At 34.8% G+C, this 286,839-nt stretch overlaps 12 protein-coding genes and 3 long non-coding RNA genes across 28 annotated transcripts; 6 read left to right on the forward strand and 9 right to left on the reverse strand.

Moving 5' to 3' along the window:
* Window positions 1-2,649: 2,649 nt before the first annotated feature.
* On the reverse strand, window positions 2,650-15,636 carry LOC139772131 (uncharacterized). The gene is made up of 16 exons (XM_071705543.1): window positions 15,294-15,636; window positions 14,723-14,971; window positions 14,235-14,380; window positions 14,018-14,127; window positions 13,355-13,547; window positions 11,810-12,046; window positions 11,236-11,412; window positions 11,058-11,138; window positions 10,486-10,570; window positions 9,580-9,840; window positions 8,508-8,756; window positions 7,480-7,928; window positions 7,122-7,364; window positions 6,550-6,726; window positions 6,381-6,461; window positions 2,650-3,267 (listed from the first exon to the last, which is right to left on the reverse strand). The coding sequence occupies exons 1-16, from the start codon at window positions 15,498-15,500 to the stop codon at window positions 3,150-3,152; spliced, it is 3,063 nt and encodes a 1,020-aa protein (XP_071561644.1). The 5' UTR covers window positions 15,501-15,636; the 3' UTR covers window positions 2,650-3,149.
* Window positions 15,637-17,049: 1,413 nt separating this feature from the next.
* Window positions 17,050-23,947, forward strand: LOC139772234 (dynein axonemal intermediate chain 7 homolog). The gene is made up of 15 exons (XM_071705743.1): window positions 17,050-17,283; window positions 17,832-18,007; window positions 18,399-18,585; window positions 18,838-18,978; window positions 19,182-19,256; window positions 19,338-19,537; window positions 19,712-19,890; window positions 20,307-20,576; window positions 20,965-21,126; window positions 21,218-21,371; window positions 21,682-21,967; window positions 22,293-22,388; window positions 22,548-22,769; window positions 23,060-23,167; window positions 23,560-23,947. Exons 2-15 carry the CDS (start codon window positions 17,934-17,936, stop codon window positions 23,698-23,700), a joined length of 2,295 nt encoding a protein of 764 aa, XP_071561844.1. The 5' UTR covers window positions 17,050-17,283; window positions 17,832-17,933; the 3' UTR covers window positions 23,701-23,947.
* Window positions 22,292-25,145, reverse strand: LOC139772237 (uncharacterized). Its single transcript, XR_011718089.1, has 3 exons — window positions 24,261-25,145; window positions 22,533-24,133; window positions 22,292-22,429 (listed from the first exon to the last, which is right to left on the reverse strand). It is a non-coding gene; the product is annotated as an uncharacterized lncRNA (long non-coding RNA).
* Window positions 25,146-26,921: 1,776 nt separating this feature from the next.
* On the reverse strand, window positions 26,922-42,914 carry LOC139772132 (uncharacterized). Its single transcript, XM_071705544.1, has 19 exons — window positions 42,661-42,914; window positions 41,105-42,568; window positions 40,520-40,768; window positions 40,034-40,179; window positions 39,672-39,781; window positions 38,964-39,156; window positions 38,057-38,299; window positions 37,495-37,671; window positions 37,330-37,410; window positions 36,750-36,840; window positions 31,548-31,611; window positions 30,930-31,147; window positions 30,350-30,598; window positions 29,878-30,023; window positions 29,624-29,733; window positions 28,939-29,131; window positions 28,163-28,402; window positions 27,575-27,751; window positions 26,922-27,477 (listed from the first exon to the last, which is right to left on the reverse strand). Exons 2-19 carry the CDS (start codon window positions 41,306-41,308, stop codon window positions 27,255-27,257), a joined length of 3,114 nt encoding a protein of 1,037 aa, XP_071561645.1. The 5' UTR covers window positions 41,309-42,568; window positions 42,661-42,914; the 3' UTR covers window positions 26,922-27,254.
* A 575-nt stretch (window positions 42,915-43,489) lies between these two features.
* On the reverse strand, window positions 43,490-49,193 carry LOC139772236 (fatty acyl-CoA reductase 1-like). The gene is made up of 9 exons (XM_071705745.1): window positions 48,873-49,193; window positions 48,367-48,615; window positions 47,907-48,052; window positions 47,626-47,735; window positions 46,955-47,147; window positions 46,169-46,411; window positions 45,633-45,809; window positions 45,467-45,547; window positions 43,490-44,981 (listed from the first exon to the last, which is right to left on the reverse strand). The coding sequence occupies exons 1-9, from the start codon at window positions 49,074-49,076 to the stop codon at window positions 44,891-44,893; spliced, it is 1,494 nt and encodes a 497-aa protein (XP_071561846.1). The 5' UTR covers window positions 49,077-49,193; the 3' UTR covers window positions 43,490-44,890.
* Window positions 49,194-50,570: 1,377 nt separating this feature from the next.
* On the reverse strand, window positions 50,571-55,083 carry LOC139772235 (fatty acyl-CoA reductase 1-like). The gene is made up of 9 exons (XM_071705744.1): window positions 54,880-55,083; window positions 54,274-54,522; window positions 53,791-53,936; window positions 53,454-53,563; window positions 52,771-52,963; window positions 52,262-52,507; window positions 51,714-51,890; window positions 51,549-51,629; window positions 50,571-51,037 (listed from the first exon to the last, which is right to left on the reverse strand). Exons 1-9 carry the CDS (start codon window positions 55,081-55,083, stop codon window positions 50,947-50,949), a joined length of 1,497 nt encoding a protein of 498 aa, XP_071561845.1. The 3' UTR covers window positions 50,571-50,946.
* Window position 55,084: 1 nt separating this feature from the next.
* Window positions 55,085-71,031, reverse strand: LOC139772133 (uncharacterized). The gene is made up of 18 exons (XM_071705545.1): window positions 70,709-71,031; window positions 70,145-70,393; window positions 69,760-69,905; window positions 69,496-69,605; window positions 68,373-68,565; window positions 66,795-67,037; window positions 66,217-66,393; window positions 66,054-66,134; window positions 65,451-65,535; window positions 61,213-61,434; window positions 60,632-60,880; window positions 60,141-60,286; window positions 59,882-59,991; window positions 59,188-59,380; window positions 58,097-58,339; window positions 57,533-57,709; window positions 57,367-57,447; window positions 55,085-56,860 (listed from the first exon to the last, which is right to left on the reverse strand). The coding sequence occupies exons 1-18, from the start codon at window positions 70,910-70,912 to the stop codon at window positions 56,770-56,772; spliced, it is 3,000 nt and encodes a 999-aa protein (XP_071561646.1). The 5' UTR covers window positions 70,913-71,031; the 3' UTR covers window positions 55,085-56,769.
* Window positions 71,032-73,571: 2,540 nt separating this feature from the next.
* Syt7 (Synaptotagmin 7) lies at window positions 73,572-240,899 on the reverse strand. 9 transcript variants are annotated; one of them, XM_071705766.1, is made up of 12 exons: window positions 240,283-240,899; window positions 232,905-233,028; window positions 215,720-215,759; window positions 182,908-183,152; window positions 95,683-95,694; window positions 91,299-91,482; window positions 90,172-90,312; window positions 86,088-86,235; window positions 85,466-85,575; window positions 83,648-83,816; window positions 83,139-83,351; window positions 73,572-82,570 (listed from the first exon to the last, which is right to left on the reverse strand). In XM_071705766.1, exons 4-12 carry the CDS (start codon window positions 183,144-183,146, stop codon window positions 82,470-82,472), a joined length of 1,317 nt encoding a protein of 438 aa, XP_071561867.1. In that variant the 5' UTR covers window positions 183,147-183,152; window positions 215,720-215,759; window positions 232,905-233,028; window positions 240,283-240,899; the 3' UTR covers window positions 73,572-82,469. The 9 variants fall into 9 exon arrangements, with proteins under 9 accessions (XP_071561867.1, XP_071561869.1, XP_071561868.1 ...); XM_071705768.1 differs by lacking the exon at window positions 215,720-215,759; XM_071705767.1 differs by lacking the exons at window positions 232,905-233,028; window positions 240,283-240,899 and adding an exon at window positions 216,304-216,662.
* Window positions 83,812-186,345, forward strand: LOC139772247 (uncharacterized). Its single transcript, XR_011718090.1, has 5 exons — window positions 83,812-83,950; window positions 113,675-113,810; window positions 185,237-185,384; window positions 185,515-185,623; window positions 185,920-186,345. It is a non-coding gene; the product is annotated as an uncharacterized lncRNA (long non-coding RNA).
* A 7,483-nt stretch (window positions 240,900-248,382) lies between the features above and the next one.
* Window positions 248,383-253,780, forward strand: LOC139772241 (vanin-like protein 1). Of its 3 annotated transcripts, none has more exons than XM_071705755.1 (8): window positions 248,383-248,596; window positions 251,045-251,131; window positions 251,268-251,402; window positions 251,520-251,666; window positions 251,738-251,901; window positions 251,975-252,189; window positions 252,266-252,370; window positions 252,460-253,780. In XM_071705755.1, the coding sequence occupies exons 2-8, from the start codon at window positions 251,072-251,074 to the stop codon at window positions 253,224-253,226; spliced, it is 1,593 nt and encodes a 530-aa protein (XP_071561856.1). In that variant the 5' UTR covers window positions 248,383-248,596; window positions 251,045-251,071; the 3' UTR covers window positions 253,227-253,780. The 3 variants fall into 3 exon arrangements, with proteins under 3 accessions (XP_071561856.1, XP_071561855.1, XP_071561857.1); XM_071705754.1 differs by lacking the exon at window positions 248,383-248,596 and adding an exon at window positions 250,340-250,537; XM_071705756.1 differs by lacking the exon at window positions 248,383-248,596 and adding an exon at window positions 250,474-250,626.
* Window positions 253,781-254,574: 794 nt separating this feature from the next.
* On the forward strand, window positions 254,575-258,818 carry LOC139772245 (cytochrome b-c1 complex subunit Rieske, mitochondrial). The gene is made up of 3 exons (XM_071705773.1): window positions 254,575-255,064; window positions 255,588-255,765; window positions 256,317-258,818. The coding sequence occupies exons 1-3, from the start codon at window positions 254,839-254,841 to the stop codon at window positions 256,606-256,608; spliced, it is 696 nt and encodes a 231-aa protein (XP_071561874.1). The 5' UTR covers window positions 254,575-254,838; the 3' UTR covers window positions 256,609-258,818.
* A 13-nt stretch (window positions 258,819-258,831) lies between these two features.
* Window positions 258,832-270,732, forward strand: LOC139772242 (fatty acyl-CoA reductase 1-like). 3 transcript variants are annotated; one of them, XM_071705758.1, is made up of 10 exons: window positions 258,832-258,994; window positions 262,698-262,901; window positions 263,257-263,505; window positions 263,837-263,982; window positions 264,456-264,565; window positions 265,739-265,931; window positions 268,839-269,078; window positions 269,585-269,761; window positions 269,851-269,931; window positions 270,436-270,732. In XM_071705758.1, exons 2-10 carry the CDS (start codon window positions 262,698-262,700, stop codon window positions 270,524-270,526), a joined length of 1,491 nt encoding a protein of 496 aa, XP_071561859.1. In that variant the 5' UTR covers window positions 258,832-258,994; the 3' UTR covers window positions 270,527-270,732. The 3 variants fall into 3 exon arrangements, with proteins under 3 accessions (XP_071561859.1, XP_071561860.1, XP_071561858.1); XM_071705759.1 differs by lacking the exon at window positions 258,832-258,994 and adding an exon at window positions 260,090-260,107; XM_071705757.1 differs by lacking the exon at window positions 258,832-258,994 and adding an exon at window positions 260,378-260,484.
* LOC139772248 (uncharacterized) lies at window positions 261,101-261,740 on the reverse strand. The gene is made up of 2 exons (XR_011718091.1): window positions 261,620-261,740; window positions 261,101-261,258 (listed from the first exon to the last, which is right to left on the reverse strand). It is a non-coding gene; the product is annotated as an uncharacterized lncRNA (long non-coding RNA).
* Window positions 270,733-274,140: 3,408 nt separating the features above from the next.
* LOC139772243 (fatty acyl-CoA reductase 1-like) lies at window positions 274,141-280,481 on the forward strand. Of its 2 annotated transcripts, none has more exons than XM_071705762.1 (9): window positions 274,141-274,443; window positions 274,797-275,045; window positions 275,378-275,523; window positions 275,725-275,834; window positions 276,574-276,766; window positions 277,781-278,020; window positions 278,523-278,699; window positions 278,789-278,869; window positions 279,146-279,339. In XM_071705762.1, the coding sequence occupies exons 1-9, from the start codon at window positions 274,240-274,242 to the stop codon at window positions 279,225-279,227; spliced, it is 1,482 nt and encodes a 493-aa protein (XP_071561863.1). In that variant the 5' UTR covers window positions 274,141-274,239; the 3' UTR covers window positions 279,228-279,339. The 2 variants fall into 2 exon arrangements, with proteins under 2 accessions (XP_071561863.1, XP_071561862.1); XM_071705761.1 differs by lacking the exon at window positions 279,146-279,339 and adding an exon at window positions 279,375-280,481 and having other exon boundaries at window positions 274,142-274,443.
* A 1,044-nt stretch (window positions 280,482-281,525) lies between these two features.
* LOC139772246 (ras-related protein Rab-39B-like) lies at window positions 281,526-285,231 on the reverse strand. Its single transcript, XM_071705774.1, has 3 exons — window positions 284,502-285,231; window positions 283,280-283,389; window positions 281,526-283,146 (listed from the first exon to the last, which is right to left on the reverse strand). The coding sequence occupies exons 1-3, from the start codon at window positions 284,607-284,609 to the stop codon at window positions 282,708-282,710; spliced, it is 657 nt and encodes a 218-aa protein (XP_071561875.1). The 5' UTR covers window positions 284,610-285,231; the 3' UTR covers window positions 281,526-282,707.
* Between the last annotated feature and the right edge of the window lie 1,608 nt (window positions 285,232-286,839).

Raw genomic sequence — 286,839 nt, forward strand, 5'->3', positions numbered from 1 at the left:
TTGGAAAGCAAAAGGAGATATATAAAGATAAAAATAAAAGAGGAATTTTATTTTAATATATTCAGGTCGAAACGATTCAAAAGAATTGGAAATAAATTTTAGGCTTAAATTTAATCTAAAAATTAAATAGAGAATTTATTATCGAAAACATAGGCAAAAGATAAATTGTAAACAATATGATTATCAACGTACACAACATTTTAAAAAACATTCTTACGCATATCTTTTTCAATTATTTATATTATAAAGAAATAAATAATATCTCAATAGAGAGAGAGAGAGAGAGAGAGAGAGAATATTTTATCTTCCATGTGCAAAATATAATAAAGTGCTAAAGTGTAAAAGTCGTAATCAATAACAACAGATATTTCCACTATAGTGAAACAGAATCGTGATTTCACGAAAGTCAAACATTTTCGTGAATAATTGTTCTATCGATAAACACTTTTTCAAGTGAATCTTTTTTAAGTTATTTAACAACGATTTCGTAACTTGCCGGTTCTATTTTTGTTTCAAAAGTTTACAAGTGCGCGGAGAATTACATTGCGCATAACATTGCCTTTTGTCTATGCATTCTTACTTCGTAGAACAAAATAATGCACATTTCAATCGAACGTTGCGGTGTACAAAAACGTCGCGCGCATCTTCAATAAGGCATCTCATGTATTCTGAATTAATGAAATAGATCAAATGTTCAAGGCAACGAAAATAAAAAGAATATTATACCACAGTGTGAGGTATGAAGTAAAATAATATTAATATGTTATATTATATTAAAGTGTAAGCAATGTAAAATACAATAAAATATTAATCTTACATTATAATTTAAGACATCCAGCAAAATAAGTACAAATGCGGAATCGTTTCTCATATTCGGAACTGAATGTCGGATGTCGCTTTTGCAGAAGCGTTGGCACAAAAGAGAAGCATGCTTGAAAAGAAGCAAATCTCTCAGATTGGATTGATCTCTGTCATCTTTAATGTAAATGTACTATAATTTTTGTTAATCGGAACTATGTCTGAGTTGTCTCGATGGAGATTTTACAAAAATAATACGTTATATACTGTTGTTGAACGTTATATACTCGACTTATCCGCGTGCTGTTTAATCAATGTTCTCCGTTTATTTGACAGCGGAAAGCGAACATTCCGCAGATCAGTTTTGCACGTTTATATGTCATCGGCTTATTTTCTTTTAAATTCAGTCGGTGTACTGTTTATTAAAATATTATCACAATGCTAATAAATATACAGTATCTACTTATTTGTATGTTTCTTATAATTTTTACTTAGAAACGTAAATATATATTACAGATAATAAATATGCACTTTCAAAAATTCGATTATCCGAGCATCAATTTCGAATCAAAATTTTATTGCGTAACAATATATGTAGATTGACGCTCACTTTTTAAAAGATCAAAGCTTAGTGTCGATGCCAGTAATAGTTTTCAGTAAGCGAAGCATTCTTCATAAAATGATATGAATATTAAGGCGGATAAAAAAGAAAACAGTTTGCTGAAAAAACTGTGTGTTTCCGCGTTATTTTGCACGGTAAAATTCTCCTTTCCTTCCTCCTTCACATTTCGTAATTCTCGTTGTTGCCGTAAAGGCATGGCAGCAGTCGCAAGCTGTCGATTCGATCATGTAACAATTCTAATCGGAAATTTCGCGAATGCCGTCTTGCTTTCCCGCAATCTGTCAACTATAATTTCCATATTTATTCTCAGTCTCATCGTACGTATATCTTTTGTGTATGCAATACACGTAATATTTCGCTTTCGAAACGTGAAATCGCTGTCGGCTAAGAAGGAAGTTCGGTTTCTGCAATCGGTGCCATTCATTGCACGCGAAGAAACTATGTGTCATATATATCCGAGATACGGATCGGTAAAAAATATTAAAGACAAGCTAAGGATGACTTCGACTCTGATTAACTTGAGCTATTAATAAGTAATCGAGCAATACCTGCACTACTATAACAAATAGAGAGAATGATTTATTTTCCTGTTGTTTGACAAATAAAAAAATTAGAGACGATGAATTACATAGTTAGAAATTTTACACGCAATTCTGCCGGTTAAAATAATCATCGATTAAGTTAATCGGAATTTGGACGAAGTCGATTTAAGTTTCTCTTTTGGCAGCTTAGTAGAAGCTTTGTATATCAAATGGATCTAATGTCATGATGTACCCCGCCTTGTTACCAAGAAATGGATATCGGCGTTTTCCACCGGTTCCACAATGATCGGAGCAGACTTAGCAGTGACGTTTTTCCCTGAATCGTAAAACAGGTTTTCGCGATTCTCGAAGCGACGACGATTTTTCAAAGCACGTAGATGAGTGGTTACAATGTGACATGACTGCAAGTCAGAATTTTATCAAGTGTGTAAATACTAAAGTATTGTTTTTTATATACACGAAATGATAGCTAAAAAAACTCTTAGAATAGCGTGTATATAGTATATATTGGACGATGATATGAATTGCCGAAGGTAAACATAGACTTTTTAAATTAAAAAATTAAATAAATGTGGATATACGCATCGCGTCCTATGCAGAAATTAAACCTTAATTTCTTTCGGAAAAAATTAAATCTAATTTATCAATATCTTGCATAGAAAATACAATAAGGAACAATCTGTTAAGTAATAGCTATCAATAGATTGTGATATATTTCGTAAATAAAATAGTTACATTGTATTACAGCATACATTTTTTGATAAAAATGCTGAAAAGGTTACACCTTACTTATTTAATCACTACTTAAATATGTTATAGAGGAGGTTTTTCTAAGTAATTCTCCGCAAGAAAAAAGTAGGGGACGGCATTGGTTTAGGAAGATATAACAAATTAAAGTTTTACAACTTTAATGCTTTTTCTTTGGTATTATAAAGTAACATTTAGGAAGCGCGAATTTTTTGATAATTCGTTAACAGCTTCGTGACGGGGGCCATATCCATAAGAAAGAATTATTGTAGGAAAATTTTCTAGCTTATTGAATAAGCTCTTATATAGAATTTCTTAATTGCAATATATATATGTAATTTATTTTAGTTTTGATTTTAATTTATTTTAATTTTAATAAATTTTTGATTAGTGTTTTTTATTTATTTTTTAATTTTAACATATTCTTTATTAAATATTAATCAATGAATATGAGGCAAAAATATGTCCGTAATATAAGAGAATGTATTCATACGATAAAGTATCCATAGGATGATCACGAGAAATAGCGTTTTGACTATTGTATCAAGCCATTCCATTCTGAAACATTAAGGATATTCATGTGTTAAGTATTGTTTTAGTCTTGTAGTACTTAATGTACTTAATATACCTAATAGGACTTAGGCTGCGTTCGGGGAGCGTGCTATATTAGCGCTATTGCATCATTCTATCTTTATCGCTCATCAGTTGTAAAACAAGGATAGAATAAATAGCGCTAATAGCGCGCTCCTCGAACGCAGCCTTAAAATATTCATAAAATATTAATAAAATACTGAGAAGTAATCGAGTAGACTAGATATTGTAAAGTAAAGCAGAAAATCTCAGAAATGATCGTTACGTAACTGTATCTGATTCACTTATAACAGATCAATTTAATTGCGAGGCATTTCCACGAGGAATATTGACATGAATTCGACGAACTTCGGAAATCCAAATGTGAGGAAAGGTCAAGATAAGCGCTTCTCGAGACTGAGAATATCGATCACGCTGATTACGTTAATTATGATCGGTTGACGTAGATTCACGTCGTATTTTACAAGGAAAATTATCAGAATATTTAATAATGTCTGAGTCAGCGTCGAAGTATTATAACAAATAGGTAATGCTAAGCTAGTGATAAGAAGTGTCTAGCTCGTCGTGCATTATCACCGTTTTGTTTGAACTTTTTGGAAGCTATTTCTATGATGTAACATTTTAACAGTTTCTTTGCACCGGTATTTGCGAGCAGCTGGAAATAGAAGCTTTGTGTCTCCTTTACAGCTAATAAAACTTGATATTTTCGTTATTTACAACCTCTCAAGTTATAAATATGGAAAACAAGCGTGAAATGCAAATCTTGCGACCGGTGACTTACGTCTATGTCTATATGCAAATACCGCAGGTTGCGTAAATGCAATACAATTAAAATGCAAACGCATAATCATCAGTGAATGCTTCAAGAGTCTTAGCAATGTAAATGTACAATTACATAAAAAAAAGACATAAGTTAAAAACACTCAATAATATACGTGTGGTGGCGAGAACGTCAAGACAGAGCAACTGTGTGCAGAATTATCTCATTGTCAGCTATATTACTGATTGCTTCATATACGGTAATTATGATAGATGATGTAGCTTCATTGTTTTGTATTTAATGCAGTTGAAATATATCAAACTTGGTGATTGTCAGAGCTTTGTAGTACAGCGAATAATGACAGCTAAAAGATAGAACAATAGTTAACGGATTCAAAAAGAAAAGAATAAACGATACAGCTATCTTATAAGAACAAGCTAATTACACACAAATTGAAACAGGATTTACATAAAATTACTTTCTTGAAGAAAGTGATATTGAGTACTTGCAATTTTTACAAATAAATCAATATAGAATAAAATTGTTTTTGCGAAAAAAGCGATTTGATGCGTATATATCTTTATTTATTTTAGTTTTGTTTGTGTTATAGCAAATAACACCAGCGGGAAACAACTCACTGCAATGGGTGCTTTCTATTTAGTGACACAAGTGTCATTCTGTCTTTGTTATTCATTGAATGCCAAGAAAGATAGAACGATGTTTATGTCGACTTGTGTTCCTAAATGGAAAGCACCTACTATTTCCTACATTTATTTAATAATTTGCGTTGCTCTTTAAATGCATTCTTATATTTGTGCATTATTTTATCTATTATTTAAATTAATTATTGTTTTTGCAAAATACTTATCACTTATTTCTATAGGTAAAATGTAAAAATAGATATTGGCTGATTGTATAGCTCAGTGATATATCTTTTTGAAATAATAACTATTTGAATTTGTGCAATAATCAAAGCGCTTTTGAAAACTATTAAATACACTTTCTTAAATAACTGTAATTGTAACTTTGAAAAAATTTTTTTATTCTATTTATTTAGTAAATAATAGCCGTTTAATTTTAATAACTTCCCGATTGTCATTTTGTGTGAAAGTATTGATGTTTTTCGAAGTTGCTATATGCAGAATTCTTCGCGCCAGCCGTCATAATTCACGGGGTACGAGTGGGACCGAGTCTAATCTGATGCGTTTTCGTGGGTGAATTGCATAACAAACACGGTTATTCGTAATGGGACAACGTTTCAGAATATCTCGGAAATTGTACGATTTTACACATTTGTGTCTAAATTTACGTCGGCATCGTTTTAAATATATCATATAGATACAGGGTAGTCGGCAGTCTGAAGACTAACAGCTGAAGATTTTTGCGCATGCCAAATGAAATCCTCGCATTCTTTCAGTGTCACACACAACTGGCAATAGCACATTCGCGTGACGTTTAGAATACATACATCGATCTTACGCAAATTCGACCGAAGCAAAAATACGTAACGTACCGATCAGTTTTGTATCCTTTCTCTGCAAATCGGCTTGCCTACACGTGTAAAAATTTGTATTGTTTTTCAGGATAAAAAAAATGATTTGTTATAATTATTCAAACGAACGCAGCAATTGATAGACGAAAAGTCTAGCAAACATTTTGTTTTTCTGAGTAAAACTAAAATTAACGAGCTTCTAAATGTAGTTTGGATGACGCTACAAGTTGCGAAAGCTTCCATCGGTTGTCGAGTTATGAATGGCCGCGTTCAGCAGACACAACTGTTGAGTGTCGTCTTATCAACACTCTACGTTGATTTGTTGGGTCTAAAAGTAAGAGCCAATCACGTTCGATTGCTACTGAGCGGTTTGTTCTGCTGAACGCGCCCATTGTTTCTACATTACGACCTAATTTCCAGCTAGCAACCGTGATCGACCAAACAGCGCTACGTGTACGCAACTTCGCGACATCACGTAGTGATGTCTTTTAACTTTTCATCTGCTTATTAATTTTCCTATTGCTCCGAATTACCTTTATTAACACGCAGTGTAGCAGTCTTGCTGCTATTTTAATTTTATAACGTAATTTTCTCGCCCCGCGTGCAGTGCATTTAACATTATTATGTCTGATTCTTAAACTTGTTGTGTTTGTTTGGTGTGATTTAAACTTTATAATATATGTGACCAATCTTCTACTTTCAATCGTTTGCAAAGACTTAGTGCTTTGAATAACATTTTGCGACGCAAAAACAGACTCGAAAATAACCAAGGAATCTGCAATTATGCAGTAAGACTCTATTTTCTATTCCTTATAAGATGCACCTCACCTTTTATAGTGACGTTTCGCAGCTTCTAAGTCATCCATGTTTTCATTGAGTAAGTAAATTTTAGAGCCTATAATTCCATCCCTGAAAATAAAAATTGTGATGTTGATGATAAAATCGAATTTTATCACATCATAATGTATAATTATGTAAGTAAGTATATAGCACTCACTTAAAGAATGTTACTATATCGACGTCTTTATAAGGGTATTCAAAGTCTTTCTGATTACTACTGTTGACATCATCTAATAGAGTGAGAAGTTTTGCATTTTTGAATTTCCATTCGTTTAACAAAAAGTAAGAAAGTGCGCTGTTAGAGACGTATATTTTTCTTTGCAATCTGAGCAATCTGGTAATATTAAACTTTATTAATTATTTAATTCGTATCTAGAAGAAAACTTACATACTTTTTATTTTACATATATCAACTTAATTTTAGGGAATAAAATGTAATTCATAAACAATAAACATCTAAAGGATATCTTAATCCTTAAATATTTATTAATTATTTTTCTTGGAAAATATTTGATTCAATTAATGCCTATTGTTGCCAAAATTAAAGTGTTAGTATAGGTAAGTAACCGCTTTCGCTAAAAATCTCGTTAAGAAATAGTTGAATTACATCGTCAAAATATCCGCATTCAAAAAATGTAGAAATTATAGAACGTCTTACATAGTTTAATCAAATTTTTTATAATTTATATAAAAATAAAATAAATCTTTGTATATTTAAATAAATCTTACATTGGACGTCTACCGAACAATTTTATCATTGTATCCAAGAGAGCCGCTGGCATGATGTGCAATAGTAAAAACAAAATAAAATAAACAGAATTGCTTTTTGTTACTGTTGTATGCGGTTTCCAAACGATGTTATCCAAAGGGATGTCCTTCGTGATACGAAGACCTATGCGAATCATATTCTCTATGTCTATGGACTTCATTTGATTTGATGAGCAGTTATATACGTCAGTCGTTTTATCCTTACTGAAGCATAAAACACGCTATTTAGTATAAATCGAATGCACGTAATACTCCTACTAACATTTCAGAAAATCATACACTATAAAGTAATATTGTATTACGAAAGTCACAAATTTACGTTTTAATTCCACGTTTCCAAGCTATAGCTATCATTGCTATAACGGCTGCGTCGACAGGCATGTAGTCACACATGATGGAAGGATCAGCCATGAAAATACGCAATATACCTTTGCCTCCACCAATTAACATCCCGTTCGGGCCGTTCATATTGTCGATCCATCCTTTCACAGGTTCATGCAATGTCGATATAACTATTGACGGCCTAATTATTGCGCAAGGCAATGACTCGGAAAAATCGCTTATCACTTGTTCGGCCAGTCTTTTACTAAAAGTATATGTGTTTGGCATGGTTCCCAAATATTTCGTTGTTAATATTCTAAGAAGATGTTCGTCGATGGATTCGGCGACTTTAATCATTTTCTTCCAATCATATTCCGAGGGATACAAAATCTCTTCCACAACAGGCTTGTCAGTTTGTGTATATGTCGAACTAACGTGCAATAGAACCTTAAATCATTTATGCAGATAAAATATTAGGATATTATTTATTTTGAGAATTTATTTTAAAACAATAGGTCTTAATTTGTACGCTTCGCATTTGGCTGTTTTCACATAGCAAATTTTTATATTCCACAGTATTGAATGTTAAATTAAAATAAATTTTCTTTTTGTTATAAAGAGGGATTTTCTTATTTTACTGTCTTACGTTAACTAATTGGTTGATGATAAAAAATTGTATTTATCCTAATTATTTCTGTTTATCTTATTATCTTATAGATTATGCGTGTAAATTATACGAAATTTTCTCTTGGGCAGTAAAGCGTTTGAAGCCTTTAACAATTAAATTAAATTTGTGTCTGCAACGATATAGATTTCTCTTATAATTTGTACACACATACAAAACATTTTTTCAGTTAGTTGTTCAATTTTGTAAGCGTAAAGTTTCTTTACAACTTTCATTGAAATATATAGACAAACACATGGGATTATTAGTAAAGATTTTATTGTTTCAAAATATATTTTTATAATCACTTGCATAAAAATGTTACGAGAAATTTTATTTTAAACAAAATAGTAAAATCTTACCTTTAATTGTTTCATAGACTGTGCTAAGATGCAAACATCCCGCGTCGATCGAGTGTTGCTGAAAATCGCGTCTTTGAGCGGTTCATCAAATCTGACACTTGCTGCAACGTGGAAAATTATGGACACTCTCTCGACCAAAATTGTCCGGTCAGAGGGCAGCAATCCTAAGTTTTCAACAGCTACATTTCCAGGTATCGGAATAATCTTATCAAAAGCAGATGGTTGCTTGCTTCGTAGCAGGTCGAAAAGCTAAATTAATATCAATTATTAGAACGCATAATGTTATATTTATATTGCAACTTCACTCAATTTTAATTAAAAAAAATCCAATTACGTATTAGAAAAAAAATTTTTTAAATGAAGAGATTAACGTAGAAACATTGACCCAGTATAAAAAGAAAAAAAGATTTTTTGGTTAGATTTTTTATCTTGATATATTCATATCTTGATATTGAAAAAAGTTAATAACAACGTCTTTCTAAAAAGCTATTTTAAATTACTTCATTGCATTTTCCATAAATTATTAACATGGTGAATGGTGAATCTATTTCGTCTGTATTTCCGATAACGCCGAAGTAAAAATTTCACTACTAGATACACATCTCGATAAAATATTACATAATACAATATAATAGAATTGTAAAATGTGCATAATAATACATTAATTACTTTCGACTACTATTGCAATATTAAACATATTTACAGAACTATAAACGTTATTTTTTGTATTTTACTAGCGTCGGCCAGCGCTGGTCACCAGTGATCAGCATATATGGCATTAAATGTGATATTTAAGAAACTGTTTTGAGTGAAACTATTGAAAGACTTGTGCTTCTTATTTTTAAGTTAACTCTCGTTTCTATAGGAAAAGGTATCTACTAATTTTGAAGAAGAACATTATCTCTTAAAATATTTTTACTAATTATAACTAAACGAATTATGTATACGATTTAAGCTTTCGATTTGATTAAAGTTTCAAACATTTTGATAATTATAAGTTAACAAATTTTCTTTATCAATAATCATTTAATTATTGCGTAAACATATATGTGCACTCTTATGTTGATCTTACCTTGTTGTTTAACATTTTTTGTAATCTATCGTTGACACTCAATCCTTTCTTGGGGCGTATCAGCACAAATATTTCTGCCACGTCAGGACATGATCGCAAAAGTTTTTCAATAAGAGCTTTGCCTAAAAAGCCTGTTGCTCCGGTGATAAAGATTGAGCGACCCGCGTAAAAAGTCGGAATATGCACATCTGCCGCGTTCTTTTCCATGTTCGAACGTAACAAAAGTAAAATCAACAAAGCATGTAAAAATAATGTGTACAACTACAGCCGAGATGGCAAATACGAGGTAGTGAAAAAAGACGTAAATGTTATCTGAAAATCGGCTTAAATAAATTCAAATAAAATAAATTTAATTTTTATTTGCAAAGCAACGAAACGTAAAAGTCACAGCACTTCGTCTTCGATGGATGGCGGAAACGTGAATGAGTTTGACAGAAATTGAAGTCAGGAAATGACGTAGAACTTATCTTAATGATAATGACATTAAAGGTTGAAAGGGCAAGTTTCTCCATCCATATTAATACGGAATTGATCTGCATATGTTGTGAACTACGTCGTTTTATAAACGATTGGAACAACGTTATAGACGATACGCGTGACACGTATACGCATATAATTTCAAGTTTCTTCATGTATTATATATTAGAAATACATGAACAATATACTCTACTTCTACATGCAAATTATATTTTATTTAATACATTCTAACATATAAATATGCATAATATTTAACATTAAAACTTATACCTTTTATTTTGAAAATACATACAATAAGGTGTCTATTACAAAGAAAAATATCTTTGGCATAAAAAAATTATTTTCCTACTGTAGACTATAAATTATACGTTTAATTATCATATTATAAATTGTTACATATGCAATATGGACAAATCAGCGATTTTATTGTGTATAACAACAGATCCATTTATATATTATCCACAGTATACCGATAGAGACCATACTCTTCACTATTTTAACAAATAGATAGACTCTAAAACAATAAAATTAATATATTATACATATTCTAATTATTTCGATTATGCCTCATACACAATAAATTATGTTAATTCCATATCTTACACAATATGTATCAATACTATTATGTAAAATAACTTTTGCTTCTTCTATTTTCTAAATTATTTACGTCATACATATCAACAGCAGTATGTAATTTATGATTAATATATCTATAATTACTAAAAGCGTCTATTTTTCTGAGATAAAAAAAAAGATAAATCCTTAACTAAAGCTTCGAAGTTGTCAACATTTTCTAAAGTGTGATTATCAAAATTATAAATACAAGTTATACAGCTATTTCTTACATAATGGAATTGCATTATCTGTTAGTGTTCGAGAAAAGAAAACCAAACATTTTACCTCTAGTATTATTACACAACACTTGATAGCCAATTTCAATTGTCACATAAATGTAAATATCCATAAACGATACTAAATATAGTAATATATAATATTTATACCTTTCTCTGTGTGCTCTGGCTGTATCCAATCGATTCATGTCTTCGTGAAGAAGAAATTTTTTGGCACCAATTATACAATTTCTTTATATAGAATTGTAAAATAAACATTTATTGGTTGTAAATTACATCAATTTTAAATATATTTAGATATTTAGAATCAAAAATATAATGTACTTACTTGAAATACTCCTTAGAATTAAAATCGGAATAATCGAAAGAAAACATATCCCAGTCTTCAGGTGATATTGAGGACATCAGAGCCAAACTATTTGTATTGCTGAATTTCCAATCATTACATGTGAAATACCCCAAGAAATGACTGACCACATACAGATTTCTCTGCAGCCGTACTAGACTAATTTACACATTATTTATTAATCCAAAACAATTCAGTTATAACGATACATTGTCAACTATACTACTTAATCTGTAGATTCCAAATTCGCAACAAAAAAAACGTAATAAAACAATTCCGTATATAATTTTTACAAATATATAGTTATACATAAAAATTTTATTTTAAAAAGTAATTTTGTTCATCTATATGTAGAAAAAAAGAACTGGATAAACAAATAAAGAGAGAGACAGAGAAAGAATATAGACAAAGTATTAACGTTAATTTATGACAAAAAAATATATTTTTTCTAAAAGAAAGTATACTGTTTCAAGTTGCATCTAAATGTTATCGACTTTATCAAATGTATGAATAATTTGCATTTGCTAAACTAGTTAAGTATTTGATTTTGACTTACAAAGGTCGACGTCCAGAGAAGTTTAAAATCATATCTATTAACGTAGCTGGCAGGATATGCAATAATAGAATTAATATATAGTACAGAGTAAAATTATCAGTTGTTGTTTGGCTAGTAGTCCAGACAATTCCTTCAAAAGGCACCTCAATTGCTGTAGTATAGAACAACTCTATTACATTCTGATGTGTCATGGGTTTCTGGTCTGTACAATTTAAAACAAAAGTGGAACCTGTAAAGCTAAAAATAAAAATATAAATTAATTAATAAACTAAATATAATTAATAACATGTTTATAATTTACATAAAGTTTTGTAAGATCTGAATCAAGTTTCAGTATTAAGACAAAAATATGCGAAATTTTGAATTGTACGGTATACAAAATATTTATTAACAAATTTTAATTATTTAACATGTTTTGGCAAATTATTGAATTATGTTTTTTAAATATAAATATGCAATAAAATTCTTATTAAATTATTTAAAAAGTTCTTAATCTTAATTATAAATGAAATAGAATCGATATAATACCTATATATTCAACTTAGAGAAAAGGCCATTTACGGTCAAGACTGGATTTTGGTTGCCTAATAACATTATTCGCATAAATTTATGTACAATTTCTTTTTATGTAAAATAATGAACGAGATTGATTGTTGTAAAAAAAAAAACAGAAAAAGTTATTTTTATATTCAATTGCATTTTGTAGACGCATTCAATTTTGCAAAATTGCAAATGTAAAAATTAATATTATTATTCGATTCCTTTTAATATTCTATGTATAAAAGTATTAAGATAAAGTCATCGAAAAATGAATACATTACGAGATATTTTAAAATTAAAACATTTTAGAAAATTCTTAACGAAAGAAAGTTTTATTATAATGTTTTGAAAACGTCTCGACGATATCTACAACTATTATCTCAAGAAAAAATCAAGTTCTATTTAAGAAATTAGTCGCCTTTGAAATTTCTTGAAAACGATGACATCTACGACATGACTCACATCGGAATTATGTATCACCCCCCTTTCAAACCAAACAACTTTTGTTTGAAGCATCTTTTTCTATAATTAAAAATAAAAAAATTTTTGGATTGGGTAAATTAAAATAACTCACCTTGTACAGGACATATTCTTAATCTTATTTTACGAGTAAAACATATCATAGATAAATTTATTTCATATCATAAAAATAGGCATTTAAAATCTTTTAGATGTAATTATTTTAATGCACAGTAGAAAAAATGTATAGTTAAAAAGAATTGAAGTAGGTAGAAATTTTTACTAATATTGAGTAAATGTTATATCTTTGAATAATTTCCTAGTATGAATATTGCACAAGTTGCACCCATCTTATAGGCACTTATAGGCTCGTTAGCGCGCGACTAAGAATTCCTCTTTGAATTTAACAAAATAGATTGAGTAAGATTTATAGGATCATATTCTAAACATGAATTGTGATACAGTTCTAAATTAAAAAAAAAACTTATGTTCATAATGTGATAAAGTCATAAATGCATGCATATATGTGTACGTTGATGATCATACGTAGTCAATCCAATCTTCCACGATACAACTAATATAGCTTTGATGACAATGTCTACTGGAACTCCATCTTCATTCAGATATTTATTACAATAGCCTACTCGAAATATTCCTTTTCCGGCACCAATATAAAGACCTATTGGCCCATAAACGTTATCTATCCATCCTGGCATTGGTTCTTTTAGCGATGGATACACTAAAATATTTGTCTATTAGTGTTAAATTACTACTTAATTCTCCTAATATTGTTAAACTATTTCTTGCCAATATATTATTAACCAAAATAATGAAAGCCATCTCAAAGCCCTCTAAACATATTTTCAAATCTTGTTCAGTGTAATTTCTCATAATAAATATCAGCAAATTTATTTACCTATTACAAGCAATAATATGGTTTAACAATATATTTGACTAACTATATTACATAAATGCAAAAATTAAAGTAAATACGTTTCTAAAATATAGAGTAAAATTTAAAATATGTATATATTTATTCTTTGCTACATCTACTGTTCTCATTATTTTTACAAGAAATTATACTGTATCAAATACTTTATTTTGAGAAATTGTAACACAAAATAATAAACATACAAATATTCAGTAATACACAATAACATGTTAAAGCAAAAATTTTTAGTTCTGATACTTAGAAGAAAGGCTACGTACCCATGGACGGTCTTACAATCGCGCAAGGTAAGGAGGAAGAATATTCCTGTATTATACTCTCTGCTAGGTTTTTCGAAAAAGTATACGTGTTAGGAGCGTATTCCAAATATCTATACATAATAACAACGTAAATAAAAAAATAGTTTAAAGGAGACTAATTATTCTAGTATATTCAACTATTTGCAGTTTGTAATCACGATTTCCGTTTGCAACTTACTTAGCTGTAAAAATGTTCAAAGTATGCTCATCTAATGACTCGGCCACATCTATCGTCTTCTGCCAATCAGCTATAGGTGGGTACACTTTTTCTTCGATGAATGGATTGTTTACGTTTGTGTATGCTGTACTGACATATACTAATGCCTTTAATAGATATTAAAAATTTATTTGAAAATTATAAATATTTATAAAACATTTTCTTTAATATGTAAAGGTTTGTATAAAAAAAATCGATAATTAATTTATATAAGTACTCTAGTACTTTATGATATTTTAATCAGACTTACATGTACCCACATTCTTCTAAATTTATTTCCTTTAAATTATTATTAAACTTAAAGAATACACCATAATAAGTACTTGGAAAAAATGATTGAAATATGAATTGTTGCGCAGGACATTGCCTAAAGTATATCATGTGATACAATGCATTCATGAATATAAATCCACACTCTCTGTTATTCTTTTTGAGTAAAAATTACTTACTTTTAAATTCTTCATACTTTGAGCTAAAATGCAAATATCTCTCGTTGCTCTAGTATTGGCAAATATGGCGTATTTTAAAGTGTCATTAAATCTCACACTTGACGCTCCATGTATTATTATAGTCACTCTTTCAATCAACATTTGTCTGTCCGCATCCGACAAACCTAATCCTTTCTCACTAACATTGCCAGAAATCGGAATTAATTTTTCAAAATTAGAAGGTCGTTCTTCGCGCATTTTGTCAAATAACTAGAATAGAAGAACGTTATAATTTATAAAATCGATTTATTATAATAATTGCAATAATTTCTATGATATTATGATATTTTCAACAAATTTACACTAGAATGATAGAAAGTGTAATGGCATTTAAGAACATTTTATTTTAAATGCATTTCTATATTTTATTACATACTATTTACAAAGTGTTAATGTCAGAAACAACTTCCGTTAATAATGACTTAGAAAAATATTCGTTTTTATCATACGTTAAAATGTGATGTAATATATTAAAGATCTGAAAAATCTTAAAGAACCGAGTTATTACAAAAAGTTTTTATATCAAACTTACTGGCATGTTTAACATTTTTTCGAGTCTTTCGTTAATATTTAGTCCTTTTTTTGGACGTATTAACAGAAATATTTTACGAACATCTGGACAAGACCGCAATACTTTTTCGACAAACACTTTACCCAGAAATCCTGTCGCACCTGTCAAAAATATACTTTGTCCGGCGTAAAATGCAGGAATCGACTTGGCTGGATCCATTGTCATCATCTTCTTAAAGTCTTATTTTTAAAACAAAGCAAATATGAGCAATATTATAACAACTTAGCAACACAACGCAAAACAAAGGTATTGAAACATTTCAAATCGTTGTCGCTTTTATTACGTCTACAAAATTGCAGGTAACGTTGATATAAATGTCTATAACTATTTATGCACTATGCTAGAACCAGGAAATGATTTGCAATATAAGGTTGAAAGAGCAAACATATTATACGGAATAATATGCGTCTGCTTCATGATATAGCATAAAAGATATAATGCAATAACACATTGCATTATATTTTTATTATACATTACATTTAATTATATTTATTTAAGTATATGCCGCACAGATTGTTTATAAGAATTTAAATATAATAGAGTTACGCAAAAATAATGCAATAGTATTAGATATATAGATAAATAAATAGAGAGAGAGAGAGAGAGAGAGAGAGAGAGGAGAGAGAGAGAGAGAGAGAGAGAGAGAGAGAGAGAGAGAGAGAGAGAGAGAGAGAGAGAGAGAGAGAGAGAGAGAGAGAGAGAGAGAGAGAGAGAGAGAGAGAGAGAGAGAGAGAGAGAGAGAGAGAGAGAGAGAGAGAGAGAGAGAGAGAGAGAGAGAGAGAGAGAGAGAGAGAGAGAGAGAGAGAGAGAGAGAGAGAGAGAGAGAGAGAGAGAGAGAGAGAGAAGGTTCCACTACAACTAAAATTAATAAATTTTAAATTGATAATCAAACTATATAATATATTCACGAATAATTAAACGGAAATGATAGACAAAAGTGATAAACAATTCAAGCTATTTACGCAATGTTCAAAATATTAATTATATCAATTTTTATATGAATTTAATTTAGCTCAAGATAACATCTTAAGCGTTCTTTCAATATATATCGTCACCTAGTTAGCCCAAACCCCGTAGAATAATGATACGGAAAAATCAAAGTCAAAAAGTGCATTTGCAGAAAAATATCACATAGACGATATTGTTTATTTACAATGTGACAATAGTGACAATATGTACATATACAGGGTGTCCCATTTTAATCTTTCCACGTAATTATCTTCCGAACTATTTGCTCGAAAAAATATTTTAAATAAAACTTCTTTGTTTCAAGAGACATCTTATTATGGACATAAATCTTGTCTAAGTAGAGATGCCTCAGAGATTTCAAGATAACCTTTATTTTTTTTAATGGAACTCACTAGTTTTTATTTTATCATTTTTTCCTATTAATCAATTTAAACAACTTTTGTCTGAAACTTTTTTTTATTTGCCTAATATTTTTTTAAATATTTAAGAAAAATTCGGTGTAAATTGTTCAATATTTAGCTTACGATATCTTAATAATAATTGTTTGTCGGAGAGAAAAGTGGTATAGAACTTTTTGACTTGATTATTTGGTCTCAAGAATATGCCATGCTGTTATATAATAGTGCCCCAACTTTTGTAAACACTCATGTATGTTGTAACATAATTTATACAATAATATTCTATTTTCGGGCACTATTGTAACAGCATGTTTGCTGTTCTTACATTAATTTATTTAAATCAATCGAAATATGTTCTTTATAGAAATGAAAATTATATTCACACTTCTGTCTATTAATTTGTTTTAGTATGTCTTCTTCTCGTATTATAATTATTGATTACAGTTTTGACTACTGATCATCGAGAATGGACTATCAAACACTACCAAACGAATAATAATGGTTGTTACTAAATTTTTAGTAGTGGAGGGGGGCAGCTACACACAGCTTGTTTTAACTACGTGAATGGAGTGCGACACAGAGAGGTAATTCTGTTCTCATAACCTAGCTTATATATTTTTAAACGTCACCTAGAAACATTATTTTCTTTATTTTTATATTATTGTACTGTATTTTGTATTGCTATATAATGTATCTAAGATTTATTACCATGTAATATATCTAAGATTTATTATCGTATAATGTCTAAGATTTGGAATAATATTATTGTATATATAATCTTGTAATTTATTATCCATGTTATATAAATGTACTTTGTTGTTATTATATTGAAAAAAAGACATAAAAAAGATACATAGAAAGGTATTTAATTTTAATAGTACTTAATATTCTGTATTGTTTTACTATTATTATTTAGTTTCAGTCTTTTATAGAAATATCATTTAGATTAACGGCAGAAGCATGTCTTGTTATATTTCTATTCATCTTTTAATTAGACTCGTAAAATATAAAATTACATTTATTGTTGCTCTCTGATTTAATATTTTTCAATTTTTACACATACGTAGAACATTATAAATGCAATACAAAATATCGCAACTAATAATAAAATACTAGACGTTTTACTTTGCAGGTATCAGTTGTTGCACACGTTTTACATAAAAATTTTATTAAAATAAAGGATAATTATATCGTTCGATCGATTTAGCCTAAATAACCTTCAGAGATTGAAACAATGGCTAAAAAAGCACGCAAAGCGTTGGAGAAAGAGCAAGCGGCATCTGCGGCCGCTGAAGCTGAAAGACTTAGGTAAAGCTATTTACAATTAATTACAGAAAAAAATTAAATTAAGTTTGATCTTATTTAAATTACATAGTCCAATAAAATAATTAACACAGAAGTCAATAATCAATAATTATTTTTTAAATTTACACTTAATGTAATAGGGTAATATAATTGGTATGGTGGTAGCTTTTTAAATAACAAGAGAACAAAAACAATTTTTGATTGTTTGTTTTGTTAAATTTCTTTATATTAATACATAATACATTTAATACAAAATATCGATCAACTTATTTTTATTCATTAAGAGATTTATTTAAATTAATGATATCAATAATGTGTGTTGATACATGAAAATATTTACGTACATTATACTGTAAGCTTTTACTAACATATTAATAAAATGTTCTTAATAAAGGTTGCAGATGATTAAAGATATGCAAGAAGAGATTCGATTGGAAAAGTACAATACGGAGAGGCAAATATTGCTCGAAGAACAAGAAGCAGTGATGCGAAAAGTTCAATTGGAAGAGACATTGTGCGTGCTTCACGATTACAAAAATGCATTTAGAAAATATTTAGCTGCTGCCGAAGAAGAGGAAAATGTAAATATTACCTTCTTCTCTTTCGCATATTTATAATAAATAAATATATGAAGTATTTATGTGCTATAGATTTTTTTATGTCGTTAATATATACAGTGCATTTATTAATATTTTTGTAACCATTTATTAAATCACTTTTTGAACAACAAACATTGAATTAAGCCTAAATTATAAGATTTATTAAACAGGTTCTTGCACATAACTCACGCAAAGTCATAATACTTTCAATTACAAAGAAACAATTATTTTCAGTGGACTAGATATATGACTTGCGATGGATTGCCAGACCCTGGCAGTTTATCCGAAATGAATACCTTTATGTTTTTATGGTCAATGGAAGACGAGAAAGTTAATATGAACAAATTTATTACAAAATACAATATTATCATCTATGTACGTAAATTTTAAATAATTAAATCAATCAGTAATTCTGATATAATTAAATACAGACAATTGTTAATTTGTAAAAGTGTAATAAACAGGTGGATATTTTTACATTTGATACGTCATAATCAATTCAATAAATAGAGGTAGTATTTATAATGTCTTAATTTTTACCTATCATAAAAATAACAATTAAATATTTTCCTTCACAGTTGTTGACAAAACTCAACGAAATAATACGATTCTCTTTAACCAGCTCACCAGATTATATAATTGAATGTAAGATGGTAAGCAATAATATTCGATCATCTTACTATACATATACTATACTTACACACGTAAAAAGATTAAAGTTAAACATTTAACAGATCAGACAACGATTTCGTGATAAGCTTCAAGAATGGATAGACGCGGCGTGTTATTCACTTTTGCGTCAGATAGAAAGGGATATGGTCCGCGAGAGCATAAAAACGGCGAGATACACTAAAATTTCCGATCAAATCAGTTGTTGCATTTGGGCTTTAATAAAATTGCCTATTGCACTTAAACAAGTCACCGAAAAAGATCGGCACGTATTAACATTTAATGATTTTACATATATTATATGTCATATATATATATATATAACATATATAATATGAATGGATATGCTTCTTGTGACATATTATATATTACATATGCCATATTAACTTAATTCGATAGATGTTGACTTGTAACAATTGATAACATTGCATTTTGACAGAAAACCTATTGAAGTTCACTTTGAAGAAATAGAGTTGACTGTTAAAATGCCCATAGACATAGATTGCTATTGTATGGCGATACGTGCATTATGGGTAAAGTATGACCATTACTCTGATTCCGCGATCTCATACGTCATGCCAAAACTACCGGAGGAATATGAGAGCATGTATTCCATAGGTACAACCTACAATCTTTTTTATAAATTTTATTCATTTATTAGTTTGAATAAGAACTAAAATTATCTCTTACGCTAAGTTAAAAAGTGATATTGTAAAATTAATATAATAGTGAAATTATAAAATTTGAAAAACTTGTCAAAAGAAAATGGTCAACGAAGATAAAATTAACAAAAAATATAAGTTAACAAAAATAACAAATTATAATTTATAAAATATAACAATGAACAAGTGTTTTACCGGTTTTCTTGAATAATATCACATGTCCACATCATACATATGTAACGTGTAACATATGAAAACGTGTTCTATAAAAGTATTATACTATGTAGAAATGTATAAATATATTATAGACATTTACGTTTCTATGAAGAAATGCGAGTGTTTTAGAGTTCTTTCTTCTTGTGCATGCTTCAGATTTTTTTACCTATTGTCAAAACGAGTATAATACAAAATTGAAAATACGAGAGGAGCAGGTCGATGGCCGTCGTCTTCGAATGGAGGAAAAGAAAGCTATACTTGAGAGAATGGAGAATCCGCCAGTCCCACTCCCTACGAAGCCCGAAAGAAAAGGGAAACAGCCAAAGAAGCCGGGTATTCAAGGAGCGAAACGTCCGGAACCAGAACAGGAACCGGAAAAATTACCGTATCTACCTACACCAGATGAGATAATTCTACAAAGAGAAGGTATAAATTGCAATTGCAATAGGTGGTTGATATACTTATCGAAATTTTGAATTCTTAATTTCAATATACACATTGAGAAGACAGTAATTAAAAATATGTTAAAATAAATTACTTCCTATGTTATACTTAGTATGCCATAACATTGTCAATATAAATATAATAAGAACAGAAGGAATAAAAAGGAGAAACTAACACATTTTTAAGACAACTTTTTCTGTTGATATGGGTTGGAACATTTAGACGTTCAACTTTGTGACAATCAATTCTTTGCTGTACTAATTTATTTAATGTTATTGAATGCTTATTATATTTTATCTTAAAAAATTGAAATTATTGTAACAGTGAAGCTATATATCGTCGAGAATAATATTGTTTCCTATTCTTTCAGATGAAACGCGAAAGGAAATTAAAAAATTACTATTTATGCGCTGCGAAAAGACGGAAATAAATTTGCGAAAATACAGAATACTCGGTGGTGCATTACACATCGATTTAGTTTACCAACCGCCGCAACCCAAGGACATGAGAAGAGATATTACGCTCACCACTTGTGAGCAATAATTATTTTAACTACAGTAAAACTTATAATGACTTATATCATGTAATGTTGTCTTTGAATGTTAACATTACCTTCTTTGCAGTGCAAATTCCCAAAGAACTGAAATCCGTACCGTTTTTCAAGCCGTATAAGGCGCCGCCTCCGGCACCCGATTCTGAAAGAACACCGGAAGTAATCGAAGCTGAAATGAAAGCTTTGGAGGCCGCAATGGAGGCATTGGCTCTAGTAACTTTAAAGTACATTTTTTTTAAATAAGTTAATTACAATCAAAAATCGGATGCAATAATAGTGAAGTATAAGTCCAAAATTATCACTATATAACTTAAAATAAGAAAATTAAAAAATAAACAGTTTTAGCGAAGATATAACAAATACGACATAACCAAGATATAATGCAGTATAACGAGTTATGTATAATTTGGAATAGAATACGTGTTAAGTAATAAAAACTGTATACTATATTCCGTTATTATAATCAAATATTTTTTATCTCAGTTGTATCTCATACTTATGCCAAATGACGTTTCAATGATTACTTCTTTACAGGCTTCCCAGCTCTATTATTTGGTTTGAACCGCCATTAGTGGCACACTGGATACCTGAGAGGAAAATATGGTCTACACAGGATGTGCACGATATCAAGTACAACGAGGAGAAGCAAACTATGACGTTTAGAACCGGCAGATTAGGCGTCCACGGCCTCGCTACTTTTAAGTTTATTAACATTCCCTTTCAAAGTTGGGAACTTAAACCTGAAATTGGTAGAAATGCACGCGGTGGGATTGTGCTCAATGTGTCCGCTGCCATCGTTCAAGCAGAATTCGTAGTCAGGGTAGGTATTCTATTCTTTAGATTGCTGATAAAATTCACAAGTGGGTCGGCTAAATAATATAGATATGTAACATTTAAATTCGTGCGAATGACGGACGTATAAGAGACAAACAGTTTAAATATTGAATGATATAGAAGACAATGCGAAATATTAATGTTCTTTCATAAATGTAAAGAATATTGTTTCATGAAGGTGTACTTCTTTATTTAACTTATTTTATGAAATCTATGTAGAACATCATTGTTACTATTTCATCCGGTTCCGGTAAGGCATAAATTATGTCAATATGTTTGTCATTAGCGTATACATTCTTTTGTTTTCGTAGGAGGACTTGGTTTGCTTAAATTCGCTGGCTGGTGGTATGTCAACGGCGCTTAAAGAGATTATTGGAGAATACATGAAGCTGCATATTTTGATTGAGGTAAAAATTTTTCATTTTTCCCAAATGGTCTTGAATTGTTTCTACAATAATGCAAAAAGTTTCAACAAATGAATTACTGGCACCACTTTTATAAAATTAAGAGATATTTAAATAATAAATAGTGATTCTTTATTAAGATAATACCTTCTTTTCTCGCAGAAGATGCGCGACGCTGGATGCGACCTATTTCCAGAGCGAGATGCCTTCAGCTATGTGAAAGCTCTTCCGGTGAAGCATCCGGTAACTGAGAGACATCTACGAGAATGTATGGCTCTACTTTGTACAGCATATACATTCTCCTGGTCCCGCTGGAATGCTAGTCGAAATTCCAGAGAAATCGTGATACAATTTAAAGAACTCCATGGATGCGTCGCAAAAGAGGTAGAGCATTTAATTAGTTTTATTGAGAAATAATACAATAATGCGCTAGAAACTAGTTGCAACGTCACTTAAAATTAATAACAGCTCTAGTTTTGTTTTTTATTTACTTCTCGTTTTTTAACTGACATTAAAAAGAGAAAATATTGTCATATACAAGAGAATATGTACGTGCTTATTCAAAAAATTAAGTTTTAGTGCTAAATAGTGAAGTCTAAATGTAAAAATACTTTAAATTTTTTACTAAACTATTACATTTCTATGTACATATATAAATCTCAATATTCTTATAGCGAACAAATTTAACTCTTTTGATAACTCCCTTGCGAACGATGACAGTATCCTGCACCGAAGTGAGCTCGGAATTTTCCAATGTACCGTTAGATGGTGAGACCTCGAAGGTAACACAAGATTTTTAAAATATCAAAGAATAATCAATTATCAGTTATTAATAATTTACTTTATCAATTTAATAGATGTAAATATATGCATATAAAACAGCAGAAACTACTTTTTGAGCATAAATATATATATTACCTTATAAATATTTCCAAAAATTTTACAAGGAGACGATATAGAAAAATAGTTATTAATAAAAGTTAATGTAAATTTATTATTTAGCTGTATAGCATGTAAACTTTATAAGAAATATTACGATATAAAATATACAAGAATATAAAGTTTGTTAATATTCCTTGAAATAATAAACGAGAGAAATAAATGTAGGGATAATTAAATATATATATATATATATAGATATATAAAATGACTTGAAAATGTGTTTTTTTAATAGTTTTATGCTGATTTATATCAATTGGCACTACATAATGCCGGAATAAAAAGCCGTATATTGATGAAAAACGTCTCCTTCAAACTTGTCAATACTGTCGCAGAACTTCTAGGTCGTACTAATGTAATCAATATGTCATCCTAAGAATTAATTTCAAGAGAAACGAATAAATGATATCTTCCAGTATATGTGTTTATAGACTTGTATCAAATTTCATTAAATGTAATTTTACATTAAATCGACATCTATTCTTCGTTTGCTCGGAGATTGACCCTACGACTTGTAGACTTATAAGCTTTGCTGTTATTGAGCGTATGTGTTTGTCACTTTATTGTAAATATTACTATTTTCTATCATATATTATAATAAATTATATAATGTGCTTATGCTATGTATTGGATATATCTCTATCTGCCACGTTCTTTATCATGTTTCAACTCAACATATGTATGAAGACTGCAGATTTGTCTATAGGGACATCCTTCGTGATACTAAGGCCTATGCGAACAATATTCTGTGCGTCTACGATCTTCATTTGATTCGATAAGTAGTTATAACGTCAGTCGTTTTATCCTCACTGAAGCATAAATACGCTATGATTTTATTGTAAATATTACTATTTTCGAATGCACGTAATACTTCTACTAACATTTCAGAAAATCATACAATAAGAAGTAATATTTTATTACGAAAGTCAAACTTACATTTTAATTCCACGTTTCCAAGTTATATAGCTATCATTGCTTTAACCGGCTGCGTCGACGGGCATGTAATCAGAAATAATGTAAGGATCAGATATACCGCCAACTTACATCCTAACCGGGCCATTCATATTGTCGATCTTATCCTTTCACAGGTTTATGCGATGTCGATATAACTAGTGAGGGCCTAATTATTGCGCAAAGCAATGACTCGGAATAATCGCTATCACTTGTTCGGCCAGTTTTTTTTACTAAAAGTATAGATGTTTGGCATGGTTTCCAAATATTTCGCTGTTAATATTCGAAGAATAATCTAAGAAGATGTTCGTCGATGAACTCGACAACTTTAATTGTTTTGTTCCAATCATATATTTATTTATTTTTTATTCTAAGAGATATCAAATTCTCTTCCACAGCAGGGGTTTATCAGTTTGTGTATAAGTCAAATTAACGTGCAATAGAATCTTAAATTATTTATGCAACTCAAATATTAGGATATTATTTATTTTGAGAATTTATTTTAAAACAATAGGTCTTAATTAGTACGTTTCGCATTCGGCTGTTTTGGTGAATATGCAAAGTCCCGAAAAAAGTGCCAAAATTTGAAAAACTCGGGCATAGTAAAGAGTTTGAAACCTTTAACAATTAAATTAAATTCGTGTCTGCAACGATATATATTTCTATTATAATTTGTACACACATACAAAACATTTTTCCAGTTAATTGTTCAATTTTGTAAGTGTAAAGTTTTTTTACAACTTTTATTGAGAAATATCCAGACAAACATATAGAATTATTAGTAAAGATTTTATTGTTCAAAAATATATTTTTATAATTACTTGCATAAAAATATTACGAGAAACTATTATTTTAAACAAAATAGAGAAATCTTACCATTAATTATTTCATAGACTAAGCTAAGATGCAAACATCCCGCGTCAATCGAGTACTGTTGAAAATTGCGTCTTTTTTTGAGCGATTCATCAAATCTGACACTTGCTGCAACGTGGAAAATTATGGACACTCTCTCGATCAAAATTGTCCAGTCAGAGGGCAGTAATCCTAAGTTTTTAGCAGCTACATTTCCAGGTATAGGAATAATCTGATCAAAAGCAGATGGTTCCTTGCTTCGTAGTAGGTCGAAAAGCTAAATGAATATCAATTATTAGAATGCATAATGTTACATTTATTTTTCAACTTCATTCAATTTTAATTTAAAAAAAATCTAATTAGATAGAAAGGAAAATTTAAAAAATGAAAAGATTAATGTAAAAATATTGATCCAGTATAAAAAGAAAAAAAGATTTTTTGTTGAATTTTTTATCTTGATATATTTATATCTTGATATTGGAAAAAGTTAAATAAAAACAATGTTCTTTTTCCTAAAAAACTATTTTAAATTACTTTATTGCATTTTCCAGCGTCGATCAGCGCTGGTTACCCGTGATCGCATATTAAATGCGATATTCAAGAAACCGCTTTGAGTGAAACTTGATTGAAAGACTTGTGTTTCTTATTTTTAAGTTAACTCTCGTTTCTATAAGAAAAGGTTTCTACTAATTTTGAAGAAGAACTTTATCTCTTAAAATATTTCTACTAATCATAACTAAACGAATTATGTATACGATTCAAGCTTTCGATTTGATTAAAGTTTCAAATATTTTTATAATTATAAGTTAACAAATTTTCTTTATCAATAATAATTTAATTATTGCATAAACATATATGTGCACTCTTATGTTGATCTTACCTTGTTATTTAACATATTTTGTTAATCTATTGTTGACACTCAATCCTTTCTTGGACCGTATCAGCACAAAAAAATATTTCTGTCACGTCAGGACATAATCGCAAAAGCTTTTCAATAAGAGCTTTGCCTAAAAACCCTGTTGTGCTCTAGTGATAAATATTGAGCGACATGCACATGCACATCTGCCGCGTTCTTTTCCGTGTTTAAACGTAACGAAAGTAAAATCAAGAAAGCATAAAAAAATAATGTGTATAACTACATCCGAGATGGCAAATACGAGGTAATGAAAAATATTATCTGAAAATCGGCTTAAATAAATTCAAATAAAATTAATTTAATTTTTATTTGCAAGGTACAAAACATACAGGAAATGACATAGAACTTATGTTAATGATAATGACATTGAAGGTTGAAAGAGCAAGTTCCTCCATCCATATTAATACGGAATTGATCTGCATATATTGTGAACTACGTCTTTTTATAAACGATTGGAACAATGTTATAGACGATACGCGTGACACGTATACGCATATAATTTCTTTTTGCATTATATATTAGAAATACATGAACAATATACTCTACTTCTACATGCAAATTATATTTTATTTAATACATTCTAACATATAAATATGCATAATATTTAACATTAAAACGTATACCCTTTATTTTGAAAATACATACAATAAGGTGTCTACAAAGAAAAATATCTTTGGCATAAAAAAATTATTTCCCTACTGCAGACTATAAATTATACGTTTAATTATCATATTATAAATTGTTACATATGCAATATAAAAAAAATCAGCGATTTTATTGTGTATAACAACAGATCCATTTATATATTATCCACAGTATACCGATAGAAACCATACTCTTGATTATTTTAACAAATAGATAAACTCTAAAACAATAAAATTAATATATTATACATATTCTAATTATTTCAATTATGGCTCATACACAATAAATTATGTTAATTCCATATCTTACACAATATGTAGTAATACTATTATGTCAATAACTTTTGCTTCTTCTATTTTCTAAATTATTTACGTCATACATATCAACACAGCAGTATGTAATTTATGATTAATATATCTATAATTACTAAAAGCGTCTATTTTGCTGAGATAAAAAAGAAGATAAATCCTTAACTAAAGCTTCGAAGTTGTCAACATTTTCTAAAGTGTGATCACCAAAATTATAAATACAAGTTATACAGCTATTTCTTACATAATGGAATTGCTTTATCTGTTAGTGTTCGAGAAAAGAAAACCAAATATTTTACCTCTAGTATTATTACACAACACTTGATAGCCAATTTCAAATGTCACATAAATGTAAATATGCATAAACAATACCAAATACAGTAATATATAATATTTATACCTGTCCCTGTGTGCTCTGGCTGTATCCAATCGACTCATGTCTTCGTGAAGAAGAAATTTTTTGGCACCAATTATACAATTTCTTTATATAGAATTGTAAAATAAACATTTATTGGTTGTAAATTACATCAATTTTAAATATATTTAGATATTTAGAATCAAAAATATAATGTACTTACTTGAAATACTCCTTAGAATTAAAATCGGAATAATCGAAAGAAAACATATCCCAGTCATCAGGTGGTATTGAGGACATCAGAGCCAAACTATTTACATTGCTGAATTTCCATTCATTACATCCATAATATCCCAAGGCGCGATTGATCACATACAGTTTTCTCTGTAGCCGTATTACACTAATTTGCACAATTATTTATTAATTCAAAATAATTTAGTTATAAGAATACATTGTCAACTATACTACTAAATTTGTAGATTCAAAATTTGCAATAAGAAAAACGTAATAATACAAATTTTCTGGATATATTTTTTACAAAATATATAGTTATATATATAATTTTTTTCTAAAAAAGTAATTTTATTTATATGTAGAAAAAAAACTGGATAAACAAATAAAGAGAAAGTTAGATATAGAGAAAGAATATAGACATAATATTTAAGATTGATTTATGATTAAAGAAATATTTTTTTTTCTATACAGAAAGTATACTATTTCAATTTGCGGAGTATCTAAATCTTATCGATTGAATCAAATGTATGAATAATTTGCATTCTTTAAATTAGTTAATTATTTGATTTTGACTTACATAGGTCGACGTCCAGAGAAGTTTAAAATCATATCTATTAACATAGCTGGCAAGATATGCAATAATATAGTTAATATATAGTACAGAGTAAAATTATCAGTTGTTGTTTGGCTAATAGTCCAGACTATTCCTTCCACAGGCATCTCAGTTAATATAGGTCTACACAACTTTATAGCGTTTTCATATGTCATGTGTGTTTGGCTTGTACAGTTTAAAACAAATGTGAAACCTGCTGTAAAACTGAAAGCAAACAAAAATATAAATTAATTAATAAATTAAATATAATTAATAACATATTTATAATTTACATAAAGTTTTGTAAGATCTGAATCAAGTTTCAGAATTAAGACAAAATTTATGACATTTGAAATTGTACAATATATATAAAATATTATTAACAAATTTTTATCATTTAACATGTTTCGGCATTTTAATAATAAGTGAAATAGGATCGATATAATTAATTATTTTAATGCACAGTAGAGAAAATGTAATGACGATATATGTATAGTTAAAAAAAATTAATATTGAGTAAATGTTATATCTTTAAATAATTATTTAGTATGAATATCTGCATTTATCTTATAGGCACTTATAGGCTTGTTAGCACGCGACTAGGCATTTCTCTTTAAATTTAACAAAATAGATTGAATAAGATTCATAGGATCATATACTAAATATGAATTGTGATTTAGTGCAAATAAAAAAAAACTTTTATGTTCGTAATTTAATAAAATCATAAAAGCATGCATATATGTGTACGTTGACGGTTATACTTATTCAATCCAAGCTTCCAAGATACGACTAATATAGCTTTAGTGACGATGTCCACTGGTACTGTATCTTCAATAGTATGTTTATTAAAATAAGCTACTCGTATTATTCCTTTTCCGGCACCAATAGCAAGTCCTATTGGCCCATAAACGTTATCTATCCATCCTGGCATTGGTTCTTTTAGCGATGGATACACTAAAATATTTGTCTATTAGTGTTAGATTACTACTTATAATTCTCCTAATATTATTAAACTATATTCTGCCAATACATTATTAACCAAAATAATAAAAGGAAAAATCTTAAAGCCCTATAAATATATTTTCAACTCTTGTTCAGCGTAATTTCTCATAACAATTATCAGCAAATTTATTAATCTATTATAAGCAATAATAAGCAATAATTTAACAATATATTTGACTAACTATAGGTATTACATAAATGCAAAAATTAAAATAAATACGTTTCTAAAATATATAGTAAAATTTAAAATATGTATATATTTATTCTTTGCTACGTCTACTGTTCTCATCATTTTCACAAGAAATTATACTGTATCGAATACTTTATTTTGAGATACTGATGTAACACGAAATAACAATCATACAAGTATTTAGCATACGTACAATAACACGTTAAAGCAAAAATTTAGTTTTATATATAATACTTGGAAGAAAGACTACGTACCCATGGACGGTCTTACAATCGCGCAAGGTAAGGAGGAAGAATATTCCTGTATTACACTCTCTGCTAGGTTTTTCGAAAAACTATACGTGTTGGGAACGTAACCTAAACATCTGTGTACATAATTTTGTGTATACAGAATTAAGAATATAAATATTATTACAAGTACGAAGTCAATACAAAAATAGTTCAAAAGTAACTATCTAATATATTCAACAACTTGCACTTTGTAATCATGATTCCCGTTTGCAACTTACTTAGCTGTAAAAATGTTCAAAGTATGCTCATCTAATGACTCGGTCACATCTATCATCTTCTGCCAATCAGCTATAGGTGGGTACACTTTTTCTTCGATCAATAGATTGTTTACGTTTGTGTATGCTGTACTGACATATACTAATGCCTTTAATAGAAATTAAAAATTTATTTAAAAATTGTAAGTATATTTATAAAAAATTTTCTTTAATGTGTAAAGGTTTGTATAAAAAGAATAATTAATTTATATAAGTACCTCTAATCAGACTTACGTATACCCACATTCTCCTAAATTTATTTCATTTAAATTATTATATTAAACTTAAAGAATACGCCATAATAAGTACTTGGAAGAAATGATTAAAATATGAATTGTTGCGCAAGACATTATCTAAATTATACTATGTGATACAATGCATTACTCATAAATACAAATCCACACTCTGTTATTTTTTTTTAGTAAAAATTACTTACTCTTAAATTCTTCATACTTTGAGCTAAAATGCAAATATCTCTCGTTGCTCTAGTATTGGCAAATATGGCGTTTTTTAAAGTGTCATTAAATCTCACACTTGCCGCTCCATGTATTATTATAGACACTCTTTCAATCAACATTTGTCTGTCTGCTGTCGACAAACCTAATCCCTTCTCTCTGATATCGCCAGAAATCGGAACTAATTTTTCAAAATTAGAAGGTCGTTCTTCGCGCAATTTGTCAAATAACTAAAATAGAAGAACGTTATAATTTATAAAATCGATTTATTATGATATCTGCAATAATTTTCAAGATATTTTCAACAAATTACAATAGAATGATAGAAAGTGTAACGGCATTTAAGAACATTTTATTTTAAATGCATTTCTATACTTTATTACATACTATTTACAAAGTGTTAATGTCAAAAACAACTTCTGCTAATAATGACGTTACTACAGCGTTAAAAAAAAATATTCGTTTTATCATACGTTTAAATGTGACGTAATATATTAAAGATCTTAAAAATCTTAATTAATAAAATGCGTTATAAAGTTTCTCTTTTTATATCAAACTTACCGGCATGTTTAAAATCTTTTCGAGTCTTTCGTTTATATTTAATCCTTTTTTTGGACGTATTAACAGAAATATTTCGCGAACATTTGGACAAGACCGCAATACTTTTTCGACAAACACTTTACCCAGAAATCCTGTCGCACCTGTCAAAAATATACTTTGTCCGGCGTAAAATGCAGGAATCGACTTGGCTGGATCCATTGTCATCATCTTCTTAAAGTCTTATTTTTAAAACAAAGCAAATATGAGCAATATTATAACAACTTAGCAACACAACGCAAAACAAAGGTATTGAAACATTTCAAATCGTTGTCGCTTTTATTACGTCTACAAAATTGCAGGTAACGTTGATATAAATGTCTATAACTATTTATGCACTATGCTAGAACCAGGAAATGATTTGCAATATAAGGTTGAAAGAGCAAACATATTATACGGAACTTAGCAACACAACGAAAAACAAAAGTATTGAAATATTTCAAATCGTAATCGCTTTTATCACATCGATAAAAATGCAGATAATGTTGAAATAAATATATATTATGCACTATGCGGGGTGTAAGGAAAGGTGGAGATATACGAGGAAACAATAGCAGAGGTTACAATAAACGGAGTGAATACAGGCAGATTTTGGCAAAAGGAAGGAGTCCGTCAGGGCTGCCCGTTGAGCCCAATTTTGTTTGCACTATTTACGGCAGATCTGGAGGAGGAGCTGGAAGGGAGAGGAGTGGGAGGAATAGAGGTCGATAAGGAGAGAATATTTAGCCTGGCATACGCGGACGATGTGGTGATTATAGCGAAGAATAAAGAAGCTATGGAGGATATGATGGCCTCGCTAAAGAGGTATTTGAAACGAAAAGATCTAGTTTTGAACAGTGAAAAATAAAAAATCCTGGTGTTCGAGAGAGGGAGAGGAAAAATGAAACAAAGAACTTGGAGATGGGGCAATGCGGAAATAGAAGAGATCAAAGAGGTCAAATATTTAGGATATATGTTTAGAAAGAATGCGGAGCATAACAAACACATAGACGAATTGGTTAAGAAGGGAGGGTTCGCGATGCGTCAAATTTGGGGGTGTGGAGAGAGGAATTTTAGTAATAGTTTTAAGAAGAGAATGTTGGCTGTGTTTGAAAGGCTAGTCGAGAGTGTGATATCTTATGGTGCTGAAATTTGGGGTATAAAGGAATGGAAAGGTATAGAGAATTTACAAATTAGATATATTAAGTGGGTGTTAGGACTAGATATCTGGACGCCGAACTATATTATTTATGCGGAAACTATGAGAGACAAACTCCTTTTAAAGACCGTTCGTAGGGTTCTAAACTTTGAAGAGAAAATTGAGACCGGGTGCAATTAATACACTGTTAAAAGAATGCCTGAAAGAGAAAAACGATAAAGACTGTAGAATAAAGAGCGCGATCACGAGAGATAAATTATTGTTGGAAGCCAGGTACAGTCCAGCGGGAATAATTGAATTAGAAAGCAGAGGATTAAACGTGAGTGGGGAAATAGTTAGGAAGCTGCGAGATGTGACTGGTCAGAAAATATTCAATGATATCCAAAAGTCAAAATATAATGTAAGTTACAAATTGTTATGTAAATTTGAACTACCGAGATATCTCGGCGTGAGCGGAGAGAAGAGTGTGCAAAGGATGGTAGCGAGAGTAAGATGCGGGAACGCAGAGGAATGTAATAAATATTGGCTGAATGAGGAGGCGAGAAAGTGTGTTTTTTGTAAAGAAAAATTAGGGAACCTGGAACATTTTCTAAAAGACTGTACTAAATTTGAGAAATTAAACCTGGAAATTAGAGAAATAACGGATGGAACTTGTAAACCTGAAAGCGTAGATTGGTTAAATAGACTTGAGAAAGAAAAGAAAAGCGCTCTATTAAAGGAGAGTAAATGAAAATTTGGAACGGCGTGCGTGCCGGTAAACTGCGTTAAATCTGAGCTGCGTTATTGTTATTGATGTAGGTCCATTTCGTGGCCATATAAGCTGAAATAAAACTTATTTATCTATCTATCTATCTATCTATTATGCACTATGCTAGAACCAGGAAATAATGTGCAATATAAGGTGGAAAATGTCGAGAAACGGTGAAAGAGAGAGAGGGGAGCAGGAGGAGAGAGAGAGAAGTCTCTACGACTAAAATAAATAAATTTTAAATTGATAATCAACGGAAATGATAGAAAGAAGTGATAAACAATTTGCGCAATGTTCAAAGTATTAATTGCATGGATTTTTTCATAATTTTCGTAAATTTAATTACTCAAGATGACTATATAACATCTTAAGCGTTCTTTCAATATATATCGTCAATAAATAAACAATTTCGCCTATGTGACAATTAGTAAAGTTTTCAGAAGATACAAAGAACTATTCCAAAAATGAAATATGCAACAAATATCTATATGTAACTTATTTAATAAATATTAAAACTTATCTGTAAATAATATGTGGCCAAAAACCTAGTCAGCCCAAACCTTGTAGAATGGTGATACGGAAAAATCAAAGTCAAAAAGTGCATTTGCAGAAAAATATCACATATAGGCGATGTTGTTTATTCACTGACAATATGTACATATATACATATGTAGGGGGGGTGTCTCATTTTAATCTTCCCACGCAATTATCTTCCGAACTATTTGTTGCTCGAAAAAATATTTCAAATAGAACTTACTCTGTTTCATGGAAGACAAACTACAGCTGGAACAGGGCAAATAAAGAGCAATGCAAGAGACAACGGTTGAGAATTTACATCAATAAATCCAAATCAAATTAATTTAATTTTTATTATCACAATATACACAAGAAATTTTATTAACACAAGAAACACAACATAAAAGTCACAGTATCGTATAGCACAGTCTTCGATACATGGCGAAAACATAAAAACGTCTAACGGAAACTTTCTACGCGTACAGGAAATGACGTAAATCTAAATGACAATGACATTTTTGAAAGTTCAAAGAGCACATCCTTCCATATACATCGATCTATATATATTGCAAACTTAGTTCTTTCCATGAATGATTACAATAGTATTACAGACAACTTATTGCGAAAGCGCATAACTGTAAGTCTTATTTTGTGTTATACAGGGTGTCTTTAAAGTCTGACCCAGCTCCCTGGATCTCGGAATCGGCTTTAGATGTGGAAAAACGTTTTAGACAAAAGTTGTAGGTAGAATAATGAAAGAAATCGATTTTTGTAAAAAAAAATTTAGATTGTATTTTGTAGACAATATTTAATTTTGCAAAATTGTAAATGTAAAAATTAATATTATTATTCGTTTTTTAAAATTATTCTACGTATCAAAGTATTAAGATAAAAATCATCGAAATATTTTATATATTTTATATTAAAAGTATGGGAGACCGGGGCGAAGTCGGCCCCGGGGCGGAATCGTTTTTGCAATTATCTCGAAATCTGTATGTTGTGTGAACTTGCCATTAATACTGTAAGCGCGGCTTATGGTGCCCACGTGACCAATGGAGTTTAGTGAGATTACGTGCCATGTTGTAATTCTTATCAAAGCAAACGTGTTTTCGCAGGTCAAAAGTAAAATTTCTTCCGCGTCGAAAGTTTGTAATATCTTAAATATATTATTGTCTCTCCGAATCTCAAAGTAAGTGATTCTAAAGAGTAATGCATGCTGAACACGAATCCAGTGCAGTTTTTTTATTTTCATTGATTTCTATTATTTTATAAGCGACCAAACCTAAAACTTGTGTTCGGGGCAAAGTCGTGACCAAGCCAAAACGAAGTCAAGAAAGCTAAATAATATGTGCTGCGTATGTTCGGAGATAATAGAAAACAGAGCCGATGAAAAACAGTGCATTTCGTGCAGGCGTAAAAGGCACACAACGAGTGCGTGCGCTCGTCAGACTCTGTTTTTACATGCTTTAACTGTTAGCGAAAAAGAAAATTGATTTTCTTGAAATTATTTTCCGCTTTCCATTTTTCTACTAAAAAACAATGAATAAAGTGTATTCTATTATTTTTTTATGATCAAAATTATGTATCTTTATTTAAAATCCAGTCCGAGAATGAAGACACGACTCCGCCCCGGGAATTTTGACTTTTCGATTTTTGCACCTTTGTCGTTTTTACTCTATATACCGGTTGAACAAAGCGACGTAGACCAAAAATGTCTATATAAATTTTGTAGCCAAGGGTTCACTCTTTACAATGGTATAAAGGAAAGACCCCGATTATGAGATACCACATCTATTTTGTGTGATTGCCGGAAGTTTATGGGCAGAATTGAAAAATATAGTAGGTCATTATGAAGAGAATTTAATAAGCTTTAAAATGCTGAAATGTAAAATTTAATTTAAATATTGATTTTTCTAAAAATTAGAAAAATGTAAAAAATATGAGAGACCCCGGGAAATCGCTAATAAAGTGCAAAATACATCATATTGCAATTAAAAAACTTTATTTAAAGTTTTTGAAAGACAAATGTAATGGAGAAGCATATTTGCAACAATCGTAAACCCACTTATACTCAATATTGTACCTAATCTTCCCCCTCCACCCTTCCCCCTCAAATCAAGGTCAGCACAGTCTTATAAATTCGTATAAACCTTCCCTTAACGTTAATATAGTATTTTCTCTTCTTTTATTACTATACAATAACTTTCATACTCCAGCAACCCAGGAGTACCCTGAGTATCTCATGTTACGAGCACCACGCCTTGCGGTTTCGCGATCACCAAATCTAATCTCTACAATTGAGCAACTCAACACATATCCCGTATTTTCCTATTAATACGACCTTACTCTATCGCTGCATGCAGAACTTATTGCCAAATATTTATTAATTATATAATAAACAAGGTTTAAAGATCATATCCATGGCACTTGACAACATCCAATTTCACAATTTCTTTCTCTGCAACGACTACACGCACGATCAAACAATGAATTTTCCACTAAATAGGTTTTATCCCAAGGGTAATAAGTTCATGGTGGAACCAACAGATAGGGCCTATTAGTTTAGCAGAAACCTTGCTGTCGCATATTATATAGGAGCCTATCTCATAATAGGAGACTTTCCTCTACTATATTTCACTAAAATAATTTATTTTGTTATTAAAAATCGGCACCGAAAAAAAATAATGCGCTAATAATGTGCGGCCCATTAAAATACCCAGCTTTATTGCATTTAAGATGATGTTCAAATTACTACGATACCGGCCGTTACGTTTATGCCTCTCAGCAGCGTCGGCAGTGTCCTCGAATCGGCACCGAAAAAAAGGGCCGACTTCGCCCCTGTCTCCCCTATTATAACAAAATTTAAAATATCTCAGGAAATTTTTAATGAAAGAGAGCTTTATTATAGTGTTTTGAAAACGTCTCGACAAAGGGTGCAAGAATATGCAATAAAAAATGAGGGAATTCCATTTAAGAAAACATCACATTGACCTGGCCTTGAAAAGGTCAAGTCCATATTTTCATTATTTGTCTGCCTTAATATCCTACAACTTTTGTCTGAAACGTTTTTCCATATCTAAAGCCGTTTCCGAGATCCAGGGAGCTGTGTCAGACTTTAGATTCATCCTGTATACAAGAAACATACACGATTCCACTTCAATGCATATTGCACTTTATTTGATACCGTCTATACCTATATACATAAATATGCATAATATTTAACATTGAATAGTAAAATATCCCCGTTAATTTGAGTATACAATAAGTCTAACAAGAGAAATATTTCCCGATAAATATTAATTCCTTTCTACGCGATATATGTAATTAATTATTATAAATTATAGTTTATTCTACACGCAGTATGGATAAGTCAGCATTATTATACTGTATTAGTAGAATACATCCAATTATATAATGTCCACAGCACACCAATAGAGATGAAAATTTCCACTAATGTAACGAACAGATATACTCTAAAAATAGAATAAATGTGATTAATATATTGTTCATATTAAAATTATTTGAATTATTCTGTTTATAAACAGAAATTTGTATAAATTATATTTAATATGTACTGAAGATTTTATATTAATGCTTTTTCTCGCTTCTTTCTAAAATATTTAGATCACACAATATACATTCATAGTATACATATATAATTTATAATTAATATTAATATTAGTAATTATTACAAATATCTTACTTTATCGCTGAATTAATAAATAATATATTAAACTTGCAATAAAAGTCTTGAGGTTTCGACATATTTATCTAAAGTGTGATGCCATAATTATAACTATAAATCATATATACCTACTTTTTATACACTAGATTCGTTTTCGAGAAGATTTTTATTTTTTATTGCGATTACATGTTATCTAATAGGAGCCAAGCTTTTAAATGCCATGCATGATTATAAACATGTGTAAATAATAATAAATGCTGTTTATAATATATTTTACCTGTTCCTGTGTGCTTTGGCTGCATCCAATCGATTCATGTCTTCGTGAAGAAGAAACTTTTTGCCACCCATGTTACAAATCCTTCATATCGTAAGACAAATATTTATTAGCTCTAATTATTTTCAGTGTAAACGTTATTCAGAATGGAAAATATAATAAACTTACTTCATGTAATGTCTAATATCGTAATCGGAATAATTAATTAAAAACATATCCTGGTCATCAGGTGATATTGAGCACATCAGAGGTGACATATTCGTATTGCTGAATTTCCATTCGTGGAGCGAAAAGTAACTTACAGCACGATTGGCCACGTACAGATTTCTCATCAGTCGCATTAGTCTAATTTTAATATTACTCATTAATAATTTAGTTATAACTACACAGCTTTAATCATATTACATATCAGTTTTAAAGTCCGATTAAAATGAAATAAATGTATAAGAAACATGTTTAAAAAACATATTTAAAGAACATTTATATAGATATGTTGTTAAGTATAAAAATTTTATCTAAATATATGTAGAAAAGATAGATAGCTAGATAAAGAAAAACAATACGCAAAATAAATTTCCAGACTAATATTAAATAGGAATACTATTTTATTGGGAAAAAAACCATTATTTTAATTTGCGGAGCAAATCCGTCAATTAAATTAAATACATGCAGAAATTTAGTTATTATGAATTTACTAAGCTTATAGTTAAATATTTAATTCGAAACTTACAAAGGTTGACGTCCAAAAAATTTCGAAACGAAATCTATTAACATAGCTGGCAGAATATGCAATAATATCGTTAATATGTAAAACAGAATAAAATTATCGGTCAATATTGTATTAGGAATCCAGACAATTCCTTCCAAAGGTGTCTCATGTGTGACACTGAATAACGTTCTTATAACATTTTGATGAGTCATGTGTTTCTGAGTCGTACAGTTTAAAACAAAAGGCGTGGAACTCTCTGTAAATCTATATAATAATAAACAAAATTATACATTACTAAATAAAATAAATAATAATAAATTTACAACTTACAGAATTTCGTATAATCTGCAGTTTTTTATAATCTTGAGTTTCAGAAAAAACACTAATACTTACGAAATGTCAAATTGTGCTAACACATATAAATATTATTAAAAAGTAGTAATATTATAAAATGTTTCGGCGAAATAAACGCAAAAAGATAAAAACATACAAAAATAGTTATTAAATTATTTAAAAATTGTTAGTTTCTTTTAAAGATGTAAATAATTTTATCAAAGAATATGTTTTCAGTCTCTAAAGTGCAATCCTTTCAGTAAAAACTAAAAAATATAATAAACATAAGACTGAAAAGACACTAAATAGTCGAAATTCGCATTACAAATATGTAGTAAAAATCATATTTTTGAATAATTTCATACTTTAAATGCATAATATTGCACGATTCTAACTTCTGCAACCATAGGCCTAGTATTCCGCTAATAGCATTTCTCTTTAGACTTAATAAGGTAGATTAAATATATTTTAAACAAAATGTATATAACCATATTGTAAACATGTATTGATATAATTTCAAATAGAGAAAATAAGCTATCGTATTTATAATTTAATATAGTTAAAAATGCATGCGTATAAACGTTGATAATTATACCTGGTTAATCCTAGCTTCCAAGATACAGCAATTATAGCTTTAATGACAAAGTCTACTGGCACTGACATTTCAGTAACATGCTTATTACAACAGGCTACTCGTATTACTCCCTTTCCGCCACCAACATAAAGTCCTAGTGGACCATAAACGTTATCTATCCATCCCGGCATTGGCTCTTCCATCGATGGATACACTAAAATATGAGATACATTTGTCTATTAATGTTAGATTATTACTTGAAATATTACTTTGGAGTATTATTAAACTATTTCTTGCCCATACATTATCAACTGAAATGAGAAGAGAGAAGTTGTAGAATCTTATACATATATACTTATATATATTCAATTTCTGTTTATTTTAATTTCTGTAAGAAAGCTCAAGCATATTTATTCGTTAGCAAAAGCGTTTGTAAAAAACATATTTGCCATATTTGATTATATTATATAAAACACATAAAAATAGATCTTCTAAAATCTGTATTAACTTAAATTATTTTAACATGCGTTTTCTTTCTATTTATTTTCTATTTAATATTTAATATCGTTATCATCTCCTTCCCTGTTTACAAGAAATTATACTCTATCAGTACAACTATTTTACTTCAAGACGATATAAAACAAAATACTGGAGGTACAAATATTCAGCATACTTTATAATGATGTTTTAAACAAAAAATTTTTAAAAATTAAAAGAAAGGCTACGTACCCACGGAAGGTCTTACAATCGCGCAAGGTAAGGAAGAAGAGTATTTCTGTATTACACTCTCTGCTAGGTTTTTCGAAAAAATATACGTGTTGGGAAAGTAATCCAAGCATCTATACATAATTTTAAGTATATAAAAAATTAAAAATTTGAATATTATTAACAGTACAATGTAAAAAAAATAGTTTTAAAAAACAAATAAATAACTATATCTAATAATAAATAATATAATATAATAACAAATATATACAATAATATAGTAATAAAATAATAATTCTGAGAAAACATATTTAACTATAAAAAAATTTGTAATTACAATTTTCATTTACTTAGCTGTCATTCAATTTAACAACTTATAAACCTACTTAGCTGTAAAGATGTTTAAAGTTTGTTCATCCAACGATTCAGCTATTTCGATCATCTTCTGCCAATCAGCTATGGGTGGATATGCTTTTTCTTCAATAAATTGCTTATTCACATGTGCAAATGCTGTACTGACATATACTAATGCCTTTAACAGATAAATAGAATTCACTTGAAAATTATACTTTTGAAAAATTTTCTTCAACATACAAAAATTTGTAATATAACAATTGGTAATTAATCTATATTAATTAGATACTGATACATTATGATATCTTAATCAGGCCTCTACATTCTTCCAAATTTATTTCGTTTAAACTATTATTAACTTAAGAATGCGACATAATAAGTATTTGGGAGAAAATTTGTGGTTAAAATATGAGTTATCGCGCAAGGATATTACCTAAAATATGTCATATGATGAAATGGATTATTCATGAATACAAATGCACAATCTCTGTTAATCTGATTGAGTAAAAATTACTTACTTTTAAATTCTTCATACTTTGAGCTAAAATACAGATATCTCTCGTTGCTCTAGTATTGACAAATATGGAGTATTTTAAACTGTCATTAAATCTCACACTTGCCGCTCCATGTATTATTATAGACACTCTTTCAATCAACATTTGTCTGTCCGCATCCGACAAACCTAATCCTTTCTCACTAACATTGCCGGAAATCGGAATTAATTTCTCGAAATTTGAAGGTCGTTCTTCGCGCAGTCTTTCATATAACTGAAATAGAAGTATGTTATAAATTATAAAGATGTTTTTATTAAAATAATTACAGTAACTTCTAAGATAATTTGAATAAAACATTAGAAGGATATAAAACGTATATAGACGTTTACAACATTTTACTCTAAATGCATTCCAGTATTTTATTACATATCTATTTAGAAAGTGTTAATGTTAAAAGTAACTGTCTTTAATAATGACGTTATCATAGCGTTTAGAAAAGAAATTTATTTTACCATACGTTTAAATATGTGATACAATGATATTAAAGATCTCAATAATTTTAAAGAAATGCGTCGTTACAAAAAGTTTCTCTTTCCATATCAAACTTACCGGTAAATTCAACATTTGTTGGAGCCTTTCGTTAACATTTAGTCCTTTTTTTGAACGCATTAACAGAAATATTTCACGAACATCTGGGCACGATCGCAATATCTTTTCAATAAACACTTTACCCAGAAATCCTGTTGCACCTGTCACAAATACACTTTGTCCAGCGTAGAATGCAGGGATCGATTTGGCCGGATCAATTGTCATCTTATTTATTACTTTTAAAACAAAGCTAATATTAACAATGACAACTCAGCAACATGTAGGTACTGAAACACTTAGAATCATTGCCTTTTTTATTATATCGATAGAGAAATGTAGATAGAAATCGAATAAATCACTTGTAATTCGCCATTGTAATCAAACGCGAACGCATGAAGTATTGCGCAAGTAGTAGCTAAAATCAGCTACCACTTGCGCACGAACTGAATTATTTCTGTTTTATAGCCAATCAAATCAATGAAACTACTTGTGATTTAAGCAACAGGAAATGAAATGCAGTTTAAAGTTGAAAGGTTAAGCACACAATACATATAACAATATTCCAAATTCCAAGTAGCAGAATAATTAACGTCTAAAAACGTCTTGATTGAAGGCGTATTATTGACGTCAGAGACATCATGAGATCTTATTAATGCGTCATTTTATGTCACCTCTGCTACCTGGGATACATCTGTTTCATAATATGGCAGTAAAGATTAAGTATAAAATAAAATATATTTTATATTGTATTTTAAATTTTTATGTCGTTGCATTTTTATTTATAATTATTTGCAATGCATATTGTTCATATAGATTTAAATATAATATTATAGTGTTAGATAGAGAGAGAAATATATATAAGTATATATATAGCTCTTTATTCCATTTTCGTACACTGACGTGTGTTTTCATATTGAATTAGTTAGCGATCTTACTGACTCGTTTTTGACATTATTATTTAAACGTTTTATTTCGCATCGAGGAAAGTCAGATTCCATACATTCTGATAATGGTACTATTACCTACTTTTGTAGACTCTTCGCGTAAATTATTAGAATTTTATGAATTTTATAATTTGAAGAGCACACAGAGTGTCATAAAACAGTATTGCGGCGAATCAGGGATATCATGGCATTTTATTCCATCCAAATGCTCCACATTTCGGTGAACTTTGGGAATCCACGGTGAAATCGACTAAACATATCATTTTGAGAGTAGCAGGCAATGCTCATCTCACCTTTGAAGAGTTACACACTGTACTATGTGAAAATAGAGGCTGTACTAAATTTATGTCCGTTAACAGTATTGAGTTCCAATCCAAATGACTTGAGCTATCTTACACCGAGATATATCTTGATTGACGATGCACTGAATGATTCTCCTTATTGTCATGACCTTCAGGTCATTCATGACGTTGATCAGAATCGTCTCTTACATTGGCAAAAAGTGGAGCAGCTTCGTTAGCATTTCTGCAGCCGCTAGAATCTTGAATATTTGAACCATCAGTTACAGCAGCAACATAAATGGACTATGAATAAAAACAAACAATTGCAACCTGATGAGCAGCTAATACTGACCATGGTTAAACAATCTGGCCTTCCTCCACTTCATTGATGGATATTAGATCGACTAAGGACATTCATCCGGGATCAAACGGATTTGTAAGTTTTGCAACTTTAACTACACGTCTAAAGGATGTCAGGATGACATGTCAGGCCATTATCAAGACTGTCCATTTTACTACTTGACAAGATGAAAGATATAATGCAATGTATTTTACACATTCCATTAAATTAAATATATAATGCAATTATTTATTACTTTTAAACGAAATTAACGTAAATAGTAAAACTATACTTTAATAATCTATATAGAAATGCAAAACGTAGGTACTGAAACACTTGGAATCGTTACCTCCTTTGTTATATGTATTAATAAAGTAAATAGAGAAATGTAGAGACCGAATAAATTATTTAAAATCGACTACTACTTACGTAAAAATTGAATTATTATTGTCTTATAGTCAATAAAATCTATGGAACTATCTGCGCTTTGAAAGACACGAAATGATATGCAGAATAACGTTGAAAGCTCAAACATACAATACATGCTTCATAACATGGTAGTAGAGATATAATGTAATATAAATTATATTTAATATTTCCTTTTATATTTTTATGTCACTGCATTTCTTTATAACTATCTGCAACGCATACTGTTTATAAAGATTAAAATATAATATTATAATGTTATAGATAGAGAAAGACAGATAGGGGAGACCGGGGGTAAATAGCCCGCATATATTTCAGAATTTTGAAGTTGTAACTTCTCAGACAACTAATTTTGTGATTACCTGTACAAATATGATAGAGGCAACCTTCCTCTATGTGTTAATCCCGGCCATGATCCTGTTAATCGTATATTTTGTTTTGTATAATAACAAAAATACAAACATGCAGCAACGTGGTCATCTTGCCCTACCCTACCGGGATTTAGTTGCCCAGTAGCATAGGGTAACAAATATGTGTTTAATATATACAAATTTGATATTTGATACAGATCTTATCATCTTCTCCGTTACCGTTCCACATTTGCGGCATCAAATTCACGTATAAATTTTTAACGGAGCACATGAGAAATACACGAAAAGTTTAATTAGCGGTAAGGGGAATGCTTCCACATGCGTTTTCTTCAAATACGTATGGCTATTAACTCATGCTAGAACTGTGACAGACTGCACTAACTGTGCAGATTGTACAGACTGTGTGTCCGACAGCCACGGCGCTAGCCTTAATTATTGGCCAACCTTATCCTAATCGTTCATGTGCTCTATTTCAACCGTTTTATGAATGAACATTGCATTTATTACCCGAAATAGTATATCATACACTATATATGTGTATAGACTTGTATCAAATTTCATTAAATGTAAATTTACATTAAATCGACATCTATTCTTTGTTTGCTCGGAGATTGGCCGTATGACTTGTATACTTAGCTTTGCTGTTATTGGGCGTATATCACTTTATTGTAAATATTACTTTTTTCCTATCATTTATTTATAATGAATTATATAAAGTGCTTATGCTATATATTGGATATATCTGTATCTACCGCGTTTGTTATTATGTTTCAACTCAACATAAAATAAACAAAGTAAAATGAATAAAGCCTAAAGAAATAATTTGTTTAACTACAGTTGGAGTGAGGCAAATAAAGCAATAAAAAAAGACATAACGTTATTTAAGGCGGACTTAAATTAATATATATCAAAATTAAATTAATTTAATTTTTATCCACAAGAAACAAAATACAAGTCACAGTACAGCACAGTCTTCGGTACATAGCGGAAACATGAAAACGTCTAACAGATATACGTCTAACTGATATACCTAATACAGGAAATGACGTATCTAATGATAATGATATTCTTGACGGTTTAAAAAACAAATCCTTCCATATGCGTTAATCTGCATATATTACGAGCTTGGTTCTTTCCACAAACGATTACAATAGTGTTGCAGACAACTTGTTACAAAAGCGCATATAACTCCTTTTTGTATTATATACTAGAAACATATACGATTTTACTTCAACGCATATCGCACTTTATTTGGCCGTCCATATACATAAATATGCATAATACTTGGCATTAATAGTAATGTTCCCGATATTTTAAAAATACAATAAGTCTATCAAGGCAAAAATATCTTCCCCCATTAAAAATTACTTCCCTTCTATGCGTCACATGTGTTTAATTGTCATAAATTACAGTTTTTTACGGGCAATATGGATAAGTCATCAATTTTATAATGTATTAGAATACGCCCACTTATATAATGTCCACAGCACAGCAATAGAGATAAAAATTTCCACTATTGTGACGAACAGATATATTCTAAAAATAGAATAAATGCGATTAATATATTATACATATTATAATTATTTCGATTAGTCTTTTTAAACAGAAAATTGTATAAATTATATTTATTATGTACTGAAGTTCTTATATTGACTTTTTTTCTCTTTTCTTCTAAATTATTTACATCACACAATACACATTGATAATATATTCAATTTACAATTAATATTAATATAAGTAATTATTACAAATATCTTACTCTATCGCTGAATTAATAAATAATATATTAAACTTGCAATAAAAGTCTTGAGGTTTCGACATATTTATCTAAAGTGTGATCCCATAATTATAACTATATAAATCATATTATACCTACTTTTTATACACTAGATTCGTTTCCGAGAAGATTTTTATTTTTTATTGCGATTACATGTTATCTAATAGGAGCCAAGCTTTTAAATGCCATGCATAATTACAAACATGTGTAAATAATAATAAATGCTGTTTATAATATATTTTACCTGTTCCTGTGTGCTTTGGCTGCATCCAATCGATTCATGTCTTCGTGAAGGAGATACTTTTTGACACCAATCGTACTATTTCTTTATGTTGTAAGATAAAACATTTAATGACTTTAAATTGTCTTTATTCTAAACATTATTTAGAATAAAAATATAATACACTTACATCAAATAGCTTCTAATATCGTAGTCGGAATAATCCAATAAGAACTTATCCCGGTCATCAGGTGGTATTAAGGATATCAGAGATAACATATTCGTATTGCTGTATTTCCATTCGTGGAACGAAAAGTAACTTAAAGCACGATTGGCCACATACAGTTTTCTCATCAATCGTACCAGCCTAATTTGTATGTTATTCATAAATATGAAACAGCTTAGTTACAACAACACAGCTTTAACCATATTACTGCAGTGTTAGAATCCACAAGTACAATAAAATAGATGTACAAAAGACATAAACATTTTCATAGATATGTTGTTATATTTAAATTTTTTGAAATATGTAGAAAATAAATAGGTAAAGAGAAACAGTACGCAAATTAAAATTCCAGATTAATATCAAATAAATAAATTGCTTTACTTAAAAGAAAGCATTTTATTTCAATTTGCGTAAGTACCGCCGATTAAATTAAATACCTGCAGAAAGTTAGTTATTTTAAATTTGCTAAACTAGTATTAAATATTTAATTCAAAACTTACATAGGTCGACGTCCAAAGAATTTCAAAATAAAATCTATTAATATAGCTGGCAGAATATGCAGTAATATAGTTAATATATAAAACAGAATAAAATTGTCGGTTAATATTGTGTTAGGAATCCAGACAATTCCTTCAAGAGGAACTTCATTTGTGACACTACGTAACATTTTTGCGACACTTTGGTATGTCATGTTTTTCTCCATTGTACAGTTCAAAACAAAAGGTGTGGAACTCGCTGTAAAGCTATGTAATAATAATAAAAAAATTATATATTAATAAATAAAATAAATAAAATAAATAATAATTACAATTTACAGAATTTCGTATAATGTGCAATTTCGTATAACCTTATGTTTCAAAGATAAGACAAATATTTACAAAATGTACAAAAAGTTTTGGCGAATTAAAAATAAATACATAAACAACCGTTATTAAATTATTTAAAAATTGTCCAGTTTTATTTTACATGAGAAGAATGTTTAGATAGATCCATCAAATGATATATGCTTTCAAACTTTTAATGCAAACTAAAAATATATATATAATAAACATACGATTAAAAAGAATCTAAATATAAGTCGATATTCTTATTATTAGGAACATTCAGTAAAGATATATATTTGAACAATTGCATGCTGTAAATCTTGCATAATATTGCATAATACTGACATCTGCAACCATAGGCTTAGTATTTAACTAAAATCATTCCTCTTTAGATTTAATTTCGTATTTGTATATAACTTAATACAGTTAAAGATGCATGCATATAAACGTTGATGATCATACCTGGTTAATCCTAGGTTCCAAGATACAACAATTATAGCATTAATGACAAAGTCTACTGGCACTTCATTTTCAGTAACATGTTTATTACAATAGGCTACTCGTATTACTCCCTTCCCGCCACCAACGGAAAGTCCTATTGGACCATAAACGTTATCTATCCATCCCGGCATTGGCTCTTCTACCGATGACCCCACTAAAATATGAGATACATATTTGTCTATTAATGCTAGATTATTACTTAAATCCCGTAAGATTATTAAACTATTTCTTGCCCATATATTATCAATCAAAATGAGGATAGAGAAGTTGTAGAACCATATAAACATATATTAAATTTTTGTTTATTTTAATTTTGTTATAAAAACCGCCAAGCATGTTAATTTATTTAGTAATAAAAATTGTTGTAAAAGATATATTTGACGAACTATATTACATAAATGTAAACATAAAAGTAAATCTACTTTTAAAATATATTAGAACCTAAAATATACATGCAATTTTTTTTCTATTTACTTTCAATGCTTTATCTTTACAAGAAGTTATTATCTAACGGTATAAATATTATATTTAAAAACAATGTAACATAAAATAATGGAGAATACAAATATTCCGCATACTCCATAACAACTGGTTAAGATTTATTTCTAAAAATTGAAAGAAAGGTTACGTACCAATGGGAGGTCTTACGATCGCACAAGGCAAAGAAGAAGAATAATCCTGTATCACACTTTCCGCTAGGTTCTTCGAAAATATATACGTGTTGGGAGCGTAATCCAAATATCTATGTATAATTTCAAGTGTATACAGAATTAAATTAATATAATAAAATATTTCAGTATTAATAAAAGTGCGACGTAAATAAGAAAATAGTTCAAAGAAGACAAATTTTGTTTTATTATATTGTAATGACAATTACAAAAATTTGTAATGACAATTTCTATTTATAGCTTACTTAGCTGTAAAAATGTTTAAAGTATGCTCATCTAACGACTCGGCCATTTTGATCATTTTTTGCCAGTCAGCTATAGGTGGATAAGCCTTTTCTTCAATAAGTGGCTTATTTACATGTGCGAATATTGTACTGACATATACTAATGCCTTTAACAGAATTTATTTGAAACAAAAGTATTTTTTAAATTTTCTTCAGCATAAAAAAATGTGTATTATAGCAACAGATAATTGATTTATATTAATTGGATATTGATACATTTTATGATATCTCAATCAGGCCTAAATTCTTCCTAATTTATTTTGATTGAAACATTATTAAGTTTGAAAAATACGCCATAATAAGTGTTTGGGAGGAAATGTGTGATTGAAATGTGAGTTGCTGCGTAAAACATGACCGCGAAAATATATCACGTAACGTATATTATAAATGTGAATACAAGTGCACAATTTCAATTACTTACTTTTACATTCTTCATGCTTTGAGCTAAAATACAGATATCTCTCGTTGCTCTAGTATTGACAAATATGGCGTATTTTAAAGTGTCATTAAATCTCACACTTGCCGCTCCATGTATTATTATAGACACTCTTTCAATCAACATTTGTCTGTCCGCAGCCGACAAACCTAATCCCTTCTCACTAACATCGCCACAAATCGGAACTAGTTTCTCGAAATTCGAAGATCGTTCTTCGCGCAATTTGTCAAATAACTTAAATAGAAGTTATAAATTATAAAAACGTTTTTATTAAAATAATTACAGTAATTTCTAAGATAATTTGAATAAATTTACATTAGAAGGAACGTGTAATGACGTTTACAACATTTTACTCTAAATGCAATATTTTATTATGCATTATTAATAAAGTGTTAATGTCAAAAGTAACTTTCTTTAATAATGATGTTAACATAACGTTTTTGAAAAAAAAAACTTGTTTTATTATATATTTAAATGTGATATATACTTACTGGTAAGTTTAACATTTGTTCGAGCCTTTCGTTAATATTTAGTCCTTTTTTTGGACGCATTAATAAGAATATTTCACGAACATTTGGACAAGATCGCAATACTTTTTCGATAAACACTTTACCCAAAAATCCTGTTGTACCTGTCAAAAATACACTTTGTCCAGCGTAAAATGCAGGAATCGATTTGGCCGGATCAATTGTCATCTTATTTATCACTTTTAAAACAAAGCTAATATTAACAATAATAACTTAACAATGCAACAGGTATTTAGATACTGAAACACTTGAAACCGTTGTCACTTTATTTCTGTCGATATAAACATGCAAGAAAAGTTTGAATAAAATTTGAAAACTACTTATAAATTAAGAAATAGGAAATAATGTGCAGAAATATGTAATGAGGTTGAAAGAGCAAACAAACAATATATGCGATAATATGCGTGTGCAACAATTTAATATTCGTAATATGGCAGTCACGTAAATGTAGAAAAGATATAATGTAATATATTTTATATTGCATTATGTGTAAATGCCATTTATTATGAAGCGTAGATGCATATTATTGCATATATTGTGTGCTTCCTCTTTCAATCTTACATCATTTTCTGCACATCATTTCCTGTTTCCTACAGCACAGATAGTTCTAGAAATTTGATTGGCTATAAAACGATTATAATTCTATTCGTACGTAGGAAATAAGCGTGTATAATTTACAATTAGTTATAATTGTTTATTTGAACTCTACTTATCTCTTCCTATCGACATGATAAAAGTGAAAACGATTCCAAATGTTCAGTATCTACCTTCTGCATTGAGTAATTATTAATTGTTCATGTTAGCTTTGTTTTAAAAGTAATGAATAAGATGACAACTGATTTGGCCCAGTCGATTTCTATACATTTTACGCTACACTAACAATAAGTATATTTTCGACAAGATTTCTAGATAAAATATTATGGAAACGGCATTGAGATCGCGCGTGATGTTTGTGAAACTGAAATATTCCTGTTAATGCGTTCCTTCGAAAAAGGAATTAAATATTAACGAAAAACTATTAAACTTATTGGTAAATTAAATATAGAAAAACTCTTTGTAACAATGCATTTTGTAAGGAATTTTAAGTTCTTTAATATATTATATATTATTATATTACATGTAAATGTATATGACAAAACGAATTGTTTTCTAAACGCTATTGTAGGTATCAAGGATTCTGAAGGAAGTTATTTTTGACATTAAACCACATACATTACATCACTCAATGCAGAATTATAATTATAAACGTTTTATGGCCAATCAAAGCTCTAGAACTATTTGTGCTCTAGGAAACAGGAAATGATGTGCAGAAATGGATATGACAATAGATATATAAAGTCATGCAATGACGAGCGACGCGTGACACAACCGCGCGCCGAAAAACTATGGTCCACCTCTTGTTATTAGATAATGCTTATCACCTGTAAAGAATCTAACGAGTAAGCTATTTTACATGCCTACTGCTTCTCATGCGCTTATTTGCTCAGACATTTTAATTAATTATTCAATAACTATTGAGAATTTTGCAAAATGGCACATGACTTTTCTTTTTAGTTTGACCCAATCTACCTTCACCTTTTGATTGGTCATGACTTGCCGAACATCCTGTTTATACTCATAAATTGGTTATACTCATAAATTGAATATATAAGAAATAAAACGTAAAAATATCAATACTTTATTTTTATACGTTGATCTTCATATAATTCTTCTTATAAACACACAATGTATTGCAAACAATTATTACATATAATTACTTACAGCCAGTTGCTTATTACGTATGTGCATAACCGTAAGTTGTCGTTTATGTATTTTACTTCTATGCAAATTGCACTTTATTTGATTTTTTTCTAAGCATATACACATAATGTTTAACGATAAATAATCAAATATCCCCGTTATTTTTAATATATAATAAAGTATCTATAAAAAGAAAAATATTTTTTAGCTAAAAAATTATTTTTCTTCTGAAAGCTATGCATTATATGGATTTGATTATCATAAATTGTAGTTCACTAAACATGGGTAATCAGCAATTTTATAATGTATAAGAGTAGATCCACTTAAACATTATCCACAATATGCCAGTAGAGATAACAGTTTCCACGATTGTGACGAACAGATGCACTCTGAAAATAGAATAAATGCAATTAATATATTATACATGTTCAGTTACTTCGATTATGCATCTTAAATAAGAAATTATATAAAACTCTATTTTGCTATTTAAAATGTATCAGTGAATTTACAACGATACCTTTTCTCTTTCTTAGGCGTTTTCTGAATTATTTATGTCATACAATACACGTCGACAGCAAAATACGTATTTTTTGATCAATATTTTACTATATAATCTAATTATTTAAAATGTCTTATACTCTAACGCCAAGATAATAAATTAAACTTGTAATAAGAAGTTTGAAATTTCAAACATTTATCAAATATTTATCTAAAATGTAACTGCCAAAGTTATAGTTATTTTTTTATACACTAGATTCGTTTCATCCGTTAGTTTCCAAAAAGTAATCGATCGTTTAATTTCCATTGCTATTATATGTTATCTAATGAGAGCCGATTTTTTAAATACGCAAACATAAGTAAACGATAATTATAACTTATTCATAACCTATTAATATATACCTTTTACTATGTGCTCTGGCTGCATCCAATCGATTTAAGTCTTCGTGAAGAAGAAACTTTTTGCCACCAATGGCACTATTCCTTTATATTGTGAGATAAAACATTTAATGACTGGGTCTTTATTGTGAACATTGTTTAGAATATAAAAAAATATAATACACTTACTTGCAATATTCTCTAATATCAATGTAGGAATAATCAAAAGAAAACATATCCCTGTTATCAGGTGGTATTGAGGATATTAAAGATAAGCTATTTGTATTGCTGTATTTCCATTCATGGAACGAAAAATAACTCACAGCACGATTGACCACGTACAGTTTTCTCTGCAGTCGTATTAGCCTAATTTGCATGTTATTCATTAAAATAAAAATTTAATTATAATGATACGGAATCAACTATATTACTGAATCTGTAGATTCAAAATCCGCAAGTGCAATTAAATAGATAGAAAGAATATGTATGTTTTTATAGATATATTGCTATGTATAAAAGTTTCTTCTAAATATGTAAAAGAGATAAATAGATAAAGCAAAGAAATATAACATATGCAACATGATATTCCATATTAATTTATAATAGAAACATCTTTTTATTAAAAACGAAACATATTATTTGTATGCGGAATAGCTGAATCTCACTGATTAAATTAAATACATGCAGAAATAATTTGCATTTGCTAAACTAGATAAATATTTAATTTAAAAACTTACATAGGTCGACGTCCTGAGAAATATAAAATCAGATCTATTAATATAGCTGGCAGAATATGCAATAATATCGTTAATATATAGAACAGTATAAAATTATCGGTCAATATTGTATTAGGAATCCAGACAATTCCTTCCAAAGGCACCTCATCACGCGTGATACTGAATAATAATTTTATACCATCTTGATATGTCAGGTGTTTCTGATTTGTACAGTTTAAAATAAAAGGTGTGGAACCTGCTGTAAAGCTAATAATAAACATAATTATGTATTAATTAATAAACTAAAAAATAAATAATAATAGGTTTGCAATTTATGCAAAATTTTGTATAATTTGTATTAAGTATAGATAATAAGAAAGTAATTTCCGAAATTATGCAATTTCATGAAATATCATTAAAAAGTAGGTATATAGTAAAAATTGATATAATTTTAAATAGAGAAAAAAAGCTTTCGTATTTATAATTTAATATAGTTAAAGATGCATGCTTATATACGTTGATGGTCATACGTGGTTAATCCTAGCTTCCAAGTTACAACTATTATAGCTTTGATGACAATATCTACTGGTACTGCGTCTTCGTTAACGGATTTATTACAACAGCCTATTCGTATTAATCCTTTTCCGCCACCAATGAAAAGTCCTATTGGACCATAAATATTATCTATCCATCCTGGCATTGGTTCTTTTAGCGATGGCATCACTAAAATATGAAATACATTTGTTAAGCTAATATTAATACGTTATTGTTATATTCTAGTAATATTATCAAGTTTGCCCATACATTATCAACCGAAATGAAAAAAGAAGAGTTATAGAGTTATATAAACATATGTTGTAGAATCCTATGCATATGTTCAGTTTTTGGTTACTTTAATTTCTTGTAAGAAATGTCAAACATATTAATTTATTTAGTAATAAAAATAGTTGGAAAAGACATATTTGACGAACTACATAAATACAAACATAACAGTAAATGTATTTTTAAAATAATTAGAACTTAAAATATACATGAAATTTTCTTTCTTTTTATACTTTCAATGCCTTTATCATCTTTACAAGAAGTTATATTCTACCGTTATAAATATTATATTTAAAACTAATGTAATATAAAATGGAGATACAAATATTCCGCATACTCTATAACAACTTATTAAGATTTATTTTTAAAAATTAAAAAAAAGGCTATGTACCAATGGAAGGTCTTACGATCGCGCAAGGCAAAGAGGAAGAATAATCCTGTATCACACTTTCCGATAGGTTCTTCGAAAATATATACGTGTTGGGAGCGTAATCCAAACATCTATATATAATTTCAAGTGTGCACAAAATTAAAAATTTTAATATCATTAGAAGTACAATATGTGAATAAAAGAATAGTTCTAAAAAGAGTTCTAAATAGATAAATATATTATTTAATAACAAATATATAATTTAAAAATATAATAATATAATATAATAATAAATTAAAAGTTAAAAAAACATACCTAACTATATAAAATTTATAAACGCGATTAGTTTATAGCTTACTTAGCTGTAAAAATGTTTAAAGTATGCTCATCCAATGACTCGGCCATATCTATCATCTTCCGCCAATCAGCTATAGGCGGGTACACTTTTTCTTCAATAAATGGATTATTCACGTGTGCGAATGCTGTACCGACATACACTAATGCCTTTAATAAAAAAGAGGAATCTTTTTTTTAAATTTTTGTAGTACATAAAAGTTTGTATAATAACAAGATATATTTAATTTATACTATATAGATACTGATACATTATGATATTTCAATCATGTTTACATTCTTCCAAATTTATTCTGTTTAAACTGTTATTAAACTTAAAAATACGCCATAATAAGTATTTGGGAGAAAATTTATGATTGAGATATGTAACGTTGTGCGCAAAACATTATACATAAAATGTATCACGTAATGCAATGAATTACGTAAAATTATACATGAATACAAATTTACATTCTCTGTTATTTTTTTTTAAGTAAAAATTACTTACTTTTAAATTCTTCATACTTTGAGCTAAAATACAAATGTCTCTTGTTGCTCTAGTGTTGGAAAGTATAGCATATTTTAAACTGTTATTAAATCTTACACTCGCCGCTGCATGTATTATTATAGTCACTCTTTCAATCAACGTTTGCCTGTCCGCAGCCGACAAACCTAATCCTTTCTCACTAACATCGCCAAAAATCGGAATTAATTTCTCGAAATTAGAAGCTCGCTCATTGCGTAGTTTTTCATATAACTAAACAGATATATTATAATTTATAAAAACGTTTTCATTACAGTAATAATTCTAAACATATTTTTAATAAATGTACAATATTAGAGTAAAATGGTTAATAACATATTTGCAATAACATTTTACTTTAAATATATTCCAATATTTTATTATATATTATTTATTATATATTATGTTATTGTTATTGAAAACAACTTTCTTTAGTGATGACATTTGTGCAATTGCAATGACACTGACATTTACGAAAAAACATTATTTTCATTAAACATTTAAATATAATAAAATATGTATTTTAAAAATCTTACAAATACTGTGAAAATGCGTCGTTACAAAAAGTTTCACTTTCTACATATAACTTACCGGTAAATCTAATATTTTTTCCAGTCTTTGATTTATACTTAATTCTTTCTTCGGACGCATCAACAGAAATATTTCACGAACATCTGGACAAGATCGCAATACTTTTTCAATATACACTTTACCCAGAAATCCTGTCGAACCTGTCAAAAGTATACTTTGTCCGGCGTAAAATGCAGGAATCGATTTGGCTAAATCAACTGTCATCTTGTTCGTTACTGTATTATTTATTTTATTTTATTACTATTATAACAAAGTTAACATAAATAATAATGATCTAGCAGCTCAACACAAAACTAAGGTATAGAAACACTTGAAATCGTTGTCACTTTTCTTTTGTCGATGTAAGTAAAGAATAAATGTTTATAACTTCTTACACGGGCTTACGACTGCTGCTTACACACGAAATGAATTATAATCGTTTTATAACCGTCAATCAAACTTGTGGGATTATATATGTGCTTCGATAAACAGGATATGCAGATATGCTTGTATATATATCTGCAGTGTAAGGTTGAAAGTGCAAACATATGAAATATATGCAATAATATGCGTCTGCTTCACAATATATGGCAATAATGTGAAGATATAATACATTTATATAATAACAATTATAGTAATCATAACTATTTGCAGCGCAGATTGCTAGTAAATATTTAAATATAATACTATTAAATTAAATAAGAGAATTGAAAAAAAAGAGAGGAAAGAAGAGAAGGAGGAGATGGAAAGTTGAAAGGTAGAGAAGGAGAGAAGGAAGGAGAGAGAGAGAGAGAGAGAGAGAGAGAGAGAGAGAGAGAGAGAGAGAGAGAGAGAGAGAGAGAGAGAGAGAGAGAGAGAGAGAGAGAGAGAGGGAGGGAGGGAGGGAGGGAGGGAGGGAGGGAGGGAAAAAGCAGAGAGAGAGAGAGAGAGAGAGAGAGAGAGAGAGAGAGAGAGAGAGAGAGGGTGGGAAGGAGCGAGGGAGAGAAAGTGGGAGAAGGGGAGAGAGAGGGAGGTGAAAGGAAGCCCATCTCTTATATATAAAAGTATTTCCAATAGTCATCACTAAACGAATTGTGTGTGTAATAATTTAAACTTTCCTAGTAAAATTTTATGTATACATATGCGTTATACTTATAAGTTGACCCTTATTAATAACCATTTGCTTTTTACAAAAAACATATTGTATATGTTCGTTCCTTTTTAGTTTTATCTAGTCTCATCCAAAATAATTTTTAAACTTTTTTACCGTTGATGTTCAGTCTCCTCTTTGGTTGTGTTTATCATAGTAAAAATATTTCTGCTACATTATATATATATGGATTTACATATACACACACACACACACACACAAAATCGGATCCACTTTTTAATGAGCAGTTTGTTTGGTGAGGAAACCAATAATTTTTATCCATAAGATACAAATCGTAAAAATCACAGCACAGCATAATCATCTGTGACGGCGAAACTGTGAAAACGTCTAACAAGAACTGTAAACAGGAAATGACGTAGAATTATATAAATCCAATGATAATAATATTCTTAAAATTTTAGGGAGCAAGTCTTTTCATATTTATATATTAATCTGCATCCTATATCGTGAGCTTAGTTTCTTTTATAAATAATTACGATAGTGTTATAGACAAATGTGCATAATTGCAAGTTTCTGTCGTATAATTTAAAAACATATACGATTTCTATACATGCAAATCCGTGCACTTTATTTGAGACCTTCTAAATATACATATATATGACATAATGTTTAAATTCTAAAATAGTTCCGTTATAAAGATACAATAAGATACTATAAAGAGAAATATCTTTGATTAAATAATTATTTTCCTCTATAAGCTATTATATATATTTGACAGTCATAAACTTCAGTTTGTTATGCATACGGATAAATCACCTATTTTATAATGCGTAAGAGTAGATCCACTTAAACATTATCCACAGTATACCAATAGAGATGATGGTTTCCACCACTGTGACAAACAGATACACTCTGAAAGAATAAATGCAATTAATACATTATACATACTAATATCTCAATTACGTCAATTATGTTTCTTAAACAGGGAAATAAAAAAATTCTAATTAATCTTCTTAATTAATATGTATCGAAGTTCTTATATCGATAATCTCTTCTTATTCCTTGACATTATCTGAATTATTTACATTGTACATAATACATATCGTTAGCAACATGAAATTTATGATTAATAATTTTATAAGTAATTATTCACAATTCTATCACTTGTTCTATCACTGAGATAACAAATTAAATATAAAATTTGTAATCAAGGTTCGAAATTTCCAACATATTTATTTGAGATGTGATTGCCAAAATTGTAACTATAAATTATGTAGTTATTTTTTTTAACACTAAGTTTGTTTCATCCTCTAGTTTCAAAAAGTTTAAATTCTATTGTTATTACATGTTATTTAATAGTCGATTTTTAAATGTCACAATATACATAAATAATACCAAATACAGTAATATATTTATACCTTTTACTGTGTAATCTAGCTACATCCAATCGATTCAGGTCTTCATGAAGGATAAATCTTTTGACGCCAATTATACTATTCCTTCATATCGTAAAATAAACATTTATTAGCCTTAAATTATCTTTATTGTAAATATTATATAGAATAAAAAATATAATATATTTACTTGCAAAATTCTCTAATATCAACGTAGGAATCATCAAAAGAAAACATATCCCTGTTATCAGGTGGTATCGAGGACATCAGAGCCAACTTATTTGTATTACTGAATTTCCATTCATGGAACGAAAAGTAACTCACAGCACGATTGGCCACGTACAGTTTTTTCATCAGTCGTAATAACCTAATTTGCATGTTACTCATTAACACGAAATGGTTAAGATTTAGTTACAACGATATAGCTTTAACTGACTATATTTATAGATTCAAAATCCGAAAATATTATTTGAAAATAGATTTTTTAAAGAGTATGTATTTCTTTAAATTATATCTAAATTATATATTGTTATATAAAAATTATGTTATGATATAAATGCTCTTTTTAAATAAAATAAAAAGAAGAGCTAGATGAATAGATAGAAAAAGTGATAATTTTATAATAAAAAATATTTTTTAATAAAAAAGTAGTATATTATTGTAATTTGCGGAATATTCAAATCTTGCCGATTCTATCAAATATATATTTAGAATAATTTTCTTTTACTAGTTAAATATATTAATTAAGACTTACATTGGTGGACGTCCAGAGAATTTTAAAACCAGATCTATTAATATAGCTGGCAGTATATGCAATAATATCGTTAATATATAGAACACAATATAATTATCGGTCAATATTGTATTAGGAATCCAGACAGTATCTTCAAAAGGCACTTCATTTAGAACACCAAATAACATTTTTATATCATATTGGTATGTTGTATATTTTTCACTTATACAGTTTAAAACAAGTAAGTTGGAATCTGCAGAAAAGCTAATAATAAACAAAATTATAAATTTATCAATAAATAACATAAAGGATAATCAATTTGTTATTTAAACAAAGTATCGTAAAATTTGCATTAAGTTTCAAAAATTAGGTAACTATTTGCATTTTAAGTTGTGTGATATACAAAATATTATTAAAAAATATTAGTTATTTAACATCATGTTTCGAATTAAGCATATTTCGAAAGTATAAATAAATAAAAAAACTGATATTAAATTATTTAAAAATTGTTAGTATTATTTTATACAAAGAAAAGTCATAGATAAATGTATCCAAGAATAAGCATTTAATATAGGGGAGACCGGGGCGAAGTCGTCACTATTTTTTCGATGCCGATTTTTAACAACAAAATAAATAATTTTAGTAAAATGTGGTATACCGTTGTAAAGAGTGAACCCTTGATTACAAAATTTATAAAGACATTAGATTTCGAGATAATTGTAGTGACGACTCCGCCCCGGTCTCCCCTATGTATAAAGTGCAACTACTTTAATGCAAAGTAAAGAAAACATAGCAAATATTTGACTGAGAAAATTTTAAGTAAAAATCGAAGATTTTATTATAGAAATACTATAAAAGTTATATCATTAAACAATGTATTCAACTACCGAATATAGTATAATGTAGAAATCTGCTTAGACTCGACTAAGATCTGAAGAGCTGACTCCTCCTTAGATTTAATAAATAAATTGAAGAAAACGCCTACGACTATGTAGTAAACATGGATTGAGCTTTAAGTAATGATGAGTTAAGTAAAGAGAAAAAGCTTTCACATTTATAATTTAATAAGGAAAGTGTATTGAAAGCATGCGAAAGTATATCGATGGTCATACCTGGCCAATTCAAGCTTCCACGATACGACTAACATAGCTCTGACGACAATATCTACTGGTATTGCATTTTCACGAACGTATTTATTTAAACACCCTACTCGTATTATACCTTTTCCGCCACCAATATAAAGTCCCATTGGACCATAAATGTTATCTATCCATCCTGGCACTGGTTCTTTTATCGATGATGTCACTAAAGTTGATAATGAGATTTGATATCACATAAATTTTGTAGATTAAATTATTCTGGCTATTAATAAATTCTGGTAATATGTTCACATCTATATCTATATATACATATAGTAAAATGATTAAATTATTATTTGCCACGTATTTGACACATACATATCAACCGAAATGACGAAATCTCAGGCAGGCTCTATATGTATACTAGTATACATTTTCAACTTTTATTATAATCTTATTTTTCATAAAAAACTTTGAGCTATTTATTTGTTTATTACAAGTAAAAACTTGTTTGATGTTTGAAAAGACATATTTGATTAATTATATTACATAACATTACATAAACGAATATACATAATCATCTTCATAAAAAATTATATCTTATCCGTATAAATATTTTATAAAGTAGTATAAAATAAAATAAAAAATGTAAAAAATGTTGGGCATATTCGACAGTTACGCATTAAAGATAAAATTTATTTTTCACAATTAAAGAAAGGCCACATACCAATAGGAGGTCTCACAATCGCGCAAGGTAACAAGGAAGAATAATCTTGTATTACACTCTCTGCTAAATTTTTCGAAAAAATATACGTGTTGGGTGCGCAATCCAAACACCTATACGTAAATCCATGTTTATACAAAATTAAATACAAAATTGAATATCATTAAAAATGTAAATAAAAAGATAATACAAAAAATACAAATTATTCTAACATGCATTACTATAAAAAATTTATAACCACGATTTCTAATTTATAGCTTACTTGGCTGAAAAAATGTTTAAAGTATGCTCATCCAATGACTCTGCAATCTCTATCATCTTCCGCCAATCAGCTATAGGCGGGTACACTTTTTCTTCAATAAATGGATTATTCACGTGTGCGAATGCTGTACCGACATACACTAATGCCTTTGACAAAAAAGAGGATTTTTTTAAACTTTCTAGTATATGAAAGCAGTATATAACAGTTTGTATATTAACAATATATATTTAATTTATACTATAAATACTGGTAGGGGACATTTTATGATATTCCAATCATGTATATATTCTTTCAAACGTATTCTATTTAAATTGTTACTAAATTTTAGATATATTACGACATAATAAGTATTTGGGAAAAGATTTGTGATTAAGATATGAGTTTTTGCGCAAGGACATTATCTAAAATATATATCATGTAATGCAATGGATTATTTTCGAATACAAATGCACAATCTCTGTTACTCTTTTTAAATATAAGAAAATACTTACTTTTAAATTTTTCATACTTTGGGCTAAAATACAGATATCTCTCGTTGCTCTAGTATTGACAAATATGGCGTATTTTAAAGTGTCATTAAATCTCACACTCGCCGCTGCATGAATTACTATAGTCACTCTTTCAACTAGTATTTGTCTGTCCACAGTCGACAAACCTAGTCCCTTTTCACTAACATCGCCAGAAATCGGAACTAATTTCTCGAAATTAGAAGGTCGTTCTTTGCGCAATTTGTCAAATAACTGAAATAGAAGAATATTACAATTTACAAAAAGATCTTTTTTATAATAAAAAATTCAAAGATATTTTTAATAAGTTTATAATAACAGAATAAAATGTTTAGTGACATTTGCGACAACATTTTGCTTTACACCTGTATATCAATCTCTTATTATAAACTACTTATAAAATCGTATTGTTAAAAATAACTCTCTTTAGTAATTAGACACGTTGAAATAGTATTTACCAAAAAAAATTCTTTCTACTATACATTTAAATATGGTACACAGGTACAACATCGTAATTTTAGATATCTTCAAAGAATGCGTAATTGTAAGTTTCTCTTCTCACTTACCTGTAAATTTAATATTTTTTCGAGCCTTTCGTTAACACTTAATCCCTTTTTCGGACGCATCAACATAAATATTTCGCAAACATCTGGACAAGATCGTAACACTTTTTCGATAAACACCTTACCCAGAAATCCTGTTGCACCTGTTAGAAATATACTTTGTCCAGCGTAAAACGCAGGAATCGACTTGGCTGGATCAGTTGTCATCTTATTACTTTTAAAATAAAGTTAATATAAATAATAATAATCTAGCAACGGAACGTGCAAAAGGAAGATATTGAAACACTTGGAATCGTTGTTAGCTTTGTTATACCGATTAATGTAGGTGAATAAAATGTAAGCATAGTTCGAGGAAACTACTTATGAATAACTTCTATTATGCACTAATTGAATTGTAAAATCGTACGCCAATAAATTTGTGAAATTGCCTGTGTTTAAACAGGAAATGACTATTGTGCAGTGTAATGTTGAAAGAGCAAACAATGTACTACTGCTTCACTACACATGTAGCAGTTAAAAAAAATATAATGCAATGTACTTTATAATAACACTTATAATAATTATAATTATGAACAAAGCAGATTGTTTATAAAAATTTAAATATAACATTATAGAATTAAACAGGAAAAGAAATATAGAAAGAGAGAGAGAGAGAGAGAGAGAGAGAGAGAGAGAGAGAGAGAGAGAGAGAGAATAAAATTTCAGATTTCAATTGATAATAAAATTGTACAATATATGTATACATGAAATGATAAAAAAATTGTAAACAAGCTATATATTCTTGTAGAGCTGAAGGTAACAATCGCATTGGTTTTTTCTTGCGGCTCACGTTGATTTAAGGCGGATAAACATGTTTAGTGCTCGATATAAAATATAAAATAATATATAACAGTTTGTCATACTGGCGCGTATGATGTACATGTTTGATATAATCATGATATTACTATCACGAATATAAATTACGGAAATGTTGCGGCTGTTTTAGTATAAAGTATAATTAGCCAGAATAAAACAAATAATTTAATTGCAAAAAATTATTAAAGATTTAATATTCATAGAACTGTCCAGAATCTTTGCAACAAAGCAAAATGTTACAGATGATTCATGCAAATATGTTAATTCTCTTATTTCAAATTTCAGTTTGTCTTTAAGACGTCATATCTCCCGATTTGAGACATACGTGTTGTCTGGGTTTGCAGCAACTATAATATATTGATGGAAATGCTACGTAGAGAAAGGAGATACCCAATATACCCATAGAGAAGAAATGTCATATGTTTTGAAAAATGTTAAAGAAACTAATGACGAAAAAAGTGATTTGGTTCTGCGATGATGAGCGCTAGAAACCGAAGCACAAATCCATCTTCCTTTATTTAAAGCAGGAACAATACGGATATTAAATTTTAAAAGAAAACACTAGATTGTGTCAAAAAAAGAAATCAATTTGTAAATTGTTTGACAAAAACAAAGACAAAGAGTAATTACAAGTTGTATGCCAGGAATTTATAAGTTATACTATATGTCACTTACTTACGTAGAAGAATTTAAAGTATGTTCATCCAACAACTCGGTTATTTCGATCATCTTCTACCTATCACCTACAGATAGGGATGCTGTTTCCCTATAACTTTATTCACCTGTGTAAATACTGTATTAATATACATCTTTTAAATTAATGCCTTTAATAGATAAAGAATAATTTATTTTAAAAAATTACATCCTTTTTAAATTTTCTCTTGTTTAAAAAGTTTTTATAATAATAATACATAGTTCATAAAAGGACAAATACATATGCTTGATAAAAACAAAGCTAAATAATCAGGTCTAATTTTACGACCAATTTTTAATAGTGGAAATAACAATTTTGTTTACGCGTTTCGACTTACTTATAGTCTTCATCAGAACCTGTTTAGTCAAACTGATAAAATTACATTACAAAAAATATAAAATTCGAATACAGTCATATGTGTTTTTTTTTTCAATAATATGACTGCGAATGGAATCGTTGTCAGCTTTGTTATACCGATTAATGTAGGTGAATAAAATGTAAGCAGAGTTCGCGAGAAAATGTTTATATATCTGTCTACAAATAACTTCTTTTACGCACGAGTTGAATTGTGACCGTAAGCCAACCAAATCTGTTTTTGAATTTTAAACAGGAAATGATTATCATACGGTGTAAGGTTAAAAGAGCAAGGAATATATGTATGTGTAATAATATACGTCTATCTTACTATAAGTACAAAGTCTTTCGGGTCAGGTCAATGAAACTTCAGGGTCTTATAGGAAATTGAATTTGGAACAAAAAAGTTCCTAAAACATAGGTCGAAAAGCGCTTCGCTAGAAAATTATGGCACGATGCAATAAGTCAATATTGCGTAGATGCAAAAAATGCATTAGCAAACAGGGACATCATTTTGAACATATTTGATAATTTGGTTAAACATTATTTTTCTTTTACTTTTAGTAAAATTGTCTTTTTATTAAGCCTTCTGTGAAGGAGTACCTACCTGGGTACGCAAAGCGACTTAAATGTCACAAATTTTTGTTTTTAATTCGCAAATTGTTTTGTGACGCTTCAGATCCCCATTCTTGATGTAATAAGAAACAATTTTCAGTAGATTTTATCTTAATACCAATTTTACTTTTTTTGGACAATTTTACTTTTGTAGTCGCCGTGAATTCGAATAGTTCGCCATTCAATGTATGGGTACGGGGTATTTATTTTGACTTTTTGTTATTATGCAGACAACGTGTAAATAGTTAAATAACTATAACAATTCCTCGATAACTCTTCCATCTAAGCGTGAAAATTTGGATGACTAATAAAAAATTAATTAATAAAGAAGATATTAAATAATCTTAACTGCATAAAATACGTCCGTTCATATTCGCTGCTAACTCAATACTTATTATCAAATTCAATGCAATTGTAATTCGCCAGTACGAAATAATAACTAAAGACGTATGAATCGGCCGGACTGGCAATAATTTTATCAAATAAGTGTTCGATTTCGCTCGATAAAGCAATAGCTGAATAATAGAAACGGCCAAATTACGAGCAATTAATAGGTGTATATTTATTAAAACCAATTTCGCCTCAGTTGTCGAATTGGTACGACACCTTCACGGAATGAAGGAGGTTCCAGGTTCGAACCCTGGCTGAGGTAATATTTTTCGCAATAAATTTAATAATTTAATTTAAATTATTTAAAAATAAGATGCTTATATATATAAGTATCAAAGATTATAACCGTCTTGACGATTAATCGGGCCAAAATCAATGGTCGAATCGTCACGACGATAAAATTATTGCCAGTCAGGCCGATTCATACGTCTTTAGTCAATACTTATTGTTAGAGCGCGCGCAGACCGTACCTGTCGGAAGTGATTTTCTCCACTGAAAAAAACGAAACGCAAGGTAGTCGGAAAACCTCTAAATTCGATGCCCAGCAGCTGCTATAAAGAAATTGTCGCAGTGTGCGATGTCGAAAACACACAGTGGGTACCCATACATTGATGGAAAGGTGAAAAATTATGCATTGACAGAAGGGTTAATGTAATTTTTGTATTATCCCTTTTTTTTAAGTAAATTTTTTAAGGAAGCGTTTCCGGACCTATGTTTATAGGAACTTTTTTGTTCCAAACTCAATTTCCTATAAGACCCTGATGTTTTATTGACCTAACCTGGAACACTCTGTATAGTGAGAAAAAATATAATGCATCCTGCATATAATCTAAACTAATAAAGTTTCAGAAATTAGTAGGTATCTGTTTATACTCATAATTAATGAATTTATTTCTTAAAAATATTTACAATAGTATATCATAGCTAAACAAAATGTGTATGTAATAATTTAAACTTTTCTAGTAAAATTTCACGTATACATTTTTCCTATACTTAAAAGTTGATAAATTTTTAATAATTATTTTCTTTTTTTACACGAACATATATGTATATTTTCTCTTATTTCAATTTTATTATTCATTATCCTTGTATCTTATTTTCTTTTACACTTTTTTATCATTGATGTCCAGTCTTCTCTTTGATTGTATGTATCAGTAAAAATGTTTCTGCCTCATTATATACATGTACATATACATTATGTATTACATTATATAATCGCACCAACTTTTTAATAAGCACTTTTTTGCTGAGAAAATCAGTAATTATACTACAACCAGCACATAAAAAGCTAATATATATATATAATTATATGGATAAATCATCTATTTTATAATGCGAAAGAGTAGATCCACTTATATATCATTCGCAGTATACCAATAGAGACGATAGTTTCCACCACTGTGACGAATAGATACACCCTAAAAACAGAATAAATGCAATTAATACATTATACATACTTGTATCTCAATTATATCAATTATGTTTCTTAAACAGAGAATGAAATAAATTCTATTTAATCTTCTTAATTAATATCTTTCGAAGTACTTATATCGATAATCTCTTCTTATTCCTTGACATTATCTGAATTATTAACATTATACAATACATATTGACAGCAATACGAAATTTATGATTTATATTTTTATAAATAATTATTTACAATGGTTTACTTTATTACTGAGATATCAAATTAAATATAAAATTTGTATTGAGATTCGAAATTTCCGACATATTTATTTGAGATGTGATTGCCAAAATTGTAACTATAAATCATGTAGTTACTTTTTTAAACACTAGGTTTGTTTCATCCGCTAGTTTCAAAAAGTACGTTTAAATTCTATTGTTATTACATGTTATCTAATAGTCGATTTTTAAATGCCACATAAATATGTATAAATGATACAAGTACAGTAATAGCACAGTAATATATTTATACCTTTTACTGTGCGATCTAGCTGCATCCAATCGATTCATGTCTTCGTGAAGAAGAAATGTTTTGGCGCCAATTATACTATTCCTTCATATCGTAAAATAAACATTTATTAGCCTTAAATTATCTTTATTGTAAATATTATATAGAATAAAAAATATACATTTACTTTATGTACTCCCTCCAATCGCAATCAGAATAATCAAAAGAAAACATGTCCCTGTTATCGGGTGGTATCGAGGACATCAGAGCCAACTTATTTGTATTACTGAATTTCCATTCATTGCATGAAAAGTAACTCATAGCACAATTGGCTACATACAGTTTTCTTTGCAGTCGTACTAGCCTAATTTGGATGTTACTCATTAATACGAAACGGTTAAAGTTTAGTTACAACGACATATAGCTTTAATTAACTATATATTACTACTATAGAAAATCCGCAAATGTACTTTGAAAATAAATTTTTGCAACGAATATGTATTTTTATAGATGTATTATTATATAAAAATTATATTATTGTATGAATGTTTTCCTTAAATAAATACAAAGAAAAGCTAGATAAAGAGATATAAAGAAAGATACACACGCAAAGTGATAATAAATTTATGATAAAAAGTATTTTCTTACCAAAAAAGTATATTATTGTAATTTGAGGAATTAATTCAATCTTGCCGATTCTATCAAATATATATATATTCAGGAATAATTTGCGTTTGTTAGTTAAATATTTAATTTAAAACTCACATTGGTTGACGCCCAAAAAATTTTAAAACCAAATCTATTAATATAGCTGGCAGCATATGCAGGAATATCGTTAATATATAGAACAGAATCAGATTGTCGGTGAACAGCGTATTAGGAGTCCAGATATTTCCTTCCAAAGGCAATTCATACTTAAGACTGAATAATATATCTGTATCATATTGGAATGTTGTACGTTTCTCATTTATACAATTTAAAACAAATAAGGTGGAATCTGCAGAAAAACTAATAATAAACAAAATTACAAATTACAAGTGAATAACAAAGGATAATTAATTTATTATTTAACAATGTTTCGAGAAATTTGCAGTAAGTTTCAGAAATAAGGTAAATATTTGCCAAATTTTAAGTTGTGTGATATATAAAATATCATAAAAAAATATTAATTATTTAACATCATATTTCGAATTGAGCATATTACGGAAATTAGAGCAATCACGTACATTTTTTAAAACAAAAATCGGAAACTCGTTTTTTATTAGCAATTTTTCTAATTCTATTACATTCTTTAGTTCTTTCTACCCCTATTTCATATATAATTCTTTAAGATTCGGTCAATTATTTTCCGAAAAATTGGAAAAATTTCGGAACCGGTTTCCAAAAAGATCGGTAACGAAAAATTATACACATCATGGCAATCCCCGGAAAATTCTACCCCTACTTCATATACAATTCTTTGAGATTCGGTCCATTAACGAATGAGTAGTTCGCGGACAGACAAACAAACAGTCGGGTTTTATATTATAGTATGATAAAAGAAACTCTTATTAAATTATTTATATATTTTTAGTATTATTATACAAAGAAAGTCATAAATAAATTTATCCAAGAATAAGCATTTAATATATGTATAAAGTGCAACCTCTTTAATGCAAAGTAAAGAAAACATAGCAAAATTCGAAGTATATATGCTTCATTGGAAATCCACGAATATAGAAAACAGGCTAATTAAGAGCCAGGCGCGGTAAATATTGCGCGAAAGTTTTATTTAAAAATTTTCACATATTTTATTCGAACCCTGGCTGAGATAATATTTTTCGCAATGATTTCTTTAGTTATTTAAATTATTTAGATTGAAATGATTTAGGGGGGAGGGAGGGATTTTACTAATCGAACCGGAGCTGTGTTGCAAGTCTGACAATTTAGTCAGCGCGCAGTCAAAGTTGGAAAATACGTAAAATAAAAATATAAATAAAACCTTTGCGCATCATTTACCGCGCCTAGCTCTTAATTATCACGTTTTCTATATTCGTGGAAAACATGTAGCAAATATTTGACTGAGAAAGCTGTAAGTAAAAATCAAAGATTTTATTATAGATATACTATAAAAGTTATATCATTGAACAATTATATTCGACTACCGAATGTAGCGTAATGCAGGCATCTGCTTAGACTCGTCTAGGCACTCCTTAGATTTAATAAATAAATTGAAGAAAATGCATACGGCTATGTAGTAAACATGGATTGAGCTAGTTTTAAGTAAAGAAAGAAAGCTTTCGCATTTATAATTTAATAAGGAAAGTGTATTGAAAGCATGCAAAAGTATATTGATGGTCATACCTGGTCAATCCAAGTTTCCAAGATACGACTAGCGTAGCTTTCACGACAATATCTACTGGTATTACATTTTCATGAACGTATTTACTTAAACACCCTACTCGTATTATACCTTTTCCGCCACCAATATAAAGTCCTATTGGACCATAAATGTTATCTAGCCATCCTAGCACTGGTTCTTTTATCGATGATGTCACTAAAGTTGATAATGAGATTTGATATCACATAAATTTTGTAGATTAAATTATACTGGCTATTAATAAATTCTGGTAATATGTCTATATCTGTATATCTATATATCTATATCTACATATAGTAATTAAATTATTTCTTGCCTACATACATGCCAATCGAAATGATAAAGGAAAGCTCTATATAACATACATCTTCAATTTTTATTACATCTAATTTTTTATTTACTAACATTTACAAACTAACTTTTTATCAGAAAAATCGTCAATCTATTTATTTGTTTATTACAAGTAAAAACATGTTTGATGTTTGAAAAGATATGTTTGAACAATTATATTATATAAATACAAAAATAAATATTAATCATGTTTACAAAAAATTATATCTTATTTGTACAAATAATTTATAAAGCAGAATAAAATAAATCAAGTAAAGGGAAAGAGGCAATAAGAGCCGGCGTGGTAAATAGGGCGCAGTTGTACATATTCTTCTAACCGTCAATACATAAAAATGCTTGCCTGCATCGTAGCACACACACACACACCTGACTGACTGCAAAACTGATAGAAGGAGCGTGCGAGTATATATACAATGTAATTTAGCCTCATGACCGCGTTATAGTATATTTTTTAATGTTTAAATTTGTTCCTGTGACTACGTACACATTACGCTGAAGATGACCACAAAAAATGGTCGAAACGTTCGCGAATTTTTATGTATTGACGGTTAGAAGAATATATACAACTGCGCCCTATTTACCGCGCCGGCTCTTATTGCCTCTTTCCCTTTACTTGATTTAATCACGAGAGCCTTATATATTTTTTATTTTAGAATAAAATAAAATAATAAAAATAAAAAATAAATTGGGCATATTCGAGAGTAACGCACTGGAGCTAAAATTTATTTCTAACAATCAAAGAAAGGCTATACGTACCCATGGAAGGTCTTACAATCGCGCAAGGCAAAGAGGAAGAATATTCCTGTATTACGCTCTCTGCTAGATTTTTCGAAAAAATATAGGTGTTGGGTACATAATCCAAACATCTATACATAAATTCAAGAGTATACAAAATTTAGTACATAAATATTATTTAAAAAAAAATACGATATAAATAAAATAATAATGCCAAGAAAACAAATTATTCTAGTACATTTAACTATATAAAATTTATAAACACGATTATCATTTATAGCTTACTTAGCTGTAAAAATATTTAAAGTATGGTTATCCAATGACTCGGCCATATCTATCATTTTCTGCCAATCAGCTATAGGTGGATACGCTTTTTCTTCAATGAATGGATTATTCACGTGTGTGAATGCTGTACTGATATACACTAATGCCTTTATAAGAAGTAAGAGAAATTTATTTACAAATTATATGTATTTTTAAATTTATTCTGTTTAAATTATTATTATTAAACTCAAAAATATGCCATAATAAATATTTGAGAGAAAATTTATGATTTAAATATAAATTGTTGCGCAAGGACATCACCTAAAATATATCATGTAATGCAATGGATTATTTATGAATACAAATGCACAATCTCTGTTACTCTTTTTAAGTAAAAATTACTAACCTTTATATTCTTCATACTTTGAGCTAAAATACAGATGTCTCTCGTTGCTCTAGTATTGATAAATATAGCGTATTTTAAAGTGTCATTGAATCTCACACTTGCTGCTCCATGTATTATTATAGTCACTCTTTCAATCAACATTTGTCTGTCCGCAGCTGACAATCCTAGTCCCTTCTCACTAACATCGCCAGAAATCGGAACTAATTTTTCAAAATTCGAAGGTCGTTCTTCGCGTAATTTGTCAAATAACTGAAATAAAAGAACATTTATATAAAGGTTTTTCTTATAATAAAAATTTCTAGATATTTTTACTAAATTTATAATAACATAATGGAATAGCATTCATTTAATATGGCATTCGTGACAATATTCTGCTTTACTGCATTCCAATCTTTTATTATAAAAACTATTTATAAAATTTTATTGCGGAAATTAACTTTCTCTAGTTATAATGTTACAATAGTATATTTACAAATAAATTCTTTTTACTATACATTTAAATGAGTTACATCTATTAATTTAAAAAAATCCAAGAAATGTGTAAACGTTTCTTTTCTAACTTACCGGTAAATTTAATATTTTTTCGAGCCTTTCATTAACACTTAATCCCTTTTTCGGACGCATCAACAGAAATATTTCGCGAACAACTGGACAAGATCGTAACACTTTTTCGATAAACACCTTACCCAGAAATCCTGTTGCACCTGTTAAAAGTATACTTTGTCCAGCGTAAAATGCAGGAATCGACTTAGCTGGATCAGTCGTCATCTTATTACTTTTAAAATAAAGTTAATATAAATAATAATAATCTAGCAACGCAACGCGCAAATTAAAGGTATCGAAACACTTGCAATCGTTGTCAGCTTTATTGTGACGAATGATGTAAGTGGGTAAAATGTAGGTAGTTCGAGGAAACTACTTATGAATAACTTCTATTATGCACTAATTGAATTGTAAAATCGTACGCTAATCAAATTTGTGAAATTGCCTGTGTTTAAACAGGAAATAACTATTGTGCAGTGTAATGTTGAAAGAGCAAACAATGTACTACTGCTTCACTACACATGTAGCAGTTAAAAAAAATTATAATGCAATGTACTTTATAATAACACTTATAATAATTATAATTATGAACAAAGCAGATTGTTTATAAAAATTTAAATATAACATTATAGAATTAAACAGGAAAAGAAATATAGAAAGAAGAGAGAGAGAGAGAGAGAGAGAGAGAGAGAGAGAGAGAGAGAGAGAGAGAGAGAGAGAGAGAGAGAGAGAGAATAAAATTTCAGATTTCAATTGATAATAAAATTGTACAATATATGTATACATGAAATGATAAAAAAATTGTAAACAAGCTATATATTCTTGTAGAGCTGAAGGTAACAATCGCATTGGTTTTTTCTTGCGGCTCACGTTGATTTAAGGCGGATAAACATGTTTAGTGCTCGATATAAAATATAAAAATAATATATAACAGTTTGTCATACTGGCGCGTATGATGTACATGTTTGATATAATCATGATATTACTATCACGAATATAAATTACGGAAATGTTGCGGCTGTTTTAGTATAAAGTATAATTAGCCAGAATAAAACAAATAATTTAATTGCAAAAGATTATTAAAGATTTAATATTCATAGAAGTGTTCAGAATCTTTGCAACAAAGCAAAATGTTACAGATGATTCATGCAAATATGTTAATTCTCTTATTTCAAATTTCAGTTTGTCTTTAAGACGTCATATCTCCCGATTTGAGACATACGTGTTGTCTGGGTTTGCAGCAACTATAATATATTGATGGAAATGCTACGTAGAGAAAGGAGATACCCAATATACCCATAGAGAAGAAATGTCATATGTTTTGAAAAATGTTAAAGAAACTAATGACGAAAAAAGTGATTTGGTTCTGCGATGATGAGCGCTAGAAACCGAAGCACAAATCCATCTTCCTTTATTTAAAGCAGGAACAATACGGATATTAAATTTTAAAAGAAAACACTAGATTGTGTCAAAAAAAGAAATCAATTTGTAAATTGTTTGACAAAAACAAAGACAAAAAGTAATTACAAGTTGTATGCCAGGAATTTATAAGTTATACTATATGTCACTTACTTACGTAGAAGAATTTAAAGTATGTTCATCCAACAACTCGGTTATTTCGATCATCTTCTACCTATCACCTACAGATAGGGATGCTGTTTCCCTATAACTTTATTCACACCTGTGTAAATACTGTATTAATATACATCTTTTAAATTAATGCCTTTAATAGATAAAGAATAATTTATTTAAAAAAATTACACCTTTTTTTAAATTTTCTCTTGTTTAAAAAGTTTTTATAATAATAATACATAGTTCATAAAAGGACAAATACATATGCTTAATAAAAACAAAGCTAAATAATCAGGTCATACGACCAATTTTTAATAGTGGAAATAACAATTTTGTTTACGCGTTTCGACTTACTTATAGTCTTCATCAGAACCTGTTTATTCAAACTGATAAAATTACATTACAAAAAATATAAAATTCGAATACAGTCATATGTGTTTTTTTTTTCAATAATATGACTGCAAAGATATAATTCAATTTATTTTATATTTGAGATGTAGATTGTTTATAAAAATTTGAATATAACGTATATATAATAGCTCTGGAATTTAATAAACAAAGTTTTGATTGAAAATTGAAGTAAAGCGGATTCAAATTGGAAATCGAACTGAATGGTTCATTTATATTATGAATAGATAATTAGAGGAAATGATAGACATGAATGATAAACAGTTTAAGTAAGTTATGCAGCATAAATTGAAATAATTATTGAATGTTTAATTCTGTCAACTCACTTTGCTTCAACTAAAATGTCTCACGAGTCTATATTTTTCGATACATCACGTACATATTCACGAAAATCAGCACATCAAGAACAGACATTCCAATAATTATAATGTGACATCAATATTTCTTATTTAATAGTGAAAAAGTGAATGGGATCTTATGATTTCATTAATGATCGATGTAATTAATCGATTTACATCGATCGATGTCAACTACACATTTTATATTTAAAAAAATGCAGAAAGTGATAGAGTTACTTATAAAATCACGATAATTGTCAATGATGATCAATTGGGAAAATAGCAATACCAGTCCATATCAATATGCAGACAACTTTAAAACCGTGACTAAACACTGTATGCTGTTATTCACTGCAAATCAACATCAGGTATTTACTCAACTTTGCCGTTAACTATTTAATTTACAATCTAGTGTTGGCTATTAATTTTTAACAGCTATATGTATTGTATCAATAAAGTATTGCTGCTTATTTTATGATTCTCCTTTTGCAATATCAGTGCATGGGATGTGAATAAGTATACTTAGTTGTGCAGAAAGAAGAACTGTTGAAAGAACATGTACTATATACAGGTAAAGGCTTAGGTCTTTATTGTAGGGATATACAATTTGTTTCTTAGTATTGTGTTTAAGTTACCTCCAGTAATAATGTTACCGCGCTGACACGTATGCACGGTTTTAGGTAGCAATAAGGGGAAAAAAATAGTTAAAATGGTTTGTGTATACAACGAAACGAATTCGGGTTTAACATATCCTCCCGAGACTCAGCGTATCTTAATTGTACATCACATTTTTATCTTTGCACGGTTAACAAGACAATTTATTTCCCACGCTCTGACTGTATAAAAATTTAAACAATTTGCATCATGAAACTGTCACATTTTTCTTAGCAACAGAGATGACGGGTAAGTCAGTAAAGGTATGTAAACATAATTTTTGCAATTGACACATTAGAAATCGTAGATTTTACAAGTATTATGTAAGTATTCCTTTTATTCACTCTGTCCTTTTATTCTTTTTTCCTGTTTATCTTTCTCTCTCTCTCTCTCTCTCTCTCTCTCTCTCTCTCTCTCTCTCTCTCTCTCTCTCTCTCTCTCTCTCTCTCTCTCTCTCTCTCTCTCTCTCTCTCTCTCTCTCTCTCTCTCTCTCTCTCTCTCTCTCTCTCTCTCTCTCTCTCTTTCTCTCGTCAATGGGTAAAAGTATATAATAATATTTGACGAAATACATCTAAAAAATGTCTAAATATTTATATTTACACCATGTAACGTATGTAATATATAGGGATGATACATGCATTTTGGCGTAACTCTTATAAGAAAAGTATAATGCCTATTATATACTGTAAAAATAAGTAAGGCAAAACTTACAAGTACGCTAAATCATCACTACTTCTTGGAATCCTAAACTATGTATCGAAATGATATTAACATGCATGTCACTAAAATGTAGCGTCAGGTCTCAGGAGGATGTACACAAAACGCGACTCGGATTTCAAGAATAGAATCTTTATATCAGTATTCTCTCTTCAAACAATTCATTTGTGTTCATTCTTCTTTCTCTGCGGCGCTCGCTACTCGTATTACACGTTTTTAAAGCAACACAGACGGATCGGAAGCGATTAATTACAATATCGAATCTCCAGATTGATCCTGCTAAACCACCTTCCCAACATTTCGATAAGCTTATGATCCATACACGAAAAATTGATTGCATCCATCGGCGCTCGCTGATGTGCCTACATAATTGTGCATTGACTTAACACTTACGATATATATTATGTACATACACGTATGCAAAGATATGTTGCTGGTTCACTGTCGCAGAGCGTGTTATTTGACAGAGAATAAAAGGAGAATAGAGGAGCCAATGGAGTAGTGCTAATCCACATGTTTTTTTTTTTAAGTAACAGTGACATACTATGCATTATGTTTCGATCGTTGCTTGTCATCATGAGCAAATGATAGCAAAAGATTATGCAATTTTAGGCTAGTCCTCAAGATCAACAAAATTCTCGCCTGTCAATTAATAATTTTCTAAAATACAACTAGAGATATCAAATATTCAATTTACCGATATTTCGGAGGATAACAAAAATTAATTATTGAACGGAAAGATAATATATTCCGCCTACTAAAATTTAGCTTGAGCAGAATACTTCATTTATATATTTTACTGTGTAAAAATTCGTTAAGCACTCATGACTAGCGTAACAAAATTTATATTTGTGTTTAAAAGAGAAGCATTGTTGAACACTAAAAATTCACAGATATATAATTTAAGAATATTTCCAGAAAATTACAGAATTTGATAGGCACATAGCAGACAGAAGATTTAAAAAAAAAGCCAATGCAAACTGCTGTAAGAAGCTTATTTATCAAGATATAATTAATGTGGATAAGCACTTTCTTCCGGCATCACTCGAGATGATTACGTAGCCATTTTGCTTAGGCATTACAATCTTTTAAGGATGTGTCCTTCGTCAAACAACATTTGCGCTCGATGAGCTGTTCTAACAATCCGTTTCCTAGCAGAAATTAACCGCTTGTTCGATTTGTAGGTAAATTTATCTAAATTAAAATCAAAAGGTGTGTGAATTTTAATATACCACCTTTACTTTGCTCCGATATTATCCGAAAAGCAACATTTCAAGAAGCGAAAAACGGAACTATGTTCTTCCGCTAGTTTCATATCGATTCTAAATAAAATCTTACTTTTTGAAGTTTAACTAACAATAAGTTAAATATAAATGCCGAAAATTTTCAGAAAAATTGCGATACATAATAATCTTTCTCGAGTATTTTACTCGAGCAGAAAAAGATTCAAAAAAAAATTCGCTCTTTATCGATCTTATGTCTTCGCTTCTTCTCCTTCACTCGGATGATATCGGTACAGGTATATTAATGGTATAAAAATTGGTCAAATGCAAAAAGAGAATCGAAGACGTCCCTTATTTCAGGGCTCGATAGCACAATATGCGTATATGCACACCTCTCAGAAGGAATGTCGTACAACAGTGAACCATTATCGGAAGGTAAAATGGCTCCTTTATTAGTATCTAGTACGAATCACGGTACATTTTTCGTTTGAAATCATCAGTTTTGACATCATCACGTGCAAGAAATTGCATTTTTAAGCTGCTTACAATTGAGGTAATCCATGATATAAGGCCCACGTCACTTTCCACTTCGTACTATCGCATACACTATTCGCTAGTGATACTCTCGATACTTCTTCCCTCCTCCGTCACCCTAAAGTACTTAGAATTAATATATTTTGCAAGCCTGCGCAAACATAAGGTCGAACATCGAACGTCTCCGGCATGTCCGCTGCAATCACTTCACTTGTTTATCCATTATACCCTTTCAACTTGTCGTCAACTATGTTGTATACTATGACTACGCTTCGACATATATGTATCACGATACGGATTAGTATGCCTAACACACACGACATTTCGCTTTATACTATAAGTACTTAAACGTTACACAGTCAACCCAGTCTATAACAAACGTTAAAACCATGGTAATGTAAAGGTCAGACGATGAGAAAGGAACCGATATGACGGATTATCGAGATGTTGAAGAGGACGATGGGAAAGTTGCAAATGAGTCTTCGCAAAAATTAAACGAGTTATGATCTTACGGAAAAGCTCAAGAAACAAGAGACACTAATTGAGGGATGTAGAGAGTATAGGACTGACATATTTTTGCGTTAATAAGTTTTGGCGATTTCATAAATGATGTCTAACGAGTCTAGCAGCGGCTGCGTTTCCGAACTATTCGACTTGTAGATAGTCGGACAATCTGGAAAAACCGCGTTATTCAGAATACTAGTTAACGCGACGAATTTTTTTTCTATTTACGCAAGGCCGTTACGCGAACGACTTGTCACATGCGAAACCAATTAACTGAGAAATGCAACTTCCAATAAATCGATTCTGTTCCAAATCAAATTATTCGGAGCAAAACCTAAAAATATTGGCTATATTTAACATTCAAGCCAGACTGACCGCAGTTTATTGAATTATCCCATTTTAGAAGGATTAGGCAAATTTTTATCCATCCGCGTTCGCGCTTCGAGTATAATATATATCCATGTTGTAGCGCAAAAAATGTATACATCCAGAAAAAGAAAAATTGACCGGAGAGCAGTGTGTAAAAAATTCAAGTAGAAAATGCAAATTTATTTGAATAACGTCGAAATGGTCGTCGCCTTTCTACGTGCAGATCATTACTCTACTCTGCACATCGTGGGTTATTCGTGTACAAAACATCGAAATGCAAATACATCTTATTCCCTTAATTATCACTTTGCCTCTGTTAAAACGTATAAGCATGACGTGATTGAAGAGTGATCTTACGTGTTATATATTCTTTTGGCACCTTGTTATATTTTCACATATTATGATCGTTCAAGAAATGGCCAGGGAGATTGCTATTCTCAGGGACAATTGGACAAACGATACGAAAAGCGCTTTAATTAGGGTGGATTAGGATCGAATCCAAAAAAAAGAAGAAGCGAATAACGTGAAATATATGTGACGGCTAATCTATATTTTGCCATCGAATTCGCGTCGGCTGTGAAAAATCTAGCTGAAGCACAACGAAAGACATGAAGGGAACAACTTCGAAGCGCATGTACCGAACTCGAGGGCGACTGAGAGAAAGAGAATCGTATCTTTTAACACTTTTAACACCCTGTGTAACACGCGGAAATGCTAGGAACGATCCTACTATATACTTGACGGTATTTAACGGTAGAAGGGGGAAAGGTGAGACGCTCCGCTAAATTCTCACGGTAACGAACTTCGAAGTATCCATGCTTATATACCATCATTTTAACGTGATACGTAAACCGGGAAACACTCTGTATCTTATATACAATGTATACAGGCTACGACATACAAATATTAATCTAATCCTTGTGCTACTCGATACTTCCGTATAATAATATACCAGTATAACCATTTACTCACATGTTGCGTGTTCATATACATGTATATGTACATGCATATATGTATACATACACACACACACACATACATATACAGTAGACTATTTTATACTCGCTCCGTGTTTCGCTAAACTCTACGGTATCCCCTCTCTTCCGCGTGCGCGGTAGAAGACTATTGTAATTACGAAAAATCGGCAACACCTTCGATCCAAATGTAACGCTTAAAATGTAAAAATATTTCCGGGATATATCTGTTGCGATTGCAAAAGGAAGGTGCGGGAAATGGGGTACGGATGAGGGTTGGGCAGCGGGGCGGGATTGACCGGTGGGTACGTAGGTAAACTCTTTAATAGCGATACTTTTTTTCTCTCTCTCGCTCTCTTTCTCTCTCTCTCTCTCTCTCTCTCTCTCTCTCTCTCTCACTTTCTCTCTATCTCATCACGCCAAATGTACATATAAAAAAGAAACGTGCTGTCGGCTGTCGACCGCAATCTCGCGATATCCTGATATCCGCGGTATCCCGGCGATCGTTCATACGCGAAGGAATGTCACTAAAGCGTCGCTCGCGTTCAGGAAACTACTTCGAAGGAGAGTCTTCGTCGCGCTACGTCGATTGCGATATATATGTATGTACAATGTGCACGAGTTTATATGACCTAGCGTTAGCCAGGCGTAGGCGTCGTCGTCGCGACCGTGGAACTCGTGGAAAGTAAAGAACTAAAAAGGGCGAGTGTAATTAAGAGGAACAGATTGGGATAGATTGAGTTTTCCCTCGTCCATTCTTTTTTAAAGGAAGCTAGTTAAATCCTCGCTATTATATCGACCACTCGGCGCTCTTATTCCGGCGAGCCGGCAATTTCGTTCGGCTGACTCTCCTCCGCGCGGTAAGTCGCGCTAACGACGTACATCTTTCCGCCGACGAACTTCTCGGACGCGAGCGACGCTCAACGCTAAACGCTTGGTTTAAACACAACATGGATCGTTCGTCCTTTTGTATTTTTTCTTTTTCTTCTTTTTTTTTACATTAACGGCGCACACTCTGCGAGTGTGCCGAGCAAATTCGCGCGTGAATTTGACTCGTGTTTCTATATTATTGTTAACAACAGCAGACTATCAGGTATAACGTAACATTATTTTTTTCTTCCACTCCCCTCGATGTGTGAGGTACACCGATCGCACTTCGGCGCGTGAATACTTCCAAGGAATCGCCCTGACTTTATCAATACAAAAGTGCCGTCAAAAATATCTCTCCCTTACCGGGCTTTTTAGTAATAATCAGGAGTCGCGCGAACGGGAAATTCATGTGAAGTTACCCGGATAATCGCGAGTAACGCTAACCAAAAGCGTAACTAACAATGGGAGAGTAGGGACGGGCAAAACCGATCGATCATATCGACAAACTAATTTTTCACCTTTTTCCAATCAGTTGCTGACAGATTAATTATCTTTCTTAATTAGTCCATGCTACACGTTATAGGATTTTACTGGAATAATTCTCCAAATTTTACATACTGAATAAATTACCACAAAGTAAATAGTTGAACAGCAACTCAGAAGCGATCGAAGTTAATTCGTTGAATCTAGTGGTATGTACATACCAAACATGTTCAGTTGCTGCTCAACTATACTGTTCCAGCTGAGTAAAATTCTAAAATTCGTTAATACAAAGTGTTTACACAAAAATTGTAAACGTTTAATTGTCGTTTTATTCATTTATCTTATATATATTCATCTTTTTCGAGTATTTCTTTTAAAGATCTTTTTGGAATGCCTGTTAAATTTTTGCGTGTTTTAAAGATCACTTCATGATTAAAAAATGATTGGTTGTTCGGTAATCGGTCCGACAAATCGGTAGAACTGATTAGTCACTAGTTAATGCCCATCCCTACAAAGATATCGCTTGTCTCCTACGAACTATCTCGAAATGTTTCGCCTCTGTTGGGAGGGGCGCGCTTTGATAGTAACAGAGTTATTTTTTATTATTTCGCCCGTTTTTTCGCAGTATCGAAGCATCCTACATCACAAACATCAACGTTGGAAGCTACTGTAGTATCCTGTATTTTTTTGCCAGCATCCGTGTTCTTTGCGGATTTGGCGTTATTTTAACAATTGCATGTATTCGTAGAAACTTAATAGTCATACGTACCTCCGTAAAAGATAGCAAAAAAAATCGCAAAAGCCAAAGTAATCTGCAACCAAAGTTAACTTCTAAAATCCACTAAAATCGAATTGTCCCTAAAAGTGATCGGCTATACACAACTACAGCCTGTAAGCAAGGTTGTTCCAATAGGGGGTTGCGTTTAGTTTCAAAACTCTGTTAGCAAAGTAATTCTAAAAGCCACATTGGATATAGGTCTCGATGCAATTGTGAAGGCTACTTTATCGCTGCCATCTTTTTAGGTACAATCACAGCGAATGTATGTTCATTCAATGAACGACGATTCTTGAAATTATTTAGAAATAATTAAAAATAAAAGATGGAAAATTTGTTCAATGCTTTTAAAAGTCGTGGAAAAAATATAAAATTATTACATCTACATATGTGTAGCCTTCTAAACAGTCTGAATGATTAAACTAATGTTTTCGTTGAAAAATTACATATAATTTTTCTGCAACAGACGAAGATGCGGATTTAGAATTCCAAATGGCATTCAGATTCTTTAAAAGCTACAATCAGAAATATCAAAGCTAAAATATTCAGAATTTAGATTTGTTTTAGATAGCGCAGAAAAGGCTGTAAAATTTGCGCAATTTTTTACATTTATACAAATCAGTATGAGTGGCCATTTCAATGTTTCAAAATTTTATAAAATTTATATTGTCAAATTGAAGTCGTTTTAGTTGTCGACCACTTGTCCATGTCTAAAACAACCAGATTTAGAAAACGATTTAAAATCTTTTTAATTTATTTATGTGAACCGTGTAATTTTTTCTAAACCGCTGTATCTAAAAATGTAAATAAACCATCAGGAAATTTCGTTGGAGAGATGTTCCAGAAAAGGAGCAAACTTCCGACAATTTTTTCATAGGTGCAACAGGATGCAGATGCGAAAGTGCAAGCATATTATATTTAAATAAAGCAAATGCAGATTCGTTTGTCGTTTGTTATAGCATGTTTGTACGAAATTTTTGACTTCTATAACGAAGATTCGGTCATAACGATAAATCTCGCGGTAGATCCTGGTCACGCAATATATCTTAATACATAATAACGTTTAATAGAAATATAAACGTCTTGAATGCAAGTAACATCGTCATCACGCTAAAGTGTGGTATTCATTGTTCTAGAAAACTTGTCGATTTTGTAATTCAGGTTCCATCCTCATGATATGAGATAATTCTCTCCAGTTAGACAGTCCAAGGAACAAGTAAAAGAAAGCGTAACATGTCGATTATATCGTTTTATCATTTTTTAGTCAATCACTAGCAAAATTTTGTGTTGTAGCCAAATCCTCGATTTACGAGTTTCAACTAGAGCTGTCACACCGCAAAACTGATAAAGCTGCCGTAATAACGCGAATTTTTATTCATAAAAATATCACTCTTAGTTTGTAAAAGAACGCGACGCGTATCTCGTCTATCTACTTGCCCCTTTGATTTTAACATCCTCAGTTCCTACGTGATCTCAAGCGTGTATAGATTCAATCGATACAAAAGTCTCGCGAAACGTCTATGGGACGTTTAAACGCGACTGAACAAGTTAAATGTCCGTTAGATGTTCGCGTGAAATTGCCGAGCAAACGCTCGGATCGCTCGTCTTGGAGCGAACAACCGCGCGATTTTACCTGCAATATAATTTCGTAGATCCCGTGTCGTTAAACACCGCACCGGGCGACGGACGAGGCGGACACAGACAAGGAGAAGAGGAGGGAAGGAGAAGAGGAGGGTGAAAATAAGAGGAACGGCATCAGAGTGTGTGTGTGTGTGTGTGTGTGTGTCCGGAGAGGCTGCCCGATTTCGCTACGACGGAAGACTGAGTCTCCTCCGTAGCCGTTTGCTCCTCTTGCGGACGCGGACTGGCCGCCGTCGACTATTAATTTCTGCAAGATATCAGTGCATCTCGTCGCTCTTATCTAACGCCCGATCGTGTCAAACGACGCGTTTATAACGCTTGATCGCACGCTCAAAAACGCTTGACAGATTAAAGGTTTGTCATTATACCAGCGATAACGATGATTCGTCCTGATCGTTGCTCGTTAGCGCGCGACGATAGCTCAATAACGGGCGATAACGAGAATGCCTCGAATTCCTAATCGCGATTAACACGTAATCGGCACTGCTCCCCGACGACCAGCGTCGCTAAGAGTGCCCCGCGCGATGCGGAGGGGATATTGTACAGTCGTCGAAGGGTACGGTACTCTCGTCGAGATCGGTTGCGGGTGGAGGATATCGAGCAAACGAGGAAAAAAAAAGAGTTGTCTCGTTAACATAACTTTGAGGGGCGACGCGCCCCGAGGGGGGAAATCCGCCCGATAGAATATCATTTGTCGTCGATCAAGGTGAGCGAGGTTCTTTACTCGGGCTTCAAGCGATGCCACTGCACAATGGTCTGCCTCGGCTTTGTGATCATGTCCTGCCAATGTTTCGTTTCGCTCGCGCCACTTCCATTTTTTCCTGGAAAGGAAGTTACACCGTACACTATACACCGATCTCCAATTTCAAACTGCTATCTGTTTCTATGACGTTTGTTTACACCGGTTACTTGATTACGCGTTGAAACATTAGTTACTTTAGCGCAAAAACATTAAAGTTTCGAGTACAAGCTACGTCGTATAGCTCTTGAAATTCTGGACAGTTCGGGTAAATCTACACGTGTGATATATGTCTAATAGCTATGCAGAACGTTCTACGTAATTTGATAATCTTGACAATCTCTTTTAACAGATGGATGATAATTTTAAAAATTCCATAAAAGCAATGAAATATATCATGTTCAACTTTTAGCCTATTCTTAAATACGTATAGGTAGTATTATAAACTATATTCAAAAATAATAAAATCAAAACAGAAACAAAAAAATTCTCGATATTCTGAAAATAAGTGTATTTGTTAACTGCCTTCATCAATTGTAACTAAGAAATTTCAGAATTTTTTAACTCAGTAATTGATTACTTTAAATATAAATATATCGGTGGAATAGATTGTTATATTTAAAGATACATTATCGAAAAGTTTAAAATACCTGCGAGCTGAATCCGACCGATCAATTCGTTTCGTCCAATGTTGTCGAAATCCATCACCATTACATCCAAAGAGCATTCCCTGATCTTCTCCCAAGGTACATTAAAGGAGAATACCTCGTTAAATACTGGATTCAAGGTGCATTTGAAAATAGGAGTCTTGCGTTTTTCGATCCTTTTGTCGCCAAACTGTAGCCACACTTTGACGTACGGATCTGAAAATGTAAATGTTTAATTACCCACCCAGTTTAACATTCTCGTGACTGTAGAAAGGTATAATAACAAAACATTGTCATGCAATACGTAATGCTTTTTAACTCAAAATGCAATTTAATTCGAAAGAGGGTATTATTGCGTTCATATACGCAGCAAAGAATGTATTCTGCATGGATTTAAATAAAAGAGTGTGTATCTGTATCAAAATGTATAATTGTATAAGTTTCCAAATGCGTTTATTAAGTGCTATGGTTTACCGGAAGATGCGTGAACAATACGGTGAACGTAACATTACCTGATTTTCCGTTGATATCCTTAGCTTTGAGATTCCTCGCCTTCAAGAGAGTCAACGTCAATATGGAATTACTCGGATGATAGCACAGCGAGCATAAGAGTTCTCCGCACTTATCTTTAGCCGGCGGCTTAAGAGCTTTCCAAAACGATGGTTTCTCGGATAGATCGACCTATAACAAACAAACCCGCGAGATATCGCTGATAACTAAAGTTTCGTAACAGTTGTCAAACTAATTAACGAAGCAAAATACCAAAATATAGAACTTAACAAGGCAGGACGAGGGATCATCTTTCTCTATTATATGTGAGTATTGACTAATTTTCATAGATTATTAATTCCATAGCTAAACAACGTGCGGTATCACGAGCATATTCAGAAATAATGAAATCAAAACAGACACGAAAAGTTCCTCATGCACGTGTGCCCTTCTCTATCTATCTTTCTCACTCAGTCTCTCTCTGCACATCTTTATTAAAAATTATACGATCTTTTTGAGGCGAGGGGAGAACATTTGTTATAATACCATTAATACCTCCGTCACGTTTGTCTCTAATTAGGGTATATAGCGAACGCGAGATAATTAGTATTCTGTTGGAAGTGATCACGTGCGGACATAATAGTTAATTGATATCATATGTTGCAAATTACGAAATGCGAAATTTTTGCAGCATAAACACGCCCCGAATTGCACGAATACGTCACGCCTCGCGTGATACGAATCGGTCATTTGGAATTTAATCCACTGTCGAAACAATCGCGTTTGAACAAAAAAAATTATTTCAGATTATCACGTGTTTTATTACTATTATTATTATCATTAATAAATTGTTTTATTATGGCTGCTATAAATGTCCATATAATATTCTTGTGTATGATACTAATCTTTCCGTATATACATATTATATGAGATGGCGGTGCGTGAGATTCGCGCAACGGCCGATTCGCAATGCCGGCATGTATCACAAATTGCTCTTGGGAAATGAATGTGTGCATAGGATAGAATTATCACACGCGCGTGTCTCTCGGTGTTATTGTGCGCGCAGATTAATCCTTCGCTCGGTAATATTGATATCGAGCTGAAATTATGATGTTATGTGGTCCCCTGACACAATTAACAAATTAAAAATTTCCACATGTGAAAAATGTAATTACTAGAAATTCGATCGATCTCACAATATTCTTCAAAAATGTATTTCCAAAAGAATCTAGATCTATTTCAGACAAAATAATATTGTTTAGTAAGCTTCACGGAAGCAAGTTTATACATATAATTAAAGAAAGATTTTGTAATGTTTTGTATATCTAAAAGATACATACATCAATATCTCATATCCGAATAAATAATATACTTTTGTTACATTGTAGCACATAAATATAAAATATTGGAACAAAAGAATTGTTACATAAATGATGCATTAATTTATTTTAAAGTAAAATAATTGTTTTAATATCCTGATAATTATTAAAAATGCAAGGAGTAATTGCATTTTTCGGATCTTGTTGCAAGTTTCTGTTCGTTATTTCCCCGAAATAGTTAATGCAGTGGTCAACTCGTTCGTTGAGCGTTAATTCCACGATGGCGGATTTGTTTTTTAAACGGTAATTCCACGATAATAGTTACGAGATAATAGTTACGAGATAAGAGTCCGGAAGCCGACTCCGGGACGCAAGACGAGAGACGCGACACGTGCAACACGTCAGATTTCACATATCCGTCGCGAATCCTATCGCCGTGGCATGCGAATCCCTTAATCCGCATCTACCGCGTGTAATAATTGAACCGCGCAAATTGCAAGCAGGCACGTCTTGCTAAATTACCTGGCAAAGCGGCAGAAACATTTCCCCTATGGAGTCGTCCCTCGAGAATCGATCGTAGTCGAAGACGTGTAGATGTAGTACCCTACTCTGCAGCTTCTGTATAGGGAAACCTAGGCAGAGAATCGACACATAAATATATAATACTTCGTTACATTACGATCATTTCATTTAGGTACCGATCAAATTCCATCGCACTTTGTTCCTATAATAAACGTTTATAAATATAATTAATATAATTTGTAAACAGTCCGTCTTTTGTATCAATAAAATATTGCTCTTGCATTGAGTTAACACTTCAAAGCGTACTTTGACGTAAGTGACGTTCCTCGTTCACAAAGGAAAATTAGATACAGCAAATTTACGTGGTATTCCAATTTTTGTCTTGCTCCAATTTTAAGTAGAAGATTGTATCAGGTCGCGTTGTTATTTTCAGATTGTTACGGTTCGTTGCGGTTTCCTTAAACCGGCTTAACGCAATCAGATACAACGTCGTCCGTCTCTTATTCGCAACGCGAAACAAAATTGCTTTGCATTTATGTATTTCCGCGCGTTTACCTGTGGAAGAAGGTACGTTTTAGCGGGCCACGCAATGCGAGGAGCATTACCGAACACACGCGCTTACCTTCGAAATAGAACGTCTCGTTCCATCTCGGATTCAACGTGCGCCTTTTGATTTTTGTCTCGAGTCGGTGTTTCTTGTCCGGGAGCAGCGTCACACGTACGTACGGATCGGAAGTGCCTGACAAGTCCTTCGCCGGCAGGTCTTTACCCTGAAGCAAATCGGATATCGATATGAGAGTTGACAACGGAATTTTAAGGAACAACGAACTTTCTGTCGCCCCTTAAGCCTACGATTACATGGAATATATACTTTCGTGTACTTTCGCGTCAAGTCTCCTCACGGAGAGTGAAGTTTCATGTACATAAATCTCTCTAGACATACAACTCCACGCATAGCGCCTGCATAATGTGATAAACAAGGCTGGATTTTCCGCTCAATTATGCCGTATGTGTATGACAGCGGTAAATGTTCAAAATTTTTTTAGGCTTATACGAATAAACAGACTAAAAAGGAAGGGACACTACAGAATAGAGATAAGAAAAGGAGACAGCTAAAGAGTGACGACACTTGAGCCGCTTTAAGTGATACGACTCGCAATGTTTTGAAATATAAGAAAAGAACATTTTATTCCATATAATATATATGTCAGCGTACAGAATAAAAATGTGTATAAAAATCTATGAAAGTTGAAATCCAGCTTTATTCATATTTATATGCATACGTAAATAGCTGTTGTTTCGTCCAAAATGTTATAAAAACATGTGCATTTGTCTACCGAAGACTCGACGGAGATACACGTCTTTGTTTCTGTCGCATCTTACAAAGCCATCGTCTGAGTCCCTCAAGTCTATGTAAGAGAATTCAGTGTGCGCGCAACAGCCTCCGTGTGATATAGCTAACATCGTCCTGAGACAGATTGTGAACATGTGAGCGGGCCTTTGTGCGCGCAACATAGCCGATACTGTTAATGGGAGCTACGTGGTCGGCAAACAAAATCAATAACGGCCCTTAACGGCCTTGATGGCCGCCTGTGTTTTGAAAAATAAGTCCTGCCCGAAAGTGGCCCTCTTTCCAACTTTTCGCGATGGCTCGTCCGGTTTGAAAAGTCGCTCGTGGCCTTGAAGGCATTTACGTCGGAGGTGGACGGTCATTTTTCATTTGCCTGTCAGACCGTTTCTTGGAACTTCATAACGTCATTATGCCGACTCAAATTTCTCGCGAATGATTCCGTGCATTTAAAGTATCGCAAAACTTTATGAACAAACTTTGAGATTATATGGAGAGTTTAAAAAAAAAATGCGGAGTGCCCTATCTAATAAGTAAAAAAAATTCCCGCGAGATTGCGAAGGTACTCTCTTTTCTTTACTTATGAGCCATTAAAGATAAATTACATCCTGCCGATTAAACAAATCCTTCGTCATCATTTAATTCCAAGTTTGCTAAAACGCGGAATTCTGATACTTAAAATAGAATATTTGGCGTTGATGTTGAAAAGAAAATTAGAAGGTGCAAGGAGAAATAGCGCTTGGTCAAAATATCCGCTGAGGGAAAGTCGGTTTCCAAACTGACACAATTTCTAACTATTGCTAACTATAAACGTAATATCGTGACATGTGTGCACATTACACACAAATATTTCTATAGGAGAAATTTCTACCTTGGAGTTTACAAATTACAAAGATATTGGACGTGAATGGAATAAACGCGATGTCTTTGGTAAACGGTTGGTTTGGCATTTCGAGTTGTCGCGACAAATTTTCACACCACGAGAAACACGACGAGAACTCGCGAAAATAGGAATTTTTAAGGACGAAAGCATGTTTCCCCGCTTTCATCGGGGGTAGGTACATTCCGGGTCGTTTATGATGCGCGTTAGCTGCGAAAAACACATTTTACCCGAAATTAACCGAATAGTCCGAAAAACAGAAATACCTCGCGAGAATCATGTTGTGCACGCGTCAAATTTCACAGAAATTAAGATAACAAGATAACGAGATAATGTAAAAAGTAAAAACGGCTGTTTTTAATAATTTTGCAGATCTAACTCTTGACGCAGTATGAAAAATACATATAATAAAATACAAAGTTGCAATGCGTCAAAGCTCTCTATTAAATAATTCAACAACGAAACGATTAAATATTCGTCAAGGAAAAGAGGTCGGATGCAAATTGAGTGAGAAATGAAACTTTTACCGGCACATGCTTTTTCGATAAACTGCGCGATAATGCTACGCGTAATTCCATTATAATTTTTTCCCGGTAAAAGTGGCATATAGTTGTATCCTCGTGGCAAGAAGCAATTGATATTACATCATAATTTCATAATAATAATGCAATTTTATATGTCTGTACGGGATGAAAAATAACCCACGGACAACACGTTGTACAATGTAAAATTTGTGTGTACGTGTAACGATATTAATGTATGATGCATGTACTCAGAGGTTGCTCTCCACCCAGCGAGATCTTGGCACGATAATTTTCGCCGTGGAAAACAAAGAAAACTGCCCGAGTGTTTCGCTTAATGTCGGATTAAATCGCGCGAGGCGAACGCAGTTCAGCGTTTGGAAAGAATTTATGCGTTTGTTTACAACAAAAGTCCCCGTCCCGTTGAACGTTCCGCTTTTTCCCCGAGCTCGTCGAGCGACGAGTTTCCAAAACTACCCCCTTTCTCTCCATGCCCCTGCTGTAACAGGAAATAATGTATGACGTCCCAGTTTACCAGGATACGTATTTTCGCGCACGTATAGATATAGATACATTTTTCGGCGTGGTAACGCGTGTCCCGTCGACGATTTATGACGGTCCTTATCGACGTGGCCGTAATGTAGCGAGATAAAAATCAAGCTAATGCGCCCACCTACATCCCGGTTTTACGTTTCCGTAGCTTGTGTCGGAACACAGGCGTCGACAACGAGAGATATGCGCATATCAATCTTTTTACATAAGAGTAACAGGGTTGTATGCGAAATAGCTCAATAAAGCCAGTGTATATTTATTCCTAAATATTTTTGCTCCGTGCTTTTACCCAATGCGGACATCACTAATTGGTATAAACGATCAATTTACCCGCATCAGCGATAATGCTCTTTGAATTTTGATTCGATTAATTATTCTAGTAAAATCTTTAAGTAGTAAAATCGAAAATTTTTCGGCCAAGGAAATAAAAGAGGTGATAAAATAAAACAATTATTTTTACTTTTTAATATAATAATTCTTTATTTCAATATATTTTTTAGAATAAATTACTTTTTTTATATTAGTAAAAAAAATATTCTGAATTTTCGGCTTTAAAATGGTTTGACACTGTGGAAATTACTTCTTCATTGCTGGTAAATTTTTTCCGCGCAAAAATCGGATTTCAATTTTAAAAGTATCGTTTATTTTCAACATTGTGTTATATTTTCAAAATTAAAATCCAATTTGCGTAAAAAGGAAACTAGTAATGAAAAAATGGTGTCCAGTAATTTACCAGTAATTAAAAAATGGCAAAATAAACTATTTTGAGAACAAAAATTCAGAATATTTTTTTTAATGTATTGAAAAATTAATTCCTCATTATTCTAAAAAATATATTAAAATAAAGGATACACATTGAAAAATAAAAATGATTTATTTCATTTTATTACCTTTTATCTATTTTTGGACGAGAAACCTTTTGAGCATTACTATGTACATCACGCATTCTTATACACTGTTAAATATTAAAAGGTAAAATTGTAAACCAATACCTTGAATTAATAATATTTTGTTATTTTTAACTACCATGCGTGTCAAAATTTATTATTTTAACACAAAACAGTATCATTTTCACTCCATTGGTTTAGTTAAATTAATATTGTTTTAGTTAAATTAACGACATATTGAGTAGGAGTAACTTATAAGTAGAAATGGTTAAAAATGACTTAAATTGAGTATAATTTGACACTATGAATTTAACAGTGTACTTTATGAATGTAAATTGCGTCGGTGTCACGCATAATATATTATTACGATCCTAATATATGAACGCAGTGATATTCCAATTGCCTGCGATCGACACGTGCGTCACGCGCAAACAGCGAGCGATATCGAAATAAACGGCTTGCAGGCATGTTTCAAAGAGCCAAGTTCTAGCGCATCCATGTACGAAACTACGACTGACCTGTATGATGCGCAGAATGAGCGTGCTGTTCTGGAAGTCGTACTCGAGACTGAAGTGGATCTGGCCAACATTCTCGCTCGGTTCCGAATTATCGATGTACATGTCGACCAAGGAGATGGACCTGCTCTGTAGAAACGCTTTCTGCAACACACAGATCGCCAATGCGATCATTACTATTGTTTCCTTTCTATTTCGTGAGAGGCGATTCTTTCCACGGGATTCCTCCCAGAACGCATTTTGCTGAGAAGGATACAGTGAAAGAGAGAGAAAGAGAATTTGTACTAAAACGCAATCTTCTTAAAATCGTATTATAAGAAGCAGGTCTAGGACGGGAAGAATTAACTGTCGTTAAATTTCAAGTTTGTCTCCAACACACGAGAATTCACCGTATCTTTATCAGGATGCAGCGTGTGCGATATTAATTTAATTACATTACAACAGCGTAAATGCATTTTGTTGTAATTATAGATCAGTTTCTATATTAAACAAAATTGTCGCTTATACGCTATTGCGATTAATCTCAAGTTTACTTTTAGAATGCAACATCGGGGCAGTTTCTAATAATGTACAGAGGTAGTAGTAATTGCTTTTTGATGATTGCCGTTCTAGCTTTGAAAAATAATAGTCCTAAATTTTAGACAATCTAGTAAGATCCAAAAGTTTCTGGCTCAAGAATATAAAAAAGGTGGTAAAAATAAAACAACAGAAAAATTAATTCATTGTTCTAAAAAATATATTAAAATAAAGGATGATTATATTGAGAAAAATAAAAATAATTGTTTCATTTTATTACCTTTTTGTATTTGTATTGTTGAACTGGAAATTTTTTAACCTTACTATGTATAACCCGCGTTAAAAATCACGACATAATCTTATTTATAATTTTATGTACCTCATAATGTAAAATACATTTTTACAACAAAAAAAAATCAAAAATACACATGTACGTCATATATTAAGATACACGGTATATAAAGTTACAAATAGAATTCCATCCTGAAATCTGAGATGGCAAATTAGATTGTACGAGGTGGGCTTTGCGAAGGTCTTTGAAATTATCTCGTTAGCATAATTGATAGCCGCGACGTCGTCGCGTCAAAAATCACGATGAGCTTTAGAGGTTTTACCGAGGGGTGTTCTCCTTTGACATTCTGCAGCTGCTTGTTCTGCGGCCCAGTGGTTGGTGTACGGGGTTCCGCGCTTCCGGCATTGCTGGCGCCGCTTCCTGGTGCCGCTGTTGCTCCTGCCGCACCGCTCGCGGGACCGCCGCTACCACCTGCTGGAGATTTGCTAGAAGGACTACCGGTCGTCCTGGAAAAGAAAAAAAATGCAAAATTTATCACGTTACATCGTCCACGCCCCGCATTCATCCCCGATGTAACGTCTTTGTCTTTTCTCCTCCTTTCGTCTCCCTTCGTCTCCCTTCACTTTTCAAGCAGAGCGGCGTCATCGCAGAATCGTCTGTGGCAGCGTTGAGGAGATACCAAAGCAAAACTTGACAATGTTTATCAAACCCCAAAGTCTAATTATAATTATCACCAGGAAGTCTTGTAATTTTCAAAATGTAACGTACTTATCTTTACTATATCATTTTTTAATGTAATTACTAGAGAGAATAAGTTTCTTATGCTCGTCTTACATTATTTTTCGTTTGTAAAATTCCTTTTAAAATGTTGATCTATAGGTACAATTCTCTACAAACACATATTTCAGCTTTCACATATCCACAGCATGGTTTTTCCTATTACTGTATTATAATTTTATACACTTTGGGAATATTAAATATTCAATCAAATTAAATATCCAATTGATTAATCTAGAATCACGAATAGCGGTAATTGCGCGATTGTTCGATCTCGACCCAGGCGAGCTGCGCGCATTCGCACAATTAAATCTGTCGCCCACAATTATTTCTGACAATTGCCCGCCGCGTTTCATTTTACATGACGCTGAACGAATTAGCGTGAAAAGCCTAACGAGATAAATATTGCCATTGAACTGTACCGAAGATAACGCTTTAGAAACGCCCGATTGATTCGGAACTTGCTGACAGTCAGGGGAAATGGAGTCTTGCTCGCCCCGTGTGATGCATGCACAGGCTTATCAACGGTGGCGTACATCCCAACGATACGTTACTGTAACGTATGTTAGGCATAATAGGCGACCTAGGATCTAGATAAATCTTATCGCTCCGACTACTGTATCGCATCTACTGCGAACACACTATGCCGCTAATCGAGACAGCGTTCTCTCGCAGGCACACGCAAGCCGATACGCTTCCAGCATGTCGTCGGCTTATTAATAGTTGCTGTTTACTACCAGTCGCGACTGCAGAGCTTCCATAACTGTGTAGAACGGCTGAAGCCACGGCAGAAGAAAAATGAATTCACGGCATGTATACGTATATAAAAAAATAGGGAGGAAAAATCGTTGCGAGTATGCAGGCGAGGAAAATGCTCGATATGGAGAAACGCTAATGGTCTCGTCTGTTCTATAGAGTAAAAATGAATAATTGCAAGCCCTACAAAACGAAAAGAAAGGTGATTACGTCATCCAGTAACGTCAAGGTGCGCTTGTTAATATCGAAATGTAGAAATCGTATGTGTTCAAGCTCCATGATTGATGTATAAATCACGCAAGACATTGAAAGAATAGCTATTGATCTCTCTATGCAAATTAATATCGTATATGTATATCAAACTCCAACGAAACGAATAAACACTATTCTGCTAAACAGCCGAAGGTATAACGAACGCGTTGTACCTTCGTTAATGTTATACCAATTAAATTTGTTATACTCACAGCATTCGCATGCTTTTTTATATAAGCTCTAATTTGCAGGTACGCATTTAAATAATCTGCAAATCTATTACATCATTTAAAACGTCAATATCTATGTTGTTCGTATATAAAATGCAAAAAATGCAGTCTCGTGCTTTTTACGCATCTCGCAGAAATCAATCCCGTCGCTGAACCGTAACTCCCTCCCTCCCCGCCTCTCCCTGTAGATATACGAAAGGGAAAAATACACATTCGCATAAATTCCTTTTATCCGATTAACGGGAGCTCTCATGCATAACGGATATATTTTACCGGATCGACGAGCTTCCTTATTTACCGCGATTCTTTATTCATAACTCATAAATAAGAATGAGAAAAAAATCCGCGCGCACGGAGAGTACAGAAAAGTGCATCGCGAGATACCTGATGCGACAGCAGCCGGCATAAATTTAAAATTTTAGATGACCGTCGTTGTCGTGGCGTATCAAAACGATTGATTACAAAAATGCTTTCTCGCGAATGCAAAATGCTTTTTATGCTAAACGAAAAACTATAGCTGCGAAATAAGAACCACACGTAATACTCCGCGGGAGATACGTTTAGGCGAATCACGGAAAAGTTTATTAATATTGACGAAATGCGCGTTAATTCGTCCTACATTGTTGGCAATACCGCTGAGGGTTAATCAAATAGGTTTTTAAATAAAAATTAATGCTGCCGCGTCTCTGCGTTCCGATACAGAATGAATTCAGTATAAGATGATACATGTATTTCATGCATTTACAAGAAATTGAATAAAAGAGATATTGAATCACAATCTCCATAAAATAAAAAATTCTCTCATCTCGTTTTGTACATTTAATTAAAATATAAAATATATATTAACGATTTTATTTTGTCTCGTACGAGATAAAATAAAATCAAAATTATAAATTATAATTAAATTTGATAATTATTACTATCAGTTGTTATTTTCAATCTAATGGAGTATTTCAGAATGTCAAAAGGTCGAAAAGACGCACACCACCATTCTCCCCGACATTTCCCCAAATTGGTTTCAAAATGACTAAAAGAGTCTTTTAAAACATAATATAGCAGAAATGGAATAACGCTGTAAATGCGAAAATTAATATATATCTATATCGCGAATGTTCTCGTGTCTTAAAATACGACTTTCCGCGATGAAATTCCGATTTAATCACTAATTGCAAATTCCGATTTCTCACTAATTGCTCAATATTGTTCCAATATTACAGCCAATTCTCAGTAACTACGTCATGAACGATAATTACAATAAGACATTGTCCATTTTATTAATAAACCTCCGGGCAAACGGGAAATTTGCGGATTTCCCTTGATTCCGCAAACCGCCTGGACACTTGTGCCGGCGCACAAGAGAGCTTCGGACTTGTAATTCGAACTAACGCGACAAGCGAACGCGGCATTTAAGCGCATTTGCAAAAGGTTAAGAGCACACAATAGGTAAATCGTGCCGAGCGATAACGGAAACGTCTGCGACACGTTGTTTTCAGCCGTGGCTCGACAGCGCGTAACTAGAAACCGTATGTATACGGGATTCAACGGACTCGAGCGGATGCACAGCTGGAGAGGCTCATTATATTCAGCCTGATGAATGGCGGACCGCGCGCTCGCGGAACTAAGTTTTATGAGAATACTGTGGCAGAAGTTTCGCCGCGGCGTATATTCGTATTTATCAGCTCTTGCCACGTGTAAATAGCATAATGCACGGAGTCGCATTCAAAAATTCTGGGCCCACGAGAGGACGACGCGTAATTAGCAAATCGCGTCGGCGGAAATCAAATTTGGTCCTCTTTATCGTAATTAATTTTCGTTAATTAATTTTGATCGTAATTAATTTCGTCCCAGATTACTTGCTGAACCCATAATAAAAATACGGAATTATTACAACACGTGCGAACTCTTTTCAAGATTTTTTCATTTTATTTTCATTTTGAGATTTTATGCCATCAAGCGAGATTTTATACCATCTCATTTCGCTAACGATATTCGCGTACATGCAACATCTTTCATTTTTTTTTTCAGACTGTTGAGACACTGTTGATTGAATGATGTTGACCAGTAACTACTAAAAAATTGTATATTCATGTTCAGCGAACGTTTGTACTGTAAATGCTGTTAGTCGCTGGCCGTACAAACAAGATCTTCCATATCTATTCGATAGCAGGCGTGTATTTACGTATGTATCGTGGTGTGTATTTATGCAGGCGAACAATAACAGTGCGGTCCGAGAGTAAAGAGTGAGGTAAATCCAGTGGTGATCCGAGCACCGATCGATCTGGACATCCTCGAGCAGAAAGCGCTATCACTACTAATAGACTGTGAGAAACACTTGACAGTACGATAGCAGACAGGCAGACAGAAGATAGTAGTTCGAAAAGTGTAGAGGAGTGTAGAGGAGTTTGTCGTGAATACAAACGCCGACTACAGACAAAACAAACAGGCGTCGCGTCGCGTGTAGTCATCGATGCTCATCGACGGGCAAGACGGGGAAGCCGTACGAGCTTCCCCGACGAAGTGGGACTACTTACGCAGTTAAAGTAGCGCCGATCGGTGGACAGTGTAATCCGTTAGAGAAGAGAAATCGGAAGAGAAGATAGGAAGAGAAGAGTTAAATGAAGCGCAGCATAGAACAATGAATCGTTCGTTAAAAGTGTCGCTTTTTAACTCACACAAGTCGTTCATACTTACTCTAATTGCGCTCTGCGGTTCCGATCGTTACAGTGAAACGAGGCATGAAACAGAAAAAGATCAGTGATTAATTAATTAACTGGGCACACGTACATAGGCACACGCCGCACGACGATAGAGTTCGTGACATCGGGCAGGGATAAAAAGGAGCATCGCACCAACTCGGAGAGACACAACACACAACATTAAACGTCGCTTAAAAGACATCGCTTATTACAATCTCAAATTAGGAGCGAAGAGAGTCACAAAGAGGGAAAAAATACGTGCACTGACACGATCAAGGACGGTTCTTGACGTGTGGAATCCGTATTGCAAGTCTCGACAGCTTACAGATTATGCGATACTGAGAAATATCGTCGACCAAACGCTGCAGCAAATTGCAGTTAACGAAGACGCGATATCTTTCGACGCCAGCTAACTCGGGCACAAAGAAGTTTCAATATCCAGAATGTGTTTGCGGGTGCTCGGAATTAATTGCCGTCTTATTCGTTAAAAACGGAAATTCAGCAGAAAGGAAAAGTAATAATCGAAAAATCGTAATAATTTTATTAACGTTGGATACGGCTGTATTTTTATAACTGCGCGACGTAAAATTATTCCTCGCGTCGCTACCTCGTAAGAATTGTCAGTGTGTAATTTGTAAATAATAATGTCAACCATCGATAATAATTACATCACTTATTTCAGAATCCATTTTCATCTCAGTTCATCATTTTGAACTTTTCAGCTTAGAGAGTATAAAGTTTGATCAAACTTCTACGAGTGTGTAATACATAACTTTCCACGTGATGTGTAAAAGTCAATCAGAAACTGTCAAATTTGTAAGTAATGGGTAATCTAATGAGACAATCAGAATGGGATATCTCGTATTAATATCGTATTTACTTATTAATATAAATTATTATTACTTTTTTAGAAAGAGAACAACGTATCATATAGAGAATATTAATGAGTCTTTTATCAGCCGCTATTATTATATTATTGTAGCCAGTATATAATATTATTAATTTCAGATTTATTTAAATCTCTTGAAAATCGAGTAAAAATCTGTGCAATATATCACGCGCGCGGTGTATAATAATAATGCACCGCGCGATGTAACTGATAATTACAAATAGGCTGAAAAACATTAAAGTACAAAAGCTTCCTAATTTCTGAGCAAAAAAATATATTTTGTTTCTTTTTCATATTATACGTCCGTGAATCGATTATGCAGACCATTAACTCGTTTCTTAGGGTATATCCTTTATGACCACATAACCGCGGAACGCCCATCGATATTCAATAACCACATTTGACTTCGCATTATTGCGGAATTATACCATATGCGTATGTGTGCGCACGTGCGTGTATTTGTTAGGAATTCAGTAACTCTGAAACGAAAATAGATACATGTACTGATAAATGAACAACATACTACGGGATACAATATGCGATCTCACGGACGATACCGGGGAAGTTTTGATATTAAATCAGCCATACAACAACGTTTCGCTCGGGTTGCATTATATACGTTACCATGTTAAAGATAGAGATGCACGCATATACGGAAATCGATATATGCGCTTGGTATTGTTCTATTTGTTTTACCTAAAAAACTTTCGGGATTAAGCAGCCATTTTTATCCTAACGAATCGACGCCACGGTCGGTCCGATATCTTCAAGTTTTAAATTCATATATAGAAGGATTTATGAAATCCGCGAAATAATAGACTTTGCATCAAATATTTTGCAATTTAAAATCACAACCTAAGTCCGTTATTTTTTATTTAAAATTAAAATTTATGCAATATATGGGAAATAAATACGTTTCCTAAACAGAGTGAAGATTTCCGTTAAAAAATATTTTTACTATGATAAAACACCAGATGATATGTTTATTATATACCTAATTATCTATAATGATATATATATATATATAATGCTATAAACTAAGTATATTTGTAGAAATTTGCATACAGCAATATAATAATAAATATAATAAAACTGCCGATATTTCACTTTTACGCTTTAAAATTTATATCTTCTCACTTCTTGAAGTTTGGCCGGATATTTATTTAATTTTTCATCAATTTGAGTCTATAATATTTAAAAAACTATAGCTGTCAGATCAATTTTAGGGGGAAAAAAATATATGCGTAAAGAGAAAAGTTACACTGGGATCATCAAATCATCCGTCGGGACGTTTTTATCTCACGAAAAGCTACATTTTCTTGTAGTTTGGATTACAATCATTGTTTCAGCGTTCTATTACGCGATCATATTACGACCATAAAGAAACTTCTCCTATCTAAACTCTCCTAATCGATCCCTTCACGTTCATTCGCACATCGTTCGTTGCACATTGCACTTGTTGCGAGAAATTATAGCGCTATATATTGTTAATACAATAAACCTTTATCTTAAAAAGACTAATTCCCCATTTTAAATTTCAGAATATCTCCTTAATTTTTTTTTACTACAAAAAAGATGTTCCTTTCGCGCACGTTTTGTCTCGTCTGGAATGTACCAGAAATGTGACGATTCTAAAGAAACTAAATGATATATTTGAGTAAAATATAGAAATCTGTACAAAAAGATGAAAATAATAATGTACGTTCATATGAAACATTAAAGTGACTCATATTGTTTCGTTAGATACCCCAACATGGTGTTCCACAAATTAATAACGTGTGTATATAGTACACGTATTCTACACGTACACGTACACGTACTCTACAGGTTAATCGATAAAGTTACAAGTGGAGTACAATATAAGAACAAAAATGGCGCGCATATGCCGCCACTCTTTCGCAACACTCGATTTAACTCGATGTGAAGAGCGAGCAACGAATATACAATGTAAAACACACAAAAATAAATTAATGAAAAATGAATAATTAATTGGATATACGCTGATTGCTGCAATTTTATGTTCATTAAAGTAAAATTCCACTTTGCAATTGTTTTTATTTATCGTATATTATAACTCTTGCTAAAAAATATCTCCGGCGAGCTTCGTATACCAAAATTATTTCAGAAACTAATTGGGCTTAAATATTACAGAGATAAATTAAAACAGAAATTTTTGTGTTTGCAGACTCTACATCGAGTTCTATATCAGACATTTAAGTCGGGTAAAGTAATCTTAGAGAAATTTATTAAGTTGGAAATATTAAACCAACGATGATAAAGAGTACGTCGCAGAATAGAACTTTAATAAAATCATATCTAAGAGAAACTCGATCCCTCTATCGTAATAAAAAAAAAATGAAAAATAAAATCATTGATAATATTGTTATCGGTAGTATTACCTCCCTGCATATCTCATATCTTTCTTATATTAAAACTTGCGTGCATTTTTTAATTATAATCATCTCCTACATTACATTTTTTCTACAATTTAATATGATTAAATTTGATAAGGAAAGCAAATTAAATTTGGTTATCTCGTTTCCCATTTCATATAAAATACGTTTTTAACCGATGTAAAAAAAAGGATCAATTATAATAAATTATTATAAAATAAACAACCGTTTCGCTTTCGATTCATTATTATTTGATGTAATTTCGAGATGCCAATTTCGATTCACCGCGTCACCCGTTCGTTATTCCCTAACGTGTTTCGACGACAATACGTGATTAATTTAACGGCGTTATCATTCTAGTATGCGCGTGTGTACTCAATCTGTTGCTGAATCGTGAACCTACCGACGATGTTACCTTAACATTTCAGTTACATTATTGCAACGCTGCCACCGGAAACGTCATGCTGTTCCAAAAGCAGTCTGCAGATATTTCCCATTGTGATGTTAGAACGTAAAATAGAAACACCGTAAATTGCGTCTTATAATTGTTCATAACGACATGAATTTAATTAGGCTATATAATGTAGGAAGTTATTCTGTAACTCTCCAACTTGAACTATACTTAACTTAAAATTGTAAAAGACACTCACCTGAAGAAACATATTTTCTAATTACGACATTTGCATCTTTTTAAAGCAAACGAATTCTTCCCGGCGATACTATTATTTGTCATAAAAAAAATGAAGATATTTTATGTGATGAAAAATAAGTTGTATATAAAGTAAGTCACAGGTGTGTCTTATTTTATTAAAAAATCACACCAATCTTTCCTCGCCAACGATACTTTCGCGAAATATACGACGTTATTACGCCGATCGTTTCAATAAATAAAAAATATTGTGTCAGCTGAGTGTGCAAATGGCGCGGATTCGCCAGTTTTCTCACTCCTATTTTGTATTAGGTCGAGAACGTTACGACACTTGGCAAAAGAGCAGAAATTGCTCCTGTCGTCGCAAAAAGGCACTGAAAATACTGGAATCGGGAGCCGGGAGCGACGGCTTGCCATTTCACGATGCTTCTCCGGGTGTCACGAGAACGCTTCGGCTGCTAGTCTCGAATATTTTCAAATCGAGGACGGCCACCGAGAGAAAGATCCCGATGCATATTCCGAAATTGTTCGTGCTCGACGGGACGTCCTTGAGGACCATCGAAGTGCGGAGAACATTCTCACGCTGATACACCGCACTCCTGTGGCCCTTAACCCTATACCGCTGCGTTTTTCCAGAGCTCTAAAACTGTCACGGTGACGCGGGAAGCATGAAAGACGCTGAAAAGGCTTTTATGCATCTTTTCTGACACTATTTCGCCGTGTTTATGTCCGAGAAACCGTTCCGAGAGAAGGTCAACGTTTATGAAAGACAAACCGTCCGGCTCTGTACATTTTACTGGCCATGTCTATTAAGGAAAAGAATATAGCACTGCGTTTAAAAAGTGGCAAATATATTTCGTATATCGCTCGAAAAATATTAGTCCTGTGCCGCGTATACCGAATATCGCGGTATCAAAAATATTAATACCATACCAACGCGAAAAGTATAAAATATAAAATATAAAAAAATAACTATTACGTCACGTGTCAATATACACATTAATTATGATACTTAATGTATCTGTATAGGTAGTAATTGAGCTTTTTAATCTTTCAAAACAATCTCAAAAGCCATCCTATAATCTTTTCATTTCGAATATCATGTATCAGAAAAGTATGTAAAATTTAACGTAATTAAATTTGAGAAGAAAGGAATAAATGGTTTCCCGTTTCGTATAGAATCTCAAACACGTCAATATTGTACGTCATGTTTCGTGTAAAATTTTAATCAATATATGAGGCATTTAATTATAATGTCGCAATCGCAATTATAATGTCGCTTAATTATTTCTAATGTTCCTAATTCGAGCGCGCGCTGGAGGCTCTTCTATAGGTTTCTCATTCTGTAGAAATTTGTACTGCGCTGTCTATATGTCGCCTGTCTCTAAATGTGCACTTATATAGCCTCGCAGCTGAATGCTACTTGCTCGTCTTCATAGAAATACGTATAGCTGTGTACACGTAGACAGGAGTCTTACCTGGTGGTGTAGTATTCGAAGAAGGCAACGAGTATCTCCAACGATCTTGACACTGCGGCCCACATAATTTTCACGTTCCGACGAATCTCAATCAGCTAATCTAATCTCACTAGAGGTTGCTAGTACTTTCATGGAAATTCCAGTCCGCGTACCTGGGCGAGGTGAATTTAACACATATTTCGAGCGATTCTTGCATCGCTCTCGACGTTAATCCTCGTTAACGATACGTCATCCATTTGTACAAAATCGCAAAATTCGAAAGAAAACAAAGCGCGGTACGGGCGATCGACCGATATTGCTTTATTATTTACTGTACATGCAGGTGTAAATTTCATAGAAATATACATATTTAATCTCTCCCCTGGATCCCAAAGAGCAGATGTCAAATTCGAGAGTAAACGTGAATTACACGTCAAATATGTTCTCTATAAAATTTTTGTTGTATAAAATTCGCAGAGAGCACGTTTGCCGTATAATCCGATTAATGCAAAATTTGATATTAGCTCTTCTAATGACAAGACATCGTCAATTTTTCAGTTTATAAGTAGGTTTAAATGAAGCATTTTCGACGAAGTAAGTCTCGCAGCGGCGACTTGACGGTAAAGATAAAAAAGCCATTTTCTTCAGTTAACTTTATGTACTTCAGTTAATTCTCTTCTAGAAAAGAAAATTTTATTCTCTCTCCCTCTGCCATTTTATATCTAATTACGGAAATATATAACGTATAAAATGGAGAAATTGTAGGAAATAATAATTCTCTCCTTTAATTTTTAATTTTCATTATTACGCTCGCGAATTGTCAGACACCGTATATATAGACAAATTATGTTCTTGTTTATGCGTACAAAATCTAAACTAAGAACTGGTCACAATTTGCAATAATGGGTACTTAAGTCGGAAAAATTCGAGTGATTATTAAACTAACTGAAATTGAAATATCATACGCTTAATTATTAAATTTTAATCTGCACGACCACAATGGTGTGGTCCGCGCTGGAGATTAATAAAATCTGCACGATGTATTGTAACGTATTGTATTGTTATAGTATACTGTATTTTGTAACAGGGCCTGCGACACAATCAAATATAGAGACTGTACAATTAGTTCACATAATACGTGTCGTACAATCAGTTACGCGGCTGTTTAATGCACGAATCGACAAACACGGTACATTTTCATCGATTGTGTGGTAGATAACATTAATGTTACAATAATTATTGACCGATAAAGAGTTACTTCACTAAATGTTACAGTTATGACGCCAAATCATTAGATATGCGTCCCTCATTAAATTAAACAAACAGAACAATGAGAATTGACTATCTTTTGTAAATTATTACAACGTATGGTTCAAATTGAAATGTAATTGACTGGCATCGTTTAAGTACAAAACTTTTCAGACTACAGTCGCGTGCTGAGATTACATCGAGATTAAGTATCGAAGTGATGTACGAATCTAGTGTCACGAGAGATGAGAAAAATATTCGAGAGTAGTTTTTTGTCCAACAAATAATATTACGTTTATGTATTTTAATATTTTAAAGAGAAAAGGAAATCAAGATTAATTTAAAACGTCTGTTACTAATCGCGACGTAGGATTTCGACAAAATTGGTTAACGCATACGAGATATAAAAATGATTTACGAATGCTCGGTAGAATAAGGTGAACATGTGGTGATACCAATTGCCGGAAAATATTGCACATCACGACAGCGATAAAAGAGCAACATCATATTTATCGCCACATCTGGCGACGTCATATAGGTATAGAAAGTTCACGCGTTACATGTGGATGTGGAGTATTTTTTAATATGATAAAGATGGATTTTTAAGCATTTGATCGCGACAAAGAACCCATCCACATACACGCTTTCACATGCAGGCTAATATCCAGAACTTTGCATAAAACATGAAGAGATCTAAAACGATCCGATATCTTGGATAAAAAATTTCGAAGATATTCGTATGTACGTGTGTGTGTTATACTTCTCGTGGGTCGTGGATGCATAAATCATTCTTTTTGCGCTTTGAGAATAAGTGAAGGGAACGAAATTCTTAAAACTCTGTTATTTCCAGAGAACAAAAGGATTTAAGAATACGGTTATTTTCCTCTCTTGTTCAGAAGGGCGTAATTAAAAGGTTTCGCTTAATTAAAAGAGCCGTATTTGCGGAAGTACTAAGAAGCAAGAACTGTTCGCACTTGTCAAAAGAGGTAGCGCAAATTTGCGGGACACATCTTACCGCGTGTAGTAATTAACGGCGACGTGATTAAGTCACGATTAAATTAGCGAAATATCATATTTCGCCGACGCCGCCGCCTCGTTTGCGTCAATATTCAATAATGCCGCGCTTTTAACGATTATGTACGCGCGTCATGTGTGTGAAACTGTTTTAATGAGTTTCAACAAGCAATTTAGCGAGGCATACACGGCGGTTAGCACGCTAACGAACGTATAGACGCGGCGGCAACTTTCTTCGCTCGATATAATGACCAAGTAAGGCAAACTTTTTCCGCTGGGCGCTGCAGCTTTTGTGGTCCACCGCGCGACCACACCAATGAGAAATGGCTGAAAAGCACGAGGGTGCGCGAGTTTTATCCGATGGGAAAGAAGGAACTTCTTGCGGAACGAAGTTGAGACATTAAGCAGCAACGTAGTTGCGGAAAAATTGGTAGGATTCATCGAATAAATCGTGTACACCTCTGTCTATAACGTCGCAAATATCTGTTCCCAATCTTCCGTAAAATCTATAGACAAATAAAGGTCGAAAACGTGTGGTCTAAGTACGGAATAAGATCAACAGAGCACACGCTACGCCAGTTCAAATTTCTTAATTAATGTTCTCTGCTAATTTTTTATTTTTTCGTAACGTCTATTTCTGCAGATGAAAATCTGACGCGCGGGATAAGCAATAAATTTGAATCGGCAGAAAGTTTGAAGAGACAAATTATGAATTCAGGCATCGCGCAAGGCTCTTTCCCTCTCCCTCTCTCTCTCTCTCACTCACTCACTCTCTCTCTCTCTAGTTCTCTCTTTCGTATTAAACTTACTTCTTTCGTCTCCCGGAATGTACGAACACAATGTAAATTCCTCTAAGTTATGCAGAGCCGTCTTCCTCCGATCGTTTCCGGCTGTTCGAAATTAAGGGTAAGAATTCTACGAAGTTTGTGCGCGATGCGATTCCAGAACTAAGATTTTAATATAGATAGCTAGTTGGTCGGATTCAAATGAAGCTCTGACAGAAACTACTGACAGGCGTACGGTACGTTATTATTTAGATTTTCAAAATTCAGCCGAACATCAGTATTAAGAAGAGTACCGTTGAGGCACGTGTTACGAAATGACATTCAAATTGTGCAAGAGCGCTCTTGAGACTACGGCAATTCGTAAAGTTACAAATATTATCTATTTTTACAGAACGAACACGAACTTCATGCTTTCCCCCCGGGGACGTTAAAATAATTATTCCTTTTTATCGTGCACCCATAGACAGAAATAACTCGTTATCGAGATATCAAATGCTAAAAGTGAATAACGCCCGTTCCGTGCTTAGAAACATTTTAAGAACGCATAACGGAACAGGAATGCTAATACTGCTCTGGCGAAGAAAAATGCTACGTTATCAACGATGTAATTATCATAACAACTCACGACACAGAACGCAAGAGATATAATAATCGTTTGCTGAATATAATTTCCAAGATATGAGAAATTACACGACATATGTTATGGAATGTGACACGTTATCGCCTTGAAATAAAAATAAAAAAGTTTTTGTCTCTTACTCGCATTTTACTCGATCGCTGTCTCTTACGTACTGTAATCGTGACTTCTCCTTAAGTAATCCTCGTAAATTACAAACATCAGACTTTGTTGTAGAACAGATTCAATTATTCAATCAGTCGAAGCAGATAAAGTTTATGAGGCGGTATTCAGCCTTGAAGTTATCTCATCTCTTAGCTTTCAGATGTGCAATGATTTTGTATCTCGTCTTAATCTATTAATGAAATCAAGGTTGATCAAGATAGCTTCATTCGAGTTAGATCCGTCAAAGTTAGACGAGATGGCTTGGGATTAGAAAACGTAAGTTAGCGTTACCGGTAGCCGACAGGAATAATAATGAAACTACCGCACTATTGTCTGTTTGTGACGTAAATAACAAATCAGTTGATAGGTCCGTTAACTTTCCCTGAAATAATCTAACAATCTAACAGCGATAACATTTCTCGAGAGGATTGTCTGGAATATATTCAATTAACAAGCGAACCACTGTCTAGACAGCGAGGTATTAAAGCGAATCAACTAAGAATCTCGTACATTCACGCGATTCCCCGCATGTTGGATATATCGCTGGCACGTTCGGGTCGAACGGCAGGTATCGAATACCTTAATGGGAACTACCTAGAGGCGTAGCATACCACGCAAAGCGAGTAATGAGTAGAGATAACCGAAAGTTTCGCGCAACCGCCTGGCCGTGGTTAGTTTCCAACAAAAAGTGGCGAAGCCGTACCGCGCTGCAAGTTCCGAGAGCTTCTTAAAAAAAAAAACTTTAAATTCTTTCTCAGATATCACGACTTGATTGACAAGTCAATATTGAACTCATCGAAAGCTTGCGATAATCTATTGGTCGCGAACTCTCATGAAACGTAGTGTACGAAAATTAAGTGTAAAGCGATACGAAAATAAATCTTCACGTATTAAATCGCTTCGAAGCGCTTAATACAGCGCAATACAATACAATCGATTTATTCATACTTCGTGGCTGAATATATTCCAACCCTCTCTCGTGCACCGTATCAACGTGCTGCCCAATAAATATCGAAAACGAATATTCGCACGCGGTTATGACCGGTGTGTTACGCATAACTCGCGAAAAGAGCTCATCCCACGAGGTGCCATCGATCGAAAAAAAATCTACGGAATCTAGGGGCCGGGCAAACGAGCGACCGGACTCGAGATGGTACGTGCTATACGTCGGGCTGTTCACATCGGGTCGGGGTAACGGAGAGAAAGAGCAAAAGAGAGACAGAGAGATAGAGAGACGAGAGAGAGAGAAAGGACAGAGAGAGACGCGACCGCGGTGGGCGACGGGGCGAGGGATGGTGGCTGGTTGGAAGATAGGAGGTTGGATCGATCCTAGCCACCACCACTAGGAGAGAGCGGAGCCCGGGTCTGGTACTGGTGAACCGTTCGTACGTACTGCCAAAGCCAATAGCTTCCTCTACGCAGATAGAAATGGGAGAAAAATCGCATCTCCCGCGGTTCACCGCGACAGGCACGAATGGTTCGACGAACATGTGCCATAAACGCAGCGCGACGGACTTGGTTGCCTGATTATCGAAGAGTAATTTCTCGCGTGCCCTGCTGGGTATACGTAGCGACAGGTGGGAGTGTCGACAGGCGGCCGACCGTAATCCCGCGTATGTGAGCGGGCGCCGCGTTTGCACGTTTGCGTCTACTCGAAACTCGCTTTGCTGGTGGAGCTTATCCAGCTTCTAGATTAGGGTTCATACGCGGGACCGCCTTTGTGCCATTCGTTCTCCCGCGAGCGATTTGCGCGCGGCAAAGCCACACCGGGTACGGTGCCCGCGGTCGCGTTTCCGCGCGATGACGACGCGCGCGTAGCTTTACGGCGCGGCGGCTCGTTGATCGCTTTCGGCCTGGCAGTCACCGCGGTTTTGCGCGGTTTAGGCGCTTAGTCCGGAGAAACGCGCCGCAAAGACAATCCCTTCCGAGCGCCGTCTGAAAAGCCCAGCGATTGGCGCGGTTTGCGCCGCGCAAGAACGATTATTGACAAGCCTTCGATGTAATACCGTCCGATACCGATCGATCCTCACCAGCCTCCCTCTCGGAATTCCGTAACAAAATTCAGGACGCACGTGGTAAACATTTGCATACGCGGGGGTGAGAGAATCCAGCAAACTTCTGCACGCTTGGCTTGCTATTGATCAGACCGGAAGCTGAAAGGATTCGAAATTTTTCCCCTCGCTCGAGTCTCGATACACAATATCTCTCGTCTCACCGTCTTGAAGAGCCTCGCAACAAGTCTTGCGCAATATACCCCTGCTAACGGCCGAACGTTCTTCTGTTTTCACATGAAGGGGGGAAGAAGGGGACATCATCTCGCGCTTTCGTTTGAGGACAAATATTTTTGTTCCTCTCCTCGATTACGGACGTAAACTTATACCGTGTACAGTGTAGCTACTTGAAGCACATCCCTGCCATAAAAAGAGAACTATTCGTCGACGTTGGCCAAAGTTTCCGTTCCGTCGGAAATTTTCCCTAACAGGATAGAGGAGACGAACAAAAATGGAGCAAATGTCTTGAAAGACACGTCTGAACGGCACTCGTATATACTTTTAAACAAAGCGTTTGTCTCTGCGAATTTGAGAAAGAACGAAGAAAATGCCGCGAAGATGTACGCGAAGAACGATATAATCATAATTTCATGCATGCTCGTATCTCTTTGTTATTGATGCCTGCGATCACACGTTCACCGGCGAACGCTTTAAGATGTTAAACGGCCTTTTCGTGGCGAGAACAAGAGATTCCTCATGCGAGATAAAGAACATCCATTCGCTTCGTGCTTTTACTTCAAAGCGAACGGCTCCGCTTCCACCTTCTCCTAAGAGCATTCGCTTCTACTCGCGCGACACGATGGTAATACCGAGCGCGACAAACTCCGCATTTTCGACAGACTTCCGCCCAAAATTCTCCATCAAAGAGAATAGAAGATAGGGGAGTGGAAGAAGAAGGCCGTCGTAATACCTTGGAACGACGAGATCTAAGATGACGGGAAAGCCGAAAGCCATCCTTACATAAGTTTTCAACGCGACGGTTATTATGACTTTTGGACTTGCACGCCTTCGGTAATTAAGACGTCGTTGCGGTCATTACAGCGACCGCGATGCGACACCAGGGAAATTTAACGAGCGCGCTACTTCTTCTCTTTCTTTCTCTCTCTTTCTCTCTCTCTCTCTTTCTTTCTCTAACCGCGAGAATAGTAAAAAGTCGCTCGCCCTGCGTGCCAGGCAGCTGGAAGACAGGCGAGCAACAGGTTCCCTTTCCTGTGCACACACACGTAAAGCGTCCCCGTGTCGATTCCCCTATTCAATTACTCGCCTGCTCCAGTTTCGTCGTTAATCCGCGAATTCTTTACGATGGAAGGATAACGAGTCTTTTGAAAATCAATATAAGCGCGAGGGGAGAAGAGAGAGAGAGAGGGACAGGTATGCGTTACGTTACGAAGAGGGTATATCGCGCGCCTTCTTCGTTCCAGAAACGTTGAACGCGCTATATTTAGATATTGTATAGGGTCAGAGAGAGAAGATCTACTTAATAACGGTAAGACGATATCACCTATCGAATATCAGGGCGATGTTTTATTAGTGCAAAATAGACGCTCTCTCTCTCTCGATAGCATTCGAATTTTCATCATTATGTACTTTCGCATTTGTGCCTGTTATAAAAATTCAGTTAATACAAAGATAAATTATTTAGGTAAATGAGATTTTAGATTATGATTTTAATAGATGTGTATCATATATTTTATCATGACGTATCAGATCTAATTTCCAATATTAAGATGACATCGTTGTGTCTTGATTTCATTTTGCTAAGAAAAGGTCGTCTTAAAATCTGAAAGTGTCATCTTACCATCCTTTTATGAAAAGACCTTCTATAAAGTTAGGATACGTTACACATACGCTATTCTCGCTTAAAAACCAACTTTTCGCGAAGGCGTAGGTATCTCGTGACACTTTTTTAAGTCCTCCAGGAAAAATATCGCGCACAAACGAAATTTTCAAGTCTACTCTCGGTCTGAATAACAAGGGTCGTTTTCTAGTATTGTTTACAGCACGTCTGATGTTCCACACAAAGGGAATATTTCACTTCTATTCTACCTCCGTCCCTTCCCACGTAAAAATTTGAAGCTAAAGTGATGAGAGCATCAATCCAATTTTCTCACGAAACTTATAGATGCGTTGTTTTATTGTCCTTTCCAGACAAAATACAAAACTTAGTTATCTACGTTGATACTAAAAGAAAAAAAAGTAAACATATTTATTTTAGTTCTCTCGTAATAATTAAATTTCTCGGAATTTCCATTAAGATCGTTTTAAAAGTTTAGAGTTTTAATTACTATAAAATATGCTGAAAAGAACGCAAATATACATTGGTCAGAAATTAGTAAAACTAGAACGGTTTAATTCGTTGTTCGTAGAATTGTTATTTAATTAAAATTTTCACATATTCATAATTAATATTACTTTTGTCAAGAAACATGATAAATGGCATTTTCAACATAAAAGCTCGCATGTACGTAAAAAAAAGTTTACGTACGCAATAATGCACGCATATTTAAACATGCATTAAGCTTATATGATACAGTGTATGTATGTCGCAAATTTGTAATAATTTCCTCTCTTCTTAACAGCAAGTTTCCCGACAAATTTACTTTCATATTATGCTATGGTATGACACGTTGCGATATTGAATGCATAATCGATTCTAGCGACCGGTAGAAAATAGACGCCAGCCGCACAACGAGGAAGTTAATATAAGTTTTTTCTTCCTCCCCGCATGACGTCCTTATTAAAGAGCTACGTCCCACTTGTCAAGCATCAACCTAGTTCTCCAAGCAGCTGCGCCCGATCGTGATCGCGCCGATATAAAATTCAGAGCCTCGCGACGTGACTTTGCTTCTTATACAGCTGAACGTGTTTTGTGCCACTTCATACTTTTCTACGTACGCAACGCCACGGAATATAGATCGAACGAACCATAAAGTCGTAGAGTACAACGTATAGATTGTACAGAGTGGATAAATAGTTTGACACTATGCATTTGTACGTATAACTGCATGTCGTGATATTTTTCCCGAAACATTTTCTGTTCTATAAGTTTAAATAATCATCTTTTCTGCACATCTTTTATACAATTATTGTGATTGACGTGTTATATGGTACAGGATTTTCAAGTTCGTGGAAATTGAAATATCGAAGTACCGAAGTGTACTTTATAATGAAATATAGGTAGAACGTAGAACTTTTGGAGAAGTAATAAATCTATTAGTAGATTCTGTTGTAAATGAAATAGTAAGTATCTTTATATTACATTTTCTGTGTAGAGTAAATTGCCCTCAAAATATTTAGTATAATCTCCGTGCTAAGAGAAAGAGATAATTTTATATGTATATACGCAGCTTCGTGCATTCAATATCTCGTAAGTCAGAATTTCACTGGCAAAATTTCGTTTATGTACACGAGATTTCTCGTCTGAGATTCCACCGTGCAATTTTTTACGCTTCCTAATTTCCTGCACCACTCAGTCATTTGAGAAAAAGAGGGGCGTTACACCACCGGTATTTTCTTCTTCGGAACAAAGCTTGGTCGTAGCATTCTTCGGATGAAACTTGAAACAAAAAAGAAGCCACAGCGCAAATTGCGACGCGCCGAATTCACCGGAACCGACGAGAATAATGAATATTCGCGAACGTTAATGAAAATACATTTTTCAATTAAGTCGCTGTCTATCGACGTTTTACGCGAGTACATATCGAATTTTGCTGTCACACCATCGTTCTGAATTTCTGGTTTATACGAAGCAGACCGTACCTGAATTCGTTATAAAGTGAACGTGAAATTGAAATTTCATCGGGGAATTATATTAATAATGTCTAGTTAATTTTCAAACCATCACTATTATAGCTGCGGTCAAACTAAATTACGGTAAGGGTTTTTCGATGAATTTGGAAACGCTTTTAATGAAAATTAACAAATTTTAGCTTAACAACAATTTAATTTCTCATTTTCTCTCTTCCTCTCTCTCTATCTGTCTCATACATTGTTTCATATCCACATTACGGCTCAAGGTAAGAGATATCATAGAATAATATCTTTTCATCAAATTTCTGCTGAGATACAAGCAAACGTGTTTAAAGAATTTATATAGCTTTAAAACGCGCAGTGCAATATCCTTAAAGTATCCTTTATTTATCAAAGCACGGAGATTTTATGTTCAATAACGAACCGACACAATGCCTATCGTTTTAATGAAACGTCGTAGTATGTTGCCAAGGTATTCGTATATTGATATAGGAATGCGCAAATGTAACTTTTAGAACAAAAGAAACTTCCAGCCGTATCGGCTATCGTGGCCATCGCGTTCACGAGCTTTCACAAACATCACTTCTTCGTCTGGACCGAATATAGCTGTGGCTGAACTTTGTGGAAAATTCGCAGATGGCCGAAGCGATCGATTCCCCTTGTCATAATGACATATTTCTTCGATGTTTATGTGTTTCCCTTCCCGGTGTTTGCTCAGATTTATCGAAATGACAGAAATCAACACGCCAACTCGGAGATGAAACGATATTGCGTGTAACATCATAATATATCTAAAAATATGTTCAAATTTACGGTCTTATATATTTTAACAACGTTAATCCGTTATGCACCTATCCAGTGATGTTACCTACACTTATCGTTAGTCAATTTTGTAACGTCCACTAAAATTTTGTCAACCTTGATAGACGGTGGCTTAAAATGATAAAATTGTAAAGAAAATCCACTAATATTTACAATAAACCAATATTTATTATGTAGTATTATTTACTGAGGCGCGACTAAAAAGGAACAGCAAGAAAACACGTTATCGACATGTTTGCCACGTTTTATTTTCATAAATTCAAATCAATATTGCCTTATAAAGAATTGCCGATAAACGGCATTTGCAAATATATTTTAACAGCTCAAAGCCGGAAAAGAGTTAATTTTAACTGCCTTTCGCAGATGTTAATTATTTAATAGCTATCATTAGATGTACTCACAGAATTATTAAATATTGGAAATCAAAGAGCTCTCGTGTATGTTTGGAGCGTCAGCAACGTGATAAAATCGTGTTATTCTCTTAATATAAAATATCACATGGATCTCAAAAATTTGATTTAGTCGTCGAAGATATGTAATGTATGATATCGAGAATGAAGAAGCTGCAGCTAACGATGGCCTCTCATTGAATTTTCACTAAAAATCCTACTCCGAAATTATGGTAGAATCTATCATTAAAATTTCATCTCGTAATGAGACACTCTATATGCACGACCTTTATCTGCAAAATACGGAGAAAGAATAAACAGAAACGTTGTGCCCGATACACCGCGCGCTATACTGTAGGGTTAATGCAACGACACGTGGCTGTTTGATTATTTTTATTGATTTCAATTTACTCATAATTGCGTCGTATATAAATAAACGTTATACAGTACGCTCTTACTTTCATTAAATTTTAAAATTAACGACTTAAGAAAGTTTAATAAATATATGACAAATTCTAATTCTGTTAAAAACGATCTTCGTTATAATTATTAGTATTATAAATTATTTTTTATAAATACAGTTTCGTGTATGTATTTCCTACTTTTGTAAAAGAATGAGGGTAAAATTACAAAGGCGCTTCCGCCCTTTCTTTTCTTTCTCTCAACTCTGTAGAATATTTCTTTTAAATATATTATATAATCATATAGGTATTATACAATATTTTCTAAAAAAAAAAGGTATTGAAAAGGATAATCCTGCTTTTACGATAGGCGTTCTTGCTTAATATGGGCGGAACTTACGCAGAGCGGAAGCTTAAACTCATGGAAATACGCCTGCGAAAATGCGGATCTGTGAGAACAGAGAAACGGAACATCGGTTCCACTTAAATCCCACTTGATCCCGACGCTAATCCTATAGCACCAGTAAATGCCTCTGATAACTAACATCCACTCGCAGGAGCGAACAAAATAAGAGACTTCTCTCAAATCTCGTTTTTTTTTTTCTAAGTGACGTAAGGCTTTACGTCAGAATTGTATAGGATGTTTAATCGCGCGGTTTTACAAATAAATCTGACAGATTAAACGAATCAGTGGCGAATCGGCATTCCTGTGAAGCGGAGAGACGCCCGTCCTTCAAGCGAACATTTTCGCGATTAACCGACCACGTGGATCCTCTCGGTCCAAGTGGGCCATCGTTTTTCGTCATTGTCTCAACGTGGCTGGTGACATTGGACAACGGCGCGTCTCGATATCGATCATCCGGAGTTTCGAAGGCAATAGGAAATTAGCACGCGATATGGGCGCGCGCGAATTAGATAATGTATCCCGCCGTCGCGTCGATTCGCAGCCCCGCTGCGGCCGCTATGCGCGATAACTCTCTTCCCGTGATTAGATTACTTAAAACTGTCGCGATTGAATCCCCATCCCGTCGACACCGACGATAAATCCGGCACGTTCGGCAGTAAGTTATAATCGAATCCCGTTATGCAATAGGAAATCGATCATCGTAAATATGCGGGTAATATCCGCAAGAGAAAGAGAGAGAGAGAGAGAGAGAGAGAGAGAGAGAAGAGGAAAAGAGAGAGAAGAGAGAACAGAAATGTTCTAATAATATTTCACGAACCACCTTTTTTATCATCATAAAATTTTTACCGAGTGTATACAGATGAGTGAACTATTGATTACACTTTGTTCATAAGATTTTCATTTACACATTTCTCGAATTAATGCGAAACAAATAGAAATTGTTTGTTTCCAGATATGATATAATATCCACTGAAGTGGGCTTTTATTTCAACGCTATTCACACCATACGCGTCTGAATAGATTAATTTGGACGTGCCAGCATCCATCGCATCTTCCGATATATTCGGAATTTACTCAATAATCACTAGGTAATGCATTTAATTAAGGAAATCTGTGAAACGGTGGTCTCTGATTATTACAAGTGATATAATGCGATCGTTCGATGTCCCACTAAAACCCAATATCGCATTACGCGGCGGCGCACATACGCAGTGAGTCACATATACACACGCACCCACACACACACGCGAGTTCATCGCTTCGCTTATATAATTCCATCCCAAAGATAACTTTAGTGTGGAACACGATTATATACACTCGACACGCACACGCACATCCACACACGCACACGCGTATATAGAAAATTGTCATGCGGAATTAATGGAGAGACGATAAAACGAAATTATTAGAGGTACGATCGGTTAGCAATAACACTCTCTTCAACCGACAAGCCTCGATCATTTTCCCATCAGTTTAAGTGCACTCGGTCGTCATTTACTTACGCGCAAACACTTCAGGTGAGACCAAACTGATTACGAGGAGAATTAGACGTCTTAATATATCGACATTTAAAGAGAGCTCGAGTATCCGTTCGCTTGGGTGACGAATCTCGATTTTATTTCAATTTAATAAGAGCTCAGGATGACAAATTTCGTTTCGATTACACTTTATTACGAACACACGATGAGATATATATGTACCTATACATATATAGCGCTCCGGATCTCACGAACCGCTTCCTACTTAAAAATTCCGTCACAGGCTTCTAATCAATTTTTTCCCCTTAACAAAAATGCCGAGAAAGATCATCCTCATTCATCACAGTTGCCAATTTTCAAAGATAAAATATCTCTCTAACTTTACGTGGAACGTAATCTTGGAAAATCGGATTTTCCACGATCTTCTGTCATCTTCTTTCAAACGTTTTTTTTTCCTCCCGCTCTTTTTCTTAGGATATCGATGCAAGCTTGAGCGCGCAAAATAATGAAAAGAAAACAGGATGTCTCATCGTTTCTCGCGCCAAGCGTTTTCTCGTCCCCAGACCACGTTATTATAATTTAATTTATGCCAGCCATCGTTATTAAGCCAGATTTACGATGGAATTCTCACGGGGACACGTAGCGCGACGCCATGGTCGATGAACCTCCTATGGATACGCGCCAGTTATAAGATTCATTGCAAGTCACTGAGCGTCGAGATTCCGCTTTACACGCTTTAAAGCGACACTTAAATACATTTTGAGAGACACGATATAGTAATGCGCTTCCAAGTCTACGTCGGACGTCGAACGTCGTCTATATTAATAGCTTCGATTTATTACTTTGCTTCTGTCAGATAGCGCTTTCAGATGGTGCGAAAAGAGAAGTAAACGACTGAGCTGTGCATTTAACGGTACAATTTTACGAAATTTCTCGCGCAAGATGGATGTTTACGAATTCATTACATGCAAAATCAATGTCCAGAAGATTTTCTTCAAAATGTAATATAGAAATGGATGTGCACAGTAAATATGATGCTGCGCCCGAAATTGCGTTCACGTGGAAAATTTCAGTGGTAACTTTGGCGGACCAGATTATCAGTGGATGCATTCAGGAAATTAAACTGTTGCAGCTGAGCACTAGGTTGTGGGGTACCGATATGTAGAAAATCACATAAATAACAATAGGTCATACACGTACCGCCGTAGGATCTATCAAAATATTTGGAATCACGGAATTCAATAATTGTAAAATAGCTTCGCTCGCATGTTATAACGTTATGACAGATACAAAAAGCGCAATGTAATTGATGACTGACAGTTAATTTGAATATTCAAATAAAGCGAATCGCGTATTCAAATAAAGACAGCAGGGAAGAGACAGAGAAATGGAGAAAGCGAAAGAGAGAGAGAGGAATAAAGAGAAAGAGAGAAAGTAAAAGGTGAAAGAAAACGAAAAATTACTAGACGACATCACTAGCGAGCATGACATAAAACTCTTTAGTAAGATTTAGTAAGACACATCATATATCGTATGCTTGCCACATCTGTTCTGATAGAAGTATGTTTCAAAATTTTACTAAATTTTCATCCAGTAAAACTTCATGTTGACTTTGTGGTCGCTTTCCACGAAAAGTTTTAAAAGTCCATCAAAATAATGTTCAATACCTAAAAAAATCGTGAAAATTTTCTTTTATCGAGGGAGTAACTAATTGATATGTATACTAATTCCTGAAAAGAGTTTTTCCCCAGAATTTTGTTTTTTGCAAATTGAAATGTGATAGTGGGAAAGGAGATAAAAATCTGGAAATGCGCAAATAAAAACTGAAAGCCCTGGTGGGATTAAAATCGCTTATACAATTATTGCGCGTTCGTATCTCATATATTTATATACAATACGTATAGTGAATATCAGTGTATTACCCTTCTTCCTGTTTTTTCAATCGGATATAATTAAATTATCTTACGGAAAAACGACTTTGTATAAAAAACTTTGTGCAAAATTAAAAATATAAAAAAAGCGATTGTTTCCGGTTTCAACAAAAAATTTTGAATTTGTACGTAAATATGCGATATAATATACATATATTTAATATTGTAATAAAAATATATGTACATAAAATCTATACATATAAAAATTACGAATATTAAAATAGATTAATACATGTAAAATTGAGCAGCGTCAACCTGTCATAAATGAAATAAATAAAATAAAGAAATAAATTAGAAATCAAAACGTACTTCTATTTTATTTGTTTGCTCTAAACTTAAGAAAAATAATCTACAAATAATAAGTAATAAGTAAATTATTTATAACTCTTCAAATAAATCGTATTTGAATATAAAATATAAATAAAATTTGAAACTAAATTTTTATTTTCTTATTTGTTATTTATCAGTTAAACAAAAACTCGTCCAGAGGATTCTGCAGAAAATAAAATAATAATTCGTTCATTACTAGCATTCACTATATAGCAATTCACTGGCAAAAATATCCCCAGGTTCTCAATTCGTAAACTATTATTTACTGCAATGTATATCCTCGTAGGGTTCACAGTCTAGTATCTTACGGCGTTTTTGAAGGGACGTACCCAACCCTATCCCACTCATCCATTTCCTTTGGACCAACGGTTTAACGTCTCTTCCGAAAGACGGAACTCAGGTTCTCAATTCTCTTTATCAAAAAACGTTTCAAATTTTATATTGTTTAAAAAGATTTCATTTAACCATCCATCCAATGTAATATGTATCGATTAACGATATTCAAGTCGTATAGCATTAGTATGGATAAGGAATGAATTGAACGTGAACTGAACGCTGGCTATACGTGGCTGTAATAATAAATGCAATCTTCGACACTTTATAATATATATTCACTTTTCGTGAATACTGAATATATCATATGTCCCCTCTTATCAAACATTTTCCTTCTTCCTCTTCTTAATCTCTAGTTTCAGTTTGTAATTTAATTTTCAATAATGCGTTTAGATTAATGTTAAATTTGCCCAAAATCGTTCCTCTATTATTTTACATTTCGCAAATATTCATTACGAATCGCGCGCTTCGTAAGATTAATACGTAGCGATTCACACAATTGGGAATTCGACGGTGTCGGGGGACGAGGCACGTGACAACGAATTCGGAGACATCGAGAATTCGCTGAATTCACGAATTTATTTCGGGACTAATATATGCTCAGTGATTGTAGATAATCCACGTACTAATTAAAGTCATAGTGCTATTAATGATAATCCGAATCAAGTTTACGGTTGAATAAATTTTATACAGTATCAGTAGTATCACTTTTATCACGTTAATACCAATATTGCTTTTTGCGAACAGGTTGAAAGTGAAGCCATAATTATGCAATCTTGCCCCCCCCCCCTCTCTCTCTCTCTCTCTTTGTAATTTTGTAATGGTATATTATTCGTATATCATTTCATCAGTAGTGGTGTATGCGGTCATGCTATTTACGAGTTCGTCCTCATTTGTGGTACGTATAAAATATATGTACGTGTACACGTGTGCGTGTTTGGGTGGATATATTAGAAAGCTACTAAATATATAGTAAGCGAGCTTGTGCACAGGAAGTAATCTCCCGGTTTTAATCGATAATCTATCAACCGCTCGCAGTTTTTACTTCCCCCTTTCGATGTCATAATTATTATTAAAATAACCGCAGGGAGTGACGTAATTCAGCGCACATATAAACCTGAGAACCGTAATCTGCGGGACCGGAGGAGATCAATGAGGGATAACCTTTACCGCTCGCGTGTCGATACGACGCTTTTCCGCTCTGCTCTCCTCGCTCGCCTATCTCTAATGATGCTTGAACGAAAGCGTATACACGCATACGTAATCGCGTATTCGAGCGGCTTGGAAACGCGCGTCCTGGAAAACGCGACGCCAGGTCTCCAAGTGGATGGTTAAAGAGCGACGTGAAGAGAGCTTGATCGCATGTTCGAGAGGGTAAAACCCCGCGGAATTAATAGCTTCAAATGCGCGCGGCGGGATCAAGAAAACGAGGAGATTAAACGCGCGGAAGGATGGAGAGGTATATACCGCATTAAGTCGGATCGCATATAAAGTACGGCGCTTCGATGACATTATAGCTTGAACGCTCTCATAAAGGGAGACGACGCGCGGACCGGGCTGATCGCGTAATCAGGCTTGAGCAAAGCGCACGAGATTATATAAAATGCACACAACGGCGAGTCGCCGATCGCGAGGAGGGGTAGGAGGGGGATCAATGAAAAGTAACGGAAATGCATCGACGAAGAACCAGATAACGGTAACTATCACAATGCGCTACGTCACAGAGCGCCCACGCGAATGGTCTTGTTTTATCCAAGACCACCGAGAGGAAAACGCACCAGTATCCTCTCGCCGCGTTTATATTCGTTACGTGCTGCAGCGTTCCTCTCCTTATTTTTACCGATTTAACATACGAAAGAACACATGAAATTCGTTTATTTCAGCCGTGGGCGAGCTTAAAGTCGCCGCAATTGATGCCGACTAAAGCGGTCGCATGCCTTAAATCGGGTTATGTAATAAAATATGAAAGCTTTTAACGAATGGTCGTACACGCAACATTGCATATTCCTTTTTTTACACTCGGTATAGAGAAACATAATAACGTTCTTTGTCATCTATAAAGAAAATAATACATATATGTGTAGATAGATTAGATTATTATTATAATCTATCTAAATATGTATTATAATATAGATAATATAGATAAATATAATCTATATTGTAATATATATTTATATATTAAATAATATAGATTATACAGATAATATAGATAATGTAGATAAATAATATGAATAATAATAGATATATCGTCATCTATTATAATTTATCATCTATTTTATATATATAATATATAAATTTTCGGTACACAAACGCACTTTTTTCGAACGTTCGACATAGGAATAAGTAATACTCGAGTGAATATTCATCCCCTTTCCCGGTGAATATGACGGTGACGATGCAACCGGAAACTGCTTACGCGTATCGACCGTACCGCAGAAATATGAACTTTTTATATATATGACACGATAGGCGACGAGCGTCGCGAGGAAGGCTCGGTCGCGCCTTGAAACGAATCGCAAGGACGCAAAATTAACGGTCGTCGTTTTGAAGTCGCCCGCCGGCGCTGGAGCGACCATGAATCCGGAACTTCCCGGACGAGCAATAGTCGAGCTTTATCGAAAGACCCAGCCGTGCATAAAGCACAAAGCGATATTATATAAAGGACAAGTGTCGTCCATGCTCGTCGGCCGAGCGACTCTCGTGTTTCTGTTAAAATGCATTTAGCAAAGGAACTTTTCTAGCTCGCCTCCGACGACTCCTTTGTCGACGAGCACTCTTCCGCCGGGAAGAGAGAACCGCGACGAGCGATTTTCTCGACTGCGTGATATCTGTGATACTTGCCGACGACGCGCCCGATTATTCCGCACGGTCGTCGTTCCGTTTCGTTAACTGCGCGCGAAGTACTCGTTAACTGCGTGTGTTCGCCTTATCTTACGGTACCAAAATTATTTCGCGGCGAGGCACGACGATAACGCGAGGCGTTGCGACGTTGCGTAAACATTTTTGCGATTCAAATACATTTTTAGCGATTCGACGCATCGAAATACTGAATACATATCGGCCATCGATTCGGCTTTGCGCTGTAGAGAAACGAACAATACGATCGTTGTTGACGATATAATTAGTAAAATTCCGCTTGGATTACAGCTCTATTAACTTATTTGTACTAATTGTACCAATTTGACCTTTATTTCAATAGAAACGCCCGCGCGCGGAGTTTACATGGGAAGGATCATAGAGAATTGCATAACTCCGCAATTATTTCAATACACACAACTCATTCATGCTAACACGGGTGTTTATTAAATTTCCGCAGTTTGTCACCACTAACAGACGAGAGAAAATGTTATTTACCTCTTCTTATACTAAGCGCGAAAGATAAATGTGCCTGCTGTTTCGCGTGCACAAACATCCGTTAAAATTTACGGTATCTTATTATGTGACGGTGCCCGATTTTTAAATCGACCGTGCGACCGCGAGAAGTTTAACCGGCATCGGTTACTTGAACATACAATAACTTTCAAGCTCGCCCACTAGCTCCAATAAAAGAGTTCCAGATGAAAAACAATGAAAGAATAACAAAACATGAGTTACAAGCGCCGAGTTTCGAAATGTCAGCCTGCGTTAATATAATGGTGGACATACGCGTGGTTTCGATCCGTGATGTATCACGTTCGTTCGCACGCCGGCGATGCGCGCCGTGATTCATTTACTATTCTTCGTACCTGCTGAAATCGCAGTAATGATTTTCCAGCTGGGGTAACCCGCGATTGCGCATTTTTATATACACCCAGCGAAAGAGGAATGGATGCGAGACGTTCGTTTCAGCTTCGAGGATTCCACCGTGCATCCGCTTTGTACATACACACACACACACACTACACACATGCAATGCACACATATATATATTATATGCATAAATATGCATAAAACGTGACGATACTTCGAAAGATAAAGATAGTTTATATAACAATCGGAAAGTTACTAAAACTGAATAGCTATTGTATATTGTATAATGATTGAACAGAACAAAATGATAATTTATTTATAGTTCTTAAACAAAAAATTGATTTTTTATGTCCAACTTTTTCCAAGTATTGACATCGAATTTAATACACACACAAGTACATCTTTGAATTAATTATAATCATTCAAGGTTATAGTCGTACCTCTAATTCTAAAATAATTAGACAAAATTCAAATATATGGCGATGTAACGGTGATTCTAAAAACTAAACATAATAACCCGCCTATTTACTAGCCCGAGTTTGAAAAAGAAACCTTTTTTTTATTGAGGAGCTATTAAGAAAAATAAGTTATTAACGATAACTTTATAAAATTTTTCACATCTTGTATCTGTGAAATAATATCAACTTTTCTTCATAAAATATTCTCAAAAAATTCACTCCTACATAAAATATTGGACAGTACCTACATAAGAAACACCATATATATATTTTTTACACTATATGCTAATAAAAATGATAAGTTTTTTCTATAGTGTTATTTCATTCATTGCAAAATAATAATATAGGGTAAACTCGGGTAAGATGGCCATACAGGAAAGATGGCCAACCCATGTTCATTCGATGTTTCTTCATGGCGAGCTACATTGAAAGAACATAGGTTGGGCATCTTTCCTGTATGGCCATCTTACCCGAGTTTACCCTAGTATATTTATTAGTTTCAGCAACTTCTCGATTGCCATCCCGTATATTTCCTTCAAAAGCATCGCAGATGAAAATGCCACGAAATTCGTGAGAAAATTCAGTCAAAAGTTAAGTCATGAATATACGTTCTAAATTCCGTATCCCTTTCAGTAGCTTTTCAATTGCAAGAATTTCCAATTTGGCAAATCACAAGCGGTTCACAAGCGAGAAAGTGCAACTATATGTGTAAAATAAATCGACATAGCTGTGGTTAAGCAATCGTATGTTTGTGGAAGTCACCGTTATACATCAAAGTCACTAGGAGACGACAATTTTTAATCACAACTTATTATTGATGTAGCTTTGTCAATAATACAAATGTCAATAATACAAAACTTCTGCTTAAAGTGAGAAAAGGTGATAATAAAAGAAAATAATTGAAAGGAGAAGAAGAAGGATGAACTAGAGAACCAGCATCTGCAGGAGCTTTTTAAATGCTTATGCAAATCCGCATCGCGGATTTGACTGCGCACTTTCTTGTCGAGTGCTCTTTGCGAAGGATCTACTATAAGCAGCGATAAACGCCTGATGCGTTTCTATCCGATTAGGAGATGAAATACCGCGTTATACTTTTGATTAAGGAGAACCTTGATCGTCTCGAGTACTAAATTTTTCAAACAAACGCGCTTGGAATCTCTATTACTACATAGTATTACAAGGTCCGTTTTATATATACTCGGTCAGCAAATTTACGACAATAATTATTATCCAATTTTATATCTCACGCACTCGGATCTCTCATGGATGGTTGAAGCAATAGCCATAAATTTTACGCAGGAAAGGGAAAAAAACTTGCTCGCGCAAACCTATAAGTCGCTATAGAATAAAATTCTTTTCAAGCCCACATCACACGATTAATCTCGTTAATAATTTCTATCTTCTATTCTTCCAATTTTGAATTACAACGCACATATTCGAACGGCCTTTGACAAATTTTGCGATATTATTCGTAATAAAGGTTTTTAAAAAAGAGACATCTCGTATCGCGAACAGCGCGGAGCGATGCTATTGTCTCTGTAATGAAATTTCAGCAAGAAAAGCACGGAGGGAGAACTGCACGTTTTACCACGTGGCGGGTGTTTTTTCGACGTAATTATCAGTTGCTAAAAAATTCAACATCGTTATCGAGAAAGTGTCCTTACTCGCGCCCAATACCGTGCAACGTATATTAGCGACAGTAATTGTCGTTACCAATATCATTAGACGTCAACGGGAAAAGTTTAATGTTTTAAAAGTTCCTCTAAAGCGAAACAACGAACGGAGCGCGATTTGCGCGAGCGCGCGTGTTGCGCTTCGCAGCTTTATTCGAATGAGAAAATGGAATTTCAAACGAGGCACTCCAAACTACTCCGGCCTTTCAGTACTTCAGCGAAGCAAAGTAAGACTTACTGCTTTCGTAAGATAAGATAAAGCACGGGGATACTCCGTTATACAACACGAAGTAAGCATCGCCAGTTTTCTCTACGATACGCGACTTAATCCCTTAGATGTAGGCGCTTCTCATACATAAATTAACGTATAAGGATCTTTCTGCTTTCTCCATTCGGTTGTGGAAAACGACAAATTCCTAACTTGTGTAATGTTGCAGAAAGTAAATCGCTCGGTATAGCCTTCACTAATGAGCTACTCAAGAAAGAATTATTATAAAGAAATTTTTTAAAAGTTAAGTATTGATTGAATCTATATAAAATAGTGCTCCACTCTCGGAAAACGTTACGTAATCGACTTGATTTAACGAAAGGACCCGTCGGAAGTGTAAGCTTCTATCTCTTTTTCCAAGTGATTTCGTATATCAACATTTATGTAACGCTTAATGATGTTTATGAACTGGATTAAATTAAGCATAGTCTGTACATTTATTCGTTGCAGCTTTCTCTCAGTACATCCAACCGGGTTAATTATCTCGGTCTACAGCGTAGGCGTCGAACTCTGGCGTTGCCCTCCGCGATTACTACTTTCGAGTAGGAAAGTTCACGCCAATTGAATGACCGATCTGCAATGGATGCAGGCGATTGATTAATTATGCACGCGACTATGCGAAAGGGACGTAAAAGAGACCTTACTTCTTTACACGAAGCTGCGAAAGTTAGCCGTAACTCGTTAATGATCTAAAACTTTAATCATCCCGTTACCGCAAATGTTGCACAAAAAAGTAATACTGATGAATAGCACGCAGAACTGTTTTGCGAAGTTCGTTATATGCGACCGACTTGTCATAAATGCGTGTTTGTTACATTTACGCCAATTATTGGCTTTATGTGAATCATTATTTAAAATTTAATAATAAAACAAATATTTCAATATGTTACGGTAAAAATTATTGCGACAACTTTGTATAGTTTAGCATACTTATACTCTTTTTTGAATATCTAAATATTATTACATCTTCATACCTTCTTTTATTTTAATTGCATTCTTGCGATAATATCTAATGTAATTCATATCTCGATTGATAATTTTCGTATTGTAAAATGTACTTCAATTTTAAAAACTTTTAAATTACATTCATTCTTAAAAAAAAAAAAGATTTTATAAGCATATTTGAAAATTAATCTACCGTCTCTCAATGTGTTGAGCCGTACAATTTGTTACTTGCCGCAAAGTAACTTTTAGCAAATTATATTAAATAAATTGTAGATATTACGGCAAGATCCAGAGATGTTTTAATCAGAATAACATTGGCGGCGGCCTCAATTAATCATTCAATTAATCATAAAATGTCGGCCCTCCTCACAAGAGTCGTCGCCGCTCCGCGTCTTAGGGTAATAACGCAACAATTAAGGGGCGAATATACGCGCCCCGTTTCGCCGCCAGATTTCCCACCGCTTGCTTATCGGACCGCCGCTCTCGTTAGTTCCACCTGCCGCGGACTTACGTCGAGGCTCTCATTAGCTAGTCGAATGAAGGTGCGTTAACGCTCGCGGAAATCGAGGGGGTGCCCGAGGGACCCCGAGCGTGTGGCTCGGCAAGGGCGCGTTTTACGTCGGCCGCCATTTACGTGGCGTGTGGCAGGAAGACATCTAGGCGTGTAGAGGTGGCTGACGGTGGGAAAATCCTTCGCGCGATGACGAGGACGACGACGACGACGGGCTCGCGTGCCCAGCGTCGGCGTAGTGAGACTCTCTCACCGGCGAAACACCCCTGACCCACCTGTTACTATCGGCAGTCTATCTGACCACGCGAGAAAGAAAGAGAGAGAGAGAGAGAGAAAAGGGGTAAAAAAAGCAACGGGAAATCGCGCCGCGCCTCTCGTTCCACGTACTCTCTCGTGCGTGACCTTTGTGACCACAGCGGAAAATACTTGCGACGTCGACCTGAGAGAAAATAACACGTTGTTTGTAATAACAAGCACCTTCTCTCTCTCTTTTTCTCTTCCTGTCTCCCTTTCTCGCCGTATCACCGATCATACCTGCCACCCCGAATTTGCATACGTTTCTCCTCCCACCTCGTAATTCGCGGGCCATAAAGATGTCCGCGCCAGCTCGGGCACGAGACGCGACGCGAGGCGACGCGAGCGAACCCCCATTTTCTACCTTCGCGTCGTACTCCAGTTAAGAGCACCCCCGTCAAGAACACTTCCGTCTGACGTTTTGCCTCACGAAAAATACATATCTCCACGATTTCGATATATTTTCATTAATATCGGGAAACAAAATACGTTTCCTTCGATCGTCAGATGACAAGTTTTGAACATCCGACGAACATCGTTCGTTCTTATCTATTTCAGAATGATTATCATTGTGTGTTTAATTTCGATGCGAGAGTATTAACAAGCATGTCGGCCGATCGCCCTACGAGTCGTACGCGCGCCGATCGCCGAAAATCGGCCCTTCGGCGATTAATTCGTCGAGAGCGACGCGTCGCAGATAGGATCACAGAGCCCCCTCCCGCGGGAGAGAGCGAGGTGGGTCCGCGAGGGACCCCCGTTGTACCTTATCACCGATTGCGTTCCTCATGGGCATGGTGTTTTCACAGCGTCGCATCGCGGCGTCGCACCGATTACCGTCGGGCTGACCGTTGGCACGGCCCGCGAGCGTCGTACTTGCGCGCGATTGCTCCACGATCCGGCGTAACGGCCGTAACGGAGGCAGGGCCCGGCGCGGCGGCGCGGCGGGACACGCCACGCATATCACAGTAGAACGTGCCCGGCTCGTGTTAGACGAGCGCGCGTCCTGTTGCGCCTGGCGAGCGTACGACGGCGGCGGCGCGCGAGTGAGGTCGCTTCGGCCTGACCGTAACGGAGTCGCATCACTGACTGAGGCTTTCCTCCTCGTGCGCCGGGACCCTCTTCCACCCCCTAAGCTGGGGTTGCAACGCGTCGATCCTCGGGGCTGGAGCTTTCGATACGTTGGCGCCACCTCGCTGCTCGCGAAAGAAATCTCGACCATAGTCAAGGGGAGCCGCGATGATTGAGACGAGAGGACGACCCCGAGGGTCTACAAAGGATGGAAGGTTAATGCTTAAACGTGAGCGTGATCTCACGAATCGTAAAACTTTTATTTTAGAGAATGACCTTCCGTGGTCCCTCAAATAAAACACAACCCTGAAGTTGTCGTAACGTCTGACGCTTTTTTTAGACAAAGAATTCTTATGTGCTCTGTCTCAAAATACTTCAGTTTCTGAGCGAATTGGTTCCGAAGATAATAATTATTATAGAAATCGAGAAATTTTCAAATTTTGAATGAGAAAGATGTTCAAATACTACCAAAAGTTCCAAATATAGAATAATGGAGAATATTATTATATAGTCATGTTTGTAAATAAAATTATTATACTTAAGCAATTAGTTATCTTCATCTAAAATATTGAAATATTTCCAAAATACCTAGTGTATTATTTATAATTATAATATTTTTTAATAGAAATTGCTATACTTAAATTATCTTTAGTTAAAGATAAAAAAATATTGAAATAGTTCAACAGTAAAATATTATTTATAATTATAATCCTTTTTAATAGAAACTATTGTATTTAAGTTATCTTTAGCTAAAAATGAAAACATGTTGGAGTATTTTCAGAGAAGAATATTATTTAGAATTATAATTTTTAAAAAATAAAAGCCAATATGTATTCAAACAAAGTTGCCTTTATCTAAATATAAAATATTGAAGTATTTCTAAAGTAGAATATTATTTGTAATTATAATCTTCAATTAAAACTATTATACTTGAGCAAAGTTATTTTCAAGTAAAGACATAGATAAAATCAGATTTACATAGCTGTACACGTGTATTCTTCAAGCTAGCAGATAAAATCAGATTTACATAAGCTGTACACGTGTATTCTTCAAGTTATCTCATTGCATATATGTATATACATAATAATAAACAGTAATATGTAACAATAATGTAACAATAATGCATGAGTATCGTTATAATTCTAAAATATGCATCCTAAGCATCTTAAATTACATCGTATTCCCCGTCAAGTCCGTTTATATTCAGAAAAGCAATACCTATTATTATGAAAATATCATAAAAGCTTCAAGGCATGGAATATTCTGGAGATAAGGTGGAACGACCGAAAATTTGATCGACATCCCGAAGAATCATCCTTATGCCTGCGCGATTCACCAATGCAGTGTATTGCAATCCAACGTGGCTTATATGCCAAAGGCACTATATGAAATTCACTTAAAACGTTCCATAATTCACGTCAGATTTGAGCACAGAATCCTATTTATAATTTTATTGCCATGTATTTTGATATATGTACATATTTTAATATATTTTAATATTGAATGTGCGTTGAATTTTTGATTTTGCAGATGTTTTTCGTGTTACGCAGTATGTAAAAATATAAACAGGATTCTATTCTGTATTCAGAATATATAGATTGTCCAAAATCGGCTTAACGCACATTAGATAATTTATATAAAAAATATTTTCAAGTAAGTATTAACTTACAATTATAACAAACAATACGAAAAACATAATACAAGCTAATTGGAAAAATAGCTGTTCTTGTGTGTTTTCAAAACAAACATCAAATTTTCCAGATATACGATATTCATTCGAAGCCATGTAATTTTTATATATCGACAGCTATATACTATATAACTAACACCCGAACATCTGTATTAAAATACGTACTTTCATGTATTTTCTTTTTTCACTTTTGTAACTGTTATCACGCTCCGTATTTTCATAAAATTCATACGCAAACAACTCGCGTCAGGTCAATGCAATCTTTCTCCGTAAAGTCCAAAAATTAAAACGGTTATTATATTGTACGAACGTCCACCAAACATCCTGTGGAACCAGTCCACAGAATCGCGTACTCGAAAAAAAGCGAGCTTTTTAGGTAAAACGTAGAAAATACGAAACGCAGAAAATACAAAATGTACGATCTTGATAAAATGTAGTGCGCGGATTAGAAGGGTTTTCATGACATAACGCGATATGACATGTCATCGTTCTCCCCCCCCCCCCCCCCCGTTTGCCTGTCGGATCACCTGTCTCTTTGCAACGGATCAAGATCAGAGACAAGGAGTTACTTGGAAGCCGTCCTCATTTGTCAAACTGAAATTTTGAGATAGCGAGGTATCAGAAGCCGCAAGCGGCGCATCATTATGTGGCGTGGAGAAGAGAGAGGAAAATGTCGATCGCGAAAATGTCGATTGTTGAACTTTGAGGAAAAAAATTCACAGTTGAACTTTCTACGCTCGTAGGCGAACGGGATTTACTCTGTAAACCGTGTACATGTATTTTAAACAGATAAACGAAGATGAGAATAATTTATACATGGTAACATCAACGCTGTTTGCTTTAGGATTATTAATTACAGCATGACTGCGCTTTATGCGAAAAGATTATAATACAGTTCACATGCGGATCTCTCTTGGCCGAGAGGAATGTTTAAAGTCAAGATATAATGCATCTAGTGGTTGAAACGTTTCTAATTCTAAACGTGGCTGTCTGACTGACATTACACATATTCGTTGAGTGAATGAGAGTGAGTGAGTGAGTGAGTGAGCTCCCTTCCTTTCGGTAGATAAAATTGAGAAGCAGACGGCTACCCTTGTCGTTCCAAATGTACGACGAGAATACGCACCATTGTTCGCTTTTCACACGTCAAATAGCTGATTCGCTAATTCACAATGGAACACATTTCCGACACTGTATTTCAACTAATATATTAGATTTAAATGTGCACTATAAGACTTCTTTTATTTTCAAAGAGCACGTTCAGAAGATGTACACGGCATGCAAAATATTCTCTGGATGGCATTTCAATTGTATCATTTAACACATAATAATGATGAAAACTTCAAAATGATTTAAAATTAATTTCGATTTTTTTATTGGTTACTGTTGCCTGTTACGGTTATCATTTGGGAACGTCCAAAATCTAAAATTTAATGTAAAGCTTTTCATGACAATATTCTATATATAAATGTTATATGCTATGTAATTTTATATGCTGTATGCTATGTGAGAAACATTTTAAAAAATCAGAGTGCATAAAATATATAAAATATATATTAGAAAAAATATTATACACATAAAAAAACAGCGTACAAAATTATAAACTAAATTCTATCTTGAATTCCAACGTAAAAGTTGCAGGACGTCTAAAGGACTTTAGAAGTACAGAAAGTACAGTAATATTCGATCTAACAAGCTGCATACAAAATCTTGTACGTCTTGCGCCTTTTAATTCTGCGCTTTTCGAAAAATTCTTAAGCGTTCTTTACTTCTTGCAAATTAATGCTCGTGTCAAGTGGCATCCACTTACCTACGAGTCGCGAAAGTTATAACGACAGGCCATTAAAATGATCGAACTTGTACATAACTTGACAGGACACATGTTGTCATCACGCTGATGACGTCGCTGAGACGGCATTCCCGTCTCGCGGAAGAACGGTATCGCGAGCGGTATCGTTCATCCCGCCGCGCCTTTCAACATTTGGTTACATCCCGCACACGAATTCCCCGCTACTCAAGGTCGTCCATTATTCCGCGGACAATCGATGCGACGAAAGTCGCTGGGTATTGGACAGTCCCCTTTCGCCGCGAGAGCAGGGTATAGGAAGGTCTGGAGGCCGACCGTGAAATGAGAAAACGGCGGAACTCCAGTTTTAGTTTTTAATTTTGGATGCTGCGTAGATTTCTGCGGCTATTTCCACGAGATATTTGGGTCACGTTTAGCAGAGAGACATATTCGATCTCCACACGATATCTTCATATTTATCTTCGGACTTATGTACATTTATTTTAACGCCGCTGCTGAGCAACGACTTTTCGACGTAAATAAAACGTCAGCGTTCTGTAGATAAATATCTTGTGCTGTAATGCTAAATAAGCGAGTTTCAGCGCACTTATGACAGCTGTATTAAGCGCAGTATTTTTATAGTGATGAAGGAATGGGTCTAAAGTTCGCGAATCTGGTAAAAAAGACATAATGCGAATTATGGAATCTATTTTCACTTTGATACTTTTTATTCTGATATATTTTATATCAGAAAATTTATTTTCAGTTTGTCAGCATTAAAAAAAAATCTGGTAAATTATTTCTAAGCAACATTTAAAAGATGCGATATCCTTTGATGTTAAAGTAAGATTTAATTCAGTGATTATTTGAATGTTAAAGAATGTTAAAAAAAATTTTTATTTATAATTTATAAAACAACTATACAGCATGCTAAGAAACTGAGTTTTAGAATTAGTTACATATATTTCGTAACTATGTTTAATTAAAAATTTTTTAATTTATCTACATTAATTTCAGCTAATTAAGTAGCGCTTGCTCGCGTCAGAAAGCAATATATTGGTTCATTTGTAGTAATTTCAATTTATTAATTACACTTCCGGGCGCCAACAAACAAGTCTAATTATTTTACTTCTAGCGACATATTTATCTTGCAATCGATTCGCACGTACATGCATATATAATTTCTAATTTAATCATTCTATTATTATTATTATTGGTATTATTATTATTATCGTTATCATGTATTATCAATTATTATTACTCGTCATTCGTTACTTTTATTGCTATAAAATGACATTATACATAAAAAATGGTATAATGTATACTCCATATTCGTAAACGAGAAACTCGTTATTGACCTAAACATAAAAGATTCCGCGAAAAAGAGTTTCGCAATATTGTCCGTTGCTTCTCTGTCACGAATACTATTATTTGTTCGATCACTTGTTGCTCTAAAAACGCGTCGCGACATCGGTTCAAATTGATGTTATCACCTGCGTAACCTGCTCGTGTTCTCGATCATATCACAAGAGTTGCTGGAACGTTGCTTGAGGAACATTATCGGTTATGACGGACGATGGCAGCTCTATTTCAGTGGGGTTTACCGACTATATGCGGTGCGCAAGAACCATTCTAATTTACCGACAGACGAGCGCCCATGGTTGTACGCCATACTAAACTAAGCTCCACATTTTATAGTAACAATATAACAGTAATAGCAATAATAATGAATTTTACAGCAAATAATATATCAATTCTTCAGGGTTTATTTTTTGAACTATTCCAATTCTCGAATTGTCATTTTTTTTTTTTCAATTATACTCAACGCTGTTCTCTTAATTGGTCCTATGTCGACAGAGCGAGTCTTTCTCTCGCAGGTGTCGGTATTTAACATAATAATCAGTTTTTTCTTCGTATCCACTCTGTTGTTTCTCAGTATTCGTATATGAATTAAAAACAATAGTAGGGAGGTATTTCCAACGGACGTTGTCGTTAATTAGAGGATTATTTGTACCTGAGAGGCAACCTATGCGTGATAACAAACAATGCTGTCCGCTAATTCAAATTGCATTACTAATCATCCGGAGAATAACCAGCAGTATGATTTTTGAAACCGCGAGCATAACGAGCGCTCTTTGCTTAATTAAATCCCTGAGGATGCACAACGTTGCTCGTGTCCGTCCTTTGTACGTAAAGCGGGGAGCACGCACTTCTGCACAACGCATAATGCGTAAGCATAAGAAAATTGATTGGTCCATATACATGTGCATAAGGAAATAGACCAATCAATTTTCTTATGCTTATGCATTATGCGTTATGTCTGTGTTTCCCGCTTAAGGCAATATTTAAAACAATATTCCTATAATTATATTGCCTGCGGCGAATCCGTCCGAGATCAATCATTATCGAACAACAAGTTTTCACAGACAACATATACGCGATGTTCCATGACTGTACGCCACATTAACAAGCTTGTTAGCTGAGCTCGATGTCTCATTTTGTTTCTTCAACGGATTCTACGTCGAGATCCTTCCTTAGCGAAAACAGTGAATTTCAGTTTTGACACCTAAAACTTCCAAATGCGATTTCTTGAGAAACACTCGCCTAAATTAAATAAAAAATAGAATTATAAATAGAATTTAAAAACCTCTTTAAAAACGATGTTCAGGTATCAATTGACTCCTAATGCTATTGAAGACATTAACGGAGCCACCCTAATCAAGGGATTAAAGCAACGTGGTTGAATTTATCATAATTACACAATTTTCTCAACAACAAAGTTGATGTGTTTTGGTATATTTCGCACAAATCAGTCGGTTACAAAAGAAGAGGGTAAAAAGTTAAAGAGGGTAAAAAGTATCGTTGATTCTCACTGTATATATAATTACATAACAATATAAATATCCAATTATACATAATTTTCAGAAATTATCTCATTTCCGTTATCAGATTCTTTAAGTGTCGTTGGTCTCTCAAGATTTTCATATATATATATATATATAAATGCAAGTTTTATTACGCTGCGACGTGACTGACAATTGTTTTAGTGTTTCCGAAACTTTTCTTAAATAAAAGACATAAATTCAAGTTTACGCGAGGAAATCTCGAGTCCACGTTAAATGGGTCGAAAGATCTACTGACGAAGATGGACCAGTAGGTCTAGGACATCCCGTACATGTTCGTAGAAGCAATACAGTTTCGTCGAGAGCACCGAGTTACGATGACAAAAACGTTCGTTCAATGGAAACCTACATGCTCCAACCTTGTTCGCTGTAGAAGCGGACATAACTGGGTCCTACATATAGGAAGCTTTTGACTTATGTGCAACGGTCGAACCAATTCTTCGGAATGCCATAACTTGGTAACAAACCATGCGTAATTTCTTGGCGAAAGGGAGTGAAACTCGTGTCGGACAAACAGAAACGAAAAGAATAATGCGAAGAAAACGTACCTCCTACGCGAATCCATATACCGTCGAACTTCGGGAATCAAATCCGAATTTATGTCTTTTACTTGAGAAAAATTTCGAGCAAACTAAAATAATTATTAACAGTTACGCTACAGTGTACTGAAACCTACTGTATTTGTGTCACAAATATTTAAGTGCCAACGTCTACAAGTAAAATGTTAATATTTCACATTTTTAGTGCAATTAATGTTAAGAATGTCTACGATTCGGCAATTTGTGATTTCGATCTTTTGCGATAATGGAATTGTTTATTTGAGAAAAAAATATTTCAAAACTCTTGATAAAATCAATCAGTGGATATTCAGCATTCTGATGATTAAAATTCATAGCATTTCGAAATTGCGTACATACCGCTCTCAAAATAAACGGTTGAATAATAGTTTACAGCCGCGAACTGCAGCTCCAATTAATAATGAGAGTAACAGATACATATTATCAGCAATGGTGTAGTGACGTCCTCTGGCTATAAACCCGTAAAATATTATAGAGATATATTAAAATTGTATATACATTCGCATGCTGCAGCACGCATGATTTTAATATGTCCGCGCGTACCGAATCTTCGTGCATATAATTATGAAAAATTTTATTTTATGTGAAAAGTTTCATATAGAAAAGTAGGACATCAAATACAGTTATGAATATATAATTTCGTCATTACTTTGCAATTATCATTGTGTTTCATAATTCTAATCTCAATTTCCTCGTAATTTATCGGCCTAAAAATATAATTTTAACTTAGAATATAAATTTCCCTGCTATTCTCTGATAAGAGGATTAAGGTTTAAAATTATTGGTGGATCTTCTTTGAAATTGCATGGCAAAGTTTTGCTTTATAAAATTTATCGAACAACAGAGAATGGGCAGAAAGAGAGAGAAGGAGAGAACGAAAGGGAAACGAGGGCTACAACTGTTGGTTCCGTCTCGACAGAAGAATGTATTTTCCCTCTTGATATCGGCCCGGATCCTTTACCAAGAGCAGCCCTTCGTCCCGTTTCTGAGTGTTAATCATCGACCCTGCATCCGTAATGGAAGCATACTTAGCATACTAATGGAAATGGATCACGAATGAACGAAAACATCACATATTACGAGATCGAAAACGGAATAAATCCGATCGAAAACCATTCCGAAAAGTTTCACAATATGTACCCTGCTCGAAGCTATATAAGCTCGGTACATTCAACCGAAGCCATTAAAAATAGCTACTGTCCTCATAAAATTTGTAATAATAGCTGTAAAAATAGATACTTAAATAAATGTTGTTTGTTGAAAGAAACGACAGTGCTTCTCCATCCAATGTACGACTGTGTATGTCGCACATGTGTATAAAAGAAAGGAATTCAATATTTACACGTATAGTAATTGTAACGCGGTATTGATCGCGTCAGTTTTCTTTCCTACGTATAAACGGGGTTCTGAAAAAAGGTAAAACTCGCAAACATCTATCTTCATATACACGTGTGCCCCTTGTCATTCACAAGGCTTATCGCAAATCGCAACATCGTCGGTAAATCGCTACGTCGCGTCGCGCGTCGACGCCGTCGTATCAATCGAATGCGCTTCTCTCTTGCCCTCCTGTCGCGCTGCTAATCAGGACGGGGTACGAGAAAGGACGAGGACGTAAAAAAAAATAGGGAGAAACAATTTATTTCCATCGTCCTGTTTTTTCCCGCCAAGAGAAACGCTATATTTACTCGGGATCCCGAGCATCTGCGTGTTTCTAGACGCGACACGTGAACTTTATCACATGAGTCTCTTCAAGGTGGGTACCGCGATTTTACAGCCAGACCACGGCGGGAATGAGAAACGGTGGCAGACCAGTGTGCGGAGATTTATCTCGACTGCATTATCTTCTAAACACGATAAAAAAAAAGAAGGGAATAAGGGCGAAGGAACATTACGTAAAACTCTTTATCGGCGAATAATTTATCGCCTCTACAGCTGAGGCGATAATGCATGTTGTATAAAGGTGACGTTTATTTTTAAACGGCTGCGTTGACCGATTACGCGGAAGCAAAGGATTATGCGGAACCATGGATCCCTTCAAGTCAATAAGAAGTAGTCGGCCATAAAGCAGAATTAATCGCGTCACGCGAGAGCATGCGTTCGTGTCTTATCGGTGGTTAGTCACTTCGACATGCCGTCGCGGAATTGTTTACTCCGTATAAATTTAATTATAAATTTATTCTCAGATTCTCTCTCTCTCTCTCTCTCTTTCTCTCTAATAAAAAATACACACACAAAGACAGATAGTCGAGAATATATTTTTTCTTTACTTGCAATATGCAAGTTTCAAACTAATTCAGTCTCGTGACTTTTAGTTAGAAAGATAAACAGAAATAAAAAAAATCGCAGATTTTTATAGCAAAATTATCGATTTCACGTTTAATAAATTCTCGATATTTTGTAAACAAATAAAGAAATGTACAACATGTACACGATATAATTTAAAATATAAGTAATAATATATAAAATTATATTAATCAGTCTTTTTTCCTTTATTTTGTAAGTGGAAAAAAATCTTAAAACTGTCACGTAGAAAAATTTCACTTCATATTGCACAAACGATAAATAATGTCTGAATTCAACGCATATTACTGACGTAAAATGCTTAGATATATGTACAGTGTGACGTAAACGACGTAATAAAACGTAGAAAATTGCGTCGAGTAATTGAACTTTTTAGCTATTTTGCGTTTTCATCCTATTAATAAATGTCTTTTACTCCACAGATCTTCAACGTAATTACTGCAGTCCACATACGCTATCATTTTAATAACTTTAAGACAAAAGTTGAATCTTTCAAAATTATTGCACTGGTTTAAAATTAAAGAAATAGCATAAATATCTATGTAATTTATTGGTTATAAGTTATCTTAAATACTGCTGAATAACGAACATTAAATTAATATTTAAACTCGCAAACGTATCTGACCATAATTTTTAAATGTTTATAATCACAATATTTTTTATATTATAAAATCGCGCGTCACACACATCATGCATACCAAAGTATCGATTATTCTTGTGAGTTATAAACAAAATAAAAAATAAAATATTTTCCATAATCTTCTCAAATACTACCAGAACTTCTTTTTTACTCAATTTCAAATGTATTTTATATAATCAAATATCAAATCTAAAACAATAAATATCAAAAATTTATATTACCGCGGCGTGTATCATTTTGTACTTATTTTACTACCCTCGGACATATATGTTATATATGTTTCAAAAGATATAGGTAGAGAAAAAAGAAACTAATAATGATTAACAAATTTATATTTAGAGCCGCAAAAGCAAATGTCCTATAATCAAATTCTCACTGAAAAGATCAACTGAGAACTCGTCGAAAAATTTTAATAAATAAATCTTGGTACATTTTATATTCGTGATTGTGCCACCGCGCAATACGGTCCGCATAGAAATGCTCCTCTTATTCGAGTAGGGATATCAGTTTTGTTTTTCTTTTTTTATGATATGGTAATGTAATTTTGCGGAGAAGAACTCGTCGAGCGATAGCTATAACTACACGTACCAACAAGCAAGATGTTCGCGAATGTCTCCGAGCACGTATTTTTATGCTGGCTGAGGAAATATGTACGACACTCTACTCAAAACCGTAAAATCGGTCGAATTTTCATGTTAAACGCAAGCGTGTTATGAGCGCGAGGTACCCAGAAGCATGCTGGTGGTCGCGCAACAATTTGTAATTTCATTACTGCGCCCTTCCCATATGTTTTTCCTCCTTTCATTAGAGCACTTTGCATTCAAGTATCGAACACCACGTTATTACGTATTTTGCTACATAGCGAACGATACAGCATTTCGCGGATCATTTCATGTATGAATAGAACACACATTTGAGCGCGGACAAGCGCGGGTCGACTTAGATTTAAAGCCATTTTGCGGCCGGTAGGCAGGCAGAGTATAAAACGGTGGGATTAGATTTAGAGCCATTTTGCGGCCGGGTAGGCAGAGTATAAAACGGGATGTATATCGAAAGAGGCCGGCGCGCTCGTCTTCCTTTTATTCCTTAAATGTTAACGCGGTATACACAACTTAGCACAATTTCTGCGTGCTTAGCTCTCCGATAAAATCGCAATTATCTGAAGAGCGCGCGTAATAATATATTCGTGTAATATAATACACAGAAAAAAAGAATATTCTTGATTTCAAAGTATCTTTAATTTCAACGTATAGAAATCTTGAAATGAGATTATATTGCGTTAAATGAAGAAAACTTGCTTGAATAAAGTCATTTTACGTAATTCAAGCAAAAAAAATTGAAATAAAAAGTCAAAATTCTTATAAGATTGTATATTGTTGCGTATATACGAGACAATAAACGCGTTAATTTGAGTATGTAAGTTTTGATTTGACACTTCTTTTTTTTCTGTGTATCGCTGAACGTAAATAATCTACTTCGCTATCACTATATGTATAAATGTATACATATACGGCGATTTTCTACATTTTATGGATACAAACACACCCCCTCAAAATCGTCCAAAGAATGATTTAGAACGCTCGAAAATCGAGGGGAAACCCTAGTCTTCGTTGTCACGTTTGCATTACTGAATAGAATGCTGAGGAATATTACTATGGAATTTCATAATAAATAATTCAGAGTCTAGAGGATGCCAGTGTTGGATCAGAGTTTGCAAATATATCTTTATATATATATATATAGAAATACTGTTTCCGTTCTACCAAAACCGCGACGAATACAAGATTTACAATGAATAAAGCGCGCAGAGAGGAAGAGAAATATCGACGAAACAATAGACGTCTGCCTCAGAAAATTATAGTCAATATTTCGTATTGTTACGTCGTAACCATATCGTCGGACGGATATTGATCAGGGAAACTTTGAAATTCGTGCTTCTTACACCTGAGACGCTATCGGAGTGTTCGATTACTTGATATAAACTAACAATGGAAACTCACGCGACACAACGGTGACAAAAGGATATATAAGATAGCCGGGATCAATTGTAACGAGAAACAATCGTATAATACTCACGACAATGTTTGAACCCTTTGCTACTATACAACACGCTCGAGAATAAGCGGAATTAAATTTTGCAGACAGTAATGTAAGTGAAACCTCTTTGAAGATGTACAGAATCGCGACACGATTCTACAACAAATAGCTCAAAATTTCGCTAAGATCCCAAAAGGTACAGAACGTAAAAGCGCGACGCGCCAGGGATCAATACTCTGTTCAGTTAAAATTAGGATTACATAAAGAATATATTCTAAATCGATTTAGAGCAATAAACTCTGCTCTTTACTAGGTCGTTTTAAATGTGTTCGTCGCTTAATTACACGACCGCCAGCTCCATTACACGATGTGGTTCGAAATGGTTTGGAGTAAAGCGTAAAAGATTTATTCATTTTTAGCCACAGAATTTTCAATTTTATTCGTATAATCCGAATACGTTAAATAAAACGTTGCAGCAGTTTTCATTTAAAATTTCATGATTCTCGACCAAGGAAATCAATTTGCAATAAACGAAATACTCCAGAAATGTAACTTCAGTCATAAAGTAACATTTTGTATTGAAAAAAACCTCACTTTTCATTTAGATAATGGAACAATTATAGAAATTACGTACTTCGAGCATTAAACCCTCCAGAGAAATATCGTCGTGTACTTCGGATAAAGGATGGCGAAAGTACGTAATGTTCGCAATAAACGACCCGCATGTTACAAGATTAGAAGCATTGCTGTTTGAATAGGTGCCACTGTTGGCGGTGAATGTGACCAACGAGATGTAGGCTAGTTCCATGGAGTTTATAACCGTTGTAGCGATTTATCGGGCAACGCGTGGTGGCCATATAACCCAAAACAATTGCGAACTCGCAGGTGGCGTAAGGCACTTTTATGACACATTTCTGATTCGAGCTTTTTCGTGCGGTGGTTGCCGCGTCGAAGTCATTTCTGAATTTTTTAAATCGTCTACCATATAATTCATACAAATATCTAAGCTGCGTAATACGCAGCATCGTTTATGCTACTTTATATAGTTGGTCAAGTGTATAATACGTCGCGACGTGAAATTAAAGACGAAAACGCACAGAACTATTCAGAATGCGAATACACTAATGTCCTTAACAATTTATGAAAAAATAATGATGAAGAGAAATCTACGTTACTTCTTAAATCCGAATCATGTCCTCAATAATTTGTCGTATCTTGGTATAAAAGAATATATGTTATGTATATGCAATATTATTTTCAATGTGGAAGAAGGCAATACTATGTACACAGTGATTTTTGTAACTGGGCTAACCATGAGTTATAAAAAAAAGTGATAAAAGAAAATCTATCGCTGTTTAATATGATCTACCATTCTGATTAAATTTTTCCGAATAATGCATATGAAAGATGCAATTGCATTTTTTAAATAAAATTATATACTTCTTTTAGTATAAATTGATTCTTTTCATTATTCTCTGCGCATAAAAAATATTAGAATAACCGAAAGGCTAATATCTTTGTAAGTTATTACATATTATAATATTATAAAATTATTTTAATATATTAAACGCTAATATTAAACATTGTATATATTGTATATATACATATATTCAATATCTAGCAAAATATTAACCTTCCGATTACCTTCCTTACTCTAATACTTTTATGCGCGTATAATAATGAGAAATATCGGTTACGCTAAAAAGTATATAATTCCATTTATTCTACCAAATATTTCTTTATCTTGACTTTAGAAAAGAAATAACCCAATTACTAGAATCATTTTGTGTAAAAGATATTTTAATGTTTGCAGTTGATGTTTACTTCAAGCTTTTTTACGATTAGCTTATTTCATACGAAGTAGGTAAATTTATTGACATGCGTGTCAATAAATTACACGTACGAAAATTCGTGTATTACGTGTACAAGGTGTTCCATTTTTTTGTGCATTATTTTTCAACGGATTTTCTAGACAATTCGATTTTAGCTAAAATATCGGGGAATAATTTTCGAGTTATGATCGATTGAAAAACGAATTGCGCAAATTAAACGTCAAAAAGCGAATACCAAAATTATATTTCTCAATCAATTCTGGTAACGTTTACTTTAATAAGATTCTGATTTGTGTAATGACGAGTCACAAGAATATATAAAGCCACAAATTGGAGAACTGCGGTAAGTAATAATTTCACTTTTTATTTAGGAGAAATCACTACACATTAATATATAAACAAAATAAAATCTGCCGTTGAAAGATAATGCAAGATAAATAGGACGCCCTACGTTGTGTTATATTATACAATTATTATTAAAGATGTGTATATAAACACTTTATATTTGAACGGCACGGTTGAGTTCCATTTTAATTAAACTCGGTTACGCAATAATCAAGCATTAACACAAATATAGGTATTGAGTGGTAGCTCGAAATGATTTATCTTATAATATGATGCATATATACACGGTCTGTTTAAACAGAAACGGCAAAAAACCAATATCGATTTTATCCTGACGTTCATGTAATTCGATTTTGCGAAATATCGTGCCATTAATCTCTCCTATCAAAAATCTATGTAATACACGTGTCTAATGACATAACTTTTCGGAAAAAAAGAGGTCAACACTGCACCGAATTTAATACTATCTATTATTACGTGTCTATGCAGGCTCACATCGCGGATGTTCTCTCTTCTCAGATTCTACGTCGTACGTCGGAAATACATTTTTCATCGTGATCGGAAATTAATTAGCCCAGGTTACGGCAGATATATATGTCGATAGAGCCGATCAATATCAATATTCTCCGGCAGTTAGCGGGCGATAAATCAATTAGCGGATGAAAGTGCGCTTGGTGCAGAAGGTTCAAGCACGGTTGGAAGCGCAACACGAGTTACCACTCAATCGTCGGAAGAGCGAGTCACACGCAGCATGTGAGAAACTGACCGAAGAAAACGGCCGGAAGCGAGCCCTAAAAGGTATCGACGAAGGAAATCGGAATCGTTTTCTCTCATGCGCAAGGAAACCCGCAGTTCAACGAGCAACTGCAACTGAAGGGCTGATAAGTTAATATACGAGCGATCAGAATACATGTCTGTCGGATTTAATTATCCGATTCACTGAATAAGCTAAAAGCAATAATAATAGTACGTCAATCTACCTCCACTCGACTGTGCACAATATTATATTAGAATATTATGACATTAAGCTACATTATTAATAAGTATATAAGCTAATAACAGCTCCAAAATAATGCCACGAATCGGTTTCAAGAATGATTTGATTTCTGCAGTTCTACATAAATCATCGTAATTTTTAAATAACATTCTTCCGTATTTGTGAAGTATATGTATCAACATTAATTCAAACTGGCGTTTCTCTGAGTTCTAAACATCCTCTTTTTTTTTCCTGGAACGAATTCGATGATTGCACCTACATAACGTGCGTAATTCATCGTCGTGCGCGATAACATCGTGCGGGCAGAATCTGGCACTACGCCAAAGTCCTATCTTCACAATACACACGGTACGTAAAGCTGCGATAAAATTACTGATTTTCTGCGTGCGATTGTGCTGGGTACCCCAAGCGATAATTGAGAAAACGTATCGCTTAATATAATTACTAATGGAAATAGCTATGTGGACTACTATCGCAATGAGAGTTAGAAGTTATATATGGATCTAACGCCTCGGGAAACTTCTTTCGCAGAAACTCGCTCGGTATTATTTGCCATTATTATTGCATTTCACACTTGGACCAAACATCGATATCCCCGAACTTTTCGTTCTAATTTCAATTGCGCGTATAAATGCATACATTCTTACTCGTTTACATTCTTCGTCTTTATTTTGAAACTGGTGCAAATTAAACGGCAAAATCTAAAACTGTGGAATATTGCACTTATTAAAATATTATTTGAAAATTGATCATTTCTGTGTGCGCGTGCATATGTATGTATCTCGCTTGTGTCAATTTTATATTCAGTTTTGTAACTTGGAAATGACAATGAAATCACATTAATTCGTTGAAGTTGCCTTTGAATGGGCTACGATATATCTGATTTTCCCACATTATGTAAAAATGTTAATGTAATAATTGGATATTGGAGCAGAATAATAATATTGAACAATCCTTTTAATCCTTTAAAAGTTTAAATATTTAAATTCCTGTAAACGAAGATATTTTTACACATTAAAAAGAATATTTTTACACGATGGTTGAAGAATTATTATTTTGAAATAAGAACAAGTATTATACGTGTTAAAAAAAAATATACATATATATGTACATACGTATCTATATACAATAATAGACATGCATAAACGATGTTTAAAACGAGAAATGGATGTACGACGTTCTTTGCACAGTTATACTGTTCATGTTTTAACATTTGGTTTAGCGATCAAGCTTCTATTTCAGTGTAATTTACAGTGTAAATTTCATGATAAATACTTTTCCGTTATTCGATACAACGGTTACAGCCAACTACCCTGCTAATCCATATTTTAATCTCCTTTTAAGATCCCGCATTTGTTATTCCTACCCGCGAGGTGGTAATTAAGGCCACGATGTTTACTGTAGACGTTAATGCATCGTGAAGTGCAAACATGCAAATAGATGCATACATGTATGATATGACACCAAGTTCAATCGTTTGTCAACTCGGTAAAAACGAGCACACATTTCACGCTCCTTTAATTACGCAAACTGAATGATTCGCACGACCGAGTAATTATAGTACGCGTCGATACATCATTACAAGAGTGCGGGATGTACAAAATACGTGAAAATAAATCAGCTCCGAGCTTTTGTTACAGATTTTACTAACTATATCGCTTCGGTATAAAATAGCCTTTACAGATTAAAACTGGGTCGTGAAATATTTCAAACGTGTATAATATTCTCTCTTTTTAGCAGAAGAGAAAGAAAAGATTGCGAATCAATAAATCTCGAAATATTTTCAAAGTGCAGTCGTGTTATGGAAAAAAAAAACGATAGGATGACACTCTTCTCGAGTTTCCAATCGGGTCTTTCAGCGCAAAAAACACGCTCAAATCCTTCTCCATTCAACTTCCGTAATTTTTCAGTTTTTAACATTAAGAGCCATGAATAAGCCCACCCAACTTTGAAGATAAAAGTCGCGAAAAATAACCGCTACCTAAAAAGGTATCTCTAAAAAAACGTCACTATCACAACGCGGGTCCCCTCGTTCTTCACATCCGATGTGGAGAACATATCTTCTAATATTCCTCGTCTTCCGTTCGGCCGCGTTAGGATCCGCTAAAATAATGTTACATTAAGCGAAGATCGATCGTGAAAAAAGTATACGCCAGAAGTTAATGGCAATTTTACGGGGACCTGGGTGTCCCCCGTTCCTATCTCGAATATCGCGACGTACTTTAATTGCAATAACTCACCTACAGCGTAACGTACCAGCCCGCTCGTTTGTTCTATCACCCGAAAAGAGCGATAAATTCTCTCGGAGTGCACTTCCGTCTAATGCAAGCGCCGACGCACGCACCCCGGTAGTTTTATTTGTCCATACGTTTAACCGCGACAAAGATATGAACGGTATGCCGACGGTATGACGGTGACACGAACATTATTATCCCTTCGCTCGCGAAATTCAACTTTATGCCACGTGCGGGAAGCCGTCTTAAAGTTTGGGACAATGTGAACGTGCCATTAGACCACTTGATTAAGTATTCCGCGGTTATAGTACAGAATTCCTGATACAAATATGTCCAATGTTCTAAATCACGTCGTATACCTAATATCGCGCCAGGAATTCTACTTAAAGTTTCGAAAAATAATAATACTCGAGAGTACTTGACTGCTTATATATAAAAATAAAACATTTAATTTATATTTATAATATAAATTTATACATATAAACTTATATATATGAACATCTCATAATTGATTTTAGTGATCCAAAAAGTATTTATTAATTAAAGCGCAAAAATATTTATAATCGATAAGAATATAGATATTTTTTTAATATATAGATATTTAAAATCCTTTTAAAATTACATCAAGAACATTACATTTAGAGCCTATTTATGGGCTTTACATATATTAACGTATGACTGAAAATTCAGCTTACAGGAGCGACTACTCACTAAAACTATTATTGATATTATAAAGTTTGAAATTTCTCAGAAATTTCGCATATATGAATCTGTTGTATGTTTTCAAAATGTACCATATATGAAACTCTCAAATGCACATACAAGATAAATATTGTATTTGGTACAAGATAATATAATGTTATTCGTGCATTCCGCCACAAAAATATTGTCTGTAAATAAAAATATTGCAAATATATTCAATTTAAAGATTCCTATTACGAACTTTTATGTTCCTGTTCAAAGAAACGTCACGTCGCCCGAATTTAACGTTCGTGTCGGATGTCAAATATCAAGGCAGTTTTCTTGCTCGTTTCCTTAAAGACTAGCGGATTATAAATATTCCGCGGTCATGCTATTTTTACAAAAAACGGAAGACAGCTTCACTTATCACTGGTCTCGTTTACCGCGAAATACACTGGATTTTTCGCAATCTCATCTACCGTGAAATATATCGAAAAACTGCACGCTCGTTACGTAGAAATAATTTCCTCCAGTAAAAAGGTCGGTACGTGAAGATATCCAATCGGAAATAGTGCAAATTGGCTTCATTCGTGCGATAATTTTTCAAATAAAGTTCCGCGCTTTCGAATCGGAGATAAATGTCGTAAAATGTCAATCTTACAATTAATTGTGGAATATACTGTCAGGAAGTCTTTAGTGGTCTCGCAAAATAAAACTGTCATGTTCTTAATGTTTGAAATACATTAAAATAATTTATAAATAATTTATATCATTTTATTATAATATATCTATAAATTGAATTTTCATAATATTATACACGTGATGTACGTATCAATATTTATATACTACATTAATATTACAGAAAGTACTTATTTTTTATTATTATTGTTGCATAACATAGCATTTAAATAATAAACAAGAAATGCTAAAATCATTCCACAATTGTATTTCAAAAGCATTTATTAGTAAAATTGCGTTACGATATTTCCAGAATCGTAATGGAAATATCCAGGCAGGATATTTCCAGAACTTAATTATTTAAAATCACTGTTGGATGATTTAATTGTGTCGAGATCAAGTAATATCCTCGTTGTGTTATATTCGAACATTATCTTAATGCAGATATAATCAATTTATCCCATTTTCTCGATTTCTACTTTCTTTTATATTATATTTACGAAAAACACCATTAGGTAGATTCGGTATTTTGTATTTGGGGATACGAAACAAATAAACGTAAGAAAGTGGCAGAAACGAGATCATGTTATGACGTGGGAAATTCGTGGCGTGTAATTCATCATACTTTTCTCGAATGTACACTGCAAAGAAGTTACGGAATAGGTACTTTAATCTAAGATGAGAGCTACAGGAAGGCATCGAGCAGAAGTATAGCGAGGCTATACTATATTTACTCCTCTCTCATAGATGTAACGCGATATGCGGAAGTGGAAGATCAGATTATATGACTTGACGGAGTTTTCGGGTTGAGAAAATTTTAATTCCGGACTCTAACTACTTCGTTCGAGTAAAATATGCGCCGTCAATGTAATATAATATTTCCCGTACTTTTATTTAAAAAATCTAAAATAATATTAATGCATATTAAATAATGTATTAAAATAAATATATGGTGTAAAATCAATTTTATACATATATATAACGACAAGATTTTATTAGCCAATTAAATTTGAGTTATTGTTATTTTATCTTCTGTAAAAAACAATCTTTGAAACGCATATCGATGTTAATCACGATATTGATAATAATCACTGTTCCTAAAAAAGAAATTAATTTGACGTTTCTAATATATACTTCATTTTCCGCGTTGAATCGTTCCCAATCCAGTTAATTACATCTCATCGAGTTGAGTAAATCTTTCCCCATGGCTAAGTATACTTTATGTTCTTATATAATGGTCGTTTATTTTGTTAAATCGCCTTCACGATCAATTATTGTTTCGTTAAAATGTAATTTTCTCACTTCTCTATAAAAGAAAAATGTAATATATGATATAATGTCTTTATTTGACAGAAAAAATGTTATTCTAGGAAAGAATCACGAGAATTTCTTAACTAGCAGATTAAAAGCTATGATGAAGAAACAGTTTTTATGTCAAACAAAACCTACATGTTTTAATATCTAGAAATATCTTAATCTAATAGAATATTAATTTTAACAAATTCCTACAAACATCACACTTACATATAATAATATTTAAATTCTAAATACTTTCTTTATAATAGTATAGAATGTTATATTATATTTCCGAGGATTTCGGAAAAGAAAAAGATTATGGAGGCCAAGATGTATCAGTAGTTTAGTTGTGTCACACAATTTCCAACTAGTCCAAGAAAACAACCCCCGGAATAAACGGATAAAAAGTTATCGATTTTGGAAAAGCGCGACGAGAGAGCACTTGAGAAACGAGTGTACGTAAACATTCATCCGGGATAACAATGCACAATCGTGTTTATCGTAAACCGTAGCGTACACTTGCATTGATCGCAGACGATCGCGAAGCGTCGACAATCGCAAAATCACACAATATACCTACAAATATTGCGTTGACACACATATGCACAAGTAACGCACAATGCGTATGCAACACACGAGCCACATGCGACGCTTTATACAAGTTGGATTTATTAGAGCTGCGAGGACCAATGAACACATGAAAAATACATTACAACGTATACGCACATTGTGCGACATTACTTCAACGGAATTAAATTTCACGCTTAATTACCGAACATATATTATCATGTTTTGCGTATTAATTATATCATTATCATTTTGTAATATTAAATAGAAAACCATGTGCATTTAATACCGCACGAATATTAAACGTATCTTTGATTAAATTCACGCTCTTGATATACAATATTTCATACGCGCATAATGGAATTTTGATCTAGTAATTATTTTCGGGATATTTACTTATCTGACCCGACATTTATTTATGCAATTACGCGACTGTAACTCTTTCTCTCTTTCTCTTGAATAATGCCGGGCTGAAGTTACATCGTTTATTATGCTATGCCTCGTAATATAAAGTGCCATAATACATCGTTTATTACTTTAACTATAGAACTCGCTATTGACATTTAGCTATCTCGCTTGTGGTGTGCCCTATATAATTACACATAGAGCAAAATGTAACCGAAATCTCGACGGAACTAATATCCATTCAATTTATTTATGACTTTCAACAAACTTCTGTATCTCGGGAGATCATCTCGGATGAAAGGTAGGAACTGGGAGTTGGGTCCAACCTTTAATTGCCAGATTATAAAGGAGAAGCAATAATGACGTTTATTAGACCGCATCAATGGAAAAAGTGTCACAACCGAATTCATTTCGGGAGACCTCCAGTAGGTTTTATTTTCAAATTTGCGTATAACAGTTGCGCGTTACTGTTAACAAATAAGATTTTATTCCACTGTGTCATAGAATGACGTGAAGTAAATAGTAAATCTTACTTCGTAAAGCAACCGATTAAAGAAAAATGCATTTCTACTTCGAACAAATTCCTTTGTTACTCGTGACCTTTCCTACGAGACTCGTGATTTGTAGCACTTTCTCCGAGATGGGAATCAAAACCGCCATACGAGAGAATCCAGCATCGGCGCGTGCACAGTAATTTGCTCGCATGCAATCGTTCAAACAGCGTGCAAATAAATCTCATCGGTCATCGTCGGCACCCCCGGCTATCCTACCGATTTCGTGCCTCGCTGAGACAATTTTTACTCACAGACTCTGCGACAAGAACCGCGACAGCGCCAGCTTGCCGATACGATTGTTTTTCAGGCCGTCCAACATAGCCGACGCCGCGACTTCCATTTTCGAGTTACCTCGTCCTTCGTCACCTAAGAGGATTTAGGATATTCGAGGCGCGGAGCGTTTTCCGCGAATTCAATCGACTTGCCCGTCGATTTTCCGGGAGATCTCCCACGCCGGAAACGGTCGCTCTTACCCTCGCGCTCGCTTTATCTCCCGATGGCGACGCACTCTACGTCCCCGTTGCCGATTCGCTGGCAGCTCGTCGATACATCTCGTTTCATGTTTCGGTCCCCTCACCGTCCCCTCTGTTTTGTTCGGACTCCTCTCGCGCTCGAAGTACAAACTTTCTTTCTCCGCCTCGTATCTCGCGACGAGGAAGAAGTAACTTTACGGTGCAACGACGGAAGGTGCAGTTATGCGAACTTGGGTCGCTTCGATGGATCGATTCGATGTTCTCGTTGACGCAGGTAATTCACCTCTCCTGCCTTCGACGGCCACGCGCTATCGATCCCGACGTGCGTCGTTATCGAGTGTGGGACTGCCTTCGCGAACAAATAATCTCGATTTATCGTTTTTCGATCGGCAGCTTCTTGTTCGATTCTTTTTCTGTTACATGCATCTATCACCGTTCGCACTGTTATCTTTTTCGTTCCCGACCGGGCGCTCACTTCTCTCTATTCTCTCTCCTTTTTCCTCCTTCTTTTACTCGACCTACCCTTTCGCGGTCCTCTCGTTTTTATTAGTCGCGCTCCGCCGGTCGTTGGAGTGTTTATATTAAACGAGATAAGAGAAAGAGCTTTCCAGAGGAAACATCATCGACAAGCGCGCTATGTCGTACAGGTCGGAAGTTCGACTCGATGGTTTGGAAGAAGAGAGAGAGTTCAGTTATTCTATTTAACCCAATTTCCAAGTGGCTGGCTGGCTCGCTCGTTACGTCTCATTGAATGGCGGTCGTTAAAATTATCATATAATAATCGTGGCGCTCTTTAATGTCCCAGATTACGCAAGTGACGCCAGAGCATAGCTTACGTGCAAAAATATACGCGTGCAGAAAAAAAAGCACACATATGTATAACGTCTGCGTACGTGGGCACGTGTATCGAACCGTCCCGTACGGTGTACCGGAAGTGCGCGAGCTTGAGCGCACGGCACTCGGAAGATCGAGATACGAGACACGCGGGAGATATACGTGCGCGCGTCCGACAACCAACGCGAGATAACGCAGCGCGAACGCGAACGCGAACGCGACGCGACAACAGGAACAACAATAACAACAACAACGATAACAATCGGATCGTCCGCGGCAGGCAACGACGGAACTTGTATCACATTATACGAGCATTATGTGCCCCTCGACGAGCCCTCGAAATGCGGGACGCGGCAAGTTTCATCACGCCCGACCGCACTCGCGGAAGTTCCTCTCTCTCTTCAGGTACAGCGGTAACTTCTCGCCACACATACGCACGAGGGAAATCGGAGAAACTTGACGGAACTTGGAACGCACAATGCACCGCGAGAAGGCAAATTGAATTCTCTATCGCTCTTTCTTTCCCCCTTCTCGTCCTCGTCTTTTCCCTTCTTTCACCACTTAATTTTTCTTCGTTGCTTCTGTGTATCGTGGGACATCGGCCTTATCAGCTATCGCGCGCGTATCTTTAATCGAAAGAGGGGACTCGGTTACCCGTTGTCTGACTACCCTCGGTACGGTAAAGAACGAAAATATGAAGGAGATGTAAATCTTGCCCGTCTCCCCCGGATCGATCTACGATCTCTCTCTCCGAACGTCGTCGTTGGAGGCTGAGGCAAGTGTCTCGGACTGATAAGATCCACTCCAGCCACTCGAGGATCATTCGATCCTCTCTTGAGGAAAGGCGTCAATCTCGATCGTCAATCTCAATCGTTCTCGAGATAGGATCGCGAGTTTGAGGGCGGCCGTTTTAAAAGAGTAAGCGGCCGGGCAAGAGGGCCGCCCGGGCTTTGTCGCACGTAACAGAATAATCGCGCATCTGAGGGTATGAGAAAAGGGGTATGAGAGCCGGTCGAAGACAACAAGAGATTCGGGGGCTGCCTTCTGTGGGGACAACCGTGTGCCGTTCGCCAAAACGCGGACTGCCACTCTGGTCGACGGTGTGACCTACTCGCACTGCTCTCAGCTGCTTCCAATCCCCCAAAGTCGTACCGCCATCCCTACCCCGTGGCCATCCCTACCCTCTCGGTTTCGCGTTCACCCTCGGAGCAGTCGGTATCCCTAGCCCGATCTTCTCCGTCTCGGCCGCTCTCCCACCCTGTTTCAACCACCCCCCCATCCCTCCCGAACCCCTCAAACCGAACCGTCACCGTTCTCTCCGCCTTCGTCCCTCTGAACCCCCACTACGGAACTGACAGCGCCACTTCCACCCCGTGGCACCGCTTCCATCCCTCTTAGCCCCCTTCGCTCCCCTTCGACTGAACCACCTCACACTCGCCGCACACTCTCTCACCGCCGCTCTCGGAAAACTCCTGTTACCGCAAAACCTTTAACGTTTTCTCCTAAGCTCCCCGTCGCGTTTTCGATCTCGATCGTCTCGACGAGTCTCGAGACTTCGCCTAGCCCTCCCCCTCTACCCCCTCGCCCGAACAGGTTGCGAACAACCCGGTGACGAGCAATCGCTCTCTCGCGTGCGCGGGGCGCGAGTGACTTTCTACAGAGCAAACAGAGCACGGCGAACATCGACGCCAACGGTTACGTACTCCTCCGCTTCGCGCTCGTGCGCGCGTGTGCACCACCGTGCACATGAACACGCGTCTACGTATGTCTACGCGTCTACGTATCATTAACGGATCTTATCGATTGTTGTGCCGCGGGTACACTCAGGCGCAGGAGTGCCGAATAGACGTAAACAACGTAATATGCTCAAACAAGAAATGGGTTTTGTGAATTTGAACAGCATAACGCAGATATGCTTTAAAAAGTATCTCGCTTTAAAAATACACGTCGCGATCGGACAAACTTTACTGAGAAAGTATCAACCTCGCGATCTGACTAAAAAAATATGCCACTACTTTTAACCTATTATAAGGGCTATTCTTGTATAAGGAGACAGAAACATCTCAAAATATTGCGCAACTAATCACCTATTAAGCAATATCATTTTTTATCGGTTGCGTGCGTCGTATAAAGTGCTTTCGTATGAGACATCAGAAGTAGGGGAACGCGTTCTATCGCGTCGCACGTGTCTCGAAGGTAACTCACCCGACATCGTCGGTCGGGCTTTTAGCCCGGCGCACGTTTTTCCCCCCCTGAAATAAGAGCGACGTTACGGCGCGAGCAAGTTTCACAGCTGAAAGTTTCACTCGAGCCGTAGCTTCAGGTTTGCGTAAAGGACACGTTGTATGCAAGCAACACACACCGGGGATTTTCTGTTATACAATACGATAATGCCATTTTAACCGAATTGACGCGAGTCAAGTACTCGACCGTAGAGATTGTAAAAGTTGGTGGGTAGTATTGCATTTCGAGGCGATAAAATCGTCGATTCGAGAAAGCATGGATCGATTGTTACGCGAAATGTGAAACGTGACCAACATTTCGAACGTCCTTCGAACGTTTTGCCGTAACCCTGATTAGAAGCTGGCACCTGGCACCGCAAAATAATATCGCGAAATGCTGTTGTACAGAGAGCGCTATTACGAAATGAGCAGTTTACGACCATTGTTTGTTGATTCGCGTACCATATCAGTTTTTACATGTGCATTATATTACAGGGTAATTATACAAGATGTATAACTAAAAGTGTTAGGGACTATTATTTCTTAAATTAAAATATGAAATTTTTGTGATGACCTTAACGATTCCAACTAGAAAAAAAGTAACTTCATCATACGATGTGGTTGACAGTTCGGTTGACAGAAAACAAAAATTTTATATTTTATTTTATTTTATTTTATTTTATTTTGTTTTATTTTATTTTATTTTACTTTATTTTATTTTATTTTATTTTATTTTAGAAATAATAGTCTGTGTACACTTTTAGTTTTACACTCTGTATGTGAAATTATATACAATCCTCTACATTTTGTTACTCCTTTTTCCATTTTCTATAAACACTTTTCTTAAATTATTCGCAAAATCTATTAGATTGACAAAGAAAATTTGTCATATTTGTCAAATAAAGTTTAATACAAAATTATAACAACATTAAAGCAAAATTTCCGCCACAAACTTCAATACATCCTGCTTCTTCTCATTCAGAGAGAAATTTCTCAATTCCTCTTCCCCAAGAACTTCGGATTTCTAACTTTATTTAATGGAAAGCTTGACGGAAAGACACAAAACCATTCTTATCGACTTAATGGTGCGGCAAACAAATATCTCCAAGCAAACGAGAAGCTTTATCGATATGCCAATTACAATTTTCCAGCTAGCTTTTCTCACGACGCGCTCGCTCCACCGCGATAAGGGGTTTTCTCGCAACATAATCGCAAAACGTATAGCCGTCCCCGCAATCGGACGCGGATATGTATGCGAGCGAATACATTAGCAGTCGCCTGCCGCGATTCTTTCCAAATAAAAATACGACGGTTTTGATCACGCCCTCGGGATAACCAGCGATTATCGACTCCGGCCGCGCGGACGCCATTTATACACGGAGGAATAGATCCGGCGAAGCGGAAACTAGTCGGAGAGACAGACCAGCGGTAACTTCCGTAAACTTCCGGCCGAAGATGGACGTTGATGGAACGCTTATCCGTCTCATTTTTCCAGAGATTGCTGACGAGCGCGCAGGAAGTCCCAAAGGAGCCCATCGAGAAACCTTCGGGAATCCACGCCTTTTCTTGCGACGCGTCACCGGTCTGCCAATGTTGCCCGGATTGCCATATTCTAGATTATATATCACGCAATGTACGCGAGTCCGATAGTTCCTGATGTATAAAAGCCCGCAGCCACTTCGCTTATTACCAGTTTGCCCGTATCGGTTGAGCGATCGCGTGACTCCGGAACATACGAAACGGAGTTACGTGTTAAAATGAGAATACACGAGACATCCCGTTGCGCATCTATCACCGATATTAAAGATTAAATTCTCGAAATAGTTACACTATTATCTCAAAGCGATAACATTCATACCAAACGAGTAAAATTTTGTGAATTAAAGTTTGGCAAAGGAAAACGCGCGGGCGATGGCATAAATTAAGACTAAAATATTCGGACAATATCCGAATTATCCGATTACTCAAATCTAAGTACTCAAATTATCCGGATAATCTGAGTCTTCCGACTTCGTGAATTCGGGTCCAAACTATCCAAACAAGAATTTAGGCGGAAAACTGATTGCAAAACATAATATAACAAAATTATATATATAAATATTTTATTCAACATTAAATATTATATAATTATATATATAAACTTATATATTTATTATATGTGTGTATAATAAAGATTGTTTTATATATTTCATATATGCTTCATAGTCACATAATGAAATACAGTATATGCTGAAAATCTTTAGAAATAAGAAAACAATTATTATATACTTTTAAATTTTAATACAAAAATGTCAACTGGTTAACATTCTCAGCTTCTTTTAGATATAACGATATTCCCCGTTGTGGAAAATATTCTTTCAGAGCTAGCAGAAAAAGCAGAAATAGCTAAATAAATTTTAGCTCTCTCTCTCTCTTTTTCTCTAACTTAGCAATTTATTTTCTGTAATTTATTTCTTGTAATGACACGAGGTCGGATCTGAATTACAAATACATGGATCCAAATAAATTTTACTCTATTATTAAATTATTATTAAATTCTACTTACAAGATCTATTTATAAGATCCGGCTAGTTCGAATATCCGAACATGAGTAATGAAATAATTCGAATTTAACTGTTCAGATATCCGAATATTAACAAATGCCGATCATATTTGCTACCCTATTATAAACGAATAAAAACGAAATTGAAATTTAGTGGGGCGGAAAGTATAAATAGTCAATAAACTTTAAATATATATATATATATATATATATATATATATCTTTAAATAGATATATATATATATATATATATATATATATTCGTGCACATTTCCACAAATATCCATTAGCGCGGATCGAAACGTAAATTCTTGTAGAATGAGAAAGGAACCCTAGTCCACGTGCAACTCATCTCACCGATGTGAAGGAATTCATTCGAGAAATGTGGCTAGATGAAAATTCTTAATCTCCCCGTTCTCCTACATCTCTCCTATCCCATACCAAAGTCGTTAATATATGATGAAATTGGCGACATTAATGTCGGTAGATTTTTTTCATTTAAATAGCGAAATGTAAATTGACGAAACGAATTTAAAACTAAGTAAAATAAATAGAAGGTAAATCAATTTAACATATATAATGGAATTTATTCACTTTACGTAGAATGCAGACAAAGAAAAATTTCATACTGTGATATTTCGAGGTTACTTGAACTATTTCTAATAATATTTTACCTAAATCATTTTTTAAATTATTTTAAATTTTTCAGTACCCCAATTAAATTTCCTTTATAATTTTGAACATTCCTTAACGTTCTCAACTGTTTGAAAAGAAATATTTAATCATTTAATAATTTCAAATTGAGAGCAAATACATAGCTCCCTCCATTAATTTTGATAAATTTATTAACTTGTCAAGTATACGACCAAACGGTGAAAAGTTTCAGAAGAAAAAGGTTTATTATATAAGATATGAAATCATTTGATAAATAAACGAATTTCCGCCTTACACCATCATAAAGTTTTGTTCCGATAGGTGTGATTTTTTTATCGAGTTTGAAGATTCGCTGAGACGACGGTAAGAGTTCTTCCTTCGATCAAATTATCGAAGTGTGGGCGACAAAAACAAAGTCTGCTGTTTTTATAAACGTATCGGCGTAGAAAAAAGAAGAAGCTCTAAAACCAATCCGATGACCGCGTCTAAAACTCGGAACAAGATATATATATTAGCGATATGTTCGGCTATAAAAATCTAAAATCCGTAAATTACTTTTTACCGTAAGTCGTTTACAATCGCAGCAAATATCCCCGTTAAAGTCATATCGCCGAACGCAGGTGAACCGAGAAGAGCGAAATGGCGACTGTTCCTTTAACGTCTATTAACTCTTCGAATGTATGTATAAATATAAATTTAATATGAAACAAATAAAGCTAAAATCGTAAGCAGATTAAAAAGAATAAAATCATTTTGAGTTCCTAAAAAAAAAATAATTATATACTGTCGTAATAATTTTTAAAAATATATTTACTATCTCTAATTTTCAGTTTAAGAGATTATACATCCGAAAATAGCGTTAACAAACAGTTGAGATTGGTTTCTTACTTCGATGTTATTAAAGTTTTTTTTCTCTCTCGAGCGCCGTACTACGTGAAAACGCTGTTTTCATAATTCGCTTTGGTCTTGCGAATTGAGCGAGATCTAAAGCCAGGAGATTGCGTCTATAGTCGAAATTAACTAAAGCCGGATAACAATTGTCCTAGATTATTCAATAGCTCCTAGATTATCAAGTTACGCAGACAGAACTGCAAAATTAGGTTAATGTTGATACACGTTAGTGCAAAGTCGGATCTAAGTCAACATCGCGGTTAACTAATTGCAATTGTTACTATGATTAATTACTGTGACCGATGTAATTCATAATGTAGTACACGTGTATTGTAGTTATAACTGTCAAATAATTGCAGATTATGTATAATTAATGACAATTAACTGATTGCATTGTCGATTATATTCTTGTATAATGCATGATGATCTATCTTATCGTAGCAGTTTCTCGGGGCATCATCAGTTATCATTTCTATATTTAATCAAATGTGTGACCCAAAAATCAATTTCATATGTTACTTATCTACATATATTAATTATTAATAATTACATAAAAATATATTAATACAACTATTTTAGTAGCATCACAAAGTTGCTCACCCATCTGCAAGAGTTTTCAAGATACGAATCGTCCTTTTTTCATAATTTTATCCTTATTTCGTTGAAATTCTTGTGTAATTCTTTTACGCCAGGTTTGTTTTGTTATTATCTTGAGAAGTTAACGCTCCCTGAGTTACCTAACTCCTTTCGCGCTCATAAACAAGTTATCTCGCGACTGGATGCACTTCAACTGACGCTTTGAACAAGTTATCACGCGGCCCGATGACGTTTATTTGACGTTTGAACGAGATATCTCGTCCATCTGATGTGTCCATCGACCGTCCGACGCGCGTTGTCAATACAATATAGTTTAGCTTTAACATTTTCCAATAACACAGACGTAAACGCGCGAGAAAGCGAAAATGCAAGAAATCGCGACACACCGAGATACAAGTACAAAATAACGGGGACCGACCACGATAACCATATCATGGATAAAATGTTTGTCCCGGTGGAATAAGATTGTGAGAGGGAACGTAATGTGTGCGTTCACCCTAAGGGCGTGCTAAAAGCTTTCCTCGAGAATCACCTAGTCTCAAGTGAGAAGGGCGATCTGTCACTTACGTTGATGCGATCGGATCTGAGCCGCTTAGTGTCTCCCATAAATAGACAATGCGCGACGAGATACTCAATTGCGTAATTTATTCTTTAACATTACCGCTAGCAACGTTCTCGTAAAGCAACGTAAAGTAAAGTAATCGTTTCTCCGACGCAATTAGAAGCGCGTAGAAGGGATGGCTTCCTGGTGGTCGATCGTCTTTAAACCGAGCTTCATTTATGGCGCCTAATAATTTATGGCGTTAAATTACACAGTTGCCATTACCGCGTGCATTATTTTACACTGCACACTTGCATACACGTTATCCATGCAAAGTACGCGCTATGGTTGAACGAGCAATGTATAACCGCGCGTTACCATATATATTTTTGAATATATCTTCGTATACGTAAAATGTACTTTCTCTCGATTCGCGGATCTTTTACAATCATAAAATACCTGAACGTGTGCTGCCTTCGAGAGAAATACTTGCGATATTTTTCAAATAATTTTCACGAAGAGCTTAGCAGCTTTCATTAATAATTATATCACGTGACGCGATTTTGAGTTTTCTTAAAGAAAAACGTAATTATGTGCTTTCGTATAATAATATTTAAAAATATGTTTAATATATTTAATTTTCAATTTAAAAAATTGCATCCAAAAATTAACGAACGGTTCCTTCTCTGATGAAATTCGTGCAAAATCGACGTCGTCCTTATTTCATATCTAAAAAGTCGGAAATAAATGAAAAATTCTTTGTAACAAAGTTTGGAAGGTGCGACATCGATGTAGAAAATTGAATTAGTGGAGCTAGAAGTAGAAACAGTCGATCTGTGGTGCAAGATTTCGCGAAAATCTCATTACTTTCTCGCCCTTCTCCCCACATACTTACTATTTTAATTAAAACCCGCCCCTTTCATCGCGACGACGCCGCTTACGACACGTAATGCCACGACACATATTTTCCCTTTCGTGCAGCCAGATTTACCTACGCGTCGCATTCACCGGGTCGTTTGCAGTTTCCATCTACAATCCGGGTATATGTATACGTCGCACCTTTGGAAGCATTTGCGGCGCGGCGAACACGATCCGAACAATCCCGCGAGTTCCCGGGAGGCAGACGTCCGCAAAAAGCGCGAAAGGAATGATAAATCGTCTCCAACGTCTTGACGCGTGGGTTTAAAGTCTTAAATCGAAACATCAATCAACCGCAACTCACACAATTGCAGGCTGACAGCGCAATAGATTTTATATAGATATATACAATATTAAATACTCCCACTCATTATTAAATACTTATACTTTAAAAACAAGCTGTTATTTTTATTAACATATACAATGCAAAAAGAATAAATAAATTTAAAATAATTAAAAATAAACATTATATATATAATATTTATATATTTTTATAAACTTATATATGTATATTCCTTTTACATTGTATGTTAATAAAAATAGCAGCTTTTTTTCTCGAGTACATTTAATTCATTTTACTCCGCCTCTATACTGATTAACACAAAATAATAACTATTTAGTTCCAACAACTTCCAGATTTACTTTATGTGTATTGTGTATTTTTACAGATTATAAATAAGCTAATTTAAAAAATGCTTATGCACGTGTTAGGTATACGAAAAAATCCCTCGTAAAAGTCGACATTCCGAATTTAATTAAGTACATACTTTTGGTGACGTCTCGGTTAAAGGGTTAATAGGATAGCTGCGATATATACATACATCGGCTATCCGTGGTTCACGATACCTAATTAGATACACACGTGACCAACGGTTGGCACGGTAACGTTGGCCCTACATCCCCGACATAACTGCCGCTGCACATGAAGGCTCATGTATGTAGGCTACGAGTAATTCTGGCATGTCAACCGCATTACGTGATGTATCATCGATATTTTCCCCTTCGTTACCGCGATCAAGTACTCTCTTTTCCTTGAGAATTCCCGCGCAGTATAGGAACGACGGGCGTTGCATCGTAATAAAAACAAAACTGGAGCGCGAATTATACATTACTAATCCAATCGCGTCGGATGCTAATTGCAAAAACACGACGTCCGCACGAATGCGCATCGCCATCAGGAATTCGGAAACGGCTTGAATAAGCAAGTACTGTAAACGTTACGTTTGCAGAACTCTATTTTTATTTTACCTTCGGGCTCGAACCATCTCCCTTAAAGAGGCCATTCTTTCTAGGGATATTCTTATATACGGAGTCAAGTTAGCCCTAATACCGGAGCTAGTATTCACGAACGTTTATTCTTAAACTTTCTAACGGTAATTCACGTCACCAGGCGTATTCGTATCCGAGAGAAAAGGTCAATTTCTCTTTTCTAATTAAAAGTACTTCTCAATGTTTTCCGAGTAAACACGCGCAAAATTTCTTTTCCGAATAATCTTAATGAAGCAATTTTCCAGATGAAATATGATTAAAGTTTTGATCTAGTTAAAGTCTAGTTATATAGTTAAATAGAGCCTCACTCGATATATAACCCGCCGACTCACACCTTTGAAATTTTGCTCTTGAGAGCGAAAGAGCTTCGGGCAACAACATAAGAGAAAGCTACGCGATACTCTCAGCTTATATTCGCAGAATCCTAATTATATCCTAATTAAAAACCGTTGCGTAAAGGATCTCGCACAAAGTAAACTTTACTGAAAATTAAGACAATCGTCGTTTCGCTTGTGTGCAATGTTCGTGTGCAAGAAAAACATAATTTGATGCTAAAAGTACGGTATAAGTACAGACGCGGTAAATCTTGAATTATCAAACATTGTTCGTTGAAGGTGAATGAAATAAGTAAGTCCCTGAAGATTGAGAGCCAACCGACCGGACCGGACCGACAATTGCGAGAGTAGAAAAAGTTGCTGATGGAAAATTATATACAGAGGGACAATAAGAAAGTTAAATACCTATTACTTTGAATGAACAAAATTAAACACTACTCTGTAGAAGAGAGTTCGTCATTTTTATTATTACATAGTGTAAAATATATATTTGTAAACTTATACAAATAAACATCATAAAAAAGTCGAAAGTTTGGCTGATTGTATAGTTTAGTGATATATTTTCGAAAGATCTCGATGGGCAACTATTTAACCAATGAATAAAAGGAATTTATCTAGAATTCTTCGAAGGCACAGTTATAATTATTAATTTAGAAAGGGTATTTAACAGGATTTTAAAAAATCCTTAATTATTGTATTCCAAGTCATTATTCCGAAAAAATATATATTATTGAGTGTGTAAAACCAGTCAAATCGTTGGTTCTTTCTTATGATATTTATTTTTACAAATTCGTATACTATATATTTTTCTGCGCTAATAAAAATAATGGCTTTCTTCCATAGCAATGTGTTCATTTAATTCCATTTTGTCCACTCATTATAAAATAACAACTATTTATAATTAGTTTTGGCAACTTCCCGATTGTCACCGTGTGTATACGAGTAATCTCGCGTTATATTATTACAAATAATGGAAAAGGCCGTCTCAAAATAATGTTCTGACCGATCGGATCCGACATTTATCTCGCTGATGATGACTGCATGCATCGATAACGTACCACGCTCTCCTTTCCTCCTTTCCTCCTATCGTCCCGTCGTCGTCGAGTTAATCCCTCCCTCGCAGAATGTGACTAACTAAGCTCTTTGCTAACTTTGCTTTCGAGTTGGATTGGGTCCGAATTTAACTCGCTCCAGGATCTGCCGCGCGAGACGTTATTACACCCCGATAGGAATTGCTCAATTCGGTCGTTACTGTTGAATAATCCGACGATTATCGCGAGAAGAAGTTGAAATTGCGTATCGTTCGGCGACGGCGATTTCGAACTGTCGCGATTTCAGCCGGAGTCGAGCTTTAAATCTTCCAGCCACCGAACCGCGACTATCACCGAACGATATACGCTCTTTCTCTGTGCTCTGATATCGCTGTATCTACCGCGTATAGAATAAGAGTTACGTGCTAGTGTCACATGAATTCCGAATATTAAGGATCGCATGTCCGATATCCTCAATCTTTCTATTTCCGTCCTATCGTGACACGTTATCGTTAACCGTTCTAGTTAACAAAATTAATATATGTAATCTACGTAACAAAATACGTTCTTTTTTGCAGTAAAAGATATTCTCATAATATGCACCGAATTACATTACGCCACTGGTCATTAATTTCGGAAAAATCCCTTCAATAAGATATTTTTCTTTCAGGTGGATATTTTTTAACAAAAGAAAGTAACGTGTTCAAACTAAGTCTTTGCATATTTTAAAGCAAAAAGCGCGTTTATTTGTGATTAAAGTGAAATATTGATGCAAAATACTACGACATGCAAATAATTTTTTGGGTGAAAATTTAATCTGCAAATATTACAAATTAATAAATGGTAATTAATAATGGTATAAGATAATATGTGTGCAAAAGATACGTATATAAAATCCCTCTGTGCATAATATATACACGAATATATACATAAATTCGTTCCAATCACATTTTATAATCTCATTGATAGATACGAGTATGTATATAGCCCGTGAACTTTTTATGTAAAAATGTTGCATCTATCTGCGCATATGTTTTAGAAGTACGACAGCATACAGTTCGTCAGTGTTACGTGAAAAAAATATCCAGAAGCTAGTATCGGAACAAGAATTGCAAACGGATGAATGTTAAGGTATACACGTGGCTGACATCCTTCACGTATGATGTTTGTCACATGCAACGCGCGAAACATACGCACTTCATATTACTCACGGATATGCCTACTGGAAAAGAGAGAACCTGTCATCGAATACGAAGACATGTGCATAAAAATATATCATCGCCAGTAAAGAATGGACTATATACGCCATATCATTTTTTACACAACTCATACAACTGCAGTCCATTTGCACGAATAACTCTTAATTCGCGTAATCGATACGACGATAATCACGTGAACTGCGTATAAAATTGTTACATCAAATAGCTTCGCTTTATTTCTGAGATTAAAAAAAATGAAAGAGGTTTTCATGAAAGAGGTTTTAAAAATGTTCAGAATCGTCTTATAAAAATTCTGAAATAGAGAAGCGATAAATAAACAATGAACCAAATCGCGTGGAAAATTCAGGTAATATTATAGAAAGTGCGCGACTGTTTTATTGAGCTACAAATAACGTTATACGAAGCGCGCGAGCAAGTAAAACGCCTACTACAGGATTTGCCGGATCGAATTCAATATTTGGACAGCATCACGATATTGGATCTCTTAGACATAAATCCGATTAACTACCATGGTTTACCTTACCGAGCGAAACTCACGTTATCTCTGCTCGAGATAAAGCATAAATATTCTTCCATGAGATATAATATGTATGCACGCCGATGACCGTGCGAGTTAATTACTAGGCACAATTTCACGCCATTATTGCGAATAAAATTACTTTGCAATTAATAACTGATGATACTGTGCAGGTCGGCTAATGTCCACGATTTTACATATCAGCGGTTTTCTTCTTCATATAAACATTGTTGGCAAAAAATATTTCATTTTTATTACGCTCGATTAATCGCGATACATAAATGCAAAAATTGTGTAACCCGTCACATGTATTTACGCAACACGTATTTTTATCGAATTTTTCGGTTGAAATACGCGACTCTTTTTTAACAAAATAGAACTAGAAAACAGAGATTTTGTGAGCAGATATTATAAAGCAGATTCTATTTAAAAAAATGCAAATAATTGTATTTAAAAAATGTATTTATTTCAACTACTATATGGTACTATAGAAATTATATAACGTAATCTTCTTGACGTGATAATGGTAATAGCTATTCCAGAACTTTAATCCCAAAACAGACATGTATCGATTACGTGCCATTATAAATACGGTTTGCATTAATTCTCAATCACATTATACACTGTCGTATAGCGTCCGTACTTTTCTAATACTCATCGGAAATATTCACATCCCAGGAGGTTATTCGAGCCACCACGTTGCTCCTTAATAAATTGATCGAGTTCGATAGTATTAAATGCGCATCTGCAAACCACCTAAGCATCTGCCGCCACAAAACCAATATTTGCGATGAAATCCCGATACAACGCTTTGGCGTTAGCGTTGTGTATGTATGTGTAGGTAAGTTCAGAGGATAAACACTGTAGTATATCGTAAATGACTCGATGCTCGAGCGGAAGGCTGTTATCTTCCTTCTGTCTGCCTCGTGAAAATATCTACAAGGACCATACATTGGACTTACTTACAGCTTCTACTTTTCCACTCTTTACGTGGATGGTTTCATAACAGCCTCTTCCGGAACGGCCGATATTTCGCGTACCGCATCCTGATATGAATTAATCATGCAGTTATTCACTCAGCCGGTTTCTCCTGGACTCCAACGTGTAAATTAATCGTTATTCGCCGAATTTCACGCTTTTCCAATTAATACACATTTTTTTCGACAAGCTAAAATAGCGATAACGCTAAATATATACTTTCGCTCTCGTTTCAAAATAAATACCTCTGCTTCTACGAATCTTATGTCGGAAGCATATTCTCTATTTTTATTCGCATTAGATAATTAGTCGCCATCTGCTACAAGGCAAATTTCTCGCTACGACTTCGTAGCATCCGTGTTACAGCGCCTGACAATATTCCTCAAGAGGAAGATGTATGTGCCCCACCGATTTAGCCGAAGAGCGAAGAACTATGTCGCTTCGTAAATCAGGATTTCGCTGTCGACCGTTGTCGCGGCTGTCATGTTCAATTCCGCACAAAGACCTCTCCGAAGGCCTTCGATGAGCGTAGCTCGCAAAGCCTGCTCAGACATTTCTTTTCAACTCGACATCGACAAAGCACACTTTTCGATAACTCTGTAGTCAGACATACTTGTAGCGTCCCTTTAAAAGAGTCCGCGTAATGCTCCCTCTCTAACTTCGCCCCTTTTTGTTTCTCTTTGCCTCCTTCGTGGATAATATTCAGAGTAACTAATCTCAGTTCTTAAAAAATTCACGAAAAATCTCAAAGATTAAAGTTTCACGCATAACATAAATTTATATAGGGTAGACCGAGGCGAATCGGATCAATATAAGTTTTAAGACAGTTAAAACTTATATTGATAATAATTATTTAATATTTAAGGACGTTCTCCTTATACTAGAGAAAATCGATTTTCTTTAGATTTTCTTGAAACTGTGAATATACGTTAATTTAGGTGTGCTTTATGCGTGGTATAAATTTCAGTACCTCCTCCGGTATAAAAAATCAAGATACTGAGCCTCAAAGTTTCAATTTTTACCAAAAAAAATTTTTTAATTTAATTTTTTTTAATTTTGGCATTTTTTCCTTATAGAACTCGACGAGAGGAGCAACTTTGGTCCTTTTGACCAACCTCGTATCTCTTACCGTTTGGCCTGGAAAACCTTTTCATTAGTAAAAGTTGAAACTTTGAGGCTCAGTATCTTTATTTTTTATACCGGAAGAGGTACTGAAATTTATACCACGCATAAAGCACACCTAAATTAACGTATATTCACAGTTTCAAGAAAATCTAAAGAAAATCAATTTTCTCTAGTATAAAGACCGGAGAACGTCCTTAACTGTTTAATAACAATTCACATTTGATGTTTCTGCTTTTGTTAAAGATTTCGCCAGTCATTCGCTTCAAGCGACTTTAGGCGATTGTGATTTTGTTGCGGAGAAACCTCTCTATTCGATCGTATTTGGTTATTCCAGTGAGTTATTTTCGGAAATAACACGAGACCACGCGAGTGTATATCTACGGGAATATAAAGTGCTTGACGAGGTGAAAGGGACAAGCAATCGTTTACTGTTCTGCTCTGCGTCGATGCGCGATGTACGATGTCAGTCGACTGTACCATCATCGACGGCGAAACTCGAGTTTCGTGGGTCTCTGCCCGCAGAAGAGCCGTGTGTCCTAATACTACCTTATTTATGGCGCGAGACGACGGCCGCCGTATTTCTACGTCCGCTCTCGAAGAAGAATGGACGGCGAGAAATGTAAGCGTCGTTTGTCCGTATCCCACGAGAAATTGTTCCAACGATTTTCGATTAGGGCGCTAGCTGACTCGGAGGTACAACTCCACTTCGCCTCGAATCAACAATAACTAACTTTGAACAGATCTGATATTTCGTGGAAGTTTGTTGAAGTCTTCCGAAAGACTTGATAACGTACAGAAGGCCGAAAAGTTTTGAAACACTTGCACTTCCGCTTACATTGCCAAAAGTCATCAGTGATCATAAACTACAGATATCGACGTAAATAATGGAAATCTGTCAAATCAGTGTTTTGACAATATCGAAACTTTATAGTACGAGCCTGAGATTCCTTAAATCAAGGTTTTTCAGAAGCTAATCAAATTTCGTTATTATTATGTTTTTCTTTTCTCACATATATATAGATTAAAAATTGTACGTATTATATGACACAATAATTTTAAATGGCAAGAAATACATCATGTGACTATCACGGAGATGAACAATTAATTCCGCAAGTAACAAGTAATTAATTACTTATGGTTGTCCACTGTTGTTGACCAATGTCATCCTGGATCTTCTCGTCTCTTGCTTTTCTGTTCATGACACTCGCAACATTCACTCGAAAAGCTGATTAATTATAATCACGCACGTGCTATTTATCAAAGTAACCACAGACTAAAAATCAGACTAAAAATTATGAGAAGATTACGACGATCACGCGACGACTTTGCATTGCACTCCCAAAATTAATCACGTGTTACATTATACACATATTTTATTATTTTATTATATTACAATGAAACGGATGTATCCCGAACAGCGAAGAATCTCATCAAATCATCGATGTACAAACAAAATTGTGTTACACAATAGACGATTATTAATTCTATATTATTCGTGGGATATATTTTTTTTACACTCCAACATTACATCTCAATTTTTATTGTTTTTTAAAAGTAGATAATTTACAATTAAATAAAATTAATAATATCTTATATATATCTTTTAAATAGAGATAAGTGCAAAAGTCTTCTTCTTTAATTGTGAAACAATTTGTACAGCATTCGATGGAATAAAAAAAGTTTTACTCTGTGTACTTAGTAGATTTCTAAAGTAGGGGTGTATTTTATATCCACGCAAGTAACATAGAGTTAAAATGATGAGATTGGTTACAATACAATAGGTATTTATTAATGCGTCGCGATATTGCTCGATCCGTTTTGTACTCGATCCGAGTCAACTCGTTTCGTATTCGCAATTTCACCCTGATATCATGTAATACAATGCGATTAATAAAATCAAGTTAACCGCTAATTAAAACGCGATAGACCGCCTGAAGGTACGACCTAAATTCATTATTGCACGTGCGATACATTTCCCATGCATAAATTTTGCAAAATACACGAATTAGTAATAAACGATCGACGTATCACAGTTTTCCATTATTTGAATCGATCCTGCAATATGCATATCACTCGCGCGCGCTCGCAATCTGAAAATATTTGAACCCGAGCACCATCAAGGGAACAATCGTCACCCGCAAACGCGTTGTAATTAAAAAGTAATTTCCAATTCCCATCGTCCGATTCTCTTCGATTCTTGTCTCGAGCAAATAAATCGCGCGAGACGAGCGAGAACCGCTTCGATAAATTACCGTTGTCTTGGCGCGCTTGCATGGAAGTCGGTAATCGTAGGAGTTAATTAATCGCGCGGGCGCTAACTGCCTCGTGGAGAATGATCATGTTCGACACCTGGTACCTGTCGCGATCGTGTTTCGAGGGAAAATGTAACGACACAAGGAGAGACTCTATCGTTGCCCGCTCGCTCGAATGACAACAAGATGACCTCGTGTACGACCAACGATATGCGATACGCCGCAAAACACGAGTACCGAGTGGCTTGTGCCAACGTCAACCAATTCGTTGTCACCGAATAAATAAATATTTATACTTCGCCGCAACGTAATTGTACACAGGGTACTTAGTTCAAGTGGAGCAGTACCTATTGTTCCTTGTATTTCTAATTAATTCAGATAGGATATGTTATCGCACATTATGCTCTTAGCGTTGCCTGAGTTAATAGCGATTGGACTCTGTTCTCCGTCGAGAATTTTCTTTTTTTAAGGAATCAATAATTCGTATGTAACAGTAAAAATTTACCATTGGTAATTAACTTGTCGGCTGTCGATGCCAGCTGTTTTTGGCTCTTAATTTCTTATGTGCGAATACTGAATGTACGTTACAGCAATCAACTAATATTATGGGCGGCATATAAATCATTTGTAAATTAATCTATTTATTTGATGAAAATTTTACGTAATGCTCAATTAAATTATATTTAAACAGAATTATTAAATCTTATGTTAAATCCAAGCTCTTTAAAAAGTAAAGCTTATCTTTATCTTGATCAAAGAATGAAATTTAGTAAATGCATCCGTAATTAACCCAATACATTTGTTTGTCAACTGTAATAGCATAAATTCGGTCGATTTGTTAAAAGCCTCTGCGGTTCGAAATCCATCCATTGCGAGATGTCGCAATGTATCGTAATACAGCATGCGTCACGTGTGATTAATTTCGGGACTGCCATGCAAAATGCCACGTATGTCGTATTTCTGATAGTCATTATCCCAATAGCTACTACTCTGATAATTAGTGCGCGCGCGTGCGATTGTAATTAACGATATTTTAGCAGGTGCGCGCTGTATGAGTACCGCAAAAAAATAGCGGGGGAACAAGAAGAAACCTCGGGGATGTATCGAACGACGGGATGTAACGGAACAGTCATGTGGTAACTAACTTGTTATTTATATTTATTGTTCGTTACACATTGTTAACACGTGCAAACCCTGCAGTAGTTTGAACGCGCGTGAATTTACCATTAATCAACTGTAGTTACTTAGAACTATATTGCCTCAGTTTTCGACTTCAATTATATCTTTATAACAGACTTTTAAAGTTTCAGAACACAATCTGCATAATTTTACACCTTTAAAGTATTAAATGGTACACATGTATAACACTGTGTGTATTCTTAGAGATTTCTTATACAATTCATAGATCCTAATTCTAATTATGAAATTTATTTCTAAAATTTAAAGTTCTAAATAAATTCTAGATTCATTACACATGGCGCATTTAGGTATTCGTCAACAAATTCTTGTCCAAATTTATGATGAAGAGCCTCATAAGAGGCGTCCTTGGAAATACGTCTCACGCTGAAGATCGCTATTTTTAATTCCGGCAGCGAACACAATTCGCGTGATATTTTTCGTATCATCGTGAAAAATTGCATCATTGTAATATCGAGCTGAGGCATGATAGCAAGCAGATGATTCATTCATTCATTCGTGACGATATCGATACACGCGGCCGAGCCGCTTCAAGAAAGGTAGAATGAATTGCGCCCCAAATTGTGAGAGACGGCTCGCATTTCTATCCGATAGCGGTAGGTAGTTTTCATTAATTATAGATTTGGGCGCCGCCCAACCGACCCGATCATGATATCAAACTGCACAATGAGCGTAAAAAGTATTCGTGCGGTTATGGCACGCAACGTAACAAGTGGCATCTGTTGCATTCCGTCGTCCTAAGTGCTGCGAAACACTTCGTTACTTGGCGCGCTGCCAATTGGCACACTCCGCCCCTCCGGCCATAGCGGAACTTATCGCGCACACCGTTGCGTTTTCATAGCGCCATTTTTCCGGCGCCGACACGAGGCGTTGAATAATTTATCCGTTCGACAGTGACAAAGATGCGACGCGACGTACGCGGCCCGACTCGCAGAGACGTCGGTCGACGGTAAAAAAGGACCATCGTATATGTGTGTACGTGTACATAGGAGTGGCGTGTTTTCAATTCGTGTACACGTAAATTATCAATGGAAACGAAATTACTTCGATGACATTTGTTTAATCGACTCGAAAAACTAGCGTCCAGCTCTTCACTGAAATCGAAACGTGGGAGTGATTAAAAAGCGGCACTTGCAACGTTGGTATTTTTTTTTATTCTTTATTGACGTGCACCATCCATCCATCGATTCCTCGTCGTGTTGCGCGAACTATTGCCGATTTTTTTTTTCTCTAATCACGCGTGTAAACCTGGATGGCGATTTTAACTGGCAAAGCATAGCGCTTTGACATTGTATGATGAATTGCAGATTGAAAAAAATATATTCAGAAAAAAAAACATAACAGCTAGAAACACATATGCTATTTCATACCTCACCCTTTTGAAATTCTGGGATACATTATAGAAATATTAATTACTACACATTTCCATTAAAATTTTGTTGCTCAAATTTTAATATTCACGTAATGTATTGCTTGCGCAATGCGTAAACATCATATGTGTATTTTAATTATTTTCACAAACGTTTGTTCAGAGTAATAAATTATACATCGAAATTATTTATCTGTATGTTCAGTTCTCAAACAAAAGTACCCGAAGAATTTTTTTCACGTAACTAATAAATTAATATTAGATCGGCGGTCTGCGCGATAACCGAAAATCGTCCTTATCTATTTATTTCATATGTCGTAACGAATGGCGGTCGTTATACACTTCTTGGAGGATTTCCATGCCATGGATGCTCGTCAGGCGAGTTTGCGATGCGCGAACGAGCATCTGCTAATCACCCTGCATGTACATACGATGCAGTGCATAAACACGTCATACGAAGGACGAGCGATACATCATGCATATCGGTATGTGGGATTCGGGGACTTGTACATCCTCTCTGTGCACCCTCTGCATCAACGAGTAACACCGTATCATTCGTGATTTACACCTTCTGCTTCCTGCTAGCCAGTACGAGCTGGCAGCGAACGCAATGACGGCCAACAAACTTAAATATCTCGATATCTCGCGCGCCCTCGTGGCCAATATCCACCGAAATATTATACGGTGTTGCGCTCCGTGCCCGTACTAAATCATCGCAATAAATCAAAGAGTCACGCGCGCCAGAGAGTCCACCGGAATTATCGCGCGCATTATCGTGTTACAATATCGAACTAAGCGTTTCTCTGCTGCAATTTACGTTTTAAGTACGATAAGACACATTGCCTATTGCCACGTATCCTACAGCGTTTCTTTAAAAATTGGTTTTTAAAAAAATGTTATGTTTTACAAAAAGTTTCACTACCGTTCTCGAGAATTTAAAATTTTTTTATACATACAGTTGAATTTATCTTCAAATAAGTTTTTAATTTTGTAATAAAATTTTTTTTTAATTCTCAAAATAATAGAAATACCTACTCGAAAACTTGGTGGAAATACTTTAAAAAATATAACACTTTCGAATATTTTTAATATACCTATCCCCAGATAACAGAGTGACGTTGAAAGACGATACAGTGACATCTATTTTTATTAAACGTCGCTTTATCGTCTCGCTGCTACCTGGGCTTTTGTAAGGTGCCTTTGAAATCATAAAACCTTTATTCAAAACATTTTTTCATATCTCTTTAATTTACCGGTTTAACAATTTAAGCTTAGAAACAAAAAATCGATTTTTTTTTTTTCAAGGGAATATTTACCCCTTTATCGTGCGTAAGAGCACATTATAAAACAATATGTCTTTTATCTTTATTTGTACTAATTTAACGTATTAGAGCTCTTTAAAAGCTCGGAAAGAACACTCGCGGGTGTTTCGTTGTAAGACTTACTTGAAAAGCAACGCACGATACGCATTCCCTCGGGAAATAATCTCTGATCAGTCGCATTCGCGTAAGATATGATTGACGGGCGGTTAATGTGGTTAGCCGTGCGCGTATATATAACTGTAGATAATCCAGAAAATCGGGATATACGATCGCGCAAAAGTGGCACGCTGACAGCTCATATACGTCACGCGAGGACCGCGGTAATTTCATTAGCTTATGGTCACGGAATTCCAAGCGCTGAAGGATATAGCCACCACAACCTGAAAACAATGGTGAACTTCTCCCGCCCGCTCGCTCATTCTCGCTCGGCTTATTCCCGCTCGCCCTGTCTCATCGTCCCATCTATCAAAGGAAAACTACCTGAGTCTATCCTACGTCTGAAAACTTTACGGCCGGATTTGAAATCACACTTTCACCGAAGTTACTGCCGAAGGCGCAGCGGCACTCACGAAAGGAAATAGGGGGAACTCGCATTTTTCGTGCTAAAGCGAAGTAACCGAACTTAGTAGACGATAACTGACGAAATAAGAGCTTCAATGGAAGCAATTTTGTTAGAAAAAGTTTGATTTTTATTTCTCATGATTTTTATTTCTCATGCGTTTTACTCTCATGTATTTCATAAATAGTAAAAGATGAAATTCAATAAATATATAAAATTGTTATTGAGTTATACGTTCAATATTCTGATTTTGACGACTCAAAGTAATGTTTACATTGTCACGTATAATGAAATAAAGAGTCATGATAGGTATAATTGTTAACAGTTTAAAAAGATAAAAATTATTTTCTACAACATTCATGTATTCAGAATGGCATTCTCTATATTTATGTGCCAGTTCTGTATATTTAAATTCGAACTAAAGCGCCATTATGCTCAAAAAGTCGCCTATAAATCGACAGAAGGTCTTCCTTTCTAAAGACAGGAACGAAAATTTATTTAATTGGATCTCATTAATTATATCCCCACGCGCCTGTGGTATTGTTCCGCGGTAACGGGTAAAACCGTGACCTCAACGTTCCAGCCTATTAAATTAATGAAGTAACGAAGTCCGGGTACATGGTACAAAACGATTCCAATTTAAAAACTGCCGTGAGAGAAATATTACTCGCATTCGGGGGAACAAAAGTAAATTTAGTCTATCGGGCGAGAGCCACGTAATCCGGTAGCAGCAGTTACGTTTGTTGCCTCAGGAAGTTAGCAAACTATTTCCTATTCTTTTTACGTTGCTCAAAAGTGGGAAAAGGCAGATGGAATTGGTCAGAACTCGGGGGCGAATTCAACAACTTTCTTTCTATTCCAGATTTAGAAATGCTGGGGAGGCAGTATCGCGCGAACTAATGGAATATATAATCATTTTCGTACCGGATTAGAATTTCTTTCGCCGAGACACATGTCGGGAGACCGAGTCGTTTCAAAATGCATATTCTATTAATTTATTGCAAAGAGAAATGTACAAATAAATATATTTTTTTCTATTTTTTCTTTCTTTCTCTTAACCTCTTTCTCCCGTCGTTTCATTAATCTACTCCCCCCATTCCAGAAAATTCAATTAAATTAAATAAAAAAATATATCACAATACGCAGACTTTTGAAACGACCTAATGCAATGCTAAACGCATATATTGATGTAACAAGACCGCTGAAATCAAAAGCGTGCTCGCTTTATTGTATTGAAATTGCTTACTTTTATGTATGTCGGTGGAATCGACGCAACATTAGTCAATCAAAAAGCTTCAAAACATTTGAAAGCATTTTAAAACACTGTCGAACACGTGTTAAATAAAAAAAACAAAAGCGCTTTTAATGCGCAGTGAGATACTACCAAGCACATTTCATCAAACAGCAGAAAACGCTTTGAAGTAACATCAATAATGTAACATCATAGGTTTCATGCAGTCCGCAAAACAGAAAGTTTTAAAGCACCATAAAGTCGCAAATATTTAACGTGTTGGAACATTCTCTCTTCCCTTGCAGACAAATATTTTATTCTACGCTCGTGATATATACACATAGTCACTCTTTCCTGAAATGCTCGTGTCAAACTTGTGTTTCATTTTTCTTGCATTTAATGCCTCATTCCTCTTATCTTCCGTTCTGCAGCAATATAATAAATTATCTTATTTTTCGTTTCAGTTTTACTTCAATGGCAAACGACGTTCTTTTCGTTTCCAGTAAAAGTCTACTGTTACTGCTAAGCATTCACCGTTTCTATTTCAAGCAGAAGCGTTTTTGCCTTTTGTCCCAAAGGAGTCATTTCTGTTGCCACCCTAAGAAAAACCTTCTTCCCTCGAAACCGAGTGAAATCGGTTTCGTGCTTGCTCCGCGCAATGACTGATTTTCTGTAACTCGAGCGTACAGAATTTTGCAAAAAGTAATTGTAAAATCTGAAGTAGAAGAAAAATAATTTTCCGAGAGTTATTACTCTTCTTTTTAGAGTTCATATAAACAGAATTTACGCAGTCTAATTTAGTTCAATTATCTTTCGTAAGCTGATTTAAAGATTTTATTTAAAAAAGGGAAAAGAAAGTTTGATGATCAAAAGCATAAAATTCTTTAGAAGATCCTTAAGATCCTTAAGATCCTTTTACGTATCTCAGGATCGAAACAAATATTCTCGTTTGAAACAGTAAGACTTCCGTTATCCGCTACGTCTCGCCTAAGCAGATATGATTATACGGCAGTACTCCTTCTTATGTCTGGAATAAATCATTCCGATGCTCCAGCTAAACGCGTCTTTACGATCTATCTCAAAGTACATCGTTATAAGTGCGATATTAAACGCTATCCACACTCACACAGTATAAATACCGGCATTACGGTTAGAACGAGTGGCCGCTGCGGCCGTTACGAGGCAAAAAGTAATATTCCCCATTCACATTTTTTTGCTACGACGGAGAATTCCCGCGCGTTTCATTATCCGGGAGATTATCTAAAACCTCGATAATAATCTGTAAGTATAGTAGCTGTCTAGGGCTAACGCTTGGCTTCGCGTCTCTTACATCGTCGTTTTTCTCCTCTTCGTGTCCTCTCCCCCTCTCACCCTTTCTTTCTCTCTCCTCCCCCTCCTCTCTCTCTCTCTCTCTCTCTCTCTCACGCTTGCATATCGATCGGCCAACAATAGGAATCTAGCGGACAATCGGAAGGGGAAGACAGGCAAAGAGAATGATGGAAGAAAGGATGGCCGCAGACGATGAGGAGCAAGAGAAAGAGAATAAAAAAAGATAGACCACTGCAGAAACATCGGATATAACTAACATTACAAGAGATGTGTGTTCGCCATAAATATTGAATAACTGGAAAAATTCATGCGCAGCTTCGGTACAATGATACACTTATGGGAATTGTTTCCGTGATGTAATGCTTAGTACGAAAGCTGTAACACGTATCAAAAATACATTTAGTTTAATCCATTAGTCGGACCCCGTAAGTGCTCTAAGTTTAATTAACGTAATATCTTTTTATATCGGAAGCCAAAAGGGGAGTTTCTTTGGTTACGTGATAAATCGTTTGTTGACTTCGTTAAACCCGGTCTGCTGTAAGGTGAAAACAAGCTTTACCGTAAGATAATTGCATGCTATTTCAACGAGGAGGGTTCCACCTAAGATGGCATCTTTATCTTCTCTTCTCTTTTAGCAAAATGCATAAAGACGTGACGTAATAACGGGGTGACTTTGATGAATAAGGCTGGACACGATAAGGTCGTTCGGACGTTAATCGATGTTAATTACTTTGTTACCTCTTATTAGAGGCGCTCGCCGTTTCCCGCTGAGCGCAAGACGGTGTAATCGTGTCGATTAAAACGCGTTTAAATTAACCTCCCGCCGTGCCAATTTGTTCAGCTCCATTCCGAAACAATTTATCGCCGCTGGCCTTCGATTAATATTGAAGCTACGTAATAGAAAGCTCTCGCAGGTTTCTCCGAGACATTAATGTTTAAAATAATTAATACTTGAGCCATGTATACCTCTCACCCAACTAACTTACTTTTTAAATAAGTAACGTTTTTTTAAATAATTTATTTTGCATAAAGTACATTAAATATATTTTTTAAATATATTCTTTCATTTTTACAGAGAGATTTATTTAACAGTGCAACGCACAGAGAGATTATTATATATAAAATTGTGCAAATTTACATTGTTTATTTTCATGGATACAATTTAAAACGTAATTTTTAACTAAATTTTATATAAAAATTAAAAAAAAGCGCATTATTTGGGTAAAGATTAAATTTATCTGGATTAAACGAGTTTCAATATTATTTCGGAAAGTTTAATACCGTGTCAGGTTGAAATCTTGTAGAACAATAAAAGTCGCTCGGATAATCTAAAGAGAGAAATGTTATGAGAATTTTATGAGTTTCGTAAAATTTAAGCCCAGTATATCCGTGTTTGATACAACGATAAGCCCAATACATTTACAAACGTATTCTAAGTGTCACATATATGAATATATTCGCTAGAATCAGTAATAGACAACCTTAGCTACATATTCTCGCGTATTATGATCATACGTTGAAAAAATAAGAAAATGTAGGTTATTTTGGAAACAACCTATATACACATGTAGTAGACTTAACTTATTTATGAGCTATTAGTATTCACGATATCTTGTGATAAATAATTCGGGATAAAGACACGAAGAAGGAAACAGCATTTATTTCCATATTGTGAGGCATATAAATAATATAATCAAATGCTTAATAACGTATAGCCAACGGCAAATGATGGGGTGTCCGCAATTAGGATTCCGCGCTATTGTACACGTTCACATTGGTTGCGCAGGTGCTTACAGGATCAATTCTACTGTCGCGAGTAACAGGATGACAATATGTATCATTTGCGAAACGTTGTAACAATCTCAGGTATCTGAGTGTACAACACATGGTGCATCGCAGTTTCTCAAATAGCTAAATGCACGCGACACGATTATTCAATATGAAAAGTTAAAAGTTTTGCGAATTAAAATAAATTGACAAACTAACTAACTTGTAGGACAGATAATGAAATTTCTGTCAATTAATACGACAGAATTAATTATAATATTGAACTAATTGTAAATTCAATATTTTAAACAATTTTAACTATTTCAATATTTCTTTAAACTAAACAATTACTATTTTAACCAGTTATATATGTATATTATTAGAAATTCATCATTTAAACATCGCGCTGTCTCAATTACATCTGATTAGATATTTTAATTTAACAAAATATCATGAAAAGCACTAATAATTAATATCGTAAAAAAATTTTAAGTCAAAATCTTTGGAATATTCTTCAAATACCACAATTCTGTTATGAACAAAAATCTTCCTGGAATATTCCGCAGGAGAATGTAAAAAAGATACGAGGCAAGTAGAATGACCATATGCTTGGTCAGTCGGGGACAATCTCTCTTTGGGAGTGCCCACATAATTTAGTATCCTAAAACCAAAGCTTTTACGAGATACAAGCACCAAAGTTTTTTACGAGAAACGCAAACCGTGAGACTTTTGTACAGCATTATGTTATTTGATATAATCCAGGCAGAAACTTGACCGCTTCATCTTCATAACGTCCAAATATGTGTATATCAAAAGTATATCAAAAATAGATCATTTGCATGTTGAAATATCCATTACGTGAAAATGAGAGAAGAAGAGATTTTAACTTTTATATATTTGAACTTTAAAATATTCAACTTAGTCGCGATATTACTGAAAAAATAGGAGAATATGAATTATATAATATTAATGTTATTCTAAATTTATCTTGTTCCAGTTTGTAATACTTTTAGAAAAATATATAGTAAACGAAGTAGTGATTATTCAATATCATATTGAAAATTTTATTAACACATTAAAACTTCAAAACAAAATCTGATATTTTTATTAAGACAGTCCGGTATTATTCTAAAAGAAAAGCTCCGAGCATTCACATCGATCATGTAGACATAGTATATACAGACTTTTTAATAAAACATGTGACATACTTATATCTTATATGAGTCAAGCTTAAGTTAAAGCTTGGTGAAAGAAAGAGAAAAAGAAAGAGATCAATTTTCTGGCAGTAAAACATTCTTGTTTTCTTCATTCTTATTAATTTTTTGTTATTTTCTTAAGGATATATGACTTTTGAGAAAAAGTTAAAAATTTTACGCGAACACAATGCAAAACTTGTAATTAAGATGATATTAGTTTACAAGAATAATATGATTGATTTACAGCTTCAGTTTTTAATAAAAATTACTTAATAATTGATAACTTCTGACACTAATTAATACTTAAAGCATATTTGAGACTTTACCTATACATGTATAAAACATTACACGTCCCTTTACATTCAGGACATGAATGATAAAACAATGACGCATTATGAGAGAAAAAATAATAGGTCAGCTCTTCATTGTGATCTCGAATAATGCTTTTTTCTGGTTTCCCTTCATTTTCACCCCGTTTCTTTCATTAAAGAGGATTAAAGAGAAAACTAAATTACTTCCGTCTTTAAGCTACATATCTATCGCGATATATGCGATTCGTATAATAAAAGCTTTTCAAGAGACTGTTGATAGAAATTGAGGTAGGTTATATTAATTATTAAGCAGTCTTCATTAAGACGATAATAATGTTACAAATAAAGTGGAACAATGATTGTATTTATGGAAATACGTGCTTTAGAAAATGTGGGGGCACATGGTATTAGAATTTGTGCTCAAAGTTGAAATTATTTATAGCAAAGTTAAAATAAAACTTCTACAAATAAAGGATTATGATGAATATTACGAAAACGTATCAAGATTCTGTCGTTGGGTCATGTATATACATTTCTCTCTCCTTTTCGCAAGCATTGATATTTCCAGCAAATGTTTAAAAAGAGCCAGTAAACAGCAAAAAGTTATTTATATGAGATGTTCGAGATACCTTCGGTTCCCATTTCTGCCCCTAAGCTTTTCGCTAACCCGTTTCATTTTTATTCATATAATCCGAGTTCTTTGTCGATACTTCCTATAATAAAGCTTATTGCGATCGCGCAATTATCCGATATGTCCCGAAGAAACTGAAGCGGGCATTACGCTTTTTATGCATATTCAAAGCAAATGCGATATACATGGTGTCTAATTGAGCACTCGGCTCAGAAATAACGTGATGGAAACATGAGGTTTATCGCGGAATGTACGTCGTGCGTGTCTCGCAGACGTTTACGCTCGTACGTGTTCGGTAGCGCGGAAACGCCTTGATGCTTTAAAGTGCTTTCGCGTGGTCTGGATTTGTCTTTCGTGTAGACTGCATATTTGAACTCAACGCACACGATACGCACGCGCACTCCTGATTGAATACTAAGCGAAATAATTAAGATTAAATCCCCCCGTCGGAAGATTTATTTTTGGTAAATTCGCGAGTGACAGAATATACAAGGTATTCTTAATAAGTGTAACCGAATCATTAGTGTACATTCGAAAGATTAAGGATTAATAACAAATTCTTAAAAAAATATATCTAATGACTTATTACAAAGCTACAAGAAGGAGTTTAACCCTTTCAAGTTATACATATATCCTTAAATGGCACATATGGGTCATTCTATCCGAGCCCATTTTGACAATGCTGAAACATTTAAAAAGTTTAAAAAAAAATTTATGCATTTATAATTTAAAGCTTCTAAAAGACCATTAAATTTTTTAAGGAGATTAAGTATTTTATATTTAAATTATTTTTACGGAAACACATCAAAAACCGTTTTACGTAAATAAAGTTATAATTTTACAATGTGTGCAAACAAACAAACTTGCTTGAGCGTGTGTATTTTTTAGTTTAAACTTTCAAAAAACATATATGAGACAGTTGAATTAATACAAATAATACACATAGTAAAAAACGTCTACATATATACATACTATAAAAGCTTCAAAGAAGCTGTCAAAATAGTTTCTTCTTTAGAGATCGTTTCGAGCAACTTTGTTTCTCTGTTGCTCGAAAAGTAATCGAAACTTCACGTCGCCGATCTCCGCGCTTACCCGCCCGACATTTTAAAATTTTAGAAGTTATTTTCTTTGCTAAAAGGATTTGTTAAAAAAATTAATAGGTTTAAGACGGCATAGATGCGAGTGACTCTGTGCCATTTAAGGATTGATAACAAAACGTCTGGTCCGTGTCATTTAATACAAAAAATCAAATAAGTATAGAGACTTGCAATTTAAAATTAATTATCTACGAGTCCGTAAATTAATTTTGATATCGTGGAATTAATTGGCGACCGCCAAACCCGCCTGCGAGACCCGATTGTATCGACGTAAACGTCGATCCGTCGCCGGCTTACAACTTTTCTTTACAGGGTCACCGTTTTCCCCGGGCTAAAAGGTGACGATACAAGACGGCGACGTCACGAAGCATTTTAGCGGTCGTCACAAACACAGCTCAACCGCAAACCGCCAAACCGAGTTACAGGCCTATTTCGGAGGAGAGGGGGGGATGAATATCCAAGATTGATTCGAATACGACGACGGCCTCGTGTATACATACACACACCACGTGCGACTACACACTTCCCACGCTTATGCAGCACCGGCGGCGCGACGTCACGAGAAACTTAATGAAGAAAAAAGAGAAATAGAGAAAGAAAGTACACGACAGATTCGCTCGATGAAGCTTCGCGGGCTTCGTTCGAAAAGACTTGTTTTTCAGAGTTTTCCATTCAGTGCCGCTGAATGCGGAACTATCCGGCCGCTCTCTTGTGGAAAGAGCTAGCTCCGCTCGATGCTCGCGGATGCATCGTTGACGTTTCCATTTTCGTGAATAGCGGGCATTCGCGCGAACGCGTGCGTTTCCCTCCTGTGGTTTAGCAGCCACGCTATGGTCGCGCTTCGAATCGATTCTTATTCACGCTCTCGTACGACCAATCACGCCGATCTGTACATACGTCAATAGAAAATTTTGTAAATTCATGTTGAAGGTCTCGAGGAACACCTTCGGCAAATCGACAGGCGGATTTACGGCACACCAGTTTCGAGCGAGACGATAATTCAGCGACGCGCACAAGTTTTCGAGGTCCTTCGGGAGGACTGTGGTACTAACGATTATAACAGCCGAAACTACATCGAAATACTAATGCGCGTCGCTATTTACGCGGTACGCAAATAAATCACTGCGTCCTCCTGATTTCCCTGCAGTCGAGATGTCGCGCACGAATGCGCGGCGTCGCATAACACGACGCCGCGCGCGGCTCCGTATTTTCCATTCATGAATATGGAGAATTAAAAGAACACGGGGGGGATTATACGCGAGAACTCTGTTAATTTACTACATATTTCTGGATTAGTCCGTCGCTGATTTGTAACCGGCTATTTTCCACGCAGAAGGGAAGCAAATGCGTAACGCGCAGCGTCATTCATACAAATTCACACGAGACGCCTACGTCGTGCTAATCTCGAGCTGTTATAGAGGTAAAATTCCGCGCAATGGAGTTCAGAAGCAAAAATATATCGCTTTGCGAAAAGGAAAGCAGTATTCGTTGCTCGTATTTACAGAGCAGCTGAATGAATTATAAAATTCGAAAGCGATTTTTACTTTTCGATCAGCTATATACCGCCTCGAGCTATTCATATGGCGCGCGTTTTGTTCCATCGCGATTTATACTAGAAAGCACGAGAATAAACGTCACAACGTATTTCTAAAACGCGCATACACTCGGGGCCACAATCTCGACAGCCATTGAAAATTGTATATTGCTACCTCCATTGTTTCTACCTTCTGTCGTGGAAAATTCCGCAGTTACGCGCTTCCCTGACCGAATCGCATGCAAATGTCTTGATAATCGAATCGCCAATACGATTTGAATGGATTATCGTCTCTATTCCCGCGTTCGGTAATCTCCAATTGATATTTGGCATAAAACCGAATCTGCGAATATATTATGATTTTGTGCGTAAGTATATTCGCGAAACACTCTCGCGAAAATATAAGTGATCCGCGCATTTTTGCGGTACCTACTGATGTGAAAGAATATTGAAAACAGAAAAAACAAGCCAGTAGTAAAAAATTAACTTTCCATTCCTCCTGCATTTTTATTTTCGCATGTGAAACCAGATTAAAGCTTGAAACGCTTATTTATATTTATATTTATTTTACAAGTTATTATTGAAATATGTATGAGTAGAAGAAATGAAGTTTCAATTACCGTTATTTTGTTACGAAATAATCGACATCGAAAATGTTTTAACACAGCGTTTGGAAATGTCGGGTATTTCTGCGAATATCAAGAGATACGTTAAACAGTTTTGTTCGCTTGGAAATTGGAGAATAGCTTATCGTTATTTAACATGATATTACTGAGAGAAGAATAGGAATTCTATACTTGTCAATCATACGGCGCGCGCGAGCACACGCCTTTGACAGTATCACATATGTGTATCTTATTTCTAATGGAAAAAAAAATACAAACAAAAACACTAGTTGAAGTAGCCATGAAAAGCACGTTACGTGAACTGTTCATTAACGATTGTTCCAGTTGCTCCATATAAACGCGTCGAGAAAGGCCCAACTCTATTTACAGAGGTCGGCCGAATGCCCGTCGAGGGGTGGAATTACAAAGGATTACAAAGGACTGTCAATTCACGAGGGGTGGACTCGCGCAAGTAAAAGCTTTCCGAGCAAATACTAATATTTAAATTTCTTAATATCCCTAATTGACAGCCGACCATGGGAATAATAAGCTGCGGAATTAATGAAGCTCGTGTTATAACCCGAATATCATCAAAACTGGTTGCGTCATAATGAATCCCCTAAAAACTTATCTATATAAGAGGGGAGCATAATTGGTACGACGTTATTTAACAAACATATTAATCTCGAAAATATTCATCTCGGTGCATAGTTCGTGGAGTAGCGTTATATTACAAAAATTCTCTTAATTGGATAACGTTTAAAAGCAATTCATGTACATACATTTCTTTTAGAAGCAAACGTAACGAGATAACATCGACTTTGATGTCAACCTGGCATGAGCAATTAGAAGCTTTTACGCTAACATCTTTCTTAATATTTTTAACGGACGGTCGTGGCCTTCAGAAAATAAATCATAAGATTAATGACGTTGGCATCGTAATACGAATGTCAACAAAACTATTGTATTTTCTTGGATATTATTAACTATCCAAAACGGCGTATAATGAAATAACTACGCCAAAAATAAGTTCACAGATTATATAAAAGAAGAGCATATAATAACAATGCTATATTCGGCGAATGTCGAAAATACAGTCGGAATCAGTCTCGATGCACAGAGTTTCGTGGAATTACGTTGCATATAAAACCCATTTAATGTCATCGATTTTGATATATATGTATATTTAATGTGTGTGTGCGAGTTCTGAGCCTTCAAATATTTTTTTATTATTTTACGCACAGCACATAAAAAATTATAAGTTGAATTCAATCTTGATTTTTTACACGAATTATATCTCACCGGGAAGCTTTAAAACTTCTTAGGATTAGATCATTTATTTTTTAAACGATTTATAATTCAGAATTCAGGGTTTATTTATAATTTTATGCGATACAATAAAAAACAGTTGAAAAATCAAAAAGCAGCATAAAACGTATATTAAAATATCAAATTATATCAAAATACACGGCATGTAAGAGATTATAGATAGAAATCTCTCTTGAAATCTAATATTATAGATCGTCTAAAACGTCTTAGGAAACATAATTTAGTAATAACAGGAAATTTGATATCAATCTGACATGAAGGATTAAATTCATGCAACTAAAAGTCTTTGAGAGCAAATACTGATATTAAATTTCTTAATATCTCTAACCATATAGTTAGCCTAATTAATATAGTTAGGTCATCAAAAAAATCACAAAATTAATAATACTGACGCTACAATACGAACGTCGACAAAACTATTGTACTGTTGTTAAATTCCTAAAAACTTCCCTAAAATGTCTCGTGCAATTAAACAATTTTGCTAAAAATGTGCATTTTACATCACGGGTCGCAAATTATATAACAGGGGAGCGTAATTGCGCGGTGCCATTTAATAGCGAGTGTCGGAAGTATGTGTTAATCTCGGCGCATAGTTCGTGAAGTTACGCAATAATCAGAAATTCACGGAATCAAATAACTATTCGAAACGAGCGTTGCCTTGGTAATATAACGGCAAGTTTCGCTTTGACTTTGCCGTGCCGAGCGATGCGCGTAATGAATTGAGACCTCTTGATTACTCGGCTAGAGACAGTAATAAATGACCCCGTAATGAACGACCCTCGTCAGGAATGTCGAGAATATCGTCCAACGATATAAACGGTAACGGTCCATCAATAACGTGCCGCTGGTACGTTATTGACGCGTTCGCGCGTTTCCGTTATCCAGGCCCGAGAAACAAAAAGGTCTCTCGCTCGCGGCGGATATTCCGTCGTCGATAACCGCTCTTACCGGCGAGGGAAACTTACCGACAGGCAACCCGCTGCTGATATTCGCAGACCGGGTCTGACTAATATTCGGCTGTACTACTTCGACGTAGAATTGCCGCCGTATCTCGGCGCTCAGACAATAACGAAGCGATCTACGATTCTCACCTCGCACATGTAGAGAACGCTCGACGATAAATCGCGCAAAGCTCGATTATGCAAAGGATTAAACGCGAGATTCTCCATTAATCGCATCGTGATTGCTGCTCGTTTCGCTGTAAAATATCGTTTCGTCCTCGCTTGGCGAAGCTACTGGGCGAAACGAATGCAACAATAAAGACGACACTCGATTTTGCGCGATAAAACAGAACGAATGACGTCCTTATAGTCGTAAGAAGAGACGTACGAAGAGATGTAAGACTCAGAATTAATGATACTCTTTGTCAAGTTATGAATACATTGCGGTATCTTCAAGTGATTTAGAATAGCAACGGCGACAAACTCGCGCGCAAACAAGCAAATATACAGAATAACGAACGTATAACGATTGCAGCTTGTTTACCCTTCATTGAAGTCAACGTAGAGTGTATTTATTTATTCTTATGTAAACGTCGAGATATTGCTTTGCCTCTAATCATTGCAGCATATAAAAGAACAGGAGATAAAAATATAAAAATATATAAAAAATATATATAACATATTATATTTTATATATATCACACTAATATCGATAAGAGATCAATTTCTTCGAAAGAAAAAACTTCTCGGAAAAAATGGCCAAATTCAGAACTGGATCATGGCACCAATCGCCCGATTACTTTGGCAGAAAGGAAAGTTCGCTTACCCAAGAGCCTTCGTGCTGATCAGGGGTGTCTTCAGGTTGAGAAAGCCATTTTTCTTAGTGGTTTGTTGCTGCTGGCTCGAGCCATCGCCATTATCGTTTTGGTCCTCGAGATCGTCGTCCCGCTGCTTGGACTTCCTGGCGCGTAGATAGAGCCACATAGCTAATGCGAGTCCTACTAGAATTGCGAGAGCACCGACTGTTCCGAAAACTGCTGTCAGTATGACGTCACGGCGTTCCATGCCCACCTGGAATGCACAAGAAAGCGCAAATCGATTGAGAAACGGACACATTTACATCACTCGTGTCTGTATCATTCCCTTCTTACGACACGAAGGGCAACTTGACGAATCAAAATGGGCAATTAGGTTTCGTAACTAGCGCTCAGGACGCGGCACGATCCGTCGTTACGTCGTCTTTCCACAGTCGTTTTCGTAAATTTGAGGAATAAAACGTAACGAGCCGGTCCCACGTTTATACGCGACCTGAGACTCCTGAGAGACAGGAACGTGTTTTCGACCTTATAAAAGGAAATGATGTCGTAAACTCGGCGAATACAGAGATGTGGGATTTTTTTCGAAAGAAAGAGCGAGAGAAAAAAGGAAAGAAAGATCCTTAGGGATGGCCTTCGCGATGACGAGAATGTGTCTTTCTAGCATGGTCGAGCACGTCCGAAAAATTCATTTGCAGACTTCGCACGTAGCGGTTGGTGTCAGCGAGTCCGCTGCAGCCAAGGCGAGCCCGGTCAATACGGAGTACACCTTAACAACGGTACTATACATGTAGTGCCCCGACTATTGAGTCGGAGGAGGTATCGCGCTCGGCTAGACGTTACGCCCATAAACCCAAACCCGTCCTGTCATTCCATGCACGAATGAGATTCAGCCTTAGCAATTTGAGGTATCTACACGTGCACGCGCGCCAACTATTTCGTCTAAACCTCGGTTGTGGCGAGGATAGGCCACGTACGAGATACGAGATAAAAGCACGTGACGTTTCGATCGAAAGATGCCGATTGATTAGGATACTCCCGAATGCCTGTGCCTCGATCTGCACATTGCGGTATGTCGCGCACTACGTCAATACATCAATGCGAAAATGACAAAATGTCATCGTCTCGCGTCTTACAAATCATATTAATGCTTATCATTAGATTAATTATCACTTCAGTATATTATATTTATATCTTTTATAATGTGATGTAGTTTAAATGTAGTTTAAATGTGAAAAGAAAACAATGTAAAACAAAGTATTGTACGAAGTCCATCCAAAGCCGCAAGGCATGGATTAATAAAAATATAATAATATATATTTATATCTTTGGAAAAAAGGAATAAAGATGGAAAGAGTAAATTGATCAATTTAATCATTTACATATTGCAACAAGTCATGAAAAATCTCAAAAAATGCACTTTAAATTTGAATAATTTAAAAAGAATATTACAAACCAGATATTTTGAACTGCTTTGATAGTTCTAATATCATAAGTAATGAAAGTTCTCTTGCCAAGTACGTGCTTTTTGAAAAATACCTGTAAATTATTCTAAGCGCACTAATAATCTTCTCGCATTATACACGACAAGAATAATCTTAATGCATAAATTCTCTCCTCTAATCCAAAATGAATGATCACCTTCGTCTAAGGCGGTATCATCACTCTTATTTATAGGATTAAATACCCTTTTATATTCAAGAGATGTATTCATTCCATTACAAGGTAGAATCAAAATATAGCTTCGCTTCTCGTTAGAGGGTATTTCGCAAATTAGTTTTACTTTATCTTTTTAAGCGGATGACACGAATACGAAAAATATAGGGGGCATTTCAGAGGCTTCAATATTTCGCTGTTAATTTAAACGCTTCCAAACGAGAGAAGTTATTATATGTCGATTTGATTCAATAAAATAGAGGGTAATTTTTCCGACAACATAATTACACAGCGAAATTTATGCACATTTAGAAACTCGACGTCTTTTCTAGAGACACTTCTCTCCTGCTCGTATCTCACGTGACCATAATTTATACGCATTATGTTCGACGACGTCTGAGGTAAAAACCATGGCTTAAAACGAGCAGTCCCCATATATCAGTCTCAAAAGCGCGGCACGCTGTGACCCTCTTTGTAACGTATACCTCTTGAGTTACACTAACGTGCTGCTAGACGTTCGTCGAGCGTTCTCGATTTTCCGTGCGACGTCGATTAAACACGCCCCTCCCCCTCCCTCCTACTCCCCGGAGCACGCTGATAAAATATATAATCAACGTCTTTTCCACGTGGCTATACATCAGAACATTTACACGCAATGTAAATTAAGCTTTGCTCTCCTTGCAGAAATATTGACGAACGTTGAGTGTGAATAGGGAAAAGGTATGCGATAATAATGCAGTACAGCGCCGTCTCATTAACGTTCAGGTCGTGCTTCGGAAGCAAATGCGGCGAAAACCGCGTCGCGGAATGAAAAGCGATTCACCCGCGAGAGGTACTATTTAAATCCGTTACGTCACGCGGCCCATCGAAACGCGATTATTGGTCGACAAAGCGATCAGTTGCGGACGCAGAAAATACAAATACAGCACAATCACCCGTGACTAATCAACGATGGCTTTCAGGCAATTTTAAATGCGCAACACACACAATTGGCATTTTCGTCCGTTAAAAGCTGATAAGTTACACAGGATGTCCTGCGGCTGATGCGACAATTGTGCCATAGTGATATAAGTAAGTATTATATCATACACGGTTGTATATATTATAAAATATAAATGCTTGACTATTTTGATATACCATTAATTTTTTCCGAATTTATTTCTTTATTATAAATCAAAAAGTAATTAAAAAAAGTATCTGTAATATAGAGTAATTTTTTTAATAAAGTATTTTCATAAGTTCTTAATTTCTCAAAATGAGAAAAAAAGTGAAGCATTTTTCAGTGATACATATCTATATATTGTATATGTATATATATGTCCACATATAATAAAAAATTTTATTTTCCTTAATATCACAATCATTAGTACATGCAAATAATTGCATGAAAAACTTCACACATAACGGTGGTGAAAAGTTATATGGAATAAAATGTCTACTTGAATTAAACGAAGAGGATTATGTATATTAAATGTGTGAATACAAAGGATTAAGCACGTGGCACGTCTCGTTTCGTTGTTACCCCACAGCGGATTACGATAAATGCCACAGCATGGTTTATAAAATTGAAAATTGTATTACGCAATGTAAAAAATTAAAAATACTATGGTTTTACGTTTTGAGGACTTATCTTTTAAATTTTAAAAAGACCGAAATGTACAAAACATCCGTAATCAATATGATAAACTTGGAGTATTAAAGAAGAATGTCCGAAAGGGATTTGCTATAGCGTTCTTAGAACTTATTACATATATAGTAATTCTTAATACTTGAAGGTAAAATAACAAAGCGTCTTATAAATATTTCCAGTTTCATGCAATAGAAGAAGCATTTCCGTTGTACTGAAAATATCATTCTGTATAAACTCTTTCAATGATAAACTTTTATCTTAAGCTACTTATTTTGCATTTTCGGTTAAAATATCTCTATAAGATACAAAAGAAGTTTCTTCCTTGTTTTGAATACGTCTGTCTGGATTAGTGAAAAAGTGAACGAAAATGTAATAGTTTCCGGCAGATAAAAAATTTTCAAGATATAATTTTTTAACAAATCAAACTTAAAGAAAAAATAGATGCAAGTTTCATCAGTCGTATATATTTATAATCCAAAAATATTAAAGCACGAGTCGGTCTGACGCTAACAAAATACACATGAATTAAAAATAAATTTTCATTAAGTAAGAAGTAGTTTAGCATCATAAAACTTTCAGTAACAGTAAAGTACGCTTTGACTAAGACAGTAAATGACTAGAAGATGCTACTCAAAAAATTTATGATGTCTCGTTTGTAAATACATTTATCTGATGAGAAGAGGTCCATTAAGCAAAAAGCTATGGAGCGTTATTGCCACCGTTTTATCGCGTTATACATTATTACTGTATAATTAAATAAACTTTGCTCGTGCAAATTTGTTACTTACAAGTTTGCGGGCACGGACTGCTGCATCGACTGCTCTAGGAGGACCATTGAAATTTGGATCCAACTCCAAGAAGTATTGGCCCGCGAGTCCCATGTATACCATGTTTCCCTTCTTTGCGGTATTAGAGACTGATTTTTAGCGAAATTCTCACCTATGTTAATAAGCCTTTTAAAGTCCTGCGACTTCGCCAAAGAGCATTCTTTCAAAACTCCATCATTAGAACTAAATTATGCAGAATGGGATCGAAGTTATCATCCCCAGGAGCGTGCTTAAAATACAATATTTAACAAGCGGGACGGATGTAGTTCTTTCACGCAACCCATAGATAATTTGAAAATTTAAATACGCAAGGGAAGAGGTATTACAAGAGAAACAAACGCGTGTTGGCCAGAAAATTATACCTTTCTCTTAGCTTGACAAATTTTTCGGATAGTTTGAGAACTTGGTTGTGGTATTACCATCCCCCCTAGGCAAACCAAACCACTCACAACTTCCCTTAATACGCCATTGAATCACTCTTCTGACTTTTGAATGCGTAACGAATGAATAATTCCGCTCGAGATGATGTAATGGTATAAAACATAATTTATAGTAATATTTCTTGAAACAAAATAGCATCCCGCAAATTGTAACAGGCAAATTATTCACTCATACGTCTTGAAAAGTTAGAAAAGATGAATGATAACTCTGAGCCACAGTCTGTACGGGGTACGGGGTCAGGGAAATTGGGGAGTGTCACAATATAGACAAATATTGCACTGTTACGAGACTACCTTCCGTTCTTGAAAAAGTAATACTTGGCAGATCGACAAAAGTTTCGTGCCCATCAGTTACAACGATGTCATAACTTGAAAATTTAGTGTATTTCAAAACTTTTAAACTCTGTATCACGTATCAATACCAATATCCTTTACAACTTCGAGAACTGTGAGACACGTAAAGAAAATCGAAAATAATAATACGCAAAAAATGTATTACTCGTCGAGTTTGAAAGATGAGCGCCGCGCCAAGAGCATCCGAGAGTCTCTTTCGTTGAAATTAATCTTCGCGGTTACATTATTGACGAGCATTAAGCCTCATTTAGAACGGAATACCTGCTGCTTTGCGAAAGTATCATAAGTTCTCTGATATATCCGAAACTAACTTTAAAATTAAAAATTTTTGCCTTTTCTCGATTTTAGATCACTTCTCGTTCGATAGAAATTTTTACTGTTACATACTTTAACATATTTTTCCATAATACAGACGACTATTTGCACTGATTACGCTTATATTGATTAATAGAGGCTTGAAAAGTCCGTTGATATACGATTTCTCTTCCCATTCCATCAATTATGATTAGCATCGCAAATTACGTAATAAAATTACTTTCTCGGTAATATGATTGACTAGATGAGATATAACGCAAAGTCTTGGCGACGCTCGCACGAGGACCATAATTTTGAATGTGAAAGCGATTCGTTGCTCCTAATAAGCCCCGTCAAGATGCGGTATAATAATCACCGAAACGAAAATAAATCACCGACAAAAATAGATAAGGTGCAGCGTAAACGAGATTTTCCTCCCGTAAATCATTCCAGCGCAATTCCTGGCATTTCACCATACGAATAAAGGTAAGTTATAAGATGCAGTCCTAATTAAAGTTCCACCGGGAAGATTATGGTCGTCGGATTATCTCTTTCGATTCGATGATTGCTCGTAGATGCAGTATTTACTTAAAGCGTGATATTTAATATTCCACGTTTGAAAAAATATTATAATAAAACTTATAAAATAAAAATATTACAAATCTAAGAAAAAATAATGTCGGTATCTATATTTTTTACGTCATAGATTTTCAGATTTAGCTGCTTCCTTGTATATATACAGTTAAACTTTAATTAATTAATTTAAATAACTTAATATTTAATAAACTAACATTTATAAAAACAAATATTTCCATTATATTATCTCTGCCAATTGTTCCTTATGAGAATTATAATTTGCTATAACAACAGTAATCTCATTAACGAGAATTAATTGAAAATTATATTTTTTTCTCGCTCTCTTCTTTTTAAAGAAAAATGTTTAATCAGACATTATGAAAGTTATATAACAGTATTGGCAAAAATTTATTAAATCTTGGAAACGATTTTCTAAAATAATTGTTTTTTTAATAACTGAATTCAATTTTATATATTTTGCGTGCTTTAAGACAATATAGAAATAGACATACACAAATGTTTATCGTTATTAAAGTTTTCGTATGAGATCCCAGAGGTGCGAGTAATAACAAATAGCTGTAGATTTCCTCAGTGTATATCCGATACTCGCTTTCGAATTACCACTGGGATTTTATAAGCAAAAATTGTGTAAGAGAAATTCTTTTATTAAAGATTTACGTTACGTTATAACGTTGAAAATAAAAAGCATCAATTTTGAACTTTATAAAATTCTAGTACCAAACTATATTTGGGAAACAATACCACGATTTTTCATCATTTTAATAGAACTTGATAAATATATTATTATCTTAAACACACATTATTATCTTAAACACACGGAGGTTACAAAGTTATTGGAAAATAAAGGTTACGCAGTATATTCTTTGGAAAATGACGCAAACATGGAGTTATTGGACAAAAAAAAAAGGTTACATAGTACACTCTCTGAAGATTGACGTATAAATTTCAACAGAATTTTTCCATAATTCTGGAAGAAGACGGTGTCTTCAAAAAATGTTTCTATGTCATAACAATAAGAAGCAAAAAGACGTAACATAATGCGTGCAATCCTGTCTGCTACGTGTCGGCCTTTTTCTACTGAAATTTCTCCTACAAGAAAATACGCTAATGGTTTTAAATAATTCCATGATTTCAAACATTCAGCTTTTTCCACTGAAATTTTACCTCCAAAAAAATATACTAATGGTTTCAAATAAGAAAAAATATATATACATCTGTATTTTATTTATTTTAATGAGAAAAAAAATGTTAAGATATTTCCGACGCGTTTTCTATAAAATCACAAAATAAACATCTCAAGAAAAGAGAGAAGAATTTTTATTAGCGATAAACCTTCGATATCTTGCTCTACCAGCGTCTCCGTTTTCGCAAGCAGAAAAGAAATGCAGAAATATGCATCTAAGAGCAATCATTCGCTCGGGCGCGCTCGGCATTCGTTTCGGCAAATTTCCTTGCGACCGGCCTTCTCCCGCCCGCGCCGCGACTCCTGGCATTCCGCCAGGAGAAAAAAATACGGAGTTGGCGAGAGCCAATTAAGGCGCGCGCGGCTGACAGGAACACCCGTTTCGCGCCAAGCGCTTTCGCCCTCTGAAGAAAATAAAACCTGAACGATCCCCCAATCGAGACGGAAGCCGCGACGGCGGCGCGCGGGTTCAACGACGTAATTAACCCCGCGCTCCACTTCCGGTAGGGCGTTCGCCGGGTGGAGGCAGGTGGAGGCGAGCGAGTGTCGCGTGTGCTGCGCCGGGCGTGTGTATCAATCGTTCTGCGTGCCACAATCGGATGTGATAAGTAGCCCACAACACGATCGTGAGAGCACGCTCGCGCACGCACACACGGATAGGCACGCACACTCGCACGCACGCGGATTCAAACCTGCGCGACGTGTATACTTATGTGCACACGTATGTGCGCGCGCCGTCGACGATGGGGCGGAAGAACGTCACGGCAGCGATCTGTATCTCCGGCCGCCGCCACCGAACGAAAGAGGAACACGAGTGTATTCTGAACGCGAACGTGGACGCAGACGCCGCCGCCGAGGCACTTATCGCGCGCACCGATAGCGCATCCCCTACTACCCACTACCCAGGATGGGTGCGACACGGTGAGAAAATGCCGCGGGGTTAAACGCAGCGGGTTCGCGCTCCCGCCGCCGCCGCTGCTGCCGGCGCCCGCCTTAAAGAAACAAACGCGCAAAACGCCCTCCCCCTTTCCCGCCACCCTGCTCTACTCTACTCTCGTCGCTGCTACCGCCGCGCGTCGCTCGATCGTATCGCGTACGCTATCCTACCTCCCGTTTCGCTCTCACCCAATTTCCCTTCCGTCTTTCCGCACCCTCGCGCAATTCAACCCCTGACGTGCTTCTGTCCTCGTCCGCTTCCGCCGCGCACTCCGCTCGCCGTCCGCCGAATGCTCGAAGGTGAATCGTGAATCGCGAACAACACGAGCGACGGCGCGGCGGGTTCGGCGCTCTCCGGAAACGCTCGTCCGCATTCGGTGGCCACCACCGAGACCAGCTGTTGCCCCCCCGTGCGTTACCCCGTAACCCCATGCCGCAAAACCCAGAGGACCTCGTCCCTCTCCCCTCCCCCCTCCCCTGGCATTCTCTCGCTCTCGTTCCCCGAGCCGCTCGCCCGCGCGCCTACGAAAAGCCAATTACGCGATTGCCACCTTTACGTATGCGTATGTGCATCCATATGCTAACGAGGGCCGCGTCAGAGCGGATTCTGCACGTGGGGACAGAGTGGATTTTGCAAACGGAACGGGAGTGGAGCCCGTCAGAATTCGAAACGCCGAGATCTCTCTCGGAAACGCATTCCGGTGTAAATGGGATTAGCGGTTTCAAGTTTGCACGCGGACGGTCCTCTTTTTCTCCCTTTACAAATTTTGGGAACAAACTGGAATACGTGAATCCGAAAGAGAGAGAGAGAGAGGAGGGGAGAAAATTCGCAATTTTCGAAACGTGAAAAAATGCGAAAACGTTGAAACGCGTACACAATGCGATGCGATGGGATTAGACCTTTGGCATTTGCAAGCGTTTCTCTCGCCTCTTCGAGCGATCTGAAAGTTTTAATTCAATTTTTCTTTGTCAGTCGTCATACTTTTCTTCAATCTATGAATATTCAAATCTGAACATCTTGACTATAAGCTTCAATCTTATAATTATAAATGTAATTTTACATAAATATGATGTAGATATCATTTTATAATTGTAAAATCTCTCTCTCTCTTTCGGTTTAAATTAAGCAAAATATCATTATAATAATAATCTTTAATAATAAAATTATCATCCATTTACATCCTCTTGGAATTCGCAAAGAAGCAAAGTTTATTATTGATTGCTCAACTTTAATAGAAGCTTTCCAATTCTTCTCAAATACGTGAGATTAAAAAATCTGATTCTCCAAGGAACATAAAATCTAAATTAAATCCCTGCACGATTAATCTCAATACTTTCGATATTTATTTTGATTACATGCGACTGCAGTGATGGTTTTTCAGAGTTATGGCTCCAGGGTCAGTAATAAATTCTCAACAATTTTGGATGCAAATGTAACCCGTGAAACGTGAAGTCTTGTGTGTGACGTACGGCGATACTTTAAGGTAAGTTTAAATTTTCAGTCGTATGTTTCACCGTTTAAATGTTCAACGCTAACATCGGTAGCGATACGAGCGACGAGTGACGTAATAAACTACCGTCGAACATGTTACGCGAGAATAGCGTGACTAAAAATCGTGACTAAAACTTCGGTGCCACTTCACCATTGTACACGGTGACTACGGTGAGCAGCATGTAATGCATACAATTGTACACGATCTATCCGAACGAGAGAGATGGCCTATAAAAAGTTCGTTTTATTTCCTGCAATTCCGTTTAACTTCATGCTGATCCCTCATTCCAATTGAACCAACGATATCGCGCATTACATCGCCAAAATATAATTAAATAGGTATATTAGATTCTCATGTATGTAAGATGATATTTCATGACTTGCGATATTCTGTATTATTCTACCGTTATTTCTTAATTATTTCAAAAGCGACAATAAATCTTTTCATCTACAAATCTTTTTATCTATAAGCCTAATAAGCCTACGATTAATTGTTAATTATAATACCTAATTGTTATTAGCTGTGCATCAAAATAAATTACTGTTATAATTATTTATACTTCAAAAAACTGTGTTAATTATCTACTAATTAATATGTATATAGACCAACAGAAACTTTGAATTATTTGTGACAATTTATGCTAATAAATAGCATGTAATCGTTTAAAATTTATCATTTTCCAGCGTATAATTCGAAAATATTCAAGCCACTCATATGTCATGTAGAAAGTCACAATTAAAACCATTATCGTACAATTAATTTCAACAGAATAAAACGTATTGCGCAAGCATATAATTGTATTACATTTGTCGCACATTTGCAATGTTATAAATCCAATAATAAACGTAAATAATGCCATCTCACTTTAAATCGTACAGCTGACATCGGTAAATCGATCGCACAGCATCGTATTTCAGTAACCATGGAAAACTCGCAACGCGATAAAACTGATAAATTTTTACGACGCAATGAACATCTGACTCGATTAAACTGATCTCATGCTCGATTTCAATCGTCGAATAAAGTAATAGATAGCATAATAAGTTAATGCAAAAAAAAAGAAACGAGATGCAAACGAGTGTAATTGAGACTTTTCGCGAAACGAGAAAGTCAGACCGTTTAAGCACCCGGATTAAATTCGCAATGACTACCCAGGCACAATTTCACTCGCGAAAACACGACACGAAAATTACGGTTGAAAATTACAGGCCGCAATTGCGTAATTCAAGAAAGAGAAGTAGGATACTAACGTCGCTTGGTCAAATCAAACACCCGCGCCATCACGTGATGGACTCTTTAACTAATATCGATGATATAATAAATGGACAATCAATCAAAGCTGGAACATCCCTACATATATGTGACGTATATCAGGTGATTGATGGTGCACTGATTTCGCTGAAAACAATAGTGTAAATGTACGTTACTCCGTTCGGTGAAATTACGATACCATCAATAATTCAATGTGTGTCGGTAATTTCGTGAAAGTGAATTACGTATACAGGATACCCCTGCACATACATTCGATAATAATTTCAAAATAGATTCCCTGATGGGTTGGTAATCTATCTTTTATGGAGAGGAATGGCGAACGGGGTCATTACAAAAGAAAAATCGGTTTGCAAACTATTTCCTGGAAAGATAAGTATAATGTATCGAGTATATAATTTTCTTTTTGAGTTCTTTTAATATTTCATCATGAAGTTATAAAAGAAAGATCAATTTGCGAATTTTTTCCCGGAAAGATAGATAAGTATAATCTGTCGAATACATGACTTTCTTTTTGGGCTCTTTTAATGCTTTATTACGCGACGTGAGAAATCTTTTTATTTCGAGGATTTGAATGACGCTTATTAGTACTCAAATGACATTAATTAAAAGCTTCTTAACGGCCGATTTAAAAAATGCAATTAGTACGAATTGAATCGAACAACGCGGTCGTTCTGTCCAACATTTCCGTTTTTTTACATTTTTTTAAAACTCCCATTGAAAACAATATTTCGAATTTAATACAACGTGAAGTAGTGCAAACAATTTTCACAAGTTCAATATGCGCCGCAAACATAATAAACAATCCACTTGCTGTAATTAAACGCCTAAAGGCCACGAATCCAAAAGTTTTTCAACATTAAATTCTTTATTTGGCATTAATGAAAAAACGATGAAGATCTAACCTTTTCCAAATTAATATATATTTAATATATACATCTAAAAATTTATTTCATTAATCAGATAAAATATAAAATGGACTAATTAAACATAATAATTAATAATTTTAAATATTACTAAAATATTTTTTCAACAAAGTTCCTTTCTATTTAACGTCTTACATTTCTTACGTAAAACTTAATTATGTCGAATTCGGTTGAAAAAAAAACGCAGACCTAGAATGTATTTAGCTCTGCAAAACACACATGCATGGAAAAATCAACCAATCACAAGTCTGAAATAAAAAATGCCGTACCGTTCTGTATTTTATAAATACGACTGATTGATCTCTCTGCTATATATGTAAGCTTATGCGGTCATGCAAACCCGCATTCGGAAATGCAACATAAGCATATGCCGCCATCTTGCAACATCGAAAGGAAGTCATGTCTCTTGATTCGTTTACTCTACTAGAAATAGTTATCGACAGAGTTCCGGTTTCTAATTTTTTTATCGATATTACGCGATTGGGAACATTTTTTTACGCGATAAAATTTATTACTGCAATAAAACTTGGCGTTTGCCGATCGCCACGATGGTCGCAATGTAATATAATAATCGCGAGATAATTCGTTTTACCAGCCAAATTATCGACCTACGATGCATTTGTAAATACGTAGATTAGCAGAGAGTCGTAATTTTCCGATACGAACAGAGAGAAATTGTACAATTACAATTTCGAGTGTCAATTTTGAGAAAATGAATTCCGTTTAATAGCAGGCATTACATTTGGGATTTACGATAAATTCTCTCCAAAACGCAAATACGCGTTACTGGATTTATACATCACGGTTCCGTCGGCACGTTTTGCATTATTTAATTCACCGCGCTGAAAGTGCGATAAAATCAAATCTCCCGTGCATGATTATCCATTTTATTTATCAACATTTCTAAGAGGAGATGTAACGAGTGACTTTTTACTATTTGCTCTTTTTATTGTTATTTTTATATGTCTTTTATTATATATAATTTAAAAAGAAAAACAGATATACATTATTTTATTTTAAATAAATATTTTTCAAAAATTATTTTTTTCATTTATATTTTTATTTAATTGCACATATTATATTTATTAATACAGATTATATATTTAAATATATGTATACATGTATAAACATGTTATTTATTAATATACATATATTAATAGATATATATCTAATGGATGTTTTGCTCCGTGTGGGATACAACTCATTTAAAAGAAATACGCAATAACGAAAGACTAACTGCATGCCAGATAGTGAAAAAGAGTTACATATTTCATTATTCGGAACAATCTCGGCACTATTGTATGCAAATCCTTTCGCCTTAGAGTAGGATTAACATGGCGATTTAACAAATGCTGGCGTTTCAAGAAATATAACATGCCTTGCCTTCTCCCAAGTAAACCCTCTCGCAGTTTCCATTTTAATTCAATTTTGTGAGCAAACATTTATTGGCAAAAATATACGCGAAAGAAATTATTGCATGATTTTTACACAACGAACGGCGAATCGCAGTTTCTTTCTGGCTGAGAAGAACATGCGGGCATGTTGGAATTAAAAGTTCCCGGAACTTTCAATTTGAATTTTCGGACCTGCCGTTTCAGCGAAATTATTGCAATTACCCCGCGCCGAGGTCATCAACCGTGGAGTTTTCTTAATTGCCCGTGGAACTAACTTCCTTCTTAAAATAAAACGTCTTAATAAATCGCGGAGAGAGAAATTAGCGTCATTATTTTTCCCTGTCGATCTGGGTTATAATAGCATTCTTATAATTACATCGCATCCGTCCACCTGCGACAGTCGCGTCGCTTTTAAAGTCAGCGAAACGAAAACAATATTTTTCACCATCGAGAAAGGCGTTGCCGCACAGTTTACGCTTTCAAGTTCTTTCTTTTTTTTTCTTCCTTGTTGCGACTCTCCCTGATCCTTTTACTACGTGCTAGACCGTTAACGTTGCAAGCTGTCAGTTGAATTTAGTCATTTCGGAAATGCGCCTGTTCTTGCTTTTACGAGATCTTAAGCGGCACGCTCGGAAGACACCCGTTCGGGGAGCACCGCTCTATTAAGATTGTCTGTCGCTCAAGTCGACAACATTTATCCTCCTTATCCCGCGCGCGGAGATTGACGTGTCATTAAAAAGTTGACTGCCTCGGGCGCATCGGGTACTGATCGATGGATCTATAATGCTATAGCCGAGTCATTTCTCTCTCGAATACAATTCGGCGAGATATCGACGCAATGCGCGCATTTCCGATGAGCTAATTCTGCATATTCATTACTTCCGAAGATACGCGGATGGAGAGATAAAAGCTCGTTCTCCTCAATCCGCGGAATGAAAGCCCGGCGCTTCCTGTGGCCACTAATAATTATCTGATACGTACTAATGCGAAGCACGAAGTTATTCAACGATCCCGATATATGTGCAGTGCATCGTGTATTATGGTAGGACGTAGCCAGCTGTAAACACATCATATAATGGCGCAGTTCTCATTGCCGCTGGTGTCGAGTGGATTAATTACATCGGGCCGGAAACCATCCGCCGAAAATCGCGCGCGTATTATGGCGCGCAGCTGGTGTCATTTAAAGCGGATGAGCAGTTAAGTAATAAAAGCCCTGTGCCGGGGGCGAGACAGGGATTGTCCTGCGCATTGTCCACCATTTCCCGAATTCCCGAGATGTATGCATTGCATATGTATGTATCGGGACGATTGTAATGGATAATACTGCGAGAAATTCGATATCGCTGATCAAACGAATCCCGTTTCCCGAGTCCTGCTGCTCCGCGGGATTCACGACGATCGTTACACGGCGAGGCGCATACGTCATCGCAAATCCGGCGGAGCGATAAGTCCCGCCGTAAACTGTCCCTTCCGCCTCGTGGTGAAGGAAAAACCGGCGGAACCAATCCTATTCTGAAACAGATACATGTTCAATGCGCCGGAAAATACTTGAGATTATTGCGATTAACTTGATTGCTTTTGTCGAGAAGAAACTCTTCAGGGGGGATTAAACTTTTTGGAGCGGCGATATATATATATATATATATATATATATATAATATAACTCACTAAAACGCAGACGGCATAAGTAATGACCAGATACTGATTGAAACATGTCACACTCAAGGAATAGCTCTTTATTTCAAATTTATTTGTATTAACTAAAAAATTAATTGCAAAAATATATAAAGTCAATTTTCTTATAATTTTTTAAATAATTTTAATAAATTTTCTTCTTTTGACCTCTCAAATAAATATTTTTTATTTTGTAAATCTAATATGTACCTACATGAAAAGAGATTATCTTTATATATTTCTGTGCAATTTCTTTGGCAGCAAATAATAAATTTGTCGATAAATAAATATTCCTTTCCTTTTAAATACAAATAATTAGTTCTCTATGTAGTTAAATTAGTTCTTTTTTTTTCATTATTAGATAAAAAAGTATGATAAACATGTTCATCTTATAACCAAGAGTTATATTTGCCGCTTTTTAAGCTGGACATTAGTTTCCTACAATAAAAATCGAATGTAAAAAATAATGAATCATCTATATGATAGAAAGTCGCTAAATCCTAAGGGAGACGATGTCCGCTTAAAAATTTATTGCCGTCATTTTCCGAAAAGAGTTCAATAAGAAAACGGTCAGCAGATGATATCGAGCAAACTTATGGGAGTAGATTATTTTTAATCAGTCTTCCCTCCCTCCCCACTCAACGCCGAATCGATATATTCGAGAACGTGATCACGTTATCGCTGATTTTCCGTCGCAGGTAATTTTATAATGATAACAAGAGCTAATATCTGCAAACAATGTGACGTCCAATTTACGGAGTAACAAGCTGAAACAAGGGAATGTACAGCTCAATCGAACGCACGGCCGTATAAAATCGGTTCTCTTTTAATTGATCTGTGTGTATTTATAAGCCGCTTTTGTGTCCAACGACAGTCCGTACAATAAATAACGATGACAGGGCGTTAACTGAAGAGCAGACTGAAGTTCCTCTTTCAGCGCGATACGCGAAAGCGCGAGGGAAAAAACAGAGGGAGAAGGGGGGGGTCACCTGGAGAAAATGGTATTCATAATTGACGAACCGTTCAAATAAAAAGAATCAAAATTGGGTCAAGCACCGCTCTATCGCATCTCGAGAATAAATGTACACAGTTCCGCGGAAGCGACCAACCGGTGGCGGTGAGATTTTAATGAAAGCGAGCTTAAGCATCACGACGAAAAATATCCCTCTCGCCTCTACTTTGTGCTCACGTAATTTCAGAGCGTACATATCGTTCAATCGAAATGTTTCCGTTGCTCGATAAAGGAGTACGGTACCCGAATGCAGAGCCCGAAGTAAACGAGGGTTCCCTTTGAGTCGTGCGAACTAACGGAAAATCCTTCGTGTGCATTAGTATCTCGTTTGATCCTATTCTCGGTCCACGTCTGTTGAATGAAATCACCTGCGCGCTGAATTCGGTCGAATATATGTATACCGCCAGTCCGATCTCACGTTCAGTTACGTAACCATTTTCTTATTACAAGCCATGTCTATTTTATAATGTATTATAGAATAAATCCACAACTAAGTTTTTATCAAAAGTTTTTAGCAATAACCTTTTCAACTAAAAGTACGGAAGTTTAGAACAAAATAAAAATTTCAAAATTATCAAGCTATTGGATATCGAAGATCGACGAAGTCACTAAATGCCGGCGAAAGGCAGCGGATTTAAATATCGAGAATTTAAGTATATCTTGACAAGGTATCTCAAATATTTAAAATAATATATCTAGAAGAGGATTTTAATATCGAAGCGGATACTAATCCTATCCTGTTTATCACAGCAGGAAGGAAAAAAAGAAGAAACAACAGCAGTAAATATAAAATAAGTATAAATAGCTGCTCAGCTGTGAGGTAGTTTAAAATGTGAATTACTAAAATATCTTTTGAAATATTTATTGAAAATTGGAAAATACTGATTGAACGATGGCAGATAACATCTAAGGAAAAATCTGTGACACTTCAAGAATTCGAGATTATATTCCTCCTGTTGCAAGATCGGAATCCTCATTCCATCTGGAGTGTATTGATCGCGAAATTAATTAACAAGCTATTCCAAATGTAAGCGTAGAGCAAACTATTTATATATAGAGTTTGCTGCACTGCACAATATGTAATATCATATAATAAATGTATCGGTACCGCTATAACCTAATTATTATTGTATAAATATTGTATACATGGTGCATAACTTCTACGTTATCTCATTTTAATATAATTATAATAATAAATGCGATTATTCTCGCCTACATTGTAAATGTAATAAACCGGCAAACTCTAGCATCAATATACTTTATTGTTTAATCAAGCTTCAAAATGAATTGAACTGTAACGAGTAAGTACATAATCGGCTTTTAGATTGTAATGAATAGGAAAGTAACACATTTAAACAAATATACAACGTATCTCACGATCGTATAGAAAATAGAAAATAGAAAAGAATTGCGATGTAAAAATAATGAAAAATATTATTATCTTGACACTTCAAAAAACACACATTCCTATAAATTGTCATACATCTGTAATTCTTATAAAGCAGACCTTTCATCACCGTAACTCGTAATCAGGCGGCCCGTCGGCTTTAAACAGAAAATTCATTGGCCAGCGACTTAACGAAAATATCGTCGGTTTTAGCGAACTTTTCACTCGTAGGTTTTCTGGCTTTCCACCGCGATCTTTTCTTCTTTTTCTTAATAATGATTTGCCAAGTGCCGTGGGCTCGCAACACCGTTTGCGCACCAGGGGGTTTAAGCTACCGGATCTACACGCGGGCAGAAATCACATCGCTCTGATGCCGATCTAGATTACACTCGACGCAGCCGAAGAACCTACTTACCAGGAAATACGGGAAAAAGTCGCCGGGCAACAACATATGCCCGTGATCCCTAGCTACTTAGCGAACCGGCTGGATTTAAACCTTCGAGCACCGGTGAGTTTTCTTCCTGCGACATTTTATAGCCTACTGAAATTTTTTCAATTTCAAAAATTTATAGCTTCTTTTAATCAGATAAGAATATTAATCTCTTTTTCTTATATAAATACATATTAGATTAATATTTTTTTTACAAATTAATGTTTTTTGAGGTAAGTGACTGTATAAATTACGATACTTATTTTGCACAGCTTAGTCTCATCACAATTAATCGATATTCTGAATATTGATTAACTAATCAAAATGGTTTCTCGATGTCTTTGATAGCCTTCCATTTGCGTAATAGCCATCTCATATTTCTTTTAAAGCTAGGCGATTTTATTCTATATCATTTGTATTCCCTCACTTAATCCCACTTTAGCTTACATAGATAATACAAAGTGGAGGGCTCAGGCGTCTTAAGAAAGAAAAACATCCGAAAGGAACGAATAATTTATAGACCTTTCTTTTGTTCCGATTAAATCCTACATCCCACCGACAAGTTGGGTAACGCGGTAATTTTTTGTACAGAGAAAACATCGAAAAGGTTGAACATCAATAAACCGCACAGCCGGACACACGCCGAATGCGAAAGCCGTCTTTACATCGTACAGCAACCGTCACCGCGCGATAAGCCCGAAAGCAATTATTCGCGACGGCGACACCAGGTCCGCTATCAACGTCGGCCCGGCACTTTCGCAACCGGCAATCTCGCTGTATTTCTCTTATCGTATTACGCAGCGTTCGCCGGGTCTGCCACAAGGTAGGCCCACGTGACGGACTTCTACATAATGCACTAGGTCGTCAAATTTTCGTATAACCCTGGCTTACATGGTGATCTCTGCCGAGAAGGGCAGACTATAAATGAGACAGTCTATATGTATGATGAGAACTGCCGAAGAAGGACGTTCGCGTGACATTATGGATACAAAGATTGTGGCTTTCATATCTGAGGACACGCGATCTTTTGCCAATAAGAAAAAAGCATGAGACTTAAAAATCTGATGAAGCTAGCACTCTCTTCATTCCAGTAATAAAGATGATAGCAATCAAGCTTTCGATAAGATTGTCGAAGAAATAATAATTTTTTTAAAGTCATAATAAAATTATGTCAAAAATAATATTGTACTAATAATATTGAAAAATAATAAAAAAATTTGATTTTTATCATCTTCGTTAAATTTTTTGTAACTGAATCTCTTACGAGATGAGACAACTTGCAGAAATCTACGGCGTAGATTTCAGTGTCAACAACAGCCTTGCGTAAAAACGTTAATTTGCCATCGGGAGATATGTAAACGATCAATCAATGAGGTTGCTATAAAAACTAACCTTTCGAAAAGTCCACATGTGCAGCGGTCTCTGTGTTATTTCTGCTAATTTGCTTTACAAATTAGAATCAATATTCAATATTTTTGCGAACTATGGCACCTCGCCTGTTTACTCACGTCGATTCATGGGATTATGTGACTACACTGTAACATGTTACACATTGTGGAAAATGCAATTCCAGCAAGTTAAGTCTACCTTGAGATACGAGGCAATATTGTTTACTTCTGTGACGTGAAAATTGAGAAATTCACTGTCAGTACACATCTAAATGCGCGTTTTTAGATAGATAATTAAAATTTCGCCTTTAATTGAAAATTGGCGATGGTCGATAATGTCTAATATTTATATAAAAAAATTAATAAAGAAATTTAATCTTCTTTAATATAACAATTCAGAATCTGGTATCGAATGCCTCTGACATTTTTAAATCAATCTTTAAAGAATTCAATATTTATAATAAAATGGATAAGTAAGATTAAAATTAAAATTTAATAACATTGATTTAAATAAAATTAAATTAAAATTTGAATTTAAATTACTAAGCAATTTTTAATATGCCAGTAATTATATATAATTAAAATAGAAAATATCCAAAATATAATTCCCATCGCTTTTGCGATAGTCATAAAAAATACAAAAAATTTATAAATTACGTATGTGAGCTTTTTCTCTTTGAGAACTTCTTCAAGCAACAATTCCGATCCATTAACTAAATTGACGGAGTCACAAGCGTCGGTGATTAACGAGCGGCGTTTCGAAACAGCAAATCGATGAGAATATCGATGTTCGAAGCAACCGATAGAGATTACTTTGTCGTTCGAAGGAATACCCATTGCTTATTTCGACGTCGCGCAAATGAAAAGCATCGACCGCCGAATCAAAATACGAAGCTGGAGGGCCAAGGCTGAGGTCATAACGGGCGCGGCATTTCGAGCCAGATGTCACCCGGCGTTCTTGCACTTTGGAAACTAGTAATTTGATTGCTCTTATACAAGGTTCGCTTCGACCTCGTTGCAATTGCTATTTTGCGCTACGGGCTTGAAGGATGCTCCCTCGTTGCGCGCGATAATAGTGTGAACCATTTAGTTCTCTCACTATCGACGCGACGCGATCGTTGACTCACGTCAAACGTGAATCACAAAGAATGAAGGTAACATATTATGCGCATGACGCGGAAACACGAACGATACTTTTCGTCAGGGTAAATTGAACCAATAAATGATTACTGAATCTATAATAATAGTTGCGCTCGTATACAGTCTCCGAATTGATGGTATACAACTGGAAAGTAAACAATTTTAATAAAAGAATAAGTGGAATAAGATTTCGTCGCGTAAAGCTTCATTTTTGAAAAAAATTGTCTTCGAAAATTGGCAGATGAATAATATCATTGCATTTTTTTTTAAACGTCATTAAATTTGTCTCGATAATATCACTAGTAATAACTATCAAAATATATATTTAAAAATGCGATAATAAACACTAATTGCATTAATTGCAAAAATATTAATTTAATTAACCTTCTAATTTTCGAATTTACTTTTGTCAAAAATAAAGTTTCATACATAAAAAAATGTAATTTTACATTTTAGATTTATTTTTTTCACAAAGAATTACCCTCTCTTTATTTTACTGTATCTCTGAATTGGTGGTTTGTGTAACACTGATTCAGAAATATTCGGTATAATAGTATAATTGAATCTTTTTGAGGAAATATTCTTCAATTTATACATTTTCATTTCCACATAATCATTACCAAAAATTAAATTCCCACATAATCATGAAAATTAAAGCAATCTTTCACCAGAACCGACGGTTATTCGTTTGCCATTTTAATAGCTTTACCATTTTCCATTCATATTTCATTTTATATTGTACACTTGAAACTGTAAACCTTGATTGAAGTATGAAGCAAATGTAAAATAATATTTTTATTTAACGAACATTTAAATATCTGAAAATACTTTTTTGAACCTTTTCAGAAACCCAACAACTGACGTACGTAATAATGATATCTGGGAAAGTTATTTGATTCAAAAGTATTGAAAATAATGAAAATCCGTATACAGTATACATGCATATCAAATTGTTTTAATATGTTCCAATTTCATTTCGTTCCAATTCGCAAGCGCTTTTTTGGAAACGCGTTATGTTAAAACTTTTTATAGCCAGTTTTTACTGGACCAAAGAAATATACTTTATTTCAACATAAAATCGATAGACAATATGTATAAATTGTTTAATGCGTCCTTTGATCTATAGCCTATATATAGCTTAAAGAAAAATTCGCTTAATGGGGCCAATCAACCGTCCGCTGGTCACTGGTGTATTTATGCTACTACCTTCCGTGCAATTAATGTGCGAAGTTCGTTAGCGGGCTTGTTAAAATCGCCAAGCATTCGCACCGGCGCGGCGCTGACCATCAATAGCCGCAATAGAGCGATCGATGATATTTGACCCTCCCGAGGAGTTAAAATCAACATTAACTTCGAGCACCGATGCGATATCGAACATGTGCACTACACGATTTACATTTCAGTTGCTTCAATATAAAGCGCGCAGCGACTCCTTTCTTTTTGGATACTATATAGTGGTCGTCGTATCAACCCGGCCTCGACTCCGCGATCGATCTTCGGATTCAAATATTCTCACTTGATTCGTTATTTATGTGGAATTCCCACGTGTAACCCAGCGCGTTAATTGAAAACGGATTACTCCAGGATTTCGCTAAAAAATAACCATAAGTTTTTCTTTATTGAGATATGCAGTTGCAGGAGAAAACTCGGGGAGTTCAAAAAATAATGCTTCGTAAAAATCGAAGTTAAAACTGGTCAGTTGGAAATTCAATAAGTCTTGATTTCAAAGAAAACCATAATTAAGTACACATATATTATTCAAATTATCTGCACCTCATAATTTTTCTGTTTTTGCAAAATTATACGAATGAGAATAATATTATGAAAATGATAAAGTTATAAGAAAAAAATATTCCTAAAATAGTTTGACGAGAAAGCTTTTATTAAAATTTTCACAACTTCTAAATATTTAATCGCTAATAACACGAAGGCTATGAATTTCGTTATTTTTAATAAGAAAACTTAATCTCGAGTGATGGTTGGGAGAAATCTATGGACAACAGAGAGGAAATCTAGGTGTTCTGAAGTTTCCTATGTGTAGAATCAGTTCCACGTTGCGTATTCTGCAATCTGTAATGCAACTATCACGACAGACTATTGTCAATCACGAACTGCTACCGACCATTCGCATCGGTGCGCAATTAGTTAATCCGCCGTTAAGCTTTCAATTAATATCTGCGAAATCTGGAGCTCTCGCTCGAATCTCCGTGATAATCCTGAAAGACTTAAGCTGTACTCTTACCTATCAGCAGGTGAAAATTGGGTCAAGCGACACATCACGGCACGTGGCAGACCCGCAACTGTAAATCTCCGCGGGGCGCGGCGAATATTCGATTTGCGCGAATAAAAATTTCGCAAATCGCTCGCGGCGATACTGTGGATGATAAATGATTTACGACGTGCATTCGCGACACGCTCCTCGACGGGATAACTCCCTCAAGTGAACGCACGAGACGTCTTTACGAGTCGTCGCTCGCGATCGGGCGTTTCGATCGGCGATGAGTTTCAATTCGCAATGGAAACGGGGAATACCTCCGTAAATGTCTCTCTCTCTCCCTCCCCCCCCTCTCTCTCTCTCTCTCTTTCCTCTCTCTCTTTCTCTTTCTTTCTTGTCGGTCGAAGTAACTTCACCGGCTTGTGCCTGACGCTTCCCGACGGAACGTAGCATCAATCATTAGAATCCGGATCGACTGGCTGACGGATTTCCCTCCGGACCGAAACGACGTGAGGCGACGGGACGCAACGCGACGCGACGCGACGCGACGCCACCGACAGAGACGCCTCCTCCTTTCCTACGTGCGCCGACGAAGGTCGTCGAATAACTCAAGGGCGGTTTTCCCTGACGACCGGCTCGCAAACTCACGAACAATCTCGGCGGCGGCGGCCAAACTTACATGGTGGAGATTGGATGGGAGTATAAGTTTGCCCGCCTGCAACATAAGTGCGCATAATGCAATACGGGGAAGTTGGATCTTTGATGAAACAGGATAGGGTGACAGGCTGAACCAACTTGTACCACGAAGACGAACAGCAATTGCCCTTATTATGTTTGTATCAGCTGAGTAATGTTGTGGCACAGAGAATTTGCTATACGATGCACATTTACAATAGAGTAGATTATGCAATATGTACATGTATGTCTAAGGACATCTATTCATACAATAATGATAAGTGATGAGACTGCACAAAAACGTTGCTTGGAATTATCTTAAGATTGAGTTATTTTGTCATATAGGTGGAATTATAATATTAAAAAAGATAGCGATTTATTATAAGCCCCCGAGCTTATTTCATTTAGATCGCTGGCGCACTGCGGCCTAAGACTTTTCATGTTCATCACGTTCAAAATCGTGCTTTCTTTCACATATCTTCCGCGCGTTATATATATTTTATAATGACAAATATATATAAGACGTATTACGTGTTTCATTTCTTACGAAAGTTTTATTCCAAACAGCTTTCTTATACATTATATTATATAGTTTGTTAATGTATTTGTTAATTAAATGCGAGTTAGAGTTTCTTGCAATTATGCGACATAGTTTTTGTGAGTCGGATAATGCACTTCGGGAAAAAGATAAGAATATACATTTTTTCTCTGTAGTTTTGGAAAACTTCCAAACTATCAAAAGACACTTTTACGCTTGACTAATGGTGCAATTGTGGCGTATTATAACGATGCAATCTGCTTCATAAAAACGTTTATACTCCAAACTTTTATACTCGAGAGCCTCGAGCTAAAAATGTCATCGTATAAATATGTAATGTCTCTTACCACCATTCGCGGTATCAAAACAGCACGATGGGATAGAAAATGGGGGGAAACTTTTCCTACTTCTCCCATAGTCAACAGATATGAACAAAATGTACAATATTTAAAAACATTACTCACTGCCACAAAATGCCAGACTTGCTCTGAAAGATACAAAATGAATAGTCATCCATAGTGAAAACTTTGGATCACGTGAAATAGAAATAAAATGGCACAAAAGAATGCTAGAAATCCGTCTTTCAGTTATGTAAAGTGCTGCGAGATAATGCATATAAGAGGAGGAGATGCGTTTCCTTATCCTCTTAGAAGATATTCCAAAAGAAAAAGTACACACGTTCAAAAAGGAAAATAGATAAACTTTATATGAAGACAATATCTGAGAAACGTGCATCTCTCATGTTGTCGTATCCATGCAAGCATCGAAGATAATATACAAATAGATATATCCATCATTAGTTTATCCAACAGTTTAAAAATGTAATTTAATATCCTCTAAGAGGATCTTACAAAATCGATTATTAATTAAATTATAGAATTTATAATATTTAACAAAATATGTAAAAAGGTTGTTCCGGATCTATTTATAGAGAAATGTGATCAAACCTGCAGAAATATATACATATGTAAAACCTCGAGACGATAACGTTCTTTCGCGGAGACTTGCGAGACGATAACGTTCTTAGCGCGAGAAACTCCAATTTGCATAAGAAGTTTCACCAGAACGAGACATACATAAATCGTATCTTTCAAACGTGTGAAAACCTCAAAATTTCAAAGAATCTTTAATAAGAATAAAATTAGATGCCAGCATTTATCTATCGACAATAATAATAATAAAAAAAATAACATACTGGTACAGCTAATAGATACGTCAAATAACCAGGGTGAGTAATTTCGTTATCTCGCCGCTTTACTTTTCTCAGGCGAATTTATCTTCGAGCGATAACCGAGATGAAGTCACACACTTGGCGGAAAAAAAGAGAATATGAAGGAGAGAGATAAAAAGGAAGTTCAATCAATGGCCTCGTGTACGATGATCACTCCACGTTCACATGATCATGAACTTCGCGTGGAAAATAGCTTTGCGGTAATGTGGCACAAAGGCAGCGAATCTCCCTCCGTCCTCGCGCGTGAGCCGTATTCCTTTATGACACGTAGATACTATTAAAATAACGAACCCTCGATTCTCCCGATGTGGCATCGATCGGCATGCCGCAGAGGATTCGAAAAGCGGAGTTTTCGAATTAATTATACTTGCTCGCTGATAACAACGTTCTGACGGGAAGAGGAAGGAAAGCCGCGCGCGAAACATCTCTTTATCCCGCTCTCCGTTTAGCAATCGATCACGAAGAACAGGTCACGGGGATATTAATGTCTTCACCGCCTCTTGTTCTATCTTTCTGTCTACTCCTTCCCCCCCCCTTTTCTCTCTCTCTCTCTCTCTGTCTCTCACTTCCCTCCAATTTACCCTGTTTCAACCTAGCAAGCGGGCTAATGGGAATTTTGTACGGAAAAGATGGAGTTCTCAAATATTGAAGCGCAAATATACCAAATGATAAGTACATACACCGTAAGCGATACAAATGTAAAAGTAAGTCGAGCGATAACATAAAAACGATACTCTTTAAACGTGGATAATACGAGGCGCAATAAAAAGCGAATGCTCCCTTTCTTTTTTTTCGCACGAGTTGTAAATTCACATGCAATTTCAGTTCTGCGATGTTTCGTTAAACGATTAATGAAAAAGACTATTCCTGACAGTTTTATCTCGCATTTAATTTGATTAAGAGCTTAATTTTGTTAAAAAACTAAACGGTTACGTCGTAAAAAGAGATAACCATATATAGGATCTGCACGCCTACGCAAAATAATTGTACACAAAAAGCGAAAATATTCGCACATACCGTCGGTTCTATTATCCATTTTATTTATTATTTACATCAAACTCACTCTGTCTCGACTAACTTTTTGGCTCATTTACCATAGCTTCTAATATTCACGAGAACGGAAAATTTTACATAAAAGTGAATTTAATATAAAATATTAATTACAATTAATTACAATATGAGTCGTTTTATCACTGATTCAGCTATTGTTATTAAAATAACAAGCTTCGTACGTGGCATTGTTATTCAGCTAACAAATTTCACGCATATGTATTTATTCACAGGTAATATCGATTCAATATTTCACGACACGACATGAATATTAGTGACAATATTTTCAGCAAGACATATAACGCTGCTGGGCGATTGATATAATGTAAGAACCGTGTTTTCTCGACGTGCATGGGAACGAGGAAGCTGTTTGCTGCGAAAATCTCGCTCTACGGCCCTTCGACCTTCCGAACAAGCGGCATGCTCGTTCCTCGAGAGAATCTCAATTTCTCTGACGGAGGATTTGAAGCGAACCGGAACCGATTACCCACTTGACCGCGACTTGACATCGGGCTATGTCTCTCTTTCTTTTAGATCGCTCCCTGAACTGCGTACTGCGAAACCCGTCTATTCGGAAAAGCGAAAGAATATATAATAGACGAAGAGGCGCCGTTGTGTTCGGTGCTTTTTCCAGCGGCAACTTTACATCGCAGGCAACTGTGCATCATAGGGACTGGCATTTCGCGTTCGCCTCGAGGAAACGTGTAATAGCCAGCATTTTTTTTAACGAGGGAAGTTACGCACGCATATAGGACATGAACAGAATAAAAATAGATCGCACGTTATAGCGTGTATGCTATATAGAATGAATAATGGGGCAATTATTATAATCTTGTGGAGCCTCCATTGCTGACTTGGCAAGCGTCCTATTTAAAAAGCGATCGACCACGTCACGATACAGAGCGTTTTGAAAAGTGGTGCAATAATTATGGAACATAATCCTGAAATCTAATAATTCTCTAATAGCGGATTGATAACCGGTGAATTGTGGCGATAATAATAGCGCAATAATTATAGTAATAATAGTAACAATAATCGTTTACATAAACGACGCACTGAATAGATTTTGAATATAATCCAATGGTGTTGCATCGCGCTTAATTTAGCGATAAGTAATTAGTGAATAGTTCAGTTCAGCGAAGGATAATATTTCCGTTTATCTACCTCGCACTTTTTGTTGAGCGCGGAAACAAATACCGGATGAAATAAACGCCGGATTGAAGGAACATGTACATAAAGGTTTAATTAGAAATAATTACTGGAGACTGCAGATTATATAAGTCTTTTATAGGTTCTTTACTTAATTAATTAGCGAGCATCCGTTTGCGGGTTATTGTATCCATTTTTAAACAATCTGCCAGCTTCTCAATGTCTTTAATTAGAAACCGATAAGCTGACAAAGGAACGAACGATTGACGCGCGATACGATTTTAGGTTGAAACAAGCCGTGATATATTGACCTTTAGTTCTTAATCGTATTGCGATTGATTTATATCATCTAATTAACTATTTTGAAACTGCAAGGTTAACACGTGCCGTGCTAATTCATGTGGTTCGATCAATCTCGCGAAAACCTTAAAATGAAATATCAGAAACGTAAATTGTCAGGCAAAACAAATTTATTAATTGCTTAGAAGTACAATTCATCCGTATAATTATCATTATACGGATTGACGACCATAGCTAGCGACAAGTTTATTGTTTAATTATTATTTATTGTTTAATTATGCCACGCCCATTCATGCGGATCCCTGAACGCAGCTTGTTCTCCATTATATGCGTATCAACGAGACATGTCGGTATCATGGTCATAGCATTGAACGTATTAACCATTTCCCTATTCAGAACTACTATAATTGCCTGCCGTTTCACCGCGCATTAAGAGCGGTATTGTACGCTTATCTGCCGTTATAATAATAAAGATGATTTGTGGCTTAAAGCGGAGCACTTTAGATGAAATGACGAGATGATGTGCCTTTTTCGCTAAAAAATATGCCACTTCAAATCTTTTTAAAATATCCCGATTGCCCGATGAGAGAACAATTTAACTGCTCTCTGCAAACAAAACAAAATGATGTCGTAGTCTTATTACAAATTTAGATTTATCTTGTTATGTACACGATGGTTTCTATCCGTTTATGATTCGTCTCGTTTTGGATTACAAGAGCCTTCAGAGGATTTATTAATGACCTTAACCAATTACGGACTTAATTTACTGTCGCCTCTGCATCCTTTGAATAATAATCTTACGTAAATACATTTATGTTTATGTACCTATCAGTCTCGACTAACCGGCTCTTAATGGATGCCTTTAAGCCTCTTACCGCTGAAAGACTACTCTTCTCTGGTTCGTTTATAGACACGATAAAGATATAGACAAGATGTAGGTACCGTAGAGGAATCATTGTGTACCTTCTTTTACAAAGCGTAATTATAAAAAAGAGATATCATTGTAAGATATTTTCATTGCTGCGAGTTCTTTGGCTATACTCCGCCTCTCTTTCAACGTTCGGTGCTAATGTATTTTGTAGAAGGGGCTGAAGTTCGGTTCCCTGTAATTAACAGTGGTAACCGCTTGCACAGCTCGAAGTTCGCCGATAAATTTTCACGTACGAAACTACATCTCGGTACTTCATAAGTACAGTTCCTTACTATTCAGTAGGCGATAATGGAACAATATCGCGAGTAAGCAGAGTTATCGGTCTAAATTTCTCCCAATGAGATTCTACGATTACATTCTACAATCTGGAAAATACATTTTCTTTGATGGAAATTTGATTATTATCTATAATATTACTATCATTAGATACACGTATATTGACGCTATAAATAGCATTTATTGTCATTATTGCAATTTATTTTTATCTTTAGTATTTAAATAACTAAACTTTAAATTATTTCATAAGCTTTATTTAATTTCCTATTAATAGATAATTTGTTTAATTATTTATATTTTTAAAACATTGCAGGCATTGATCAAGTCTATGAAAATTTTTAATCTTGTCGTATAAAAATATCTAAATTTATTTTCCAACTGCAAGGCTAATTCATAATTTACGTAATTTTAAACGAAATATCTGCAACGCGTGAAAATTTAAATTAATAACGCTAATATCGTAATAACAATCACTAAGACACATTAACTGAAGCTAAGTAAAAAGTAAAATCTAGATCTGTTTTTATTTCGATTAGAGGTAAAAAACTTGACACTTCGCCATTTTGTACAGCGCGGAAGGAGTTTCCGTAGTGCTTTTGTGAGAGCTCTCGTTCCGCGATTTACTGAAAAAAGAAAGAATTTAAAAGCACTTCTCTGGCATACTTTATGGCCCTTGTGCGCAGCAGCAACAGATCAGACCTTCTTGGCGTAGAATAAAAAGGTTCGAAGTAAGATTAGATGCGATATATTCAAAATAAACCTTATATACTATATGGAGTTGCTCCGTAAACCTTTCAGCTGCGATACCAATTCTCCGATCTCAATCTTCGGATGAATCTGACAGTTGTAGAAAATACGACCACTGTATACTTTTAGAAATATAATTTACAACCCATATAGAAAGAAAGAAAGAGAAAGAAAAAGCACAAAATTTAAAATAATATATCGCGCGCAGTCTATGTTGTTGAAAGAGACATATGTTGCACAGAAGTCAAAATCAATACAATGACGTACGCGCGGGTGAGGCAACAATTTCCGAAGTGCCAACTGAATTCCATTGCACAATTTCCCAAATACATTTTTATTTTACACATATATATGTGTATATTCAAAAAGGAAATATAACATAACAATTTAATATAACATAAAGCAGTAATTATTTAATTCTTAATTTAATAACGAGGTTTTAGATACAAAATCAATGTCAAGTTTAATTTAATATACTTCTTTACTAACGTCAATCATCTGGAAAATATGTATAATCACGAAAGAGTGATCGATTCAATTATCATTTAATTACTTTGCAGAGAATTTTGAAATAATCTGCAATGAGCGAACATCAATCATCTTTCTATTGCACATGTACATATTCAGAAATTAATTTAATATATCCTAGTACGAACAAGAGAGAGAGAGAGAGAAAGAGAGAATCTTCTTTACTCGAGAGAGAATATAATATACACAAGTATCCTTATAATACCGTTCCAACTATTCATAACAAAAGGACAATAGTAAACGCGTCTTCCACGAGACATGTTTCTGTTGAATAAGCTTACTCTCCAGACTTTATAATAAATAGCGCCATTAGAAGATGAACGCTAAGTACATAAAAGCGACGTTAAGTAACACTTGTGCTAAATTAAACTATCTATCTTCATACGTCCACCTAGTAAATTGTAAAAAAAAAAAAGATATATCGTTTCAAAAATATATCGTTATCGAGATCTAAAACAGCAGAAATAGAATAGATACGTAGATAGAAATATAAGAAAAAGATGTTAGATATAGATTGCGATACGTAAAAGCGACTACAATTGTGTTGGTAGGAAAATATCGCTGCGATATGAGCACATTTCTCTCCGTTCTTCTTACTCGAGTTCTTAAATGGCGCGATGCAAACGTACGAAGAAAATAAAAATTTCACCGCGACACGCTTCCTCGTCATGACGGCGCAATAGGAAAATAAGTCTCGCGATCCCCGAAGGCCCTTCCGCATGAGCATGAAACGTGAGCAACACATACGCGGCATACGTACGCGAATACCTATGCGAGTACCTTGCCCGCCAACGCGGCAAGTACTCCAAGGAATTTAACGGGTATACGACGTAGACTGCCCAAGGGTGTGTTGTAACAAAAGGGCGTGTTGTAACGAAGTTTCATAAAACGCTTATGTGTACCTTCCCTATATCGCATCCTGGAAGCTCGTCACACGGGACGCTTACTTACCCATTAATAATCGCGTTAATTATTACAGGAAAGTTACTGGGAATTAGCACAGACAGGAATTTCATATACCTTAAAGTAACAACCACGCTTGGAACAATGTAGACTCTGTAATTTCTTGTTGATCGCAAAGCAACTCGCATTCGTCATTGAGGGTCACTACTTTTGACGCATAAATATGAAGTTTCAAAATTATATAAATGGTTAAGGGCGGAATCACTCTATATTCATATAATAAAATTGTGATAAGAGATAAAGAGGTAGAAAATAGCATCTGCTTTCTCATTTCCGTATTTCTCGAGTTTCTCAAGAGTGATTTAACACTTTTGGCCGGTAGTGCGCGTTACAGAAACGTCGCATTTCAAGAAAGACATCTACGGCGTAATACAAGTAAGATTTCTTGTTCCTCGCGGACCAAGTGACGCTACAAAAAGAAGAAATTGTCCGAGAGATACGAAGAAAAGGCATCAAAACTTTCCGGGGCATTCCTCTTGAACGTAAATAGAGTAAGATTAGTCGATATTTTAAAATATACGTATATGAAAGGAGCGAGACGAGAATGGCATATTACAAATATGAGAAGAGGGATGCGAATTGGGCGGATCGACGTGTCCCAAGTTCGCCCCTATTCGGCGAACAAAAAAGAACGCACGAGGGTTGAAAGAATCGTTTTCGGTCAGTTAACTCCTTTCGGAGCTCTCGGGCCATAAACGCGCGCGTACCCGCTTTCGCGCGCCGCGCCGCCGGAGGATCGATACTTTTTAACTCGCGATACAATCTTCCCGCATTCTACTTGTCCATTTAATTATTACGCTATTAGATGCTGTCACGACAGTACGGCGCGGGCGGTTCACGAAAAACGCGAACCCGGACTTTAAGCACGGAAAATCCGGGGCAGAAAGGAACGTGCCACGCGACGGCATTATTATCTCGCGGTAACACAAAGCGCTCTTTTTCGCGGAGAGTCGAGCTGCATAATTATTCTTAATTACGTCAGCGTAGAACACGTCATGTGTGTCCGAAATTGCCCTTTCAAGCCCCTTCAAAAGGCCTTCAGATTGCTCGACTGCTCGCATTGCACTTTTCGCGCTGAATTTCGCGGCTGGAATGTAATATAAAAAACTAGAAGGATGTGACTAGCATTAAATATAATATTAACGCCCGTAGGGAACAAATTTTGCAATTAGCAGTTTTGCCTTTTATTATGCAGAGTTTTTTTTTGTGCACGCCGTGCTCGCGCGGTGCACGGCGAAGATCGCGGCGCGAGGAGAAAAAAAAGCGATCCCGCATGTGAGGATAAATCAAAGTGCAGAATGTTTTTCCCATATCTTTCTCTCTATCGCGCTGTACGACTTGCACGACTTTCATAACTCATTCTAACTTAACTCGTTCCGAATTAACTTCTATAACTTATTTACAGCGTGCCGTCCATAAATCTAGCGGGTAATATATGGCGGGTAACGACCTCTCTAATTTCGAGTTTCGGGAGACCTTGCCTCGCGTACATTCTCCCCTACACACACTTGACGAACTTAAGCGGAAGGCCCATGGCACATAGATAAACTTAAGCGCTAAGACTTAAACAGTAAGCAAATTGGCCAATCACTCTGTCAAGAATCATCGAAAACTTAAGATAGCTATTGGTCAATTTGCTTACTGCTTAAGTCTTACTGTTTAAGTTTTTCTACGTGCCATGGCCCTAAGGGCAGTGATGTCAGAATGAGACTGTCGCTTCTCGGCAACATGAGTGATTGGGATGGAGTGCATAGAGGTAGGCTGACTGTGGGCAGTCTAGACACACCAAACCGTGACTTTATAAGCTGCGTTCCGATATTCACCGCTAGTACTAAAAATCTATAGTGTACGTAAACTACAGATTTTCAGAGCTGGCAGTGAATATTGGAACGTAGCCATAGTTATCATTCAGGATACCGGAGAAGCTGCGGTCCCATTCAGGTATCACTATCACTGAATGCGCGTAACCTTCTGTAATAAAAAGTTGGCAGAGGATTATGAATTATAACAATATTTTCTAGGCTCTAGAGAAAGTGTCTATCTATTTCAAGGCGATAGATTATGTATTATATTAGTTCATATATATTAGTTCATTTGTAACATATTTTTATTACATTATATTACATTTCATTGTAATATAATTTTTACAAATCTATTGCCTCGATATTAAAATAAAAAAGAATAACTCACCGGCCGATGCGCAACAGCGGAGTTGTCACCCTGCGTTGATCTGTAACATAGAAATGTTTTTACATTAAAGCAGCGTCCAAGGTGATTGATAATACTATAGAAGTAAATAATTATCGCGCCCGTTAAATTTTTAAAACGGATATCTGATTTAAAATGAAGAAACAATCGCGGCCGCCGCAAGCGGCTGCCATGCATATTTCCGCGTTAACTCGCATAATTCATCCGCGAAAAATCGTGCAAGTAATATTACCGTGCGAATAAGAGACCGTGTGAATAAGAGAGACGCGACGTGCGCGACGTAATATCTCTTGTCGCATGTACGAGCCTCCGCACAAGACTCCCGTATGATAGCGTAGCGTAACGTAACGTAGATCAACGCACATGAAAAGTATTGACGTATAACGCCGTAATTAATACGTTTCTTGTAAATTGACCCACGTTTCGTTACGCTACGTTACCGTACGAAAGTCTTGTGCGGAGGCTCTACCGGAGATCGAACTCCGGCCGAAATTGCGCCGGAGTCAGACCTCGAAAGTGGCGGAATCCGTCACAGGACTGACAGAACAGCAAAATAATACACTAACCTCACGATCGCTCCGCTGTCGCCCGATGCCTCCCAGACCTCCTCCTCTCCTCGGGCCTCCTCCGATGTTGCATCTCCGTCGACGCACTTACGACTCACGACGTTCACGCACGAAAATCGACGATATCGTCGCTATTCGATCGCGCGACACTTTCGACACTTTGCACGGCACTCCCGGTATTAATCTCACGGCGCGACGCGTACTTTGTTACACGGCAACGGAAGAATTACGGTGGAGAAGCTGCGAACGAAACTACACGATCCGCTTGACGCCCGTGACGCTTGCTGTCCCGCAGGTAGATGCTAATATGGCGGAGAGAATTTCGTAAATTGCGCGGCCAACTTCACTCGCCAGTCGCCACTCTCGCCAGGAGCAATCGTCGCCTCGTCGCGCGTCGCGCGTCGCGCGTCGCGAGGACTTGCCGCTTGTCAGGCGCGATTTTGGTTAACTGCAATTAAATCACCGATTTATGAATATTCACATTCGTGTCTATCCCCCACGATTACCATATATCGCCAAATATCAAAATATGATGAATACAAAGTTAAACATACAATGTTAATAGAGATTGTGATCCGTGATTGCTAATTAAACACGTTGCGACGTTACTCGATTCAGGAACCATTCCTATCCTTTAAGGCCATCGCACACGAAAAGGCATAGCACAAGACCGTATATGCATAGCATAAGACCGTCTGGACCAATGAGCATCTTATGTAAATTAATATGGCGACTTTATGCTCATTGGTTTAGCGGTCTTATACTCTTATGCTATGCATATAGCCTTTATCCGTGTTCCGAAAACGACGCGACGGCAACACGGCAACTTTATTTCGAAGCCGCGCGACACGACGACGCGAGACGTACGCGAGTGAAATTGACGATTGAGAAAAGCGAGACCGATATCCGAAAAAATGTAATCGAAAGTCAGTATTATCGAATGCGATATACCTCGATGTATCCGTATAAATCCCGCTAAGCACATGTATTAAATGAATGTTCGATATATCCGTAATCAGTTTTCCGTAATCTGAACCGTCGAAGTCCGATATACCTGTATAAGGATAATATTTCATTTGTCGTACGACAAATTTTTCAAGCGTATTGATTGGCTACAAAATAGAAAATTTCTAAAAACTCGAGAACTTTTCTATCTTGCGACCAATCAACATTTTTGAAAAATTTGTCGCACGACAAATGAAATAATTCAAATAATACCCTTACTCCGCGTTGCGATCCGAGAGACCGTAAACGATAGGGCGAAGTCGCGCGTCGCGCGGCGCCGCGGCAACACGAGTGACGAGGATAGAGTGGGGGTAGGTGACTGGCACGACAAACGCGCACCGTGCTCCAGTCAGCTTCACCCCCACATTCCATCCCCACCACTCATGTTTACCACGGCGCGGCGCGCGGGCCGCGAGCATTTGCGCCGCTCGCGCTCGCGGCTCCATTCTAAATTCTAACGTGATTAATTGCTCTCGGATCGTAGCACGAAGTAACACACGAATCACGAGTCCAGCGTGGTGATTTAGGCTACGGTCAACGTGACGCTACAAATGCTTCGAAGCATTCCTCTTCTCTTTTCTTTTAATGAAGAAAGAAGGAGAAGAAGAACGCTCCAAAGCATTTGTAGCGTCACGTTGACCGTAGCCTTAGATTACGAAAAACTGTGATATATCGAATGTTCAGTTAATACATGCGCGTCGCGGAATTATACGGATATCGAGATATAATATCATATTCAGTAATATTGGCCTAGTTTACACCGATCTCTTGATACGCGTATCAAATAGTATATTTTAACTGATCAATCAATAATCAAACTAATTTACTAGTTATTTACTATTTAATACGCGTATTAAGTGATCGGTGTAAACTAGGCCATTGGCTTTTGATTACATTCTTTTGGACGATCGATCGGTCTGCTTTTCTCATCCGTCAATTTAACTCGCGTCGTGTCGCACGGCTTCGGAATAAAGTTGCTATCGCGTGGTTTTCGAAACACGGATAAAGGATACGAGCGTTAAGTTGCGCGTCAAACGTACGTTTGATTTTTCAAAAAGCACGCATTTGATTGGAACGTAACCTATGGAGACGGGCGAGTTTTTAAATTCATCGATTGATCAATCGCATTAGTGCCCATCTACAATAGGTGTTTTAAGCCCTAAGCCCTAAGAAATTGACCAATCACAGTCAATTATTCTCCTCAAATTCAACTGTGATTGAACAATTTCTTAAGGCTTAGGGCTTAAAACACCTATTGTAGATGGGGACTAATGCGATTGATCAATCGATGAATTTAAAAACTCGCCCGACGCATCGCGCATGTTTGACGCGCGTTATAAAGCCCGGTCTACATATAATGATCGCAGTTCGCGAAACGCAAGACACACGTACGCGCAGTTTACATTGTCAATCTAACCTCTCTGTGTATAGAGGTTATATTGACATGTAGAATGTAGACTGTGCGTGTATCTTGCGTTTCGCGAACTGCGAATTATGTAGACCGGGCTTAACGCGTGGATACGCGCGCATGGAAACCAGGAGTAAATAAAGAAACGCGCCCGCCCGCGCTACGTGTTAATTAGCGACCGCGGTCTCTAGTAACGTAGCACGTTCAACCTCGTAGGTATGTCTTGATATTTGGCGATCGTGAGGGATAGACACGAATGTGAATGGAGTCCGTAAATCGATTATTTAATATTGTAGTTAATCAAAATCGTCTGACAAGCAGCAAGTGTAGCGTTCTCGCGACGCACGACGGTTGCTCGTGGCGAAGTGGCGAGTGAAGTTGGCCGCGCGATTCGCGAAATTCTCTCCGCCATGTTAAGGCTCGCCCGTCGCGTTTACCTGCGGGACTGGCGGGACTGGCGGGACATCACGGGCCGACGCTGACGGATCGAGCGGATCCTAGGTATAGCGTCGTTCGTGGCTTCTCCGCCGTAATTCTTCCGTCGCCGTGTAATTAAGTATACCGCGCGTTACGCCGCGAGATTAATACCGGGAGTGTCGAGTCGAAAATAGCGCGCAATCATGAGCGAGGATATTTTCGCGAGTGAAGTAAACGAGTGAGTGAGTGCCCTGACGCGGAGATGCGACATCGAAAAAGGACCGAAGCCGAAGAGAGGAGGATGCGGCCTGGGAGGCATCGGGCGACGGCGGAGCGACCGTGGGGTGAGTAATTCTTTTATTCGTATATTATTTCTGTTCTGTCGTCAGTCCTGTGATAGATTCCGTCACTTTCGAAGTTTAACTCCGGCGAAATTTCGACCGGAGTTCGATCTCCGGCATATGCAGCAAGAGGAGATAATACGTCGCGAACGATGCGGCAACTGCTAATTGAAAAGTGTTATTTCCGGTTTGCTCTTGTCAGTTGTGGTTGTCAAAAGAGAGTTGATGAATTTTTAACTTTCTGGCGACAGCAACTGATGGCAATCCCCGCAACCGAAAATAGCACTTTTTAACTAGCAATTGCCATCCTTCGCGACTGGCGACGGCGACGCACGGTGCGTTTGCGACGTATTTTAGAATGGCCCTTATTCGCACGATCGTAATATCGCAAGATTTTTCGCGGATTAATTATGCGCACGAGTTAACGCGGAAATGTGCAACCGCTTGCGACGCCGGCCCGGCAGCCGCGATTGTTTCTCAGCATTAACATTTTAAAATCAGATATCCGTTAAAATAACGTTTTAAAAATTTAACGGGCGCGATCATTATTTACAAGTATTGATTATCTTGGATATTGTGATTTAATGTACAAATATTTATATGTTTCAGATCAACGCAGGCTTACTACAACTCCGCTGTTGCGCATCGGCCGGTGAGTTATTTTTTTATTTCAATGAATAAACTCTCTCTCTAGAGTCTATGAAATATTTTTATAATCTATAATCTTCTGCCGTCTTTTTATCACGGTTACGCGCACTCAGTAATAATAACACCAGAATGAAACCGCCGCTTCTCTCCGATATCTCGAGTGATAACTATAAAATCACAGTTCCGTGCGTGCCTAGTCGGCCTACCTTCACTCCATTTCCACCACTCATGTTGCCGAGAAGCCACGGCCCATTCTGACATAACTGAGTAAGGGTGAGGCAGGTTCCATTCAGCGGTAAAAAAACTTTTTTTATATCACTCTTTAATTAATCCGCAACTCGGAACTACGGCGGTAGTTTACTTATGGTCAATAACTATGTAAGCCCGTCAGTTCTAAATGGTTGAGCATCGCCGGGCGATTATCGAAATCGAAAGCAGACTTTCGCGAGAACTCCCTGTTAATTTTTTTATAACGCTATAAATATAATCACGCGTTACAAACTCGCGAGCGCGATTTCCAGACGCTCTATATCGAGATCCGGGCGCATAGCCACCGTCCCAGAAACAAATCGCACACGCGTTCGCGTTTTTTCTCATTTACATAGCCGCATTTTTTATCGTTAAGGCTGAGGGTGACGGAAGGGGAGGTAAAAAGCATCTGTAAAAACGTCCAACGTGAACGAGAGGCGAAAAATCAATAGCGCACGTCCGCCGAATAAATTTTTAGCATGGGAATTCCGAGACCGGTAGACCGCGCTCGGGAACTTTTTTCATTTTCGTCAACACCTACACGTATATACCGGCGACCAGGACCAATAGTCGGATGGATACTCCGATACGGTTTAACTCGGTCACCATAAAGTATTCAACGCGCCCGCGTGCTCTCGAAGATGACTCGAGTACTCGACCCTCCCCGCAGGTCGAAGATTTCTAAAGCAGCGGAAGTACGTGTTTCGTGTCGTCCGCCGCGATCGATCGATCAAACCTTGAAAGACGAAGCCAGGAGGAAGAATTGCGAGAGCCGCGAGAGAGTAGGTGGAACAGATCCGGAGTGTGTCAAAACGTCAATGTAATATCGTTTCGGTCCGATGAATTTAGATGGGCGCAATTGAGCATGAAAGTGATTGACACAAACTGGTCTAAATTATTTTTAAAAAAGCGCTTTTTTCTTTATCCTTGGAATAAATCGGACGGTCAGTAAATGAACTCTATCTTTAAAGAAATGTATTTTTTACGTGACACGAACGCGATAGCGTCATTAATTTCTGCTTCTGTGAAATTTATCCGATAAAATCAGCCGATACTTTATGAATAAGTCTCATCGTCTGTTCTCACCGTTCGGTAAGATTGACATTTTCCGGTCGGGAATGCTTTCGAAGAAGAAAGAGGTAAGTTTGATCAATAAGCGCATCAATATGGTCATAATTATTGAGCGCCGCAGAGTTGTGGTCAATTAATAAGCTTCTAAGACTATAATTCTCTTCAATGGTACTGAATGAGGTGCGTAATCAGATCGCGCTAATTATTAATACTAAATACCGTTTGAAAAAAAATTAAATGTGACATGACATTATAAGTGACATTACAAGTCCGCGCTACGTCAAACAAAAGGAGATTTAAATCAATCCGCTGATACCATAAATAATCAGATTATTTATAGTTCATGTATAGTCTTCTCTTACACGCTTTCTACCATCGCGAGAACGATAAAAGTTACAAACGAGAGTTCGTAACAATTCGCGACAAAAAGAAAACTTTGCCGTTACTTATATAAGGCAGACTTTTCCATCGTCGAAATGGGCATAAATGGATAGAGATCGATCAAACTTTCGATTAAACTCCATTGCAAAGTTCTTTGCGGCATTAATCGAATACACTCTCGATAGAGTGTGTCGCAGACGCGCGTGCTTGAAACGGCCGATACTTTTGGCCAGCTTGAAAAGGATCCAAATTGATTCCCGGGTGAATAACGCGCGCATGACTGTCGCGGAGAGGACGTATGTACAGTAATTAACGAGCCATGTCCATTCGATTTTGTTTATTGCCACAGAGCATTGGACGCGCCGTGTACGTCCATTGTAATTCTCAACGCAGCGGTGGCAACACACCGGGTGCCTCCAACGAGGTCAGGATCGCCGACAAATAGAACGCACGACCGAGCGTTGCGGACTTTGATGTCACGCACAGCCTGAAGTTCAAACTGACGAGCAACGGTTTACGTGTAATTAATATCCATTATATAGCCCACCGTATGACGTATCATACGCATTGTTGCCATTCACCTAAAGCGATCTGGTAATGAAAACACGAATGTCTCTGAAGCCGACAATTAGCTTCAAAATACCGTCCCAGACTTTAACGATTTAATTAGACTTTGTCCTCCTTTCCCTCCTTCTTCCTCCCTCTCTCCGGCCGCCGCCGCGCCGCTGTTTCCACCGTAAGATTTTGTGAGAACTCATTTCCGCAACGCCGTTTCTGTGCTATCACCTTATGAATTTGATAACAGCCTCGCCTCCGACTTCCTATCGATCTTATCCGCGTTTGGTATAGCGCAATATAAAAGTTGCTACATAAAAGCCAAAAGGAGTTAATTCTTAAGAGAAGTTTATATTATTTTTTACAAGGAAGAAGTATATAACAATAAAATTGTTAAAGTTCCTAAAGCTTTAATGCAGTAGCCGATAAAAATAACCCAATAGGAAATATTTCAAAATCACCGATACATCCGTATCCAAATCTCTGTTCCTAAATGAACAGTAAATAAGTACTTTATCCTTAATATTAATATTTTCAAAATGTATATTTTAATAATTTTTACGTAAATATTTTAGTTCTGGTAATTCCTTCCTCTTTCCTATTACGGAGTAATATAGGAGTAATATCAGAAATAACGGCTTTAATAAGTCATATTTGAAGAATTGAAGCATGGTATGTACCTCTCATTGCGTTTCTGTTGGAATTGTGAATTATTCGGTCAGCACGCTCTTATTAGCTTCATCGATTGCAATATTACACACGCTACTGGCCGATTAGGATATAATGGACTGTTGGCAAAGGCGAACTGCCATTACTTGCGAAGAAAGGGAGAATTATGATATTTTTATCATACCACAAACTCGTGTTACGGGACGCTCTCATCCGCCATAGCTCCGCCATTTCGATTTTACGCTCTTTTACTAGCAAGTATTCATATAATTTTAGATTCACGAGCTCATAAATTTATTTTTAATAACAGTAGTGCAATTTAAAATTTAAAGCAACACACGCTCTCTCTCTTTCAAAATCAAATATGCATGTTTGTTAAAAAAAATGGCGTTATATTATTTTCATGAATCATAAGATAAGTGTCATAACTCATTCAGTTATGACACTTATAATTAGAGATTAATATATCTTTTTTTTTATCTTCTGAAGAAAACATGAGCCTCTTGGTTCCGTAAAAAGACATAAAATTGACGTAAATGCAACTAAACCGCAAAACAATATTGATATTGGTAATCGTGACGAATAAACTTCGTCAAGATCGCGCATTAGAGACACGAGAACCGCACAAACGTGGTATTCTTTAGAACACTTCAGTAGAAACTTCGTTTTTTGATGACAATTCCCCGGCCGACCTCCTTTCTAATTTATCGACCCCCGATGACCGAATGCCGTCCACACATTTTCGAACAGGCCACGTTTCGTCCGATGGATCCCCGCCGCAATTGCGGCAATTGCGACGGTCGTAGCTCAACTCACCCACGGCAATTAAAAGCGTGACACGGGAGACGCCGTAATCAAGACAATCCGATTGCGATAACGGCGTCACAATGCCTTCGTTATATCGAAAAAGAGATACGTAGGAAAAGCTCGAGTTTGAAGATTTTCGAGATTTTGTACTCGTCGTGAAGATTTGAACGAATAGAAAAGATTTCAAATAAGTACAGTATTTTCTCACAGACATACGAATCTTATAGTTTGAATTAGTAAATATTTGAAAATAAGAGCATATGAAATAAAATCATAATATTAGAGACAGCAAAAAATCATGTAAGCGTTTCTAACACTCAATTATTAATTTAATTACTATATAATATTATGTAATTATATATACACATTATGTATATTATTACATAATAATATGTATAATGATATTATATAATAATAATCAGTGTGGTGTAAATACATATACGTCGATTAAATAAAATAGGGAAGATGGAAATTTGCATTTATTTCGAGAACATAGAACGAAGTATATTCTATGTCAAGTTACACAGTTTCTCGTTTAAATTATAGAAATGGATCACTGTTACTGTTCAATGTAACTATACGTCTCCAGGTCAACTCTCCAGCATCAATATATATGGAACGAGAGATATTTTCCCGTCCTCGTGAATATTCTCATGAATATTGTAATACTGTATAATCGTTGATTTGTGCCCACATAGTTTGTCCACAATCAAAATTCAACGGTCGATTTTAAATTACAATTTCGTTTTATTCAAATCGTTAGTTTTTTATTATTATTATTTAGCAAATTTTTTGTCTCGTGAAAGCTGGAATAAATCATAAATTTTTAATAACTTTTGTTAAATATCTTGATAATTAAATCTCCTATTTTATGACACTGCTAGTTAAAGTAGCTTAAAATTAATGAAAGTCTGTGTTTCTTTTTAATTGCAATCTTAAAATTTAATTTACCGAAGTTTTTTTAATTTTCCAATGTTATACAATCTCTTGTATAGAGAGACTTAGTATTGTAAAAATTCCTACAAAGAACGATGTGCATTTATGTCTCAAAAGAAAAAATCGATTTCAATCTCCTGGAATAATGCACCTCCATCCAATCGATTTCTTTTACTGTTTGCTGTCATCTTTAAAATACGCCAAAAAATGTATATTGAAATACGTAAAATATATATATTGAAATACGTAAAATATATTCTTAAACATTAATATTTCCCGAATAAAAAACTAAATAAAGAACTTAAATTTAATTGCCGTGTAGCAAAAATAAAGATAATTTGTATTTAATTAATTAAGTAAAATAACCTTATTTGTCAGTTAATTTGAAGTCAATTTTTCTACTTTTTTAGTTTAACAGAACTTGAGAGAGCACGAGTCTTAATTGCCGAGATGTCTGACTTTAAACTTTTGAAAACTGCAACAACTTCATTAATGAAAAGTCGATCTCAAACTTTTGGAACATGATCGTACTATTAAGTCTCACCCCGAGTCTCACATTTTACGTTACATTCTGCATGATAAAATAAACCATTGTGCAAATTTATAGATAATGTAAAAAGACGCGTCAATACAGTCTATATGTGCCTGCGGCTTCAGTTTCGTTTATATGTATTAGATATCTTATCATCGATATATCAGCCGTAAAACCTTACAGTACGGCCATGACAACCAACGACCAATGTAAAATAAATATAGAGAGATTTCCGAGAGGGAAAAGACGGTGCGATAAACACCGAATGGAAATGTCAGTGAGCGCAGCCAAAGCCGACGCCGCGCTGCGCCGCGCCGAGGTCTTATCCGAGTGACAGACGGGGATACAAACCGAAAGCCCGAGAAAATGAAAATACAAGCACGAATTTTGTTCGACGGAACATAAAATTTTGGGGGCGCAAAAGCAGGTTGAATTATCTCAGTTGTCCTCCGAGCAAGATATATCACCTGACCTTTGAAAATCGATTATACCGAAAAAGCACTTAACAAATTGAAGCAACGCAAACTCGCAGACCGAAATCACTTTCCAGAGAAGTTTAAAAGCGACATTCATTATCAACCGCGTCTCATTATTTTCGGCAATCAGTAGTAATCGAATACCGTGTTCATACTTCCACGATCTCATCTAACTTCGAAGTAACATAGCGTTTCACCCGTTCCATTTTAGTTCGAAGAGTTACATCGCTCCAAACAACTAACATATTGCAACTTATTATTATTCTATAAAGATATTTTGCCAAAACAGTAGGTAATGTAAAAAGTTACAAGTCTTTTACGTCTTTTACGTCTTTTACGTCATCTGAGATAATGTATCTCTTATTTTCTGGAACAAAAAATTCCATTATATATTGTTTGTTCGAAACCGGCATTTTAAATTCAATTTGTAACAAGCATAAAATTATTACTAATCTACTTTCATCGAGTAAAAATAATATTTCTTTCAAAGGAAGTAACTTTGCTCATGGCGGATTGATATGACCGTTGAAGTTAATGCAAAAAGGTCACGCAAAAAAAATATTTCAACAATGGTATACGGTTGACGCAGAACCGGCACCGGATTTGCTAGAAATTTGTGCGGCGTGGCCGTGAACTATATTCTGCAAAATTTATCTTCGGTAATGTATCGCCGACGCACAGCGACGACATAAAAGAGACGCATCGCCACGTGTTTGAAATACAAATAACGAGTAATGTTATTTATAATTACGCAGCGAAGCCATTCTCATTTAGGTACATTATGTGCACGCGCGCGATGAATTTTCCACGTGCAATAACACAAACGAGAGATCATGCCCCTTCAACGGCAACGCGATATGTCGGTCACGCGGGTGTATAGAAATCGATTTTTAAAATGCCCTTTTATTTCCTAGGGGAGAGCATATTTTACGGCGTAACTGAGTGAAACGCACCGTGACGGCCTGCATTTTATAACTAGATTTCAGCTAAAGTCGTTGCAAGAATGCTTATTTCGCGCGATTTGTATCTCGCACGAAAAATGCAGAACGGACGTATATTATAACTGTACATTAAACATGCACAATTGTCAAAAAATGTACCTAGTAGTAAAATGAAACTGTATTTTCCGCACAGCGGAAGCGTCTCCTCGTATCGAAAAATTCTTATTTAGCCTTTTAGTTATATGTATACGCGAAATTATTTCACAGCCAAGTTTCGCCAATACGATAATTGCTCAATTCCATTACAAAATGGTTCTAAGAGAAAAATGTACTATATTAAGTGATTTATTCGTACGTCGCACATTGTATGTCATTTCGGACATATGTATTATACGTACTTATATCGAGCTTCTCGCGTCAACAAGTAGAACGACCTAATATTGATCGGACGATGGTGTTATATCCTGTATTTAAGACATTTATTTTTAAGGCTAATCAATCAATATCACTCTCTGCCCAAACAATTATATATTGAGTATTCTGACATTCGATATGTTGGCTAATCACAATGATGTTGATCGATAAAATTCAAAAATGTTATGTTTCCAATACTCCGGACAACCAAATTCGTCGCTTTTACAGATCGTATCAAGATGTTTAAAATCTCCGTTGCATGACATTTTACCTCAATGCATATTTGCGTGAATGTAAATATAGTATACACACCCCGCGTCCACGTATATTTCGCTGCAACATCAGAGAAGCATCGCGTTTGGTCAAAAATACCCCAAACGAGATTTTTTTTTAGAGATTGCCCTCCGCAACGTACGTAAAATATATGTACATGCATAATATATATGACGTATTTTTTTTATATTTCTATAAAAATCATATATATATGCCTTATAAAAAAACGTGCGATGTGAGGAAATGAAAAATATTCTTTTTTTTTTATATGCAGACTGTTGTGCGCGCTAAAAAATTGACGGGAACACTTTTCAGATTAATTCCTTAAGGTGATTACCAGAACAGAGAATCGCGTCACGAATGCCGCGAGTGAAAGAACGGTTTAATTTCATCCATGTTACACTCCACGAGCTGGGAGAGAAACAGTTACCATCTAACCGAAGACGAATTGGCGTCTTCGTTCTTGCTGAATATTTTAACCAGATCGCTTGAAGAAGCGCTATTGTAACACTGATAATACCGAATTAACTCGGAGCACTTGCATAATACATCTAACACCGGCTCCCCCGCGAGTTGGAGCTTTAAGGGATGGAAACGTCGATGGAAATAAAACGCGATGGGGCCAAAATTCGAGCGTTTATTCATAGTTGACCCATTCTACTCGCCGGGAATCGTCAATACCGGAGCCGTAACCTTGACCGTTTCCCCTAATATAACGTATCATCTGCGCCTGATTGATGGATCCACGGTAATCAGATATCTCTCCTGCGAATTTTTTTCCCTTCGTAACGAAGGGTTCCTCCTAATGTGGCGCCGTGTACTATCATTAAGATAAACAAGTACTATATCGATCTATCGCGAGGAGGTTCGCAGGACGGCAGAATGATATTTTCATCCCAGGTTCCCGTCCCCAAGATATATGCTTGCGTTTCGTGGCATATTGATCAGTTCTCCCACAAACTCTCGCTTGCTCCGCTTAAAAAAATTGTTCAATAATGTAGTCATCGAGTAAGCGCCGCGGTCACGTTGTAAATAATGTCCATCCTCCTGCACATCACGACTCGGGAATTCCTTACGACACAACATTCAAGGCGAGAAATTGCTTATTCTCTTTACCGTACGCTAGTGGACATGTAATTGTAACGAATTTTAAGAGGGTAGACAACCTTGACAAGCAAAACATTTTTAAAAGAATATAGAATTATATGTGCCAAAGCTTCAAATACTTAAAATTTTTTATTTCTGAAATATTTAACTTAAAAAAAAGGTCTATTTTTTCGCGTTTCAAGATTGTCTAGCCCCTTAAAATATAAAAAAAGTTAAAAAAATTACCGTTTTTTTTATTCTAACATAAAAATAGGATTTATACGTAGAATTTAACTTCTCGTAGGTTACTGATAAGTATACTTGCTGTATATATTTAAATCTACATTACACATAAACATTTAGATTCACCCTTGGAAACGGATATCCCGTTTTTCTATTTTTATTTCTGTACCCCAACAATATCGGGGCGCGAAGGGTTGAGCTCGGAAGGGTTGCGACACAGAAATTCCAGCAATGTTATAGCCAATTAAAATTAGCGCTATAATTTGCAAGACACACATTTGTATCCATATCAGAGTGTTCTTGTTTTTCTTCGCATTTAATGGGGTAACAATGGAGTAACGACACGCCGCGGCCGGCCTGTCCTACTCGATGAAAACTGTGTTCGTACACGGCCCACATCCGTCGTAGCGACTTAGACCCGTAGCATGTATACTTATATCACCCACTTTCCTCGAGGCACAAGGTCCCTCGTTATACCCCACGTCGATTACAACATTTATAGCCGTTCGACTACATTGCTCCATCCAGCCAACTAGCCGGCTGATGTTGCTCTCTATATAATGTCGGACACCATACGCATACAAGCGCGCGTGCTTTGACATCAAACCAGTACTATCTAATTAAGCTGCTCTTTCGTATGTATTTATGGAAATTAGTTAACGGCACATTGGCGGCAAAATAACATTGATAATAACTTCGAGTTGTACGAATATGTAACAGGTCATGCGTTTTAATCGGAATATATAATGCGGATTAATTACGAGACGAAAAGATAAAAATTCCTTTTGCTTTTTCATTCTCGGCGGAAATATAGAAAAGAGTATCGCGATGCGAGATCGACAGCGTTTGAGGCAGAATTTGACAGCTATCTTTCGATCTCACTGGAGTTTGAGGCAGAATTTGACAGCTATCTTCCGATCCAATCGGCAGTTCGTAAATTACGGCGGATGTGGAGTACACGCTTTACCGGCGCGGGCGTCGCTTCGACGTCGGCGTGACTTCGCACGTACCTCCGATGGAGAGACGCAAATGGAACAAACAAATTACCGCCTCGCGATAACGCGGACGTATACACGGGGCGGAACAAGCCGGAAGGACTTCCATCAAAACTTGTTAATTCGAATACGAACCCCGGAGTGGAGAGGGCTGAGAAATTGCGTTTATCCCACAGGGATAATTTCAATCTCCCTCGTTGCTTATTGAAAGGCGGCCTCGGGACAGGACATATACTTTTCGCAGCGGGTGATGAATCGCGTTATACTAGAATACCTTAGTTTATGTAACAACGACGGGCGAGGATTCTTCCAAGCCGAACGCCCGTCCATCCGGGACATTACGGCTCTGCATTAAGGCTCTCTCTTATCGACGCCTCGTTATCGCGGCCGTCCGCGATAAATTATAAAGCCCGAGGCGAGAGAACGGGGGGGAGGGAGGCATTAACGTGTCATCGGGACACGGCAGCATAATAAATAATTCAACGAGGCAAATAAACTTAGCGCATGTCGTCCCGAGGAAGGGAATTTACTTCGAATCCTGACATGCGATGCATTCCGGTATTTGCGTATTTCGTATCTATCAGCCGCGACCGAGAGAGAGGATATCGATTCCCATTCAGTGTCTTATAATTCAAATGCCGCTTTGCTATCGTTGGGATTAGGAGAACAGTAAACCGGTAAAGAACAGTTAGCTCAATCAAGTACAATGGCCCGAGGTAATTGCGTGCGAAAATGTGAAACCTATTAAACTAAAGCAGATTGTATAATTTATTTCCCTTAACTTCCTCCTTTAAAACTTTATAGAGGACATTTAAGTAAGACAAAAGAAACGTGAAATCTATTGAGACGAATACAGAGATTTTAGATTCTACGAAGAAAATCAAACAATGTATCTTTCCATTCTTCACACGATCTGCAAAAATTAACATTAAATGCAATTTGGAAGAACAATTGAGAAATGTGATTCAAAATAACAATAAAGTTTATGTGTTTCTCGCGTGAATTCAATGATTCGACGCAACAAGGCGATATATCAAAAATGGCAAAGGAATTAAAATAATATATAAGAGACTGAAAGAAAGATTGCTTCAGTTATCTCGTTTATTAAATATTCCATTAGTAGAACGACTTCTGCCGGTACAAAAACTCGGTAAACTTCAGACCTACGCTGAAATCGATTTCGAATTACGTGACGAACAAATCGCTTTCGCCGATATCTATCCCCCTGAAACTGCCCGAATAATTTGCACAACAACCGTAAAATCAGCGATTTCCCGATTTAAAAATATCACGCGATTTTTCAGCTCAGACCTCGGTACAGCCGGAGGAGGACGCTAAAGTCGAGATCAGCCGTGCGTGATCAAATTGTGACGGAACGCGGTGGAAAATGCGGCGGTTTGATCTCGCATGAGTCGACGAGATGCACGGCAGATCCGCGAGAGATATTTCACCGCTGTTGGAAGTTACGGCACAGACTTTCGCGCATATGTATAGCTCCAGCCGCATGCTCTTAACGACGCGCGCTGCCGATTCAGAACTGATCGCGCGAACGCGATGCCGGGCCAAAGAGAGACAGGGAGAAATCAACCGTGAAAATAGGTAGCTTTATGTATCTTACGTGTGGTACGTATGATACGTGCGAGCCTACGCGGAACTGAATATTTCAGAAATATTCAAGCTGCCTCGTACACCAACTCCGTTATAACACGCATGTTTGACCACTGTTCCGTGAAATAAAAATAATACGCGTGCAAAACTGTACCAGATTTATCGGAAATTTTTAATTTAAGAGACAATTTATATATCGTTTAAAAATTATTTCTGTAAAATGACGTATATTATGGTATATTAGTAAAGATGAAAATAGACACTAACTTCACTGACTTAATTAATTATTTGTATATGCAATTATACTTAATTCACTATTATTCTCTAGAGATCAGAGACCACAGAATTCAAAGAATTTGCATAAACATCTATATTCTATATCGATGTATTAGTCCTTAATTCCGTACGACATTCTATCCTTCATTAAAGACTATTGTGCTCGGAGATGCCTGAAATTGGTGGTGCCTGCACCAAAGTGGAGTTATGCCTGTGGTTTCCAGTTATAAAGTCATATACAGCTCGGTTAATCAAGCTCAACTACTTTTGCGGCAAGAAGCTATCAAACGTGTGGGCCGTTATGGGAAAATAAAGATCGGAATCTTTCTCTTATGCTTTCTCACGCATAACATGTAAAACACGCAATGAGAAACTAGCCACAAAATGAAACAGACGTTTATCTTTATACAACACACGCGCTGAGATCAAACGTAAAATGTTCTTTGGGCGCAAAAAATATCGCTGCCGTAAAATTAATAAATTCGGTTCGCATTTTAGACGCTCCTTCAGAAAATTATTTAACTCATTGCCAGTCAGAAACAGATTTGTCAAAATAAATCCGTTCCTCCATGAATATATAAACAAAGAGAGAGAGAGAATAAGTGAAAGATAGAGAAAATAGAATGTCACCCTTCTTTATGTAAATCTATACACAATCTATATATAGTCTATTATATCTGCCTACATTAGCCGCGGGAGAGGGGAAATATGCGATCAATAATATCGATTTCCTGTAGCGAAATTTAGTTTTATTCCGCATTGGCGAACAATGAATCACACACCGTCATTTCCCGTGTATTTAGGATAAAATTTACGTTAACGGCGACGACATTTCCGCCCGCGTATACGCGTTCAAGTAGAAAATCGCTCCTATTGAAAATGTCACGCTCTGAAAATCGCATTCAGCGATTCGCGCGCTGAGCTTGGCCTAATTCTCGAATAAGTGGCTCACGCGTAAGCGTGGAATATATCACGTCCAAAGCGTATTTATATTTTTTTATTCTTCGTACCAAAGAGACATTTTATATTACCACGTTCAGAAACGTTCGTTCTTTCGACGAATCGCTATTCCCTCTCGTGTTACACCAACGCGCGAAATCTCAAAAAGTTCGCGGGCGTTATATACGCAGCTCATGATTAATGATTCTTTGGATTGCGATATATTCGATTCGCCGCCCCCAGAGAAGCGGAATTCGCACTTATGAGCGCGGATAAACGTGATTAAAGATGATATTGAACGGATGTTGAACGACATGTTCGCACGACTTACCGATGATTCGAGGATGCAAGCCTATCCTATCCTAGATCCTCATTGAAGCTCGAAAAGGGCGGGTGGGATGGAGCCCGTCCGACGAGATTATGCGCGTTTACATTCTCCGGGAAGTGGAAATCACCTGTAAAGAAAGACAGTGATTTATCAAGGGCCTCCGTAACGAAGCTCGAGTATTCTACTGGAATCCGTGTCGTTTAAGAGTTTAACGTTTTTAAACCTGCATAAACCTTTTAATGGCTAATACTTTTAGCTATTTACATTGCAACTTGGACTTTATCGAAGGGGAATACAAAAAATTCCTGTTGAAAATATATTTTTTTGTGTTATAGAAAAATGAAGAGTTTAAATTAAAGCAATAAAAATATTTTTAAAAAATGGTAAATCTCCAGTTCAAAATTTTCGAGTCGAAATATCGTCGATATAAATTCTATTTTATAACCGATTTTTAGGACGGAGGCTAAAAGGCCATTGGTTCAAGCGCCAGTATTATTTTTACAATTTTACTTAATTCTAGATCGCGTGATAGTCACGAGAGTCTCTCGGGAGAAATTAAATACATCTCCTCATAATGACAGGTCGGTGTCTTACCGAGACACGCTCGCATAATTAATACTTGCATCCACAATCAATAACGGGTAGAGTGACGCGAGGGAAGACGCGAGGACGAGACGGGGTCTTCAGGTCGGCGCGGCGCCGCGATCTCAAAAGGAGCATCGCGTTGTCATTCCGCGTGCCCTCGAGAACGATGTTCATCTCCGTGAGGCCCGCCACCACACACGGCCGGTTAGCTAGAATCTGAGAGACTCGCCAAATGTGCGATTCTCACGAGGGATAATTTAAACTCGCTCATCCGCGCAATTCCGCCGTGAATTCGGTGAGTTCAGCCGAACCGAGTTCTCTCACCCAACTTGGTCCTCGAACTCCGCTCGCGCGTGCCCGCTCGAGACCCGCGCGGCGTATACGAGCACGTTACGAGCAAAATAGCGTGCACGCCGCGCGCGGACGCGGCGTATATAAAACCGCGTATCGATTACAACGCGATATACGCTCCATATTCCATTCCATTCCATTTGCACGGACGGACGGATCAGCCCGGCAATTAAGCGAAGTAGCTCAATTGTTCCGGCCGTTCCCCGTGACAGCTACGCGCTGTCGATAACGCTCTATAATGCCATGTGGAAGCTAAAATATATGTTACGCGCGTCGCGGCCGACACGTACACGTACACACACGCCGGCGTCTGTCGGAAGCTAACGCGCGAATGTCACGGCTGATGGATGACAAAGTAAGACTTCGCGCTACCGGCCGTTATACGACATATGATAATGGATCTCCGAATCGATGTCGCGAAATGTACAAACGTGTTCAGTCTATTATTAGCTAGGCAGAAGAGCCTCGTGTATAGATATTAAATTCTAACGACTCAAGTGAAGAAGCAATCCGTCGTTTACTGTAATTTAACGCTTTTACAACTAAGCCTAAAATGGAAATTCGGTTGAAATAAAGATTCTTTGACAAGCAGAGCTAAGTAAGAAGTTTAATCATATCGTTCAGCCTCCCCAAAATTCAACTCGTGTAAAGCGTATTTAATCTCTAAATATTTATGATAAATAAATATTAATTAAAGAGAAGATAATTAAACTCTAAATTGGTCGATTTTACAATGCGCGAGTTTTGCGTCAAGTTATTACGATCTCCTTTCTTCGATATTGCCATTTAGACGTAGGGATAAAATATTATATATTAAATTTTGACGATTCGAACAGAGGAAGAATCCATTGTTCACACTGTAATTCTTCAATCTTCAATTATACATTTTCACGACTAATTCTGAAATAGAAATTCGGTTGAAGCAGAGGTTCATTGTAGTTAAGTGAGAAGTTTAGTCTTATCGTCCTGCTGCCTCCTCGAAGCTCAGTTCGCGAGAAGCATAATCAACTGTTAAATACTGTCGTCACCTAGATATACTCGATGAGAGGAAAATAAACTCCTAATTGAATAACTTTGCAATGCGCGAATTTTGCGTCAAGTTGTCACACATAATCTTCTTTTTTAGATATTACCATTTGGACAGGAGTTTCCTATACGTAAGGCAAGTTTTGTTGCCTTTAATATAAAATATTATATTAAAGGCGAAAAAGCATTCGCGTATAGGGACTCGTCATATTAAATTTTAATAACTCGAAAAGAGAGAAAACTCATTGTTTACTGTAATTTTTTCAATTTTCAATCTTACGCCTTCACGACCAATCCTGAAATCGAAATTCGGTTGAAGCAGAAGCTCTTTGAAGTTAAGTGAGAAGTTTAGTCTTATCGTTGTGCCGCCTCCTCGAAGCTCAACTCGTGAGAAGCATATTCAATCACTAAGTATTTGTAGACGTCTAAATAGACTCGACGAGAGGAAAATAAACTTCAAATTGGTTAAGTTTACAATGCGCGAGTTTTGCACAAAATTATCACAATTTTTTTTTTCAATATTACCGTTTAGACATAGAAATGGAATACTATGTTAAATAAGGCAGAAGAACTTCGTATAAAGGTTCGTTATGTTAAATTTTAACGACTCGAAGACACGGAAGTCCATCCTTTATCGTAATTTTTCAATCTTCAACCTTAAATCTTCACTAGTTCTAAAATGGAAATTCGGTTAAAGCAGAAATTCTTTGAAGCTAAGTAAGAAGTTTCGTTTTATCGTTCAGCTGCCTTCCCGAAGTTCAACTCGCGAGAATATTCAATCGTTAAGTATTATCGGTACCTAGATTCGATAAGAGAAAAATAAATTCCAAATTGCTCAACTTTACAGCGCACAAATTTTTCGCCAAGTTGTCGCGAGCTTCCTTCTTCGATGTCGTCATTCGGATATAAGGATAAAATGCCAATAAGGCAGTAAATATTGCTTCACGTACGACACATGTGGAACACTCTATGCGCTATGTTAACGTGTAATGATCCGTGCAGAACATGAATCTGGCGCATATTCTCAAAACATTCCCTTTTGAGGTACAGCGACTCCTATTTGTTGCATGAGTCTCATAGTGGATGTATAAAGTGACCTCCATTAGCAGTCACGCAGCGCCGTCGTGTCATTTGCTACTTCTTCACGTGTGTGGAAAATTTATATCTCGAACGCGTGTAAGCATATAAATTCTTAAACAAAAAGCACCTCCACAAAGTGCTCGATTAGATATACGTCTCTGACGATGTCGTCTCTTCAATCTTTTCTTCCAATTGCAACGTCTTATAATTTTATTAATCTCTTCGATCACATTTCATTTCATCATGGGGCTAGACTTCCGATTCAAGAAGCAAATTTCAAAAATCCATAAATCGCACGTTTGTTCCCGACAGACAGAATTCGAAAACCTGGTTCACTATTAATCAAACGCCTTGTCAAATATGCTTATTAAGAGGGTACTGCAATAACAGTGTCTAATGAAGATTCCTCATCGTCGAGGGAACAGTCGAGAAGTACCCGACCTACATAAATATTGACTATAGATGATTTTCGTGCCCGGCCTTGAAATCACGCAAGGGATAGTCCCGCATATTCAGTCAGACAAGCAATGAACACGCCGAGAGGTGCATGTGAGAAACGTTTCGACAGCGGAAGCAGACCGAACATTTCCGCACAAACTGAAAGTAACATCCGTTTAATCAGTCGAGCAGCGAAATCAGGAATTCTGGCGGACTTATTTGCTGCTGTAGCAAATGCTTGCAGCACATCGGATGTAATAAGGACGCATCTCCGCGGCCGGGCCGCGGTTAAGCAATTTAATTTATGCGGCGGCGCTTGAAATCGAGCCGAGAACGTCGTTCGTGTCGATATAAGTAATCGCTGAGTGCACTTAATAGGGTCCGTTAAGAGAATCTAACTTAAAGATCGAAATGTTCCTGCGCACGACTAACGCGACTTGGCACGAAAAGATATTTAAAGCCGATTATATTTTAGCGATTAATTCTGATATAATACGAGAGAACGCGGGACGTTGCGTAATTACTTTCATAATTAATCCCCTATCTTAGATATGCCGTATTGTTACGCACTTTTTCACTCAATTCGAGCAAATTACTTTGCTTGCTACATAACTTCCCGTTAATATTCCGCAATGTTAGTCCGCGAATATATCAAGATATGGCAATTATTCCGACTTCCCCGGAGCGACAGCGCAACAATTTCATTGGCCGTGCCGCTTAGATTTGCGTTTGTCCTTATTTATACGTCATACGTCAGCGGCAGCCCTTCCGTGTCGCTATTACGCTGTACGACGTTTACTGAACACGTTCACCCCAATTGCGAGTTTAATGCAACTCGTAAATGTGGAAGTCGGAGAAATGCAAATAGCTCATTGCAACAATATCTTCTCGTCTTGGTTCTCGGATTCGTACACTCCTAGTTTACCAACATTGTTTACCAAGCACCAACGCACTTTCGACCGGCTTTAAGAGGGTCTCATTTCGCATGACAAACAAAAATTTCGTCCGCGCACAAGGCGACTGGCAAATCTCCACCGTCCATTAATTTCGGCCAATGATGTGAGTTTAATTCATTCAGAATCGCGCACTAATAAGCATTCGTACCACGCAAAGGCAAACGAATTCTCTCATTGTCAGTCTATACTCTCACAGGAGTTAATTGAAATATGATTGTCTACGATTTACTTCTAAATATATGTTAGTATAACTACACGTTGATTAATGAAAACGATGCAAAACTAAAACAGCCCACATCCACGAGTTTAAGTAAATTAAATAAAAAATTTTGAGTTTCATTTAAAAACAGTCATGTACATTGCTCATCTCTTTTGGGTTTAATAGCTTAATTCATTTTTGCGCGATTAAATTTTAAAATCTACTTTAGACGATTTACAATTTACATCAGAATTTTAAAATAAAATTTTTATATTCATAACTTTATTTATATTTTGATATATATTTTATATTCTGTTCTCCAAATGTTTTTCAAATTACACGGTATATAAAATTATAAATGGAATTCTACTAGTTTCTGACACAAATAGCTCGTGTAAAGCAGGATTAGGCGAAAAACGAAAATACGTAAATTTATATTACTATATATAAAAGAGACAGTGTTTTGCTCTCATAATCGGCATCATTTGTTATCGGGCATTGCGTCACTTCCTTCCCGTTCACGTTTCAAGTACAAGTTTCAAGTCCATGTTTCAAGTACAAGTCAATCTTATTGAAAAATGGATGCACATTGTTTTCTATGGCATTTAAAATCGATTCCTCTTAGTTGAAATGCCATGACATATAAAAATGTCAACCAACGGTCTTCAAATTGTTGAAAATGAACAAATAATGAGACGTTAATATTTCATATACCTATTTCAATTCAAAGTGAAATTAATTTTAACAGAATTTTAATTGGCAATTTAATTATTTGGATATCGAATATCGAAACACCGGAAGAGATCGCGACGGATAATTTCCCCTTTTTCGGCATTTTCGCCATAAGAAACTTGATTCTCGCGGAGGGCAACAGGGTGTCCGCGCCGATTATAGGACATTCTGTTTAAGCACCGACAGTTGCAGACAATATATGCCCGTCTGGCCGGCCTGGTTATCCAACCCTTCCCGACTCTCCCGAGACCGAGCTGCGATAACTTCGTTCTGGCGGGCGAGCTGGAAGAACGGATAGATAAAATATCAACGAGATAGCGCCGTAGATAAGCCTTAATTCCGTGAATATATTATGACACTTCGACGAAACCCTCGACCTTGTTCGTTCCAGCTCACAATCTACGCGCGCGACGAGACCACCGACTAAGCGTGGAAGAGTCTCTTTTTTTCTAAAATAAATACGCTATAAAAGGGGCATACACGACGGGCGTAAACTATCGATTTGTTGTTCTCGAATGAAGGCGGTTCGACGTAATCAGCGGCGCTCGCAAAAAAACTGGTTCGCGGCTCGCCACCGGATGTAAAGTAAAATAGCCGTTCTTATCGCCGTGGCACGCTCCATTAAGGTGAGAATATGTATGTCAGCATGGGTATCTACCGATACTATCGAGAAAGCCCCTCCTCCACAGAAACGTCGATTAGTCCACTTTTCCGATAAGTGGTCGTCTTAGGTGAAGTAACTTCTCTTTTGCATAATGTATTGTCTTGCAAACTTAGAAATTGAAGATTTCTCCAAATCGTGATATCCTATAAAGTTTAATGGCCACGAATCGCGCCTCGTGAAATCGCGCGTTTTCCGCTGGAGCACGGCTGATCAATTAATTCATCGAATTGATAACCCAATATTTCTGCAGGAATCGAATTAATTGCTCGGAAAACGTACGGGACATTGGAAAGAGATTTTAGTGAGTGTATCACGCTATTATTTATTTTCTCGCTGTTATTTCTGTTAGCTCTCGTTTAATTGTTTTATATGTAAATTTTTCGAAAAAGCGGGCCCGCGGGCGGGTTTCTCTTCTCGGAGATATTTAATCGACATAGAATAAGAGGACGCGACGAGAAATGTGTACATGTGTAGGAGCAGTTATTATCGATACCCTTGCCCTGACAGATGGCAAGATTACCTACATGTCCAAGTCCATTAATCAGGAGTGGATCTCGTAATGAAGTTTTCGAACGTAATAAAGTTCCGTTCGAATGTCATCGCAAATAATGTCCCCGTGCAAATAATAGATTTTGCCGATGGCGGCAAATTAATTCTGCTCGACGAGCGCGATAAATTTTACGATCGTGGCTAACGCGTCACCTCATTTTTTGATAAGCCCAAGTGCATGCAACAATCTACATCACTCCGTGTAGTATTTACGAGCGTAACCCGAAGAAAGTCGTGTATCAAAGAATTTTGTCTGTCGTGATATATAAACGTATTACCGGAGCTCGGAGCGGTATATTTTTAAGGATCAGGTGTCGAATTTATCGTTGCTGTACGCGAAAATCTACGGTCTCGATACCCTCGAGACCCTCGGTATCGAAATACGCCGGACGAGCCTGAACTGAAGCATCAATACCGGGGGTACTCGTAAAACCAATCGAATACGAATTTGCCGCAACCGACTGCGAAATGAGTTTTCGATCATTCGATACGACTGAAATGACCGTAAGGTACACCGAGTATCCGAGACCAGTTGGTACCAACGGTTTCAGTAACTCCAATTGCACGGGAGAATAAGATTCATTTTTCCGCCGCCAGGTTTTAACGCAGCTTTGAAGCCGGAAACCTTGAACCATCGCAATCACCCACGTCCAAGTCGGATTCGGTCGGCGGTAGCGGATTCGGATCGAAGATCGAGTACCCGGGGGAAAAGAATCGGGTACTCGCGCACCCCGCGCGCGGCTGGCGGCGCAAAAGTGAAGGACGGGGGAGTTTTATTACGGGGATACTCCGGATACTCACATGGAAATGGGGTACGGTGCGCCGCGCGAGAGAAACGCGCACCGGCCGCGGCTCGCCGATGGAGGGGCACCAGCGTTCACTTGGCGTGGGTGCACGTTTTCACGGGCAAACACCTCCGGGGGTACACACTCAAGCGGCGCACGATGTCTCGCTGCGTATCATGATGATCGACGGAGACCAACAGTCACGGGAGATAGTCCTCGCGATAAACGCGCGCTACCAACGCGGAGACCAAGAAGGAGAACCGTCGAAGGAGAGTCGCGACTTTGATAGAGCGACAACGACGGGCCAAATGGTGGAAGCGTTCGGCGGTAGACGATAGGGGTGGCTTATTGGGAGGAAGGGAGATATGGAAAGAGCGAAAGGGACGGCGAGTAACAGAAAGAAAGAGAATAAGAAAGGGAGGGAGAGAAAGAAAGAGAGAGGGAGGGAGAGAAAAGAGAGAAAGAGAGAGGATGAGAGAAAAAGAGCAGAAAGGGGTGAGAGTGTGCCGAATTGTGACGAATTACGGCCGGTCACTGATTGTTACAAGAAGGGTGTAAGGAGGTAGTACCCCGATAGTGAGAATAGATTGATAGACAACCGCGTGGCAGCTAGAGTCGCGACGCACTGCTGCTTCGCGGCTTGCGAAGCCCCCACCATGGATTTTCACGAGCTCGCCTCTCGTTCCCACTCACCCCCGCGCGCACGGTCAACCCCCACCTGGCCGTCGGCGCACCAGCCGAACTACGGGCACCTCGCAAAGCTGCCCCGACCACCACACCCCCCGCGACTTGCACACGACTTGTTTGCCCCCGAAGGCTTCGCTCTTGCAAACGGCGCGGCCGGCGCGGTCCTAGCAAAGCGCGGAAGCGGAAAGTCGACGCGAAATTCGCGCGACCTCTTATTCGCCCCCGATCCACCGACTCCGTACAACACCCGAGTCAAAAGCGACTCACGCACCTTGAAAAGCGCCGTAAACTCCGCCGTAAACGGGATCCGAAAAACTTGATCGCGCAAAGTACGGAATTGCATTGCGGCGCGTAGTCGACAAAGGCGGTACTTTTAGGTCATCTCGTGAGAAGAAAAAAATGGCATTATTATTTTATTGCCTTTTATTTACCTCTCATCGATTTGCATGTCCCAAAATATAATACGCATTTTTACATTTCACTTTTTCGAATTTTGTGATTTTTTTAAATCTCTCAATGGCACATTTCGTAGTACTTTGTATCTCGCATACTATATACTGGTTTTTTTTACTCTTTCTCGTTTATTGTCCAGAGGATAGAAGATGCAGCTTGCCAATAGTTGACAAATTTTATCTCGAGATATCGTCCAATAAATTCAACTAATTCTAACTTTTTTTACAGACGTCAGTTTTTACTATATTTTATCATATCTTGTTACATTATATCATATAATGTAATTGTAACAATATTTAGCCATGTAATCTATTTCTCTCGGAATAATTACTCTCGGATGAGAGCGTGACATTTAGGGTCTACTACAATTCTGTTATCGACACATTAGTGGATTGACACCACGGCCATTCACAACCACTTCGCATTCCAACGATGCCGTTACCGAAAGGATTAAACTAGCTGAATGCAGTACGGACGGATACCAGCGTTGAATCGTAGGTTTAGCTATGTTAGCCCGAGAAGAAAATGGAGAAGCTTATAGTGGTATTCCGATCTTCAATTTAACAGTTCTACCAAGTATACTTGACTATTAAATAGTTTCCACAAGGCACTAACTCTCTCTTCCGTGCGCTAATTTCGTATTCTTAACTCTTGTCAGAGGATACTTAACATACTTTAATCGAAGTTGTAGTATATAACATTAGAATAATAAGGTATTCGCTTCCAGCATTAGACCTATGTACTCAAGGTGGAATAACAATCCTTATTTAAGGCGAATCTATAAAGACTTTAATATATTAGAATAACTTAAGATAAATATTAAAAAAGTGAAAATTTATTACATTAGCAAGTGCACACTAATTACATTAATATATTTTCTGTAAAACGTTACCTTACTAAAGTAATTATGAAGATAAATAATGTTTTAATATATTTTATCTAAATATTTCACCTAGTAAAAGAGACAGCGTCATATAGGACGTGTAATAAATATAATACAACTAAGCAAACACCGATATATATATAACATAATCATCATATAACGAAATATGGCACGTAATATAGGGTGATTCGAAACAACCCTATTGTCTCGCAAATGTCAGATTCCTGACTCAATTCTGAGACGATTTGTGTCGGTTGCCGGAAAGCTCCCATAGTTACCTTATTACCTTATTACGGGCCAGGTATGTATAGGAGGTAAGCAGGGGCGGCGCGACTAACCGTCTGCTGCATGTAATCCATTAGCAATTCACTCACTCGCAGAGATAATAGCATGGTACATTGAGAATTTCTTGTCGCGTCGATGCGAAAATGATCACGGCTCACGGAGGCGAGGAATGAAGTGCCTGCTGCGATCAGCTGATCGCAGCAAGCGCCTCACCTAAGTGCCGCCCCTGCCTATCTCCTGTACTCGGCTCGTAATAAGGTAACTACTTCATTTTATAACTACTTCTTTTTATAACTCGAAAACTAAGATTGGGTGCAGGATTCGTCTCAGAATTGAGTCAGGAATCTGACATTTGCGAGGCAATATGGTTGTCTCGAATCACCCTGTGTATAACGTGTAAGTTACATGCAATGTAGATGTTAGTTTTAATTTCCCGCTCATACGAAATTGCAACTATGTGACAGATGTCAATATAACATATCAATATATAATAATATCAATATACATTAATAAAAGATGATTACATAATTTCGACATTAATTAGGTATATTACGTGTTATTCCTGTATTACGTAGCAGTTATATTTTGTGCTTGCTAGGAATTAATATTTAATACAACAACAGATAACGCGACAATAATAAAAACAATGTAACAATAAATAATTAATAACAAATAATATATTTATTTCGTTGATGTGTCAAGCTTATTTTCGTCTTTCCTAATCCAGAGCGGTATGGCGATCAGAAAAGCTGTCGACGAATTCTCGAGACCGAGATTGCTGCTTTAAAATTCTCCTGCACCGACACCACCCACGTAGAGTAAAAGTTGGATGCCACGGCCTCGTTTAATCGCATAACGGAGAGCGAGCGCGAATAAGGCAGTAAATGGAAGTCGCAGGCGGGCTCGTTTAATCCTCGGTCATAAGATTTAACCTATAGGGGTTAGTCTGATTCGCACTTAACAGCCCTCAGCTTGATTATGCGTTCACTTTGGGACTACTAATTAAACAGGCTTGCTGCAACGAATCGATCGATCTTGAAACTTCAACTGGGCTCGACCACTTGCTAATGGTCAGTCCGACCAAGACTGATATTTCGATCGCGCCGTCTCATCCTGAACGAGCGCTAAATCCCCCATTTCACTTTGTGGAGAATATAAAAGAACACAGGCAATAGAGAGATACAGAGTAGAGATTTGCCGCAAACATCGAAATACTTCTTTTTATCCTTAGTCGCAGTCATCCTTTTTGTCAGAGGTATAAAACTAAAACTAATAGACGATATATGTTACACTACAATGACACAATATATTCTAGATAAAAATCTTGATAAAACCTAAACTTAATTAAAAATAAAATCAATTGTTTGATTTCTTTTTTCAATATATTAAGATAATCTTCGATACAGACATTGAATGTAATCGATATTATTGCGTAATATCTTATATCACGTTTATTGATTTCTTCATAATAACTTTTAATCAAATTATTTCTTCGAATGACGTTGATTCTATTCGGAATTTTTCTATTAGGAACTTTCTGTAATTACGTAATTTACTAAAAAACTTGAGCTTTTCAACAAACGCGACTTATATATACCAAAACTAGCAAAACTGGCAAACGGAAAATCGAATTTAACATAGACACATATCACATTCCGACTGACTATGAGATATCGCAATCTCGAATCGCAGATATTTTTCTCCGTATGAATATCGATGTATGAAAAACGCGACTCTATCATCAAATACCTTTCTTCGCCTCTTCTGCATTTTTAACAATACTTTTTTGTGCTTTATTAATCGCCATTCTGCATGGTCGCGTCCTTTTTTATCAAGAGTAAAAGCTAGATTGAACCAATCCTGTACAATGTAACGTTCTGACACAATATGTTGCGCAAATTTAAATACAAATCAAAATACAATTCGATTAAGTTTCTTCAATGTATTGAGACAATCTTCGATATAGACATTACATAACTAGATTACACAATATTTCATATTGCGACACCGTTTTAGGTTTCTTTACAAAGGTTATCATTTGTAACGTTTTTTCGATTGGTATTGCTTCTATTCGTAGAAAGTTTCTATAATCATCTTCACTTTCAGATTCACTAAAGTCTTTTAATAAATTTTTAAGCTTAAGCTTCTTAATAAATTTTCGCGCGTATACTATTGCCACTTTTCAAATTTGTTTTCATTATTGTTCACATTTTTTTATACATATTTTTAAATATGTGCTTACAATTATACAAAAAGACTTGAAAGTGTATCTGTATTACTCTTAAAAGTTTTCAAAAGAAAGGGAATCAATGCGCAAAAGACAAATAGCGTATAATAATGGTGAGTTACTGTAGGAATGTTTTCATATTAATATTATGGACGTAATAAATTTCATCAATAATATTTATCGTGTGAGAGTCGTGTAAGAGAATCAGCAAAACAATCATTATTTATTATTAATAAATATTATCAATATTTGTCAACTATTTACAAGTGCGATAAATGCGATGAATATTGAAGAATCATCCATTATACTCGTATTGATAAAAAAATATTAGTTGAAACATATTGATATATGACCACTGAAACAAATTGACAGAATTCGCATATTTTTCTTGTACTGTGTATTTACTTGTTAAATTAATATTGACAACATGGATAACGTATAGACACATATATTTTTTTATGGCTGAAACCTTTTTCCAAGTACATCTTGAAATCTGGGTAAATGGGACGTGAATATTGACTCATATTCGTATCACATATTTAACATCGGATACGGCTGCACGATTCTTAATTCATTGTAACATTGTATATCGTTATACATTAGGCAAATTAAACTTGTCAGCTTCAAACGAGCACACTTGGTGCGAAATATCAGATACAAATGCGCGGACTATTAATACTGAATGAAGCATGTGACGCAAATCAAATTAATCCATTTACGGGTAAAAAATCGAAGGTTTTTTTTTCTTAAACAAGAATATTCGCGATGATACGTCCTCGTATTTTAACGAGCTCTAAATATTGAAAGAGTATCCCGAAATAAATTGGTAATGATCATTGGCGTTATTATTAGAAAAAAAGCTTCAGAACGATTTAAATTATCATTCTTATCATGAAGTTGAATAAAATTTTAAAAAACTTTATATTATACAGCAATAATTCAACGAACACGATCTCTAATTTTATTGGCCTCTTTGTTAAGTCAAGATTAGATTTGATAAACTATATCCGCATGAAGCGGACTCTTCTTCATTTTAGACGTTCTATAATTCGCGTCAGATTTCAGAGTAGAATTCTATTTATATTTATATATGCCATACATTTTAATATGTACATTTGTAGTTAAATGTATATTTTATACGTGGTTATAGTCTAATAATTTTCAAATGTGTTTTTTTTTGTATTATACGGCATATGAAATTCTAAATAAAATTCTATCTTGAATTCTGGTACCAATTATAAATCATATAAAAAGAACTTTATACGGTGCATGAAATTATAGATAGAATTTTATCTTGGATTTTATAACATGAATTATAAATCGTCTAAAGTCTAAAGCAGGCTTTATCACGATCGGTATACTGACGATGGGTAACATTTTGCAGTCATCAGAGTTGCACGCATACACATCCGAGATTCGAACCGCTGCGGCTAATAGACGTGTTTGAGGTACGCACATACCGCATGACGGAATCTGCACATTGAGTTACCATCCAGCGGGCCGAAATTAATATTCATGCAACGTGTGCAACATCAGCATTGCTAATTATAAGTTCGCGGGAAATGTTTATTAACTGTTAATAAATTTTCTTTGATCTTATGCTTAACACTGCGTGCATTATATAAAGTGCATTAAATTAATAAACGATACGAAAGAAAGGAAGAGAAAGAGAGAGAAAGAGAGAGAAATTCTTTCGATTGCAACTTTATTGGAAATGATTTGCCGTATTTTTACTTTCTTGGAAGAACTGTTCTAGATTCAGATATAAATGTTCAGATGTCCTCCTTTTATTTTCACATATGCTTGATATCTTCACACAATTGCGAGTTTTTCCGAAGATTCTTTGCTTCGTACGTTGGACATTTTTCGTATAACGATATTATCTTGCATCGATACACAATTATTATTCTCATTGTAACGTAATGTTTAAATTACACCTTCGGGACAAAAATGGTAATGTACTTCTTTATTTACATATCACACGCGATGAATAGAAACAAGTACTTTAAATTACCAAAAATCCGAAAATATAACCATTTCTGATTTTGAGATTATTTTTCAATTTATGTTAATTAAAATTATTTGCTCAGTTTAGTATCAAAGCTTTGTAAACTCTGAATTGTTTTTCCCATATTACGTGGATAAATAAAATCAAATTTTAATCACAGATTTATATTTGCACGACGCAAAAATAAATTTATTGTATATTGAAGGTATATTTCTCTCAGCAATTTCTCTCTCTCATCCTCTTTCTCTTTTATGCACATGTTTTTATACTCGTGAAAATTATCTTTACGTTTACATCATATGACTAAAATAGTTTATCATTTTGCAACCATTATCTGTCGCATACCCAAGTGTCTCGCGATAATTATGCAAAAACATCTATAAAATGACTCAACACACAATGGGTTTGCGTTGTCAACGCAGTCAACGCAACCACCAGGTTTAATCATTTTTTGCGATGCATCCGCTTTATAATGATAAAGAAAGATACAGTTAATAAAACACACCATAATTATCTGATAATTAAAAAACCGATACAATATCACAAACGATACAATTTACATATATCAATATATTTATCTTATCTTTTTACGTACTAAGTAGGAAACTAAAGTGATATTGCTTTAAAGTATAAAACTCTTTGTTTGAAAATTACTTATATTCCTGAATCTTATTTTCATGAATCTTATCTTATCTTATTAGATGAGTTTATCGCTGTTTTTACACAAAATTATCAAATGAGGATTCAAACCTAAAATAGTACAGTGGAAGAGCTTTCTTATGAAGATGTCACCGATTTTTAATGCCAAAAATAGTAATTTGTGAGGAATCAAATAAGAATTTAAAATAATATAACTGAATAGCTCTAATATTTATTTATGCAATTGTCTGCGGATTCAACTTTATACCAGGTAATATGAGAATATATTAAATGATTTTTTAAACTGTATAAAAAATTTTGATTTTAAGGTATAATAATATGAGAGCAATCGCCCTCGCATCTTCATGTGACAGATTGTATCACTTGTGCAACTCATGAATAAACTATTTTTCACTTGTGGTCCTTACGAGTCAACACTTTAAACCTTTTATTTGTAAACGTTTATAGATTTATTCCTTTGTAGATCTATAATAATACATGTCGGATTTCTTATAGTGGATTTCGATTCATAATTTCATGTGCCATGTATTTTGATGTGTATGTGTTTTAATATACGTATATGCTTATATATGTATATACGTATCTCAAGTTTTCTAAAATATTTTTTTAATTAACTTTAGATTCATAAATTTTATTTTTTAATAATTTTATATCGCGTAATATGAAAAACATTTAAAGAATTTGATTACAAATGCATACGAAATATATTGTATATACATCAAAATATTCACAGTAATACATACTAGTTATGAAGTAGAATTCTATCCTGAATCTGATGTAAGTTATATACGGCACTCCTAGATTTTTCGACACCTATACAATAGCAAATAAATTTATTTTTCCTCTTGCTAATATAGCATAGCGTCTGTGTGGATACACGTGTGCAGCGCAGTATGCGCGCCGCGGGGAAATCCGATCCAATCGCCGAGGAATGTTTCGCGAACGCTTCAGGAAAAAAATCAAGTCAGCAGGCGCGCTAGCGATCGCAGCGGGATTGTGGAAGGGAACCTGAACTGAAGTTTCTAATCAGATGTGCACCAGTAGATGTGCACCATTACATCCTGGTAGAACGTGCTAAGCTCGCGCTCGGAGAAAACTTGTCGCGGCTGTAGAGCTGTTACACTTATGTAAGTAATTTTAATCCGGATAATTATATCACTCTTTTCTCAACGGATTCATCTTACAACAATCGGGTGTTATAATAATTGCCTGAAGTCGCTCTGTCTAATCTATCTTGCAGTTTGTTCTTAAGGTCTCGCAGCTTCTTCTCTCGCAAACTTCATCAGCGTGTTCCACTAATTGTAAGGGAATATTAGGGAAGAAGTTTTTATGCAAATGCGAGCCCGGGAATGCTTTATTAAATTGTGCTAACAAAACGTCATCCGGGAGAGATGCTATTATGCTGTTATATGCTAACTACTTTCTAACTTTTTTCAGCCAATCATTTTCTAATTAAGCCACCATGATGGAATGCATAAGCATGCACCGTTCTAAATTCCATGATACTATAAAATTATGTTTATTAGTGATTAACGAAAGATTATCACGCGCGGAGATCATTTTTCGCTAATTACTGGAGACTTTTTTCATTTGCGAGTCAAAATTTTACATCAACACTTACTTTAACGCTCCACAATTATTTTTGATCCAATTTTCTAATGTAACGCATTTTTCGACATTACTACGACTGCTAAGCGTGATTAATTCAACCGGTAGAATTATATATTTACAAAATTTCTAATTATTCAGTAAGCAAACTGATGTATGGTGTAGTAAATTGGCAGCAAATTTGATCAAAAATTACTGAATTGGCATGATTTGTGTCCGCATTAAGCTCGTTTTGCCGATAGAATTATCTACTGATATAATTGACAGTGGATTGGCGGCAGAAATCGAATGGAATCGAAGTCGAACGTAGATTCTGCCCTATTTCTGTCGCCAAACTGCAGTGTAATAAATACGTCAAAGTTTGTTTGTGATTTCTACCATCAATCCCATCATATTTTGTTAACAAACTTTGCTATATTTCTGTCAATATTATTCTATCAACATTGTACGTGTCACATCCTTTTTGTCATCAAAATTTTTAACAAACACTATGCAGAATCTGTTCTTGACAAAGGTTGTCTGGGATAATTCATCGTCCTCTCCTTTTCCATGTGCCACAAGTAACGAAAAGTCAACTCTGTTCATGTACGTTAACGAAATACTACTACATAAGTTGATCGCCGATTAAATTAATCGGAATTTGGTCGGAGTTTAACTTCGTTCTCTCGAAATTTATTCTCAGATACACTCCAATATTTAGACCACTTATCCTTTGTTTTACGAAGGCCTTTCTTTTCCCTTTATTATTGCATTTTTTATCCGTATCGAATTTTTAACATGTATCGACAAAAGCCGAAAATCACTATTATGGAAGGTGGTCCCACCTCTTAAAACCGTTTTTTGTCACCAACTGAAAATTTCTAATTTCATCTCCTTACTCCACCTACATGTATGCAAAGTTTTATTAAAATCAGAGTTTGCGGGTTGGCGGAGTTCCCCTTTGTTAGGGCTCCCGGATCTGCCGAATTTTCGCACGTGCGCAGTTCAGGGATTACAAAGCAGTGGCGTATACATATATATGGGTTATTTATAAAGACGAAAATTCGATAGATTTCAATGATCGGGTAGATCAGAGTGTTAGAATAAAGCAAACATCAATTTTACTCAAATAAAATAAGTTAATTAAAATTATTTTGTACTTTGCGTCACATTCTCGCTAACTTGTCAATTATTTTTGAATGTTTAAGATAATTCTTAGAAAAAATTTAACAAGAGAGACGGTACGATACCCTTTCTCCCGAAGTAGATACTTCACTGTGAGACTAAATTTGACGCGCATGCTCGGGAAACCCAGCTCAGCTGAGGTCACTGGGTATAGTGGGGATTGTGCGTGCGATTGTGGGTTGTGGCGTTGTGGGATTCTGGGATTGACTATTTACAATTCGTGCGTAGAGGCACGTTTTTATTTCTGCTTTACAAACACGCTTCCAGCTTTGTCTAACGAGATTGACACTAACTTGGTATGAGAAGTTGATAAAGGAACGCTCTGAAACTTACAGAATGGAACCACTTGTAGTTTCATGGGCAAATAAAATCGTAAAAGTTTTAGGTCAGACAATAACCTGAATATGTAAATACACTGAGCATGACATTTGCAGATACTCATACACTGCGCAAAATTTTAACATGAAAAATTTTCATATTTTGGAGTTCTCTCTGTTACAAGCTCAGTTTTTCTCAGTATAAAGTGTTACAAAACAGCTACAAGCAAAAGTTAATTGTTTGTTGTTGTAAAATCCAAGATATTTTAAGATTTGCTGTAAAATATTTTCTTTTTGCTGAAATATATAAACGGCAGTAATTGATTGTATAATATAAGCTATTTTTGCTTTTAAATTAGAAAAGAATTTATGTTCATGCTTCTGAAGCTGTTGAAAATTTATTAAAGTCACAATTTTTTATATAAGTTATTTTATTATTTTCTATCGGTTTTGTACAAGCTGTGTATCGAGTTTTTCTTCTTTCAGAAAGAAGAACCGTTGAGATTGTCAACTATGGGTCAAATATGGGTCATTATTTATCTATTAGTAGCATGTGCACATCTATCATATCAGGTAGACATAAAGCAACTTTTATCTGTTTAGTAATGATACGAATTCTTAATATATTAAATTATGTCCAATTATATCACTCGCTCCGAAGCAAACTATTCCATAAATTCTATAAGTTCATATACATATTTTATTATAGAGATCAACACCAAGCTCACCGACGTACGTAGCAGCCGTAGTGGAGTATCCTCCAAAATATTCAACAAGCAGCAGTGAGACTCTGAGAGTAAATTCTGACGCTTATGTCAGGCTTATTAATGTGACTAGTCGTAATGTGAGTATCTTTAGAAGAAAACAGTTTCACATATTTCATAGATTATATCGTCAACGAATTAGTGTGTTCTTGTCATTATGTTATAAAAATTATTTAAAGCGTTTGAATATTATTTAGAATGCTGATATAATCGTTTTCCCGGAAGACGGCTTGACAACAGTTAGGTTGCCCGAGAGAGAAAAAATGGGGGATTGGACAACCGTCATTCCTAGTGCCTCACATAATTATATACCTTGTACTCAAGATACTATTAAAGTCAGCGAAGTATGTACAATTCTTTATATTGTGAGAAACTAGTAACATCAATTATCTAAAAAGAAATTTTGAATCTACAGACATTGAGAAAAATATCATGTGCTGCAAGAGATAATGAAATCTATGTGGTAATCAATATCGCTGAGAAAGCACCTTGCATTAACGTGCTATCTTGCCCAAGAGATAAAATATTCTATTACAACAGCAACGTTGTATTCGATCGTACAGGAAAGATTATTGCCAGGTATCTAGTTCTTCGTTATAATGACTGTTGCAACACATCTCGCTCGATATATATGTCTAATTACAATTAATAGGTATCGTAAGACGAATCTTTTTGAAGAACATCAATTTAATGTGACAGCAGTGCCAGAAATAGTCAGTTTTTATACTGATTTTGGAGTGAAATTTGGAACTTTTATATGTTTTGACATATTATTTCGCGAACCTGCGATACAATTAACAAGAGATCATCAAATTACTGACATTGTATACCCTACAGCGTGGTTTTCTGAGGCACCATTCTTAACAGGTAAACGAAATGTAGTAAAACCTTTTCCCCTTTTTCATAAAAACATTTATACAAATATTATTTATTATTATTCTAGCTGTACAAACGCAAGCAGGATGGTCATTTGCTGAAAACGTAAATCTTTTAGCTTCAGGCTATAATAGACCTGGCTCTGGTAATGCTGGCAGTGGAATTTACTTAGGTGTGTAAAATTACATTTTACATTTTAAATATTATATAATTAGAGCCTTCTACCGTGCGAATATATATACGAGATAACATTTCATACAGGTCGTAAAGGAATCGGTAAAGCAATAATGCCTGCAATTACACACGAGGAAGTATTGATATTTCAAGTACCCAAAATAAAGGACAGAACTAGGTATGATAAAAACTATCATGATTTTTCAAAGGATGAAGATCAGAAAGCTTGGCCACATTATCATGAAAAGAATATACAATTACTGAAAAAGCAGGAAGACAACACAATCATAGATAATGATAAATTATTTTTAAAACACGACAATATTCAAGTCTTTCAAACGCTTTTCCTGGAAGGAAATGCCACGGAAACTGTCTGTCACAATGATTTCTGCTGCGAGTTTAAAGTAGAAATTGCGAAAATAGACCTAAGTACTAAATACCGTTTAGTGGTTTTTAATGGTATTCGTCATTATTCCGTCGTTGAAGCTCACGTACGTGCATGCGGCATAATTCAATGCTCGAACGACTCGGTCTCATCATGCGGTTCCGTGCAAGAATCAGAAATGGTATTTAGCAATATTGAAATTGCGACAACGTTCCACGATTATAAGAACAATTTAATTATGCCGTCTACGTTAAATCCGGATTTACTTCCGCTTGAAAATTGGACATTTAATGAACACACTCACGACGATCATGTGCACGTTAACATGGTCCTAAATAACAATACAAACAATTTAATAACATTTGGAATATACTCGAGGAACTTTAAAAAGAACAATGCAAGTAAAATATCCTTTTATACCATTAATTATTTCGTAACGTTATTACTGATTTTGTTTTCAAGATTGTAATTTGTATATTTATATATGCAACATTGTTTATACTTTTATCTACGTTTAGATATAGTCTACGTACATATATTTATGTGGCATACTTACGAGAAATCACGTACTTTTTACTTACATTGACAAATAATTCTACTTGGCTAAGTTTTACTTCTCAATATCAAGAAATAGAGAATTAAATCAAAAGTAAGGGGGAATTGGTGTACAAAAATTCGGCAGTGGACTAAAAAAAAGTAAGCAGTGGCCTATAATATTTGACGGCATTGTCGTCTGTGGTTGGGCAGTGGTAATAATGACTGGTGACAGTGGCAATGCAGAAGGCATTGCATAGCATTGCTAAGTCAGTGTCCGAATTTTATTCGGCATTGGCTCGGCAGTACTTACGGCAATGGTGTACAAAATTTTGGGTTGTAAATTTCCCCTCAATCAAAAATTAAATTTGAATCAGCACTTTTTCTTGCCAATTCGCAGCTTGCGACATCTGTAAATATAGATAATTTTGTTAAACATATTATATATGTACATAAAAATGCATAATATATATTTTTGATAAAATCATATACCTACAAATGTACTAGAATTCTATTGTGCTAATTGTGCTAATTATTGAATTATTGTTAATAATTACGAAATTATTACTATGTTTATATTAAACTATTTAAAAATAATTTAAAATATAATTGTTACAAATGTGACTGATTAGGCGATTTTTGGCGATCGTTTGGTATATATACCAAGGTTGCTATTGGTAGGGGCGGAGCTTATTCTGTTATCACTAATAGGCTATTTTTGGCGTGACTCTGGTATAACAACCGAAGTGTACCAAACTGTATCAAAGCCACGATTCTGTAACTCGTTATGCAGTATCGTTATATTATCGTTGCGCAGCTTTTTTACCATATAGTATACCTGCAACATACGCGCAACGACAACATAACGATAACGATACTGCATAATGAGTTACACTTTACAGAATCGCGGTCTTAGTACAGTTTGGTTGCTGTACCCAGCTATACCATGTAATTTTACCTCATTTCAAGATACACAATCGACCCCAGAAAATCGCCTATTAGTGATATTGACAATTGAAGTGAGAAAACGTATGAATTTTGTTAAACTTCAGACTAGTTCAGACGTTAAATGTATGCGCCAAATATTCTATAACGACATAATAATAAATGTATTTAGAAATACGTTTTATTATTAATAAAAATGTTTTTTCCAAGAAAACACGTACTCAACGTTTTTGTTGCAAATTACGATAAACGCTTCTCATTCTTGCTACAATTATACCAAATTAACTGTAAGTATCTATATAAAAAATAAAATCTTTTATGTAATTTATCTTGAGAAAAATTTTAAATCTAAATAATTACTCCTAAATTATATTCGAAGAAGCCTGTCACTCCGATAAAAAATGCACAAAGCATATCTTCCTCGCGTGATTCTTGTATTACTATATATATATTATGAATCCCTCGATTGATCTTAGTTAGTCTATGATTATTCATTAGTCATAATTTATACAGTTGGTCTACAATTAATAATATATTTGCAATAAATCAATAATTATTCCACAATGATATTCACAAATGTGATGACAGAATGTTAATAATGAATGATGTGTGATAATTATGTCTATCTGTTTTTCATACTAATGCCATTGTACATAATTATTTCTGCGTTATCTCACAATTCAGACTTTAAGAAATTGCGCAGATTCGCATATACTGACATACCAAAACCCAATTTTGACGAATATCGACGAAAACCCTTGAAAGATGCTGGAACAGCTACGAAAAACGCCGACGAACGAAGAGCGTTGAGAAGCGTTGTCTCTTTTGGTATATATATATATATATAATAATTCCAAAAAATCTTATTACATCACATTTCTGTATCATTTATTGTTATTTCCAAAACATTATCAAAACATGCCCCCTACGATAATAATAGGACATTTCTGTAGAATTTTCAGCTATTCCCTGGTAGAAAAATGTCTCAGAATTTTTTTTTATATTAATTAGAATTTCTATAAAAACTTGAAGATTTTACCAGAATTTTTCAAGTTTTCTGTACGATTTCGAAGTCAGACAAAATAATAATAAAATATTTTAGATTTTTCCCAATATCTGTATAAAAATCTGAAGAAATATGAGAAAATTCGCACAATTTATCAGAAACATACAGATCGTGAAATATTCCGGAAATCTTCATCCAATTATTTCTGAAAGTATCTGAGAAATTTTACATATTTTTTCACAAATCTAAAATATGAAAATTTTTGAGAAAATTTTTGAGAAAATAAAAGATATTTTTTCACCAGGAAACTTAGACATATATACAAATTGAATACAATATTTTCAGTTGGTTGCGTTGCCGGATTGTACGGCTTTAAAGCTCACTTATTGCATTATGTATTCTTCTTGTCGCCCTCGCGAGATATTTTGGCGGAGGCTCAATTGGAAGTTAAATTAAACGATATACCAGAGGGAAAAGTATTAATCGTTAAGTGGCGCGGCAAACCCGTTTTTATATACCATCGGTAAGAGAACCAATAATTAATATAAAAAAAACTTAATAATTAAGGGAAAGCAGGATAAAACGGACACGCACCAACATACACACACAATCTACTATCACAAATCGTTGCTGAATGCCTCTGTCTGCGAAATAAATATAAAACTAATTTCCTTCTTCATGATTTTTAATTATTTAAAAGTTTAATTGCCGCGCTCGAACCTTGTATAATTTCAATCCTTTTTACTAATTTAAATAGAAAATACAGTCATTCTCGTTTAGGGGTTCGTTTTATCCTGTGCTTTACAGAATAGAATATAAACGTGTAATACAAAAATAATATCAATAAATGGATAAATAACAAGGGACTCTCGATAATGAAAGTAAAAAGGGGCTTTGAGCAGAGTACAACGCGGTTGACAATGCGTAAGTTATAACGTTATAGCGATCGAAAGAAATAATGAAGTCTCCGAATAAAATAGTTTTTTAAGAACTTTAAAACAAATTTCAGCGAATTATTTGATACTGATAATAACGTCCGATAACATCCGATCGCTAATTAGATTAATTTTCCAGGCCACAGTCGATCATCGAGCAGGAGAGGGCGGTGAACCTGTCAGAGCTGCGCGATCCGGAAACAGACGATGACAGGGCGAAAAGGTCGGAGTGGCTAATTGTACTGGGTATCTGCACGCATTTAGGATGCGTGCCGATTCCGAACGCTGGTATCATACGGGGCGGTTTCTTTTGTCCGTGTCACGGCTCGCACTTCGACGCGGCCGGCCGCGTGCGGAAAGGACCGGCGTCGACCAATCTGGAGATACCCGAGTACACATTCGTAAATGACAATAGTATTGTTATCGGATAACGACGCGTTTCTTCCGGATCGAAAACTATTGAAGCATAATGAGATCACCGAAAAGAATATAATGTACATATATTGCAGGACATATTTCTATACTTCTACTTGCAAATTCCTTGATTGTACAATATATATAATGGAATTTCATACTTCTAATAACGTATTAAGATTAAAATAATGTCTTGGTTTTAAAATAATGTCATAACCTATCATGATTAAAAAAAAAATCTTGTAACTTTAAAAGTTTATCTTCTAGAAAACAATTAACTTCCCTCTTCATCCTACGGATGACACAACTTTTTGGTTGATCGATTATCGTATCGGTTTTTTACGCGGCACGTGTCCAGTATACAAATAACATAAATATTCTTAGATATCGCAATAATCTTCTACTATCTAGAGCGAGATTCTAATATTATCCATAGTTCTTTTATCAATATTAATCTATATATATATATATATATATATGCTCCAAAACATATATCTTATTAAAAATTAAAACATGTTTTTTAGAAAGTGTTAAAGATGCCATTTGGCATAAAGCTTTAAAGATTCGACGTACATCTTTAATTGTAAGGGCTCATGCACAATGAGAGGAATAAGGAACAAGGAATTAAACATAGAGAGAATTCCGTGTCTTGAAAAAAGAGAGAAGCTGCGTCTTGAAAAAAGATGCGACTACTATGTTTAATTCCTTCCCCAGTAGCACAGTGACGTTAAATGACGTTTTAATGACGTCTACTAGAGACGTCTAGAGACGTCATTTAACGTCACTGTGCTATACTAGGGTTGTTCCTTATTCCTCTCATTGTGCATGAGCCCTAAGATTTGTACATTTCTAACACTGTTTTATCATCAGAAATGTATAAACAAAGATAAAACAGGACTTATCACATGAGTTATTATATATGATATAATATTAAATATATAGTAAGAGAGCTATCTGGTGGGCAGGGCGCGGCGTCAAAGTGGCAAAACTACGGATCGCCAATGGTAACCGGGCATGCGGATTGCCAACAGAAGTCCCAGACAGGAAAGATTTTTCTTGAAAAAAAGTAGTCGAAACATTATTTATCGCAGTGTCCATCAGTCATACATCTCCAATTATTTGTTACTAAAATTTTTTTAAAAAATTATTCTAATCGTGAAAGTGAGTACGTTTAGGTTTTTGTGATCTATCACTTGAGAACAAAATTATAGTGACTACAAAAACCTACACATATACCCACTTCCATGATTTGAATAATTTTTAAAGAATTTGATCCGCCATTTTAAATCCTCCATTTTCAATTTTGAAATTTTAACACGTAATGGAGTGACCAAACAAACGTATAGGTACATACCGACTATGATAGTAGCCCGACGGCTAATCTTAGTTCTCCTAAGTTGAAGTAAAACTTTTTTAATTTTGACTGTAATTGATCATGGAGGAGGAAAGGGAGGCACCCCTCTTTTTCTTGCGCAAATGCACTAAACAGTGAAAAAATCTAAAACCTTTCACCAATACGTTTACCTTGAAGAATCGAGGGGGCTTAGAATTTGAATGATTTTAAGCCTCCCCCCCCCCCCCGAGAACCTCTTTTTTAGGAGCCTCAAAAGTAAAATATAAAGAACGTCTTTGATAGTACTTACAAGAGGAACTAAGAGGAATTTTGCCGTAAAATGCGTTTTTCTATATTTCTTAACGTAAGTAAAAAATCGAGGTACAAAAGACCCTTTTAGAACTTTGACTCCGCATAACTTTTGATAGGGGGGTTTAGCCATCTGCGGTTTTCACCAAAAATTTTCTTTTTACTAGACCTTTAAAACGAGCTTGATCCCTCTTTCCATTAAAAATTTTTGACTTGCACCCCCGCCCCCGTCCCCCTTATTGGCCAATAATTAAGGCTAGCGCCATGGCTGTTGAACACACAGTCTGTACAGTTAATACAGGGAGCTTTCCAGCAAGCGACACGAGTCGACACAAGTATCGTTTTATCTTTGTTACTCATTACCAAAAAAGAAAGATAGAACGATGCTTATGTCGACTTGTGTCGCTTGCTGGAAAGCTTCCACAGTCTACCACAGTTCTAGCACGAGTTAATAGCCGTACATATTTGAAGAAAACACAGTAGAAGTGTCATAACATTCCCCTTATCGCTAATTAAACCTTTCGTGTACTTCTCATGTGCTCTGTTAAAAATTTATACGTGAATTTGGTGCCGCAAATGTGAACGGTAACGGAAAAGATGATAATTGAAACCTGTATCAAGTATCAAATTTCTATATATTACACACATATTTGTTACCCTACGCTACTGGGTAACTAAATCCCGGTACCAAGGCAAGAAATTCTGAAATGTGGGCTATTTACAGTATTTATCCACGGTCTCCCCTATCTGTCTTTCTCTAGGTATCTAACATTATAATATTATATTTTAATCTTTATAAACAGTATGCTCTGCCTGCAGATTAGTTATAAAAAATGCAGTGACATGACATAAAAATATAAAAGGAAATATCAAATATAATTTATATTTACATTATATCTCTACTGTCATGTTATGAAGCAGTATGTATATTATTGCATGTATTGTTTTGATCTTTCAACGTTATTCTGCATATCATTTCGTGTCTTTCAAAACGCAGATAGTTCCATAGATTTGATTGATCATAAGACAATAATAATTCAATTCTTACGTAAGTAGTAGTCGATCTTAAATAATTTATTTGGTCTTTACATTTTTTTATTTACTCTATTAGTACATATAACAAAGGAGATAACGATTCCTACGTTTTGCATTGCTAGATTATTAAAGTATAGGTTTACTATTCACGTTAGTTTTGTTTAAAAGTAATAAATAATTGCATTACATATTTAATTTAATGGAATGTGTAAAATACGTTACATTATATCTTTCATCTAAAAAATACAAAATAATATATATTACATTACATCTTTAATCTAATGCAATATAAGATACATTGTAATATATTTTTACATCACTGCCATATTACGAAACAAATGCATATTATTGCATATATTGAATGCTTGCTCTTTCAACCTTACATTATTTCCTGCACATCATTTCCTGTTTCCTATAGAACAAATAGTTTTAGAGATAAAATGATTATAATTCAATTCGTACATAAGAGTAATACGTAAGTACTATAATCATGTATATAAATAGTTACTCTCTCTCTCCTCTCTCTGTATTTAATTTCCTATTCTGTTCTAATTCCTATTCTAATTCCATTTATATTTAATTATATATTTAAAATCTAACTATATATAAATTTTCAAGAACAGTATGTACTGCAAATAAATATAATTAAATATAATGACACAAAGACTGTTAGAGATGCGAAGTAACTATTATCGAGCCGGTAGCGCGATATATCAACACGTATTCGTGGGCTGTTGACGCCTGTAACCTTGTCACATAGTCAGTCTCGAGTGAGTCGCCACACGAGATACATATATCGTTCGAGCGTTGCAAGTTCTGTAATCTGTTTGTAATAAACCGTTAGTTGCATATGTAAACCCACTGCGTCAGTTATATTCCCATCAAAGACTTTGATAGGAAAATTGCGCAAATATTGTACAATAATTGCATCACTCAATTGAGAGGAATTGCACAATAATTGCACTAACAATAAGATAATTTGCCACATAACGCATCGGTTTTTGTCGACAGGAAATTTCTGAATAATATTTGCTCAAAAGTTGATAAATTTTGAGTACTAATTACGCACAATTATTTCGACATTTAGAAGCAAAATTATCCCATTAAACACCGATATACATACATATATATAACAGTCACATAACCACCGTTTATCATATTTTACGTACGAGGAAGGATGTTATCTAATGGCGATTCAGCAAACATAGAATATGCTGTACGTAATATAGGTATACAGGAGTAACACGTATTAGAACTCAAATATATTTCTCAATTATTACGTAATTTCTTTTCAAATTTAATTTTACAAATATTCCTCTAAGAAGCTATGATTCGCCATAAGCTATAACGCTACTGTTTTGCTGAAATACTGTTTAGAAATAAATTGTGCAATATTTATCAATATTTCATGAAAAGTCTAAATTTCTACAAACACTTATTGTTCCAAATATTGAGACATAATTGCAGAATTCCAAATTTCATTCAGATTTTGTTATGTAATTTTATAAATCATTTCTTATCGGGGGATATAAAACAATAATGTACATATTTTACATATTGCATCATATCCCATCTTTTCTGCTATATTTGGTATAAAACAGATGTAGGGGAACGGGGGGTAGCCCCGGACAGTGGGTATAGCCCTGGACATTATTGAAATTTAAGTATACCGCGTATCTATATATGGCCATTGTTTAAACATTCTAATATCTCGACACTCTGTGTATCTCGACATATGCAGAATGTTTAAGGGGGTAGTCCTCTAAATATGGCTGAAAAATAGGTGTTTTTCGGAATTTTTTTTTAATACTAAAATAAAAGGGAATGACAAATTTGAGTGTATCCATTTATTAATCATATAAATAGCTTTCGGGCATAATTTTTTTTTACTCCATCGGCCGCTTCCCGTGACCGCTGCACGAGGTGAAAGCACCCCTTGTCCTGGAAACGCCCATTTTCGGTGGCCGGCCTGGGGGTCTTCCGATTGGTCCTGCAACAAAATAAATGTTTTTAAGTTATTGTCAAATGCTAAATCCAGTCCCCTACGTAGGAGAAAAGAAAAAAAAACAAAATAAAAAATGATGACGTGTTAAAAAAACGTTTAAAAAAAAACGTTATTTTTCAGCCTAAAATCGGCACAGAAACGTGCACCGAGCACAGATTTTTCAAGGGATCCAAAAACGGCTACGTAGGGGACTAGATAATTCAATTGAGAATGCGAAACGCAAAGTCCGATCAAAATCGTACGTGTCGATAAAACGTTATGCCGGCCACTGATTTCAAAAACACCGTTTCGAGAAAAACGCGTTTGAAGTTTCGGATTACATTTTTTGCAGTTTAGTTCAACATACCTCTAGTCCATACATGCCTGGCCCATACAGCATCCCTTCGAGGTTGACGTGGAGGGCTTCGTCCATCTTTTTCTTTTTAAAAAATTATTTAGAGGACTACCCCCTTAAACAATGCCATGGCCATACACTGAGAATCGAAAAACAGTAATAGTCTCTGAATTTTCGTTCATTCTCAACTTTTAAGTAATCTCAATACACAGATGCTTACTTAAAAAAAAGTAATGTCTGCTAAAAACCACAGTAATATCTAAAGATTAAGATCGTAAGCGATACTGTCTGAAAGAAATAATAAAAAAGAAATCATTACTGAGAAGTTTCATTATTCAATCATGTGCGATTCAGTAACCATTACTGTTGGCTCTCCATATTCGTTCTATCGCGCGAATTCAGAGCATTTCAGAGATATATGAGATTTATAATAGTTACTGTAGAATAGATTGTTAGCTCAGCGTTAGTATCTTAGGTTCAAATCCCGTCAGTCTGTTTTCAAAAATTGTAAAACAGTGCGTAATTTTAATTAATAAAATAGAATATATGCGAAACCACGAATATAAATTAAACTATAAAAATATTAGAAAAAAATAAGAACTATTTGAAAATAAAAAAGAAAAAAATTCTTTTTTTCCGTTAAAATATTGCACCGGAATCATTACTGGTCTTTATCGTAATGATTACTGTGAAATCCGTACTAGTTACTGGGAAAATGTTTACTGTAGTAGTGCGTAATGGTTACTGTAAGAAAGACTAAAAGTTGAGAGTAAGCAAAAATACAGTAATTATTACTATTTTTCAGCTCTCAACAGTGTAGATACGCGGTATACTTGAATTTCAATAATGTCCGGGGCTACCCCCCGTTCCCCTATATTACCTTATATAACGTTTGCTTTTTCAACTCACACTGCACATCATTTCCTGCTTCTATCATGTTGTATAAATAGTTATAAAAATTTATTTAAATTTTACCTGCATTTTTCTGTCGACATAATAAAAGCGATTCGAAGTGTTTCAATATCTTCACTTTGCGTTACGTTGCTAAGTTGTTATTGCTCATATTAGCTTTGTTTTAAAAATAATAAAGATGACAATTGATCCGGCCAAGTCGATTCCTGCATTTTACGCTGGACAAAGTATATTGTTGACAGGCGCGACAGGATTTCTGGGTAAAGTGTTTATCGAAAAAGTATTGCGATCTTGTCCAGATGTTCGTGAAATATTCTTACTGATGCGTCCAAAAAAGGGATTTACTATCAAGGAAAGGCTCAAAGAAATATTAAACTTACCGGTAAGATAGATATAGAAAGAGAAAATTTTTGTAACAACGCACAATTTTTTAAGAGATTTTTAGATTTTTAAGATGTTACATCACTTAATATAGCACTTAAAATGTATATAGTAAAAAGATCTTTTTTCTAAGGGCTATTGTAACGTCATTATTAAAGAATGCTATTTTGGACATTAACATTTTGTGAATAGTATGTAATAAAAGATTGGAATGCATTTAAAGTAAAATGTTGTGAATGCCATTAAGTACACATTTTGTCCTTATATTATAAATTTATTCAAAATGTAGAATTAGAAATTATTGTAATTATTCTAACAAAAACGTCTTTATGAATCATAACATTCCTTTATTTTAGTTATATGAAAGACTGCGCCAAGAACGATTTTCTATTTTCGAGAAGTTAATTCCGATTTCTGGCAATGTTAGTGAGAAGGAATTAGGTTTGTCGGATGCGGACAGACAAATGTTGATTGAAAGAGTGACTATAATAATACATGGAGCGGCAAGTGTGAGATTTAATGACAGTTTAAAACATGCTATACTTTCAAACACTAGAGCAACAAGAGACATTTGTATTTTAGCTCAAAGTATGAAGAATTTAAAAGTAAGTAATTTCACTCAAACAGAGTAACAGAAATCGCGTGCATTTGTATTCATGAATAATTTCACGTAATTCATTGCACTACGTGATACATTTTATGTAATGTTATACACACAACGTTACTTATCTCAGTCATAAATTTTCTCCCAAATATTTATTATGACGTATTTTTAAATTTTATAACAATTTAAACAGAATAAATTTGGAAGAATGTGGACATGATTGAAATATCATAATGTATCAGTATCTATAGTATAAATTAAATATATCTTGTTATTATACAAACTTTTATAAACTGCAGGAAATTAAAAAAAAATCCTCTTTTTTATTAAAGGCATTAGTGTATGTCAGTACAGCGTTCACACACGTGAATAATCCATTCATTGAAGAAAAAATGTACCCACCTATAGCTGATTGGCGGAAAATGATAGAGATTGCGGAGTCATTGGATGAACATACTTTAAACATTTTTACAGCTAAGTAAGTAATAAGCTAAAAACAATAATCGTGATGTTTATAAAATTTATATAATTATAGATGTTTTCTTAGAACTATTGTTTTATTATTATATTATATTATATTATTATATTATTATCGGTTAGATTTAATTCCGGGGTAGGGAAGGGTATTAATTTTCCAAGATAGCTGTGTTTCAAGTCCGACAAATTTGCGGCGCGCAGTTTATTAAATTGGAATATATGTATATGTACAGTATGTACATTACAATTCGTTAATTCTTTACGGAAGTATAGAATATATGAACACCAACACCTTGTTACGGCTCCACGCTCCATCTTTCTTTGATTGATTTAGAATCTTATGAGCCTTTACTATTATATTTATATTATTATAGTTATCTATTTGTGTTTTAAGAACTATTCTTTTATTCGTCGTACTTCTAATAAAATAATATCCAAATTTTTAATTTTGTGTACATTTGAAATTATGCATAGATGTTTGGATTACGCTCCGAACACGTATATTTTTTCGAAGAACCTAGCGGAAAGTGTAATACAGGATTATTCTTTCTCCTTTCCTTGCGCGATTGTAAGACCTTCCATGGGTACGTAGCCTTATTTTTCCTAACAAAAAAAATAAGTATTAGAACTAAATTTTTGTTTTAACGCCTTATTATTGTGTATGCTAAATATTTGTATTCGTTATTTTGTGTTACAGTATAAAATATTTAATAAAATATTTAATAGAATACAGGGTGTCCGGCAATTTTTGACATAGCCGTAGTGTGAAAGTGGATTGGATTTCTTAAATTAAAAGGAAATGTCATGTACCATTTTGCAAAATTTGCTATGGTTATTCAATAATTAGTTAAACTGTCTGAAGCAATGTTCGCGTGGAAAGCAGTAGGTAAGCCAAACTCGGTATTGCCATGTATATAAAATGACTTACTTGTTAGATCTCTTAGCCACGGCATTGTACGTCACGCGTCGCTCGCCGTTCGATGCGTGAAATTACTTCTCGCTATCAGATGATGCTCATCGTTGTTAAGAGATCTAACAAGTAAGCCATTTTACATGTTTATACCGAATCCAGTCTACCGCTTTCCACGCGCACATTGGCTCAGACAGTTTAATTAATTATTCAGTAACTATAGGGGAGACCGGGGCTCGTTGGCACAAGAGGCAAGTTGGCAATGCGTTCCGTTTATGTATTTATAGCGAAAAAAACAATGGAAAAGTTATCACAAAATATCTCTTATATGACATAGGTACTTTTCCCAAAGTTTTATTTTAATCAAACAAGTATTACAATAAAAAAAGAGAAAACTCTGATTCAAGAGGTGGCAAGTAAATTTTCGAGCGTTTCAAAATATCGTATTAATGTTCTTCAGCTTGAGAAGTAAATCAAAGTCACGTATCATTAGTTAAAAGAAAAGTTTCTGTCACTATACGACATTTTATTTTGAATTTTGCAAAATGGTACATGACTTTTCTTTTCAATTTGAGCCAATCCACCTTCACACTTCGACTTTGTCACAAATTGCTGGATACTTTGTATTCTATTAAATATTGTATTTATAGAAATATTACATCAGATAGAATTAGATTAGATAGATTAGATAGATTAGATAGAATTGAAAAATATGTTTATAGGATTTTACAGCCTTTTCCTCCTTCTTTATTTCGGTTGATAATTTATGTGCAAGTATTAATTTAATAATATTACGAGATTTAAGTATTAATATAACAATAATAGACAAATGTATATCATATTTTAGTGTGTCCATCGCTGGAAGAACCATTTCCAGGGTGGGTAGATAATATTTATGGTCCAATAGGACTTAGTATTGGTGTCGGAAAAGGAATAATACGAGTAATCTATGGTAATAAAGATACTATTGAAGATATAGTACCAGTGGACATTGTCATCAAAGCTATATTAGTCGTATCTTGGAAGATTGGAGTTACCACGTATGACCATTAATTAATATGTATAATATATGCATGCGTTTGTAACTGTATTAATTTGTGAACGCAACAGTTTTTTTCTTTATTTGGAACTATCTATGTTTACAACATGATCGTGTGGATGTTATCTCTTTAATCTATTTTGTTTAAGGTAGTTCTCCGGTCCTTGTACTAGAGAAAATCGATTTTCTCTAGATTTTCTTGAAACTATGAATATACGTTAATTTAGGTGTGCTTTATGCGTGGTCTAAACTTCAGTACCTTTTGCGGTATAAAAAATCAAGATACTGAGCCTCAAAGTTTCAACTTCTTTTACTAAATTTTGGTAAAAATTGAAACTTTGGAGGCTCAGTATCTCGATTTTTATCCCGCAAGAGGTACTGCAGATACTCTACTGTAGCAGACACTATAAAAATCGAGATACTGAGCCTCCAAAGTTTCAATTTTTACCAAAATTTAGTGAAAGAAGTTGAAACTTTGAGGCTCAGTATCTTGATTTTTTATACCGCAAGAGGTACTGAAGTTTAGACCACGCATAAAGCACACCTAAATTAACGTATATTCACAGTTTCAAGAAAATCTAGAGAAAATCGATTTTCTCTAGTACAAAAACCGGAGAACTACCTTAAAGAGCTGAATATGTTTGTCACGCGGGTTCGAGCCTTTAGGTGCAGATGGGTTCAGCTTATGCAATATTTACTCTACATATTTTGCTTCCTCATGGAGGAAGCTTTGTTTTCGTAAATTCGTATATGAACCTTTGATTGCGTATAAAGTTGGATCTAGTCAACCAAATTTAAAAAAATTATATATGAAATAGGGGTAGAAGAAACCAAAGAAAAGATTGGTTTTTTAGTTTTTTCTGCCAATATGTTCATATTGTTGTAAAACGTCGAAATATCGCCTAAAAAAAAATGTCGGTATGTATGTATGTGTGTGTGTATGTCTGTGCCAAATTTACCGAAATTTCTATAACTCCAGAACTAATCAACCAAATCTTAACCAGATATATATGAAATAGGGGTAGAAAAGACTGAAGAATATAATAGAATTATTAAAAATTGTTAATAATAAAGGGGTTACCAATTTTTGTTAAAAAAAACAACCAAGTTTACTGAAATTTCTATAACTCAAGAACTAATCAACCAAATTTTAAAAAATTATATATGAAATAGGGGTAGAAAAGACTGAAGAATATAATATAATTATTAAAAATTGTTAATAATAAAGGGATTACCGATTTTTGTTAAAAAAAGAAACAACCAAGTTTACTGAAATTTTTATATAAAAATTGTTAATAATAAAGGGGTTACTGATTTCTGTAAAAAAAAACAACCAAGTTTACTGAAATTTTAAAAAATCCGTTCCCCGTTTCTCTTACTATCACGATAAAACTGTCTACAAAACGCATTTAATAAAACACGATAGAGGCAACCTATTCTCTCAAAAAGTCCAAAGTATGAGCGCAGAATACTCGCAGAATGCTCGTAAGGAACTTACGAATTATTACGATCTCTTAATCCTTTATTTCTTTTTTATTGTACGAAATTATGCGCAATTTTAAATTCAATCGATCAAAAATTTAGTCTATAAAAAAGACAACTTCATAAGTTGATAGTTTCACATATCATATGTCATTTGGTGACATATGTCATTTGGTGGTACTTGCACACCATGCTTCATCATGGTGTGCAAGTAGAAACTTGCACATTGCTTCTTCATAATTCTCAAGTGTACAAGTAGAAACTTACACATTGCTTTCATATAGTTTTTAGGTGTGCAAATAGAAACTTGCACATTGGTTTGTTTCAATTTTTAAGTATGCAAATTATTTTTAGGTTTGCAAGTAGAAACCTGCACATTGCTTCCTTATAGTTTTTAAGTGTGCAAGTAGAAACCTACACATTGCTTCCTTATACTATTTAAATGTGCAAGTAGAAACCTTCGTTCACAAAGCTTCCTCTATGAGGAAGCCAAAAAAAAAATACTAATAATTACTTCTACTTGCACACTTAAGAACTATGAGGAAGCAATGTGCAATTAAGTTTCTACTTGCACACTTAAAAACTATAAGGAAGTTTACACAACAGTATTATAATAATATCAGCCCTTTTTTTAATAAAAAGCATGAATTTTTTAAAATATATATATAACCTTTTCTCAATATTCGTAATAATTTTCACTTCTGTTTAGATTCTTGTTATCCGTATGTTTATTATATGTTTTCTTTGCTTTTTCTCAAAATGATTGCACCTCAAATACCTAATATTGTTTTAATATCAAATAAAGGACGATGGGTAAAATTGGAATAAAATCGTTACTAATCGAATCACTATTAAAAATAACTTATTTTGACCCCTTTGACGTCAATTTTGACCACTTTTCCATGGGTTTAGATGGATAAAAATGCTATTGTATTTAAGGACCCAAAAAACATAAAATTACATATATAACTTTACGTTACATTTTTTAGTCAGAAATCGGTCTATTTTACTCATCATCCTTTATCTATGACTTTTTTGGTATAAAATAAGATTAAGAATTTTTTAAATAATTTAATAGGAATTTTATTAAATATTTGTATTTTTTAAATACAAAATTCAATAATTTGCCGAAACATGTTAAATTGAAATTCGTTAATAATATTTTGAATATCCCACAATTCAAAATTTCGTCTCGTTTCTGAAACTTCCCAGATAGCACGCATGTCCAAAATCGGGACATAAGCCATCTAAAAGACATCTTTTAGACGTCTTACGAAATGATGGCTAAAAGACGTCTTATGTCCGATTTTGGACATGGTGCTGTCTGGGTTGATTTAGATCTTACGTAACTTTGTGTAAATTATTATTAACCTGTTATTGTTTACATTTTATTTATTAAATAACTTATATTCTTATTTACTTTTAGCTTTTCAGCAGGTTCCATTTTTGTCTCAAACTGTACAAGCCAGAAACCCATGACCTACCAAAGTATTGGGTTAATTTGTTTTGTGGTTGGAGATGAAGTGCCTTTAGAAGGAAATGTCTGGATTCCTAGCGTAACATTTATTGATAATTTTACTCTGTTCTACTTATTGACGATGTTATTGCATATCTTGCCAGCTACGTTAATAGATATGATTTTAAATTTCTCTGGACGTCGACCTATGTAAGTCTTAAATTAAAAATTCAACTAGTTCAGCAAAAGCAAATTATTCATACATTTGATCAAATTGATAAGATTTAGATACTCCGCAAATTGAAATAGTATACTTTCTTTAAAGAAACTTTTTTTTTATTATAAATTATTCTTGAATACTTTATCTATATTCTTTCTATGTCTCTACCTTTCTCTTTATTTGTTTATCCATCTCTTTTCTCTACATATAAATAAACAACATTTTTGTCTAAAAAAAATTTTTATATACAATTATATATATTTATTATATCTATTTTTATTTTTATTTTTTTCCACTTAAAAAAAAGCCATGTTAAATCAAATCGAATGTATTGTTGACCCTTTTCTGCGATGTTGATTGGTTCTTAAAAAGTGTATTTGGAATTTTTTGCTTGTTTTATTGAGAATTCTCAATTTATAGATTTAGTGGTATAGTTGAAGATTTATTGTTATAACTAAACCGTTTTGGACCGTTTAATAAATAATGTGTAAATTAGTCTAGTACGGCTGCAGAGAAATCTGTATGTGGTCAGTCGTGCTGTGGGATATTTCGCATGTAATGATTGGAAATTCAGCAATACAAATAGCTTGGCTTTAACATCCTCAATACCACCTGACGACAGATATATGTTTTCTTTCGATTATTCCGATTTCAATATTAAGGAGTATTTCATGTAAGTATTTTATGTTTCTGATTCTAAATATCTAAATATATTTAAAATAAATGTAATTTACAATAAATGTTTTACGATTCTATATAAAGAAATTGTACAATCGGTGGCAAAAAATTTCTTCTTCACGAAGACATGAATCGATTGGATGCAGCCAAAGCGCATAAGAAAAGGTATAAGTAAAAGTATATTATAAACCAATATTTTTTATTTAAATATAAGTATTTATATTTGTGTGACATAAACTAGTTATTAGGTAAGATGTAATAAAATAGTTGTAGTAAAATGTTAAAGCTATAAAATGAATATAATACGAAACCTAATCATGCGCCTGCACATATGCTTGTTTATTAATTCAAGGAAAAAGAATAGTTTTCGTAAAATTTTATAAGTATGCTTCTGCGAGCTGAAGTGCTTTTTTTATCTGAATTTCTTTATTTAAAAATGGCATGCAAGAATTCTCAACGTGTCATTTCTTGCCTCTGATGTCACGATTTAACATGGTCGCGACGAGTACTCAGGAATCTTAAAAGAAGAAAGATATCGCGGATATATACATAAGTTTCAGTATATATTAATTAAGAAAATAGATTTTTCATAATTTACTGTTTAAGAGGCATAATCGAAATAATTAAGATATGTATAAACATATTAATATATTTATTCTGTTATTTTAGAGTGTATCTGTTTGTCATAATGGTGAGAGCTATCATCTCTATTGGAGTGCTGTGGATAATATATAAGTGGATCTGCTCTTGTATATTATAAAATTGCTTAATCCAACTCGCGCGTATGCTTTTCGAAAATTTAAACAGAGAACGTTATGCAAATGTAGTCTTTATTTTTGCTTTATATGATTTTAAAACCTTCCTTAGGTATATAATTCTTTTTCTAAATGGTAGAAACGAATTTCATTTTTAATGTGTTATTTTTGGGGATACAGTTAAAAACAAATAAAATATTTTTGCAAGAGACTTTTCTTTTTAAATGTTTCCTATTTCAATAGCTCATCTTTATGCTTTATAGATATACATATATCCGTATATCTGTATATGTATTATGTATACGCAAAAGGATAGATCAATATAGTGAAAATATTATAATGAAAAATTCAACTGGTAATAATATTTAGTTATTACTGTTATTAGAAAATATGAGTTGTTAAACCTCAATTGTCCCTGGTAACACAATCTGATAGTTCAGATACATCCCGAAGAAGTGCGCAAGAAAACAGTCCAAAATTGCGACAGAAGTACATAATATCTGTGATTGAACGAGTACTTACTGTACTATTGCAGCAGTCTGCTGTAAGAAGCTACTGTGAAATTTTATATATAAAACTGTCGCAATTCTTGCGCACTTCTGTCGCAATTTTGGACTGTTTTCTTGCGCACTTCTTCGGGACGTATCTGAACTATCAGATTGTGTTACCAGGGTAGTAAATCATTTTAATAACATTAAAATATTCTATTTCTAATAATAATGTAATAATATTATATTAATTAATATACCCCGATAACCAAGCGTGCTAGCACGATAGCGCACGCTGTGCTCAGCATGTCATGCAAAAACTATGCTGTCTCTGTGTCACTTTTATATTGATAAGCAGACAGTGCTAGCACGGTACTAGCACGATAAGTATTGTTTGTTATCAATATATAGTAAGAGCGCTATCTGGTAGGCAGAACGCAGCGCCAAAGTGGCAAAACTACGGATCGCCAATGGTAACCGGACATGCGGATTGCCAACAGAAGTCCCAGTCAGGAAAGATTTTTTTTGAAAAAAAGTGGTCGAAACATTATTTATCGCAGTGTCCATCAGTCATACATCTCCAATTATTTGTTACTAAAATTTTTTTAAACAATTATTCTAATCGTGAAAGTGAGTACGTTTAGGTTTTTTGATTTATCACTTGAGAACAAAATAATAGTGACTACAAAAACCTACACATATACCCACTTCCATGATTTGAATAATTTTTAAAGAATTTGATCCGCCATTTCAAATCCTCCATTTTCAATTTTGAAATTTTAACACGTAATGGAGTGACCAAGCAAACGTATAGGTACATACCGACTATGATAGTAGCCCGACGGCTAATTAAGTTCTCCTAAGTTGAAGTAAAAACTTATTTAATTCCCGGTACCAAGGCAAGAAATTCTGAAATGTGGGCTATTTACAGTATTTACCTCCGGTCTCCCCTATCTGTCTTTCTCTAGGTATCTAACATTATAATATTATATTTTAATCTTTATAAACAGTATGCGCTGCGCGCAGATTAGTTATAAAAAATGCAGTGACATGACATAAAAATATAAAAGGAAATATCAAATATAATTTATATTTTCATTATATCTCTACTGTCATGTTATGAAGCAGTATGTATATTATTGCATGTATTGTATGTTTGATCTTTCAACGTTATTCGCATATCATTTCGTGTCTTTCAAAGCGCAGATAGTTCCATAGATTATATATTGACCATAATACAATTATAATTCAATTCTTACGTAAGTAGTAGTCGATCTTAAATAATTTATTTGGTCTCTACATTTTTCAATTTACTCTATTAGTACATATAACAAAGGAGATAACGATTCCTACGTTTTGCATTGCTAGATTATTAAAGTGTAGTTTTACTATTCATGTTAGTTTTGTTTAAAAGTAATAAATAATTGCATTACATATTTAATTTAATGGCATGTGTAAAATACATTACATTATATCTTTCATCTAAAAAATGCAAAGTAATATATATTGCATTACATCTTTAATCTAATGCAATATAAGATACATTGTAATATATTTTTACATCACTGCCATATTGCGAAGCAAACGCATATTATTGCATATATTGAATGCTTGCTCTTTCAACCTTACATTATTTCCTGCACATCATTTCCTGTTTCCTATAGAACAAATAGTTTTAGAGATAAAATGATTATAATTCAATTTGTACATAAGAGTAATACGTAAGTACTATAATCATGTATATAAATAGTTACTCTCTCTCTCTCCTCTCTCTGTATTTAATTTCCTATTCTGTTCTAATTCCTATTCTAATTCCATTTATATTTAATTATATATTTAAAATCTAACTATATATAAATTTTCAAGAACAGTATGTACTGCAAATAAATATAATTAAATATAATGACACAAAGACTTTGATAGGAAAATTGCGCAAATATTGTACAATAATTGCATCACTCAATTGAGAGGAATTGCACAATAATTGCACTAACAATAAGATAATTTGCCACATAACGCATCGGTTTTTGTCGACAGGAAATTTCTGAATAATATTTGCTCAAAAGTTGATAAATTTAATTTTGAGTACAATTTACGCACAATTATTTCGACATTTAGAAGCAAAATCATCCCAGTAAACACCGATATACATACATATATATAACAGTCACATATACCACCGTTTATCACATTTTACGTACGAGGAAGGATGTTATCTAATGGCGATTCAGCAAACATAGAATATGCTGTACGTAATCAAGAGACACGGTAGTGTCTCGCGCCAAGTACACGCGGAGCGAGACCGACCGTGACTCTTTTACGCGACGCGACGGGTTGCGAATACTCGAGATGTTGAGATCTCGATAACGAGTGAACGGATCAAGTTCTAAGTAGGCTTGATCGATAGCTTGGGGTCGAATTGGGGGGGGGGGGGGGTATCTCCTATAATATTTTCCGCTACGTGCCCTACGAGCGGAGATATTGCGACGTATAGGTATACAGGAGTAACACGTAATAAAACTCAAATATATTTCTCAATTATTACGTAATTTCTTTTCAAATTTAATTTTACAAATATTCCTCTAAGGTGCTATGATTCGCCATAAGCCATAACGCTACTGTTTTGCTGAAATACTATTTAGAAATAAATTGTGCAATATTTATCAATATTTCATGAAAAGTCTAAATTTCTACAAACACTTATTGTTCCAAATATTGAGACATAATTGCAGAATTCCAAATTTCATTCAGATTTCGTTATGTAATTTTATAAATCATTTCTTATCGGGGGATATAAAACAATAATGTACATATTTTACATATTGCATCATATCCCATCTTTTCTGCTATATTTGGTATGAAACAGATGTAGGGGAACGCGGGGGGTAGCCTCGGACATTATTGAAATTCAAGTATACCCCGTATCTATATATGGCCATCGTTTAAACATTCTAATATGCCCTTCTGTGTATCTCGACATATGTGTGGACTACCCCCCGTCCCCTATATTACCTTATATAACGTTTGCTCTTTCAACTTTACGCCGTACGATCATTTCCTGCTTCCATCATATTGTATAAATAGTTATAAATATTTATTCCAGTTTTACCTGCATTTTTTGTCGACATAATAAAAGCGTTAAACGATTCGAAATGTTTCAATATCTTCGCTTTGCGTTGAGTTGCTAAGTTGTTATTGCTCATGTTAGTTTTGTTTTAAAAATAATAAAGATGACAACTGATCCGGCCAAGTCGATTCCTGCATTTTACGCTGGACAAAGTATATTGTTGACAGGCGCGACAGGATTTCTGGGTAAAGTGTTTATCGAAAAAGTATTGCGATCTTGTCCAGATATTCGTGAAATATTCTTACTGATGCGTCCAAAAAAGGGATTTACTATCAAGGAAAGGCTCAAAGAAATATTAAACTTACCGGTAAGATAGATATAGAAAGAGAAAATTTTTGTAACAACGCACAATTCTTTAAGAGATTTTTAGATTTTTAAGATGTTACATCACTTAATATAGCACTTAAAATGTATAGTAAAAAGAACTTTTTTCTAAGGGCTATTGTAACGTCATTATTAAAGAAAGCTATTTTGGACATTAACATTTTGTGAATAGTATGTAATAAAAGATTGAAATGCATTTAGAGTAAAATGTTGTGAATGCCATTAAGTACACATTTTGTCTTTATATTATAAATTTATTCAAAATGTAGAATTAGAAATTATTGTAATTATTCTAACAAAAACGTTTTTATAAATCATAACATTCCTTTATTTTAGTTATATGAAAGACTGCGCGAAGAACGATTTTCTATTTTCGAGAAGTTAATTCCGATTTCTGGCAATGTTAGTGAGAAGGAATTAGGTTTGTCGGATGCGGACAGACAAATGTTGATTGAAAGAGTGACTATAATAATACATGGAGCGGCAAGTGTGAGATTCAATGACAGTTTAAAACATGCTATACTTTCAAACACTAGAGCAACAAGAGACATTTGTATTTTAGCTCAAAGTATGAAGAATTTAAAAGTAAGTAATTTCACTCAAACAGAGTAACAGAAATCGCGTGCATTTGTATTCATGAATAATTTCACGTAATTCATTGCACTACGTGATACATTTTATGTAATGTTATACACACAACGTTACTTATCTCAGTCATAAATTTTCTTCCAAATATTTATTATGACGTATTTTTAAATTTAATAACAATTTAAACAGAATAAATTTGGAAGAATGTGGACATGATTGAAATATCATAATGTATCAGTATCTATAGTATAAATTAAATATATCTTGTTATTATACAAACTTTTATAAACTGCAGGAAATTAAAAAAAAATTCCTCTTTTTTATTAAAGGCATTAGTGTATGTCAGTACAGCGTTCACACACGTGAATAATCCATTCATTGAAGAAAAAATGTACCCACCTATAGCTGATTGGCGGAAAATGATAGATGTGGCCGAGTCATTGGATGAACATACTTTAAACATTTTTACAGCTAAGTAAGTAATAAGCTAAAAAGAATAATCGTGTTTATAAAATTTATATAATTATAGATGTTTTCTTAGAACTATTATTTTATTACTATATTATATTATTATAGTTATTTATTTGTGTTTTAAAAACAATTCTTTTATTCATCGTACTTCTAATAAAATAATATCCAAATTTTTAATTTTGTGTACATTTGAAATTATGTATAGATGTTTGGATTACGCTCCGAACACGTATATTTTTTCGAAGAACCTAGCGGAAAGTGTAATACAGGATTATTCTTTCTCCTTTCCTTGCGCGATTGTAAGACCTTCCATGGGTACGTAGCCTTATTTTTCTTAACAATAAGTATTGAAACTAAATTTTTGTTTTAATACCTTATTATTGTGTATGCTAAATATTTGTATTCGTTATTTTGTGTTACAGTATTTCAAAATAAAATATTTAATAGAATACAGGGTGTCCGGCAATTTTTGACATAGCCATAGTGTGAAAGTGGATTGGCTTAAATTAAAAGGAAATGTCATGTACCATTTTGCAAAATTTGCTATAGTTATTGAATAATTAGTTAAACTGTCTGAAACAATGTGCGCGTGGAAAGCAGTAAGTAAGCCGAACTCGGTATAGGCATGTATATAAAATGACTTACTTGTTAGATCTCTTAGCCACGGCATTGTACGTCACGCGTCGCTCGCCGTTCGCTGCGTGATATTACTTCTTGCTATCAGATGATGCTCATCGTTGTTAAGAGATCTAACAAATAAGCCATTTTACATGTCTGTACCGAATCCAGTCTACCGCTTTCCACGCGCACATTGGCTTTCAAAAATTGCTGGACACCCTGTATTCTATTAAATATATTATTTATAGAAATATTACATCAGATAGAATTAGATTAGATAGATTAGATAGAATTTAAAAATATGTTTATAGAATTTTACTGCCTTTTCCTCCTTCTTTATTTCGGTTGATAATTTATGTGCAAGTAATAATTTAATAATATTACGAGATTTAAGTAATAATATAACAATAATAGACAAATGTATCTTATATTTTAGTGTATCCATCGATGGAAGAACCATTTCCAGGGTGGGTAGATAATATTTATGGTCCAATAGGACTTACTATTGGTGGCGGAAAAGGAATAATACGAGTAGCCTATGGTAATAAAGATGTTATTGAAGATATAGTACCAGTGGACATTGTCATCAACGCTATATTAGTCGTATCTTGGAAGATTGGAGTTACCACGTATGACCATTAATTAATATGTATAATATATTATGCATGCGTTTGTAACTGTATTAATTTGTAAACGCAACAGTTTTTTTTTCTTTATTTGAAACTATCTATGTTTACAACATGATTGTATGGATGTTATCTCTTTAATCTATTTTGTTACATTTAAAGAGGAATATGTTTGTCACGCGGGTTCGAGCCTTTAGGTGCAGATGGGTTCAGATTATGCAATATTCACCCTACATAATTTTTTAAAGATATATATAATCTTTTCTCAATATTTGTAATAATTTTCACTTCTATTTAGATTCTTGTTATCCGTATGTTTATTATATGTTTTCTTTGCTTTTCCTCAAAATGATTGCACCTCAAATACCTAATATTGTTTTAATATCAAATAAAGGACGATGGGTAAAATTGGAATAAAATCGTTACTAATCGAATCACTATTAAAAATAACTCATTTTGACCCCTTTGACGTCAATTTTGACCACTTTTCTATGGGTTTAGATGGATAAAAGTGCTATTGTATTTAAGGACCCAAAAAACATAAGATTATATGTATAACTTTACGTTACATTTTTTAGTCAGAAATCGGTATATTTTACTCATCGTCCTTTATCTATGACTTTTTTGGTATAAAATAAGATTAAGAATTTTTTAAATAATTTAATATGAATTTTATTAAATATTTGTATTTTTTAAATACAAAATTCAATAATTTGCCGAAACATGTTAAATTGAAATTTGTTAATAATATTTTGAATATCGCACAATTCAAAATTTCGTCTCGTTTCTGAAACTTCCCAGATAGCACGCACCATGTCCAAAATCGGGACATAAGCCATCTAAAAGACATCTTTTAGACGTCTTACGAAATGATGGCTAAAAGACGTCTTATGTCCGATTTTGGACATGGTGCTGGCTGGGTTGATTTAGATCTTACGTAACTTTGTGTAAATTATTATTTACCTGTTATTGTTTACATTTTATTTATTAATTAACTTTACTCTTATTCACTTTTAGCTTTTCAGCAGGTTCCATTTTTGTCTCAAACTGTACAAGCCAGAAACCCATGACCTACCAAAGTATTGGGTTAATTTGTTTTGTGGTTGTAGATGAAGTGCCTTTAGAAGGAAATGTCTGGATTCCTAGCGTAACATTTATTGATAATTTTACTCTGTTCTACTTATTGACGATGTTATTGCATATCTTGCCAGCTACGTTAATAGATATGATTTTAAATTTCTCTGGACGTCGACCTATGTAAGTCTTAAATTAAAAATTCAACTAGTTCAGCAAAAGCAAATTATTCATACATTTGATCAAATTGATAAGATTTAGATACTCCGCAAATTGAAATAGTATACTTTCTTTAAAGAAACTTTTTTTTTATTATAAATTATTCTTGAATACTTTATCTATATTCTTTCTATGTCTCTACCTTTCTCTTTATTTGTTTATCCATCTCTTTTCTCTACATATAAATAAACAACATTTTTGTCTAAAAAAAATTTTTATATACAATTATATATATTTATTATATCTATTTTTATTTTTATTTTTTTCCACTTAAAAAAAAGCCATGTTAAATCAAATCGAATGTATTGTTGACCCTTTTCTGCGATGTTGATTGGTTCTTAAAAAGTGTATTTGGAATTTTTTGCTTGTTTTATTGAGAATTCTCAATTTATAGATTTAGTGGTATAGTTGAAGATTTATTGTTATAACTGAACCGTTTTGGATTAATAAACAATGTGTAAATTAGTCTAGTACGGCTGCAGAGAAATCTGTATGTGGCTAATCGTGCTGTGGGATATTTCGCATGTAATGATTGGAAATTCAGCAATACAAATAGCTTGGCTTTAATATCCTCAATACCACCTGACAACAGAGATTTGTTTTCTTTCGATTATTCCGATTTCAATATTAAGGAGTATTTGACGTAAGTATTTTATGTTTCTGATTCTAAATATCTAAATATATTTAAAATAAATGTAATTTACAATAAATGTTTTACGATTCTATATAAAGAAATTGTGTAATTGGTGTCAAAAAATTTCTTCTTCACGAAGACATGAATCGATTGGATGCAGCCAGAGCGCATAAGAAAAGGTATAAGTAAAAGTATATTATAAACAAATATTTTTTATTTAAATATAAGTATTTTTATTTGTGTGACATAAAGTTATTAGGTAAGATGTAATAAAATAGTTGTAGTAAAATGTTAAAGCTATAAAATGAATATAATACGAAACCTAATCATGCGCCTGCACATAAGCTTGTTTATTAATTGTCAAGGAAAAAGAATAGTTTTCGTAAAATTTTATAAGTATGCTTCTGCGATCTGAAGTGCTTTTTTTTTATCTGTATTTCTTTATTTAAAAATAGCATGCAAGAATTCTTAACGTGTCATTTCTTGCCTCTGATGTCACGATTTAACATGGTCGCGACGAGTACTCAGGAATCTTAAAAGAAGAAAGATATCGCGGATATATACATAAGTTTCAATATATATTAATTAAGAAAATAGATTTTTCATAATTTACTGTTTAAGAGGCATAATCGAAATAATTAAGATATGTATAAACATATTAATATATTTATTCTGTTATTTTAGAGTGTATCTGTTTGTCATAATGGTGAGAGCTATCATCTCTATTGGAGTGCTGTGGATAATATATAAGTGGATCTGCTCTTGTATATTATAAAATTACTTAATCCAACGCGCGCGTATGCTTTTCGAAAATTTAAACAGAGAACGTTATGCAAGTGTCGTCTTTATTTTTGTTTTATGTGATTTTAAAACCTTCCTTAGGTATATAATTCTTCTTCTATAAATGGTAGAAAAGAATTTCATTTTTAATGTGTTATTTTTGGGGATACAGTTAAAAACAAATAAAATATCTTTGCAAGAGACTTTTCTTTTTAAATATTTCACGTATGTATACATCCTATTTCAATAGCTCTTTTTTATGCTTTATAGATATACATATATCCGTATATCTGTATATGCATTATGTATACGCAAAAGGATAGATCAATATAGTGAAAATATTATAATGAAAAATTCAACTAGTAATAATATTTAGCTATTACTGTTATTAGAAAATATGAGTTGTTAAACCTCAATTGTAGTAAATCATTTTAATAACATTACAATATTCTATTTCTAATAATAATGTAATATTATATTAATTAATATATTAATATTTATAAATATTGAGCATATAACGGCCGCCCTCCGATTCCTTTAAAATTTTCAAATTTTGTGTAATTTAGGTTGTAAAAAAAATCCTAAGAAGGAAAATCGTCGCTCATGTTCCGTTTATTTTTAATTTTATAAAATATCACGATGTCGGTAAGTAAGAAAATGATCATTTACGAATCTACATATAGTACCTATTTCATTTCTTACTTAAATTAGATCATATTATGTTCCACATAATTATATTTTAAATTATAATCTTTGTTAGAGCAGAGAATAGTAGAAAGCATAAATGCAGAGTATTTAGAAGCGAAATATATAATCCATAAATTATCGTTTCAATGATCATTTTCTTACTTACCGACATCGTGATATTTAAGTTATATATTAATTATAATAAGCGACAAATTCCTTTAAAATTTGAAAATTTCAAAGGAATCAGACGGGAGGCAGCTATATTCAGTATTTACCATGTATTTGTAAGAAATGTACAACGTGTAAATAAATCTTTTTTAGATATTCTTGCGTTATATGTTTAATTATGTAGTAAATCAAGACACATAAATATAAAATGCACAAAATAAATCTTTAGAATATAATAAAGTAATATATGAAGAGAGAAAGAGAAAAAATACTTTAGTTTTCATTTTTTATAAAGTTTAACTTTCTATTGACATTATGTATAAAATACAGTCGTGTGACTTCTCTTAGGAAAGTTTACATAATTGCTTTTTTCTTTATGTTCAGATAAGGATACCTATTATCTAATATACAAAAGAAAGAAATTTTTTTGATACTTTCATGCGATTGTATTAATTGTTTTATTAACAATGTTGCAAGCTTTTCTCCGTAATTTCATGTACTTATAAAACCATCTACAAATTTTTATTCGTTATACCACAGCTGATGAGTATAAAACGTAACAAAGAAAGATATTTGTGTAATTTAATTTCTTACTACTTACAGACTGTGAAAATTTACCTAAAATATTATACATTGTGTATATATTAACATTAAATCTAAAGATATACTTCTGTGTATGCATAACATTTTCGAATTAAACAAATTATACATTTGTTGATTTTTTGTATAGATTGTACTGTAAAAGTTTAAAAATTATTTCATATTTATGAAACTTACAGAGTATAAAGTATTCCAGATAAAAGAAAATGTATTCAAAATAGCATATCAGTTTATAAAAAATCCCACCTGCATATATTCCAAAAAATCTAAAATATATAATATATATTATACATACATATATATATTATATGTCCTATACTTTGGTTATGTTTAAATTGTTTATATAATATACAAAGAGCAAGCGAGATTTTATAATATTACACTAACATCAACAATGCATATACTACGTATATTACAAGTGTATTTCAATATTTTCACAAATCCTGATATCATCAGGATCTTGTGAAGAAGTGGTAGAAAATGTGTTTCTGCTCTTGTTTTGTACATATACAATTTTATGTTTTATCGTCTAGTACCAGTTTTACCAGTCCTACTCCACACAAGATAATGCTTTGTATTATAAATAAAAATCTCATACGGTCATGTAGAAATAAATTTTTATTATCTCACAGAAAAAATTAATTCAACAGCAGTACAGCCGTTTTTTTATTGAACAATATTATTGATTTGTTGGACAAAATAAATCCCGATTGTGAATGTATTTTATGGATTTAAAATGCTTTATACAATGTTGCATGTATCTTGTTTTTTTATTTTTTTTAACAGAAACAATCCTAAATCCACGCTTATATATGTTGCAATGTTATATTACTAATGTATCAGATGACCAATAAAATTCATAATATTTACAGAGTTGGCATAATCTTGCAAATGTCGAAATTCAATGTGCCTACGAGGAAATATTAGATGCAATTAATTAAAGATGTGATTGTTTTGGCAAATCGGGAATTATTTGTAATTCAAGAATGTTTCTTATGTATGTCGCTAAAAAACCATAAATGTGATTATAGGCAATGATATAATTTATATATTACTTTAGACTTTGCTAAAATTGATTAGGCAACAGACGCAATCCTAAATTTGTCGATATTTCGTGTTCTCGCATATACGTATGATATTTGTCAGAAGTACTTTCAAACTAGATGAAGGAAAAGGCTATTCCAATTATTATCACTTTAGGATGTTTAACTTTAGAGTATAAACTTGGCACAACAGTTTCAAATAATGGACAAGATACGCGCATATTTAGTGGGCATGAAATGTGTGCCTACATAAGTGTTTTCTCAATTTACAGTCTGTAGAGGATCAATGTTTTTAGGATACTTATATTTAGAATTTTAGAGAAAAGTCTGTTCATTCTCTCTCTATTATTGTATAATCATCACTCTAGAAAATTATATGAATTTTATTAGCCACCTGATGTTTATGCAAGCTATATACAAAAACGTCTAGCCCAGATGTGTAACCATAATTTTCAATAAAATTGTTAGTCTTTCCCTTAAAACAAGAATGCAGTAGGAAGTTATTCGTCACATAAGTAAAAAAGATTGTGTGTGTGTACAATGTACAATAATCTATATTAATGTAATAAATAACTTTATAGCCTGAATAACATGTAATACATAAGGGAGTATAAGTATATATTACAATATGCTTATATATGCACGTTGATAAAATTATATATGTAATATATTCTCCTGAAATAACTATTCCATCTGCATTCTTAAATCTCCTTTGACATTTTAAAAATAAATCAACGACCTAACAACACGAACTTTTCGCCGGTTCCGCTTCGACTAGATTAAAATCTAACCCACCAGGCCTAGCAAATCCAGTTTTAATGCCGTCCCATCCATCTTCTACCTTGTATTCGCCGGTTTGTATCCTGTTATAAACTTCCTGCGTAACCGTTCGAAATGCTTCTTCAACATTTACACCGGTCTTCGCACTGGTTTCAATATGGTGTACACCGTGCTCGTCGGCAAACGCTCTGGCTTCCTCCTTCGAGACCTCCCGTCTACCACCATTAGTTACTAGATCCAATTTACAGCCTACCAGAGCAAATACCGGGCGATGAGGCTCGATATGTCTGCGAGCCTCCATCATCCATTGGGGAATATGCTCGAAGCTTGCTCTATTACAAACGTCATACACAAGGAGCGCGCCTACAGAATTTCTGTAGTAAGACTTTGTAATTGACCTGTGAATCAAGAAAAAGATTTGATAACAAAGTGATCTCGTAAGAATCAACAAAGAAAAAAATTATAATGCAGAATACATAGCGAATAATTATAAATTTTTGCAAAAATATATGTTTCAACATGTTTACATACCTAAATCTCTCTTGACCAGCTGTATCCCATAATTGTAACTTTATCCTTGTACCATCTTTAACTTCTATTAAGCGTGCAAAAAAATCCACACCAACGGTTGGATCTGAAAGCTGAAATTGTACACATTATTAAAAAAACAAGGATATCTTTTCTTTCTTTTCATGTTACCTTCCTAATCGAGAAACCATCAGAACGTATTGATAAGAGTCATTCTATTTTATTATCTATTTTATTATCTATTTTTTTTCATAACGATAAAGCTTTCTAATCTCAGAAAAGATCATAATATCAAATTTATCGACAATCAACCTTAAATATTGAATTTTGTTACTGTATCAATTTTAAACATTTTATTGCAATATTGTATTTGTTTCTTGCAGCCCAACTTTTGTCTTTTTTTCTTTTCTAACATCTAATTATATACTTATTTTAAGTATAACAGTGCAAAGAACAGATATATCGTCATTGCAATTATGTAAAAGTATAACAACTCGATCGAGTTGAACGATAATATTTTAATATAATAGATCAATAGCTATCCGAATAATTTATAAATCAATTAGCAGCGATGTGTAACTGAAAGGTATAGATACAGAAAATGACTTAGAGCAAACTCCGATTAATTTAATCAACAACCAATTTAATCAACAAAAATTCTCGCAGCAGGATTTACCCCATAATGTCCCTGATTTCATCATTCTTCCCACGTGTCAAGCAACGAAAAGTTCAACAATTCCATCCGTATTAATAAAATAATACAAGCGTTACCCAATAAGTTAATCGGAGTTTGGTCGAGGTCAATCTTTATCTATCCAATCCTAGAAGAGGACAAAGAGAGAGAGAGAGAGAGAGAGTTACGTAGATCGCTAAATATACATTCTGATATACGTCGGAGCTGCCTCGACGCGTGAAACCTCGCCTAACCTAATTAAATCGCCGAGCCTTCGTGGAGGCGACCGCGACATTCGGAGCGGTCCAGCGAGAGCGCTCGGCGCGAAACTCGGTGGACCTTGGGGTCGGACGTTCGGCCGCGAGTGCGTCGCGTGAAATCGCGACTGATCGCGACGTTCGCGCGTGACGAGACTGGACGGGAGTGACGGGACAGGGTGTAAACAGGGGAAAGATATTGCGCAGGCAATTCCCAGCCAGCGCGCGGGACACCTCGTCCGAGAGGACGGCTAAGCTATAGGCTATATAGGCTATAGGCCTCGTATCAATGTACCTCCGCGAACTTGCCGTCGGTGAAGTACTTGAGGAGGGAGCTCTTGCCGACCGTGCTGTCGCCGATCAGGATCAGCCGGAACTGGTAGTCGAAGATAGGCTCTACCATCTTGGCGGTGTCGCGCCGAATAATACACGCCTCCCCTCACGCACGACGGCCACGACGTCGATATAATCGGCCGCGCGCGTAATCAGCAGCGTGTTGCGTCGCGTGTCGTCCCTCAGCAAACCTCGCACATCTCTCTCGGTCACCTCGGCCACCTCGGCGTGCCTTGTCGTGAGCGCGCACAGAGTAGCAGTGTAGCAGCACACAGCTGACCGTGGCATCAATCATCGGAGCCAACTCCGACGAGCCACGACGAGCGACCACCGTGCGTGCGCGCGGCTTATACCAAGGCTCCCAAGCTCCAATCTCCAATGCTCCAAAGGCTCACCTTCGCCCCCGCGGGACCCCTACCTCGGCACTCCGCTCGACGCTCCGCTCGACCTCGACGCTCCGCTCGACGCTCGACCGCGCGCGCGCTACTGCGCACAAATCCGTCGCGCGCGGCGCGACGCGCCCGTCATGTCGCGGCGCCGCCGAGACGGCGGACCGGGCGGACGCGCGATCGCGACGACGACGACGCACGATGCACGACCATCACGACGCGCCCGTTCAAAAGTTCACTCTCGCGGTCTCGCGCCTGTTTACACTTCGTCAACCCTCCCGCCCCGTTCTTTTGTCCTACTTGATGCTTGCGTACGCGAATTCGAGTCTAGAAAGTATAGGAAAGTACGGTTGATTCATACTCTTTACCGCGATCTCGTATAAGGCGCATTTGAATATGTGTATTACTTAAGTTTTTCTCTTTTCCTCGGATTTCCATCGGATTTCTGATCATCGACGTCACAACGCTACGATTTAATTTAAAATTTTTTTAAAGGATTTTTAGCGTACATCTGTATTCTTTTTTCCTTCATCTTCCATCATCTTTATTTTCTTTTTCTTTTTTTTTTCTTCCTTTTTGGAAATTTATTAAATGTAGTAAGCACATTTATGTATGAGAATAGACAAGATCAATAGACAAATAATTCATAGCTTAATATTAATTTAAAACTTAAGAAAATATTCAATAGAGAAAAAAGTTGTTCTTGAGCACACAATTTGATCGTGCAAAGGAAGACCTTTCGTTGATAAATTTCTCACAAGTCCGAAATAAACGGCCGATGTCTTGAATTGCACATTGACAAATAATTGATTTTGTGCTTTCCATTTAATAATGCAAAAATCGAATCCTAATCGTTTCTGCTTTCCATTTGATTTGCGTCATCGTGCGACGATGACTCAAGTCGACCCTGACTAATTCTGATGCCTGAAAGATAAAGGAGAGGGGAGAAATAGTCCAAAGAGAAAACTAAAGAATCTGATGAATAATATTGTTGCGTCACCATTGTGCCGTTGGTACTGCCGCTGCTTTTGTTACCGATAAATCAATACATCATAAACAAATCTTCATTTTATAATTTAATAAATATAGAAATTTCTTTAACAAATATACGTACAAATTTGTACGTACAACTTGTTTAACTTAACGAAAACAAATATTGAATGTCTCTCATTCGAGTGTATTTGTAGAATGTATTTAAAGAAAGCAATGAAAATTATAAGTCAATTTACCTTATTTTTTTATCTTATTCATATCGACAAATTATACTTTCATTACGCAAATAAATTAATTTTTAACTTACTCGGGATATATCGCGTGCATTAATTTCTATGTATGGTAAGTAAATACCTTCCATTCATCGTATTGGAGTTATCGACTTGAGCTAACTTGAGTCGACACGAGTGTCGCTAAACTAAAAGTCATGCAAATGGAAAGCGACCCATCATCATGATGCTCGCATTGCTCGCTACGGATTTATTGGCTTATTAGCGTTAGAAGATGTGCGCAATATCTTCTACATTATTGAACAATTGTAGAGATTATGAAAAATAACGATGCTTTTGGAAGAAGATTAAAATGTTAATTAAAAAAATTTTACAAAGAGGATTCGCAGATTTTGGAGTCTGTTTCCTCTCTTTTCTCAAAGCTCGAATGTTTCATTTTAAATGCGGGAAAGTGCAAGGAAGCGTGGCTAAAACAAACAGATTTGCCTTATCTTTCGAACTTTCTCTCCCCGCTTTCTCTCTTCGTTTCCCCCTTGCATCCCAACGACTTATGTACATATTAAGAGCGTTTTTTTTGCGTTCTTTTGTAATTTTTCTTTTACACTATTCCAGTTTATAAGCAGCATATCGACAATTTCATTTCGAATGCAGAAGGTATAACACGCATATAGCTAAAGACCCATTGTTG

Source organism: Temnothorax nylanderi, unplaced genomic scaffold (assembly GCF_030848795.1).
Source record: "Temnothorax nylanderi isolate EJ_2023f unplaced genomic scaffold, tnyl_v1.0 TNYL_tig0047_pilon, whole genome shotgun sequence".
Lineage (NCBI taxonomy): Eukaryota > Metazoa > Arthropoda > Insecta > Hymenoptera > Formicidae > Temnothorax > Temnothorax nylanderi.

What these genes read in the sequence shown, in the direction of transcription:
- Syt7 (XM_071705764.1), bottom strand. Translation starts at nt 187,072, where the DNA reads ATGGTATACATGGGACTCGCGGGCCAATACTTCTTGGAGTTGGATCCA. An exon ending in TCATTCTGCGCATCATACAG is followed by an intron (nt 86,236 to 90,171) that starts GTCAGTCGTAGT and finishes GATTTGCTTCAG; the next exon opens with GGTAAAGACCTGCCGGCGAA. An exon ending in CGGTCGGATTCAGCTCGCAG is followed by an intron (nt 82,571 to 83,138) that starts GTATTTTAAACT and finishes CTTCCTTTCCAG; the next exon opens with GAAAAAATGGAAGTGGCGCG.
- LOC139772246 (XM_071705774.1), bottom strand. Translation starts at nt 284,609, where the DNA reads ATGGTAGAGCCTATCTTCGACTACCAGTTCCGGCTGATCCTGATCGGC. An exon ending in CCGACGGCAAGTTCGCGGAG is followed by an intron (nt 283,390 to 284,501) that starts GTACATTGATAC and finishes GTACAATTTCAG; the next exon opens with CTTTCAGATCCAACCGTTGG. An exon ending in GCTGGTCAAGAGAGATTTAG is followed by an intron (nt 283,147 to 283,279) that starts GTATGTAAACAT and finishes CTTGATTCACAG; the next exon opens with GTCAATTACAAAGTCTTACT.
- LOC139772133 (XM_071705545.1), bottom strand. Translation starts at nt 70,912, where the DNA reads ATGACGACTGATCCAGCTAAGTCGATTCCTGCATTTTACGCTGGACAA. An exon ending in AAAGTATGAAAAATTTAAAA is followed by an intron (nt 60,287 to 60,631) that starts GTAAGTATTTTC and finishes TTTTTGTCAAAG; the next exon opens with GCATTAGTGTATGTCGGTAC. An exon ending in TTCTCTGGACGTCCACCAAT is followed by an intron (nt 57,710 to 58,096) that starts GTAAGTCTTAAT and finishes CATGCAAATTAG; the next exon opens with GTTATTACGACTGATGAAAA.
- LOC139772243 (XM_071705761.1), top strand. Translation starts at nt 274,240, where the DNA reads ATGACAACTGATCCGGCCAAGTCGATTCCTGCATTTTACGCTGGACAA. An exon ending in GATTGTAAGACCTTCCATGG is followed by an intron (nt 275,835 to 276,573) that starts GTACGTAGCCTT and finishes CTTATATTTTAG; the next exon opens with TGTATCCATCGATGGAAGAA. An exon ending in AATATTAAGGAGTATTTGAC is followed by an intron (nt 278,700 to 278,788) that starts GTAAGTATTTTA and finishes TTCTATATAAAG; the next exon opens with AAATTGTGTAATTGGTGTCA.
- LOC139772131 (XM_071705543.1), bottom strand. Translation starts at nt 15,500, where the DNA reads ATGATGACAATGGATCCAGCCAAGTCGATTCCTGCATTTTACGCCGGA. An exon ending in TGGAAGATTGGATTGACTAC is followed by an intron (nt 12,047 to 13,354) that starts GTATGATCATCA and finishes TTTTATTTTTAG; the next exon opens with CTTTACAGGTTCCACTTTTG. An exon ending in AATTCTAAGGAGTATTTCAA is followed by an intron (nt 11,139 to 11,235) that starts GTAAGTACATTA and finishes TTCTATATAAAG; the next exon opens with AAATTGTATAATTGGTGCCA.
- LOC139772236 (XM_071705745.1), bottom strand. Translation starts at nt 49,076, where the DNA reads ATGACAATTGATCCGGCCAAATCGATTCCTGCATTTTACGCTGGACAA. An exon ending in AAAGCATGAAGAATGTAAAA is followed by an intron (nt 48,053 to 48,366) that starts GTAAGTAATTGA and finishes ATTCTGTTAAAG; the next exon opens with GCATTAGTATATGTCAGTAC. An exon ending in GCCAAAGCACACAGGAACAG is followed by an intron (nt 44,982 to 45,466) that starts GTAAAATATATT and finishes TTCTATTTTTAG; the next exon opens with AATATATCTGTTCGTCACAA.
- LOC139772235 (XM_071705744.1), bottom strand. Translation starts at nt 55,083, where the DNA reads ATGACAGTTGATTTAGCCAAATCGATTCCTGCATTTTACGCCGGACAA. An exon ending in TTAAACATTTTTACAGCTAA is followed by an intron (nt 53,564 to 53,790) that starts GTAAGCTATAAA and finishes AATTATATATAG; the next exon opens with ATGTTTGGATTACGCTCCCA. An exon ending in GCCAGAGCACATAGTAAAAG is followed by an intron (nt 51,038 to 51,548) that starts GTATATATTAAT and finishes TTCTATTTTCAG; the next exon opens with AGTGCATCTGTTCGTCACAA.
- LOC139772242 (XM_071705757.1), top strand. Translation starts at nt 260,446, where the DNA reads ATGTTATCTAATGGCGATTCAGCAAACATAGAATATGCT. An exon ending in AAGAAATATTAAACTTACCG is followed by an intron (nt 262,902 to 263,256) that starts GTAAGATAGATA and finishes CCTTTATTTTAG; the next exon opens with TTATATGAAAGACTGCGCCA. An exon ending in AATATTAAGGAGTATTTCAT is followed by an intron (nt 269,762 to 269,850) that starts GTAAGTATTTTA and finishes TTCTATATAAAG; the next exon opens with AAATTGTACAATCGGTGGCA.
- LOC139772234 (XM_071705743.1), top strand. Translation starts at nt 17,934, where the DNA reads ATGGCTAAAAAAGCACGCAAAGCGTTGGAGAAAGAGCAAGCGGCATCT. An exon ending in AGATATTACGCTCACCACTT is followed by an intron (nt 21,127 to 21,217) that starts GTGAGCAATAAT and finishes CCTTCTTTGCAG; the next exon opens with TGCAAATTCCCAAAGAACTG. An exon ending in AGCTGCATATTTTGATTGAG is followed by an intron (nt 22,389 to 22,547) that starts GTAAAAATTTTT and finishes CTTTTCTCGCAG; the next exon opens with AAGATGCGCGACGCTGGATG.
- LOC139772132 (XM_071705544.1), bottom strand. Translation starts at nt 41,308, where the DNA reads ATGACAATTGATCCGGCCAAATCGATCCCTGCATTCTACGCTGGACAA. An exon ending in GATTGTAAGACCTTCCGTGG is followed by an intron (nt 39,157 to 39,671) that starts GTACGTAGCCTT and finishes CTCATATTTTAG; the next exon opens with TGTATCCATCGATGGAAGAG. An exon ending in TTCTCTGGACGTCGACCTAT is followed by an intron (nt 27,752 to 28,162) that starts GTAAGTCAAAAT and finishes TGTGCAAATTAG; the next exon opens with TGTAATACGGCTACAGAGAA.
- LOC139772245 (XM_071705773.1), top strand. Translation starts at nt 254,839, where the DNA reads ATGATGTGTGATAATTATGTCTATCTGTTTTTCATACTAATGCCATTG. An exon ending in GAGAAGCGTTGTCTCTTTTG is followed by an intron (nt 255,065 to 255,587) that starts GTATATATATAT and finishes CAATATTTTCAG; the next exon opens with TTGGTTGCGTTGCCGGATTG. An exon ending in CCCGTTTTTATATACCATCG is followed by an intron (nt 255,766 to 256,316) that starts GTAAGAGAACCA and finishes TTAATTTTCCAG; the next exon opens with GCCACAGTCGATCATCGAGC.
- LOC139772241 (XM_071705754.1), top strand. Translation starts at nt 250,355, where the DNA reads ATGCTCGGGAAACCCAGCTCAGCTGAGGTCACTGGGTATAGTGGGGAT. An exon ending in GTGCACATCTATCATATCAG is followed by an intron (nt 251,132 to 251,267) that starts GTAGACATAAAG and finishes ATTTTATTATAG; the next exon opens with AGATCAACACCAAGCTCACC. An exon ending in TGAGGCACCATTCTTAACAG is followed by an intron (nt 252,190 to 252,265) that starts GTAAACGAAATG and finishes TTATTATTCTAG; the next exon opens with CTGTACAAACGCAAGCAGGA.